This window comes from Pelophylax lessonae (assembly GCF_965119305.1).
Source record: "Pelophylax lessonae genome assembly, chromosome: 4".
Classification (NCBI taxonomy): Eukaryota; Metazoa; Chordata; class Amphibia; order Anura; family Ranidae; genus Pelophylax; species Pelophylax lessonae.
This window is the reverse complement of record NC_138771.1, coordinates 505,107,516-505,395,873: the sequence shown is the minus strand read 5'-3', so window position 1 is coordinate 505,395,873 and position 288,358 is coordinate 505,107,516. Positions and strand designations below refer to the sequence as shown.

At 44.8% G+C, this 288,358-nt stretch overlaps 2 protein-coding genes across 3 annotated transcripts; both read left to right on the top strand.

The window, feature by feature from the left end:
• The first annotated feature begins 58,692 nt into the window (after nt 1-58,692).
• On the top strand, nt 58,693-114,430 carry STK38L (serine/threonine kinase 38 like). 2 transcript variants are annotated; one of them, XM_082252930.1, is made up of 14 exons: nt 58,693-58,828; nt 61,904-62,045; nt 68,602-68,653; nt 69,244-69,366; nt 73,129-73,212; nt 77,939-78,062; nt 88,352-88,506; nt 92,493-92,595; nt 92,886-92,947; nt 93,744-93,861; nt 98,935-99,058; nt 102,615-102,710; nt 109,534-109,625; nt 113,539-114,430. In XM_082252930.1, the coding sequence occupies exons 2-14, from the start codon at nt 61,915-61,917 to the stop codon at nt 113,664-113,666; spliced, it is 1,392 nt and encodes a 463-aa protein (XP_082109056.1). In that variant the 5' UTR covers nt 58,693-58,828; nt 61,904-61,914; the 3' UTR covers nt 113,667-114,430. The 2 variants fall into 2 exon arrangements, with proteins under 2 accessions (XP_082109056.1, XP_082109055.1); XM_082252929.1 differs by having other exon boundaries at nt 109,534-109,643.
• A 49,089-nt stretch (nt 114,431-163,519) lies between these two features.
• Nucleotides 163,520-284,641, top strand: BMAL2 (basic helix-loop-helix ARNT like 2). The gene is made up of 16 exons (XM_082252928.1): nt 163,520-163,641; nt 225,448-225,589; nt 228,439-228,477; nt 236,815-236,972; nt 244,656-244,735; nt 250,200-250,292; nt 253,455-253,572; nt 255,626-255,766; nt 264,247-264,487; nt 265,669-265,775; nt 268,748-268,898; nt 274,662-274,720; nt 276,677-276,785; nt 278,643-278,730; nt 282,752-282,860; nt 284,271-284,641. Exons 1-16 carry the CDS (start codon nt 163,605-163,607, stop codon nt 284,393-284,395), a joined length of 1,797 nt encoding a protein of 598 aa, XP_082109054.1. The 5' UTR covers nt 163,520-163,604; the 3' UTR covers nt 284,396-284,641.
• The last annotated feature ends 3,717 nt before the right edge of the window (nt 284,642-288,358 follow it).

The following is a 288,358-nucleotide window of genomic DNA, read 5'->3' as shown; positions in this document are numbered from 1 at the left end:
GCACACCTACTGTGCCCATTATGAGGGATTCTCCTCATCTATGCACTGAGTTCCCAGATCTGCACACCTGCTGTGCCCATTATGAGGGGTTTTCGTCATCCATGCAGAGTTCTCAGGTCTGCACACCTGCAGTACCCATTATGAGGGATTCTCATCATCCATGCACTAGGTTTCCCAGATCTGCACACCTACTGTGCCCATTATGAGGGATTCTCCTCATCTATGCACTGAGTTCCCAGATCTGCACACCTGCTGTGCCCATTATGAGGGGTTCTCATCATCAATGCACTGAGTTCTCAGGTCTGCACACCCGCTGTGCCCATTATGAGGGGTTCTCCTCATCTATGCACTGAGTTCTCAGGTCTGCACACCCGCTGTGCCCATTATGAGGGGTTCTCCTCATCTATGCACTGTGTTCTCAGGTCTGCACACCCGCTGTGCCCATTATGAGGGGTTCTCTTCATCTGTGCACTGAGTTCCCATATCTGCACACCTGCTGTGCCCATTATGAGGGGTTCTCATCATCCATGCACTGAGTTCTCAGGTCTGCAATCCTGCTGTGCCCATTATGGGGGTTCCCACCATCCTTGCATTGAGTTCCTGGGTCTGCCCATCATGCCTGCCTTAAGTTCCCAGTCTGCACAGTTGTTGTGCCCATTATGAGTGGTTCCCTCAACTTGTTATTACCAATTATTATTATTATTATTATATGTGGAATGTGCCAGATGTTGATATTGTGCAATATAATAGTAAGCTGGCATAATACATTTCCCACATCACACTCTACCTTCCTCTGTGCTTTTGCACGTGTGCAATTATCATTGTTAAAGACGTGATGAACTGCTGGTAATAATTACTGCTTACTATCACTGCTAATACATAAATAATGCGCTTGGCAGGAGGTACAATTCAGGTGCTTCAGATTTATTTGCTGTTCTGAGGAGGGCAGGAGCACCACAAACCGTGGGATAAGAGGTAGGAGCACCAAAAATGTGGGGATAGATGAGAGGCAGCAGTACAGGCTGGAGGAAAGATGGGAGGCGTGTGCGGTACGAATTGGGGGTGAGAAAATGGGAGGTGAGGTGAGAGGCAAAAGCACCACAAACTGGGGGTAAAATGAGAAGAAGGAGCACCATAAACTGGAGGAAAGTTGAGTCTGGAGCAGTTCAAACTGAAGGAGAGAAGAGAGGCAGGAGCATTACAAACTGGAGGAGAGATGAGAGTCAGGAATAGTACAAACTGGAGGAGAGATAAGAGGCAGGAGCAGTACAAACTGGAGGAGAGATAAGAGGCAGGAGCAGCACAAACTGGAGGAGAGATGAGAGGCAGGAGCAGTACAAACTAGAGGAGAGAGGAGAGGCAGGAGCAGTACAAACTGGATGAGAGAAGAGAGGCAGGATCAGTACAAACTGGAGGAGAGAAGAGAGGCAGGAGCAGTACAAACTGGAGGAGAGATAAGAGGCAGGAGCAGCACAAACTGGAGGAGAGATGAGAGGCAGGAGCAGTACAAACTAGAGGAGAGAGGAGAGGCAGGAGCAGTACAAACTGGATGAGAGAAGAGAGGCAGGATCAGTACAAACTGGAGGAGAGAAGAGAGGCAGGAGCAGTACAAACTGGAGGAGAGATAAGAGGCAGGAACAGTACAAACTGGAGGAGAGAATAGAGAGGCAGGAGCAGCACAAACTGGAGGAGAGATGAGAGGCAGGAGCAGTACAAACTAGAGGAGAGGCAGGAGCAGTACAAACTGGATGAGAGAAGAGAGGCAGGATCAGTACAAACTGGAGGAGAGAAGAGAGGCAGGAGCAGTACAAACTGGAGGAGAGATGAGAGGCAGGAGCAGTACAAAATGGGGCAGAGAGGAGAGGCAGGAGCAGTACAGATTAGAGGAGAGAGGAGAGGCAGGAACAGTACAAACTGGAGGACAGAGGAGAGGCAGGAGCAGTACAAACTAGAGGAGAGAGGAGAGGCAGGAGCAGTACAAACTAGAGGAGAGAGGAGAGGCAGGAGCAGTACAAACTAGAGGAGAGAGGAGAGGCAGGAGCAGTACAAACTAGAGGAGAGGCAGGAGCAGTAAAAACTAGAGGAGAGAGGAGAGGCAGGAGCAGTACAAACTAGAGGAGAGGCAGGAGCAGTACAAACTGGAGGAGAAGCAAGAGCAGTACAAACTGGAGTAGAGAGAAGAGGCAGGAGCAGTACAACCTGGAGGAGAGGAGAGGCTAGAGCAGTACAAACTGAAGGAGAAAAAGGAGTCAGGGGCAGTACAAACTACAAAATGAGGAGAAAAAAAATGAGATAAGGGGAGAGAAGATGAAGACTGGAGAGGGCGAGGAGAGATAGTGAGGAGAGAATAGATGAGGAAGGGATGAGATCAAAAAGAGGGGAGAGGAAGAGGTGAGAAAGGAGAGAAGATGGGGAGGAAAGGAAGAGAAGATTGAGAGAGGACAGCCGAAGAAGAAAGGAGAAGATGAGGAGAGTAAGGGAGGATATGAGGAGAAAAGAGAGAGTGAGGAGGGGAGAAGAGGTTGAAAAGATGAGAAGATGGAGAGAGGAAGGGAGAGGATGATGAAAGATGGAGAGGTGTGAAGATGTAGAGTTCAAATTAGGAGAGGAGAGGAGAAGAGGACGGGAGAGGAGAAAGTGAGAAGAGTGAAAGATGAGATGATGAGAGGAGAAAATGAGGAGACCAAAAAATTAGATGACGAGAGGAAAGAAGAAAAAGAAAGGATAAGAGGTGCAGTAAAGTTGAGGAGAAGATTTGGAGAGAAGAAGAGGAAAGGAGAAGGTGAGGAGACTAAATGAGTTAGAGAATATAAGGAAAGGAGATAGGATAAGGAAGGGAGGAAAAGAGAGATGTAGAGACTAAATGAGGAGAGGAGAGGAGGACAGGAGAGGAGAGGATAAGCGGAGTAAAAAATGAGATGAGGAGGACAGGAGAGGATGAGCGGAGTATAAGATAAGATGAGGAGAGGAGGACAAGAGAGGAGAGGATGAGGGAAGTAAAAGATGAGATGAGGAGAGGAGGACAGAAGAGGATGAGTGGAGTAAAGGATGAGATGAGGAGAGGACAAGAGAGGATGAGTGGAGTAAAGGATGAGATGAGGAGAGGAGAGGATGAGCGGAGTAAAAGATGAGATGAGGAGAGGAAGACAGGAGAGGACGAGTGGAGTAAAGGATGAGATGAGGAGAGGATGAGTGGAGTAAAGGATGAGACAAGGAGAGGAGGACAGGAGAGGAGAGAGTGAGGGGAGTAAAAGATGAGATGAAGAGAGGAGAGGATGAGCGGGGTAAAAGATGAGATGAGGAGAGGAAGACAGGAGAGGATGAGGGGAGTAAAAGATGAGATGAGGAGAGGAGGACAGAAGAGGATGAGTGGAGTAAAGGATGAGACGAGGAGAGGAGGACAGGAGAGGAGAGAGTGAGGGGAGTAAAAGATGAGATGAGGAGAGGAGGACAGGAGAGGAGAGAGTGAGGGGAGTAAAAGATGAGATGAGGAGAGGAGGACAGAAGAGGATGAGTGGAGTAAAGGATGAGACGAGGAGAGGAGGACAGGAGAGGAGAGAGTGAGGGGAGTAAAAGATGAGATGAGGAGAGGAGGACAGGAGAGGAGAGAGTGAGGGGAGTAAAAGATGAGATGAGGAGAGGAGGACAGGAGAGGAGAGAGTGAGGGGAGTAAAAGATGAGATGAGGAGAGGAGGACAGGAGAGGAGAGAGTGAGGGGAGTAAAAGATGAGATGAGGAGAGGAGGACAGAAGAGGATGAGTGGAGTAAAGGATGAGACGAGGAGAGGAGGACAGGAGGACAGAAGAGGAGAGAGTGAGGGGAGTAAAAGATGAGATGAGGAGAGGAGGACAGGAGAGGAGAGAGTGAGGGGAGTAAAAGATGAGATGAGGAGAGGAGGACAGGAGAGGAGAGAGTGAGGGGAGTAAAAGATGAGATGAAGAGAGGAGAGGATGAGCGGGGTAAAAGATGAGATGAGGAGAGGAAGACAGGAGAGGATGAGGGGAGTAAAAGATGAGATGAGGAGAGGAGGACAGAAGAGGATAAGTGGAGTAAAGGATGAGACGAGGAGAGGAGGACAGGAGAGGAGAGAGTGAGGGGAGTAAAAGATGAGATGAGGAGAGGAGGACAGGAGAGGAGAGAGTGAGGGGAGTAAAAGATGAGATGAGGAGAGGAGGACAGAAGAGGATGAGTGGAGTAAAGGATGAGACGAGGAGAGGAGGACAGGAGAGGAGAGAGTGAGGGGAGTAAAAGATGAGATGAGGAGAGGAGGACAGGAGAGGAGAGAGTGAGGGGAGTAAAAGATGAGATGAGGAGAGGAGGACAGGAGAGGAGAGAGTGAGGGGAGTAAAAGATGAGATGAGGAGAGGAGGACAGAAGAGGATGAGTGGAGTAAAGGATGAGACGAGGAGAGGAGGACAGGAGGACAGAAGAGGAGAGAGTGAGGGGAGTAAAAGATGAGATGAGGAGAGGAGGACAGAAGAGGATGAGTGGAGTAAAGGATGAGACGAGGAGAGGAGGACAGGAGGACAGGAGAGGAGAGAGTGAGGGGAGTAAAAGATGAGATGAGGAGAGGAGGACAGGAGAGGAGAGAGTGAGGGGAGTAAAAGATGAGATGAGGAGAGGAGGACAGGAGAGGAGAGAGTGAGGGGAGTAAAAGATGAGATGAGGAGAGGAGGACAGGAGAGGAGAGAGTGAGGGGAGTAAAAGATGAGATGAGGAGAGGAGGACAGGAGAGGAGAGAGTGAGGGGAGTAAAAGATGAGATGAGGAGAGGAGGACAGGAGAGGAGAGGATGAGCAGGGTAAAACATGAGATGAGGAGAGGAGGACAGGAAAGGATGAGAGGAGTCAAGAATGAGATGAGGAGAGGAGGACAGGAGAGGAGAGGCTGAAAGTTTCCAATAAAACATAATGTCAAAATGCAAAGGTGGGGTTTTGGCCTAATGCTGAATACACACTTTTGAGTTTTAACACGCATACATTTCCATTGAAAATGAATAAAAACACACGTTAAAGCATAACAACACGTTAAAAAACATGCAGAAATGCGCAGTAAAGCAGGCTTATGCTTGTTACTATGTATTGACACAGTTTTGTGCAATGCAATGTACAGGGCACTGGTATCAGATAGGATTGGATTTGTATTAGTTATCACATTGGTCCATCCTCCTCCTGCAGCACGTGTGTGTGTTATGCTACTAAATGACAACGCAAAATAAATAGTAATAGGCACGTTGTAGTAACTGAAGACAACCATAGTTCAGGTCAGTGTAATCACCTAATAAACAAGGTTACTCGGGTGCCACAGTCACTTTACTAAACTTTGCCCATACTTTCCACACCTGCCAAGCGCACTAAACGTATCATTGCTGATAAGAAGAATTTTTTCTCATGTCTCCAAAACAAGAGCCATTTAATTGAAGTCAACCCTATAAGCTTTCAAATAAAGTGAGTCTACGGCAAAATGGCGGCATGCCACCTATGACTGCGAGACTTTTGTGGGGCAATCCATGGGCCTCTAGCGGTAGCAGACCGATGACTAGCTGAAGGAGGGGGCGTGGTGCCTGCACAGGGTGTGCCAGTGGGCGGGGTTGTGCAAGGGACAGGTGCGTGGATCTCGCGAGAGGTGGGAGAGCTGCAGCTGCTAGTGTTATAGCGGCCGGAGGACGGTGAGGGCTGAGCGGTGACACCGGAGGAGGTGAGATTTGGGGGGTGCTCTGTGTACCCGAATATTTTATTCTGCTTGTTATTATATAGCATGTCTTTATTCGAAGGCTGTGACTGAGCTTTATACTGGCCTCTGCTGTGATAATAGTGGAAGGACAGGAGAGCGCTGTGTGTTGTATAATAATACATAGGATGACCTGCACTCACTGTCTCTGTCATTATTACTATTGGCATTATATGACAGGACTGCACTGTGGGGGTTTTGTATAAAAGTGTGCTAAGTAGTAGATGGAAATATTCCTTATTGCCCATAGCAGCCTGCACTACAGGGCTGGGGGAGAACTTGATGGGGCTGCTATTGGTGACGTGACATTGTCTTGTAGCGCCCTTTTAAAGCATCACCTGTGTAATAATCTACTGACTGATAATAATATTCATTTATCATCATATGACAGCACAGACCTATGTGTATACATTGTACCAATGCACCATACACAGCCTGATCTCTGTATACACTCTCTGTACTGAAGGTGGGATAAGCTTTTGTATGTCTTCAATATACAATATGTGTATCCCAATGTTACTGGATTGTCTCTACATGAGACAGAGCTGTGTGTGTGTATACATCCTATAATAGTACATACCATACAATAGTACAGAGCTGTGTGTGTATACATCCTATAATAGTACAGAGCTGTGTGTGTATACATCCTATAATAGTACAGAGCTGTGTGTGTATACATCCTATAATAGTACAGAGCTGTGTGTATATACCTCCTATAATAGTACAGAGCTGTGTGTGTATACATCCTATAATAGTACAGAGGTGTGTGTGTATACATCCTATAATAGTACAGAGCTGTGTGTGTATACATCCTATAATAGTACAGAGCTGTGTGTGTATACATCCTATAATAGTACAGAGCTGTGTGTGTATACATCCTATAATAGTACAGAGCTGTGTGTGTATACCTCCTATAATAGTACAGAGCTGTGTGTGTATACATCCTATAATAGTACAGAGGTGTGTGTGTATACATCCTATAATAGTACAGAGCTGTGTGTGTATACATCCTATAATAGTACAGAGCTGTGTGTGTATACCTCCTATAATAGTACAGAGCTGTGTGTGTATACATCCTATAATAGTACAGAGCTGTGTGTATATACCTCCTATAATAGTACAGAGGTGTGTGTGTATACATCCTATAATAGTACAGAGCTGTGTGTATATACCTCCTATAATAGTACAGAGCTGTGTGTGTATACATCCTATAATAGTACAGAGCTGTGTGTGTATACATCCTATAATAGTACAGAGCTGTGTGTGTATACATCCTATAATAGTACATACCATACAATAGTACAGAGCTGTGTGTATATACATCCTATAATAGTACAGAACTGTGTGTGTATACCTCCTATAATAGTACAGAACTGTGTGTGTATACCTCCTATAATAGTACAGAGCTGTGTGTATATACCTCCTATAATAGTACAGAGCTGTGTGTGTATACCTCCTATAATAGTACAGAGCTGTGTGTATATACCTCCTATAATAGTACAGAGCTGTGTGTATATACCTCCTATAATAGTACAGAGCTGTGTGTATATACCTCCTATAATATACACTACATAGTACATACCATATAATAGTACAGAGCTGTGTGTGTATACATCCTATAATAGTACAGAGCTGTGTGTATATACCTCCTATAATAGTACAGAGCTGTGTGTATATACCTCCTATAATAGTACAGAGCTGTGTGTATATACATCCTATAATAGTACAGAGCTGTGTGTATATACCTCCTATAATAGTACAGAGCTGTGTGTATATACCTCCTATAATAGTACAGAGCTGTGTGTGTATACATCCTATAATATACACCACATAGTACATACCATATAATGGTACAGAGCTGTGTGTGTATACATCCTATAATACACACTATATACAATATAATAGTACAGAGCTGTGTGTACATATACATCCTAATAATATACACTATATCATATAATAGTACAGAGCTGTGTGTGTGTGTGTGTGTGTGTGTGTGTATATATATATATATATATATTAGTACAGAGCTCTATTAACCTTACATGGAACAGTGCTGTGTGTAAACACTGTAATATTACACAGTATTGCCACTGGAGTCTGTATTTTATATATTACAAACAACTTTCTATATAAGTGAACTTAGATTGTAAGCTCCTTGAGGGCAGGGACTGATGTAAAAAGCGCTGCGTAAATTGACAGCGCTATATAAGTACCTGAAATAAATAAATATTACTTTATCAGGTCTTTATATCACAGTGCTGGGTGTATACACTGTAATAATAATAATACAAAGTGCTTGGTTTGCACTCTGTATACTGCCAGGGCACTAACCCCTGTTATCAGATATTTTATATATAGCTTATATGGTTCTGTTGCTTAATTATACATATATATATCAGCACAGTCTGTATACACTATAATTGTACACAGTACAGACACTCCCCCCCCCCCCCCCCCCCTTTATACGATGCACTAACCGCTGTATTTTTATCACATATCACATATATGGCTCTCAAGGTTACTTTGTCTTTACATGAGACAGTGCTGTGTGTACTATAAATGTTACATTATTACTATTAGGCTCTGTTCACATCTAGGCGTTTTTGGGGAGTTTTTCTGCTCTAGGATCAGCTCTCAAAACGCCCAACAAGACAAATCCTATTCATTTCAATGGCCCCTGTTCACATCTGAGCGTTTTGACGCTATTTACAAAACGCCCAATGCTCAAAAAAGTACATGAGCTTCTTTTTGGGCAGATTACAGGTGTTATCCATTGGTATCCAATCAAAAAAAGCCTGCACAAAAAACGCCTGTAAATCGCCGTAAAAAACGCGCGAAAACGCTACGCTCAGGTGTGAATGTAGCCTTACACTTTATTTGTAACTTAGTGTGCAGCGCTGCACTAGAAGTAACCATATTATAAAGTGCAGAATTGTGACTCCGGAGAAGAGGATTGTTCCCTTTTACTACTCCTAGAGTAAAATAGGCTCAGTTTGCTAAATTATTAGAATCCTTATTTGCTGAAAGGATCCCTCTTCTGAGCACTGAAATGTCACATGGCAGATTATACCAATCATTGTGGCAAATAACATGTACATTGTAGCTGTCAATGTTTTCCATAAAATGTATTCTCTGCTACCAGCTTACACAATACACTGGCCTCTGCCTAAGGTATATGATTGTATGACTGTGTCTCTGTATATGGTTTTATGACGCGTGTTATTACGCACAGTGCTGAAAGCTCTATATATCACAGGGCCCTGCTACTGTCCTGAGTCTATAACTGATGTATAATAATGTCATTTATAACTATATAGTCAGTAATAGGAGATAAACCACAAAGTGTAGGATTTGTTTATATGACAGATTAGATAAACAGTGCTGATGCTGCTCTCTATATAGTTTTGTGCACACTCCATACTGGCCTTGCTTTCTATACACTGTCTAATACATTACTTTTCCATTTTACTATAATAATAATATATATGTAATATTTGCAATATTGTTGTGTGACCCTTTGCAGGATGGGCTGCACAGTGTGTATGATATAGAGAAGTGACACCTGTATATACTACAACACACTGCACTAGCTTCCAGTATCCTGTTTTTGGTTTGTGTCCCCTCTGTATTCCATCTACTATTATGTCAGATTGACAAATTTATTAATCCCAATATTTACTGATCAGTAAAAATGTATGGAAACCCAAAATCTCTTTTTCAGTATGTTTTGATATTGCATCTCACAATATACAGCTTTCTTAAAAGCTTGTCTAGCCAAAACTTTCCCTTAGTTTTGGGTGTAGTGGGAAAAAATTAGCACACCTGTTGGATCCATACAGCTATCCAGGGCTTTGTAGGGTCCTCTTCACAATTTTGAAAGTGTGACGACACACAGGCGTCTTGGGCAGCCCATTCATTCCAATGTCCTAATCGCACAAAAGAAGAGCATGAGCCTTTCTTTTTAAATCTGGGTTCACACTGGTGCGAACAGACATTGCATGTGATTTGCACTGCATTACTGTGCAGATTACATGTGATGTGAATTCAGCTATACAATTTGTATGCCTGAATTTGCATCGCATTCGGACCAAAATGGTACAGGGCCCTTTTTTGGTTTCGATCACATGGGTGTTCATACCCATGTGATCCGATTCCTGTACCATTTCACAGTTTGAACTGCGATCTGCGAACCGATCTAGGGGTGTCGTGAACTTTACATTGACACCTGCAGCGGTTCGCATAGGGCATTGTGAACTGCCTGTGAGTGACGTGATGTGGGAACCCGCACTGGAATTGCGCTGGTTCCCCACAATGCACAAGTGTGAACCCAGCCTAAAATTGCACCACACCAAAACACATGGTGCTTTGTTACTATGCGTTTTGGGGTGCAAATGTTGGCAAGGTACAGTTGGGTGTCGTTATGAATTAATGGCACTGTTGCATGCCTGTAAAAGAGACACACACTTTTTATGTGTTGTGGTTGCATACGTTCCCATAAAGAACAAAGGTGAACCCAGCCTTCAAGAGATTTTTTTCCCCTACTTCTGTCTAGCTGACAAGCTTTTACTAGTTAAGAAATGAGGCAAACTATCTAACAGCGACACATTCACAAGGTTTTTTGCATGACAAAATACACTTAAACGGAACCTTTTACTTAAAATCCGTTAAATACTTTACATTTTCATCAAAACAAAATTTGTCCAAAATTTTAGGTTCCTTTTTTATTAGGGCATCTCCAAAGTCACACTATTTCCAGTGTGACTTTGCTCTGACTTTACATTCCCTGGACCAAAGTCACATCAGAAGTTGGACTAAAGTAGTAGTGCAGGAACCTTTTCTGGAGTAGCGGTGACTTCTGTAATGGCTCTCATAGAGAAAAAAAAATGAATTTCACGTGTCCTGTAGCATGGGGTCTCACAAGTCTTATCCCAAGTCAAACAAGTGTGAAGGGAGCCTTAGGCCCCTTTCACACAGGCGAACCGTTCAGATCCGCCTGTCCGTTTTTTTTGGCGGATCTGAACGGTCCCCCCATGCATCTCTATGGGGGATCGGATGTCAGCGGAGACATGTCCGCTGACATCCGATCCGTCAAATCTGGACGGATGGAAACCTATTTTCCATCCGTCCAGCGGATCAGATGGGATCGGATGAGAACGGACCGACGGTCCGTTCCCATCCGATTTCCCCCATAGAGATGCATGGGTAACAGACAGCTGTGTCTCCGCACACAGCGCGGAGACACAGCTGTCATCCTTCTGCTCAGCGGGGGATCGGCGGCTCGATCCCCCGCTGAGAAAAGCGGAGTCCGTCCGACGGACAAGATGTGTGAAAGAGCCCTAACGGTATGTTTTCGTTTGAAAGTAGCCATATCCTGAGTAGAAATACTGGTTCTTGCCAGAATGCTTCAGAGTGGGTTCCCTACACTTGGTGTGGAAGCGGTGGTCTCTCTGCAGAGGTCAGATATGCCCCCTGCTGAGTCAGACCTATAGGTCTGCGTTCAGCAAAGGTTGTAGTTCCCACTGATTTGGCTCAGACTCAGAAGGGGAGGCGTTGGACCTCTGCTTTCTTTGCACAGTTATTTTACTAGTGTCCAAAGTTGGGCTTTAAAAAGAAAATCCACATTTTTAATATACATTGTTTTTAGTATTCTTCATTTTCATTTAAGACATGATGCCAATCACTTTAATTATCCAACTGGCAGGGCAGTGTGTCCTTTATGGCTTTTTTTTTTTTTTCCAATTAATCTACTTTTCGCCTTCTTTTATACCTGACTGTCACAGCTTTCCTCATCAATCTTCTATAAAAATCATTTAGCAGTAGAGAACAGAGCAGGTTGAGGCACAAAGCTTAGTCTTGGACCCGTAGTAAGTCCCTACTGTACACTATTACACAACATTCCTCTGCGCGATTTAACATACTATTGTGCAATATTTGTACGCCTAGGCTAAACTGACTTCATGATGTGTATTTTCCCAGCGTTGTACACCTTTCTGTATAGATGTGCAGAATATCTGATTGCAGTGCTCGAATAATGGGTGTTTTGACTAGGCTGCAGAATTCGTTCTTTTGTAATATGTCATTTTCTCATTGCTCTGTTAAATATTTACTGTGCAGTATATAATAAAGTGATGTAGTTAATAAGCATTCATTATTGCACATTGTTATATTTATAATCCTGTGCAGTATTGAGCCGTCATGTGCTAGTATATATCATCCCTACATGTTGTGTGTTACTCACTATATCATTGTGATACTGGATACATAAAACTTATCCTAAGACCCCGTTCACACTGGGGCGACTTGTCAGGCGACCTGGTCACCTGACAAGTCGCCGTGGGTCGCTTGCCATAGAGTAGCACAGGACCCGTTCTAATAGGAGTGACACAAGTCGCTCCGACTTAGAAAAAGGGTCCTGAGCTTCTTTGGGGCGACCGGGAGCGACCTGCATTGACTTCAATGATATGAAGTCTGTGCCGGCCGCTCTGAGGTCGCGGTGCGAGCTGCGCACCGCGACTTCACAGGTCGCCCCCGCAAGTCGGGATGCGCCTGTTTGAACCGGCTCTAAATGCTATATTTTGTACACGGCCAAAATCATTCCAGTGTGGTGGGGAGCATGGCCTTCTAGAGCTGGGTTTAATTCCCACCAGTAAGGGTAGGTGAACATAAAATGACTTCCCTGTCATTTACAAACATGTTTAATTCTTGGCTGTGCGCACAGATATGACCCAGGTCAGCCTCTGCTACAGCCTCTTATGCCTTGTTTACTTGGACGTAAGTAAGTTCCCCGGACACCTGGATAGGAGGGGCGACATATAGAGAAATCGATCCTCTCCATTTTCCTCCTGCAGCCACTAAAATCCTGCTTCTTCTCCTCTCCCTCCTGCAGGAGGAAAATGGAGGAGTTTGATTCCTCTATATGCCTCCACCAGGCCCCTGTGTACTCTCCTGGGCCCCCCCTTTTCAGAATGGAGAGCGGGGAAAGGGACGGTAAGTGTAATTTACAAGCCCCTTCCTTTTCTGAATGGGCCCCCTTTAAAAAGAAAGAAATACTGACACCAGTGGCATAAATACCATGGCCACAAAGGTCGCACTTGCAACTGGGCCATGGCATTTCGCCACCTTAGGAGGGCTTCAAGAGGGCAGGAAGAACGTGTGAAAGGGTGCCTGCTACGGGACCTTAATAAAGGGCCCTGTGATTAGTAAAGGGCCCTGAAGGTTCTAGTTGCGCCTCTGCTACAGGTTACAATGTTTTAGTCTAATCATTGGGGAGAGGAGACTGAGGAAATGCTTCCCCTTGCCTGCAGCAAACTGATGACCTCATCTCAGCTTGGGTACAGTCACTGATTGGAGAGCAAAGATATTCTTTTGGTGATGAAAGGTGCAGCTTTTCTGAAAAATATATTGTTGCTGTGTATTGTAACAAGTCAGATTATTCATGCAGATGTGTAAATGAACCAAAAGGTCCGCTTAAACTTTATACCTCTTGATGGCATAAATTTAAGGACACCCCTGCCCCCTACATACCTGACCATGTGATTAGTGTGACAGACACGGGTATCAGATCCCTGTCCTTCTCAATAACTCGTGACAAGCGATCAGCCAATCTCACACCCTGCTGTCGCTTGCGTAACAATGCCACTCTCCGCTGCACCCTGCACAAAGACTTTTCAGCTCCCGCGACCAGATTCTAGGTGCCAACAGGCTGAGAGCGATTGTCACTGGGCTAATTAAGCAATTAACCCTTTCAATACCACCACCTCAGTTTTGTCCAAATGGGAGGAAGCTCGTAATTCTAGCGATATCAATTATGATTTTAGAATAATTGTAACACACACTGTCACTGCAGACAGGAATGTTCATAGGATTTATGCTATACAGGATTTATGCTATACAGTAGCACTCTTCAAGAGAGTTAAGCTTGAAGTTAGCTTTGTTAGTTTGCATAAGAGCTTAGGGACAAGGTTAACACTTTTCAAAATATGATTTTAATAATGAAAAGGTCAAAGTTGGGGCAAATAAAATATTTACAGAAAAAGGTGTTTCAAAGAAATAGAGACCTAATTCAGCAATAGAAAAATAAGGTAGAATTGTGAAGGAGAATACTTGCAATCAATGTCCTGGGTGTTATCAGAGTTCAGTTGATGAGCCAGCTGTTACCGGTTCTCAAACTTGATAGATGTTCCTGCTTTGATGGTACCATGAGAACTGCCCACCGGTTAGGGGTCTCCCTTTTTTCTCTCGGATCAAAGGGTTGTTGAAAGATGCCCCTGACCAATAAAATGGAGTGGCCAAGGGCTGTCCTGGGTTTATGACATTATCAGGATTCGGGTCCCTCCTTTTGGACAGTTTTATACCACTATTCATATCTTCCAATATGTACTGATTCGATTCTTTAAACTGATATGTTATTATTCAGCGTTGAATTTCGCATCCAGTGATACTAAACATGGAATATCTCAAATAAACTTGTCACCCAGGGAATATCTGACAGCTATCTTTCCTTCTGTGTGTGCTAGTGTGGTCATGTATGACATTTCTCATTCAAATATATACTTATTATTGTGTAATGTTCCTGTCTGAGTTTATAAATCGTGTGTGTGTGTGTGTGTGTGTGTGTGTGTATTTGTTAAGTTTTGAATTGGGCAGAGCTCTGTGATTGCCTATTACGATCCCCCCAGAGTTGTACAAAGTACTCGAAACCCATACTTGAGTAAAAGTACAAGTGCTCAATCAAAAAGTGACTTGAGTAGAAGTACTAAAGTATTCAACATTTTTTGTACTTAAGTATTGCAAGTAGTTTTTTTAAAAATTTTGCTACTCAAGTACTGAAAGTAAAAGTACCAGTAGTTTTGAAAAAAAAATTGCTACTCAAGTACTGAAAGTAAAAGTACAAGTACTGTGTTATGTAGTTATTAAAGAAAGAAGTCAAAAGTTTGAACATCATATTGTTTTTTTATTATTTCAAATGCAGCTTTTATTTATACATACAGTAGCATTTATTTTCGTATGCGCTGATAATACACATGTTTGGAGCTTCATGAAACCTGCCATCTACTGTTCTGGCAGTGGTAATTTTTATAATAGTAATGAGTAATATTGGAGTAGAAGTATTGAAATCATCGAAAAAATGTAGTGAAGTAAAAGTGGAAGTAGGAGAAGAAAATTCTACTCTAGGAAAGTACAGATACCGCCTTTCGGTACTTAAGTACAGTAGTGAAGTAGTTCTACTTAGTTACTATACATCTCTGGATCCCCCATTAGTTCTGGTATCCTTTAATGGACTTGGTCAAAGTTTTTTACGATAGGCCTGGAGAAAAAAAACAGACATCCTGCCAGGACTTAATCAGTGGTTTACACCTCTGCACAGGCCTAAGTGCTGGTTTTTGATGTCTGAGTTGAGATAACGGCTCTTTTTTGAAGGTGTAAAACCTATGCTGCGTGTATAACTGTTCTGCAGGACTGTCATTGCTGACCTATGACTGAACAACATGGCCTGCTTGCTACAGCTTTTCGTGTGTCTAGTGTGGGATATCATTACAATTATTCCTGTAGGTTTCAAGGCTTTGAAGGAATGGGGGTGGGTGCACCTAATATCCACTATCAGGAAGAGATGAAACTTTGGGGGTCACGTCCTCCAGCCAATGCCACCTATTGCTGTTATGACATTTTAAAATAATGGCCTACAACTTTACCTTTATTGACATTGTCCTTTAATCCGCCCCCCCACCAAATATCAGTGCTTCCTACTTGGGATAATACCTTCCTCCCAGATCTTGCGATCATTTGCCTGACCAGTTCCTGGCACATTCATTCCTTTGGGTAGTCTCTTGGAATACAGCTTACCAATAGGAATAAATGGGGTTGTGGTGTATGTGTGCAAGTATGGTCCCGACTGGAACCTTGCTGAAGTAAAGATGACCAGATCTGGGAGGAAGGGAAACATTATCCAATGTGGGCTGCACTTCGTGTGGTAGAGAATATAGGACAGCTTTAGTAAAGGTGAAGCTATCTTTCTAAGCGACATATTTAGCTTGAGCTGTATGTCTCGGTTCACACTAATGCATTGTGGGAAACGTACAAGTTTCCTTGCATCGCACTCTTAAGCAATCGCACAGCATCCATGCAATCTGCTCCGGTAGTCTATGTAATCTTAACCACACCCCAAAACAGATGGCCGAATACAGTGCTATTGCCAGAATCTCATGGGTGTATGCGATTCGGGTGCAGCGGAAAAATAGATTTTGCGCCATTTTGGTGCGAACGCGATGAAATTTCAACCATACAAACTGTATGACTGAAATCACACCACACCGACATTGCATGTGATATGCACAGGACTGCGGTGCGAATCTCATGCAATGTCTGCAATCGCGCCGATGTGAACCGAGCCTTAGACTTTGTGAATAAAGGTCCAGTAGAATTGACTTCTTACCCTCTGTATTTGTATTTATTTAGTATTGTGGACTGCTGAGATCTGTGTGATTGAAGCAAGGAAAATGTGTCCTGTATTTCTTAACAAATATGACCCTAGACATTTCCTGTGTTTCTTTTGATTTAGTAACTGATATGATTCACAATTTCTCTGTAACTGGTTAACTCACGTAATCTTGTTCTAGTTTCACTATTGTGAGAAACCCGACTCATTGGCCTCAAGTAAAAATAAATAAACTTCCCCTAGTAGCCAGTCAGGTTGCAGGTTGGAAATTTAAAATTTGCAGATTGGTTGATGTGAACAGGGGGTCATTCAAACGAGCGCAGAGGCCTGTATAGCGTTAGGTGCTTGGAGGTAACTATATTTCTTCTTACAATAAATACATTTTTTTTGTTCACAAAACTTTATTTTTTATCACATCAAAGTCCCCTATGTGACAAAACGTACAGGCAAACGTACCAGGAGTGTGTGTAAAACCTCCCGCTGCTGCTGACATATGTCGGTGGCACTGAAAGAATTAAAGTGGTATTAAAGCTTTTTTATTTTTATATTTTTGGAATACCAAACATGTTATACTTACCTGCGCTGTGCAGTGGTTTTGCACAAAGCCGTTCTGATGCACTTTTTATTTTTTCCGGGTCCCCCCCCCCCCCCCCTAGTGCTTCTGGCTCCTCCCACCTCAAGCAGTGCCTCCTGTGAAAGCCGCTCTTTCCTCATTGGCTCACTGGCTGTGCTTGACAGTGGTGGAAGCCAATGGGCTCCCACTGCTGTCTCAGCCAATGAGGGGGAGAGTCCTGGGACAGCTGAGGCTATCGTGAACATCTCTGGGTCAGAGGGAGATCAGGTAAGGATTGGGAAATCCTTCATGCATAAAATGCATGAAGGTAAAAAACATTCAGCCGTTACAGCAACTTTAAAAGTGGGTATGGTCAGTAGGGTGTCTCTGGATTGGTTTGACAATCTGGTAGCCCTATTTTAGGATACACGTTAACTGCATATGTGCCTTGGTATCATGTTTAGAATGAATAGCACCGCAATACATGTATACCCATGAGCTGGTAATGTTACAACAATGCAGTAGTCTGATTGGGGCCTTCAATAGAATAAAATCTCACATTTGGGTCCATGAATATTGGGACATCGACACAATTCTAATCTTTTTGGCTCCTATAATGGGTTTGAAATGAAACAAACAAGATATGCTTTAACTGCAGACTTTTAGCTTCAATTTGAGGGTATTTACATCCAAATCAGGTGAAAGGTGTAGGAATTACAACAGTTTGTATATGTGCCTCCCACTTTTTAAGGAACCAAAAGCAATGGGACAAGCTGTTCCATGGCCAGGTGTGTGTTATTCCCTCATTATCCCAGTTACAAGGAGCAGATAAAAGGTCCAGAGTTCATTTCAAGTGTGCTATTTGCATTTAGAATCTGTTGCTGTCAACTCTCAATATGAGATCCATAGAGCTGTCACTATCAGTGAAGCAAGCCATCATTAGGCTGAAAAAACAAAACAAACCCATCAGAGAGATAGCAAAAACATTAGGTGTGGCCAAATCAACTGTTTGGAACATCCTTAAAAAGAGAGAACGCACCGGTGAGCTCAGTAACACCAAAAGACCCGGAAGACTACGGAAAACAACTGTGGTGGATGACCAAAGAATTCCTTCCCTGGTGAAGAAAACGCCCTTCCCAACAGTTGGCCAGATCAAGAACACTCTCCAGGAGGTAGGTGTATGTGTATCAAAGTCAACAATCAAGAGAAGACTTCACCAGAGTGAATACAGAGGGTTCACCACAAGATGTAAACCATTGGTGAGCCTCAAAAACAGGAAGGCCAGATTAGAGTTTGCCAAAGCAAAAAGCCTTCACAGTTCTGGAACAACATCCTATGGACAGGTGAGACCAAGATCAACTTGTACCAGAGTGATGGGAAGAGAAGAGTATGGAGAAGGAAAGGAACTGCTCATTATCCAAAGCATACCACCTCATCAGTTAAGCATGGTGGTGGTAGTGTCATGGCGTGGGCATGTATGGCTGCCATTGGAACTGGTTTTCTTGTATTTATTAATGATGTGACTGCTGACAAAAGCAGCAGAATGAATTGTGAAGTGTTTTTCTGGCCATATTATCTGCTCATATTCAGCCAAATGCTTCAGAACTCACTGGACGACACTTTACAGTGCAGATGGACAATGACCTGAAGCATACTGCGAAAGCAACCAAAGCGTTTAAGGGAAAGAAGTGGAATGTTATGCAATGGCCAAGTCAATCACCTGACCTGAATCTGATTGAGCATGCATTTTACTTGCTGAAGACAAAACTGAAGGGAAAATGCCCCAAGAACAAGCAGGAACTGAAGACAGTTGCAGTAGAGGCCTGGCAGAGCATCACCAGGGATGAAACCCAGCGTCTGGTGATGTCTATGCATTCCAGACTTCAAGCTGTAATGGACTGCGAAGGATTTGAAACAAAGTATTAAAAAGTGAGTTTTGATTTATGATTGTTAAAATCTTTCCCATTACTTTTGGTCCCTTAAAAAGTGGGAGGCACATATACAAACTGTTGTAATTCTTACACTGTTCACCCGATTTGGATGTAAATACCCTCAAATTAAAGCTGAAAGTCTGCAGTTAAAGCATATCTTGTTTATTTTATTTCAAATCCATTGTGGTGGTGTAAAGAGCCAAAAAGATTAGAATTGTGTCGATGTCCCAATATTTATGGACCTGACTGTATAGTTAGATCCTTCTCTATAGCTATGAATAGGAAACAATGCATTGGTCATCTTTTTTAGAATGAGGTGTTTTGTTGCCACATACCATGCGGCAGTGAGCAATCCGCATTATTGCCTGCACATTGTACTCCATGTGCCGTTTGTTTACTTTTTAACTGACCTGTCATATTACTGATTATAATTGTAGGTATTCTTCCTCTTCTGTCAGGCACAGGTGTTATCATTGCAATTTCACAATACATCCTCTGCTAATGCCTTGTCAGTTGAATCTATTGTTATTACATCCTGTGCGCTGATAAGTAACAGGTATCCCAGTTTTTTTTTTTTTTTTTTTTCTCTGCCTAGTCAGAAGTAAGGACCTAGTTCCTTTGCAGGGATCTATGGTCCTGGCAAATTTTTTCTTTTAGATAGAAATGTTGTTGTTTTTTTTTTTTTTCTCCTGGAATTTTCCTGTGAGATCCTACAGTCAACTGCCGGACTGGGCAACGGGCTGGATAATCTACCGTATTTTCCGGCGTTTAAGACGACTGGGCGTATAAGACGACCCCCCCCCCCCCCCCTAATTTTCAAGTTAAAACATAGGTTTTGGGCTATACTCGCCGTAAGACTACCTCCCTTCCGAAGCAAGGCAACACCATTGAAAAACAACTGTAATACATGTAATCTCTCATAATATCTCCAAGGTACCCTAAGTATAAGTATTACCGGTAGATGTAATCTCAAGACGCTGGCTGTGCGGCAACCCTGTACCGGTATACCATATGTACCGTAGCTTCGGCTACATACAGTATACCGCGCTGAGCCAATCACGGAGAGCGATGTATTCGATTATTTAATGCAAAACCTGCTCTGATTGGCAGAGTCAGAGAGGCAGGCTGATGTTACTCCAGTTCATACGGTATTCCGGTACAGGATTCCCACACAGCCAGCTTCTTGAGAGATCTACCGGTAATAATTATAGTTAGGGTACCTTGGAGATCTTATACTCGGTGTATAAGACGACTCCCTGTTTTTGGAGGATTTTTTTGAGGTTCAAAAGTAGTCTTATACGCCAGAAAATACAGTAGGTCCAGTGGTCACCCCTGTCTGGCCAGCATGCATGCACAGACCTCAGCTCCGCGCTAGGTTGGCTGCAACACTGGATGGGGGCTGGCCTGTGAGTTAAACGCCTTTTGCGTTCGCATCCGATTGGGTCTCTGCTCAAGTCGCAGTGTTCCTCCTGGCCTACAGCCACCCCATTTCAATGGAGAGGGGTTCTGTCTGGAGCAGGAACCACCCAGTTCCTGGTATGGTGACTAGCTGTCCCCCCTCTTCTCCCTGGGTTTTGGGGTGAACGTGGGCCCCTCCTTGGGGCGGCGGGACCCCCAGGTTCCCCTCCATCCCATCAGTCATCCCTTTGATCTGTCCCCCATCCTACCCCCCCTCCACTTATGCTGGGGCTGTTTGGGTGGTCTGGTCCAACTCCTGGGGTGAGGGCAGGGTGCTATACTGGCGATAGGGGCTGGGGGGGGGGTGAGCTGCTGGTGACGGGATGATAGGCTGTGCGGGGAGGGGCGTTTGTACCTGGTGGGGGCTCCTGCCAGGGTCCCCCTCGTCCTGCCTGGGTCTATCCTTGAGGCCTAGGGATTCCTCCTGGGTCCCTGGAAGCCTTGTGGGGCTTTGATTTTGTTGTAGCCTGTATTTCTACGCACGGTGGCTGTTTGTGTAGTCCGGCACTCATTTTGCGGTGGTTTGCCATGACAGTGGAGCCCTGTGGGCAGTGATTTCTGCGGTGGGAGCCCCTGGTGCTGACTCCTGGATCCTTTCACTTCCTGATCGCTGCACATGGAGTGCAGATTATCCTGATGGCTGCAGGTGCCTGTTTCTGTGGGGTGGTGAGTCTGATGGGGTTCTTTCCCTCTCTACTGAGGATCGCTTGGTTCTTTGTGCTTGGTGAACGGGTGGTGCTCCAAGAGCGTTGGGGGTGTCCCTTGCATTGTTTTGCACCTGGTTTGTGGGATTTCCCTGGTGAGTCTTTGGAGCACATCTCCCCCACCTGATCCCCTCTCTGAGGCTGCAGTGCCTTCCGGGTCCCTACCATCCATCGATGCACTGACGGTGGTTCTGGAGTCCTTTGTGTCCTGGGTGGAGGTGGCTTTCAAGGGAGGGGCTAGCAAAAAGCACCCCCTGCCTCATATGTCTCATCAGATCCTGAATCTGATCGGCCGGCGCAGACGTTGTATTACCCTGCCGGGTCTCCGATCACACGCTTGGAATCCTCTGATAGTGATATGTCTGCAACCGCGCACCAAATGGCGCTGGTGGAAGCACTAATTGTATCTGTGCATGAGACCTTGAAGATGGAGGACGCAGCTGCAACTGAGGCGTAGGTTCCCTTTGGCACTCACAAGCCATCCAGAGCGGCAAAGGTTTTTCCTTTCCCCTCCTATTTTGACAGAATTGTCACTAAAGAGTGGGGACGACCAAAGATTTACTAGGCGTTACCTCCTATGAGGAGTCCCTTCTTAAGAAGTGGACTGTTTCACCAGCGGTGGACCTTCTGGTTTCCAGATTGAACAAGACAACCATGATTCCGATTGAAGTCCCCGGCCTTTAAGGATCCGGCTGACAGGAAGGCGGAGGCCGTGGCCTGCAATATGCACACTCTGGCTGGTTCAGCACTGAGGCTGGTATTCACCATTGCTCTGGTGTCACAAACTCTGACCAAGTGGGCTAAGCTTTTACGCCTGTTTTCTGGAGGGAGGGAACAGCCCCCCCTGCCTTTTCTGAGCTGGCAGACCAGCAGGTCCAGGGGCTGCAGTTTATCTGTGATGCATTTTTGAATGCGGCTCCCCCAGTGGCGTGGCTTTTTATTTCGGCAGCGGTCCTTCAGCGTGTCATTTGGCTCAAATGCTGGTCTGCTGACAAGACTTCTAAAAAGGCCTTTTCTTCCCTTTTCAAGGAGATTACCTGTTTGGAGCTACCCTGGATGACGACATAAAAGATCTCACAGGGGAGAAGAGTACCTTTCTTCCGCGGGCTACTAAGGGCAAGCAACTTCATCGTAGACGTGGGCCTTCCTTCACAGCTCATAAGATATTTTGGTCCTCAGGGTTGACTGACAAGGGCTCGAAGCCTTTCAGGGCCTCCTCTGGAGCATCCAAATGAACCCGGTCTGGCAAACTGAGAGCGGGCTTCTCCAGACCTGTGGACAAGGCTCCTTCAGCATGAAGGTGCGCCCTCACTCGTATCGGGGGTGGGAGGATGTCTTTGCTGGTTTCCGGACCCATGGACTTCCCTGGTACAAGACAAGTGGGTCCACAAAGTCATTCATTATGTCCGGCTACAAGATCAAGTTTCGCTCTTGTCCCCCGGCAAGGTTCTTTCCTTCCAACTTGCGCCTGTCCCCAGACCGCTTACAGGGTCTGTTTGGGGCAGTACAAGACCTGTTGCTTCAAGGGGGGGATTGGTCTGGTTCTGACTTGAGAACGTTTTTTAGAGTTTTTACTCAAACCAGTTTACAGTTCCCAGGAAGGAAGGCAAAGTGCGTCCAATCCTAGACGTCAAGGTGCTGAACTACTTTGTGCGGATGAAGAAGTTCCGAATGGAGTCAGTTCACACGATGGGGGCATCCTTGTATCAGGGAGATTTCCTTGCTTCTATCAATATCAAGGGTGCCTACCTTCACATTCCAATATGTGCCAGTCACCAGTGCTTTCTCCGCTTTCCTGCAGGAGAGGAGCAGTTTGTGGTGTTACCCTTTGGTCTCGCCTCCGCTCCTCGTTCATCACAAAAGTGTTAGCCCCGGTGCTAGCTTTGTTAGGCCAATGGGAGATTGTGGTGCTGGGCTACATGGACGATCTGTATCTGCGAGCAGAGTCTCCTGCTCTGGTGGAAAACCTGGAGATCACAATACGAACTCTGCTAGAGTTCGGCTGGATTCAGAATTTTCAGAAGTCTGCGCTGGTTCCGTCCACATTTCCGTGTATTTGACAGTGGTCACCACGGATGTCTTTGGCTGGGGAGGCATCCTTGGCAAGCATTTGGGTTTGGACACTGGAAGCGTCCAGACTACCGATCAATGTATTGGAACTCCTGGCGATCAGACTGACTGCTCACTGGACATCCTGTCCAATGGTCCAGGCACAATCGGACAATGCCACGGCCATGGCTTATGTCAATCACCAAGGGGGCACAAGAAGTGTCCTGGTGGCTCTGGAGGTAGCGGGCATTCTACGGTGGGTAGAACGGTTCGTTCCAGCCCTCCCCGCCGTACACATTCCTGGTGGTGGAAAACTGGCAGGCTGATTACCTCAGTCGGCAGGTGTTGAACCCAGAGGAGTGGTCCCTTCATCCAGAGGTGTTTGATCAGTTTTGTCTCCAGTGGAGCATCCCCAAGTGGATCTGTTGGCGTTTCTGCTCAACAGAAAGGTGCAGATGTTTGTGGCTCGGTCAAGGGATCCTCTGGTGGACGCCACAGGTGCGCTGGTGGACCCGTGGGGGTCAGTATCGCCTGATTTGCGCCTTCCCTCCTCTCAAGCTTCTGCCAAAACGTCTACGCAGGATCAAGGCAGAAAGGATTCCGGTCATCTTAGTGGCTCCGGACTGGCCTCGCCAGGCTTGGTGCGCCGATCTGGTGCGGCTGGTCACCGACGTTCCTTGGAAGCTTCCTCTCAGGGAGGATCTGCTGTCCCAAGGACCGATCTTTCATCCTGCTTTAGTCGCTGGCTTTGACGGCTTGCCTGTTGAATGCCAGGTGCTGAAGGATAGAGGTTTATCTGAGTCTGTGATTTCCTACACGGTTAAAAGCTAGGATATCTACTTCGAGGAAGATTTACCATCTTGCGTGGAAGACGTACGTTGCGTGGGGTTCATCCTCGCTCCTTCTCGGTGGCTCGGATCTTGACTTTACTTCAACAGGGGGTTGAGCAGAAATTGGCCTGGAGTACCATCAAGGGCCAGGTGCCAGCTCTGGTGGTCTTCTTTCAACGACCTTTGGCCAAACACTCCCTGGTGTGTTCCTTTCTTCAGGGTGTCTGACATTACTTTACTCCTCCTTACTTACTGCCTTACTCCTACCTCCCCCAAAAAAAGAGCAAAAAAGAGAGAGACCCATTATGGTGCCAACTCTTTCAAAATACACCCTTTCTCCACACCTCAGCCAGACTTCCGTCCTTACAGGATAAAAACAGGCTATCAATATTTCAGTGGAGACTTTTTTTTTTTTTTCATGCCTTTTTATAAACTCTTAGAACTGTCAGACAGACAGAAAACAAAGCAGCACAGGTATGTGAGAAGAGAGGGAGGGTCGGCACTAGCAGCCAGTCACCCTCTGATGCATATAGGGCAGGGGTAATGAATTAAAATTCAAGGAGGTCCGGTCGCTAAAATTTTCTTTGGGCCGAGGTCCGGATCTGAAGTCTGTGCTATGACTCAGAAAGATGGGCAAAACAAAACGTGTTCATCAGCGTTGTTCTTAACATATAAAATATGCCCATTTGAGTGCCCCTTAACATAAAATGTGTCCGAGAGCGTGACCCTTAGCATAAAATTTGCCCATCAGCGTGACCCTTAACATAAAATAAGGGGCACGCTGATGGGCACATTTTATGTTAGGGGGCACTCTGATGGGCACATTTTATGTTAGGGGGCACGCTGATGGGCACATTTTATGTTAGGGGGCACTCTGATGGGCACATTTTGTTAGGGGGCACGCTGATGGGCAAAACAAAACGTGTAAATCAGCGTTGCTCTTAACATAAAATATGCCTATTAGAGTGCCCCTTAACATAAAAAATGCCCATCAGTGTGCCCCATAGCATAAATATGTCCATCAGAGTGTACCACAGCATAAATATGCACATCAGCATGCCCCTTAACATAAAATATGCCCATCAGTGTGTACTACAGCATAAATATGCACATCAGCATGCCCCTTAACATAAAATATGCCCATCAGCATGACCCTTAACATAAAATAAGGGGCAAGCTGATGGGCACATTTTATGTTAGGGGCACTCTGATGGGCAGAACAAAATGTGCCCACCAGCGTGACCCTTAACATAAAATATGCCCATCAGCGTGCCCCTTAGCATAACATTTGCCCATCAGCGTGACCCTTAACATAAAATAAGGGGCACGCTGATGGGCATATTTTATGTTAGGGGCACTCTGATGGGCAGAACAAAATGTGCCCACCAGCGTGACCCTTAACATAAAATATGCCCATCAGCGTGCCCCTTAGCATAACATTTGCCCATCAGCGTGACCCTTAACATAAAATAAGGGGCACGCTGATGGGCATATTTTATGTTAGGGGGCACCCTGATGGGCATATTTTATGATGGTGGGATCGCTGATGGGCAAAAGAAAACGTGTAAATCAGCGTTGCTCTTAACATAAAATATGCCCATTAGAGTTCCCCATAGCATAAATATGTCCATCAGAGTGCCCCTTAACATAAAATATGCCCATCAGTGTGTACCACAGCATAAATATGCACATCAGAGTGCCCCTTAACATAAAATATTCCCATCAGCGTGACCATTAACATAAAATAAGGTACACTCTGATGGGCACATTTTATGTTAGGGGGCATTCTGATGGGCAAAACAAAACGTGTAAATCAGCTTTGCGCTCAACATAAAATATGCCCATTAGCGTGCCCCTTAACATAAAATATGCCCATTAACGTGCCCCTTAACATAAAATATGCCCATCAGCTTGTCCCTTAGCATAAAATATGGGGCACATTTTATGTCAAGGGAGTACTCTGATGGGCATATTTTGTTTCTTTTATGGGGCACTCTAATGAGCACAACAAAATATGCCACTTGTCTGCACACTTGTTAAAGCTTGAGAGGTTTTTTTTTAAATGCAGATATTCCCCTCTAAAAATGTGCTCCACATACCTGGAGCCAGGAGCTGTCCAAAAGCCGCGAACAGGGGGGCGGGGCGTGCACATAGTGTCACACCCTAGCTCGCTGCCCTGCTTAGAGGAAGCCGCAGTCAGGAGCAGGGGGCGGGACGCGCGAGTGACGTCACGCCCCTACTCGCGGCCCGACAGGACACCGCAATGTCTATCAGTCAGGAGCAGGGGGCAGGGCGCGTGCGTGACGTCACGCCCCTACTCGCGGCTCGCAGCCTGACAGGACACCGGCTGCAAGTGAGCCGGGAGCCGCAGTGAGGAGGGGGCAGAATACAGGTGGCGGTCCGGGCGGAAGCATCGCGCGGGCCGCCAATGGACCGCGGGCCGCCATTTAGTGACCGCTGATATAGGGAGTGGAGGTGACCAAGCTGTATTGGTTAATTGCAGTAGAGAATCATGAGATAACTGGCTGAGCTGTGCTATGTAAGTATAGGGAATAGCTGGGCAAATTTACAAATCTCTTTGCATGTATATATAAAGAAGGCATCTGCTCAGGTCAAATTATAATTAGCAAAAAGATTGTGTACATGTGTAGGGCAGTACAATAAAGAATAAATGATTCCCCATCATTCAAAACAGAAAATAAACTTCAGCTGCCTTGAGTGAGTTTGGACTTCTAGTATGTTTCTGTAACTTTTTAAGGTAGATGGAGTTGCCTTCAAGTAGACTCACAGGAGCTGAGCAGGTTTACCTGTGCTCGATTTTTGTGTGTGTGTATGTGTGTTTTATTTATAATACACACACACACACACACACACACACACACACACACACACACACACACACACACACACACATCAAGTTATACCTTTTTATTACCACTGACCGGTTAGGTGAATAACATTGATTATTTCGCTACAATCGCATCTGAAAGTTGGTGGGATAGATTAGTCAGCAAGTAAACTGAAGTTGATGTGTTGAAAGCTAGTCAGGGTTTTCATGACCCGTGTCCACAGCCAAAAGTGCTTACAATTGGCATGTGAGTTTCAGAACGGGACCACGGAGCAATGGAAGAAGGTGGCCTGATCTGATGAATCACATTTTCTTTTACATCACGTAGATTACTGGGTGCGTGTGCTTCGATTTACCTGACGAAGAGATGGAACCAGGATGTAGTTTTGGCAGAAGGCAGGCCAGCAGTGTGATTCTATGGACAATTTTCTGCTGGGAAACCTTGGATCCTGCCATTTATGTGGATGTTACTTAAAACGTACCATTTACCTAAACATTGCCAGCCAAGTACACCCCTTCATGGAAACCATATTCCCTGATGGCAGATAGCAGGATAATGCACCCTGCCACACTGTAAAAATGGTTTAAGAATGGTTTGAGGAACACCTTGAGTTCTAGGTGTTGACTTGGCCTGCAAATTCTCCAGATCTCAGTCTGTCCAACCAAGCATCTGTAGGATGTGCTTGAGAAACAAGTCTGATTCATGGAGGCCCTACTTCGCAACTTAAAGGATCTGCTTCTGATGGCTTGGTGCCAGATACCATAGCATACCTTCAGTGGTCTAGTGGAGTCCATGCCTCCACTGGTAAGAGCTGTTTTGATGGCAAAATAGGGACCTACTTTGTATTAAAAGAAAAGTATGGGTTTTGTGTGTGTGTGGTTTTTTTTTTTTTTTTTTTTTTTTTTTTAATTTTTTTCCCAGAATCATACTTACCTAGGTAGATGCAACATCGCTCTGATGCTACATCTGTTGCTCTCTGGCTCAAAGACTAAGAACCAAGCGATCAAACACCGCCGATCGCTCAGTTCTCAGAGATGCCTGAGCAGAGAGCTGGTGACTAAAACAGGTCACAGGGTTGCAGAAGGAACTACACTCCTGTGATTCACAGGAGAAGTACAGCCAAACGAACTTTGGCTGTACTTCTCCTTTTAAGTGTGGGTGATCATAAAATTATGGCTGATCATTGTGGATATATGTGTAATTCCTCCTTCAGTCCAGGGCTGACACATTCTCCTCTGCAAGATGTCCTCCTTCTTTCAGGTTCAGTGCTGTTAGGAGTTGAGGACATACTGTGAGTACAGGCCGTCATCATGGCCCTGCGTTGGGCTTTTAGTAGAAGGATCAGCTAATGCAAACTAACTTGACCATTCACCTTTAGGCCCCTTTCACACAGGGGCGTCCGGCGGACTCCGTTTTTCTCAGCTGTTCTCTATGGGGGAATCTGATGAGAACGGACCGCCTGTCCGTTCTCATCCGATCAGCTGGACTGATGAAAAATAGGTTTCCATCTGTCCAGATTTGACGGATTGGATGTCAGCAGACATTACTCCGCTGACATCCGATGCCCCATAGAGATGCATGGGGCATCCGTTCAGATCCGCCAAAAAAAATGGACAAGCGGATCTGAACGGTCCGCCTGTGTGAAAGGGGCCTTAAAGACCAAATGCTAATGTGTTTGTATATGTAAGCAGAGCAGTAGAGAGTGTTGAATAAACTTTTTTTCTCCAGCAAATAAAGTTATTTTGACTTTTTTGGTACTTTTTGGTACTTTTTAGTACTTTCTCCACCTTCTCAAGACTAACAGGTTACTGGTCAAGACCAAAACCCAGAAGGATTTTCTAGGTAAGATATTTTAGAAAAAAGTTGGTGTGGCAGATTGTGTTTGTTAGGCATACAACCAAAAATAAAAAAAGGTATTTAGAGGCATTTCTCACCACATAGCCCATTTACAGTATATCGCTTTCATACAGTGTTCTTGCTTCAATCTGTACTGCAAACGTTGTTCCAAGAAACGAGTCAGATGAAAGCAATCAAATGCAGCATAATCAGCTGTTCTGGATATGTCCCTGTATGTTGGGTGTAAACCACAGTGGACAGAATAATCTATTGTTGGTAAGCGACTGTATGTCTATAAAAAGGCAATTTTTCCTAGAGTTTTCAATGAGGAAATATTTACATGTTTTCCTTTTTATCGCTATTCACAAATAAAAATGTAATCCTTTTTAATTTTTGTGTTCTTACCTAGTTTGTTCATAGCACAAATATATCCCTGTTGTGTGTTTTTTTTTTTTTTTTTTTTTTATTTTTTTTCCCTAATTTTAAGTAATTTTACCTTTTTTAAGGTAGGCAGTCCTCTTGTAGAATGATCATCCTTGGTGGGATAGGACTGATTCCCCTGTAGCAGTTCATAGTGATGCAGTACAGCCAACTGAGATGAGACCTCAATAAGGGGAACAATGATTGAATGCTCTTTAACTGCAGAAGAGGAACTATAAATCTGTTACACACTATTGTCCAGTCCCTGCTAACTCCTAAATCGGCAGAGATGTTTTATACTGCCCTGAATTCACATTTTTGTCGTCAGTTTGGCCTAACTTTTATTTTATAGAGCAGCTCCAGATAACCATTAAAATCCCTGAGCCACTGCCCTTGTTGTATTCTGCTGCTAGTGCTATTTTTTTCTTTGTTTTGATCAACTGGTGCGCTTTGAGTAAGGACTCTATTGTGGGCTGCAGGAGTACCATTACTTTTGTCCTTCTGTGATCCAGAGTATATAGCAGGCTTTTTCCAGCTATCAGCTGACATACCAACCATGCTAGGTTTGGGAAGGATCCTGACATTATTGTTGGGATCCACCCTGCTGCCTGATTGAAAAGTGGATCTGTCTTTCAGTACGTGATGGAGATCTGGAGCCAGCTATGCTTACCCCCTCCCCATCCCAGGGTTTCAGTGAGTGCTAGAGGCAAAAAGCAGTCCCTGCTCTCCACTTGGCGCAGACTGAGAACTGATCAATTACGTGACTGCTGATCACTCATTTCTCCGTGTTAGGCGGTGTGGGACACCTGCAACATCAGAGATGCTGCAGCATGGAGGTTTTTTTTTTTTTTTCAAAGCCTATAATTCTTGTAAATTGACCTGTTAGGATAACCATTCAATTTCTTCAAAACAATAACCTCAGCAGATCCAAAATGGAAAGCAAAGAAAAGCTGTGCACTTATAAATGGATAGGAGTATTCCATCGTGTTTTCATGTGTCTGTCATATTGGGCAGTGAAAGAGGGCATAGCTTAAAATAACTTCCAATAATCCAAATGTAGGGAGGACACTGAAATTATTCTGGGTGTACGATTTTAGCAACTTCATAAAGTGGGTCATTGAAAGTTTTACTGGGCACACTGGCTCCGATTCAGCAGAACTCTCCAAAACTGATCACACCTTAACATAGGGGAAGAACACAGACACTTGGATGTATGGTTGGCCCTCTTGGACAGTATATACATTTTTATTGCTGACTGTTTCTCTGCTGTGTCCCCTTCTTTCTCCTGGTAACCATTATTAAGAAAGTGATGGCAAAGGCTAAATTTTACAGTTGTCACCAGAACAGGAAGTGATGGGAATTGCGGTCTGTGGGACAGAAAGTGAATAAAAATCCCCCGTAGTCTCCAAATTTGTCAGCCTTTTCCTACTTCATTCAAAACTAATAAAAAAAAGGTACACTTTAAAATAAAACAAAATGTACAGTGGATATAAAAAGCCTACACGCCTCTGTTAAAATGTCAGGTTTCTGTGATGTAAAAAATGAGACCAAGATAAATAATTTCAGAAATGTTTCCACCCTAATGTGACCTATAAACTGTACAACAAACTGAAATCTTTTAGGTAGAGGGAAGTAAAAAAAAAAAAAAAAAAAAAAACCTAAAATAATATGGTTGCATAACCACCCTTAAACTAATACTTTTGTTGAAGCACCTTTTTTGATTTTATTACAGTGCTCAGTCTTTTTTGGGTATGAGTCTATCAGCATGGCACATCTTGATTTGGCAAACACTTCAGATCTTTCAGATTGCGAGGTCATCTCCTGTGCACAGCCCTCTTCAGATCACCCCACAGATTTTCAATGGGATTCAGGTCTGGGCTCTGGCTGGGCCTTTCCAAATCTTGAATCTTCTTCTGGTGAAGCCATTCCTTTGTTGATTTGGATGCATACTTTGGGTCGTTGTCATGCTGAAAGATTAAGTTTCTCTTCATGTTCAGCCTTCTAGGAGAAGCCTGAAGGTTTTGTGTCAATATTGACTGACTGGTATTTTGAACTGTTCCTAACTCCCTCTACCTTGACTAAGGCCCTTGTTCCAGCTGAAGAAAAACGGCCCCAAAGCATGATGTCACCACCATGCTTCACTGTGGGTATGGTGTTCTTTTGGTGATGTGTTGTTTTTTGCGCCAAATATATCTTTTGGAAATATGGCCAAAAAGTTCAACCTTGGTTTCATCAAACCATAACACATTTTCCTCATGCTTTTGGGAGAATTCAAATGTGTTTTTGCAAAATTTGGCCAGGCTTGGCTGTCTTTCTTAATAAGAAAAGACTTCCATCTTGCCACTCTATCCCATAGCCCATATATATGAAGAATACGGGAGATTGTTGTCACATGTACCACACCGCCAGTACTTGCCAGGTATCCTGCAGCTCCTTAAGGCCCCTTTCACACATACGGTCCGTTTGTCCGTTTTTCATCCATCCGTTGACGGATGAAAAACGGACATCAATGCATCTCTATGTAAAAACGGATGACAACTGATGATCATCAGTTAACATCCGTTTTCATCCACTTCCGTCAATGTCCGTTTTTTTGAACGGATGAATGCCCTATTTTTCATCCGTCAAAAAAACGGATTGGACGAAAAACGGATGACAACGGATGAAAAACTGATGACAACGGATGACAACGGATGAAAAACTGATGTCAACTGATGACAACGGATGAAAAACGGACGACAACGGATGAAAAACAGATGAAAAACGTATAACAACTGATGAAAAACGGATAAAAAACAGATAACAACTGACGAAAAACGGATGACAACTGATGAAAAACGGTTGAAAAACGGATGAAAAACTGATACATTTGACGTGACTGAACTGATGAACTGAACGGACTGTATGTGTGAAAGGGGCCTTAATGTTGCTGTAAGCCTCTTGGGAACTTCCCTGAACAGTTTTCTTCTCGTCTTTTTCATCAATTTTGGAGGGACATCCAGTTCTTGGTAATGTCACTGTTGTGCCATGTTTTCTCCAATTGAAGATGACTGATCGTTACTGTGTTCCATGGTATATCTAATGCCTTCAATTCTTTTGTACCATTCCCCTGACTGATATCTTTTAAAAATGAGATCCCTCTGATGCTTTGGAAGCTCTCTGCAGACCACGGCTTTAAGAAAATGTCAGAAAAGACCTACTAGAACAGCTGAACTTTATTTGGGGCTTATCAGAGGGACTTTCAATGATAGCACGTGTGTACTGACTCCTATTTAACATGTGTTAGAATGTGATTACTTAATTCTGAACACAGCTACATCCCCAGTTATAAGAGGGTGTGCACACTTATGCAGCCACATTGTTTTAGTTCTTTTATTTTTTTCTTCACCCCTCAAAGAGATTTCAGTTTTTCAAATGAGTTGTACAGTTTATAGGTCACATTAATGATGGAAAATTTTCTGAAATTATTTTTTTCTCTTTTTTTTTTTTTTTTTTTTTTTTTTTTTTTTACATCACCGAATCCTGACCTTTTAACAGGTGTGTGTGTGTGTGTGTAGACTTTTTATATTCACTGTCGAAATCTACACTGCTCTGTTAGGGCCGGTTCCCACCATGAATTGCACATTACCTTGGTGTGCGTTCCTGTGCCATTCACGTGATCCAGGTGCAATGCAATTTTAGCCCAGTCATTTGAATGGGCTGAAATAGTGCCAGAACACCCCAAAAGTAGTGCATGCACTACTATAAAAAACGCACAGCCACCGTATCATACGGTGCTACTCTACCACGCTATCCGGTGCAGACAAATGCTGCGTTCTCATTTATGACCTGCATTTGGGTTGTCATTAAATTTAACGCTGACAACCATTGTAGATTGCAAGCGCAGTGCGTTTTCAATGCGGTGGGGGAAACCTGCATGGTACGTGAGTTTCCCACACCGCCTTCTGTATACACCAGGGTGATTGGTTGTTTACATTTTTTTTATGTATGCCTGTGACTGGTAATCTATCAGTAAATATATGAAAATCGACTGTATTTATCAGCCATGTTTGTTGAAGCAATGTCAGGTGTGTGCTCTGTGACAGTCGCTGGCATGGACTGACACAGCTGGGTAACTACACATAAACACAGCTGCTCTTCCCTGTCCTCTGAACTGTCACACTGTCATTCACCCGGGACACAAAAGCAGGCCCACTTTTTATGGGTGTGTCACATTGTTCCTCTTTTTGCTGATTCTTCATGGTGTAACATTGTCCTTGCTGTCAGTAAACACATCATGTTAGCTCCTATGAAATCTAAAGGCCAGCTCCAGTTCAGTACATGGGTGAAGGACATGTATGAAAACAGTTTTTCACAACCCCAGTAACAGCTGTTTATGCTGGATGGCGTAGCCTGTTACAGGAAGTGGGGAATTAAAGGATCTGCTGGCAGGATCAGCAAGTAATATGTTACCCATTCCAAGCAGGGACCAGTTGAATTTCGATTCATGTATGGCCACTGTGGTTAAACAGAAGTTGATCTGCTGATTAGACTTCTGTACAACCGTCCTGTTAGAAAATTTCCACTTGATCAGTACTGCAGGCTATAGACTACCGCATTGATCAGTGTATTCTGACGGCAGGGAAAAGATTACAAAGCTACAGTGGGGAGGATTCCCCAATCCACCTAGAATATGTGGATCGGGTATTTCCCCCCCCCCCTTTTTTACCTGCTGGTTGAAGGGAAAACAACTGACTCTATGGCCAGCCAAAGACTTCTGTATTCTTGCTTCATATGGATAAAATTTAGGTGATGCATATGCTATGATTCCTTTTATGCTCTTGCTGAGCTATATGACTTTATGGTAGAAGGTGAGTTGCAACGCTCTTAGAGCCTGCACATCCTGGATCTCTAATCTGCTCGTTGGACCATTATTGAACAAGTACTACATTGGTAACCTTTTTCCTAAACTTTTTTTTTTTTTTTTTTTTTTCCAAGCCTGCTTATTATTTTCCATCCTTCAGCCTACAAAAGAACCTCTTTCACTGCAAGCCTGATCTTAAATTTCAGCATTTCAGGTAATAACCAATTCTAGTCTGCCTAAAGGATTAGCAAATAAACATGTGTAGGCATGGGCTTCCTACATAGGGAGGAGGGGTCACCGAGTAGTCATTTTTGTTATCAATCTGTCTTGTAGGAACGCAAAATTGATCACTGTATTATGGCATCTTTTTAATGTCTATCTTGTGCCTAATGGCTGGAATACACGGGCCGAATATTGCCCGATCATTCAACCACCGACTTATGAAAAAGTGTTCCTTGGTCGAAAACGTTGCCAACATACACAGGCCGAATATCGCCCGACCGTTTGACCACCGACCATCGAAACAGTGCATGCTTGATGATGTTCTACAGATTTTAAATGAACGACCTTAACGTCAACGTATAGAATATTGTTCGTTCGCAAACGAGACGACAGAATTTTTCGGTTTTTTCAAACGGGATTTTTCGTTCACAATATCGATATCGGTCACTGATGGCTGGGCATTAACGAGTAGAATATCGGCCGATCCTTCGTTGAACGGAAATTTTCGGCCGATTCTCTTATCGTTTATTCCGGCCATTAAGGTGGGTACACCTGGATTGTTTGTTTTTTCTTTTGTTTGTTTTTTTTCATCCAGCCAGTAGGCTGAGTGGGGGAAAAAAAAAGAAACTTAACAGATCCCTGCATCCACGCAAGGTGGGTGTGGATGGAATCTCCCCCCCCCCCCCCCCCCCCCCATCTGAACTTTCTAATCTGACAGCGGGGACGCCTGAATGTCAGAATAGAATACATTGTTTAAAAAAGCACATCAGATCTGGGGGAATGAGGAAAAATATCATGCTGGATATCTATACTGATATGGACTGGGTAATGTGTTAGGTACTAAAGGATTCTACATCATTTGATGGAAATGAACATTTTCAACTGACAGAGGGCTGAATTTAAAGACACCCCGCAAATCAAAATGAAACAATGATGCAGCAAGCTATTATATTTTGCTGAAATTTCATTGCAGAAACTCAAAATGGTACTCAGTAGTTTGTATGGCCCCCATGTGCTTGTATGCATGCCTGACAAATTAGGGCATGCTCCTAATGAGACGAGGGATGGTGCCCTGCGGTATTTCTTCCCAGATCTGGACCAGGGCATCACTGAGCTCCTGAACAGACGTGAGGTGCAACCTGGTGGCGTCGGATTGACCGAAACCTAATGTCCTAGAGGGGTTCTATTGAGTTCAGGTCAGTGAAGCACAGGGCCCACTAGAGGACGTCGGCCCCTCAGGCCACCCTCATGAAGTCTGTTTCTGATGGTTTGGTCAGAGACATTCACACCAGTGGCCTACTGGAGGTAATTTTATAGTGCTCTGGCAGTGCTCATTCTGTTCCTCCTTGCACAAAGGAAAAGATATACCGGTCCTGCTGATGGGTTAAGGACCTTTTATGGCCCTGTCCAGCTCTCCCATAGTAACTGCCTGTCTCCTGGAATCTCCTTTACGCTCTGGAGACATTGGGAGACACCGCAAACCTTCTGGCAATGGCATGTGTTGTGCCATCCTGGAGGAGTTGGACTGCCTATGCAACCTCTATAGGGTCCAGGTATCGCCTCATGCTGCCAGTAGTGACATTGACCCTAGCCAAACACAAAACAGTCAGAAAAGAGTAGGGAAAAAATGTCAGTGGCCTTCCCCTGTAAAACCATCCCTGCTTTAGAGGGTTGTCTCATTGTTGCCTCTAGTGCACCTGTTGTTAATTTAATTATAAAGCAGCTGAAACTGAGTAACAACCCCCTCTGCTACTTGACTGACAAGATCAATATCCCAGGAGTTTAATTGAGTTGATGCTATAATCTGATAAAGTGTTCCTTTTAAATTTTTTGAGCAGGTACACTGATCAATACACATTAATCATCTCTGCAGCCGCTGATTGAATGAAAATTTTCCAGCAGGTCTGTTCATCTGCAGCTGATTGAACGATCGTTTTCTGTTGAACTAGGACTACACACAGAAATTTGGCTGATCCCTGCTGAATCTGCCAAATTTCCATCCATGTGTATCCAGTTAAAGAAAAAAGTTTTAAAGATCAACTGCCAGAAACAAATCTGTACGTCAGGAACTTTTTTTTTTTTTTTTTAAAAGCTGGTCAAATTATCTTTTTGCATGTTTTTTTTTTTTTTTCAAAACTTCCCATACCTGGGAGTGTTTTGCATACGACAAATGACTGATCATTCTTGAGAAAATCGCCAAACAATTCTAGTTTAACAGATCAATATTTTCACCGAATTTGTCTGTATGTGAGGGACACTTTACAGAAATATCACGTTTCTTAGAAAACAAAGGAATCATCTTGAAATGTTTGGTTTATTTTTAAGACCACTGACTCCTGCTTGTGGGTAGCTATAGACTGCTGCTTCTCTTACTCTCCAGTAGTTTGAAACCTGAAGTCCCTCCCTTCTTCCACAGCTCGCTAACCACAGCTTAACCATACGGAAGTGGTTTTCAAAAAGCTAAATCTTCTCAGGGGCACTCCCTGGTACTCGGCAGACCTGGTGAAGAAGCTGTCAGTCAGGCTTTTAAAGTGAAATGCGACCCCTTTTTACCTGAAGGGAAAAAAATATATTTTTCAGGTCCATGCACTCTAGGCAGCAGAAAAAATGGCAGAAATGCTGGCAGAAGAAAACCGCATAAACGCTTCCATGGAGCATAATTTAGGTTTAGGTGCATTTATGTGCACTTTGAGTTTATAAGCCTTTTCCCCCAAAACATTAGAAAAAAAAGGCTTGACATACTTAAACACTGCGTTTAGGCGCGTCAAGCGTTTTTTCTGCTCGAAAAAGTTTTTTTTTTTTTTTTTTTTTTTTTTTTTTTTTTTTTTAATGCCTAAATATCATGGAGACACATGCTAACAGTTACTTCTACAGACTGAAAAAATGCCAAATGCTTTTTGAGGCAGCATTATTTAGGCCCAGTGTGCATGAGGCCTTCATGTGATGCATTTTAGATATACATTCATGAAAATTATGCTCCATGTACACTAGACTCTCAAAAACCGCTAAAACAGTGGATAAAGTTAATATTCAGTGTTTTTTTGCCAGTGTTTTTTGCAGTCTTTAGGAGCGGTAAGGTTGTTGTCAAGGTGCGTGCGGCCGCCGGCGTCCTTAGCAACCAGAGAATATCTGGTTGTTGAGGAGCAGAACTGACAAGACAGTCGTTGTGTCCTTAACCACAAATGACTCATGAGCTGTCAGCAGAGTTCTGGTATGGATTTTAAGGGGAACCCCACACCAAAATTTAACTACGTTCAGTTATGGCACTTTTTGTTTACATGTACGCATCAGTATTTTTTTTTTTGCTAGAAAGTTACTTAGAACCCCCAAACATTTATTTTTTAGAGTAGAGGCCCTAGAGAATAAAGTGGGGGATTTTGCAATTTTTTTTAAGTCATGCGGTATTTGCGCAGCTGTTTTCATACTTAATTTTTTGGGGAAAAAAATACACTTTGAATTTTATTTAAAAAACGCAATACATAACCCATTTTTTTGGTAAAATATAAAAGTTGAAGTTACAACGAGTAAATGGATACCAAACGTATGCCACGCTTTAAAATTGCGCACACCAGTGCAACCGCGCCAAACCTAAATTTTACTGTCCATAGGCAACGCTTTAAAAGTCTTTACAGGTTACCACTTTAGATTTACAAATGAGGTCTGGTGCTAGAATTACTGCCCATGATTCGATGTGTGTGGGATGATCGCTGTTTGAGAGCGTGCGGGACCAAAGCACACGTTCACCTTTGTGCACACGGGAGGACGGGGGCACTTAACATTTTTTTTTTTTTTCTAAAATATTAATTTTTTATTTTTATTTTTTTTACTCCATTGCTTTCACATATATATATATATATATATATATATATATATATATATATATATATATATATATATATATATATATATATATATAATATATATTTTTTTTTTATCACCTTTTTATTGCTGTCACAAGGAATGTAAACATGGGACAGGTCCTCTTTATGAAGACCCCAAATACCTCCTCTGCACTTAAAAGCATTCAAAACCCCAAAATTGATGTTTGAGTGCTTTATATTTTCGAAAAATGGCAGCAAGGGTTTTTGAGTAAACTGGAAGTGATGTCATGTTATCACTTCCGGGTTACTATTACAAACAGCTGATCAAAAGCTGGTCCCGGCTTTGCTTGGCTGTCTGGCCAGCCGGCGGATGCACTGGACAGTCGTTCAGGTCTTCTGGTGGGACGGGAAATCCCTTTTCCCTGCTTGTAATAGCAATTGAGTGACTGGTTAGCCGTTCCGATTGCTTTTATGAGAGCCGACCCTCGGCTCTAAAAAAAAAAAGAAAAATGATACCGGTATAGCTACCGAAAGTCCAGCAGGATGGGGTCCCCCTTAAAATCCATACCAGACCCTTATCCAAGCATGCAGCCTAACAAGCCAGGAAGGGGGGGGGGGGGGGGGGGACCGAGCAATGAGAACAAGGGCTTCTTCCCCACAGTCCTGGCCCAGGGTATGTAGGGGTGCAGTGGGGGACTTATGGGAATATGGAAGCTACCTTAAACATTGAACCCCTACGCCACTAAAAAAGTGTTGGAGTAAAAAACATGCACACATGGTTTTTGGGGGTAGATCCATCATCATTCACGATGAATGCCAGCCACCTGCTCTAGTTTAAAAAAAAAAAAGTAATCACCCAATGAAGGTTTCTGCTTTCTGACAGCTCTGCCTCCTTCCACAGCTAAATAAACTAAGGGCGGGGCCACCCAGTGCCATCACTAAAGGCGCTTTTCCACTGCATGGAACCGAACGGTTCGGCTCGCTTTTGTGCTTTTCCACTGCTGGTACCGCATGGTACGGTGTAGGAACGGTTTGGTACGGTACGGTGGCGCTTTTCCACTGCATGGAACCGAACGGTACGGCTCTCAAAAACAGTACCACCTCGATTGTGGTTCCAAGAGGTACCATACCGGTACCATATGCCACAATCCTTTGTATGCAGTCACTACTAGCCACTGATTGGTCAGAGAATCCCACCCACCCCGTTGTTATCCCACCCACTTAACTTTAGTACTACTTTAGTGGAAAAGCAAACCATACCGTACCGAACCGTTCCAACACCGTACCATGCGGTACCAGCAGTGGAAAAGCAAGCAGGGCCGAGTAGAGCCGAGCCGGTACTTGCAGTGGAAAAATGCCATTAATTACCTGATCCCCTTGTGACGTCATCGACGTTGGCATTCTGGGTTGAAGGCATGTGGCTTGGTATGGTACAGTAGATGACTTGATATGGATTTAGGGGGGCCTGCCATTTTTATTTCTTTGGGCATGCGGTTCCCCTTAAAAACCGTATCAGGGGCCTTGTATGAATTTGGGGGGGGGGGTCCACTTGTCTAGCACAGCCACTTTCGGCACCCTTTGTGGGCGAGTGTGTTTGGAGTTCGACTGCTTAATGTACCACCTCTTCTTTTGTGTTTTTTTTTCTTTCCACCCACTTTCCTACTTCTTCCTTTAGGGTGACCATACACTGTACACCCTACTTTTAGATCTCCTATTAGCTATGTAGTACAAGGGCCTACCTGATTTGATATGAATTGAATAGATTTTTTTAGGTGGACCTTCCTACTCAATAGTTTTTGTAAATGTGAAGAGGAAGTTGTACAAGGATTGTACAATCAGATTGCATAGTGTATGGCTATGTATGAATAGTGTCTCTTTAAAATAAACTGTTCACTTCCTATCTGCCAAGATGGCTCTGAAATTCACTTTGTGACCTGTGTAGGTTCATACCACTCCAAATGAGCAACCTTTTGTTAAGGTCATATGTTAGCTGCTTGGCTTTGAGACACATCCTAGGCTAGAAACCTGATCGTCATTGGATCAGTTCTCCTCCAATCACAAAGCTATTTGCTGCATTAAAGAGCCTTTCATAGGGTATCTTGGACTATGCACTGTGGCTTATATTTTATGAATTGGCTATAAAGGGCACATTCCCACTATTGTGTTGATGTATTGCACATTGCATGCATTGGTGCGACGTGTTTAATGGTACCCTAGTGCATCTGGTAGACAGATATAGCACACCTATGTGTTTTGTGGTACACTGGTAGACATGCTACGTGCATCTTTTGGTGTTTGGTCATTCAAACACATAGGCTGCCCTAAAGCCTCGTACACACGTACCGATTGTCGGCCGTAAATATTCGGCCGGCGACCGATTGGCCGATTGTAGGCTTGTTAGTATGATGCTTCCGACAGCCGACAGCGCATTTTCGGCCGAACAGAATCTGTCGTGCAGGCATTAAAATTTTTGTTGGCCAACACCAGAACGGCCCGATTGTTCGCCAGTCAGTACAGATTTCGGCCGACAGACAGCAGATTAGCAAGACTGGGCATGCTCAGAAAAGAAAAAAGACAAGGAAAGTTAACCATCACATGACATCACTTCTGCAGTCGGCTGTTGTTGACCGACAAAATTCGTGTGCAGTCTTTTGCAGTTTTCAACCGACACGACAGCCCTGGACAAAAGACGGCCGAACGTTCGGCCGACGATCGGTACGTGTGTACGAGGCTTAACACAACGCATGTGTGCTAGCATACCACAGTGGTGTGAATGGGTCCTAAAAACACATCCCACAGGGTATAACGGAGAGCAAATAGTGATAGCTGCTCTTTTATACTGTAAATGAGACCCTTCCTTTTCGTTGTATTTCTTTACATATAAAAACTTTAGCATTTTTGTGCAACATAAAGCCTAAATTGGGAAGTTTGTGTATCTTGTCTGTAGTATCCAGTCACCGCATTGAGATTTCCTGTTTATGGCCTATGAAATGAGGGTGATGTAATAAGCGTGTCCCTGCACATATTATGTATATAGTCCCACAAGGCCTCAGCGCTTGCATGCTGTTTCTAGGAATAGAGGCAGATCTGTAATTTGCTTGTAATTCCTGCCGGTGCAGCCAGGGGTCAGAAGACCATATCTACTTTTTGTGTGGACCTTCCTTTTTTTTTTTTTTTTATAATAATGAGCAGTGCAGAAAGTCCTGTAACTCATGGCAACCTGCCAAATGGTACCTTCCCCCTTTTTTGGTCAATCAGGAGTGCATGGGTGTATTTTAAAGGTGTGGCAATGGCTAAAAACCTTAAACCTCGCAAGGTATTGGTATATAAATTCATACAGGTAAAATCCTTCTCTTATCTTGGAATTATTGTAAATTCATAGAAAATATTGGTGAAAAAAAGTAATTTTAATTGCTATTATAGCTTATTAAAACCCTTCGGATCCTCTATCAAGGACAAGAATTGTTCAGGAGCACATGACACTTGGTGTAACTAAATCCAGGCCCCTGCATTTACTATATCAGGTCTCCCACAGTACAATGAACATGAAAAATGCAATTATTTTAGTAAATATAACTGCTAAATACCTTTTTTTCATCAGCAGTATGTAGCAGCCTTGTGACTTCTATCAGTGTCTGGTTAAAGCTTGTGGGAGTAATTTTCATTCTGCTCTGGCTGTCCTATGCAGGACCCCTGACCCTCTGTCTGGACAGTGTTGATTGGCCCTGTGCTAATCACATGCACCCTCCCAAGAAAAAAGGAGAAAAAACTCTATAGCAATACACACCAAACTGAGCATGTGCAGCTTGTCCCCCCAGACTCTGTTCTATCAGATGTAATGGGGACAGTGGAATAAGGGGAGGGACAGAGAAGACAGAATAAACAGCCTTTTTACAAATTGCAGAGGATTAACCCCTTAGGTTCCACAGTGAGCATAACAACATGGTTTACTGCATATAAAGACTGATTTTACTGTTGTGGGTTTAGTAACCCTTGAATACTTAATACACTTAAGATTATATAGAAGAGCATAACATGGTAATCTCCTAATATTTGCCCAGAGTTCATGAAGAAAGCTAGCATACTGTTCCTTGGTTGACCCAAAGCATTAGCATTTTGCATCCTTGTGTCCCCTGGGCAGCCATAAATCTGAACTAATGTCTATGGTCCATAATGATAGAAGAAACATTGACTTCGCCATCTTATAGCGCTCATATGCTTTACTGATTGCTGTGTCTTGTTGGATGAGTCAGAAGAGTATCTGTAGCTCAGGTAGTATGCAGCTGCCTGCCTGTTATTGGCCTAAAACATTTTGAGGTAATGGGTTATACTAGTGCTGAAGTGCAGACATGTTGAATTGCTCCTCAAACCGATCTCTCTGTGCATGTGAAGTCAGCTCCTTGAATTCTAGACCCTGGCCATACCACATTGGATCTTGACTACTGCATAAGTTGATATTAAAGAAAAATTCCCAGTTGCTCTGTTCAGCCCCAGGACCTAAGGGAAATACCACACATGACAACTGACAATACTGGGATAATCAGCATGGTCACCTGGAGGATCCAAAGCCCTTTTGTAAGTAAGATTGCAGCAGCTCGTAGCTAACACGGGGTTAGTGGCAAAATATGTACCATATGTGCTGGTTGGAAGCACTTAAACTAGTTATTTGCTCCGTTTGAAAAAAAATAAGTCAAAAGCTCCAAATACTGTAGCTGCTGGTTTTTAATATACCTGTCCAGGGGTCCAGTGCAGTCCTCACCTAAACTGGTTCTTTGCTGCCGGTCTTCATGTCCCTGGTGCCGGCATGTGTCATGTTGGCAGCTTGCTGTGTCTTCTTGTGGCTTCACTGTGCATGTGCTAGCTGCGCTGCACTTTGTGAATGATCCCGCAGCCTATTGGGAATTGTGAGGTGTCCTAGAAGGTTTCCGGTGGAAGGGAGACTTTTGGATGGATCCGCTGTAGCAACCCCCCCCCCCCCCCAAAAAAAAAAAAGAAATTGAAAATGGTGGAGCATAAAAGGGAACACCCCCTTTTTGGATGGGCAAAGCACAGGTCCACTTTGAGCCCCTTCTTGGTCACTCATTTCAATGCCAGGGTCTGTACTGTACTGTACACTGGGATTTGATAGGGGTGGGGCTTAATATTGACTTTGACAGAAGTAAAATGCTAGCCTAAGATCTAAGTAGGTCTACAGGGACATGGGGATTGATTTCAAGACCACACTAACACACCGTCTTCTGTCTGTCTTACAGTGCTGTCCTTTTCTACCTCATTCTTAGTATGGCTGTAGGACATTACAGGAGGCTAAAATAAATACAGATCAATGTATTTATATTGAATGTATTGAAAAATGTGTGTGTGTGTGTGTGTGTGTGTATATATATATATATATATATATATATATATATATATATATATATATATATATATATATATATATATATATATATATATATATATATAAATTATTATTTTTTTGAGATAATGCACTCCAAGTTTAAATTGTGATTTTTTATTTAGGTAGATATCAGAGTTCAGAAGATTAGAGCTAGTGTACCGTTCCCTGCCTTGAATTGAAACCCTAGTTTCTCTTACGTCCTCCGACAGTCGCCGCCTCTTCATATTCGTCACATATGGGGTATTAGACTTTGCTCCGAAGGAGTAGCTAGGCAACAGAATATGTTAACAATAAAGCTTTAACATATCCCACCCTCAAGGGGTGGTCCCCTCAGTCAATACCCTCCTACTTCCTGCAACCATATCTCAGTTTTAATGTCTAGCTTGTCAGGAGTGGCTGGCTCTCTCTGTGCTGGGACTTTCTGTCCCAGACTCTTTCTTCTTTTTAATATTTTGTTTGAGTTTTCTCTCTATCTTTACTTAGCTGTTATTTTTGTCAGCATTAGTTAGTTCTTCGGACGAAGAGGATCATGCGGACTGGGTCTCGGGCTGATCCCCCTGGTCGCAGGTCGTGGGTCAGTGGCTTCCCAGTCTGCCATCGAGCGTTCAGCCAGGTAACGCTCCTGGCACAGTGAACGACCCATCCCTGTTCGGTGCAGGGATGATTGGTGAGGTGGCTACCTCACCGGACGCTGTGCGGTTTCTTAACCTCCATTGTGTGCGTCTTGAATTGCGACTCTCCCTGCCTCATGTGCAGCGGGTTTTTCGCCTGTGCGGGTTCCCCACGCCATGTGAGGTAAGTGTATTTATGTGGGGACCTGTCTGTCTGGGGGGGTCTCAGTCTGGGACTGTGTAACCTGCCTTTAATCACACTGCTTGTCTCCCTATCTCTCGGCTGCATGCTGTGGGCTGCAAGGGGGGGGGGGAGCTGTATGACACTGTGTGTGTCAGGCTGGGCAGTGTGAGAAGCTGTGTGCTGTGGGGCATGTTTTTTCTTGGCATGTTTGGGCATATACAGCGATCGCTGCGGCGATCTAACATGTATCCTTATATTGGGATGTAATGTGTGTGTTTTTATGCACTGTGGAGCGGCGTTTTCGGCGCCAAACGACGCCATTTTACCGGCGCCCGCTCCGGCCGCATGGTTTACATGCACGGCGGCCATTTTCTTGTAGCCTCCATAGGCTTACATAGAGCGCCCTGGCAGCATCACTTCCTCTTTCCAGGAACACCGATCGAGGCAGCAGCGGGGTCTCCTCAGGTTTTATCCTTCTGTTCTTGCTATCCATTGCCTGTATTCAGTTTGTATATTCCCTGTGGGGGTCTCATTGTGCCTGAGTGTGGTGCGGTGGGCTGCGCTTGCCGCGCTTGCTAAAAGGGGGCAGTTAACCCTTGGTTGTCTGGCATTAAAGGGGCAATGGATTCTCAGGAGGGCAAGTTTCCTACAGTATTGGTGGAAAGCCAGGGGACCGCTGTTTCCCCCCCAGGGGGGGATTTAGCCGCTATTGTGGCTGGCCTTGCTGCCCAGGTGCAAATGCTGGTGGCTGCTCAATCTACTAAACGGCCCAGAGTTGCTCTGTCCTCTGATTCTGAGGGTGAAGGTGATGGGGCTGTTCTGGCAGGGACCTCCTTATCGGGGTCCCGCTCCTCTCTTGATCTAGTGGGGTCTGAGGTAGAGGCTGAAGTTGAGGGGGTTGATAATTCTCCCCCTGGCTCGCCTGAAGAGCTTGCAATCATGGATGAGTTGATTGCTTCCATTAAGCAGACGCTACGTTTGCAGGACGAAGTGTGTCCCCCCGCTGCCTTGGCGGCTTATGGGACGCAGAGGAAACGCAGGACGCCGCAGGTTTTTCCCTGCAATGCTGATTTTCAGCGCGCTGTTAAGGATCAATGGCGCGATCTGCGCAAGCCTTTTGCGGTACCAAGTAAATTCAAGCTGCGTTATCCTTTCTCGCCTGCCACTGATGAACGGTGGTGTGTGCCTCCGCCAGTGGATCATGCAATTGCGGTTTTGAACAAAGCCACTGCGATTCCTGCAGAGGGTTCCCCTGTTTTCCGTGATGCCACGGATAGGAGACTGGAGTCTCTTGCCCGTCATACTTATTCTGTTATGGGTTCTATGCTTAAGGCTCTGTTTGCTTCTCTCATGGCGGCCCAGGCGATCGCAAGTTGGACGCAGATGCTTAGGCGCGTCCTAGTGGCCGATTCGGCCTCGGCGGCGACCCTGGATATGGTGGATCAGATCCACCAGGGTGTCATGTGTCTGTGTGATGCGGACCTGGACCTGATTCCGTTGGCTGCATGTGTGCACAGCGTGGCGGTGTTGTCTCGCCGCCTGGTTTGGTTGAAATGTTGGTCGGTGGACCAATCTTCACGTAAGACCTTAGCCAATCTGCCTTATGATGGGTCTCGCCTTTTTGGGGAGTCCCTGGATGTGTTGATTAAGGGGATCACCGGGGGTAAGAGCACTCTCTTGCCCCATTTCCCCAAGGCTAAGGGGGCTTCTGGGAAGAAGCATGCTAATTTTCGGCCCCCTCAGGGGTCCTTTCGTGCCTTTCGGCCGCACTACAAGGGCAAACCGTTCAAAGGCCAAGGCTCTCAGAAGAAGCCCTGGTCTGGGAAACAGAAGTCCGGCCAATCCGGACCTGCAGCCCATAACAGTTCGGCCTGAAGGGGCGCCCTCACCCAGTTTTGGGGTGGGGGGACGCTTGCTCGGTTTTCTTCAGCCCTGTGCGGGACAGATGGGTTCTGGAAATCGTTCGATCTGGTTACAAGATCGAGTTTCTCTCTCGGCCGGAGAGCAGATTTTTTCCCTCAAATCTTCAACTGTCTCCAGAGCGCCTGCGGGATCTGCACCTGGCGGTGCGGGACCTGAGGGCTCAGGGAGTGGTGGTTCCGGTGCCTCATCGGGACAGATTTCGGGGGTTTTATTCCAATCTGTTCACCGTGCCCAGGAAGGAAGGCAAGGTTCGTCCGATTCTGGACTTGAAGGCTCTGAACCGCTCTGTGCGGGTTCGCAAGTTCCGCATGGAATCCCTGCGCTCGGTGGTGGCTGCCCTCGTTCCGGGGGAATTCATGGCCTCCATCGATTTGAAGGATGCGTACCTTCACATCCCCATATTCGAGGGTCATCAGAGATACCTTCGATTTGCCATTGCGGAGGATCACTACCAGTTCGTGGCGTTGCCCTTTGGTCTCGCCTCGGCTCCGCGGGTCTTCACCAAGGTGCTTGCACCGGTTCTGGCATTATTGAGGGCCCAGGGCATTTCTGTCCTGGGGTATCTGGACGACATTCTGGTTCGGTCTGCGACCAGACAGGGTCTGGAGGAGGACCTGTCTGTCACAATGCAAACTCTGCAGGAGTTTGGTTGGACGATAAATGTTCCAAAGTCGACACTGAGTCCGTCGGTTCGTCTCCCCTATCTGGGAATGATACTGGACTCGGTGCAGGCGAAGGTCTTCCTGCCGGAAGACAAACTCAGGACTCTTCAGGAGGAAGTCAGGTCCCTCAGGGACGTTCCACACTCGTCTCTGCGGACGTGTATGAGATGTCTGGGATTGATGGTCTCGGCCTTCGAGGCGATTCCTTTCGCGCAGTTTCACACGCGGGGTCTCCAAGCGGAGATCCTGTCCAGGTGGGACGGGCGACCTCAATCTCTGGATCTTCAGATCTCGTTGAGTCATCGCACCAGGGAAAACCTTCTGTGGTGGCTCCAGTCCCCGTTGGTGTCCGGGGGCAAGTCGTTTCGTCCGATCTCGTGGACGGTAATCACCACGGATGCCAGCCTGTCGGGCTGGGGTGGTGTTCTGGGCGTTCTGTCCGCCCAGGGGACCTGGTCGGAGGGGGAGTCTTCCCTCCCGATCAACATTCTGGAATTGCGTGCGATAAGGCTCTGTCTTCATCGCTGGACGGACCGGCTGCAGGGCTGCCCGGTTCGGGTGCAGACGGACAATGCCACGGCGGTGGCCTACATCAACCACCAAGGGGGCACCAGGAGTGCCCGAGCGGCTCGAGAAGTGGCTGACATTCTATCTTGGGCCGAGACTCATGTCCCGGCGATAACAGCGGTTCACATTCCGGGAGTGGAGAACTGGCAGGCGGACTATCTGAGTCGCCAGACCCTGGATCAGGGGGAATGGTCTCTCCACCCGGCTGTCTTCCAGATGTTGTGCGCGAAGTGGGGTCTTCCAGATGTGGACCTGTTCGCGTCTCGCCTCAACTACAAGGTGAAGAGGTTCGTGGCAAGGACGCGCGACCCTCGGGCAGACGCGTAGGACGCGTTAGTGGCCCCGTGGCATCAGTACAGGCTGATGTACGCGTTTCCACCGATTCAGTTGCTGTCCAGGTTCCTTCGCAGGTTACACTCGGAACGCAGCACGGTGATTCTTGTGGCACCGGACTGGCCTCGCCGGTCCTGGTACGCAGACCTCGTGAATCTGGCGGTCGACGCCCCTTGGCGTCTGCCTCTTCGAGACGATCTACTGTCTCAAGGACCGATTTACCATCCTGCTTTACAGTCGCTGGCTTTGACGGCCTGGCTGTTGAGACCGAGGTCCTGAAGGAGAGGGGTCTCTCTCCAGAGGTAGTTCATACTTTGATCAACGCGAGGAAGTCTTCCTCGGGGAAGGTTTATTACCGTACTTGGAAGGCCTATTTTGCCTGGTGTGAGTCCAGGGGGTTTTCACCCCGCACGTACTCGGTTTCCCGTGTGCTGTCTTTCCTTCAGACGGGTGTCGATCAGCGTTTGGCGCTGGCTACGATAAAGGGTCAGGTGTCTGCGCTGGCCGTTCTGTTTCAACGTCCCGTGGCTTCCAACTCCTTGGTTGGCACCTTTATTCAGGGTGTGCGGCATCTGGTTCCTCCTAGGAGGGATCCTTTGCCCCCTTGGGACTTGAATCTCGTTCTATCTGTGTTACAACGTGCTCCTTTTGAACAGATCAGGGAGATCTCGTTGTCTATGTTGTCCAAAAAGGTCGCCTTTTTGGTGGCGATCACTTCGGCTCGCAGAGTGTCGGAACTGGCGGCTTTGTCCTGCAAGTCTCCGTACCTGGTTGTTCATTTGGATAAGGTGGTCTTGCGACCTAATCCTTCTTTTCTGCCGAAACGAGTTTCGGAATTCCATCTTAACGAGGATATTGTTTTGCCTTCGTTGTGCACGAAGCCTAAACATCCAAAGGAAGTGAGATTGCACTCTCTGGATGTTGTTCGGGCGATAAGGGTTTACCTTAAATCGACTGAGTCTTTTCGTAAGACGGACTCCTTGTTTGTTCTTCCAGAGGGTCCTCGGAAGGGCATGGCGGCTTCGGCCTCTACCATCGCCAAATGGATCAGGCAGACCATTGAACAGGCCTATGCCTTGCAGGGGAAGGTTCCCCCTGTGCCTGTGAAGGCGCACTCTACTAGATCTCTGAGTACGTCTTGGGCCTGCCGTCATGGGGCTTCTGTAGCCCAGGTGTGTAAGGCGGCGACTTGGTCGACCGTGCACACTTTCACAAAATTCTACAAAGTAGATGTTCAGGCATCGGCGGATGCTTCCTTTGGCCGCAAGGTTCTTAGTGCGGCTGTTCCCTAGGGTCCCTTGTTGGGGACTCCTGGCTGTTGGGATAGTTTTTTGTATCCCCTGGGTTTTTTTGTCTTTTCCTGGGTTGTTGCTCCTGTTGAGCACTTATTTTTGCTGTTGCCCAGCTGGTTTCCTTCCTTTGGTAAGGTTCCTTTCTTTGATGTGGAGACTGCGTTGCCTTTCGGCGCGGATGCGTTTCCCACCCCTCATGTTTGCACTGCTTTGGGACGTCCCCATATGTGACGAATATGAAGAGGCGGCGACTGTCGGAGGACGTAAGAGAAAACGGAATTTTTGTAAAATCTTACCTGTAAAATTCCTTTCTCTGAGTCCTCCGACAGTCGCCGCCCCCGCCCCTCTTTTGGGGTTTGAATGTATACTCTACTGCTATTCCACTAAAACTGAGATATGGTTGCAGGAAGTAGGAGGGTATAGACTGAGGGGACCACCCCTTGAGGGTGGGATATGTTAAAGCTTTATTGTTAACATATTCTGTTGCCTAGCTACTCCTTCGGAGCAAAGTCTAATACCCCATATGTGACGAATATGAAGAGGCGGCGACTGTCGGAGGACTCAGAGAAAGGAATTTTACAGGTAAGATTTTACAAAAATTCCGTTATTTTGCATCCTTATGTCCCCTGGGCAGCTATAGATATGAGTAATGTCTTTCATCCTTAGGGATTAAGACAGGCTCTGACATCACCATCCTAGAGAGCTCCCTTGATGCATCAGTGGTGAGCATGAAAAGCTGCAATTTGTAATTCTAGAACATGCATTACATCACAATTAGCGAGAGGCTTGAGGCGGAATTCTGGATGCTGGTGAGTGCTACTGAAATCCCTGCTTCATCCACCTAGAGGCAGCTTCCTGGAGATTGGCCTCCCTGCAATCTCCAACCCAGGAAATGTTCACTTTCTGACAACCAATATGTGATCGTAGGACAGCTGTAGTCATTCATGGGTTAACAGGAGCTTGGTCATTTATATAGCTGCTAATGCAGTTCCTCTGCTGGACTTTGTTCCTCTTTCTAGGTGATGTCACCTTATTGTCTACTCTATTGCATCACTTGAAATGCTGCAAAGCAGCCAGAGTCCTGCTCCATTAATGATGATCGTTGTGCAGCAGGACAAGCCAAGCTATTAATCCTGCCAAACTATAGCCAAAGGATGATACCTAACCTACCGGACCTACTGCTGATTCCTTAGTTGTGAAGTTTCATGTGAAAACCATTCCTGAGCAAAACCGACAGCCAAGAAATTCTCAGTCACAAAGGCAACATACTCCAGCTCCATTTAATATTGAAACAGTGCTGCCAGGTGCAGAAAATGAGAAACATTGAAGGTTACCCTTCATGGCTTCTCTACCTGAAAATGCTAGATGCCTGGCTTCAATACTTTGAGGTTCCGACCTAGAGCAATTATGTAGACTAGGGCTTCTGACTTTTCCCTGACTTAATGGAAACTGTCAGTTTGCCTATTAGGGCTAGGTTCACACTTATGCATTTTGCAGCGAATTTGCAGAAACGCACTATAGTCCATTTACCATTAGTTCCTATGGGTCACCTTCACATCTATGAAAGTTCCACTAGTGTTTTTGGAAAGGTGCAGAGACATTTTTATGAGCAGCACGATGCCTTTTTGGCTCCATATACTTCTATTAAATTGCATTGAAAATACATCAAAAACATGCATTTTTGATGCATTTTCCTGCATGACAACAGACACCTCCTCCTAGCAACATTAACGCATCCCAAAAATGCATTAGGAATGCATGAAAAACGCACAGATAAATGTACAACGTCCTGGGAGATGGGCCTCAAAAATGCATAACTGCACATGCATAAATCTGAACTTGGCCTTAGGGAAAAGTGACCGAGCCATTTTAAAGACCATATCCTGACCCATTCATGCTTGCCTTCGCCACACTTGTATAATGTTTGTTTCTCTGTCACAGACCCCACATATCATTCAGTGGTTTTTGGGCAGCCAATCAACATTCCTGAACATTATGTGAGGGAACAGGTCACATCTTTAACCCTAAAAGTTTAGCACCATCCATGGAGGGCAGGTAAAGTTAGTATAAGTGTGTGGAAAGGTGAGGGGGTTTGTCGCTTTGCCTGGATTATGAATAGGTCAGTGTGACTAGATCACTTTTAAAGCCCAACATTCTTTTGCAATGATTTTTGAGGTTTTTATTAAGAACATAAGAATATAATACAGCACAGTAACCATTCTTGGTCCAGCTTAGTACATAGTACTGGATACAGACTGGAAGAATGAAAGTTTAACAGCTCAATAACTCTCAAACCTATGGGTATCCACCAGTTTATTAGTCAGGTAGCAAAGCCATTGGTGACAGATAATCTTAACATTATACATGAGATGCATAAGTGCCATCACCCAAAAAAAAAGCAACAAATACAAAAAATAGAAGATCCAAGTAATGACGGATCAATATTTGTTCAACTGAAATCAGGTAAGGAACAGTAACCTGATCGATTGCATGGACTTCTGCAAGTACAACATTTTATCTAATACCGAGGTCACAATGAAACAACAATGACTTGGAACATAAACCAGCTTATGGAGAAGAATAAAGGATAAATAAAAAATCCAGTGGAGAGAAAGGTGAGAAAAGACTAGAAAAAGGTACGGAAGACCGATTACCAGGCATACACCCTGTTATGCAGTAAGAAGGGTTCTGAAAGATATTCAGGGATTCCATGTTTTCTTGAAGTAGGTCTGCTTATCCCAAATGATAGCCACCAAACGTTCATTGATCATGATCCAAGTTAATTTATCATGATCCAAGTTAATTTTGCCTTTAATAGTTCAAAGGGAATCATAGGTGATCTCCAGGATCGTGCAATGGATATCCTAGCTGCTGTGAATATGAACGCCATTAGGTATCTCACATCCCAAAATCCCCTCCACCGGCTTCCCCAAGAGGTCCTGCTGTGTGGAGTCTTGGATCGATTCACTTGGGTGAGTAGATAAAATATATGTAAGGATCCAGAACCGTCTTACTTTGCTGCTTGTCCACCAAGTGTGGAGGACTGTTCCCTCCTGACCACAGCCACGAAAACATCTGGAAGAATCCCCTGGACAGAGATCGCCAATCTGACTGGAACCAGATACCATTGCAGGAAAACTTTTATGGTTCACCTCGATCAGGGAGGTATTAATGTATGATTTAGAATTGAATTGGGCCAGTTTCCCCCACTCCGCTGCTTCTAAAGGCCCGTACAAACGTAGCGATTGTTGGCCGTAAATATTCGGCCGCCGAACGATCGGCCGATTGTCGGCTTGTTAGTATGATGCTTCCGACAGCTGACAGCGCATTTTCGGCCGAACAGAATCTGTCGTGCAGACTTTAAAATATTTGTTGGCCGTCACCAGAACGGCTGACAAACAGCAGATTAGCAAGACTAAGCATGCTCAGAGAAGAAAAAACACATGGAAAGTTAACCATCACATGACATCACTTCTGCAGTCGGCTGTTGTTGGCCGACAAAATTCGTGTGCAGTCTTTAGCACTTTTCAGCCGACAGGACAGCACCGGACAAAAGACGGCCGACATTCGGTACGTGTGTACGGGGCTTTACTCTTCCTCCAACTCCTGTACCCATGGTACCTTGTAAAGTAACTTTAGTAGACCCTTCATATCGTATATTTTAAATCCTAGCTCTGTGACCAATGTGTTTGTCCCATTTTTCCTACACAGGTATTACTTCGGGTCGAGGAAGTCTGTCACTAGTGCGTTTATTAGTATTCAGAAAATGTGTTATTTGGGAATATATGAAAAGCTCCCAGGTGGGGAGGAGGTACTTCTCCTTTAATGAGCTTTTTGACCGCATTCTTCTATGGTCGCATAGATCTGTGAGACAAAGAAAACAATTCTTCATGCACCAAATGTAGAAGGGCTGAGACATGGAGTGAACATTGGATTGCCCAACAAAGGGGCCATGGGGGTATAGGGGGATTTAAATCTGTTTGTTTGCCAAAAGCCCAACATTTGCTTTAAAAATGTTCCCCAGCCTGTTTTAAATAAAAAAATAAAATAAAAGCAGTTCAGTTTGCAATACTTGCCTTCAGTCTGGACTCCACAAGATGTCTTCAGTCATCCAGGTTGAATGACACCCAGCGTCACTCAGCCTAGAAGACAGAGGCCATACTGTGAGTGCAGTGTGTTGTGAGTCTGCCTCCTGAGGGGCTCTTGCTATAGGGCCCTGTGCTCCTTATATAATGGTGCAGAGAGCACTAATGACATCACCATATACTGTACTTGGATACATAGGTAAGCATGTTAGCTTAACAGCCAAGCAGCTAGTATTTTAAGTCTGATAGGAGGTTGACCCTATGTCTCTTGAGATGTGTACTTCTGCCCTATGTATGCAAGTGGCTTGCTCTAGAGCTTTTAGGAGACTGTAGCACCAAGCATAGCAGTTCACAGATTGATTTTATGGGTGTGTGGAGTTACCCTTTAGGATTTAAGCTATAGGGAAACTTACCATTTACAAGCAGTGTGTTTGCTGAGACTTTTCATGTACTCAGTGCTTGAAGTAATAAGCCGACTCCAGGGAATTTTTTTTTTTTTTCCTGGAGAAAATCATCTTCGCAGATTTCCTTTTTAAGGCTCACGTTTGTATCACGTTTTTACGTCTAATCGCCAACATGTTTTTCCTCTCTGCATAAACACACAAGACCCTTCTTTCATCGAACGCCTATAAATAGCGCCAGACAGCCAAACTATGCAGACTTGGAAGCTGGCGATGGCATATTATGAAAATGCTCACTGTTCTCTTAATTTGTCGATCCTTTGTAAACTTAAGGGCGTTCCGCCGAGCAGGGTGACCTCAGAGCATGTCAGAAGGGACTTCTAAATTGCAGCGTTTCATATGTTCCTCCACGCTGTTCAGGGACTGGAAAGGGGAGTATGACTTGCGTAAAATCCATCTTTATTAATATTATTTTTTTTTTATATAAATCTTAAAGTGGAACTCTAGGGGCCAACAACTAAATAACGCCGCTGAAATACGTAAATGGGAGCCGTTTACATACCTAGGACTTGTAATTCTGTTCATCCAGTCCTGAGATTTACACAGCACAACTCTGGCTGGGTGGGTAAGAGACCTGGTTTTCTCTCTGTAGTACAGGTACACTTCCAGGTCTTGGCCCCCCAGCTTGTGAATGGACAGTTAAAAAAAAAAAAAGTAGCATAGTGATGATCTCATCTCTTTGTAATTCTGTTCTCTTATCAGTGTGCTAAAAAAAAAAAAACTCATCTGACTAATGACAATGTTATCAGTGTGTGTGATTATCCTCTAAAACTTTCCTTCCTTGCTTAATCTGTAATTATGTATGTACATGGTATGCATGTTCTGCTTAGTAGAGCGGCACAATGGATGTGTCTTTCAGTACTTTCCCATCTTTGTAGTTATAATGTATATGGGACAGCCATACTGGCTTATTACATCCATTTTCATAGAATTTGCGTAGCACAGTGGTTGTGACTTTCAATTCATTTCCTTCATTGTAGTCTGTAAGTATATGTACAGGGGACAGTCATCTTTGGCCTTTGCATATGTAGGATCAGGTGTAGTCCACTGGAAACAGCTGGAGGGAGAAGTCGGTCTTTACTCATTTCCTTGTAAATATCAACTATTCAGCTCTGTAAATTGGAGGCTTTTTACAAAAGGATAAAGGGAATCTGGTAAGTTTCTAAGGAAGCCTACAGTTCCACCTGTTGCCTAAGAATGAGCATGCAGAATATTCTTATACTAAACTTCATACTTGACATTAAAAAAAAAAACATCTTTACGTTGCAAGCATTATAATGAAAACTATGTATGCAGTACCATTCTGTATTCTCTTTAATAGATGTACTGCAAGTGGGTGACACAGCCAGGCACCGCGACGTACCCGTATGTTGTGGTGGTGTTCCTGGTTCGGCTGTGCACATGTGTGTGCCCCCTTATGACCCATGCTGTGTTTGGCAGCAGGGTTCAGCCAATGATTTTTGGCTGAAACCTGCTAATTAGTTGTGCCCAATCACAGCACAGTGTTCTGTGTTTACAAACACACAAAACTCCAGAACAGTCGGGCCCCGTTCACACTGGGGCGATCCGACTTCCCGGGGCGACCTCTGAGGTCGCGGTGCGAGCAGCGCGCCGCAACCTCAGAGCGGCCGGCACGGACTTCATAACATTGAAGTCTATGACGGTCGCTCCGGGTCACCCCAAAGAAGCTCCGGACCCTTTTTGTCGCTCACAGGTCGCCCCAGTGTCAACGGGGACTCACTGGCTGTTTCTTCTCCCTGAAAAAAAGGTACCCGCTCCCCCCCCCCAAAAAATGACATGCCAAATGTGGCATGTCGGGGGGTCAGGACTCCCTAAAGCGGAAGTTCCACTTTTGGGTGGAACTCCGCTTTAAGTAAAAGCAGCACACATTACACTTTAAGGCACACCGTTAGCCCCTTGATTGCCCCTTTCCAGCCAGTGTACAATATTATCACTGTATTAGTGGTATTAGTTAAACATGTGTAAATACATGGAAAATATGAAATATATGTGCAATAAGGTGCACAGTGCTACATGTCAAGTGATTGTACCAAAAAAAAAAAATTTAAACTATATGCATGTGATCAATGATCAACCATGCAATAGTTAAAATGTGTGCAAAAACATGTGTTTTACCAATAAACAATGAAATGATTTGTACAAAATGCCGTACAGAATATAAAGCATTAAATCTTACAATATCACTGAAAAAAATAAATCCCAATTCATATCGCGGTCAAATGTTAAAATATAGAAATTAAAAATGATCCAAGAAAAAATATTTTTTTTATCCATATTCACATTAATCATCTTTAAAAAGTGAATAAAGTTAGTTAAATTGATAGTGTTCTAAAGAAGTCCCAAGATGTATTCCAATAAAGTGCAACAACAAAAATTGTGCAAAATGTGCAAATTGTGCCAACTCTTCAGAGGTGATGTCCACAGTGGGGTGTCCTTTGTGCTGCTTCCACCAGTCCCCCTCTAAAGTAACTCACCGAATGGAATGGCTGGTCAAGTAATAACTGTGCACCTTATTGCACTTATATTTCATATTTTCCATGTATTTACACATGTTTAATTCGTTATACACTTGTCACTTTAGGCCGCTTATTTATACATTTGCGCCGATTCTTATATCTTGGTTTAGATACACTATATTGTTTAAAGTATTGGGACACCTGCCTTTACATGCTCATTTACTTTAATTGCATCCCAGTCTTAGTCGGTAGGGTTCAATATGGAGTTGGCCCACCTTTTGCAGCTATAACCGCTTCAACTCTTCTGGGAAGGCTGTCCACAAGGTTTTGGAGTGTCTATGGCAGGGGTGTCCAAACTTTTTTTCAAAGAGGGCCAGATTTGATGAAGTGAACATGCATGAGGGCCAACCATTTTGCCTGACATTCTTTGGACCATTAAAATTAAATGCAAATTAACTATTTTATGCAAAGTTTATTGCAAATGGCATAATTTTCCATTTCGTCACACGGATGACAAATCTAAACAGGTGTTATGCCAGTTATCATGGAGAGGGCGCTGGTCCTGTCATACTAGAGCCAAATTTATTTGTGTTTTTTAGTGCTCCCTTATCAGGCTAAGTCTGAGGCCAAATTGAGCAAGGGATATAAAGCTGGTGGGGACGGGCGGTGGATGTTAATATTTAGTGTATTCACAAGTAACATGGGCGTTGAAAGATCCAGAGATCCCAGTGGTCCTGAGCAGCGCTCTGGGATTCACAGGGGCCACAACAATAGACTTTTCCAAATTACCTGTGGGGCCGTATTAAAGCGGCCCGGGGGCCGCAATTGGCCCGCGGGCTGTACTTTGAACATCCCGGGTCTATGGGAATGTTTGACCTTTCTTCAAGAAGCGCATTTGTGAGGTCAGGCACTGATGTTGAAGGAGAAGACTTTGCTCGCAGTCTCCACTCTAATTCATCCCAAAGGTCTTCTGTCTGGTGGAGGTGCAAGCCAGCCAAATTCCTCCACCCCAAACTTCCTCATCCATGCCTTTTATGGACCTTGCTTTGTGCACTGGTCTAAAAATAATTTGGTGGAGGGGATTATGGTGTGGGGTTGTTTTTCAGGGGCTGGGCTTGGCTCCTTAGTTCCAGTGAAGGGAACTCTTAAGGCATCAGAATACCAAGACCTTTTGGACAATGTCCTGTCTCAACTTTGTGGGAATAGTTTGGGGATGGCTCCTTCCTTTTCCAACGTGAGCACAAACCAAGGTCCATGAAGACATGGATGAGCGAGTTTGGGGTGGAGGAAATTGGGTGGCCTGCACAGAGTCCTGACCTCAACCCGATAGAACACCTTTGGAATGTATTGGAGTGGAAACTGCGAGCCAGGCCTTCTCATCCCACATCAGTGCCTGACCTCACAAATTCTCTTCTGGAAGAATGTTCAAACATTCCCATTGTGGTCAGCCTTACCCATAAGAGTTGAAGCTGTTACAGCTGCAAACTCAATATTGAACCCTACAGACTAAAGCCCCGTACACACACGCAGATCGTCGTCATACAAACGTCGGCGGACGAAAGATCTGCCGATTGTATGCGTGTTAGTATGGTGCCTCCGACAGATGTCTGCACACAATCTGCGGACAAGAGTCTTTCTTGCAAACATGAAAATTTTTGTCTGCAGACACCAGAACGGACAATTGTTTGCCTGTCAGTACAGAAATCAGCCGACAGACCGCAGATTTGCAAGACTGGGCATGCTCAGAAAATAAAAAACACAGGGAAAGTTAACCATTACATGACATCACTTCTGCAGTCAGCTGAAGTCTGCGGACAAAATTCTTGTGCTGTCCTTGTGCTGTCTTTGCACTTTTCAACAGACACCAACATCCCGGGGAGAAAAGACGAACATTTGTATGACGACGATCTGCGTGTGTGTATGGGGCTTAAGACTGGGATGCCATTAAAGTTTTTCTGTGTGTGTGTTTGTGTGTGTGTTTTTGTGTTTGTGTGTGTGTGTGAGAGAGAAGGCAGGTGTCCCAATACTTTTGAATATATATATATATATATATATATATATATATATATATATATATATAATTATGCACTAATTATTTTCATCCTTTATCTCAGAGCTGCTGATCTCCTGCAGCCTTTTTGCAGCCACATCCTCGCTATATGCACTGCAGTCTCCCTTACAGCATGCTCCTGGCCAGGTTTTTCTCAATCTGTGTTTTCTCTTAACCATGCATGTGTGCAAGCATTATGGCGGGGGGCTTGCGCAACATGCTGGGGCACACATGCTTAGTGTGGTCGCTTAGGTGCTGTGCAGGCTCTTGGGCTGCTTGGGGTGTGCATGCCCAATGTGGCTGGGTCCTTACTGATTAGGGTGGGTGTGTGACACGTGGCCAATACTTTGAGTCATAGCCCTACAGAATCATATAATAATTGCACAGTTTGTGCTCCCAGACTGAAAGTTCAGGTGAAGTGCACCACAGAGGGGCAGATGTTTCAAAATGTAAGTGTTTTTGGTGGAAACTAAAGAGAAGGATATTTAACAGTTACATGGAACTCTACAGGTAAAACACTGAAGGATTATTACTGTTTTAAAGAGTATATAGGACTATAGTGATTGGGTTCTAGGTTATATATCTTCTATTTTACCATTCTAATAATTCACAAGCAGATGGTAGCAGAAGAAAGCTCTGTTTTTCTGGACAAAAGTCATGGTGTGTAAATTGATGGCGCTAGATAAGTATCTATAATTAAATATTTAAAATATCAGGTTCAGTTTGTTGGGCTGCTTTATAGAGGAACAGTTGTCAATTTGTCACACCTACAGATGTCCTGAAGGGGGACAAGGCTGGCGATTGTGAAGCAGCTAATGTGCGTCCAGGGGTTATGAGCGTGTTGATTCTTGAAGCACCTTGGAGTATCTGGAGAAAGTTCATGTTTCACTTGTGGCAGGTGCTTCCTTCCTCCACCAACTGTTTTTCACTTCCGATGGTTCCATTGCCAGACGTTTTATGACCCCACCCAGCAGCGCCCAGATAATACTAAGCTCTCGGCTCTATGTTCCAGCTCGTGTCCTCTGGGTAGTGTTCTGTTATGGGTTTTTTACCTTCCTTATATTGCATGAGACCGGGTGGCAGGTTTAGCAGGGAAATACAGTTGGTAAGTAGGATTTAATTTCACAAAAGTATCGGGAGTGTTTTGCAAAGCAACTTTATTCATGGGAACCTGTAGTCTATTTCTCAAACAAAAAAAAAAGTGACTCTTCCATTAGGGAAGGTATGAGCTGCTATTTCTGGCCCTCTTTCAAAATGCTGATTGCTTTGTCTGGCTATACAACTTTATGAAGTCAGAAACCCAAAGAGCAAATACCTTTGTTCAGAAGAGCGAATGCTGCTTAGTTCACACAGAACGAATGTACATGTAGTTCACAGGACAAATGGCTATGCAAGTTTTTTTTTTTTTTTTTTATTATTATAATCGGGCCCCTTTCACATGGGCATGTCGATGTGGCACATTTAGGTGGTTGGAAGCGTTTTTAGTTTTGAGTACGGTTTACTTAAAGCGGAACAAAATTTCTGTAAACAAAGAAGGCTCTCGTGCTAATATGGGATAGAAAGGGGAGGTTGTTGGGGGAGTAGAAGGAGGGAGGTTGCAGCTAGCACTGATAATTTATCCTTAAACTACAAATAAATAAATGGTGTAGGCCAGAGTAGTGCTGCGCTACCTCTTGCCTGATAGGCGGTATATCTAATCACTGACAGTCAAAAATAAGTAGCTCTATAGATCAGAAAAACAAAATGTAAGTAAATACAGATCTTCTCATAGATAAATATGTAAATAAACAAGGTATATGACTAGAATTTCTATCTATTATCCATAAATATAGCAGTGCAAAGGTAGAGTGCCGTGGGTAGTGCAAAAACTGGTTGGACACAAAGTGTGTATTACTGGGATTGCCAAAAAAAGTGCCTTGTGCTAACGGATAAAACACTAATACAAGGTACAAAATAAATATTATACATATTGGTGCTGGTAAATACGTGTATAAAGTGACCATGCTGATACTTACAAGAATTCAAAAAAAATTTTTTAGCTGGAGAACAGGTACATATTCAAAAGGTTATAGTTGTAAGTACGCCTTATTATAAATAAAAGCAGTGGTGGTATATAAATAAGTTCAAATAAAGTGCATAGTGCAAGGATCTTGGGAATGAAGAAAGTAAATGGAAGTCTCTTCACTGTGATTTGGTGTGGTAACAGTGCTTGTGCTAAGCCAAGTGCTGGGTGCTGGTGACAATAAGGAAATCCGAGGTATATGTGCAGATGGACGTTACCGGGTACCTCCAAATAAAAAGTGCAGGTGATGGACCATGAGGGGACCTAGGGTAGTGCTGCGCTACAAAAACAGTGTGGTTGGCCTCTCACCTGTCACTTTTTTGTGTAAAGCCTGTAGATGGGTATGGCTGCATGGTTCCAGGGATGGGTCCCTCTCCTGGTTCCTGGTACTGGTCTGTCCTCTGGTAAAGGGGGGGGGGGGGGGGGAGTGTGGGGAATCGCTCCAGCAGTCCCAGGGTCTTGTGAATAGGGTCTTCTATGATCCTAGGGATGGGAATTCCGCTACTCCTGGCAGAACTCTTAGAGATGGGGTAGCAAGCAAGAAGCCTCTCATAGTGTAGTATGTCAGCAAATTTATTTTAAAAAAATAGCAATAACTCACATTTAAAATCACTGTCAGCAGTAAGGTGAAATGAATGGAGGTAATGTGCGTCTCTTCCTCATACGTCTGGAAGTGACCTCGTGGTCAATCACCTTTCTATTTGGAGGTACCCAGTAACGTCCATCTGCAGATATACCTCGGATTTCCTTATTGTCCCCAGCACTTGGCTTAGGAAAGCACTGTTGCCACACCAAATCACAGTGAAGAGACTTAGTTTATTTTCTTCATTCCCAAGATCCTTGCAATAAGCACTTTATTTGAACTTCTTTATATACCACCACTGGTTTTATTTATAATAAGGCGTACTTACATCTATCACCTTTTTGGATATTTACCTGTATGTACCTGTTCTCCAGCTAAAACTATTTTTTTGAATTCTTGTAAGTATGAGCACGGTCACTTTATACACATATTTACCAGCACCAATCTGAATATTATTTATTTTGTACCTTGTATTAGTGTTTTATCCGTTTGCCAAAAAAAGTGCCTTGTGCTATCACAGTAATACACACTTTGTGTCCATCCAGTTTTTGCACTACCCACAGCACTCTACCTTTGCACTGCTATATTTATGGATAATAGATCGACACTCTAGTCATATACCTTGTTTATTTACATATTTATCTATGAGAAGATCTGTATTTACTTACATTTTGTTTTTCTGATCTATAGAGCTACTTATTTTTGACTGTCTGTGATTGGAACAAAATTTCTGCTGTCAAAAACTGCAAGCAGGCAGGCTCTTTATTGCAGAAGAGACATGCAACAGCTCTTTTGTGATAAAAGAAACCTACCTGCCTGTGCACAGTCGTCTTTGGAATGTACAGTGAGCTGCACAAGCACAGCTAAGTTTACATTCCAGCACAGTGCCTGTGTCCTGGAATGACTGCACTCCTGTGCAGATGCAATGAAGATGACCAAAGACAGGCGTCCAGCAGAAGATGTTGGCATGGAACGCAGACCATTAAAGGAAAGGTAAGTTTAGCGACCCTTTATTTTTACAGCCCGAAATAAAAGTAGACCTTACAAAGAAATTTTTTTTACAGTAAGTACCTACCTTTCTCAGGCTATTTTGTGTGATGCAATGTCATTCATCCTGAATGGCATCCCAAGGCATCTTGTCTATGCATTGTCGTGTGTTTCATTGCACAAAATTCTGCTTGTACCTTATTTTATTTTTTTTTTTTTTTGGTGCGTTAGCCTATGCAAATAAATGATCTGCCTTAAAGCAATGCATGCCAACGCACAGCATAACACTTGTGACATGTGAATCCCAACACCAACAAGGTTAAAGAAAACATAAAAACATGTTGCTGGTTGTGTTGTAATAAAGGTCAATAGGGTGCGTTGCTTGTAGCCCTGTTGAGTATCCATAGCAGGATTAATTTCTCTATGGCAGGAAATGGGGTGCCCATGCAATGCTGCCTGGCGAAGCAATGGCTGTACCCTTAAGCATGACTTGGGATCTTCTTTTGAAACCTTTTGCCTGACATCTTTTACTAATTTGTGTTTTTTAGCACGTGTTACTATGGCAGTGACAGCTGGAAATGCCACTTCCCCTATGAGTAACCACACCCGCGAGAGAGTGACCGTTGCCAAACTTACCCTGGAAACTTTTTATAGCAACCTCATCCTGCAACATGAAGAACGGGAGACCAGGTACTGCTTCACTGATGACCATACATATTTCAGTTTAAAGTGATTGTAAAGCTTAATAACTTTTTTTTATCAAAAAATAAACATGTTATACTTTCCTGCTCTGTGTGTTTTTGCACAGAGCAGCCGCAAACCTCTAATTCTAGGGTCCCTCTGCCGATGCTCCTCCCACCACACTGAGTGCCCCCATAGGAAGCCGCTTGCTCGATTCCCAAGCTTGGCTGTTTGCACTCATTCAGACACACAGCCGGCTTGGGCCCGCCCCCTGCTCTCTGGTCGCAGGTTTTGACAGACAGCAGCAAAACCAATGGTTCCCATGTCCCTCTGCCAAGCCTGTGTGAGCAGGAAGAAGGGAGAACAGCTGCTGCAGATGTGCACAGTGCTGGATTGATATAAGGCTTAGGTAAGTATTTAGGGGGGGGGGGCTGTTGAGGAGCTACTATTAAAGTTTTTTTTTTTCCCTTAATGTAGAGAATGCAAGGTAAATAAACCTTTTTCCTTTACAATCACTTTGCCACAATCTAAGATTAATCCATCTAGCCCTGTAAAGCAAAAATTGCTCTACATACCTTTTCTGCAGCCAATGTGGTCCGGTCCCACGCTGAGCTGTCTGTGGAGGCTTTCTCTATGTAGGTGTGTGCGGGAGAAGCAGCCGACAACAGAAGCCCCATAGGAAGTCCATGGGTGACGTCACTTCTCAGGCATTTCCCAGCTGTTGTCGGCTGTCTCTTCCATACAGCATCCACCCAGACCAGACCTAATCTGCTGCAGAAAAGGTAAGTATAGCCATTTTTGCTTTACAAGGTTAGATAAATTAGTCTTCGAATGTGGCCACCAGTAGATTTAGAGTTAGGTTTAGGCTCATTGTCTACTTTAAGATTCCTTTTACTTTTCCTAATTCTGTAATTCTAATGTTGCCTAATTACTGCAGCGTGTGGCAGTGTTTTTTTTCTTAGATGCAATTTGATATTTAAGTGATTGCACAATTTCAGTCTGATGTAAAATTTTCTGTTTTACCCAGTGTACTTTTGTGGATTTCGAAGAGTTAAATTGCCTTAGGGTCCATTCAGATCTGTGTGGTGGTGAAACATGGGAAAACACAAGTAGATTATTTAATCGCAGTTCATTCTGAAAGCTTCCCCAAAACATTTAACTAACTTGAAACGATTCTGTGTCAGAACAAAGTAACTCCCATGCAAGTCATCCAGGCCCAGCAAATAAAGAAGCCAAAGACTAAACTCGGAAGATAATTGATACGCTGATGACCTAGGGGAACACGGACATTGCATCATTGCAAAAGATCGCTTTGCTAAGCAAGTCTGACATACTGTGCAAATATGTTGTCCATATTTGTACATGACAAAAAATCTAAATTTTGAATTTAGTCTGGTGATTTGACAGTACAAGCAGCTTGGGAACCTCCTTTCTTTAATGTAATTTTTACAATACTGCTTGGGTCATTTTCCACCTGTAAAAAAAACACAGCGCATTGAATAGGTGAGGTCATGGCTCTCCTGCTTTCATGTGCTTGAATGCACATGCACATGTAGCAAAGCCTGATTAGTTCCCTCTTCAAAGGTGAATGCTGGCATACGGGAAGTTTATTGGATACTTGCACTAGGTGCACATGAAAAACCTATTTCTCTTTCGTTCATTGACGGACACAGCTCCTGTCATTCGTGAACATTGGGTTATACTGCCCCATACAGGAGTAGGACACTAGGCAGAAAAAAACTTCAGACTACACCCATGGGCAGTCCTGGAGGTATACTCCCTCTCCTTGCTATAGTTGTTATGTAATGGTATCAGCCAAATGATCAGACCAGTGGGGATGTGCAATTTCTACTTTACTTAACAATGTAGAACGTAGATTACACAGGAGATCATGTGGACAGGGTTTTGCAGTACAAAACAGCAATATGAGGAAGGGAGAAACAGGCATAAAACATGTGAAAACAATTCTATTGCAGTTCTACTAATGGCCACTAGATGGCAGCAGAGTGTTCTGAGTTCAGTTTACTGATAGGATAAAGAGCTGAAGATTCTCACATGTTCCAAGAGATTAATTGTTTATTCAGCAGACTGTGAGCTGAGGGGATTTCCTGCTGGCACAGACCTCACCCAGGCACTGCTGATGCTGACTTCGGTCAGGAGGCTCTGGGGGCCGTAGATAGGACCAACCCACTGCTTGGACAGCTTCTCCACATGGACTGTAACAGAGTCCTCTCCAGTGACTGGGGCTTGGATAGATGCTGCGTGCTCTTGTGCTCACACTGCTGGTGGCCCATACACCAGATGAGGACCCAGCACCTGGGGACAGCTCACTTGCCCAGTCACTGCTGTCCCATCAGGCAGGATTTCTCTGAGCACAGGAAGCTGGCATTTATACTCCATGGGCGTGTCCTGGAACTCGGGCAATGCTGGGAGCCCAGAGGATTGTGGGGAATCTAGTTAAAGGGACTTGCATCTGGATAAAGGGGCACACCACTACAGTCATTCAGTTTTTTTTTTTTTCTGCCTAATCAAGAGTAAGGACCTTGTTGGGATCTTTGGTCCTAGCAACATTTTTTAGATACTAGATCTCACAGGAAAAAATCCAGGAGGAAAAAAAAATTCTATCAACTGCTGGACTGGGCAATGGGCTGGATAATCTAGATCTACTGGGCACCCAAGTCTCGCCAGCGAGCGCACGCAGGTCTCAGCTCAGCACTAGGTTGAACGCAACATAAGCCCACTGGACGGGGGCTGGCCTGCGAGTTAAACGCTTTGCAAGGTCGCATAAGACCTGGCCTCGGCCTGAGATCCAGCGTTCCTCTTGGCCGACAGCCCCCCTATTTCGATGGACAGGAGGCTCTGTCTTTAGCGGTGCTCACCTCGTTCCTGGAATGGTTTTTAGCTGTCCCCCTCTACCCCTGGAGGGTGTTGGGGGTGGACGTGGGCACCTTCTTGGGATGGTCGGACCCCCGGGTTTCCCTCCTTTTCGCAGGCAACCCAACCCTCCTTGCCAATTCCCTCATCCTGCCCCTCACATACACTGGGGATGTTTTTTTTGTGGGTGGTCCTGCCACCACCCTGGGGTTGGGCCAGGGCGCTAACTGGCGATGGGGGCTGGGGGAGGGATGCGTGGCTGGAGGATCAACTAACAGAGGGTTGTACCTGGTGGGGGCTCCAGCCAGGGCCCCCGGTCTGGCCTGGATCTGTCCTGAGGCCTGGTCTCCCGATTCTGAGTCCCTGTAGGCCTCGTGGCGCCACCAATTTGTTGTAGCCTTGTGTATTCCTTTACACGGCAGCCAGGTTTGTGTAGTCCGGTGGCCATGGGTGGCGATTTTGGCAGTGGGAGCCCCTCTTCATCCCGGAGTCTCCCTCTGCTCTGGTGGAGAACCTGGAGATCACAATATGAACTCTGCAGGAGTTCAGCTGGATTCTGAATTTTCAGAAGTCTGCCCTGGTTCCATCCACAAAGCTGAACTATCTGGGTCTGACTCTGGACTCGGCCTTAGCCATAGTGCTTTTTTCTCTGGACAAACTCCAGAAATTGCAGGCTGCAATTCGCCTCCTGCTGTCCAACAAATGGTTATCCCTCTGGACTTGCATGAGGGTTCTGGGCCTGATGGTATCTACCTTCGAGGCGGTTCCATACGAGGTCCCTGTAGAGGGAGATTCTTACCAAATGGGACAAGACTCCGCAGTCTCTGGACAATCCGATCCGGATAAGTCAGGGAACAAAGGAGTCTCTGATATGGTGGGTTTGCTCTCCGGCGCGTCGGGTGGGAAAATCTTTCCTCCCCTTGTATTGGACAGTGGTCACCACATATGCCAGCCTGTCTCTGGCTGGAGAGGAGCTCTCTGCAAGCATTCTGCTCCAGGGATCTGGACACTGGAAGAGTCCAAAATACCGATCAATGTCCTGGAGCTCTGAGCGATCAGACTGTGTCTGGATCTTTGGACATTCCTTCTTCAGGAGTGCCCATTCAAATGGACAGTGCCTTGGCTTATGTCAATCACCAGGGCGGCACAAAAAGTGCCCTGGTGGCTCTGGAGTTAGCCGGCATTCTAAGGTGGACAGAATGGTTATTTCCAACTCCCTCTGCCGTGCACATTCCCGGGATGGAAAGTTGGCAGGCGGATTACCTCAGTCAGGCGCTGGCCCAAGGGGAGTGGTGCCTTCATCCGGAGGGGTTTCATCAGCTGTGTCTCTAGTGGGACACCCCCGAGGTGGATGTATTGGCGTCTCGGCTCAACAGAAAGGTGCAGAGGTTTGTGGCTCGGTCAAGGGATCCTCTGGCAGATGCCACAGACACACTGGGGGCCCTGTGGAGTCAGTATAGTTTGAACTAGGCTTTCCCTCTCAAGCTTCTGCACAGACTCCTACACAGGATCGAGGCAGAAGAGATTATGGTCATCTTAGTGGCTCCAGACTGGCCTCGCCGGGCCTGGTACGCTGATCTAGTGTGGCTAGTCGCCGACGTTCCTTGGAAGCTTCCTCTTAGGAATCTGTCTTCCATCTTGCTTTACAGTTGTTGGGCTTTGACAGCTTGGCTGTTGAATGCCAAGTGCTAAGGGATAGAGGTTTGTCTGAGTCTGCGATTCTTACGCTGTTAAAATATAGGAAATCTACTTCTAGGAAGATCTACCATTGTAGGTGGAAGACATACATTGCGTGGTGTGAGTCTCTTGGGGTTCATCCTTGCTCCTTCTCAGTGGCTCGGATCTTAACCTTCCTTCAACGGAGGGGTTGAACCTAAATTGGCCTTGAGTACCATCAAGGGCCAGGTATCGGCCTTGGCAGTCTTTTTCCAACGACCTTTGGCCACACACTCCCTGGTGCATACTTTTCTTCAGGATGTCTGAAATTTGGTTCCTCCAGTGCGGGCTCCATTGCCTTGGGATCTTAATTTGATGCTTTCAGCTCTGCAGAATCCTCCCTTTGAAAAGATTTGGGAGATTCCCCTGCTTACGATGTCCCGCGCAGGGTGTGGGAACTGGCGGCATTATCCAGTCGTTCACCTTATTTGATGATTCACAAGGATAAGGTGGTGCTTCGTCATTCCTTCCTAAGGTAGTCTCTGACTTCCATTTGCATGAAGACATTGTGTTACCTTCCCTGTGTCCCAGGCCTAAACATCCAAAGGAAATTGCCTTGCATGCCTTGGATGTGGTTCGTGCAATTGGTGTGTACCTGGCAGCTACAGTTATTCAGAAAGTCGGACTCTATTTGTGCTCATGAATGGACCTCGAAAAGGCTTGTCCGCTTCCTTTGAAACCATTTCTAGATGGATCAGACAGATGGTGGTTCAGGCCTATTCCATTAGGGGTCATGTTCCTCCTTCCCCTGTTAAAGGCACACTCTACTAGGGCGCTTAGTGCCTCCTGGGCCTTCCGTCATCAAGCGCCAGTGACGCAGGTTTGCAAGGCGGCAACCTGGTCATCGCCGCACATTTTTACAACATTTTTTAAAGTGGATGTGTTGGCATCTGCGGAAGCTTCCTTTGGCTGCATTTTTTGTAGGCTGCTGTTTAAGATGACCGGATCCTCTTTGTAGGTGTATTTGTTTTTTTCATGTGGGCTCCATTTGTTTTTGGTTGAGCCCCTGTTGCCTGGTTGGCTATTGTTTAGCCTTGGGAATTTTTTGTTGTTTCCCACCCTTCCATGTTTGACACTGCTTTGGGAAGTCCCAATGGTCAAGAATGGCAGGAGCTGTGTCCGTCAATGATCGAAAGGGAAAATTGTATTTTTGACTTACCGTAAAATCCATTTCTCTGATGTTCATTGACGGACACTGCACCCACCCCTCTGTGGAGTTATAATTCTCCTGACACTGTAACAAAACTGACTATAGCAGGGAGAGGAAGTATACCCCATGGGTGTAGCCAGATGTTTTTTTGCCTGGTGTCCTACTCCTGTAGGGGGCAGTACAACCCAATTGTCAATGTCAGGAGCTGTGTCCGTCAATGAACCTCAATGTAAAAATTGTATTTTTGACTTTCTGTAAAATCAATTTCTCTAACTATTTGTGGTTCTATATCTGCCTGAGGTTCATCATTCGTGTTTGTTTTTTTTGAGTTAATAAGGAAACCCTAAGTTCTGGCTAAAACTAAAATCTCTAAATCTACTTGCATCTACAATCAAAGACTAAGCTATCTAGGCCAGTAAAGAAGACATTGCTTTACATATCTTTTTTAAAGCCGATCCGTTCGGGTCCCACGCGTAGCTGTCAGCGGTGGCTTCTCTGTGTAGGTGTGTGCAGAAGAGGCACCTGACAAAGGAAGCCCCATAGCAACTCTATGGGTAATGTCACTTCCCAGCCATTGTTGGCTGTCTTCTGCACACAGCATCCGCCGCTGGAGACCGGACCGGAGCTGCTTCAAAAAAGGGAAGTATGGCAATTTTTGCTTTACAGGACTAGAAAAAGTTAGTCTTAGAATGTGGATGCAAGTAGATTTAGAGTTTAGTTTTAGGGTGAACTTCCACTTTAATGCCTTGGTTGTCATTCACAGCTAAAGTGTGTTTTTTAGATGGAATGAACATTTAATGTGATCTATGCTTTCTTTGCTTAAAGGCAGAAGAAACTGGAAATTGCCATGGAAGAGGAAGGATTGGGCGATGATGAGGTCAGTTTTTTATTTATAAATATTTGATTTATTCTTGTCCCATCACAAAGTCCTTGTTTTTCATTCCTGCTCATCAGGAAGTGAGTAATAGTCGAGCTCCGTACTGAAATGTCATGCTGCTGCTTTCCATCGTTACCACCAAAGTGAGTCAAAGAAATGGACCTCTGCTTACCACTTAGGCATATGCTAGGACAGCGCAAGGCTCTGCTAGCCAATGACAACATAACATTTTAAAGCTGACTTGATTATATTATTGTACGGAGAGTATTATTTGAAAATACACCTACCAAGGAATCACGCACAGACAAATCGTATATTTTTCAGTTTGTGTTCAGACGAAGAGCTGTAGTGATTTTTTTTTTTTTTTTGCTTTTTCCGCCCTCTAGTGTTGTTATTGAGATCTACAGGACTGTTGCACACTAGTAACATTTTGTAGCTATTGCTTTTTTTTCCCCCTTTCAATATGATTTCCAGGAAGATGCTATTTTTGCAGTGATTGGGGTTTAGTTTTTCTTATTGATACAAATGTAATTTTATCATTTTAAAAATGTGTGTTGCTGTTTTTCAAATTGTATTTTTTTTTCCTTCAGAAAAGGCTGCGGCGCTCGCAGCATGCCAGAAAGGAAACCGAATTCCTGCGGTTAAAGAGAACCAGGCTGGGACTGGATGATTTTGAGTCACTAAAGGTCATTGGTCGGGGAGCATTTGGAGAGGTTCGTATTTGAAAGACGCTGCAGTATAGCAGACTTCTACTGAAATTTAACTTTAGAGAGGAACCAGAGCTCTTGACGCTGGGCCCATAAAAACGTAGGCAAAGGACAAGTCTCCAGTATTGCCTGTGGTCTCTCTGAGGCTGATAATTCCAATATTACCATGTATTACCAGGTATAAGAAAGAGAGGGCACCTCCATCTATGTGTAAACTCTTTAAAAAGGAAAAGATAAAAATGTATGCATTTAATGCATGACAGATGAAGTCCGCTTATCTCAAATGTGGAGAATGATGTAATCTGTGGAGCTGCTCAATTATGCAAAGATTGGCAGGCAAGCACCTGTTCCAAGGTGGATGGATCAGCAGGCAAGCAACTGGAGTATGCAGAATTCAGCCAGGGAGCTGCTGGTTTGCAGGAAGAGAGGGAGCGCTATCAAGGCTGCAGATGGCAGCTTCCGGATATCTGCCATTTCGGCTTGGATCAGAGCTAACCGATTACATAATGAGACTAGGTCAGTTACTATAGTGGATAAACGCTTGGAGTAAAAAAAAATATTTTGTTTTTATGTTCTATATAAACAATTATATATATATATATATATATATTTTTTTTTTTTTATTCCAAGTTCATATCCACTATAATAGCAGACAGGTAAGTGTTTTTTTTTTTAAAAGCCAGCAGCTACAGTATTTGTAGCTGCTGACCTTTACATTTTTGTTTACGGGGTGAAATCCTCTTTAATTTGTCATGCAGTGAGTGCATGCATTTATTTCATCTTTTTCTTTTATTAAGCAGACTGCTCACCAGAGATATACTGCGGCAGGGCGGCCGATCTGCCCCAGATCACATACCTAGCATGTGATCTGACACTTCCAGGTTAGGGGCACGCGCAGCCACCGACCTGCTTCCACTGTGATCACACACAGCAGGAGCCCATCAGCTGGTACAGCGGATTCAATGTCCGCTGGCACCCGCCAACGACACAGGCAGAGCCACAATGTGTTTATGTAAACAAGGCAGATTGTCGTTGTGTCTGATGGGAAGACCTTGATCCTGTGTTTTATGCTAAACAGGAACATGGATCTTTGCCTTCCCCATAGTCAAAGCACCTCCCCCACAGTGAGTAAGCACAACCTAGGCACACAGTTGACCCTTTGATCGCCCCTGATGTTAACCCCTTCCCAGCCAGTGTCAGTACAGTGACAGTGCATTTTTTTTTAGCACTGCTCACTGTATTAGTGTCACAGGTCCCTAAAAAGTGTCAGGTGTCCGATTTGTCCGCTGCAATATCGCAGTCCCGATAGAAGTCTCTGATCGCCGCCATAACTGGTGAAAAAAAATTTCCTCTAGTTTGTAGAAGCTATAACTTTTGCGCAAACAAATCAATATACCTCTATTGAAATTCTTTTTTACCAAAAATATCTAGCAAAATATATACTGGCCTAAATTCATGAAGACTTTTTTTTTTTTTTTGCGTACTTTTTTTATTGGATGTTTTATAGCTGTTAGTAAAAAAATATAATTTTTTTCAAAATTGTTGGTCTATTTTTGTTTATAGTGCAAAAAAATTAAAACCGAAGAGGTGATCAAATACCACCAAAAGAAAGCTCTATTTGTGGGGGGGGGGGGGGGACAAAAATGTTATTTGGGTACAACATCTCAGGACTGTTACTTTAACTGCACGGTCGTGAGATGTTGTACCCAAATAACATTTTTGTCCTTTCCCCCCCCCCCCCCCCCCTCCACAAAATATTATTTTATGTATTATAGCATTGATTATTCCCGTCTCCTAGGGTGGAATTGTATTTTAGGATGGTGAAGTTGCCTGTAGGGGGGTGAACCTGGTTGGGGAGGGAGTGCTTTTGATGTTTTTTTTTTTTTGTTTGTTTGTTTTTTTAAAAGCAATTAAAAGAAATGGACAAAAAAAGTAAATAACGCAGTGCCATATCGCATCGCAACAAATGGCCTGGTCAGGAATGGGGTAAAACCTTCTGGAGCTCAAGTGGTTAAAAGGATTTACACTTAGATGGAGGCACCCTCTCTTGCTTATATCTTTTATGTGCATTAGGTAGATTGAAGACCTGATTTTAGGGGTGCAACAAGCCATCTTCAGAATTAACTTTTTTTTTTCAAACTTTTATATTTTAACTTTTATGTTGACCTCTCAGCTGACTGTGCCCTGTTTATTCCTGGCCTAGCTCCGTAGACTTTCTTCTTTTCAACGCATCATTCTGCACTGTGTCTCTGTGCAGAGGCAGGGCTTTACATCCTTATGCCAGAGCTGCCCATCTGATAAATAGTAGGCAATACTTTAGAAGCAGCAGGAGAAGTGGAGGACGCACAGATCAATAAAATGGATTAAGCCAGGACTTGCACTTCTCAGCTTTTTTTCTAGCAAGGAGAACAATTAGCAGCACAGTAGTGGCATAACTAGTTCTCACTCCAAATTTCCTGAGGTTAGCGGTCAGTGGCAGCAGTACCTTAGTTCTCATTGTGCAGACCTACAGCTATGGGCCTGGGGGCACAGCAGGGCTGCTGATAGGGGGGTACCACCAGTCCTCCTGTAGGGGGCCCAGGCACACAGAGGGGGGGGGGGGGGCCCAGACAGCAGGGAGAATCAGTGTGGATGGGCAATTACAGAACGATGCCCTGTGCAGCTCTCTGCAGCAGCTGAAAGCTGGTTTCTCTCCCAACAACCAGCTTTTATCTGCTGCACTGAGATACAGACACAGGGCATCGTTCCTGTAAATGCCCCCCCCCCGCAGAGATCCCCCTCACTGTTCTGCCAACATCTTATTTCTCTCTGTGTGCCTTTGCTCCCCTCTCACAGTACTGCTGGCTTCCCTGTTCCGCAGGCTACTGCGGGTACAGGGGGATGTGTCAGGATGGAGGGCATTGGAAGGGGCCAGTAAATATGTAATTTACCTGCCCCTTCCTTTTCTGAATGAACACAGTGAGGTATCGTGCACCGTTTTGATATTTTCGGGGACAGGTGAGCCCTATCAGATAGGCTGTAAGTGGCCCTGTGATTTCTAACAGCAGCCCTGCATAGGCACTAACAGGAGTGACACCCCCTCCCTCTCTTTTAAAAAACATTCAGACTTTGCTTATTTCAGCATGCTTGAAAGCACATTGACATTTATGCACCCATATAAGTACATAAACAAGTAAAGATATTATACTAAAAATTCAGACTAATGATATAAACATTTAAACCTAAAAAAAAAGTGGATCTTCACTGCATCTGAGCACCGCAAGCCAAAAACACAATTTATTTCATTTTTAATTTTCAAAGCAAACCCCCCCCCCCCCCCCCCCATCCATCCAAGGCTCCATGCTTTTTGTTGAGAATTCGTTTTGCAAAACACCCCCCTAGCATTTTTAGCCGTGGCCATCTTGAGTAAGGGCAGATAATTCATGTAGCATTTACTTCCAGGGCAGAGTGCTTTGCTGGGAAAACGCCCTCCTGATGGCTCCTGGGATATTTGACCTCATTTGCCTAGGCAAGAAACCAGAAAGCAACTAAAGAAATGTAAAACGAAGTTTAAAACAAGTAAATATGATATGCTTTCCTATCTTTTAATGCTAGCAGCATTAGTTAATTCATTAACATAATTATTGTTGATTGGGAGAGCGAAATTCCACTTTAAGTGACCAATAGATGTTCTACTTTCCCTTTTAAAGTGTTCTGCATTTGTAATGTCCACTGTGACAGGGGATGTGTAATTGCCCATTTAGAAAACTTGCAGATATTATATTTCAGGTGCGTCTAGTTCAGAAGAAGGACACAGGACACATCTATGCAATGAAGATCCTCAGGAAAGCGGACATGTTGGAGAAGGAACAGGTTTGTACATGACTCAAAAATTCTTTGTGTAGATCTGTCTCATTACCTGGCTAAATGTGACTCTTCAACCTATAGTGCAGCTTCTAAATCGAAACTCCAGCCAATGGTTTATTTTAGATTGAGGGGGAAAGGGATTAGAACATCTGTCATGTTTTTATTGCCTTTTGCTATTCAGGAAATTTCTCCTCTTCCTGTACAGATGGCAGGTGTTTAGAGGGACAGGAAATATTGGGATAGCTCTCTAATGGGGACACAGATGACAACAAAGACAAAAGTAAAAACCTGACTGATAAACGAACACTTCCAAAATCTAGCCAAAACTATGACCTTAAATCAACCTTTTCGCCAGCTAACATAGCATTCAAACCTGTTGCCTAAAAAGCGTGTAAATACTTTTGTCCTGTAGCCGGCACAGCAGAACTCCTGTTAAAGTCCATCTACATGCAAATATTCTAGACGTTGTTTGTGCGAAGCTATTAAAGTAAACGTGGATATGGGCTTTCAAAGAAAAAAACAAAACAAAAAAAAAAAAAGGCATTGGTGTGACTTCAGTAGACAGACTTATTTATAGTAATATTTTAGAGAAAATACACTTGCAATAGCATTTCTGTCTGCATAATGAGGGCTACATAACCTCAGAGCTCATATTGTCATGACCATATGGTGCAAAACTAACTTTCTCTTTCGTTCGTTGACGAACACAGCTTCAGATCTTCAATACCGTTGGGTTACACTGCCCCGTACCGGAGTAGGACACTAGGCTGAAAAAAAGTCTGTCTGAGCCCAGGGACAGTCCCACGGTGTATATTCCCCTCTCTGCTATAGGCACTCTGTTTTTTTTTTTTTTTCTGCTTAGTCAGGAGTAAGGACCTAATGCCTTGCTGGGCTCTTTGGTCCTGGCATTTTTTTCTTTTTAGATAGAATTTTTTTTTCTCTTGCATTTTTCCTGTGAGATCTACAATCAACTGCCGGACTGGGCGATGGGCTATATAATCTAGATCCAGTGGTTACCCCAGTCTAGCCAGCGAGCGCGCACAGGCCTAAGCCCTGTGCTTGGTCGGCCGCAACATAGCCCCACTGGACGGGGGCTGGCCTGCGAGTTAAACGCCTCGCAAGGTCGCATACGACCGAGTCTCAGTCCGAGTCCCAACGCTCCCCCTGGCCGACAGCCCCCCATTTTAATGGAGAGGTGTTCTGTCTGGAGCGGTACCCACCTGGTTCCTGGTATGGTGAGTAGCTGTCCCCCTGAAGGGTTTTGGGTTGGACATGTACCCCTTCTTCGGACCCCTGGGTTTCCTTTCTTCCCACCAGGCACCCCCCATTGTCGTCTGTCCCCAATTCTACCCCTCCTCCACATATGTTGGGGCTGTTTGGGTGGTCTGATCCACCTCCTAGGGGGGCAGGGTGCTATGCTGGCAATAGGGGCCGGCGACCAGACACTCGACTATGCGAAGGGGGGGGGGGGGGAAGGTTGTACCCTGTGGGTGCTTCTGACAGCCCCCCATCCTGCCTGGGTCCCTGTAAATCTTGTGGTGCTGCATGGGGCCGCCATTTTGTTGTAGCCTGTGTGTTTCTATACAGGGCGGCCAGGTTTGTGTAGTCCTGCGGCCATTTTGTTAGGGTTGGCCAATGAAAATAGTGGTGGCCATGACAGTGGAGCCTTCTGGGCGGCGATTTCTGCGGTCTGAGCCCCTCCTCATCCCCTGGTGCTGACTGCTGGATCCTTTCACTTCCTGATCGACGCATGGAGTGCAGATTAATCCTGGTGGCTGCAGGTGCGGGTTTCTGTGGGGTGGTGAGTCTGGTGGGGTTCTCTCCCTCTCTGCTGAGGATCGCATGGTGCTTGTGCCTGGCGACTGGGTGGTGCTGCCAGCGCGGTGGGGGTTGTCTCTTGCAATGTTTTACACTTTGTGGGGTCCCCCCTGGTGACTCATGGAGTCTTTGGAGCACATCTCCCTACCTGTTCCTCTCTGAGGCTGCGGAACCCTCCCAGTGCCAACCATCCATCGATGCACTGACGGCGGTCCTGGAGTCCTTTTGTGTCCCGGGTGGAGGCAGTGCTTGTCTGTTTCTTCAGGTCCTGAATCTGATTCGGCCGCTGTGGGTGTGGGTCACCCTGTTGGATCTGCAACCACGCACCTGGAATCCTCTGATAGTGGGGAGTATTCCTCCACATCTGCAACCGCGCATGAAAAGGCGCTGGTGGAAGCACTGATTGTATCTGTGCATGAGACCTTGAAGATGGAGGATGCAACTGTGACGGAGGAGCAGGTTCCCTTTGGCACTCGCAAGCCATCCAGAGCGGCAAAGGTATTTCCTTTCCCTACCTATTTTGACAGAATTGTCGCTAAAGAGTGGGGGTGACCAAAGTGCCCCCTTGAGGTCCCTAACCGCTATGAGGAGTCCGTTCTTAAGAAGTGGACTGCTCCTCCGGACCCTCCTGTTTCCAGATTGAACAAGGCAACCATGATTCCGGTTAAAGAATCCCTGACCTTTAAGGATCCGGCTGACAGGAAGGCGAAGGCTGTGGGCCACAATATGTACACTCTGGCTGGTTCAGCACTGAGGCTGGTATTCTCCATTGCCCTGGTGTTGCAAACTCTGACCGAGTGGGCTAAGCTTTTACATTGTGACCTGGAGGGAGATCTGCTCCCCTCTGCCTTTTGTTGAGCTGGCAGACCAGCTGGTCCAGGGCCTGCAGTTTATCTGTGATGCCTCTTTGGAACCAGCCCCCCAGTGGCTCAGCTCTCTGTTATGGCAGTGATCCTTCGGCGTGTCTTTTGGCCCTTGAATCTCTCCTTTCAAGAAGATCGTCTGTTTGGAGCTTCCATGGATGACATAATTAAAGGTCTCGGGGTGGGGGGGGGGGGGTTTGGGGGGTGAAGAGTACCTTTCTTCCGCAGGCTACTAAGGGAAAGGTACCCCGTTGTAGACGTGGGCCTTCCTCTTCGGCTCATATGTTTTTTCCTCCCTTAGGGTCAACTGACAAGGGCTCGAAGCCTTTCAGGGCCTCCTCTGGAGGATCCAAATAAACCTGGTCTGCAGAAGCCGAGGATGGGCTTCTGCAGACCCACGGACAAGGCTCCTTCAGCATGAAGATGCGCCCTCACCTGTATCGGGGGTAGGGGGGACATCTTAGCTGGTTTCTGGTCCCGTGGACTTCACTGGTGCAAGACAATTGGGTCCACAAAGTCATTCATTCGGTACGGCTAGAAGCTTGAGTTCCTCTCTTGTACCCTGGCAAGGTTCTTTCCTTCCAACTTGCGCCTGTCCCCGGACCGCTTACAGAGTCTGTTTGGGGCGGTACAATATTTGTTGCATCAAGGGCTGATTGTCTCGGTTCCTACTTCGGAATGTTTTCAGGGTTTTTACTCAAACCTGTTTACAGTTCCCAGGAAGGAAGGCAAAGTGCGTCCAATCCTGAACAGAAATTGGCCTTGATTACCATCAAGAGCCAGGTGTCGGCCTTGGCAGTCTTCTTCCAAGGACCTTTGGCCACACACTCCCTAGTACATACCTTTCTTCAGGGTGTCTGACATTTGGTTCCTCCAGTGTGGGTTTCTTTACCGCTTTGGGACCCCAATTTGGTGCTTTCGGTCCTCCAGAAGCCTCCCTTTGAGAATCTTCGGGAGATTCCCCTGCTTACGCTGTCCCAGAAGGTGGCCTTTTTGGTTGCTATCACCTCTGCATGCAGGGTGTCTGAACTGGTGGCTTTAACCTGTCATTCACCTTACCTGGTGATTCATAAATAAGGTGGTTCTTCGCCCCTGTCCATCGTTCTTTCCAAAGGGTGTCTCTGATTATCATTTGAATGAAGAGATTGTGTTGCTTTCCCTGTATCCCAGGCCTAAACATCCGAAGGAAATTGCCTTGCATGTCTTGGATGTGGCCTGGGCAATTAGGGTGTACCTGGCAGCTACAGGAAGTCAGACTCACTCTCTGTGCCCAAGGATGGGCCTCGTAAAGGGCTGTCCGCTTCCTCTGCAACCATTTCCAGATGGATCAGACAGGCAGTGATTCAGGCCTATTCCATCAAGGGTCATGTTCCTCCTTTTCCTGTTACGCGCACTCTACTAGGGCGCTTAGTGCCTCCTGGGCCTTCCGTCATCAAGCATCAGTGACACAGGTTTGCAAGGCGGCCACCTGGTCGTCGGTGCACACTTTTACATAAAGTGGACGTGTTGGCATCTGCGGATGCTTCCTGTTGGCCGCAAGGTTTTGAAGACCTGATCCTCTTTTAGGGTGTATTGTTTTTTTCATGTGGGCTCCAGTTTTGGTTGAGCTCCTGTTGCCTGGTTGGCTACTGTTTAGTTTTGGGAATGTTTTGCTGTTCCCACCCCTCATGTTTAACACTGCTTTGGGACGTCCCAACAGTAATAAAGATCTGAAGCTGTGTCCGTCAATGAACGAAAGAGAAAATGGGATTTTTGACTTACCGTAAAATCCATTTCTCTGATGTTCATTGATTGACACAGCACCCACCCCTCTGTGGAGTTGTAATTCTGACACTGCTTGTAACTAAACTGAGTATCTATAGCAGAGAGAGGGAGTATACCCCCTGGGACTGCCCATGGGCGTAGCCAGACTTTTTTCAGCCTAGTGTCCTCTTTTAGGGGGCAGTATAACCCAACAGTTATGAAGATCTGAAGCTGTGTCCGTCAATATACGTCAGAGAAATGGATTTTACGTTAATTCAAAAATCCCATTTTTTTTTTTTTTTCTATAGGTGGCTCATATTCGGGCAGAGCGAGACATCTTAGTGGAGGCTGATGGTGCCTGGGTGGTGAAAATGTTCTACAGCTTTCAAGACAAAAGGAATCTCTATTTGATCATGGAATTTTTACCTGGAGGTAACTTTTTTTAAGATCCAGGCAAACCGTGAAATACACAAATACATATAAAGGTGTTTACCTGCTAAAGGATTTGTATTACTGTTCATCCAGTCCTGAGACTTAGCTGTGCCATACAGCACAGCCCTGTCCGGGAGAGGAGACTTGATGATATTTATCTGCAGCATTTCAGTAAAGCTTACTTTTCTTTCCTGTTTATCGATGGACACAGCGCTCCATAATTCATGACTACTGGGTTATATTGCCTCCTCCAGGAGTAGGACTAAGCAGAACAAAAAAAAAAAAACCTATCTACACCCATGGGCTATCCTCAGCTTGATATAGAACCCCCTTCTCTACTCCTGACTAGACAGATTAAAACTGATTGATTGCCTAGAGCAAAGACCTAGGCTCCCGGCTTGTTTTGTTTTTGTTTGTTTTTTTTCTCTCGGGTGATCTACAATCAGCTGCCGGGCTGGATAATCTAGATCCAGTGATTCCCCCACAGCTACGTGCTAGGTGGTTGCACTGATGGTGGTCCTGCAGTCCTTAGTGTCCCGGGGCGTGTGGGCTAAGGCCCAGGAGGAAGCATCCTCCGCCTTTCCCTGCTTAGTCTGTCCATCTGATTCTGAGCCTGATGCCGCCGTGGACGCAGCCCAATCCATCCGACAGTGATTCCTCAATTGTCACCGCAGCAAATTAAAAAGCACTGGTAGACGCACTTATCACTGCAGTGCGTGAGTCTTTAAAAATGGAGCATGCGACTGATGTAGCCACAGATGTCGCTGTCGTTTGGTACGCATAAATCGCCTCGCACTTCAAAGTAGGGATCGACCGATTATCGGCAAAGCCGATTTATCAAGAGCCGATATGCACTTTCCCTGATATATCGGAAAGTGCATATATATTACCGATATTTCGGAAGGTGCTTGTACCGGAGTGATGCCTGCAGCTAGAGGTATCACCCCGGTACCGGCGTCCATAGCCGAGGGGCGGCTGAAAAGCCGCTCAGCTGTCATTACAAGGAGCGGGAGGGGACGTTCCCCTTCCTGCCGCCTTCCCGTGGCTCACCCGGGTCTCCCGTCCTTTAACCGGTTGCCGACCGCCGCACGACTATATACTGCGGCGGTCAGCCCCGGCCAGGCAGAGTGACGTATCGGTACGTCACTCGCCTGTCACTGACTTGCGAGCCTATCGCGGGCGGGCGCGCGCCCGCCGCGGCTCGTTCACAGACAAGTCAGTGCGTGTGACCGGCGGACTCGATGTCCGCCAGTCACACTGCGATCGCTCCTGTGAAGGGAGAAAGACAGAGCGGCTTGGGTAAACAAGCTGCCTGTCAGTTCTCCCTGTGTAAAAGTGAAGATCTGTCCGTTCTACTATGTAGAACGGTTTGATCTTTGCTTTTACACCAATAGGAATGTCCCTACACAGTTAGAATCACGCCCCTAGGACACACTTAACCCCTCCCTGTCCAATAAAGTTAACCCCTTCCCTGCCAGTGTCATTTTTGCAGTAACAGTGCATATGTATAGCACTGATTACTGCAGTAATGTCACTGGTACCCCCAAAAGTGTCAAAAATGTCAGTCAAGGGTCCGATCTGTCCGCTGCAATGTCGCAGTACCGAAAAAAAAATCGCAGATCGCCGCCATTACGCGTTAAAAAAAAAAACACCAAAAACGACAAAAATCTTTCCCTTTGTTAGTAAACGCGATAACTTTTGCGCAAAGCAATCAAAATACGCTTTTTGCGATTTTTTTTTTTTTTTACCAAACATAGGTAGCATAAAACAAATTGGCCGAAAAATGTTAAAAAATTTTGATTTTTACTTTTTTTTTTTGGGGAATTTCATATAAAAAAAATGTGAAAAATATTGTTATTTTTGCAAAATTTACGCTCTTTTTTTGTTTATAGCGCGTGATCAAAAAATCGCACAGGTGATCAAATACCACCAAAAGAAAGCTCTGTTTGTGGGAAAAAAAGGACATCAAATTCGTTTAGGTACAGCGTCGCACGACCGCGCAATTGTCCGTTAAAGTCACGCAGTAAAAAATCGCAAAAAAACCCCTGGTCCTTTAGCAGCCAAATCCTCCGGGGCTTAATTGGTTAAGGATTCGGCTCACAGGAAAGCGGAGGCTGTGGCACGCAGCATGTTTACTATGGCTGGTTCGATAATTGCGGCCAGTTTTTGCCTCAGCCCTGGTGTCTCAGACCCTAGCCGAATAGGCCAAGCTTTTGCGCCAGGGCCGGGGTGTGAGCAGATCCCCGCTGGTTATGTTGATTTAGCCGACCAGTTGGTCCATGGACTGCAGTTTTTGTGATGCAGCTTTGGATACAGCTCCTGTGCTGTCCAAACGTTGTTTCAGCGGTGGTGAGTAGGCGCGTGTTGTGGCTTAAGAATTGGTCCGCAGACCAAGCCTCTGAGAAAGCTCTCATTGATCTGCCCTTTTTAAGGCGATCGCCTGTTTGGGGGTACCCTGGATGACATCATTATGGGTATCACGGGGGGGAAGAGTACCTTCCTGCCATAGTCTAGGAAAGGGAAGGGGCCCTCCTTCTCAACTTATAGAAAATTATTTTGTGCTTCTGGGACGGAGAATAAGGGAAATGGATATTTCAAATCTTCCCCAGGAGGGTTCCAACCATCCTTGGGCTGGTAAGCCTAGAGCTAGCTTCTCCGAACCCACAGTTAAGACCCCACTCAGCATGAAGGTCTGCGCTCGCACATTATTGGGGTGGGGGGACATCTTCGCTGTTTTCCGGCCTCGTGGACCTCCTTCATGAGCATCTAGAGGATCCAAGAAATGATTCTTTTGGAGGTACCCAGAAGGGGAGGGACAAAGCTTGTCCTTTTTCAGGTTTTTTTAGGTCCTCATTCTCCTTGTGCGGATTTAATTCTTGCAAAGGTTTAGGTAAAGTCCGAACTACCGAAGATCCCCCCTATCCCTGTCCAGGGAATTGAATTATCTAGATCTGATGTTAATTCTTACCAGGGTGGTCCTTCCTCTGGACAAATTACAGGAACCACGGGCCGTGATTCACCTGCTGCTGTCACATAGATAGTTCTCTCTCCCGATTTGCATACATGATCTGAGTCTGGTGGTATACACCTTCAAGACAGTTCTGTTTGCACAGTCCTACATGCAACTCCTTCAGCAGATTCGGCTCCACAGGAGGATACTGAGGTTCGTGGCAAGATCACGGGTTTCTCTGGCAGATGCCGCAGGTGTCCAAGGGCCACGGTAAGGCCATTATCATCCTCGGCTCAGGCTTTTTCTGCAGTTTCCGTGAGGAATCAAGAGCGTGGGACCTTCCAATCATCCTTGGTGGCCGTAAATGTCCCTCGGGGGCTTCCTCTCAGACGACCAGTTGTCCCAGGGGCTAATCTACCATACTGCTTTACAGTTGCTGGTTTTAATGGCTTAGCTATTGAAAGCCAGGTACTGAGGGATAGAGGTCTGTCTGGATCAGTGATTCCTACTATGGTGAAGGCGAGGAGGTCGTACATTTCATGGTGTGAGTCGATTGGCGCTCATCCTCGATCCTTTTCTATTGCTCGGATCTTAACCTTTCTTCAACGGCGCATTGATCAGAAGTTGGCCTTGAGTACCATCAAGGGCAAGGTGTCTGCCCTGGCAATCTTCTTTCAGCAACCCCTAGCCACGCACTCTTTAGTTTGCACCTTCTTCTTTGGTGGTCCATAGGGATAAAGTGATCTCTGACTTCCTTTGAATGAGGACATTGTGTTGCCTTCCCTGTAAAAGCTGGTTTCCAGACCTGTGGATCTCCCTAGTGCAAGACAGGTGGGTCCACAGTCATTCAGTCCAGTTACAAGATCGAGTTTTGCCCCCCAACCTGCGCCTGTCCACAGACCGATTGCAGGGGCAGTAAAAGACCTGTTCCTTCAAGGAGTGATCGTCCCGGTTCCGACTTAGGAAGGTTTTCAGGGTTTTTACTCAAACCTCTTCAGTCCCCAGGAGGAAGGCAAACTGTGTCCAATCCTGGACCTCAAGGCGTTGAACTGCTTTGTGCAGGTACAGAAGTTTAGAATGGAGTCTATTTGAACGGTGGTGGCATCCCTGCATAGGGGACTTCCTCACATCTATAGATATCAAGGATACCCATCTTCACATTCCAATATGTGGCAGTCGCTAGCATTTTCTCCGCTTTGCTGTGGGACAGGAGCATTCTCAGTTTGTGGCGTTACCCTTTGGTCTCGCCTTGGGTCTTCACAAAGTGTTTGCTTCTGTGCTAGCCTTGCTACGCCAACGGGGGATCGCGGTACTGGGATACTTAGACAATCTCCTTCTGGGAGCAGTTTCCCCACCTGCTCTGGGGGAAAACCTGGAGATCATAATATGAACTCTGCAGGAGTTCGGCTGGATTCCGAATCTTCAGAAGTCTGCCCTGGTTCGGTCAACTAAGCTGGACTATTTGAGCCTGACTCAGCCGTAGCCGGAGTGCTCCTTCCTCTGGACAAATTCCAGAAATTGCAGGCTGCAAGTCTCCTTCTGTTGTCCAACAAATGGTCATCCCTTCAGACTTGCATGCGGATGCTGAACCTGATGGTATCTACCTTTTTTTAGGCGTCTCTATCTGCACAGTTCCATACCAGGTCCCTGCAAAGGGAGAATTCTGACCAAATGAGTTGAGTGAACAATGAGTTGGGGAACAAAGGAATCCCTGATATGGTGGCTTTGCTCTCCGGCGCTTTGGCTGGGAAAATCCTTCCTTCCCTTGTATTGGACATTAGTCACCACGGATGCCAGCCTGTCCAGGGGGATCTGCTCAGGGGATCTGAGAAAGAGTCCAGGCTACCGATCAATGTCTTGGAACTCCGAGCGATAAGACTGTGTCTGTCTGCATCATTGGATGGATCATCTTCAGGAATACCCAATGCACATTCAGTCGGACTGTGCCATGGCTGTGGCTTATGTCAACCACCAAGTGTGCACAAAAAGTGCCCTGGCGGCTCTAGAGGTAGCTGGCATTCCAAGGTGGGCAGAACGGTTCGTTCCAGCCCTCTCTGCCATGCACATTCCTGGGATGGAAAATTGGCAGGCGGATTACCTCATTCGGCAGGCATTGGACCAAGGGGAGTGGTCTCTTTATCCGGAGGTTTTTCATCAGCTGTCTCCGGTGGGGTACCCCCCCCCGAGGTGAATCTGTTGGCATCCCAGCTCAACAGAAAGGTTCACAGGTTTGTGGCTTGGTCAACTGATCGTCTTGCAGATGCTAAGACACGCTGGTGGCCCCGTGGGGTCAGTATCGTCTGATCTGTGCCTTTCCTCTTAAGCTTCTGCCCAGACTCCTACGCAGGATCGAGGCAGAAGGGATTCTGGTCATCTTGGTGGCTCACGACTGGCCTTGCTGGGTCTGATACACCGATCTAGTGCTGCTGGTCACTGACGTTCCTTTGAAGCTTCCTCTCAGGGAGGATCTGCTGTTCCATGGACTGACCTGTTTTACAGTGGCTGGCTTTGACGGCTTGGCTGCTTAATGCCAAGTGCTAAAAGATAGGTTTGTTGGAGTCTGTGATTCCTACGGTGTAAAAGCTAAGAAATCTACTTCTCTAAAGATCTACCATTGTATGTGGGATACGTACACCGCGTGGTGGGAGTCTCTTGGGGGTTCATCCTCACTCCTTCTCGATGGTTTAGATCTTAATCTTCTGTCAACGGGTGTTTGAACAGAAATTTGCCTTGAGTACCATCAAGGGCCAGGTATCCGGCTTGGTGGTTTTTTCCAACAACCTTTGGCCACACACTCCCTGGTGCGGGGCTATCACTTCTGCGCGCAGGGTGTCAGGGCAGCCCTGAAGAAGTTAACATTATTTAGTGAACGAAACGCATCAGCTTGTGGACACCTTGGTCCAAACTCAGACCCTTTTGAACTTCTGATGCAAAACGCTGGATATCACAGCTTTCACTGATTAACCTTGAGGCTATTTTTGTGTCAGATGTCAGATGTCGAGCAATACATGAACTTTACACTACAGGGTTGTTCCTATGTAGATTGTACTCCTAGTCCTATTGAGACTCTTGCCGTCTTCTTTGCTTTTCATCAGTCTTCACTTTGATTCAGAGAAAGAAGACATACTGCCTGACTTATATTGCTTCTGGCTCCCATCATGTGCTCAAGATACACACCTTGAGTTCACAATCTTCATCACAGAAGCCCAGCACACCTGGGAGGGATTACCACCAAAGATCTCTGATGATGTGGACAGAACAGCTCAACCGGTTGTATGCTGTCTGAAACAGCATTAGTGGACATACAAAGGAAGTGGCTGTGAGCTGCATGTGGAGCACGGGATCCTCCTTCAGTCCATACTGTATTCCCTAAAGGACTGCTGTTGCGGACAAACTGAGTAACATTAACATCCCACCTTCGGAGATCCGCTTCTATCACTGACTCTAAAGATTATATTGTATCAATGTGGCTAGATTCCAACCACCAGGATTTATACACATGTGATTTTTGCTTTCTGCGATTTACTGCTATACCTTGATCACCTTGGCCTTATCTGTGCCTCTGACTACCAAGACTTTTTGTACTGCTTGAAGCTGCTTGATAAAGGCACCATAGAATATCTTCATACTTACAGGTTGCTAATCATTGTGTATCCGCTACATACTGGTGTGGAATTCATTATTCACCTGTTGGATCACATGATATGGACAGAACAGCTCAATAGGCTGCATGCTGTCTGAAACCGCACTAGTGGATATACTAAGAAGGTGGCTGTGGAGCACGAGATCATCCCTTTGGCTCGCACTGTATTCCCCAAAGGACTGTAACACCATTAACATTCTACTTTTAGAGATCCGCTTCGATCACTGACTCTAAACGTTATGTTGTATCAGTATGGTCAGACTCCAACCACCAAGATTTACACACATGTGATTTTTGCTTTCTGTGGCTTATTGCCATACTTTGATCATCTTACTATCTGTGCCTATCAGACAAGCAAGACATTTTTGCACAACTTAAAGCTGCTTGACAAGGCACCATAGGAAATCTATCGCTAATCAGTGTGTACCAGCCACATACTGGTGTGGAATCCATTATCCACCTGTTTGATCACACTCCCTGCTGGGTTCTGTATTATTTGGGTTTATTGTTTTGCATCTCTTAAAGTGCCACAAGATCTATTCCTGGTGACTATTGGGTGAAAATGTGATATTAGATGTCCACTATGTATAAGTATAGCCGGTGCTAAGCTGACTTGATTGTGGTTTCCACCATTACCCATATACCAGTGATTTAGGTTGTTGTAGGTTTGTTCCAGACAGAACCGTGACAATAATGTTCGCAGTGTGAAAGTATCACCTTGTTGGAACTACCACACCGCTATTTCCTTAATCTCACCACTGCCTGTTATCTTGTCATACTACCTTTGTGTGATTTTATATTAACATGTTTGTTCATGTGGTTAAGTGTGGACCCGGGTGTGCATCCTTTGGCAACGTTATCATTTTTTAATGCATTTTTTAATGTATGTGTAATGTGGTCTGTTTTGATTTGCTATGAGGTTCGGGTTCCATTTTTGGTATTCATTAAACTTTTAAAGAAGAAAACCGCGTTGCTCTATTCTCCTCCTCCTTTATCGAACAACTTTGGTCTTTCCTCTCTGTTTTCCACATATTGTTTGTCGTATTCAGGAGTTGAAGGGTTAGATGCCACTTTAATTGGTGAGTCGGTGCTTCTAACTGGGACCGGTATATTTAGTAATCCGGTCTTTTTCTGATCCTAGGGTACTTAACCTTTGCTTTTACCTATTGTCATGTTAATGTCCAAGTATGTCCCATGCGCAGCTTCCAGGCAGATGAATGCAAATTTTCCTCCAGTATTTTTTTGATAACATACTGTATTCATCTTTCCATCAATTCTGACCACATTTCCTGTGCCTTTTGTAGCTCACACATCCCCAAAACCTTACGATCCACCTCCGTGTTTCACTGTCGGAATGGTGTACCTTTCATCATAGTCCTTGTTGACTCCTCTCCAAATGTAGCGTGTTTGGTTGTGGCCAAAAAGCTCAATTTTGGTCTCATCACTCAAAATTACTTTGTGCCGGAAGGTTTGAGGCTTGTCTCTGTGCTGTTTGGCGTATTGTAAGCGAGATACTTTGTGGCATTTGCATAGTAATGGTTTTCTTCTGGTGACTCGACCATGCAGCCAAACTTTCTTCAAGTGCCTCCTTATTGTACATCTTGAAACAGCCACACCACATGTTTTCAGAGAGTCCTGTATTTCACCTGAAGTTATTTGTGGGTTTTTCTTTGCATCCTGAACAATTTTCCTGGCAGTAGTGGCTGAAAATTTTGTTGATCTACCTGACCGTGGTTTGGTTTCAACAGAACCCCATTAGAGTTTGAACACTGCTGATTGGCATTCTCAACAGTTCAACTACCTTTTCCCGCAGATCCTTTGACAATTCTTTTGCTTTCCCCATGACTCAGAATCCAGAAATGTCAGTGCAGCACTGGATGAAAGATGCAAGGGTCTGTCAGGACTCCTAAACGTATTGACCTTTTTCGCACACACTACAAGCAAACAGATCACAGATGAGGATGGTTACCTTTTTAATAGCCATTCAAACCCCTTTGTGTCACTTTGTGTGCATGTTATCAGGCCAAAATCACCAGGGTATGTACACTTTTGATCAGTCATTTGGGTAGTTTCTGTTGTCATGATTTAAAAAGAGTAAACACAGTTGATTGCTAATAAATGGCTTCAACCAAACACTAACCATGAGTGAAAGAAAAGTTTGTGTTGTCATTCATATTCTCGGAAAAATGGCCAAGAAATCATAAATTCTGCCAGGGTATGTAAACTTATGAGCACAACTGTATACCCCCTGGGATTGGCCATGGGTGAAGCCACAAGTTTTTTTTCTGCGTAGTGTCCTACTCCTGTAGGGGGCATCATAACTCAATGGTCAAGAATGATAAGAGCGGTGTCTGTCAATGAACATCAGAGAAAAAGATTTTACGGTAAGTCAAAAATCCCATCTCTTCCCCCCCCCCCAGCCATTGACTGGGACAGTGAAAGGGGAAGCAGCAGACTGCACTAGAGCTCTTTGGCTCCTAGTGCTGTTCTCTCTTTCCAAGTCTACGCTGTGCTGTACAGGAACTGCAAGAGTGCTTGTTCAAAGTCTAATTCAGATACTTACAGTGCTTGCATTTAAAACAGTACATTTAGGGTCTGTGTCGACAATTTTGTTTTAAATGGGTTTTGCAGTCTCATACAAGTTTGAGAATGCAAAACCTGCTTGAATCTGGTCAGAAGGTGGTCAACTTTACTTCCGGTGCACCAGTCAGTGAATTCTGAGTGATCTCAGAAGCGTTTCAAGTTGACATCAAACGAATGCCATCTACACAGGCTCTTATTGTATTAAAGCGGTAGTAAACTGCAGTTAAAAAAAAAAAAAAAAAAAATGGTCCCTGAGTAGTTTGTCATAATGTGCTAGTATTCACTGCAGTTTCACACTGTCGCCACTATAGGTGCTTCCATCTTCACCCAGTCTTCCTTCTGGGTTCGCAGGCTTCGACCGTATGAATGGCTGAGCTGTGAATCACTCCCGCGCACGTGCATAGGAGTCCTGGCCACTGCATGGAGATTTGAATGGACAGTACAGTCTAGTCGGAGCCCAGTGCACATGCCGCGGTGACACCACCAGCCGCTCCTAAAGTTAATATTTCCTAAACGTTTAGGAGATATTTACTCTACCTATAGGTAAGCCTATATTGAGGCTCAATATAGGCTTACCTATAGGTAAAAATCAGCAAAGGGAATTTACTCCCACTTTAATGGATACAGAGCTTCATTCATTTCTTTCTTTTGAACCTCTCTGAAATTCAGTGTTAAATGCGATCTGTTACCCTTTTGGGGTTTCCCTTCACTTCATGTTTTAACTGACATCCATCCCCTGGACAAGAAGTGGAAGGAAGCCTTCCTTTTAAGAAGCACGGTCATAAATAGCTGACTAAGGATAATAATAAGGAAAAAAGGTGCGCAAACTTCACCTATTATCCACGAGTTGGTTTTTTCTACATGCAACATTTTGGGAACACCCCTCTTCAGATGGAATAGACTGTCTATTGTTTTAGATTTTTTCACTTTATGGACAATTTTATATTGTTAAATTGTTTAGTATTAGCGCACATTGAAATTTTCAGTTACATCTTCTTCCACATAAATAGCTGACTACAAGGGTTTTTACATCTTCCTTGCTTTACAAGCAAAATAGTTTTTTTCTTTTGTTATTTGTGTCCCCATTTAAAAGATCAACTCTCCCTCATCTAGGTGACATGATGACCTTACTAATGAAGAAAGATACTTTAACAGAAGAGGAGACACAGTTCTACATAGCAGAGACTGTATTGGCCATTGATGCAATTCATCAGCTGGGCTTCATTCATCGGGACGTCAAACCTGACAACCTGTTGTTGGATGCTAAGGTGCTTTTTGTTTCTTTCTACTTTTCCTTTTTATATCCCTTCAAACTGTTCTCTTCAGTAAAATGTAGGATTTATTTTTTCTGCTTCAAAAGAAATCCTGTTGTTATAATAATGTGTGCGGCTATTGCGACTTCCTTCTTAAACTGCTAGTCTTCGGGGGCTTGTGTCAATAGGGGGCGGGCTTCTGTCAGTTCAACAGCTTACTGGGATCATTCGGAATTCATTGCATTTGATCTGCAGTTGACCTGCATATGACCTACTTCTAGCTACTTTTGGGTTCCGTTAGATTTGTATTAGTGGAGTCTGAGTCATTATTCTGACACATGTTAGAAGATCATGAAGTTGAAGAAAAGTTATCTGTATGCTTGTGATGGGTCATATACTTAAGTAGAGGGCAGGGAAATAGCATTTCCAGATGCCAAATTCAGCAAAAGCAGCTTCAGTGTTTTTGTCATAGATGTTCACCCTCATTTATTGTGTTTCTGGGCCTGCTGACTGGACAGGGCTTTTACTTGGCGCTCCTACTCTACCAATATATTGTCAGGAGGAACTGGTTTGCCCAAAACCTCAATTAGGGTGAGAAGTAAGCGAGGCAATAAGACGGCCAGATCTCACTGTGCAAATCCCTAAAAGAACGAAAGGCAAAACTTTTTATTTATATTTGATAAAGGAGGGTTATAACCCCTGTAAGGTTTATTTTTGCCATCTGTTTCTCATTGGGGAGATTTTCCTTAATTTCTGGTCCCATAGCCAAAACAGGAAGCGAGAGAAGGTAAGGGAATCTCTGGTTGTCACCAGAAGTAGCATCCATATTGGAAAATATCCCCACTATCCCTGTTCTGGGGACAACCCAAAATGTGGGATTTTCCTTCTACTTTTACTTTCGCTGATAATAAACGGGAATAAACGAGAGGGGGAATCTCCCTAACAGGGGCACAGACAGCAATAAAAATCTTATCCTTCTCCATTCCATCTAAAAGAAAAAAAGTTTTGACTTTACTCCTACTTTAAGAGCCTGGGTAGAAGGGCTTTTGTTGACTTCAAGCTGGTTTTGTGGTAGTCATTTCTCAGCAATGCATTGATTTCTTTCTCAACAATGTAGTGTTTCTGCTTTGACTACCAAGAGGCTGCCCACACACTGTGTATAGGGTAAAGGCTCTTGGGAGATGTAGTCCTGGGGCCATATTTACAAACTGACCTCCCAGCAGCTTCCCCTCTGCAAGAACTTTAACCGGTAATGACACAGGGAGTAATAAAGTGGTTTCTAGCTACAGGGACATGGTCAATGGAAAAATGAATTCTGTGACACAATCTAGGGGTAAATTTGATTATTATCCACACTAAAGGCTAAAGTCATCAGCCACACATGAAAACAGGAAATATATTTTGTCCTTTTCATACAATTTTATACTGGTACCTTCAGGTCTTTGTCAAAAATCAACTTTGCTAGGGCCACCCCAGAGTATACCCACATAACCCCACCCACTCAGTGATGCTCCAGTTTTTTGCTAGCGTGTTTAGGTGATGGACCTGTTCTCTGGAGAAGTATATTTCTCTTTCGTTCATCGACAGACACATCGCTCCATAAATCATAACTACTGGGTTATATTGCCGCCTCCAGGAGTAGGACTAGGCGGAACAAAAAACACCTGGCTATGCTAATGGGCCGTCCTCAGCTTGGTATATAACCCCCCCTCTCTGCTCTAGGTAATCAGTTTTAATCTGTCTAGTCAGGAGTAAGGACCTAGGCTCCCGGCTGGGATCTCTGGTCCTAGAGGTTTTTTTCTCCTTCCTTACATCTTTTTTGTGTTTTTTCTCTTGGAAGATCTATAATCAACTGCAGGGCTGGATAATCTAGATTCAGTGGTCCACCCAGCCAGCGAGCGTGTGCAGACCGCAGCTAAATGCTAGGTCAGCCACGACATAGCCTCACGGACATAGCCTCCAAAGGTGTTTCCTTATGTGCCTTATTTTGACAGGTTTTCCTGTAAGGAATGGGAACAACCAAAATTACCCTTTGTGGTCCCCAAACGTTTTGCTGTACATAACCCTTTTGAGGAGTCACTTTTAAAAATGGTGGACTAGTTCACCAGTGGTGGACCCTCCGCTTTTTTTTTTTCAGGTTGAATAAAGCAACCATGATCCCAGTAGAGGAATCCCCGCTCTTTAAGGATCCGGCTGATAGGAAAGCGGAGACATTGGCACGCATCATGTTTACTATGGCTGGTTCAGCATTGCGGCCAGTGTTTGCCTCAGCCTTGGTGTCTCAGACCCTAACTGAATAGGCCAAGCTTTTGTGGCAGGGCCTGGGGAGTGAGCAGATCCCCGCTGCTTATGTTGGTTTAGCGGACCAGTTGTTCCATGGGCTGCAGTTTTTGTGATGCATCTTTGGATACAGCTCCTGTGCTGTCCAAACTTTCTATTTCAGCAGGGGTGATTAGGCGTGTGCTGTGGTTTAAGAATTGGTCCGCAGACCAAGCCTCTAAAAAAAGCTCTCACGGATCTGCCCTTTCAAGGTGCCTGTTTGGGGCTAGCCTGGATGAGATCGTTAAGGGTATCACGGGGATGGTAGAGTACCTTCCTGCCACAGTCAAAGAAAGGGAAGGAGCCTCGTCACAGACGGGGGCCCTTCTCAGCCAAAAGAAAATTATTTTGTGCTTCTGGGACGGAGAATAAGGGAAATGGCTCTTTTAAATCTTCCGCGGGGAGGTTCCAAGCAACCTTGGTCTGGTAAGCCTAGAGCTAGCTTCTCTGGACTGGCAGACAACACCTCTTCAGCATGAAGGTCTGCTCTCACCCATTATTGGGGTGGGGGGACATCTTCGCTGGTTTCCAGCCCCCTGGATGTCTTTTGAGAGCATCAAGGAGATCTGCAAAATATTTCTTTTGTGGGTACCCAGAAAGGGGGGCAAAGTTCTTTTCAGGTTTTTTAGGTCCTGAGTCTCCTTTGCGGATTTAATTCCTGGAAAGGTTCAGGTAATGTCCAAACTACCTAAGGTCCCCCCCTCTCCCTGTCCAGGGAATTTAATTACCTAGGTCTAATTTTAATTCTGACAAGGGTGGCCCTTCCTCTGGGCAAATTTCAGGAACCACAGGCCATGATTCACTGGCTGCTGACAGAGTTCTCTCTCCTGATTTTGCATACAGGTTCTGAGTCTGGTGGTATCCACCTTCAAGACAGTTCTTTTTGCACAGTCCTACATGGAGCTCCTTTAGCAGGTTCGGCTCCCCAGGAGGATACAGAAGTTCATGGCGAGATCACGGGTTCCTCTGGCAGACGCCACAGGTATCCAAGGGCCACGGTAAGGCCAGTATCATCCTAGGCTCAGGCTTGATCCGCAGTTTCTGTGAGGAATCAGGAGCGAAGACCTTCCAATCAGTCTGGTGGCCATAAATGTCCCTTGGGGGCTTCCTCTCAGAAGACCAGTTGTCCCAAGGGCTAATCTACCATCTTGCTTTACAGTCGCTGGTTTAATGGAAAAGCCAGGTAATGAGGGATAGAGGTTTCTCTAAATCATTGATCCCTACTATGGTGAAGACAAGGAAGTCGTCTTCCAGCAAGATATACCATCGTACGTGGAAAACGTACATTTCTTGGTGTGAGTCGATTGGCACTCATCCTTGATCCTGTTCTGTGGCTCAGATCTTAACCTTTCTTCAACGGGGCAATGATCAGAAGTTGGCCTTGAGTACCTTCAAGGGCCAGGTGTCTGCCCTGGTATTCTTCTTTCAGCAACCCCTAGCCACGTACTCTTTAGTTCATACCTTCATTCAGGAGGTTCGACATGTGGCTCCACCTGTACGGTCTCTTTTGCTGCCATGGGATTTAAATTTAGTGCTTTCGGTTCTCCAGAAACCTCCATTTGAGAAAATTTGGGAGATTCCCTTGTCTACGTTAATTTATTTTTTTTTTCTTATTTTGATAACTTTGCCCCTTCCATTCCCATGTAACATGTACAATTGTAATAACATGGTTAATTTTGCAGGGTCACGTCAAACTGTCTGATTTTGGTCTTTGTACGGGACTGAAGAAAGCCCACCGGACAGAATTCTACAGGAATCTGAGCCATAATCCTCCTAGTGATTTCAGTAAGTGCTGTATAGTTCTGTTTCTGTGTCCTTGCATAACATGAATTGCTGGTCCACTTAGAGCCTAAAACCGTTAGTGGAACACTCAGAACATTCAATCAGAAGGTGCAGGGTTTCTTGAGAGGAGTTACCAGACCCCTTCCAGCTCAGGCAACATAAAACAATTTACTCAACAGCATGCTGCCAATAATGCCACTTCTTTTTTTTTTTTTTTTTTTTTCTTGCAACCTGTGCAAAAGTTTAATGTATAGGGCAGAGCACCATAATCTAACAAATCCTTTTCATGTCAGCATTCCAGAATATGAACTCGAAGAGGAAGGCAGAGACATGGAAGAAGAACAGGAGGCAGTTGGTAAGTACACAGGTGGGAAATAGAATTTGTATTTAAAATTTGTATTTAAAACTTTTATGCAATGTAGTAGTAATAGAATAGTGAGATTACATAGAGTGCACATTGTCAGTTCATGGTCTGCACATTTCCTAAAAGTAAATTATACTGTACATTCACCTTGAGCTTTTACATATGTATTCTTATTGATCGGTACCTCACGCTTTTGCTCTAATGGAGTGGGGATTTTGGGTATGGGAGAGTATGTGCCCTCTGTGACAGTACTCAGGTCTAAACAGCCAATCGCTTGGCCGCACCACTGCCTTTTGGAGAGGGCAGTGACATGAACACATTTGGTAAATTCTGAGACCTAAGATTATTCAGGTGGATTTCTGCAGCAGATAGGAGGTGTTGGGTGGTGAGTATACTTAGGGGAGTTGGGCTTTTAGCAGGCGCTGGAACTTTGCTCAGAACAGCTAAATTGTCCATGCCTCTTCAGTGTACTTTCAGAGTGACTGTAGGAATGATGGTGAATTGGAGTGGTTTTATAGGGACAGATGATATCACAGCGATGCGACTATCACATGATCAGGCTAAAAAGAAGGTAAATTCTGAGTTGCTTTGCTAAATACTTTCTTTGACTCGGTTGGTTAAACACTGTTGGTAAATAGTTTTCATTGTTATATATGCTCCAACCTATTGAACTATAACATAATATCTGGCCAGTATGGGATTCTGCACTTCTTTGCCATTTTATGTTGGTATATGTGCCTTGTGTTCTACTGATCCTCTTAATCATTTATCTTATGTCATGTTTCAGGCCTACTCCACAGTTGGGACTCCTGACTACATCGCCCCAGAAGTCTTCATGCAGACAGGATACAACAAGCTTTGTGACTGGTGGTCATTGGGTGTCATCATGTATGAGATGTTAATAGGTAAGCATGAATCAAATGAAATATTGCAGCAGCGTGAACATCAGGAAGTCTGTTATTTGCAACTTTCCACCAATATTGGCATGTGGTCAAGGCTGCAGTTTGTGGCGTTCAGACTCTGAGGGCCAGCCTGCATTTTCACAGATGCAGATTCAGGAAAATGAGGTTACCACCAAGGTTGAGGAGCTGTCGAAGTTAAACAGCAAAATGCTAACTACTGACCCTATGTAGGCTGAGTTCCCTGAGTAATTTTACAGATAACATGTCAGCTTAGAAATATTGAAGATACCAAGGCTAAGCACCACTGGCTAAGTGGTTAGCACTTCCTCCTAGCAGTACTATGGTTGGTTAGAATCCCAACCAAGGCACTACCCTGTTTCCCTGAAAATAAGCCCTACCCTGAAAATAAGACCTAGCATTAATTTTGGGGATGGCTGCAATATAAGCCCTACCCCAAAAATAAGCCCTAGTTAAAGTTGTTCTAAAAACATTTAATCCATTTTGCAACAAGATTATATAATGTGCAGTGTGTCTCCTTTTGTAACTTTATTGTGGAAAATAGATTATTTACAGTGCACTGGGCGCTCATATGACCTGAGGTAGATCTCCTCTCCTCGCAGTTTACGTCAGTGGCCCCTCACTCTGCAGTGCTGAAAGTGGGGAAGAAGAGCTCCGGTGGGTCATGTGAGCACCCAATGGCACTGTAAATAAGGTATTTTCTACTATAAAGTTACAAAAAGAGACACACTGCACACTCTATTATCTTTTTACAAAACGGGTTATATAATTTTATAATGCCTTTTTAATCAAGGTTTATTTTTTGGATTACTGAATGTCCTAATGCTGACTCCTGAGAAGACAGGGGACGCAGGAACTTTTTTAAAAACATTTTATTTGTTTTATTCCAGGTTTTTTTAGAACAAAGAGAGGGGTAAATGACACAATACAAGCACTGTGCTGTCTATCATGCCTTAAAGAATCAGGATTTGTTTTTTTGTTAGGGTTACAACAACTTTAAGATCGTCATGGTGACATGACTGTTTTTGAATAAATGTAAATTATTGTACATGCCGTAAATAAATAAGACATCCCCTAAATAAGCCCTAGTGTGTTTTTTGTAGCCAAAATTAATATAAGACCCGGTCTTATTTTCGGGGAAACACGGTACCTGTATGGAGTCCGCCTGCGTGGGTTTCCCTTCAGTTTCTCCGGTTTCCTCCACACTCCAAAGACATCCTGATAGGTTAACTGGCTTCTGTCAATGTGTGTGTGTGTGTGTGTGTGTGTGTGTGTGTGTGTAAATGTGGGTTAGGGACCTTGGATTGTAAGCTCCTTGAGGCCAGGGACTGATGTAAATGTGCAATATATATATATATATATATATATATATATATATATATATATATATGTAGCTGCGTACATTCATTGCATTATAGAAGTACGTGTAATATATAAATAAAAAAATATATGCCATAATTATAAATATTTTTGTCCATCCAGTCCTAAGATTTATAAAGCTCTGCCTATGCACAGCCCTGCCTTGCAGGGCAAGAGGCCTGATTTTTTTGCTGCACCAGTCAAGTAACACTTAAAGGTCTTGTCCCTCCCCCAGCCTGTGACTGGTCATTGAAAGGAGAAGCAGTAAACTCAGAAGCTTATCTCTGTGTCACTCTGCTCTCTTCCCTTATCAGCATTCCTGGTAGCACATGAACACTACTGCAGAACGGATTAGTTCCTTGTTCTGCTTTTCTCTTATTCAGTTTAAGTTTATCTGTCTATGGGCTGTAAGAAGCTAATCAGGTACATTCAGGTACCTCTGGTTACTTTCAAATTTCAAAAAGAATTTCAGCTTTAAAGTGACATTAAACAATGTCCTTATTCTCACCATACTTCATGGCCCTGTATTCTGCATTTCATTAAATTGTTTATTACTGTTTTTCTGCCTCCTTGTAACCTCCTCTGTTTTCCCCCCTTACATCCATTCGTTTGAAACAAGCAGTGCACGTTAGTTGCCATCATGTGCCCTGCTCTGTGCACACCAAACATTCCATAGTCCCTAAACCATTTGAAGAGTGAGCAAGAGAGGGTGGTTAAGTTCTACATACAGTAGGACCATAGAAAACAAATGTAAATGCTCTATTAGGAAGTTGGAGCAGCAAAAAAAGTGGAGAGTTGGTGGAGGCTGAAAGCGATAGAAGGTACTTTTTTGAATTCAGAATACATACTTGAATTACCACCTAACCGCCACTTTACAACTGTTTAATTGCGAATTGGCCAATTATGTGGCAGCAGCTTAATGCATTTAGGCATCTAGATGTGGCATATACAACTTGCTGAAGTTCAAACGCATCAGAATGGGGATTTATATTTTGAACATGGCATGGTTGTTCAGGCCAGACAGGCTGGTCTGATTATTTCAAAATCTGCTGATCCACCGGGATTTTCACGCACAACCATCTCTAGGGTTTACAGAGAATGGTCCAAAAAAGATATACTATCCAGTGAGCGGGGAGGTTGTGTGGAGGAAAAGGCCTTGTTGATGTTGGAGGAGAATGGGCAGACTGGTTCAAGATGATAGAAAGCCAACAGTAACTCAAATAACCACTCATTGCAACCAAGATATGCTGGATACCATCTCTGAATGCACAACACATTGAACCTTGAAGCAGATGGGCTACATCAGCAGAAGACCACACCGGGTGCAACTCCTGTCAGCTAAGAACAGGAAACTGAGAGCTACAATTCACACAAACACACCAAAATTGGACAATAGAAAATTGGAAAAATTTTGCCTGGTCTGATGAGTGTCAATTTCAGCTACAATATTCGAATGGTAGGGTCAAAATTTGGTGTAAACATGAAAGCATGGATCCATCTTGGCTTGTGTCAACGGTTCAGGCTGGGGGTGTATTGGTGTTGGGGATATTTTCTCAGCATACTTTGGGCCCCTTAGTACCAACTAAGCATTGTTTAAAAGCCACAATCTACCTGAGTACTGTTGCTGACCATGTCCATCCCTTTATGACTACAGTGCACCCATCTTCTGATGGCTCCTTCCAGCAGGAAGCTGGAGCTCAAATCATCTCCCCACTGGTTTCTTGAACATGACAATGAGATCACTGTACTCCAATGGCCTCCACAGTCACCAGATCTCAATCAAAAAAGCACTTTTGGGATGTGGTTGAACGGGGGAATCATGGATGTGCAGCCAACAAATCTGCAGCAACTGTTTAGCATCACTTTAGTGCAGGGGTCTGCAACCTTTAAGACATAAAGAGCCACTTGGACCCGTTTCAGAAGGAAAAAAAGAACTGGGAGCCGCAAAACCTACAAAAACCTACAGGGGGGGTCGAAAACAGGGACGTAATTAGAAATCACAAGGCCCCATAGCAAAATTTGCTATGCCCAATGATCATACCCCAATGCAGTGACCAGCATACATGCCCCTTTCAATGCAGTGACCAGCATACATGCCCCTTTCAATGCAGTGACCATCAAACATGCCCCTTTCAATGTAGTGACCATCAAACATGCCCCTTTCAATGTAGTGACCAGCATACATGCCCCTTTCAATGTAGTGACCAGCATACATGCCCCTTTCAATGTAGTGACCAGCATACATGCCCCTTTCAATGTAGTGACCAGCATACATGCCCCTTTCAATGTAGTGACCAGCATACATGCCCCTTTCAATGCAGTGACCAGCATACATGCCCCCTTTCAATGTAGTGACCAGCATACATGCCCCCTTTCAATGTAGTGACCAGCATACATGCCCCCTTTCAATGTAGTGACCAGCATACATGCCCCCTTTCAATGTAGTGACCAGCATACATGCCCCTTTCAATGTAGTGACCAGCATACATGCCCCATTCAATGTAGTGACCAGCATACATGCCCCTTTCAATGTAGTGACCAGCAAACATGCCCCTTTCAATGTAGTGACCAGCATACATGCCCCTTTCAATGTAGTGACCAGCATACATGCCCCTTTCAATGTAGTGACCAGCATACATGCCCCTTTCAATGTAGTGACCAGCATACATGCCCCTTTCAATGTAGTGACCAGCATACATGCCCCCTTTCAATGTAGTGACCAGCATACATGCCCCTTTCAATGTAGTGACCAGCATACATGCCCCCTTACAATGTAGTGACCAGCATACATGCCCCTTTCAATGTAGTGACCAGAATACATGCCTCCTTACAATGTAGTGACCAGCATACATGCCCCTTTCAATGTAGTGACCAGCATACATGCCCCTTTCAATTTAGTTACCAGCATACATGCCCCTTGCAATGTAGTGACCAGCATACATGCCCCCTTTCAATGCAGAGACCAGCGTGCGTGCGTGCCCCCTTCAAAGCAGTGTGTGGACCCCCCGAGGCATCACTTCACTTACCTCACACTGGTGCCTGGCGTGCTGCTGCTGACGGGATACCTGCATGCGCGCTGCTGCCCTCCTCTCCGACAGCGGGCGGGAAGGTGGCGTAGGGACTGTGCGTGACTAACGCACGCACCGCCCCCCACGCGACGTCACAGCCAGGACAGTGCCACAGTGGGGAGTGTCGGGACGCACAGTGCGCCTCCTCCCCTCGCTAGCATCCGCCCCGGAGCCGCAGCAAAGGCTCAAAAGAGCCGCATGCGGCTCCGGAGCCGCAGGTTGCTGACCTATGCTTTAGTGGTTCAGTCTATAGGGCTGCCTCTCTGACTTCATTGCATATTGAATGATCAAGGATTGAACAAGTGAAGCATGCAGATCACTTGCAGCTTGCTTGTCGCAGGTCTGCAACTTAGGGGTGAATGCAGTTTCTATTTTCCTGTGGTGATGTATCATTTTTCACTGCATCCAAAAATAGCTGTATAGTTGACATTTTGATAAGTGACAAGCGCTTTCATTATCAATTCTTCACAGTTCCTCATCTTAGCTGTGTGAACTCTGTTGTAACATAACCATAAATTTTATGTAAACTAATCAAACATTAAAGGAATTCTGTTACTTAATTGTTGTGCTTGTTATGCAAGTGATTTATTGTGGCTGATCTAATTAAAGGACTTTGTTTTGCGTTACACAGGATATCCTCCATTCTGTTCAGAAACGCCGCAGGAGACATATCGGAAAGTGATGACCTGGAAAGAAACACTTGTTTTTCCTCCTGAGGTGCCAATATCTGAAAAGTCAAAGGATTTAATTCTCAGGTCTGTGCCTGGTCACATGGGGGGCAATGGTTGGGTATTAGTGTTGCATGCTGGATTATAGCCTGACATTTACGCTTTGATTCCTGCTGGTCCTTTAAGCGGTTCCTAAAGTCACAGGTATTTCTTGGACTTCCCAATCATGTGATCACTGTGATTGCCTGTCACAGCAATCACACAATCAGGAACCATACCACTAGCTCCTAATTGTGACTAGTGAGCAGGAGCTATCGGAAACCCTGCTGTCAGTGCTGGCGGCACCAACCAAGTGAGCGTGCTTTCAGCACAAAGCAGTGGCATCGGCTGTACACACACACACACACACACACACACACACACACACACACACACACACACACACACACACACACACACACACACACACACACACACACACACACACACACACACACACACACACACACACACACACACACACACACACACACACACACACACACACACACACACACACACACACACACACACACACACACACACACACACACACACACACACACACACACACACACACACACACACACACACACACACACACACACACACACACACACACACACACACACACTATTAGGCAAATTAGTATTTTTGAGGATTAATTTTGTTATTGAACAACCATGTTCTCAATGAACCCAAAAAACTAATTTAATATCAAAGCTGACTATTTTTGGAAGTAGTTTTTAGTTTTAACTATTTTAGGGGGATATCTGTGTGTGCAGGTGACTATTACTGTGCATAATTATTAGGCAACTTAACAAAAATCAAATATACAGTATACCCATTTCAATTATTTATTTTTACCAGTGAAACCAATATAACATCTCAACATTCACAAATATACATTTCTGACATACAAAAACAAATCAGTGACCAATATAGCCACCTTTCTTTGCAAGGACACTCAAAAGCCTGCCATCCATGGATTCTGTCAGTGTTTTGATCTGTTCACCATTAACATTGCGTGCAGCAGCAACCACAGCCTCCCAGACACTGTTCAGAGAGGTGTACTGTTTTCCCTCCTTGTAAATCTCACATTTGATGATGGACCACAGGTTCTCAATGGGGTTCAGATCAGGTGAACAAGGAGGCCATGTCATTAGCTTTTCTTCTTTTATACCCTTTCTTGCCAGCCACGCTGTGGAGTACTTGGACGCGTGTGATGGAGCATTGTCCTGCATGAAAATCATGTTTTTCTTGAAGGATGCAGACTTCTTCCTGTACCACTGCTTGAAGAAGGTGTCTTCCAGAAACTGGCAGTAGGACTGGGAGTTGAGCTTGACTCCATCCTCAACCCGAAAAGGCCCCACAAGCTCATCTTTGATGATACCAGCCCAAACCAGTACTCCACCTCCACCTTGCTGGCGTCTGAGTCGGACTGGAGCTCTCTGCCCTTTACCAATCCAGCCACGGGCCCATCCATCTGGCCCATCAAGACTCACTCTCATTTCATCAGTCCATAAAACCTTTGAAAAATCAGTCTTGAGATATTTCTTGGCCCAGTCTTGACGTTTCAGCTTGTGTGTCTTGTTCAGTGGTGGTCGTCTTTCAGCCTTTCTTACCTTGGCCATGTCTCTGAGTATTGCACACCTTGTGCTTTTGGGCACTCCAGTGATGTTGCAGCTCTGAAATATGGCCAAACTGGTGGCAAGTGGCATCTTGGCAGCTGCACGCTTGACTTTTCTCAGTTCATGGGCTGTTATTTTGCGCCTTGGTTTTTCCACACGCTTCTTGCGACCCTGTTGACTATTTTGAATGAAATGCTTGATTGTTCGATGATCACGCTTCAGAAGCTTTGCAATTTTAAGAGTGCTGCATCCCTCTGCAAGATATCTCACTATTTTTGACTTTTCTGAGCCTGTCAAGTCCTTCTTTTGACCCATTTTGCCCAAGGAAAGGAAGTTGCCTAATAATTATGCACACCTGATATAGGGTGTTGATGTCATTACACCACACCCCTTCTCATTACAGAGATGCACATCACCTAATATGCTTAATTGGTAGTAGGCTTTCGAGCCTATACAGCTTGGAGTAAGACAACATGCATAAAGAGGATGATGTGGTCAAAATACTAATTTGCCTAATAATTCTGCACTCCCTGTGTGTGTGTATATGTGTGTATGTGTGTGTGTGTGTGTGTGTGTGTATATATATATATATATATATATATACACACACACACACACTATCTCACAAAAATGAGTACTCCCCTCACATTTTTGTGAATATTTTATTATATCTTTTCATGTGACAACACTGAAGAAATTACACTTGGCTACAATGTAAAGTAGGGAGTGTACAGCTTACACATAACAGTGTGAATTTGCTGTCCCCTCAAAATAACTCAACACACACCCATTAATGTCTAAACTGCTGGCAACAAAAGTGAGTACACTGCTAAGTGGAAAAGTCCAAATTTGGCCCATTTAGCCATTTTCCCTCCCCAGTGTCATGTGACTCTTCAGTGTTACAAGGTCTCAGGTGTGGTAAATATGGTGTTATCGCTCTCACTCTGTCATACTGGTCACTTGACATTCAACATGGCACCTAATGGCAACGAACTCTCTGAGGATCTGAAAAAAAGAATTGTTGCTCTACATAAAGATGGCTTAGGTTATAACAAGATTGCCAAGACCCTGAAACTGAGGTGCAGCACGGCGGCCAAGACCATACAGTGGTTTAACAGGACAAGTTCCACTCAGAATAGGCCTCGCCATGGTCTACCAAAGAATTTGAGTGCACATGCTCAGTGTCCTATTTAGGGGTTATTTTTGAGAAATAGACGTATGAGTGTTGCCAGCATTGCTGCAGAGGTTGAACGGGTGGGGGGGCCAGCCTGTTAGTGCTCAGACCATCTGCCGCACACTGCATCAACCTGGTCTGCATGGCTGTCGTCCCAGAAGGAAGCCTCTTCTAAAGATGATGCACAAGAAAGCCAGCAAACAGTTTGCTGAAGACAAGCAGCCTAAGGACATAACTGGAACCATGTCCTGTGGTCTGATGAGACCAAGATAAACTTATTTGGTTCATATGGTGTCAAGCGTGTGTGGTGGCAATCAGGGGAGGAGTACAAGGCCAAGTGTGTCTTGCATACAGTGAAACATGGTGGTGGAAGTGTCATGGTCTGAGGCTGCATGAGTGCAGCCAGCACTGGGGAGCTACCGTTCATTGAGGGAACCATGAATGCCAACATGTACTGTGTGTTTGAGTTATTTTGAGGGAGACAGCAAATTTACACTGTTATATAAGCACTACATTCACTACTTTTACATTGTAGCAAAGTGTCATTTCTTCAGTGTTGTCACCTGAAGATATAATAAAATATTTACAAAAATTTGAGGGGGGTACCTTGTGAGATACTGTGAGTGTGTATATATATGTGTGTATGTTATGTATGTGTGTGTGTATAGATATATGGTTGCATGGTATTAAAGCCCATTGCTGTACTGTCACCTATATGCTAACCACCAGTGGCATCAGTTTAAGAATCTGTTTACCATAAAACTCATGTCTGTTTCTCACATGTTATGTTTTGTTTCAGGTTCTGCAACGATGCAGAAAACAGGATTGGCGCAAATGGCATTGAAGAAATTAAGAGCCATCCTTTCTTTGAAGGAGTAGACTGGGGCCATATAAGGTACCAATAATGTTGTGTCTGGTGCATGTGTGGATATGCAGTTGGCCTTTAAGTAAATCTTAGGCTTTCAAGGACCATGTAAAAAAAAACACTGAATTTATCTGTCTCCCCCCCTCCTTTATCAGTTTATATTTATAAACAGGCTCAATTTTGTTTTTTCTTAGTGTGACTGTTTGCTAAAAAAAGGTTCAGATCACAAATAGTAATATTGCTTAGGTGTGGAATTATTTGTCTAGCTTGGATCAATGTAATTATGCATATACCATCGCCTGGCTGACAGAGGCGTAACTACAACCCTAAGGGCCCCGGTGCAAGAAACATGAAGGGTCCTTTTTAATGTTTTGCAGAGGGCCCCCTCCTGCTGTCTTGAGGCCCCCACATGGTTGTGCAATGCCAGGGCCCAATCGCAAGTGTGACCTTTAAGACTCTGGTAGTTCTGCCACTGACTTTACTATTCCTAGCGGGCATTTTGGAGGATGTAAGGGAGCACTCTGGAGGTACAAAAACCACACTTGCAGAATGTCCCCTTACATCCTCCTAAGTGCCCCCTTGGAATCAGTGGCAGTAGAGGTTGTGGGGCGTGGGGGGGGGATGGGATCAGGGGCAGAGGGATGGTGGTTGAGGGATGGGATCAGTGGCAGAGGGGGATGGTGGTTGAGGGATGGAATCAGTGGCAGAGGGGTGGCGGGAGGGATGGAATCAGTGGCAGAGGGGTGGCGGGAGGGATGGAATCAGGGGCAGAGGAAGGGTGGGGGGGGGGGGGTTGGGATGGAGGGATGGGATCAGGGGCAGAGGAGTGGCGGTGGTGGGATGGGATCAGGGGGATGGGATGGTGGTGATTGGATGGTGGTAGAGGGATGGGATCAGTGGCAAGAGGGTTGGTGAGGTGGATGAGATCAGTGGCAGAGGGATGGCGTTGGGGGTGATGGGATGATAGTGGAGGGAAGTGATCAGTGGCAGAGGGATGGTGGGGGGGATGGGAGGGATGTGATCAGTGGCAGAGGGATGGTGAGGGGTATGGGATGGTGACAATGGCAATCACCTGTTCTGAGTGTCAGACAATCCCCCTCCTTCCTCAGCGCGCTCAGCCTGGCTTCACAGTGCCTCCAGTAGCGACTCTCCCAACGTGGGGACTCTGTCTTCACATTAGTTCACGCAGGGGAGATCTCCTCCTCCTTCACTCTACTGGCCCATCAGCTATGCAGTACCCCTATGAGGACTCTCTTCCTAAAAAGTGAACTCTTCCACGTGTGGTGGACCCCCCAGGGCTCCAGATTGGACAAGACAACCATATTTCTGGTTGAAGAGTCCCCAGCCTCTAAGGACACGGCTGACAGGAAGGCGGAGGCTGTTGCCTGCAATATGTACAGTGTGGCTAGTTCGGCACTGAGGACGGTATTTACCATTGCTCTGGTGTTGCAAACTCTGACCGAGTAGGCTGCAGACCAAACTTCTAAAAAGGCCTTGACTGATCTTTCTTTTCAAGGAGATCAACTCCTTGGAGCTACACTGCTTGACCTCATTACTGGTCTTTCAGGGGGGAAGAGTATCTTTCTTCCGCAGGCTAGTAAGGGCAAGGACCCTCGTCGTCGTCCTTTTCGGCTCATGAGATGTTTTTTCATTACTCAGGGGCAACTGACAAAGGATCAAAGCCTTTCAGGGCTCCCTCTGGTGGATCCAAGCGAACTTGGTCTGGCAAGTTGAGAGTGGGCTTCTCCAGACCCGCGACAAGGCTCCTTAAGCATGAAGGTGTGCCCTCACCTGTATCGGGGGTGGTGGGACGTGTCTGCTGGTTTCCGGACCCGTGGACTTCCCTGGTACAAGACAAGTGGGTCCACTAGTCATACGGTCCGGCTACAAGATCGAGTTTTGTTCTTACACTCCGGAAAGGTTCTTTCCTTTCAACTTGCGCCTGTCCCCGGATCGCTTACAGGGTCTTTTTTGGGTAGTGCAAGACATTGTTACGCCAACGGGGGAACCGCGATACTGGGCTACTTGGACGACCTCTTTCTGCAAGCGGAGTCTCCTACAACTCTGGTGAAAAACCTGGAGATCACTATTCAAACTCTGAGGGAGTACGGCTGGATTGTGATTTTTCAGAAGTCTGTTCTGGTTCTGTCCACAAAGCTGGACTATCTGGGTCTGACTCGGGACTCGGCCTTAGCCAGAGTGCTTCTTCCTGTGGACAAACTCGAGAAACTGCAGGCTGCAATTCGTTTCCTGCTGTCGGCCTGATGGTCATACCTCTGGACTTGCATGCGGGTGCTGGGCCTGATGGTGTCTACCGTCGAGGCAGTTCCGTTTGCACAGTTCCATACGAGGTCCCTGCAAAGGTAGATGTTGGGCAAATGGGACAAGAATCCTGTCCTCCCCTTGTATTGGACAGTGGTCACCACGGATGCCAGCCTGTCCGGGTGGAGAGGCGTCCTCGGCAAAAATTTTGCTCAGGGGGTCTGGACACTGGAAAAGTCCAGACTGCCGGTCAATGTCCTGGAACTCCAAGCAATCAGACTGTGCCTGGAACATTGGACCGGTCATCTTCAGGGATGTTCAGTGCGCATTCAATCGGACAATGCCATGGCTGTGGCTTATGTTAATCACCAGGGGTACACAAGAAGTGTCTTGGCGGCTATGGAGGTAGCTGGCATTCTAAGGTGGGCAGAACGCTTGTTCCAGTCCTCTCCGCCATACACATTCCTGGGGTGGAAAACTGGCAGGTGGATTACCTCAGTCGGCAAGCGTTGGACCAAGGGGAGTGGTCCCTTCATCCGTAGGTGTTTTCATCAGTTTTGTCTCAGGTGGGACAACCCTGAGGTGGATCTGTTGGCGTCTCAGCTCAACAGAAAGGTGCAGAGGTTTGTGGCTCGGTCACGGGATCCTCTGGCGGACACCACAGACGCGCTGGTGGCCCAGTGGGGTCTGTATTGTTTTGATTTACGCCTTCCCTCCTCTCAAGCTTCTGCCAAAACTTCTATGCAGGTTAGAGGCAGAAGGGATTCCGGTCACCTTAGTGGGCTCGCCGGGCTTGGTACGCCAATCTGATGCGGCTGGTCGCCAACGCTCCTTGAAAGCTTCCTCTGAGGCAGGATCTGCTGTCCCAAGGGCCAATCTTTTCATCCTGTTTTCAGGGTTTGTACGGTCATTAAAATCCTGGAAAAGTCATGGGATTTTGACATGACACCTTCCAGGCCTGGAAAAGTCCTGGAAAATGAGTAAACTTACTAAGTTTTGGAAAAGTCATGAAATTGTGTTTTGCAACTATTTAATTTTGTCTCCGGGCCCCCTGTATTCTGTGGGAGCGGGGGACAGTAAGTGGACTATTTTCTCTGTTTCGGGTTTAGGCAGATTAATCAGCCGCAGCGCACTGCACAGCTGAAGCCTGATAACTGGTCTCCAATATGAATAGACTGTGACAGGCTGGGAACTCTGCGGCGGATTGATCCGCTGAAACCTGAAACTGAGAAATAGTGCACTTACTGTCCCGCTCTCAGGGGCGTACCAGCGGGGGGGGGGGGGGGGGGGGGGGGCACGTGCACTGGGGGTGTCAGGCCGGTGTCTGTCGGGCCGCCCGCATCTCTGTGTGAAGAAGGCAGCGGCAGGAAGAAGGTCAGTGAGAGTGCCTGAGGAGTCTCGTGTGCTGGATAGGAGGGGGCTGGGATGGGACAGCTGCATAGAGATGAATTTAACTTTAATATTCCTCCCCTTCCCTCAGTGCTGTTAACCCCCCCTTCCCTCAGTGCTGTTAACCCCCCCCTTCCCTCAGTGCTGTTAACCCCCCCCTTCCCTCAGTGCTGTTAACCCCCCCTTCCCTCAGTGCTGTTAACCCCCCCTTCCCTCAGTGCTGTTAACCCCCCCTTCCCTCAGTGCTGTTAACCCCCCCTTCCCTCAGTGCTGTTAACCCCCCTTCTCTGTGCTATTAACCCCCCCCCCCAGTGCTCTTAGCCCCCTCCGTGCTCTTAGTCTGGCTCCCCCAGTGCTCTCCACCCCCATGTGCTCCCTGGCTCCCCCCTCAGTGATTTCCCCCCCCCCCCGACAATGCTCTCCAGTCCCCCCCCCCCTGCGCCTTCCAACCCCCCTGCAATGCTTTCCAAACCCCCCCTTAATTCTCTCCATTCCCCCCCCCCCCCCCATGCCCTTCAGCTCCTCCAGTGCTCTCTGCTTCCCCTGTGCTCTCCGGCCCCCCCTAGTGCTCTTCTATCATGTCCGCAGTCTCTGACCTTCTCTTCTATCATGTCCGCAGTCCCTGACTATCTCTTGTATCATGTCCGCAGCCTCTAACCACCTCCTGTACCATGTACACAGCCTTTGAAAATCTCCTGTACCATGTCCGCATCCTCTGACCACCTCCTGTATCATGTCCACAGCCTCTAACCACCTCCTGTACCATGTCCGAAGCCTCTAACCACCTCCTGTACCATGTCCACAGCCTTTGAAAATCTCCTGTACCATGTCCACAGCCTCTAACCATCTCTTCTATCATGTCCGTAATCTCTGACCATCTCTTGTCTTTTATCATGTCTGCAGTCTCTGAGGGGGTCTGGAGAGGAGTCAAAAGTGGGAGTGCTGTCAGGATGGGGAATCACAGGAGAAGTCAGACATGTGTGGACTGGGGAGAGGAGACTACAGGATAAAACCAGAGCATGGTGCACCTAAGAGGAAGTCAGTGACACTGCTGCCCGGCCAGTCTGAGGGGGGGTCACTGATGTAAGGGGGCACTGTTGTAAAGGTTCCTCCTTATATCAGGACCCCCCCCCCCCCTCCCTTAGTGCATTCACTCTGTGGAAAGTGGTCTCTGGTCACCAGAGTCCCCCCTACATCAGAGTTCTCAGCTTTTTCACCCGTGCGCCTGAATTGACACCCGCTCCCAGCTGCGGCAGTGGTGCTTCCATCTCATCCACTGTAAAACAAGGGACCATTTTGAGTCACGCTGTATCCAGAAACGAAACCCTAACTGCAGAGGTACTGTACACTACAAAGATTGTCATTTATTTTAGTAAAAATATGCTGGGTGTGACATGGGTTTTCTTCTTATTTACCATGTATACATAGACATTTCATGAAACTTAAGAGATGAATATTTACGTGAAGTCATGGAAAAGTCATGGAATTTTATTGGTAAAAATGTGTATGAACCCTGTGCTTTACAGTTGCTGGCTTTGACGGCTTGGCTGTTGAACACCAAGTGCTGAAGGATAGAAGTTTGTCTGAGTCGGTGATTCCAGCCCTGTTAAAAGCTAGGAAATCTACTTCTAGGAAGATCTACCATCGTACATTGAAGACGTAGATCGCGTGGTGTGATCTCTTGGGGTTCATCCTCGTTCTTTCAGTGGCTCGGATCTTGATGTTCCTTTAACAGGGGGCGTTGAGCAGAAACTGGCCTGGAGTACTATTAAGGGCCTGGTATCAGCCTTGGCGGTCTTCTTGCCCTTGACCACACACTCCCTGATGCATACTTTTTCTTTAGGGAGTTTGGCAATTGGCTCCTCCAGTGCGGTCTCTGTTGCCACCTTTGGAACCTCAATTTGGTGCTCTGTCCTCCAGAACCCTCCTTTTGAGAATCTTAGGGAGATTCCCCTGCTTGCGTTGTCCCAGAAGGTGGCCTTTTTGGTGGCTATCACCTCTGCGCTCAGGGTATCTGAATTGGCGACTTTATCCTGTCGTCTACCTTACTTGATGGTTCACATAGATAAGGTGGTTCTTCGCCCCTGTCCGTCGTTCCTTCCAAAGGTTGTCTCTGATTTTCATTTGAATGAAGACCTATGTTGCCTTCTCTGTGTCCCAGGCCAAAACATCCAAAGGAAATTGCTTTGCATGCCTTGGATGTGGTCCAGGCGATTAGGGTGTACCTGGCAGCTACGGAGTCTGATTTCCTAAAAAAAAAAAAAAAAAAAAAAAAAAAAAAAAAACTCACTATTTGTACTTACAGATCGACCTCAAAGGGTTGTCTGCTTCCTCTGTGACCATTTCCAGATGGATCAGACAGACGGTGGTTCAGGCCTATTCCATCAGGGGTCAGGTTCCTCCTTTCGCTGTCAAGGCACATCCTACTCGGGCGCTCAGTGCCTCCTGGGCCTTCCGTCATCAAGCGTCAGTGACGCAGGTTTGTAAGGCGGCCACCTGGTCGTCTGTGCACACTTTCAAAGTTCTATTAAGTGGATGGGTTTTGAAAGAGAAAATTGGATTTTTGACTTACCGTACAACCCATTATTCTGATGTGTATTGGCTGACACAGCACTCACACCTCTGTTGAGTTGTAATTCTTCTGACACTGCTTGTAACAAAACTGAGTACCTGAGCAGAAAGAGGGAGTATACTCCCTGGCACTGTCCGTAGCCAAACTTTTTTTCTGCCTAGTGTCTTACTCCTGTAGGGGGCAGTATAAACCAATGGTTAAGAAGATCAGGAGCTGTGTCAGTCAATGAACATCAGAGAAATGGATTTTACAGTAAGTCAAAATCCCTTTTTGCAGGTAAAAAAAAAAAAAAAAAAGATGTGCACTTTATTTTATTTTTTTTTACAAAGGTGAACTTATCCTTTATCTGAACAAGCTGAAGTTAGGAGCAAATTGGTTACTATGCACAGCTGTTCCAGATTAGGTCTGCCCCAGTTTTAGTAAATTCCTACCAGAATATATTTTATTTAGGTGTAGGAAAAAATCTGGGGGAGTTAAAATGTGGCAGTGAAAGGGGGGTGGAGTTATCACCAAGGCCTTGTATATTGAGTTATATGTATCTTCACTCTCAGTACCCTCCCAGTTGTCTGTCTGAAGTGGTAAGTGGTAGTATGTGGCATGTGTCTCAAAAATTCTTAATGTTTCCTTCAGAGAAAGACCGGCAGCAATAACCATTGAAATTAAAAGCATTGACGACACTTCTAATTTTGATGAGTTCCCAGAGTCGGATATCTTACAGCCAGGTATGGACACACATCATGGTAAGCAACACTAGGAAAAAGTACCATATATATTAATATATTAAGCAGGACACTAACCATATACACAGCAGTTCTCAACCAGAGTATATCAGGGCTAAACAAAAAAATTCTGTACTAATATACCACTTTTCTCCATATTTTATCCTTTTAAATACACTGCAAGTAATAAAAAAACAAACATGCCGATCTGTCAGAAGTCCATTGTGCTCCAATTTTCCTGCTTGAGCTGATAACACATTGCCTCTGTTGCAACGCAAATCCTAAGCAGTGTACAGAACTCTGCCTATCCCTGCCCTTCTGTCTGTCTTCACATGCATACATTAAATAAAAGTTCCAGCCTTTAAAAAAAATAAAATAAATTCAAATTCAACAGCTACAAATACTGTAGCTGCTGACTTTTAATATAAGGACACTTACCTGTGCAAGAATCCCACAATGTTGGCACCCCAAGCCGATCCGTCCATTGGCTTCGGGTGCAGGCCACCGGCATCTTCACTATGGGAAACAGGAAGTAAAACCTTGCGACCTCACAGCCTTTTTCCTACTGTGCATGCGCAAGTCGTGCTGCACTTTCTGAATGGTCTCGCTAACTTCTGGGACCTGTGTGTCTCCCAGAAGGCAGCGGGGGGATGGAGGAGGGGCCAGAAATGTCATAGATCACAGCACAGCGATTGCGGCGATCATACCCAGGTGTGGGGGCAGGTACCAGGTTTTAACAGGTATCCGTCTCCCCCCCCCCCCAAATGTGGCAGAAGAGGGGGGGGAGGAAGCAAACAAGCAGAGCTTCCCCTTTTGGGTGGAGCTCTGCTTTAAATTCTTTCCCAGACAAACAGGGCTGCGGCCTTGACTCCGAAGAGCCTGCCCTCAGTGTGCAAGGAAATCTAGTTCTGGAGGTATAACCGTATTGATAGGAACTGAACTCCCTCCAAGAATTTTACAAGCCTGATTATGACTTCACAGGGGGTAAAAGTTGTTTCTTTGTTACAGGAACAAGGTAAAGGAAAAATAAATTGCTGGGATATATTAAGGGAATGAGGGGAATAATGTAGGGTAATGCCCGGGAATACACTTTAGATATAAATAAGAAATTGAATTTACACCTATATGAGATGACTGCAGGAAATTGTATTCATGATTCTTTGTGCATATTGTTGGAAGGGTTTTCTTGTAATTGTGCTACTGTTTTAATTAATATTGTGGTGAACCAGGAGGGTAGAGAGATATTAAACAGAGGCTAAGCACAAAAACCCTGCTTTTGGGCCATTTATTGAGCGGGTTTTTGCACACCATAGGGCAGAGCGAACCGGAATGGAAGGGACAAATATAATAGGAATGGGTCAGTGTTCCAATGATTCACAAAATAGGAATCCAAGGGCACAGCAACGATTACACTTTTGTCAGTTTAATACCACCAATAAGTCCCAGTGTCCCAAGTAGCACACAGACAATACAAAGCTACAAAACCCAGCAGTTCTAAGCTGCTTGTTTAAATCTTCTTTAAAGACCCTGCAACCATGTGTTTCTCTATGTTGATCACTGGAGTAATTTCTGAGTATACTCCTTGACTCTTTCGCTGAGCATTGAGCTCTTTTATTGTATCTGGAGTCTAGCGATCAGAAACCTGAGCCAAAATTCCTGGTGCCAAGGTGTCTGGTTATATCCTGGAACAGGATATTTTGAATCCTGTGCTCTTTGCCGAATCTCTAAGGTAGAAAAGTATCACCAGCACACCATTCTAAGGCTAGCCAAACACTCTAAGATTTAAATCTACTAATTCTCGCATCAACACTAAACTGTGTGGATAGATGAATCTTCGCAGCCCATTATTGTACTGACAACAGCCGCCCTTGGCTGTCAGAATACCAAACCATGACTGCCCCTGAATGGATGCAGCCACTGTTCAGCCGACAATTTTTGGCTCAGCTTTTTTGAGTCAGATTGGAGAATGTTTGGCCAGATGTTACTGACAGGTCAGGCCACCCACAGCCCATGGCCAGCTGTAGCAAAAAAACATACAGAAGGACTTTAACTAAGCATGAGACAATGCAACTTTTTGGAGGACACAGGACTCCTACCCCAGGCAGCAGTGTCAGTCTTACAGGAAATAGACACAAAGTTTACATACCCTACACCACCAATCCAAATCCCCATCCCCCAGTGGTGCAGGAACACCCCTATTCCTTTATTACACAATTAACACACACAAAATATTTAAACTTAAAAAAGCAAAGTAAGGCAAATGGGTTCATACTAGGGACAGGCCGATATATCGGGGGCCAATATGCACTTTCCCCGATTATCGGTATCGGCCCCGGCACTGGCCGATATTGCCAATATTTTTGTGATGTCATTCTTCCTTCTTAGGCCGCCTCCCTGGCCTTGGACAGCCTCGTCTGGAGTCGGGACTAGTCTCGCAGGAGTGTATCACAGCCATACACCCACCCACAGCAGCCCAGTGCCAGCCAGCCACCTACGTCCACAGGCCCTCTACCAACGAGCCACCCACAGCCCCTGTGCCAGACAGCCAGCCAGCCGCCCACAGCCCCTGTGCCAGACAGCCAGCCAGCCGCCCACAGCCCCTGTGCCAGACAGCCCCTGTGCCAGACAGCCAGCCAGCCGCCCACAGCCCCTGTGCCAGACAGCCAGCCAGCCGCCCACAGCCCCTGTGCCAGACAGCCAGCCAGCCGCCCACAGCCCCTGTGCCAGACAGCCAGCCAGCCGCCCACAGCCCCTGTGCCAGACAGCCAGCCAGCCGACCACAGCCCCTGTGCCAGACAGCCAGCCAGCCGCCCACAGCCCCTGTGCCAGACAGCCAGCCAGCCGCCCACAGCCCCTGTGCCAGACAGCCAGCCAGCCGCCCACAGCCCCTGTGCCAGACAGCCAGCCAGCCGCCCACAGCCCCTGTGCCAGACAGCCAGCCAGCCGCCCACAGCCCCTGTGCCAGACAGCCAGCCAGCCGCCCACAGCCCCTGTGCCAGACAGCCAGCCAGCCGCCCACAGCCCCTGTGCCAGACAGCCAGCCAGCCGCCCACAGCCCCTGTGCCAGACAGCCAGCCAGCCACCCACAGCCCCTGTGCCGGAGAGCCAGCCACCCACAGCCCCTGTGCCAGACAGGCACCCACCCACCCACAGCCCCTGTGCCAGACAGGCACCCACCCACCCACAGCCCCTGTGCCAGACAGGCACCCACCCACCCACAGCCCCTGTGCCAGACAGGCACCCACCCACCCACAGCCCCTGTGCCAGACAGCCAGCCAGCCATTAAGCATTAAACAAAAATTAACATGTTCAGTATCAGATTTGTGTCAAAAATTGTCTATTTTCCAAAACTTTAAATGTACAAAATATCAGCCCATATCGGCCGATATCGATACGTTGTGACCAAAATATCGCTATCGGCCCTGAAAAAACCATATTGGTCTATCCCTAGTTCATACATAGTTGTCCCTAGTAACATTAACAACTTCCCATTGATGATTGAACATATCGTAACCTACAGAACCTGTCAGGGCAAAGACTGAAAAAGGAAGTTGCCCTAGCCTGGAAGTGCGCCATCAAAACTACTCCTGGCAGAACCCAGTACACATCTCTGTACAAAACAATGCCACAATAGTTGGAAACTGGATGGAGAACAATGGGGAAACTGGATGCAGAATGATCACCGAAACGTGTAATATAGACATTTTAGGCTATATTAAATACCCTGGTGACCTGCAATATATAAAGGGAAGCACTGCAGAAAACAGTGAGCCTGGCTGATCATGTGCTGCTTAGTTTTTTTTTTTTTGTTTTTTTTTTTTTATTTAATAATTTTTTTCTGAGGCTGCAGCTTTTTCTTTAACATCTAATACTACTGCCTACTGAACTGATATGTGTATTTTTTTTACTTTTTCAGTGCCAAACACCACAGAACCGGACTACAAATCCAAAGACTGGGTCTTCCTAAACTACACCTACAAACGCTTTGAGGGCCTAACGCAGCGCGGCTCCATCCCATCCTACATGAAATCGGGAAAGCTATGAGTTTTGACAACCACCGCTTCTCGGGTTGGGGAGTACACAATACTCAGGTATCTGCCAAGTCGGACTTGTTCGGCAGATGGACCTATCCGCCGAGAACTTGTTGAACTGGTGTATACTCAAGGAAAATCTGCAGGAACCGGATTCCTTACGACTACAGAACCGTGTTGGCAGAGCCAGCTGGAATATTTTTTTTTTAAATTCGTTTTCCCTTTTTGGAAAGGGATGGGATTTAAGTTATCTTGCAAGGGTACTGCAACGAGCATTAAATCGTATCAATTCCTCATTGAACACTGGGCACTGAGGGTCTGCTCCTCTTTAGTGACATCCTTTGCACTGTGAGACCCTACATTTTAATTGCTGCCATTTACTGTCACACTGGCCTTTAGGAAATGACGACCGCCCAAGATTTACGGCGGGAATTATGGGCTCTAATGTGCTGCATCTTAGCAAGGCAGTTGCCCTTTGAAAGAAAGTCAAGAATTTCATTGTTACTTCACTTTTTTTAAAAATGTTTTTAATTTGTATAATTTATTCTGCGCTATATTGAGGTTTGTTTTTGTGCTTAGCTTGTTTTTCTTTTTCTTTTTTTTAACTATCTTCATTTTAAGTGGTCAGGGAAGGAGGAGTCATGATTTGGTTCAAAGGCCATGGAATTTCTCTTAAAGCTTTATGTTCTGTCCATTCGTTCCTGTTTTAGTATGAGAGGTGGGAGAAATGCTGTTTAGCTCTGAATGAAATGAGTGTACTAAAAAGAAATAAAACCGTTTTAAAGTAATTGTTGACCTGTATTCACAGCCCTGATTAATAGTCTTTTTAAATTCCTTTATTTAGTAAGAGGTTGCAATACAAACAGAGTGAAGGCACATCAGGCAAAGATGAAACCGTACAATCTGACAACAGCGTCATAACAGCGCTTCACTAAGGTTACCATAGCTGTAAAAAGAATATAGTCCACTGGAACAGAAAGGTGGGATCAGTGCCCTTCTGGGTGTGCAAGAGAACAGACATACCAAATGTTACAAAGGATGGCAAATTGAATAACCTGTAAACAACCTCAATTTATAGCAAACTAAGGCCCCGTTCACATAGGGGCGATCCGACTTCGGGAGGCGACCTCGGAGCGGCCGCCACGGACTTAATAACATTGAAGTCTATGGCGGTCGCCTCCGGGTCGCCCCAAAGAAGCTCCGGACCCTTTTTCTAAGTCGGAGCGACTTGTGTCGCTCCTATTAGAATGGGTCCATAGCTTCTGTATGGGAAGCGACCTGTGAGGCGACCAGGTCGCCTTAGTGTGAACGGGGCTTTATGGGTGTTGGGTACCAGGGTAGCAATGACGGGCGGGCTCCTGTACAGAACAGGAGCAAGAAACGGTAACTCCAAACCATGGAGTCAGTCAGAGAATGAACAGGTAACAGGGATAGAAGCTACAGAAGATCCCAGTCTTGGGGAGAAAGTGCGAGTAGGTACAGATGGCTGATTAATAGTCTTAGATTTTGAATGATCCCTGTTTTCACAAGGAAACACAAAGTTAAATCTGCCTGAATTTTGCCTTCCCTGGTTCATGCTTTTCCCCCTCATCAACATGCTAATGATTTTTTGTTTTTTGGGGTTAAGATTATTGGAAATTTTTTTTTTTTTTTTTTTTTTTTGTACAAACAGCAGTAGTAAAAAGCATAGCAATATTCACAACATAAAACCAGTTACGGTTTCCTCCAATTACCAACACTTAGTGTTCCTAAACCCAGGTTCATGCATTCACTATATCTGGTCTTCCACAGTACACAGAACATAGAAATGCAATCATTTTAGTACATATAAACTGCTAAATACCTTTTCACATCTCCAGTATGTAGAAGTCTTGTGACTGCTATCAGTGTCTGGTTAAAGCTTTTAGGAAGAGTTTTCATTCTCCTCTGACTGTCCTATGCGCTGATTGGCCCTGTGCTGATCACATGCACCCCCCTCGCAATAGACCATGAACTGAGCATGTGCAAAGTGCATCCAAGGCTCTGTACTATCGGCAGATTGATTGGAGACGTGGAGGGGAGGATCAAATAAGATGAAACAGCCGTTTTACACAATGTGGAGGATTAGCTCCTTAGGTTTCACAGTGAGTATAACAAGCATGCTTTACTGTGTATACAGACTGATTTTACTGTTGTGGGTTTAGTAACACTTTAAGTTCAACATATACTGTAAAAGTACACATAGTGTAAATTTTACAGAGAGGTGGCAATAGAGGCTGTACATCGAGTGCCAGCAAATTGAAAATACATTATTAACTCTAAGGCCTATTGCACACTGGAGTTTTTACTGATCTGAAATGAAATGCATTGTTCTCTATGGGACATTGCACACAGCTAAGTAAAGATCAGTAATACAGCATGGAGTACAGAGCAGTAAAATAGATATTTTTTCATTTGAGTTCAGTAATTTACTCTCATACGCGTTTTTACTTGTATATTAGCATGTTTACGCTAGTATAAATTAGTATATTACAATACTGCCAATGAAGAATTTTACTCCTCTATACTATACTGAACATTACTTAGGTCTTTACACACAGTTTTTAGCTCCTTGCACATGGGTGTCACGAGCTCCTAAGTAAACATCTGTAAATGTTGACACCCCTGTGCAAGGGGCCTAATAGGTGGATTAATTCCATGATTTTCTGAAATTGTACAGGGTTGGGAGTTTTAATGTAGCAATTTCTGTGCGATCAATTTCCGAGCTACAAAAAGCAGCCTTGTAAGTGGCAGCTGTAGAGACTCGGGAACCACATCCTCGAAGGATGCTTAGTATACCAATTTTAGGGTCTTGTTGAAGTTTTAACGAATATAAACACATTCAATATTTGAAATTTGGAGGTCCAATATCTAAATAGTTTTGGACATCCCCACAACATGTGGGTGAGAGTACCTGTATCTCCTGAGCACCTAGTAAAGTAGGTAAGTCGATATGGCTGAAAGAGAATTTCCGTTGGGTATAATGCACTTTGTGGGGTATAAACAGTTGGGCAAGTATGTGGGTTGGTGAGAGGAAAGAACTCAGCACGGTCTTAGGCCTTGTTTCTTTAAACCAGGTCTAAGAGAGACCAAGGTCTTGATTGTAATACTCTAGGCAGTGTGATTAAATACTGAATTTAATGGTAGGGAGGAGTATACTGAGTACATATCAGTGATCAGCACTTTCCTGGTATCTGTGAACTGAGCAACTAGGGAGAGTACTGAGGAAGGAGAAAATAAGGTAGTTCGACAGGATTGGGCTTGTAACGCATGGCACACTTGCAAGTTTTGAAAGCATGAGTGTCTACTGAGCCCTGACAAAGTGAAAGGAGCAGTGCTGGAGCCGGAAACGGCACTTAAGGGGTTGACAAGAGCCAGGTAAGTGTTTAGGGATGGGGTGTGTTGTACAGGTAGTGGGGAGTTTTTTTTACCTTAATGCAGAAAAAAAGAAAAACTTTATACTTCACAATCAATTTAGGCATTTCCTAGAGGGGACTCTGAGCTCTCTCAAAGGAGAATAATACAGTGAAGCAATCTGCCCCGAAATCGTCCTGGAGCCAGCCTTCAGTGAATTCTACTTGAGATCTTCTCTCAGCTGCTTTATGCAGGCCTATGGTTCCCATGTGGTTTCTGCATAGCTTTTTAAGGTCCTCTAAGTCAGCCTTTTTCAACCAGGGTGCCTTGAGGTTTCTTCAGTGGTGCCTTGGCAAAATGCCTAAAAATTGCCCAAATATTGTATACAAGCCGGTGTGTGTGTTTGAAGCCTGCCTTTTAGTTACACAATGCTAAAGGTTTTCATTGTGCACCAATATGACTACCTAGCCACCAGCGTCCTAACGACCAATGACATCATCAGTTGATATGCAGGATGTTGGGCGCTTGCACAGCATCCTTGTATCCCCTTCTCCATCAGTGTTGGGGGTCACAAGTGATGGAGAAAAACTGAAGGAGAAGAGAAACAGTGGAATACTAGTCAGTCTTGTATTGCAAAAGTGTATTTTCTTTGGAAGAATAAATCCCCTCTAAAGTTGGGTGTCCTACTAATGTGGATGTTGCTGTATTATGTAAAACTATTAGAATAGTTTTTACATTTTAGAATGGGGTGCCTTGAGACTGTCCATCTTTTTTAAAGGGTGCTTCAAGATTGACCATATTTTTTAAAGGGTGCCTTGACTGAAGAAAGCTTGAGAAACACTGCTCTAAGTGATAATCATGTTACAAAAGTTTCTAGGTTGAGGTTCAACAGCAAGTTGCAAAGGGCTAATGATGTCTTCCACAGAGCTGACTTTACTTTCCCTATGCCTGTAGATTTCTCCCGGAATTCCCTTCTGTTCATTGACCGACACAGCTCCATATTCTTCACCATAGGGTTATGCTGCCCTCTACAGGAGTAGGACTAGGCAGACAACACAAAAGCTTAGCTACGCCTTGTGGGCTGTCCTCTGCTGCCATAACTCCCCTCCCTGTTTAGAGATACTCAGTTTTTGTTTGCCTAGTTCAAGAGTAGGACCTAGTCTCCCTACCGGGCCCTAGGTCTTGGCTTTTTTGTCTGTTTTTTTGCTGTTTGTTTTTGGATTTCTTCCTGTTTTTTTTTACTGTGGAGATCTTCTAGCAACAGGCCAGCGAGCATGTGCAGACCTTAACTCCACGCTTGGTCGGGCCGCGACATAGCCCCACTGGATGTGGGCTGGCCCTCAAGTTAAATGTCTCGCATGGTCACAGCATTCCTTCTGGCTGACAGCTCCCCCACAATTTGGTGGTGAGGAGGTTTCTATCTTGGGAGTGTTACCCACACTTTTCTCTGGATCGGTAAGGGTCCCCTCCTTTCCTTCCCTGGATTCGGTGTGGGGTGCGGGTACTCCCTGGGGTGGTTGGTCCCTCTGGGGTTCCCCCCCATCCCTGGGTGGCATTGAGCTGGCTTGTCTGCCTAATGCTCATGCTCATGGTGGGGGGGTGACTGGTGCCCAGGCTGTGGATGCCCCTGGCCTTGGTGCCTGTGAATGGGCTGTCCCCCTCTCACCCTCTGTGGGCCCTCTATGGGGTGGGTGGCCCTTTTGGGTCCCCTTGTGGGCCTGGGAGGTTAATAGCCCGGTATCCGCCAGTCTGAGTACAACGTGGTCAGGCAGGCTGAAAATTTGGACCACGACTTTGCGGCCTGCTGCACCTTGTGTGGAGCAGCCCCAGTTATGGCAGCTAATGCTGCCATTGTACCCCGGGGCATTCGTTTTCCCTCCGCTCACCTTGCTGGTCGCGGGTCCCCCGCAGATCGTGCTCACGTGGCTGAAAGTTTAGGCCCCAGCTTTGTAGCCTACCTGGCCACGCGGCTAAAAATTTAGGCTCGCCCTCCTCTGGTAGGGCGGCTCTGGGGGGGAGAACTGGGTCCAAGGCAGGTTTAGCTGCTAGGGTGCTGTGGGGCATCTGTCTTCCCCAGTGGCTACCCCTGTGGAGGTAGCCTGTCAGCGGGTCTTCCCCCCAATAGCGGCGGCCAGCCTCCTTCTAGGGGTCTGTTTGCGGCCTCCTATACAGGCCTACTTGGAAGGGTGCCTGCGGGAGACCCCTTTTCAGGGTTTTATTTCGTTGACCCCCCCCCCCCTTTTTGCAGGCCTTAGTTGGTGCCCAATGTGGGGGGTAAGGATAGTGTTGGGCGTTGACTTAGCGATTTGCCCCTCTGCCCTCTCCTGTCTCATCAGATCCTGCATCTGGTTCTGTCACTGTGGATGGGACCACCCTCCGGGGTCTGAGTTCACGTTTCCATGACCTGTTAGACAGGGAGGATGATTCCTCCATGGCTGCTGTGCCACACAAGAGGCGCACTGGTAGTTGCACTGATTGCGTCAATGCAGGAGCCATTTGTTGGGAGGATTCAGACATATCTGTTCTGTTTGTCACCCATAAGCTGTCCCATACTGTTATGGGTTTCTCTTATCCAGCTTATTTTAACAATTGTATATATAAGTGCTTGGTGAGAAGTTTTTTTTTTTTTTTTTTTTTTGTCCCTCAGACTTCAGAAAAAGGTTCCAAGCCCTTCAAAGCCTCTTTGAGAAGTTTCTAGCGGCCTTGGTCTGGCAATCAGAGAGCAAGCTTCCCCAGACCTACTGACCAGACCCCTTCGGCATGAGTTTGCCCCCATGCATGTCTGGATCCGGGGCCGTGGACCTCCCGGGTCAGCAACCAGTGGGTCCACGAGGTGATTTGTATCCAGTTCCAAGATGGAATTCCCTGAGTTCTTTAGAGGTCAGATGCCTGCCTGCACATTCCAATTTGCGCCTGGCATCAGCATTTCCTCTGCTTCACTCTGCGAAGGGAGCACTATTAGTTTGTGGCGTTACCCTTTGGTCTAGCCTCTGCACCTCACGAAAGTGTTAGCCCCGGTCTTAGCGTTGCTGCGTCAGCAGGGGATTGCTGTGCTGGGGTACCTGGATGACCTCTTGCGAGCAGTGTCTCCATCGGCTCTGACTGCCGATGTGGAAATTACTCACCTTTCTGATTTCTGTTTGGGTGGGATCAGAGTTTGGAAAGTTTTTGCTGCCTGGTACTAATAAAAGGTAAGGGTCACAGTCATTACTTATTGCTCCCTTAAGCCCCGTACACACGTACCGATCGTCGGCCGAACGATCGGCCGTCTTTTGTCCGAGGGCTGTCTTGTCTGTTGAAAAGTGCAAAAGACTGCACGCGAATTTTGTCGGCCAACAACAGCCGACTGCAGAAGTGATGTTATGTGATGGTTAACTTTCCTTGTCTTTTTTTCTTTTCTGAGCATGCCCAGTCATGCAAATCTGCTGTCTGTCGGCCGAAATCTGTACTGACTGGCGAACAATCGGCCGTTCTGGTGTTGGCCAACAAAAATTTTAATGCTTGCACGACAGATTCTGTTCGGCCGAAAATGCGCTGTCGGAAGCATCATACTAACAAGCCTACAATCGGCCGATCGGTCGTCGGCCGAATATTTACGGCCGACAATCGGTACGTGTGTACGGGGCATTAGGGTTGCATTCTGGTTGGTTGTTTGCTCTAATGGCGTTGTCTAGGTTTCCTTTTTGTGTTTCGGCTGCATGGTGCTGAGAACTCGCTGGTAGCTGGAGGTGGTTTAAAGAAGCGATTCTTAGCTGGGGTTCATACAAACCACTCCAGACGAATTGCAGCATCCTTATTTTTCCTTTTCGATCCTGGAAGGTACATCCCCAATGCCATCTTGAGCAGATTGCTTGGTGTGTGCTGCGTCCTCTTTATCCTTCTTCGTCATGGTGGAACTATGACGACAAGGAATTCGCTGTAGAATAGGAGTGAGGTGCTGCTCTATTATGGCAAATCAGGCCATAAATGGTGTGAGGATGGGTTCATTTGGATGGCTGGTGGGAGCTGCTGGATGTGTGTCGGCTCACAATTCCATCCAAGCCACGCCCCCCATTGACATCTTTAAATACAACCTTTCTGTTTTCATTGCATATTTTATTTTTGACCCACTGTTATCACTGGGTCTCTTTAGTTTTCTAGGTAATGCAGTGAGAACATGGCTGGTAGAAGGGGCAGGCAAGGTGCTTTGCATACCTTCATGAAATCAACTTGATCACCCTTCTCATTTCTCCTCTCAAGTGCCCTTAGCCTTGATCTAAGCAGTAATATGACTTTTCTTAAAAGTTATGCAAATTTTAAAATATCCTGATGGGAGAAAGTCAGGCTGAAGGGTTGGGTGTTCCTAGGCACACCTCCCTAGGTAATGCCCACATGTGACGCTCAGCCTCACAGTATGAAGCTCACAGTATGCAATGAAATCAGAGTTAGTCTACATTAGTACAACTGTGTAATACTAAAGGTAAGGCTAAAGTACAGCTTTCCAGGGTTGGTCCAAGTTAAACATGTTGTTTAGCTTGTATATGAATTTCCAATGGTTGAAGTCAGGGCTCTGTGCAAGACCACTCAAGTTCACTAAAGGCTGGAGTACTCAGAGACCCCGCCCAGTCGGTTTTATATAAATGAAAATATTCTGTTGCGCTAATTGTGAAGTGTTGTATACAAAATAGGTGATGTGCAAACACCATAATTAAATCCTGTATTGAATATAACATATATTCCTTAAACAAATATTTACACCACACTGAAAATATAAACCATGTGCTCCATGGGTGTGGTAGTAATGAAACAAAGCCCCAAATTGGGGGTGAGTGAATAGTCCCAAAAATAATCAATACAAAGTCCAGATTTCTTGGCTCACAATTCACGTGAAAAACGGTAAAAAAAACTAGTGCTGGAAAACAGTGTTCCAACGTGGATGTGACAGTTTCCCACCACCTCACAGGTTTGCTTCTTACCAACAAATGCAGAGATAAGGGAGAGAAAAGGCAGCCACCTTTAGGGAAAGGACCTCTTGTGACAGAACAGTAAAGTGATCAATTCCCACAACTTGCGATAGGCAAATTGGCCTCTTACCAAAATACAAGAAATCTTTGAGCGTAAGAGTGTACTTCTCCTGTCTCTCCTGATCCCCTTTAGGTTGGAAGTCCCCTATGGTCTCACACTCGGTTCAATGTCATGGAAGGACATTAGTAAATCGATTCTTTGCCCTGTTTTCTGGTAGTTCAGCTGCCCTTTTTAACTGTTCTGTTCCAATAGAGCTTAGTTCCTGATATTCTTCTGCAAATCCAAAGTCACTGTTTGCATGGTTATTTTCACATGTTTAAAACTTTCTTTCAATATGGTGTGAAATCTTTTTCTTCCAGGGGCAATGTGTATATCATCAGACTTCTTGTTTGATTGTCTAATTTTGAAGACAAAGTAAACAATTCAATGAGAAGAAGAAATATTAAAATGCCTAATACAGATCCAACAATAACTCCTGTACTATCAGTGTAGCAGTCAAATATGCCAGTGACAGCTGTTTCATCTGTTCACAAAGTGACTACTTTAACCATGTATCCAGGGGGAAGGAGGGCATTTGCCCCCTGGGCCACTCTGATGCCCCATAAAAAGGCTGCACCACTTCTGCCACAGACATGCCTAAAGGATTCCTGGTGAAGAGAAGTAAAAAGTCCCCACTGCTGACCTACTGAGTGTGGGTTGAAGGCAAGGACAAAGAGCACCCCCCCCCCCCAGCATGGATGGTGAAATCTATGTCTGAGCAGAGGCCGGTTCCATGCCCCACTAGAGACTCTTCTGCCCAACCGAGCTGTCCCAGCTCCCCCCAACCTCCCCCTGCTGGCCAGGTTCAGAACCTGGATTCAGCCGGTAAATAGAGAGTATCTGGAGCAGGGTTTCAGCTTATAATGGGGGTCAGGAGGAGGATTGGGAGAGTAGGGGGGGGGTGAGGGAAAGTGGGAGGGGGGCCGGGTCGCTGCACCATGCGCCTCTGGTTTGTACTTTCCCCCTGGGCCGAAAGTTGCCAGTCTGCCCCTGCATGTATCCTTTAGCAGGTTGAAGGCTAGATATTACATTGCTTCTAGTACAGTTGCAGTTATAGGGCTTATCGTTGACCACCACTTGGATGTTAGAATAATTGCCAACTGGACACTTAAATTCCACTTTTATCTGGTAACCATTGACTTTTGAGCATGAAAAATCCTTGACAAGACTTGGCACAGAAGTCGGTAAGAGATAAGCCCTATAGATCTCCACCAAGGCACACACCTCCTCTCAGGGATGGGGGTCACTCCCAACTGTCCTTATGATGTTACTTTAAGCGCTCTATCCTCCTCACCACCAAGTACCATCCGCCATATGAATAAAATAAACTTCCATAGTGTAATATGTTTAAAACAAGTATTCAAGTAAAAATTCTCATTACGCTCACAATTTCTCCATAAAAATAAGCCTCTTTCCTGCTTTGGTGGTCGATGCGGCTCCCCTGCGCTCCAACTAGCGGAAATGTAAGTCATGTCAGACGCTCGACCTGCTGCTTGACCAGTTTCGCCACACCCACATGGCGTCCTCTGAAGGTTCCCAGACGTCAGTTGAAATCTCTGGCAAGGACATCTCTCCTGCTGGAACTTCTACAGCAGGAAGTAATCATTTCGGTTCCCCAGGAAGAAGGACTAGGATTCTATTCACATATGTTCATCGTCAGCCATCAGGCATCAGGGAGGTTTTCGGTTTATTCTGAATTAAAATTAGTGAACAAACCCATTTGGTACAAGAATTTCTGAATGGATACGATTTTTTTGGTGAGGAAACTTCTTACCGCAGGATGCTTCCTAGCATCCATAGACCTCTGAGATGTTTACCTACATGTCCCCATAGCACCAGCATCGCAAAGGTATTTGCGATTGGCAGTCCAGATTGGGGGAGTAGTTCAAGACCCTTCCTTTCTGATTGTCCTTTTCTCTGAGGATCTTCATGAAGATTATGGTGGAAGCTTTGGCACCACTCAGTATGGGGGGGGAATCTCGATTGTACCTTATCTGGATGATCTCTTCTTCTTTGCCAACTCGATAGACCTTTTGTGGAGGGTTTTAAAGAGGACGGAGAGCCACTTAGAGAGTTTGGGCTGGCTTCTGAACAGAGAAAAGTCGAACCTGGTCCCTTCCCAGATAATACGATTTTCAGGTTATACCATCGATTTGATTCGGTCCAGGAAAAGATTTTCCTCCCCAGAAGAAAATATATTAAAAATCCAGAATGAAGCTAAGAAGGTTTAGACAAGCTTTACCATTCAGGCAGCCATGTCAATCCTTGACCTTCTTACGGCCTCAATTCCAGATGTTCAATGGTCGCGCCTCCATTCAAGAGATCTCCAGCAACCTATTCTTCAGATTGGTTCTACGGGGAGTCCTTAGAAAAACAAATCGTGATTCCCTCTTGTGTCAAGAGGAAGTTATGGTGGTGGAGGAGGCAGACAAATTTAAGCAGGGGCTTGTTATGGACATTTCTGGCCACGAAGAGTTTGATGACGGACGCAAGCTCCTGGGGTTGGGGTGTGCGTTTCAAGGGCCAGATTGCCCAAGGGTCTTGGATAAACAGAGAAACCAAGAAATCCTCCAATTGGAGAGAGCTGGGGGCCATCCTTCTAGGACTTTTGTCATTCAAGGTGATAGTCAAGTGCCATCACATTCAGGTACTGTCTGACAATGCCACAGCGCAAGCCTACGTCGCAAAGCAGGGAGTCACAAGAAGCAGGATTCTTCTGACCTCAACGCTCCAGATCCTGACATGGGCACAAGACAATCTGGCATTTTGGACAGCAGTGCATCTAAAAGGCAGTCTAAATCAGGTAGCAGACTTCTTAGGCAGGAAGTGAGTGCTAGAATCAGAGTGGTGCCTGAATGCGGAAATCTTCCAGATGAGAGCAGACAGATGGGGAGTTTCCCAGGTCGACCCATTTTGCATCTCAGGCAAATGCAAAAGTACTGGTTTACTTCTCTCTAAACAGGCAAGACAAAGCAGAGGAGCTGGAGTCTGGACGCACTAGCCCAACCTTGGGCCTTCCGTTGTGTACGCTTTTCCCCCTTTTCAGATAATTTCTCTATTGCTCAAAAAGTTGCAAGAAGAAGCCACAAGTCTAATTCTAGTGGTCCCTTATTGGCCCAAGAGGGCATGGTTCTCGATCCTACTGAACTTAGCAGCAGAAGAACCACATTGATTGCTGCTCCTATGAGAGAACCTGCTGAGTCACAGACCCCTTCTTCATCCTGAAGTAGGACATCTCAGGCTAGCAGCCTGGATACTGAGGAGCAAATCCTAAAGAGAAAGGGTTTGTCCGACAAATTAATTTAAACACTGCTAGATAGCACAAAAAAGGTCACAAGGGCTATTATTTCAAGACATGGAAATGCTTCAACTCCTGGTGCACCTCAAAAAAAAAAATTTCCACAGGAGATCGTTTCCATCCTTGAATTTCTCCAAGACGGAATAGAGAAGGGTTTGCCGGCCTGTACCTTGATGGTTCAGGTGGTCACTTTATCAGTGTTCTTAGAGACACCGTTATCTCAGGAACCGTTGATCATTATATTCTTTATGGCTCTGACCAGAGACAGACCAGTAAGTTTTTTTTTTTTTTTTTTTTTTCCCAAATGAAATTTGTCGGTGGTTTTACAGGGTCTGACTAAGAGGCCTTTTGAACCACAGGAACATGCTACGATTAAAGATTGGTTGTTAAAAGTAAGCCTGTTAGTGGAAGTTACTTTGGCTAGAAGGGTCAGTGAGCTGCAGGCTTTTTCTATTATTGAGCCTTTTTTTAAATTTTTTTTTCCATATCGGGTAGTTCTGAGGACAGACCAAGGTTTCTTGCCGAAGGTCTCTTCTGTTTTTCATAGATCCCAGGAGATAATTCTGCCAATTTTCTGTCCATCACCATCTTGTCTTAAGGAAGGAGTGTTTCACAGTTTTGATGTAAGAAGATGCTTGTTACATTATCTTGGGATAATAAGGGAGTTGCGAAAAATCAAATTCTCTGTTTATACTGTTTTCAGGGCCACGTAAAGGTTTAGGAGCTTCTATAATAGGAAGGTGGCTTTGAATGGCCATCAAATAATCCTATATGGCCTCGGGAGCGGAACCTCCCATGGGGGTTGTGGCCCATTCACCCAGAGCTGTGGTAACATTCAGGGTGGAACAAGCTGGTACTTCGCCAAAACAAACCTGCAAAGTAGCCACTTGGACGAGTTGCTCTACTTTCACCCGCCACTATAGGATAGATTTGCTTTCAGCCACAGAGCAATCTTTTGGCAGGGAGTTCCTGCAGGTGGTGGTCCCACCCTAGAGTAAGTACTCGCTTATCTCTAGGTGCTGTCCTGAAAGACAATTTGGGAAAACCTTAGTTAGACTTACCTGTAACGGTATTTTCTTTATCATACTTCACGGGACACAGAGCAGTCATAATTACTATCTGGGTTATAGGCTGCCTATAGGTGAATGTACACTGGCAACCAAAAAGACAGGAAGTCCCCCTCTCTATATAACCCCTCCCATACAGGAAGTAACTCTTCTTCTTTTTCTTTTTTTTTGCCAGTGTCTTAGAGGTGATGATCATGGTTGGAGAAGCTCTCCATATTTTTAAAGAAGAAGAAAAAAAGATTATGCTACAACCCTGGTTAAGATCTCTGGATCCAAGGGGATTGGCAATCAGATCCATCCGAAAGTGGAAGACAAAATTGATGGTACTTGAGCCTCGTTCAAGGGAAATTAGGTATTGCCTGTAATGTGACCCTCTTGGGCGCTGTACTCTGGGGTCCGGACCCTTGGTAAGACCAACTCCAAAGGTGTTCTGGCAGGGTGCCCTACAGGTCCAAGGGAGTGGCCCCAAAAATTAGGGGAACCCGGTCCTTGAAGGTCGATAAGTGACAGAACCCACCGTGATGGGTAAAGATTGGATTCTAGTTATAGGCAGAATCCTGCTGCGGGAATGGTAAGTTCACTTTAATTATGATGCACTGTTGCCTTCTAATTTAACAGATACCAGGTGCCATGTTTTATGTCTCTCTCTACTAAAAGCAGTATGTGTATTCAGCTGTGCCATGTGTACCTTGGATGCCTTACATTTTTCTGCTCTCAACCCCCCTGATGCGTAGCGGGCAGCGGGACTCTGTTACATGTATTGCTTGCTAAATAAACGAAGGTACTTCCTGTATGGGAGTGGTTATATAGAGGGGGACTTCCTGTCTTTTTGGTTGCTAGCGTCCATTCACCTATAGGTGACGTATAACCCAGATAGCAATTATTATGGCTGCTCTGTGTCCCGTAATGTATGATAAAGAAAAGGATTTTGCAGGTAAGCTGTAGAAAAATCCAATTTTTAGGAGTCTTTCAGGACAACACCTATGACCCTCCCTGGATTGTGGTTTTACTGTGGTAGTGTTGCTGTCTTGTTTATATTTTTCAGCATTGGTGGAGGTACTCAATAACTGAGGCCATGGTGGATATGTCCGGTCTTCACTTCAATAAAGGGCCCTTTCACCCCTTCCTGCCCAGGCCAATTTTTAGCTTTCAGCGCTGTCACACTTTGAATGACAATTGCGCGGTCATGCTACACTGTACCAATTTGAGATTTTAATCATTTTTTCCACACAAATAGAGCTTTCTTTTAGTGGCATTTAATCACCGCTGAGTTATTTATTTCTTACAAAAAAAAAGAGATAATTTTGAAAAAAATAAAGTTTTCTTATTTTCGGTTGGTAAATTTTGAAAAAAGGTAATTTTTCTCCTTCACTGATGTGTGCTGATGAGGCTGCACTGATGGTCACTGATCGGCTCCATCATGGGCTCTGATGAGGAGGTACTAATATGTTGATACACCCTGTTCTAAATTATTATGCGAATTATATTTTTCTCATTTACCTGAATAATTGATGTAAACAGTCAGCATAATTCACATGTTATCAACTATTAAGTACAATTCAAATTTTATTGAACAAACCTCCTAATGATAACAGTATTTTTTTTTTTTTTTTAAACATAAAAAAATTACAATGCACTGTTCCAAATTATTACGCACAGTAAGTTTCAAAACACTTTATAGGTTGTAAAGAACTGAAAATTGTCATTTGTTGTGTTTGCAGTATATTTACTGAAATCAAAAGCTATTTCAATCAAACTTGTAACAACATTTTAACTTTTTTTTTCATTTTAACAGGTCACGTTACATTTTAACATAGGACCCCTTATTTGATAGCAGCTTCACAAGTCTTGCATGCATTGAACTTGTGAGTTTTTGGACAGTTTCTGCTTGAATTTGTTTGCAAGGTGTCAGAATAGCCTCCCAGAGCTGCTGTTTGGATGTAAACTGCCTCCCACCCTCATAGATCTTTTGCTTGAGGATGCTCCAAAGGTTCTAAATAGGATTGAGGTCAGGGGAGGATGGAGGCCACACCATGACTTTATCTCCTTTTATTACCATAGCAGCCATTGATGCAGAGGTATTCTTTGCAGCATAAGGTGGGGCATTGTCATGCATGAAGATGATTTTATTACGGAAAGCATAGTTCTTCCTTCTGTACCAGGGAAGAAAGCGGTAAGTCAGAAACTCCACATACTTTGCAGAGGTCATCTTTACACTTCCGGGGACCCTAAAGGGGCCGACCAGCTCTCTTCCCATGATTCTGGCCCGAAACATGACTCCTCCACCGCCTTGCTGTCGTTGCAGCCTTGTTGGAACAGGGTGGCCGTCCACCAACCATCCACTACTCCATCCATCTAGACCATCCAGGGTTGCACGGCACTCATCAGTGAACAGGACTGTTTGAAAATTAGTCTTCATGTATTTTTATGCCCGATGCAGCAGTTTCTGCTTGTGAGCATTGGTTAGTGGTGGCCGAAAAAGAAGGTTTATGCACAGTTGCAAGCCTCTGCAGGACTCCACACCTTGATGTCTGTGCGACTCCAGAGGCACCAGCAGCTTCAAATATGTGTTTGTTGCTATGTAATGGTATTTTAGCAGCTGCTCCCTTGATCCGTTGCATGGATCTGGTAGAAATCTTCCTCAATGTGCCTTTATCTGATCCTTTTTCTTCCCCATATTGCATAAAATTTTTTTATTAGTTTTTCCTTAAATTGGGCTCACCTGACAATCTAATTATCACAGGTGTCCGAGATTGTTTTCAGTGATCAAAAGAGCCCTGAGACACAATGCCATCCATGAGTTAAACTGAAAAACAAAATATTTAATCTTTGTGACACTTAAATAGAATTTGCATAATTTGGAACAGGGTGTAGGCGGCACTGACGGCGACACTGATGGGCAGCACAGATGAGCAGGCACTGACTGGCAGCGCTATAGGCACTGATAGTCCCCTGATTACTTGTCCTAGATCCCCCTTTGAGGAGGAGCCGCTGATCGTCTCTCTCTCACTCTGACAGTGTGAGGCGAGGAGAGCCGGTAAACTGCACTTCCTCGTTTACATGTGACCAGCTGTGATTGGACACAGCCGATCACATGGGTAAAGAGCCAAGTCATTGACTTTTTATCAAGATCGCAGTCGTGCCGTGTCCTAGAAACATGGCGCGGCCACGATCGTCCGCACTGCGCGCCCATTCTGGGGCGCTGTCATATGACTTCGTCCCAGAACGAGAACCATACCGCTCCGCCGTCATTTGACGGTGGGTGGGCGGCAAGTGGTTAAAGTGGTGACTGCAGTGTTTCCTGGGAAATTGGGTGGCGCTCCACTCTCTCCAGGTGCTGTCCTGAGAGACTCCTAGAAATACCGTTACCGGACTAACTAAGGTTTTTTTTACATGCAAAAAAAATGTGCATAATCCCAGAATCCCAGGTTATATTTACTTGTGTGTGAGCTTAAGAGTTCCCTATATTGATGTATAACTCACGTTCCTGGTTCCCAGTAACTACCAGTGAATTTAGGCAAATCTGTTTTTGATTTGGATCACACTGCACTAGTTCGTTTTCTATTTAACCACTTTACCACCGGAGGATTTTGCTGTCTTACGTCCAGGCCACTTTTTGCGATTTGGCACTGTGCGAATATAACTGACAATTGCGCGGTCGTGCGACACCGTACCCAAACAAAATTTACGTCCTTTTTTTCCCACAAACAGAGCTTTCTTTTGGTGGTATTTGATCACCTGTGCGATTTTTACTTTTTGCGCTATAAACAAAAAAAGAGCGTAAATTTTGAAAAAATAACTATTTTTCATATTTTTTTTTATATGAAATTCCCCCCCAAAAAATGTAAAAATAAATTTTTTTTTTAAATTTTTGGCCAATTTGTTTTCTGCTACCTATGTTTGGTAAAAAAAATCACATTAAGCATATTTTGATTGGTTATTGCGTTTACTAACTAAGGGAAAGATTTCTGTCATTTTTGGTGTTTTTTTTTTTAACGAGTAATGGTGGCGATCTGCGTTTTTTTTTTTTTTTTTTTTTTTTTTGCGGGACTGTGACATTGCGGCGGACAGATCGGACCCTTGACTGACATTTTTGACACTTTTGGGGGTATCAGTGACATTACTACAGTAATCAGTGCTATAAATATGCACTGTTACTGTAAAAATGACACTGGCAGGGAAGGGGTTAATTTTATTGGAGAGGGAGGGGTTAATGTATGCCTGGTGCTTACGAACATGTGTGGGGGGAGGTGACTGAGTGACACAGGGAAAGATCGCATGTTCAGCTATGCTGAACGCTGCAATCTGTCACTGTCTGTCACTTAGGAGATCCGCCCGCTTTGTTTACACAAGCGGGCGGATCTCCAAACTCTATTCCCTGACGATCGGGGAAGAGCGGCGGTGATCACCGCCGCTCCTCCCCTGGCCCGACTCCCGCTGTAACTGAATACAGCGGGAGCGAGCCTCCGGCAGCGCGCGTGCGCCGCCCACAAGGGTAGGAGTCCAGCGACGTAGGTCAATAGACATCGGTGTATAAACCCCCGAATTCGCACTGAAATTTGGGTTTAAAATTGTGCGAGTTCAGCTGAACTTGCACGATTTAAAACCTGCGTTCAGTGTGAACGAGGGCTCAATCAGCAATTAAAGTAGGGCATTGAAGCCGGCTTTATCCATCAATATGGAGCTTCTGCAATGCCCTGTGCAGTGTGTATGTGTCTTTCTGGACCATTCATCTTTTTATACAAGGTGATCCTATCCCCCTTTAATCACCTTCTCAGGGGTGAATAAATTCAGTTATTTTATATCATAACTGAGCTCCTCTATGCTCATGATGTATATTTGCCCTTCTATGCACGCTTTCTCATTCCACAACATCCTTTTTATGAAATGGTGCCCAAAGTGAATTGCATATTTCAGATAAGGTCTAGGCTAGGTTCACACTAGAATGTGGTGCGGGAAAACCATGATCCATGTGCGTGTAGCACTGTCCCCGTAGAGCTTGCTGTATGATGACTCCTTGGGTCTCCTCTAAATACCTGCAGAAAGTCACTTAGGGATAGTTCACTCATCCATCCTTACTCCCAGTTACTCGGTACTCAATACACAGTCCATGGGTTTTGGTTTGATATTTTTTATAGAACTTGGATGGGAGAGGGGAATGGTGGGATAAGCCAACTCTAACTATTTACAGTTGAGAAGGACAACTCGCACTTGGCCTCACCAGGTTATTTGTGGAAGCAGGGCATTGCTTTGAACATACTGCCACTTGTATGGAAAAATTAAGTCTTCATGCTCTCTCTAGCAGCAGACTTGATGCAACTACTTTTGGGTGCGATGCAGTGTGATTTGAATTCATTCAAAATGAATGGCCTCAAATCGCACTGCACTGAATTGCATGTGAATCGAACAGGAACATACTGTTCCTTAAAGTGTCACTATACAAAAAACAAAAAAAAAAAAATAATCGTTTTCAATACAGTCAATTGTTGTCACTTTTGTATCGCCTAATAGCAATTTCTGGTAGAACATCCTGAAATACTTTTTAAAGTGTTCTGCTCCAATTTCCATTATTTACAGTGTCCCACTTTTACAGTGGATATAAAAAGTCTACACACCCCTGGTTAAATGTCAGGTTACTGTGACATAAAAAAATGAGACAAAGATAAATCATTTCAGAAAGTTTTCTACCTTTTAATGTGACCTATAAACTGTACAACTCAATTAAACAACAAACTGAAATATTTTAGGTGGAGGGAAGTAAAAATGAAAAAATAAAATCATATGGTTACATAAGCGTGCACACCCTTAAACTAACACTTTGTTGAAGCACCTTTTGATTGTATTACAGCACTCAGTCTTTTTGGGTATGACTCTATCAGCATGGCACATCTTGACTTGGTAATATTTGCCCACTCTTCCTTGCAAAAACACTTCAGATCTTGCGAGGGCATCTCCTGTGCACAGCCCTCTTCAGATCACCCCACAGATTTTCAATGGGATTCAGATCTGGGCTCTGGCTGGGCCATTCCAAAATTTGAATCTTCTTCTGGTGAAGCCATTCCCTTGTTGATTTGGATGTATGCTTTGGGTCACTGTTATGCTGAAAGATGAAGTTCCTCTTCACTTTCAGCTTTCTAGCAGACGCCTGATGGTTTTGTGCCAATATTGACTGGTATTTGGAACTGTCCATAATTCCCTCTACCTTGTCAAAGGCCCCTGTTCCAGCTGAACAAAGACTGCCCCAAAGCATGAAGCTGCCACTGTGGGTATGGTGTTCTTTTGGTGATGTGCATTAATGTTGTTGCACCAAACATATCTTTTGGAATCATGGCCACAAAGTTCGACCTTGGTTTCATCAGACTAGAACACATTTTCCACATGCTTTTGGGAGACTTCAGAGGTGTTTTTGCAAAAGTTAGCCGGGCTTGGATGTTTTTGTTGGTAAGAAAAGGATTCCGTCTTGCCACTCTACCCAATAGCCCAGATATATGAAGAATACGGGAGATTGTCACATGTACCACACAGCCAGTACTTGCCAGTTATTCCTGCAGCTCCTTTAATGTTGCTGTAGGCCTCTTGGCAGCTTCTCTAACCAGTTTTCTTCTCGTCTTTCAATTTTGGAGGGACGTCCAGCTCTTGGTAATGTCACTGTTGTGCCATATTTTCTCCACTTGATCACTGTCTTCACTTTGTTCCGTGTGTAGCACCCTCCTAGGTTGGTTGCGAGTGGGAAAGTATAGTTTTGAGCTCTATCTGCTTACCAGAGGGGCTGCAGGTAAATCTATATTGCTCTCTGCCTACCAGAGAGCAGGATCTACAGTATTAGTGATGTCTGCTCATTGTGCTCAGTATGCGATTCATTCAGTCTCGAGAGTGTTTCATGCTGGTCCTATAGGGAGGCATGTTGGACAGTGGGAGGTAACCTGACAAATGGGTGCATAGGCTTTTGATACAGTCCTGATGATTGGCAGGGGCAGGTCGCCTTGGTGCATGCTGGGATAATGTATAAAAGCCAGGGGCACGTGTGCTCTGGGTCTTTCCTTGGAGGGCAGAGTCTCAGAGGGAGGGTGCGGCTGCCGCCTCCTCTGTAGAGGTGCCATGCGGCCGCAGGAGGTCATCCTGAGGGCCAGAGGATCTGTTGAGAGGAGCTGAACCCAGAGGTCCAGGGAAGCTGACTGAGAGGGGAGACAATGGAGACCTTGTGACTTCAGTATCGTAAAGTACAGGGGCTCATGTCAAGGGGCCTGACCTGAGATTGGCCACCCCTTCTCATAGAATAGTCAGTGGATGGGTGTCAGCAGAAAGTGGATGCTAGGGAGAGCATCCTGAAGATAGGATAAAATACTGTTCACCAAGTCGTCTTGAGAGAAAACAAGAGACTTATCCCATATTCATCTAAAGTGGCAGGATGAATTGACAAGAAAGGAGAGAGCGGCGCCAGCTTAGTATAGTACAGGTTTATTTAACACTGTTAAAATTGGTGACTCACTGTCCGAGGTTGGGTGAGATCGGTACACAAAGACTGTTAGGGTCATCCATCTTCCTCTTCCAGGATAGTGGTCATAGGAGAAGGTGGTGAGGTTCCAGAGGTATAGCCGAGCCGCTGTGGGGCTGCTAGTTGTCACTGGCCGCGGCGGAGCATGCACAACAGGGCTCCGGCTGCCGACTTCTGATCCCTGATGACATCACTTCCTGGCAGGAGAAAAATAGGGGTTGCACGCGTTCGGAGCATCCGTGCTCCTTCGTCAGGCGATGGGCGTGTCTCAGGTGGGGCAGGGAATTTATACCCTGTTGCCGGACTAATTGCAAAGACATCTGTCTGTGGGGGGGCGGAGCCAAAAGACTCTAAGAAAGTCATCTCAGTAAAAACACAATTGGGGATACATGTCTCTAGGAAATCCATAAAAGTACATAAAAATACATAAAAATACATAATGGTATTACATAAAAGAGGACTTATAAGAATAAATCCCATAAAAACAATACTGACATGGCCATGGGGAAAATAGATCGGTAATGTGTGTATACATCTACATGAAAAAACGGTATTGGAGGGAAAAAATAAAAATAGAAATAAATGTAAAGATAAAAAAAAAAAAAAAAAAAGTAAAAATAAAAATATATAAATAAAAATAAAAATAAACATGAAAATAAAAGTAAAAATAAAGATAAAAATAAAATAAAAATGAGAATAGAATACACACACACATATATATATAAAAATATTGATGGAAAAAAAAAAATATATATATGTCACTGATAGGGAATGATGTGTGAATGTATGAGGTGTCACAAGTATATGTGCAATATTTTAGAGTGTGATATTGATTTCTAATCCCTCGTTTAGGCCTCCTGGCGCTAGAGTGTCCAGGGTATAAATCCAGTAGTTTTCTCTGGTACACAGTCGCTTGAACCGTTCAGCAGGGGGAAAGTGTGCAGGGATGGCTTCCAATACCCACACTTTGAGTCCATCTGAGCTCTTGGGATGATACTCAGTAAAGTGTCGGGGGACGCTATGTTTATCGGAACCTGTTTCAACAAGGTTCCGATGCTCTCCAAAGCGTTTGCGTAAGGTCCGTATAGTACGGCCTACATAAAGTAGGTTGCAGGGGCACACGAGGCAATAGATGACATATTCCGTCGAACAAGTGTAGATGTCAGTGAGGTGATGGGTTTTTCCATTGTTTGTGAATTCCTTTAGACCGTGTCTCACATGTTTGCATGTTAAGCACCTGGTCTTACAACATTTGTACATTCCCTTGATTTGGAGAAATGAGGTGAGTGATGAGTTAGTTTTTGGTCTAATGGAGCGGACCTGGCTTGGTGCTATTAGAGTTTTGAGGTTTTTTGCGCGCCTGTATGAAAAACGGGGGCGCTCGGTGAGGTCTGCACGTAGGTAAGTGTCTTCCTTTAGGATTGCCCAATGTTTATGGAAAATGCATTCCATGTGCTTGAATTTACTGTGAAACTGGGTAGTGAATCGTGCGGAGGTGGGATGATTGTTTATTTTCCTTGTATACTCCGCTCTACTTTTCTTTAGATCTTCATGCAAGTAGTGGTCAGAGGCTTTTGTTATGAGTTCTTCAGGATAGCCCTTTTCAAGAAATTTCTGTTTGAGTAGTGTTCCATGGTAAAAAAATACAAATGTGGCGCTAATCTGGTAGCTAAAATCAAAGAAATGTCCTTGATAAGCGTGGATGAAAAAGCAACAGTTCAAAATCTTTCTCGTGCATCAACAAAAAAGACTTCACAAAGAAGGGAAGAAATGTGAAGATCCTCAGCATGGGAAACCACCACCAGGCACCCGCACACACTGATCCTTACCAGATCGCATTGACCCTCGTCACAAAGGTCAAAAAAAGCCCATGGTACAAGCACTGGAAAGCCGGGATCATTCACTCCTCCTCCTTTGAAATCTTCCACCAAACGGACAATCCTTAGGTCTTGAATCTTGGTGCACTTTGTGTATTTCTTTCAGATCTGTGCAGTAATCCAGTGTGAAACGTTGTTTCCATGTAATAAAGACCAGTCCATGCTTCTCTATCTTCTTGAGCCCTGCTTTTTTTCCATCAATATTTTTATATATATATATATATATATATATTTTTTTTTATATGTGTGTATGTATATGTATATATATATATATATATATATATATATATATATATATATATATATATATGTGTGTGTATTCTATTCTCATTTTCATTTTTATTTTTATTTTCATTTTTATCTTTATTTTTATCTTTATTTTTACTTTTACTGGATTTTTATGGATTTCCTAGAGACATGTATCCCCAATTGTGTTTTTACTGAGATGACTTTCTTAGAGTCTTTTGGCTCCGCCCCCCCACAGACAGATGTCTTTGCAATTATTCCGGCAACAGGGTATAAATTCCCTGCCCCACCTGAGACACTCCCATCGCCTGACGAAGGAGCACGGATGCTCCGAACGCGTGCAACCCCTATTTTTCTCCTGCCAGGAAGTGATGTCATCAGGGATCAGAAGTCGGCAGCCGGAGCCCTGTTCTGCATGCTCCGCCGCGGCCAGTGACAACTAGCAGCCCCACAGCGGCTCGGCTATACCTCTGGAACCTCACCACCTTCTCCTATGACCACTATCCTGGAAGAGGAAGATGGATGACCCTAACAGTCTTTGTGTACCGGTCTCACCCAACCTCGGACAGTGAGTCACCAATTTTAACAGTGTTAAATAAACCTGTACTATACTAAGCTGGCGCCGCTCTCTCCTTTCTTGCATCTCTCAGGGCTTCTCCACGCTTCAGCCGGCTGCCGCGGACTATAGCTTCCCTACAGTACCAAACTTTGTTCCCCCCCCTCGCAGCCCCATAACCCCCCCCTCCCATCCACCCACATTCCTTGCACCATCTTGGGATATTAGAAGAGCGCAATGACACCCCCCACCAGGATGAATTGACAGCCTGACTGTTCCATACCTATAAGTGTAGCAGTGAAGATAGAAGTCCTCAAATACTGTGAATAGTTAAATTGGAGTATCCCACTATTCCCTTCTCCTATCCCCATTACAACAATAAACAACAAAAAAAAAAAACACATACCCCAGGACTGTTCATTGAAGTGAAGAGCCAAGAAGAGTGTAAGAATTGCATTAGCTTATAGCCGTGTGTTGGTAACTGAGGGGACCCGCAGAGTGGATATTCAGCAGTCCTTACGGGGGCAGTGCTACACTTGGTATATCTAATGCCTTGGAAATTTGTTTGTACTCTTCTCCTGACTCATACCTTTTAACAATGAGATCCCTCTGATGCTTTGAAAGCTCTCTGAGGACCATGGCTTTTGCTGTAGGATGCGACTAAGAAAATGTCCGGAAAGACCTACTAGAAAAACTGAACTTTTTGTTTAGGCCCCTTTCACACATGCTGTCCGTTTGTCCGTTTTTTCATCCATCCGTTGACGGATGAAAAACGGACATCAATGTATCTCTATGTAAAAACGGATGATCATCAGTTAACATCCATTTTCATCAGCTTCCGTCAATGTCTGTTTTTTTTGAACGGATGAATGCCCTATTTTTCATCCGTCAAAAAAACGGATCGGACAAAAAACGGATGAAAACGGATGACAACAGATGAAAAACAGATAACAACTGACGAAAAACTGATGAAAAACGGATGAAAAATGGATAACAACTGACGAAAAACTGATGACAACTGATAAAAAAACGGATGAAAAATGGATGAAAAACGGATGAAAAATGGATGAAAAACTGATACATTTTGACGTGACTGAACTGAAGAACTGAACGGACCGAATGTGTGAAAGGGGCCTTAGGGCTCTTTCACACGGGCGATCGGATCACATCCGCCTGTCAGTTTTTTAGCGGATCTGATCGGATCCTCCATGCAGCTCTATGGGGCAGCGGATGTCAGCGGAGACCTCTCCACTGACACCCGCTGCCATCCGTATCCGATCCTGTCCGTGAAATCCGGACAGATGGAAACCCTATTTTTCCATCTGTCCAGGGATCGGCTGTCCGCTCTCATCCGATCCCCCATAGAGAGCAGCGGGAGCTGTGACACCTCCCTCTCCGCACTGCAAGCGGAGACGGAGCTGTCATCCGCCGGCTCAGCGGGGATCGGCGGATCGATACCCGCTGAGCAGCATGGATCCGCCCTACGGAGGCGGACCGTGTGAAAGAGCCCTTAGGGTTAATCCGAGGCACTTTAACTGATGGCAGGTGTGTACTGACTCCTATTTAACATGAGTTTAAATGTGATTACTTTATTCTGAAAACCGCTACATCCCCAGTTATAGGAGGGAAGGAAGTGCACACTTATGGAATCACATTCATTTTTTTATTTTAACCCCCCCCCCCCCCCTTAAAAGATTTGTTTTCAATTGAGTTGTACAGTTTATAGGCCACATTAAAGGTAGAAAAAATTCTGAAATTATTTATCTTTGTCTCATTTTTTTACATCAAATAAACCTAACATTTTAACAGGGGCGTGTAGACTTTTTATATCCATTGTATGTGGGAATGTAGCCACCCTCCTTAGCATGCTCCACAGTAGTATGTGCCAACGCAGCCAGTGCCAGCACAAATAGCACAGCAACAACCCCCCCACCATTTATAAGACTGCGCAGTGATTACCAGAATGTGTAGTATGAGTAGACGTGTGATGACAATAATATACAGTATGTGCAACGCTCATACCAAAAAGTAGAAGCTATAGGGGGAACCAGGCTCTGTGTTTAGTAACACTTTATTAATGCTTTGTATGTGTTTTACTTGTGTTCAAACCAGCTGCAACATTGTAGCTGAAGCGTAATCATGCTTCTGAAGTCAGAATGTGATTTCATTACTCTTCTTCTGATTGATATCAAATGTTGGAATTGCTGTTTGGAGGAACTTGTAGGTGGAATGATTGTAGGATGAGATCAGCATAATGGCTTGCTATGTTATGCCAGGAAAAAATGAATTCTTGTACAAGTATTCCTTTTTTCCCTTTTATGCATACAAGCTTGTTTTGGGGTTTTTTTTTTTTTAAACTAAACTTTAATTTGTGTATTGTGTTCTGTGAATGAAGCAACGTCAGTGATCAACTTGAAGCGTTTGTTACCCCAACACTTCATATTTCTGATATATGCCTACTGTACCATGTATTTGTGTGAGAAAGTATCCTGTTCTCCTCTTATTGCTTCCTTTATGTGAAATCTTCGGTGTTCCTGCTAGTCCCCTTGCTTTCTTATTAAAAACTGACCACGCTAAGCAGGAGAGCACACTGTGGTCAATTCTTTAGCTATGCTGGGAACTCAGTGTACTCTCCTCCAATGATCAGACTTGTCCTGACACACCCACACTACACAGCCATTCACTGGGAAGCTCTGTGCTGCCACTCCCCCCCCCCCTTATGCAGCTGAGAACAGAGGGAATGTGATCACTTAAAAAAAAAATATTATAAAATACCTTTTCCCCCTTTTTTTTTATCTCTACACAAATGTTTTGCCTTTCAATTCTTTTTTTTTTTTTAATTGAATGGGTTGTTTTACAAGGTCAAAATTTGAAATCCTTTATCCATTTCCACATTTGTATTTTGATTATTTCTAGGCTATGCCAATAATCTGAGTGACACATATACTTCCTTGACTTCTGTGACACATGTATACAATGTCCTGTGAGTAGGCACTGCTGTGTCACACATTGCTCGGAGCCTGCCTTCTAAACTACAGAGGTGATCAGAGCTCCAGGATATTGAAGCAGAATGAATGAAATCTATTTAAACTACAGCAGTCTGAATCTGAAGCAGCTGTGCATTGTTTAGTCAGACCAGTCAGATTCTATCTTTAGTTTGTTCAGTTAGGCTTTGAAAATGAAAGCTAGAAGCTGATTGGTTGCCATGCAAAGCTGCTTCAGATTGTGGCTGCTCCAGTGTTATGCCCCGTACACACGTGCAGATCGTCGGCCGAACGATCGGCCGTCTTTTGTCCAGGGCTGTCGTGTCTGTTGAAAACTGCAAAAGACTGCACAAGAATTTTGTCCGCCGACTACAGCCGACTGCAGAAGTGATGTCATGTGATGGTTAACTTTCCGTGTGTTTTTTCTTTTCTGAGCATGCCCAGTCTTGCAAATCTGCTGTCTGTCGGCCAAATTCTGTATTGACTGGCGAACAATCGGCCGTTCTGGTGTCGGCATACAAAAATTTTAATGCCTGCACGACAGATTCTTTTCAGCCGAAAGTGCGCTGTCGGAAGCATCATACTAACAAGCCGAATATCGGCCGATCGGTCGTCGGCCGAAGCTTTTCGGCCGACAATCTGCACGTGTGTACGGGCCTTTAGTCATCTCTTTTGTGTGTGTTTTGGAGGGAAGCCTTGCAGAATGTACAAATGATTAGACACAGGTGTGTGCAGCCTATAGCATTAGGGCGTGCCCCCCAAAGCTCAAACATGAAACAGGATCGTGCAGCAAACTGCACCTTTAAAACTTACAAGAAGCTTGTCACACGAAAGGAGCAGGAGCTTTTTCTTGGGCAACAAACATGCATGGGGCAACCGATTCAAGTAAATGGGCAGCCTTATGCGACACACAAAATGGCAATGTCAAAATTGCATAGCGGGAACACTGATGGTAATGTGAATGGGGCCTAAAGGCCCGTACACACGTACCGATCGTCGGCATACAAACGTCGGTGGACGAAGGATCTGCCGATTGTACGCGTGTTAGTATGGTGCCTCCGACAGATGTCTGCGCACAATCCGCGGACAAAAGTCTTTCTTGCAAACATGAAAATTTTTGTATGCCGACACCAGAACGGACGATTGTTCGCCTGTCAGTACACAATTCGGCCGACACACAGCTACAAATCCCAACACGCATGATCAAACCAAATGAGTTCCCGGAAGAATTTTCTCTAGTAAACTCAACATTTTATTCAGAAAGAACTTTCGGCTCGCGGAAGTCCAAGAAATAGGTGAAATGCGGAGCACATGCTCATCTTGATAAATGTGAGAAGAAGGAAGATGCTGCTCATAATGCCATACTTTTCTAATAAAAAGGCATGTGTTCTGTTATGATGAAGATAATGTTTGTCTATTCTATCTGTTCTATCAAATTTTAGAATTAAATAATTTGAACTCTTCACCATTATTTTTGTATTTTCACACCAAAGATCTAACTATTGATATGACCCTTTATTCTTGTATGAATTAATGTCTAAAACATATTTTTCAGGTTATGCACAATATTAAACATGTTAACAAATTCTGATAGGCCATTTTTTATTTTCATTTTCTTTATTTTTTGGATCTCAGCAAAAAAAAAACAAAGCAAACATCAATACTTTCCGTATAATAAACTAAACATAAAAAAGGTCCATTTGGACAAAATTAAACTAGAAACTGGCAAACAGGGGTAAAATAAATAATAGGGGGTTACAAAAATTAAAGTTGCTGGTAACTGTAATCAGGTTGCCATGAGGGCAGGTTTGGATCCTGCTGGCCATATTGCCACTGGCCATGTGGCATTTGGCGAGGTGGTGGGTGTTGTGGAGGTGGAGGTGGAGGTGGAGGGCACGGGTGCTCCTGGCATGCATGGCTGTGCTCAGTAAGTATGCCGTTTTCAGCCTTTTGCAGCACATCCAGAATAATTTTTCTGGCATACTGACACTGCCTGAGGTCCACCTTATCTAAAATTTTTGCCGTCATGTTGCCGAAGGACTCATTGGCCTCCGGTTTCCGACGTAGGGCTATGGTGGCCTCCTGGATAAACTCGTCGGTGATGTCATCCACGTGCTTCCTCTTTTACCTCCGTTTGGCAGGAGGAGGTGGTGGTGGAAAGAGTTCCACAGGCTCCTCAGGCTCCGCAGGCTCCCCAGGCTCCTGGCTGCAACCTGGCTCCTCCTCAGTGACACTTCCCTGTTGATGAAATGAACAATTGATTAGAATGTTATAGTGTATATAAAAAGTCATGTTTGTTATATTATTGTGAACAAATAGCAGACTTTACATACAGTGGCGTATCTAGGGTCTCCAGTGCCCTTGTTGAGGAGCTGTATTTGGCAACAACCCCCCCCCCCCCCAAGATCAATGTAAAACTGTAACCCACCCCCCCCAAAAAAAATTTAAGGGCATTAAAAGTTTCTAATTTGCCCCTTGTTTGCCCAGTGTAGAGCTCTCTAGTGGGCAATCATTGTCTCAGGTGTGAAAAAGAAAGAGAGGGTTGAGAGATAGAGAGAGGGAGAGAAAGAGGGGGTGTGAGAGAGAGAGGAGGGGGTTGCAGAGAGAGAGGGGCCTGAACTTGCAGAGGGCTTGATGTAGGGCATTGAGGGTGAAGCAGTGCAGGGAAACAGGAATAAGGAAGCCACCTGCCTTGCTGACCCAGAGTGAGAGACCAGAGACATGGAAGCAAGGATGGATGGATCATTTGCAGGAGCTGTTAGTTTTGTATTAAAAAAGGTTGAGCCAGAGGAATGCTGAGGCTACAGCAGTGTTTGTTAGGACCAGAGGTGTGCTGGGGATGCAGCAGTGTTTGTAAGACCGGAGGGGTGCTGGGGATGCAGTGAGAGGCAGTCTCAGTCTCCTGGTCTTTTGGCTCAGCTGCTCTCAATGTTTTACACCTGCATGAAGCAGCTCTCAATGTTTTACACCTGCATGAATCCGCCTGCAAACTGGGGGTTCTGGGGTGTGCAGGCTGAGTGGATTGTTAAAATAAACAATAAAACAATGCCAATGTTTTTGTGACCCACCCCCCTTGGCCTGCGCCCCTGGCGGTTGCCTGTCATGCCAACCCCTTGCTATGCCCGTTTACATAAAGGGTCAATTATGGTTTAGCTTATAATTTTGTTACATGATTACATTTTAGCAGACAATATATTGTGAAATGCCATACCTGAGTAAAACTCTCCTCCAGGAAATCCTCATCCTGGCTTGGATCAACCGACACTGAGCCCTCTGCCGATGTAGAAGGCAGTGTTGAAATTGACGGCCTGGATTCCATGGTGTCTGCCAGGAATCGCATGTTATCATAGTACCACAGCCGTGGTACATATACATTCCGTGCCCCTGCTCCAGACTGGGTGGAATCTTCAATTTTTTTTAACTCCCGCCTGTAGGCAGTGCGAATACTGTTTATTTTTTTGCGTATATACTCAAAATTTGCCCCAGGACAGACGGGCTTGTAGAAGGCCACCAAATGTTCCATGGCCTGTTTTCTGAGTTTTCTATTTTTATAATCTGCGGACTTGACTTGCCACAAACACGGCAGTTGCCTGAATTCATCAATGAAACTGATGAGAAAGTTGTGGGTGGTGAAATTGTCCACCATATTGCAGGACAGTATATGCCTGCAAGACACAAAACAACACAAAACATATTAAAATAGCATGTATTTTGGCACATAATAAAGATATTCCTAATAAAAGCTGTATAGGGCCCAAAACACACACTTTCTATTAAAAGAGTCGTACCTTTGTTTGTGGGGAAAAGTCGTGATTCGCCGCTCGATCGTGCTCCAACTCTCGATATGTCCGCTAGCGAATCGTCGGCCGAACGATCTGGCGTCCTTTAAATACAGCGCAGGCGTCAACTCCTCCTCCAGTGGCGGGCTTGTGCAGGGGTGTGTACGTGCCGAAGATCAGGCCTACATGCGGCACTCACACCTGAGGCAGTGGAATAATCATTGTTTAATTACGAACCATGTCTCAACAATCTGGGAGCTCAATTAGTGGGGGCCGAAGTGATTGGGCCACCCGAAAATCAAGGGCTACACCCATGTCAAAGCCAGAAATGGTGGAGATGGTCTCCATTTTAGAAAAAATGGATTACGATGGAAAGTTGGCAAATTACGATCGGCCCAATGCCAGGAAAGATGGCATCATGGACAAGGTGGTGGCCTGTTTGGTCAAAAAATTCGGTGTCGAGCGATCGAAAGATCAGATTCGGAAACGGTGGTCTGACCTCAAACACCGTGAGCAGGATCAGCTTTCCCAAATCCATCGGATTTTGAAAAAAAGTAAGTTTTTTTTTTTTTTTTTTTTAATCATGCAATATGTTTTTTATAATTTTGTGTATGTTGTATTAACATGTCTAGATTATAATGTCTATGTAAAAAGTTAGATTACTCATTTTAGTTGTCATGTCGTGATTTGATCGATCTATTGTTGATGTTTTAGTATATGACATTAAAAGTCAGGAAGCCATAGTTAAAAATATATGTATTGTGTTGCAACGAACGTTCTTTCCTGCACGAATCTTCTCAGCAAACATTCCTATTAATCACAGATTATTATTCAAACCTTTAAATAGGAGAAAAACGTAAACTCCGTGCCAAACTATGGGAAAGGAGGAGGAGAGGTTTGGCAGCTCCATCGGCAGTTGTGGAAGAAGAGGAGGACATGGGCCCAGATGGTGGCACAGATTCCACTAAAGGTAATTGGTTCCTATGCACTGTCAAACATTAATGTACCATATTTTTCGTAGATAACCATGTACATGTCTTCATATTTGTTACTAAAAGAGCTATCAAGCAGGGCACCATGTCCTAACAAATGTACCTCTTGTGACTTTTATGATATGGCCAATGTTTTGTATTATGTAGATGAAGACATTATGCCTGAGGTGATTCTGGTGGAGCCTACAAGTGACCAGACACCAGAGCAACAAGAAGGTTGGTAGTCACAGATTTTTGTGTAGTGGGATCATAGAAATATGTGTATTTGCAATGATTGTTTAACCTTATATTCTTGTATTCCCTTACAAATTTACATTGCAGATGTTGCGTCATGCCAGGATGTGGCATCCCCAGCCAGGTCTGAACCAATATCTCCTGGCAACTTGCCAAGCAGCATGGAAGCCACTTCCGAAACTGTGGAGGAACCAGGACCAAGTGTCCAAGAGCCAATTGTGTGCCCACGTAGGTTTTTTCAGAATGATTTTTATCAGTGTTATTTTTAGCCTCCAATTTACAACACTAGTTCCCTATGGGAGCCTCTTTATTTGAATGGAAGTCGCACCGTAAGTCGGATCAGGATGCTCTGACTTGCGGGGCCACTTGCGTTGTGAAGATTTTTGAGGGGGAACTACACCAAAAAATTGAAGAACCCACCGTGGGTGTCCCCCCAAGTTCACAACCAGGCCTTTTGTGTGTGGTATTGAGTTTGAGGGTATGCCCACAACAAAAAGACAGCGTGGGTTACCCCCAAAACCCCTACCAGACCCTTATACAAGCATGCAGCTTGTCAGGCCAGGAAAGAGAACGAGCAAGCGGACCAAACACCCCCTGGACCACAGCAGGACACATGCCCTCAACATGGGGGAGTTTTGTTGCTTTGGGCCAGGGGGCCTCTGCACCGCACACCCAAAAGCACCTTACTCCCATGTAGAGGAGGACAAGAGCCTCATCCCCACAACCCTGTCTGGTGGTTTTGGGGGGTCATGCGGCCAGGGGGTTCCTAGGACTTTGGAAGCAACCTTTAACAAAGGGTGGCCCCCAGATCCCAGACCCCAATCACTATGTGAATGGGTATGGGGTACATAGTACCCCTACACATTAACCACATAAATGGAAGTGTATGTGAATAACGACAGGAGACGTTTATGAAATGTTCTTAAAGATCTTCGTCCGGTCTTCTCCACTCTGCTCTTTGGATCTTCTCCTCTCCAGTCTTCTGCTGTCCAATCTTCTGCTCTTATGTTGTCTGCTCTTTTGCCCTAGGCTCTTCTTCTTCCTCCTGTCCTCCTCCAATGCTGTTGCCGTGCATTCTGCCCGTCTCTGGTCTCTGCATCTTAATATATATACATTACAACCATGCCCTCACAATGACGTCATCATGCGTTCACACCCCTAATGAATATATAGTAAGCTCAGGAGACCGGCAGAATCATCAGCAACAGCATTGGAGGAGGTCAGGAGGAAGATGAAGAGCCTAGGGCAAAAGAGCATAAGAACAGGGTAGGTATTAACTCGAGAGGAATTTAAAGATTACCTGCACACCAAATGTTTCTATATTATGACCTCATGTAGGTGATTCACATTGACTCCGTTGTATTTTATTTTCCAGATCATGTATTACATAGTTGCACATTGGCCAAATTGACCCGTGAGGCTCTTCAATGCTGCTCAGACCTCGAGCAAATAAAAGAGACTGCAACGGCATTGCAAGGAAAGATGCGTGATTTTGTGGACATGCTTGCCAAATTTTAAAAAAAATTAATTTACAATTTTTTACTGTTTGTTTTGGGATGTTCCTATTTTTATATCATATTTTATGCCAGTTTTATGACACTCAGATGTTAAAGAGTGTACCCAAGTTTGGGAAAAGCACTTTCCAACACCCTAACCCTAACCCTAACCCTAACCCTAACCCTGTGAATGTTTGATACTAAAACATTTTTACATTCAACAATGTGTGTTCAATTCTTTATTAGACTTTCGTTGGGGGGTCGAGGTCTAAAGCTGTGTAAAGAAGCACTAAATGTATGATGGCTGTCCTATTCACATATTTACATGTTAATGAAAGCATTTGGGACACTGCCATATGCAAGTTGCTGGAGGTGTCAATGAAATGTTAAAGATACCCCCAGTTTTAACGCATATCACAGTGTGATCTGACATTTCACACAGGATCGGATCACACAAGTTTGAACGACTGTGCGATCCTATCCTGATGCGGCTGAATAAATGCATCATGTGCGACTTTTGTGCGAGTGCAGTGCAAATTGAGCCATACAAACTGTATAGCTGATTTTCGCATGAACATCTGATCGCATGTAATAAAGGAGCAGTGCGCTACGATATTACATGCCATCAGATGTGCAGTGTGAATTGAGACATACACTTTGTATGGCTACATTCGCACTGAACACGCATACAAGTCGCACATGACCCTTTATTTCTGATGTATCTGGATTGGATCGCACAGTGCTTAACACTTGTGGAATACAATCCTGTGGAAAAAGTAAGTGGCGGGTCACCCTTATGCAATGCTGGAAGGCTGCAAAGTCGCAGACTTCCCGCATCGCATAAGTGTGACTCAACACTCAAGGTACTAGCAGTCCTAGGATTCAATATGGCATTGATATTGCCAGTAGCAATCAGTGTAGGGAGATCAGTGTAATCTATAGTGTATTGCTTGTTCGTTGCTCTAGTTCACTTTCCATTACCTATATATATATAACACTTTGAGATGAACAATGATCAAGTTTCACATAACACTGACATATCCTAACATTGGTGGGCAGTGAGAAGGATGTCATAAATGAACACAACATAACAGGTGTAGGTACTTTGTTAATACCCTAATGTATTATCTGAAATATATAGTATGGGCAACTTCTGGACAATGAACACCAATATAAGGTGACATTAGATGAACCTTGGGTGTGACCTAGTTCTCAATGTGACAGGGTTTGTGTACATTTTGTGGGGTGCTGAAGGCCCTTGTATTTACACCACTGGCTAAAAAATAACACATGGCCATCATCACTTTGGATCAGCTGGTGAGAGACTACAGTCAAGAAACACACTGATGAATGTATTAACCCTTCCAAAGTCACACATATATAACACATGATTAACCCAAATAATTGTGTTTGGCATATGTGCCCAAATGATTATAATCCACAATACAGAATCATTGCAATTTTTGTTTAATGTGTTGAAAAATAATATATCTCTGACATTTATCTTGTGTGTCCAATCTTTAACAAGATTAATGTGTTTGTGACAGTGATTGCTGCCAGGACACAGCTCCTCTCCCCACGAAATAGTCCAGATATTCCTGGCGGATCTGACGGGCCCTGTGTGATGCCAATGCTGACCGTCCAACTTCCATTGACGGCATGGACTCCACTTGGTTAGAAGGTTGGGCCTCTCCACTTGTACCTGGCATAGCAGGGTCAGTATCCAGTTGCTGCAATACATAATTTTGTGCATTCCTGCGTAGGAAGTTGTGCAAAATGCAGCAACACAAGACCACATTATCCACTTTGTACAGTGCCAGGTTTATGGACGTCAGGAATATCCGGAACCGGTTGGCCATTATCCCGAAGGCATTCTCCACAACTCTGCGAGCTCTGGACAACCGGTAGTTGTAAATCCTTTGGTCTGGGGTGAGGTTCCTCTGAGGGTAGGGCTTCATGAGATGCTCCCCAAGCGCAAAAGCCTCATCTGCGATAAACACAAAGCTCATACCCTCAACAGTTTGCTCCCTGGATGGCAGGTTCAGAGTGCCGTTCTTTAGACGACGAGCGAACTCCGTCTGATCAATAACTCCCCCATCCGAATTGCGGCCATTTTTGCCAATATCCAAAAAAATAAACTCATAGTTTGCATTAACTATGGCTAGCATGACTATACTAAAAAAACCTTTATAATTATAATAAAATGTGCCGGAATTCGGAGGGGGGACAATGCGGACGTGCTTCCCATCAATAGCACCCCCACAATTGGGAAAATTCCACTTCTCCAGAAATTGATCAGAAATCTCCAGCCATTGCTCTGCGTTTGAAGGAAACTGTGGGGAAAAAATAAAAAAAAATAAAAAAAATAAAATTAGTGCTTGAGCACATCACATTATTAATTACACACACAGTTGTCTGTTAAATGCTTATGCAACTTGCTAAAAAAATATACAACAGGAAGGCAAAGGTTTGGATATGGGGATGTAACATCTACATACATTTATTTTCAACCTCCTATTGTTCTTATATTGTAAAGGGCCATACACACTAGAAGATTCTCTGAAGACTTTTTCGTGCAGATTTACCTTTTCTATGTAGTGCAAGGGCCTACCAGATTGCATAGGATTTGAAAGTGTTTGTTGGACCTCATATTATTTGGTTTTGGTAAATCGGAAGGATAAATTGTTCTGACAATCTTCTAGTGTGTATGGCCCATTATACTCACCAGCTAGAGCTGAGATTTACAAACTACGGCCCTCCAGCTGTTGCAGAACTACACATCCCATGAGGCCTTGTAATTCTCTGACATTCACAGACATGACTAGGCATGATGGAAATTGAAGTTCGTGAACAACTGGTGGGCCATAGTTTGAAGACCTCTGAACTTGAGCTTTGGTATATGCTGACTTTGAGATTTAGCATGTGGGTGGGGGATGGGTAAGTAAAACTGGGCATTTATACATCAATAAGGGCTTGTGGTCAGTGAAGGTTTTAACATCATTACATAAACATACAGAATCATAGGTGGGAATGGATGGACTGATGTATTTTAGATAAATCATTAACTAGGTACTAAAACATTGGCCAAGGAATAATTGTTTGAGGGAAAGCAATAAAATGACCCAAATTCAAAATACTGTTAACAGGCAATGCGTTTAGGGACACATAGGAGAGAATGGTGGGGTGGTTAGTGGGTAATTTTACAAATGGTTAAAGATAATCTACATCTTTACTACTATGTGCATGCGGACAGAGGGTAGTTTACAAATAATGGCCTGTATCAATTGCTGTACATCCAAAAACATCATAATTCGGGTGAAACTAGTAATACATGTAATGTAATGTAAAAAATCAAACATACCTTGATATAGTCCTTCTGCAAGACCTTGATGATGGCAGAGCAGGTCTCAGGGATGATGATACCAAGTGCTTGGGGGGAGATGCCTGTGGTGAACTTCAGATCCTGCAGGCTTCTCCCTGTTGCAAGATACCTCAACGTCGCAATTAACCTTTGCTCAGGAGTAATTGCAAGCCGCATACAAGTATCCTGCTTCAGAATATAGGGGGACACCAGGGCAAGAAGACGGTAAAAGATGGGATCCGTCATCCTCAAATAATTCCTGAAGTCATCAGGATTATTTTCCTGGAGCTCCCTCAGCAAGGACATATGAGAAAATTGATCACGGTTAAGCAACCAATTTTTCGTCCAGGAGGTCCGCTTCTTCTTCCTATTGCTCGTACGTCGTCTCAGAGCCAAAACTCCAACACTAACGACAGCAACGGACGAATTCACGGTCGCCATAATAAATTCTCGAACGATGTCTCGGAAAATAGCGAAATGTCGTCAACCAAACAAATGCTACCGAAATCAGCGCGAGATGCCCAGAAGGGTCACGGCCAAACACTCACTTCCTCTTTTGTAGCGGCGAACGTGCGTGGAACGTAGTGACGTCATTTTCTGTCGGAAGACAAATGTCCTGGGCAAGTTTAGAGCACTTTTCAACAGACAAACAACAAACACACCAGCCGCGAACATTTGTAGGACGTTCTGTCGGCCGACGATCGGTACGTGTGTACGGGGCTTTAGACTACCCCCAAATGCCCAATATCTCGTGGAATTACCACAAAAAGTTCTGACTCCTCTCCTTCCTTTGCAAAGAATTGTGGTTATTACAGACTGCAGCTCCATTCATTTTCATTGCACTCCTGCTCCGCCACTTTATATTTCCCTTTATCCTTTGTGATACCCTAATCCAGAAGAGAGGGGGAGGGGGAGGGAGGAGTGCTGCACTGTGTTCTCTCCCCCTGTGTAACACTGCAGCTGTTCTATCAGAATACTACCTATCAGATTCTGCAACCGGAAGTGAAGTACGGACTAGAACAACTTACTGCGCATGCGCCATGCGTTCCAACATGGCCGCTATGCGTTCCGATAGCTTTCTTAATGTGACAAAACACTGAAGCAAAGGCGGACATTTTCTTACACCCACGCAAGTCTTGAATTTTACATTTATTTTAGCAGTAAACTCACCTTATATACTGAATAACAGTATTACATTTCTATTATTAGTGTATTCTAGTAAGTATAGCGAGAAACCTGCAGGCAGACAGGGCCATCTTACTGAATGGGCACGCTGGGAAGTTGCCCGGGGGCCCCACTTGCCCAGCGACCCAGCCCCAGCAAAGCATTAGTCCAGATTCCCATGTGCAACCCGCCGGCAAACTTAGCAGGTGGCAAGCACCTGTTGGTCCTGCGCTGCTGTCAGGCCACTTGAGGGGGAGCCCACAACTGCAGGAATGTCTGTCCGCCTCCACGGGAACAGGCATACACAGGACAGTCGAGTCTGACTCCCGTTCATGTGTGTGTTCCCTGGACCCAGCCGCTGAACTTGGAAGCTGTCATTAGCCTGGCACTGCTGTACCAATAAATATCGCCTTATCGATAATTTGCATTTTTATCCTCCTGGGTGATTGTGTAGGCAGGGCCCCAGTGCACTGCATTGCCCGGGGCCCTTTAATGCTCTTAAGATGGCATTGCAGGCAGAAGGTGGCGACGGCCATGTTGGTACACCCAGCACTGCCCAGCGACAAACTGATTATATAGTGAAATAGACTATTTCACTCAGTCCTGGTGAAATCGTTTATTTCAGTATATAAGGTGAGTTTACTGATAAAATAAATGTAAAATATAGGTTCTGATAGAACAATGCCTCCCGGAGAGATATGGGAGGAGGAAGCAGACACACATGCTGCCCTCTGTGTCCCCTGTGCAGACAGTGGGAGCGAGAGAGAGCATGCACCAGAGCTCTGTCTGCTCTCCAACAACACAGCTGTGGGAGGGGCACAACCCGGGAGCCGACGGTCACGGCATGGAGCTTCCTTCAGAGCGCATGCGCCAGGGATGTCGCTGGCTGCATTTAAGGTAAATATCTCGTAAACAGTGCATGTTTAGGAGATATTTACGGTACCTATAGGTAAAGCGGTAGTAAATTGCATATAAAAAAAGCCCTTGAGCGGCATGCTGTCACTGCTGAAGGCGCTTTCATCTTCACTCAGTCTTTTTCTAGGTTTGCGGGCTTTAGCAATTTAAATAAGAAATAAGAAACTCGCTGTAAGAAAAATACAGCCAAAGTCATTACTCTGCAGCCCTGAGTCTCCTGCTCTTCAGTTTACTTTTTTCTTCTTCTATGGGTGTGCATGTCAGTGTCTGCAAGAAATGGACACTTCCTATAGGATGGCCAGCAGTGGGGCTCTCTCGGGATCCAGAATGGTACAATGTCATCACATTGGGACAGCACAGACTGGAGCTCAGGCTTCTTACACACTGCTGTTTTTGTGCTCCCCTGCACCTAAAATCAGTGATGGCTTGGAACCTGGACATGGGAGTACATCTGGCCTCACATAGTAAGGAATAACAAAGTCTAGTAGGATGGGTTACATGTGGGTGGGAGAGAGGACTAGTAATACTATATATATATATAGTATCACCCTCCTAGGTAGGTGCTAGGTAAAAGCATTTTTGGCTCCTTCTGCTTATCAGGGGATCCTGATCTATTAGGAGGTTGCCTGTTGCATGTTCTGATGGAGTGTCCCCACTGTATCCAAAAAGGGAGTTTGTTGGACAGTGGTGGAAACCCAGCCAGTGACACATTGGCTTTTGTGGGAGTCCCAGTGGTAGGGCACTCTTGCAGTGCTTCCTAGGATTGCTCATAAAAGCTGAGGGGACATGTGACAGGGCGTCTTTGGGGGGAAGCAGAGTCCCAGGAGGAGGCTGACGGCTGGTCTCTCCTCCTGTTGCATGAGGAAGGTGGTCTTAGGCAGTCAGCCTAGTGAACCAGGTGTGGAGCTGAGCTGCAGAGGATCCAGTAAAGCCGACAGTGGAGCTGTTGGGAGAATCTTCTGGGAAAAACAGTGTACAGAACCAGGGGACTTGCCAAAGGGTCTGTCCAGGAAGGGGGACCACACCAGTAAAGTCAGAGGATCAAGGGTCAGCTCACACAGTGTGTCAGAGTAAAGGCGATGCCGTATAGAACCCTGAAGAGTATGGACAAAGGGGGTGCAAGTAGGACCCTGAAAAGTGATTCACAGTACAGTACAATTCCTTTGATTCTTCTTCACTATAGTGGCAAGGTGAAGCAGCGGCCTTGCCGCATTCAGCTAATCAGAAAGTCCCAGCAATTGTGCATGGTTATTCAGTTGGAGTATCCCACTTATCCCTTCTCCCATCCCAGTTCTCCAATAAAACAACAAAAAAAACAAAGTCCCTGGACTGTTTTCTGACTGAGCCCAGGCACTGTATTGTCAAGTCGTTGCTATGGGTAACCCAGGGGAATCTGTAACCAGCAGCTCCCATGGGAGTAGTGCAACAATATATTGCCAAGAATGCAACTTTGAATGATTTTATTTTATTTTTATATTTTTTTAACAGAACTTTAAATGATTTTAGAAACTGCTTGTAAAATAATTCTGAGGCATGCAATTTTCTTAAGCGTTTGATTATCCATGAGTTTGGCATATAGTTCAGTCACATGCTTCTGGAAATAGAGAACCCAGTTTGGCTCCCAGCATGCCATTTCATTTTCCATGGTGAATTTGTCACATTGCTACATGGCCACAAGTTATGAATGCAACTGCGGTTTTTTTTTTGCAGTTTATTTTTTCAGTAAACTTAACGCAAATAAAATAGAGGCATCAGTTTTAATCATTGTGATTGATGGTCATTCAAAACCTCCTTCTAGCATCATCTCTAACTATATTTACTTGAAGGAAAAACAATTGAACACTGATGCAAGAAGGGGAGCTTGGACTTTTGCCAGAATTTGAAAGTTGAGGAGCCTTTTTAAAGGCATTGGTAAAAGGACACTTATCTCACCTCAGTTCCCCAGCACCGGCATATTTAGTGTGTTAAACCAGTTGTGACTCATTGCAGCTTCAGAGCCGGCTTCCCACTGCGCATGCGCGAACCACGCTGGGCTTTGTGAATGGTCTTGCAGCCTTCTGGGACCTGTGACGTATCCCAGAGGACTGTTGTCAAAAGGGGGAGGAAAGACAAAATACCTGGGCAATCCAAGTAAATGTGATAACGGTGAGTATCTATCAAAGCTGGGTACTCACTCCCCCTGATGTGATTTGGGCGAATATACAGCAGAAATTTCCCATTAGCTAGAAGTTCCACTTTAAATGTTTTTTGTTTAACCACCTGCCGACTGCCTAACGACGATTTACGTCGGCAGCCATTCCCTCACAGGCATAGTGACGTAGGTCTACGTCGCTAGCCTGTGAGGCTCTAGGGAAGGGAGCGTGCGCCGCTGGAGGTGCGCTCCCGGACCCCCCCCACGCGTATGAGCGGCGGACCCGATGTCCGCCGCTCACTCGCGATCGTCGGTTACACCGGGAGAAAGGCAGGTGGCTAATGTAAACAAAGCCGCCTGTCATTCTCCCTGGTGTAACAGCAGAGATCATACGGTCCTGCTATGTAGGACCGTTGATCTTTGCTGTTACACACACATCCAATCACAGTTAGAAACACGCCCCTAGGGACACACTTAACCCCTCCTTCTCCAATAAAGTTAACCCCTTCCCTGCCAGTGTCATTTTTACAGTAACAGTGCATATGTATAGCACTGATTACTGTAGTAATGTCACTGGTAATCCCAAAAGTGTAAAAAATGTCAGTCAAGGGTCCGATCTGTCCGCCGCAATGTCGCAGTCCCGCAAAAAAAAAAAAAATCGCAGATCGCCGCCATTACTCGTTAAAAAAAAAAACAATAAAAATGACTTTCCCTTAGTTAGTAAACGCAATAACTTTTTTTTTACCAAAAATATGTAGCAGAAAACAAATTGGCCTAAAATGTTAAAAAATTTTGATTTTTACATTTTTTTTGGGGAATTTCATATAAAAAAATGTGAAAAATATTATTTTTGCAAAATTGTCGCTCTTTTTTTGTTTATAGCGCATGATCAAAAAATCGCACAGGTGATCAAATACCACCAAAAGAAAGTTCTGTTTGTGGGAAAAAAAGGACGTCAATTTCATTTGGGTACAGCATCGCACGACCGCGCAATTGTCCGTTAAAGTCACACAGTACTGAATCACAAAATAGGCCCTGGTCAGGAAGGGGGGAAAATCTTCCGGGGTTAAATACAAGCAGTGTTAGTATCTGAATTTAACCTAGTAAGACCCCTTACAGCAGAGCTTAGAAGCAGCAAAAGGAGTAAGTCAGCGTGTGCTGGCAAGGAACATGATACTAGGAGAGAGCGGAGTGACAACAGAAACAGGCTGTGCTCTTTCTCCTTCACAATCCAGTCACGGGCTGGGAATGGGCCCATAACAGCCTGGGCTCACAAAAAGTATGATGGCCATCATACAACCTGGAAGACTAAGGACATCTTGTGCTGGAAAAGGAGTACTGCAGGGGAAAGCTCTGGACTGATTGTCAGTATTGTGGCAAAAGCTGTTTTTTTTTTCCAAATCTCAAAGGGCATTTTATTTTTTAATGGAGTGCTGCACTAAGGGCGGGCGCATTGCTTTACACTGTATATATGTAAAACGCATGTTCTGGTGTCAATTAGAATGAATGGCAATGTACTGTACATTGACCACCACTGTTGTGTGCGCATTACGGCACGTGTTAACTTGAGTTAAATGTGCAAGCACAAGTGAAAATGGAAAGGTGTAAAGGTGCCCTAAAAGTCCTGCTTTATCCCAAATCTTATCCTCTGTGATAGAAGGAATTACCGTTAGTGGTACTAAAAGCAGAGTTCCACCCAAAAGTGGAACTTCCACTTTAAGGACTCCTGACCCCCGTACATGCGACATTTGACATGTCATTTTTTTTTTGGGGAGCAGGTACCTAGTTTTGACAGGTTGTCGCTCCCACTTTCACTCGGGCAGCTTAGGCGGCTCGTGCAGAAGTTCTCCTCTCCCCCTCCCTTCCTGCAATCTTCTGGGACACGTCAGAGGTCCCAGAAGATTGCCCATCTGGCTGTGAAGCTGCAAGCTGTCATAGCCGGGTGCCCACACTAGTGATGCAGGTAGCTCAGAGAAGAGAGGGAGAGAACCAAGGCTTTGGGCGACCACATCGCTGGATCCTGGGACAGGTAGGTGGATGTTTATTAAAAGTCAGCAGCTACACTTTTTGCAGCTGCTGACTTTTAATAAACACAGAAAGCTGGAACTCCCCTTTATTCCTCCCATGGGTTGTCACAGTCCTGCTGCAGCAGTAACCAGGATCCTTTGGTGTCCTGAGCAGTATACTTTGGGAAACAAAGGGTCATCTGACTCACCATTGGAAAGATTTATCTTTACTTCCTGTTTGGTCACTGGGACAGGAAATGAGGAGAAATCTTGAAAGCAAAATTGTAACCAAAATTCTTTAAACAGCTCTAAAGTGCTTTTAAACTCTGTTTTCTAAAAGGCATAGTTCACATTTTCCAAAAAATGGTAAGAGGCATCTGTAGAGAAAAACCAAACTGTGCGGCTTTGACTAAAATTGCCCTTGATGTAGGTATTCTGTTTTCGTACTTCTTGAACCCTGACTGTAAATCTCCCAGAGGTGACATCATCCCATCCTACCTTGTTGCTAATGTTGAGCAGACCCTCTTGTATGGTCCTGCTGTAAACCCAGGTTCTAAACCCTTGATGGTGCAAACAGCCAGGCATGGGGTATTTTCAGCCAAGTCCCTCTCAGTCCTCACACAATAATCAGGCACAAAGTGTCTCTTTTTTGTTTTGTATTGCATAACTGGGATAAGGATTGGAAAAGAACTTTGGGATACCCAGAACTAACAAGTTAGAGGACACTATCTTGCAATGGTTAACTGACATAAAGGAAAATCTTCTGTACAGAAAGTAGCAATAGTTCAACACAGGGGGCTCCCACTTTGGACACCGCCCTGGCAGTGGGTCTGGAACAGTCCCTCTAGAACAGGGGTGGGGAACCTTTTTTCTGCCAAGGGCCATTTGGATATTTATAACATCATTCGGGGTCCGTACCGTACAAAATTATGAACTTAAAAATGTGCCTGTTATATTTGGCCAAACATTTAGTTAATTCACTCCTAATGTGATTGCTGGAACTGCTTCTCTTTAATGAGGTGTGTAATGTTAGCTGGTATTGATGATGTTGCTACTTGCAACTGGTACAAAAATCCCCCTTGCTTTTCATTTTTGCTACTTGCAACTGGTTTTCCAGGTTTGCGTCGGTCAGTCTGGAGCGCAGTCGACTCTTTGTGGTGGTAAGTTTTGAAAAGAACTGCTGGCAGATACTACTGGCGGGTACTGCTGGCTGGTACAGCTGGTGGTTACTGCTGGCTGGTACTGCTGTCGGTACTGCTGGCTCAAGCTGGTACTTCTGGCTGGTACTGTGCTGTGGGTACTGTTGGCTGGTACTGCTGTGGGTACTGCTGGCTCAGGCTGGTACTGCTGTGGGTACTGCTGGCTGGTACTGCTGGCTTAGCCTGTTACTGCTGGATGGTACTGCTGGTGGGTACAGATAGCTGGTACTGCTGGTGGGAAATGCTGGCTGGTCCTGCTGTGGGTACTGCTGGCCAGGCTGGTACTGCTGGCTGGTACTGCTGTGGATACTGCTGGCTGGAACTGCTGGCGTTGGCTGGGACTGCTGGCTGGTACAACTGGCTAGTACCGCTAGTGGGTACTGCTGGTGGGTACAGCTGGCTGGTACTGCTGTGGGTAATGATGGCTCAGGCTGGTACTGTTGACTGGAACTGTGCTGTGGGTACTGCTGGCTGGCATTGCTGTGGGTACTGCTTGCTCAGGCTGGTACTGCCGACTGGTACTGCTGTCTCAGGCTGGTACAGCTGTGGGTACTGTTGTCTCAGGCTGGTACTGATGGCTGCTACTGTGCTGTGGGTACTGCTGGTTGGTACTGCTGTGGGCACTACTGGCTCAGGCTGGTACTGCTGGCTGGTACTGCTGTGGGTACTGCTGGCTCTGGCTGGTACTGCTGGAGGGAAATGCTGGCTAGGAGCGGCGCGGCGCTGGAGGAAGAGGCGATGCTTCCTGTATTGGTCACTGGCGGAGTGCATTTGATATCACTCCACCTGTGACTAACTTAGACTGTCAGGACGGAGTCGGAAACTATACAGGAAACATCAGCTCTGTTCTGACAGCTCAGCTGAGAGACACAGACTCAGCGGCACGGGGGGCCGGACCAAATGATTTTGTGGGCTGTAGATTCCCCACCCCTGCTATAGAAAGAGAGGTGCAAAGACAAGAGTCTCTCTCCTGAGAATTCTCTAAAGCCTACTCAACTGTGTCACAGCCAATCTGAAGGCCTTCTTCCTGCTTCAGCTGACACTGGCATAAAAGTATCCAAGAAAGATCCTCTTTGGATGTTGCCCAGGTATTCCTACGACTTTGGGGTGATCTTTCAGCTCCTTGGTGAACTAGAATCATTCAGGACTTCTTAAAGATTCTCTGAACCTTGGACTGTTTAACAGCACTTCCAGGCTGGGTCACTCTCCATCAGACAAAGGACCCTGCTTGTCTCTGCTCCAGCCCCTATATACATCTCCCAGCCCCCTGCTGGTCACTTTCTCCGATCAGGAATTGGCTGACGCTGTATCCAGGGCCAGCTCAGACTCTACCATCTATCACACTATGTTCCAGAGATTTCTGGCAAGACAGGGGAAACAGGCAAGTCTGCAGCTGCAGAACCCAGAGTAGACAAAAAGCAAGCCACAAGCTCCACTGGCTACAGCAGAGCCCCAAAGTGACTATATGTACCTCTTACTTATCTCACCAGCACCTAACTAGGAGGGTGCTACATCCCCCCCCCCCCCCCACACAAAAAAATAGGTCCTGACCTCCTGGACCAACTAAAAATATAGCTGTTAAGCCCAAGAGCATGGTATCCCAAAGCGAACAAGGAGGGGGTTAGGGTTAGAAGCGATCTACATGTTCCATGTGGCATTCCTCACAGGCAGTAGAAAAATAAAGCCTTGTAAGAAGGAAAATTTTGTTACATTAAGAGGGCCTCATGCCAGGCCCATGTAAAGGGGACCTCACAGCAAAAGAGCTCCAAATATATTTACATACACTATATTACCATAAGTATTGGGATGCATGCCTTTACACGCACATGAACTTTAATGGCATACCAGTCTTAGTCCGTAGGGTTCAATATTGAGTTGGCCCACCCTTTGCAGCTCTAACAGCTTCTACTCCTCTGGGAAGGCTGTCCACAAGATTCAGGAGTGTGTCTATGGGAATGTTTGACCATTCTTCCAGAAGCGCATTTGTAAGGTCAGGCATTAATGTTGGAGAGAAGGCCTGGCTCGCAGTCTCCGCTCTAATTCATCCCAAAGGTGTTTCTATTGGGTTGAGGTCAGGACTCTGTGCAGGCCAGACAAGTTCCTCCACCCAAAACTCGCTCATCCATGTCTTTATGGACCTTGCTTTGTGAGACTCGTAGTCCCTGGCTCTTCCGCCCCTTCTCTACTCAGCAGTGCATTTAAGTCCCATTTCGGTACTGACAAGTCCATGTTGCCCCAGCTCGGCAATCCTGTGCTTCAATCCACAGCACACTCGCCTTCTACGGCCATCTGGTTCAATCTTTCCACTCTGGAACCCGAATAGAAGGAGCTCTCCGGTAGCCCCCACACATGCATTGCCATCTTGCTGCACCCACCACGTGGGCCTTCTCCTCTGCACCCGGAATTGATGCGGCTGCTTCCTACAAATAGACAACTCCCGGCATCAGCTCCGCCCACCTCATTGGTCCACATTCCGGTGGTAATCCTGCCCATCTCTAATCAGTTTCCTCTGGTGCCTACACTCCTGTACCACGTGTTATCTCCTGTGATGAAGTTCTTCAACACTAGAAGCATAAGTGGCTGTAGCGCAGACATCCCCCATAGCGGTGCCATTGAAGCTGCTTCCTATGGTAACCCACCTTCTGGCTTGCTCCTGAGCTGGGCTGTGTGTGTCCAATGGCACACACAGAGCGGCTCAGCCCCTTGCTTTCTCCTCACAGGATTTGACCAACAGCAGCAGGAGCCAATGGCTTTACTCATTGTATCATGTTTTTATCATCCGCATCGGGGAGTGAGAGCAGATACTGAAAATTGCAGCTCGGCATGTCACATGATCTTTGATTCTTGCCTGTTTCCCCGGACATTAGGTCCCTATAAAGTCAGAACTTCCTTGTGCTGATTCCCAGAATAAAGGTCACATGATCACTTCCTAGAAGAATTTACATAAACTGTAATTAAGTACAATTAAATACATTGCATTGCACGCTGCGCAACCGGACTGGTAGCTTTGGGTGGCGGAGGAGAATTCTTCTTACCATTAGGCTGAACTTCGGCAAATGTAAAAAACAATGTATGTAATTATGTATTTAATAAGCACTAGGAATAAACTGTCTGTGTGTTTTAAATACAAATTATAGAAATACCTGAATATGTTTTACTGCATTTCAACATCTTGAAATTCTATACTGTACAGCAGTACTCAGACTGGGAGAGGGAAGGGGAGCACTAGGGTCTATTAGGTATCCTGCATTCACATGTGCTGCCCAAAAAGATGCTGATAGGAGGAGAGAGCAGACAGGTGACCGGCTTGTTAGTCTGTTGCTGCTTTTTCAATGTCCCATCAAACTGCAGCAGAGAAAAGAGATGCCACTAGATATAGCTGTTTGGTGTGAGTTGGGGGCTGTGGTACCTGGCGGCGCTCTGTGTCTGGTATTGGCCCCTGGCTGAATTTTATGCCCAGTTTGTGGCCCCTGGCTGGGATCAGTGCCCTGTTTGTGGCCCCTGGCTGGGATCAGTGCCCTGTTTGTGGCCCCTGGCTGGGATCAGTGCCCTGTTTGTGGCCCCTGGCTGGGATCAGTGCTCTGTGGCCCCTGGCTAGGATCAGTGTCCTGTCTGTGGCCTCTGGCTGGGATTAGTTATCTGTCTGTGACCCCTGGCTGGGATCAGTTAACTGTCTGTGACTGCTGGCTGGGATCAGTTATCTGTCTGTGGCCCCTGGCTGGGATCAGTGCTCTGTCTGTGGCCCCTGGCTGGGATCAGTGCTCTGTCTGTAGCCCCTGGCAGGGATCAGTGCTCTGTCTGTGGCCCCTGGCTGGGATCAGTGCTCTGTCTGTAGCCCCTGGCAGGGATCAGTGCTCTGTCTGTGGCCCCTGGCTGGGATCAGTGCTCTGTCTGTAGCCCCTGGCAGGGATCAGTGCTCTGTCTGTAGCCCCTGGCAGGGATCAGTACTGTCTGTGGCCCCTGGCTGGGATCAGTGCTCTGTCTGTGGCCTCTGGCAGGGATCAGTGCTCTGTCTGTAGCCCCTGGCAGGGATCAGTGCTCTGTCTGTAGCCCCTGGCAGGGATCAGTGCTGTGTCTGTAGCCCCTGGCTGGGATCAGTGCTCTGTCTGTGGCCCCTGGCAGGGACCAGTGCTCTGTCTGTAGCCCCTGGCTGGGATCAGTGCTCTGTCTATGGCCCCTGGCTGGGATCAGTGCTCTGTCTGTAGCCCCTGGCTGGGATCAGTGCTCTGTCTGTGGCCCCTGGCTGGGATCAGTGCTCTGTCTGTGGCCCCTGGCAGGGATCAGTGCTCTGTCTGTGGCCCCTGGCAGGGATCAGTGCTCTGTCTGTGGCCCCTTGCAGGGATCAGTGCTCTGTCTGTAGCCCCTGGCTGGGATCAGTGCTCTGTCTGTAGCCCCTGGCAGGGACCAGTGCTCTGTCTGTGGCCCCCTGGCTGGGATCAGTGCTCTGTCTGTGGCCCCTGGCAGGGATCAGTGCTCTGTCTGTAGCCCCTGGCTGGGATCAGTACTCTGTCTGTGGCCCCTGGCTGGGATCAGTGCCAATCTGTAGCCCCTGGCTGGGATCAGTGCCCTGTTTGTCAAGTCAAGTCAAGTCAAATCTACTTTATTGTCAATTCTTCCACATGTACAATACATACATACAGAGAATCGAAATTGCGTTACTCTTAGACCCCCGGTGCATACAGATAACACTAACAATATAATAATCAATAAATTATCAGCGCAACCAACTAGTGAAAAAACCAAAGATGGTATAAACAATTGAAACAGCAAATTAATACTGGTGCAAATAAGTATACAAATATCAGTGCAATAATCCGGCTGCAAACACAAATTGTGTAACACCTCACAAATAATATGCAAATACCCATAAAAGTCTGGGATCAGTTATTTGTCATCTGTCTGTGGCCCCTGGCTGGGATCAGTGCTCTGTCTGTGGCCACTGGATAGGATTAGGTATCTGTCTGTGACCCCTGGCTGGGATCAGTTCTCTGTCTGTGGCCCCTGGCTGGGATTAGGTATCTGTCTGTGACCCCTGGCTGGGATCAGTTCTCTGTCTGTGGCCCCTGGCTGGGATCAGTGCTCTGTCTGTGGCCCCTGGCTGGGATCAGTGCTATGTCTGTGGCCCCTGGCTAGGATTAGGTATCTGTCTGTGGCCCCTGGCTAGGATTAGGTATCTGTCTGTGGCCCCTGGCTAGGATTAGGTATCTGTCTGTGGCCCCTGGCTAGGATTAGGTATCTGTCTGTGGCCCCTGGCTAGGATTAGGTATCTGTCTGTGACCCCTGGCTGGGATCAGTTCTCTGTCTGTGGCCCCTGGCTGGGATCAGTGCTCTGTCTGTGGCCCCTGGCTGGGATCAGTGCTATGTCTGTGGCCCCTGGCTAGGATTAGGTATCTGTCTGTGGCCCCTGGCTAGGATTAGGTATCTGTCTGTGGCCCCTGGCTAGGATTAGGTATCTGTCTGTGGCCCCTGGCTAGGATTAGGTATCTGTCTGTGGCCCATGGCTAGGATCAGTGCTCTGTCTGTGGCCCATGGCTAGGATTAGGTATCTGTCTGTGGCCCCTGGCTGGGGTCAGTTCTCTGTCTGTGACCCCTGGCTGGGATCAGTTCTCTGTCTGTGACCCCTGGCTGGGATCAGTGCTCTGTCTGTGGCCCCTGGCTGGGATCAGTTCTCTGTCTGTGGCCCCTGGCTGGGATCAGTTCTCTGTCTGTGGCCCCTGGCTGGGATCAGTACTCTGTCTGTGGCCCCTGGCTGGGATCAGTACTCGGTCTGTGGCCCCTGGCTGGGATCAGTTCTCTGTCTGTGGCCCCTGGCTGGGATCAGTGCTCTGTCTGTGGCCCCTGGCTGGGATCAGTACTCTGTCTGTGGCCCCTGGCTGGGATCAGTACTCTGTCTGTGGCCCCTGGCTGGGATCAGTACTCTGTCTGTGTCCCCTGGCTTGGATCAGTGCTCTGTCTTTGGCCCCTGGCTGGGATCAGTGCTCTGTCTGTGGCCCCTGGCTGGGATCAGTGCTCTGTCTGTGGCCCCTGGCTGGGATCAGTGCTCTGTTTGTGGCCCCTGGCTGGGATAAGTGCTCTGTCTGTGGCCCCTGGCTTGGATCAGTGCTCTGTCAGTGGCCCCTGGCTTGGATCAGTGCTCTGTCTGTGGCCCCTGGCTGGGATCAGTGCTCTGTCTGTGGCCCCTGGCTGGGATCAGTGCTCTGTCTGTGGCCCCTGGCTGGGATCAGTGCTCTGTCTGTGGCCCCTGGCTTGGATCAGTGCTCTGTCTGTGGCCCCTGGCTTGGATCAGTGCTCTGTCAGTGGCCCCTGGCTTGGATCAGTGCTCTGTCTGTGGCCCCTGGCTGGGATCAGTGCCCTGTCTGTGGCCCCTGGCTGGGATCAGTGCTCTGTTTGTGGCCTCTGGCTGGGATCAGTGCTCTGTTTGTGGCCCCTGGCTGGGATCAGTGCTCTGTTTGTGGCCTCTGGCTGGGATCAGTGTCCTGTCTGTGGTCCCTGGCTGGGATCAGTGCTCTGTTTGTGGCCCCTGGCTGTGCTCTATACTCTTTGCGTTCCCTGTCTGTCGCTTTTTGCTTGCAAAGTAGGCGTTTCTTTTCGCGGGAAGCATTGCGGTTGTCCTGGAAACATACGACCCCGCCTCTTAGCAATAACCTGGCTGCTGGACGGGAGTGGGCGGGGTAACAGGAAGGGGCGGGGCCGTGCGACAGTGCGGGCTGCTCAATGCCGGCTGGCCGGGATAGAGATGACAGCGACCGGGGTGGACGGAGACGAGTTACCGGGTGAGTGTGTGTCCAACCTGGCATCAGTGAGAGCGGAGATCGGACCGTGTGTGTATATACACTGCCTGCTAGATCTCTGCCTTTATACCGAACCATATATCCTCCTACACAGGACTTCTTATAGACTTTCTGATGTCCTCTATAGATTACTGAATACACCCGTACATTATTCCCTCCCTATCATCCCCCCCATGGAGTACTGCGACATCTATATATTCTATATGTTACATTACAGGACTGTCTATATTACCTCCTATCATCCCCCATAGAGTACCATGTCATCCTATACATTGTATGTCCTATCATCTCCCATAGAGTACCCTGTCCTCCTATACATTGTATGTTCTATCATCTCCCATAGAGTACCGTGTCATCCTATACATTGTATATTCTATCATCTCCCATAGAGTACCATGTCATCCTATACATTGTATATTCTATCATCTCCCATAGAGTACCATGTCATCCTATACATTGTATATTCTATCATCTCCCATAGAGTACCATGTCATCCTATACATTGTATGTTCTATCATCTCCCATAGAGTACCGTGTCATCCTATACATTGTATATTCTATCATCTCCCATAGAGTACCATGTCATCCTATACATTGTATATTCTATCATCTCCCATAGAGTACCATGTCATCCTATACATTGTATATTCTATCATCTCCCATAGAGTACCATGTCATCCTATACATTGTATGTTCTATCATCTCCCATAGAGTACCGTGTCATCCTATACATTGTATATTCTATCATCTCCCATAGAGTACCATGTCATCCTATACATTGTATATTCTATCATCTCCCATAGAGTACCATGTCATCCTATACATTGTATATTCTATCATCTCCCATAGAGTACCATGTCATCCTATACATTGTATGTTCTATCATCTCCCATAGAGTACCGTGTCATCCTATACATTGTATATTCTATCATCTCCCATAGAGTACCATGTCATCCTATACATTGTATATTCTATCATCTCCCATAGAGTACCATGTCATCCTATACATTGTATGTTCTATTATCTCCCATAGAGTACCATGTCATCCTATACATTGTATAATCTATCATCCCCCATAGAGTACCATGTCATCCTATACATTGTATGTTCTATCATCTCCCATAGAGTACCATGTCATCCTATACATTGTATGTCCTATCATCTCCCATAGAGTACCCTGTCCTCCTATACATTGTATGTTCTATTATCTCCCATAGAGTACCATGTCATCCTATACATTGTATAATCTATCATCCCCCATAGAGTACCATGTCATCCTATACATTGTATGTTCTATCATCTCCCATAGAGTACCATGTCATCCTATACATTGTATGTTCTATCATCTCCCATAGGGTACCATGTCATCCTATACATTGTATGTCCTATCATCTCCCATAGAGTACCCTGTCCTCCTATACATTGTATGTTCTATTATCTCCCATAGAGTACCATGTCATCCTATACATTGTATAATCTATCATCCCCCATAGAGTACCATGTCATCCTATACATTGTATGTTCTATCATCCCCCATAGAGTACCGTGTCATCCTATACATTGTATGTTCTATCATCTCCCATAGGGTACCATGTCATCCTATACATTGTATGTTCTATCATCTCCCATAGAGTACCATGTCATCCTATACATTGTATATTCTATCATCTCCCATAGAGTACCATGTCATCCTATACATTGTATGTTCTATTATCTCCCATAGAGTACCATGTCATCCTATACATTGTATAATCTATCATCCCCCATAGAGTACCATGTCATCCTATACATTGTATGTTCTATCATCTCCCATAGAGTACCATGTCATCCTATACATTGTATGTCCTATCATCTCCCATAGAGTACCCTGTCCTCCTATACATTGTATGTTCTATTATCTCCCATAGAGTACCATGTCATCCTATACATTGTATAATCTATCATCCCCCATAGAGTACCATGTCATCCTATACATTGTATGTTCTATCATCTCCCATAGAGTACCATGTCATCCTATACATTGTATGTTCTATCATCTCCCATAGGGTACCATGTCATCCTATACATTGTATGTCCTATCATCTCCCATAGAGTACCCTGTCCTCCTATACATTGTATGTTCTATTATCTCCCATAGAGTACCATGTCATCCTATACATTGTATAATCTATCATCCCCCATAGAGTACCATGTCATCCTATACATTGTATGTTCTATCATCCCCCATAGAGTACCGTGTCATCCTATACATTGTATGTTCTATCATCTCCCATAGGGTACCATGTCATCCTATACATTGTATGTTCTATCATCTCCCATAGAGTACTATGTCATCCTATACATTGTATGTTCTATCATCTCCCATAGAGTACCATGTCATCCTATACATTGTATAATCTATCATCTCCCATAGAGTACCGTGTCATCCTATACATTGTATGTTCTATCATCTCCCATAGGGTACCATGTCATCCTATACATTGTATGTTCTATCATCTCCCATAGAGTACCATGTCATCCTATACATTGTATGTTCTATCATCTCCCATAGAGTACCATGTCATCCTATACATTGTATGTTCTATCATCTCCCATAGAGTACCCTGTCATCCTATACATTGTATGTTCTATCATCTCCCATAGAGTACCATGTCATCCTATACATTGTATGTTCTATCATCTCCCATAGAGTACCATGTCATCCTATACATTGTATAATCTATCATCCCCCATAGAGTACCGTGTCATCCTATACATTGTATGTTCTATCATCCCCCATAGAGTACCATGTCATCCTATACATTGTATGTTCTATCATCTCCCATAGAGTACCATGTCATCCTATACATTGTATGTCCTATCATCTCCCATAGAGTACCATGTCATCCTATACATTGTATGTTCTATCATCTCCCATAGAGTACTATGTCATCCTATACATTGTATGTCCTATCATCTCCCATAGAGTACCATGTCATCCTATACATTGTATGTTCTATCATCCCCCATAGAGTACCATGTCATCCTATACATTGTATGCTCTATCATCTCCCATAGGGTACCCTATCCTCCTATACATTGTATGTTCTATCATCTCCCATAGAGTACCATGTCCTCCTATACATTGTATGTTCTATCATCCCCCATAGAGTACCATGTCCTCCTATACATTGTATGTTCTATCATCCCCCATAGAGTACCATGTCATCCTATACATTGTATGTTCTATCATCTCCCATAGAGTACCATGTCATCCTATACATTGTATGTTCTATCATCTCCCATAGAGTACCGTGTCATCCTATACATTGTATGTTCTATCATCTCCCATAGAGTACCCTGTCCTCCTATACATTGTATGTTCTATTATCTCCCATAGAGTACCATGTCATCCTATACATTGTATAATCTATCATCCCCCATAGAGTACCGTGTCATCCTATACATTGTATGTTCTATCATCTCCCATAGGGTACCATGTCATCCTATACATTGTATGTTCTATCATCTCCCATAGAGTACTATGTCATCCTATACATTGTATGTTCTATCATCTCCCATAGAGTACCATGTCATCCTATACATTGTATAATCTATCATCCCCCATAGAGTACCGTGTCATCCTATACATTGTATGTTCTATCATCTCCCATAGGGTACCATGTCATCCTATACATTGTATGTTCTATCATCTCCCATAGAGTACTATGTCATCCTATACATTGTATGTTCTATCATCTCCCATAGAGTACCATGTCATCCTATACATTGTATGTTCTATCATCTCCCATAGAGTACCATGTCATCCTATACATTGTATGTTCTATCATCTCCCATAGAGTACCCTGTCATCCTATACATTGTATGTTCTATCATCTCCCATAGAGTACCATGTCATCCTATACATTGTATGTTCTATCATCTCCCATAGAGTACCATGTCATCCTATACATTGTATAATCTATCATCCCCCATAGAGTACCGTGTCATCCTATACATTGTATGTTCTATCATCCCCCATAGAGTACCATGTCATCCTATACATTGTATGTTCTATCATCTCCCATAGAGTACCATGTCATCCTATACATTGTATGTCCTATCATCTCCCATAGAGTACCATGTCATCCTATACATTGTATGTTCTATCATCTCCCATAGAGTACTATGTCATCCTATACATTGTATGTCCTATCATCTCCCATAGAGTACCATGTCATCCTATACATTGTATGTTCTATCATCCCCCATAGAGTACCCTGTCATCCTATACATTGTATGCTCTATCATCTCCCATAGGGTACCCTATCCTCCTATACATTGTATGTTCTATCATCTCCCATAGAGTACCATGTCCTCCTATACATTGTATGTTCTATCATCCCCCATAGAGTACCATGTCCTCCTATACATTGTATGTTCTATCATCCCCCATAGAGTACCATGTCATCCTATACATTGTATGTTCTATCATCTCCCATAGAGTACCATGTCATCCTATACATTGTATGTTCTATCATCTCCCATAGAGTACCGTGTCATCCTATACATTGTATATTCTATCATCCCCCATAGAGTACCGTGTCATCCTATACATTGTATATTCTATCATCCCCCATAGAGTACCCTGTCATCCTATACATTGTATGTTCTATCATCCCCCATAGAGTACCATGTCATCCTATACATTGTATGTTCTATCATCCCCCATAGAGTACCATGTCATCCTATACATTGTATATTCTATCATCCCCCATAGAGTACTATGTCATCCTATACATTGTATATTCTATCATCCCCCATAGAGTACCATGTCATCAGGGGCGGACTGACCATTCGGGGATTAGGGCACTGCCCGAGGGCCCAGGGTCAGTAGGGGGCCCATGAGAGGCTACACACTACAGAAAGAAGCTAGGAACTTCCATGCAGGCTATGCTGTGGTAGATATTTAAATGCCCACTCTATGTGGCTGAGCTGCAATTTGTAGGTGAGGCTTTGTGTGGCTTGAGTGTGGACACAGGGGGCCCCATGATCTCTGATTGCCCGGGGGCCCCATGAGTTGTCAGTCCACCCCTGCATGTCATCCTATACATTGTATATTCTATCATCTCCCATAGAGTACCCTGTCATCCTATACATTGTATGTTCTATCATCTCCCATAGAGTACCCTGTCCTCCTATACATTGTATATTCTATCATCTCCCATAGAGTACCGTGTCATCCTATACATTGTATGTTCTATCATCTCCCATAGAGTACCGTGTCATCCTATACATTGTATATTCTATCATCTCCCATAGAGTACCGTGTCATCCTATACATTGTATATTCTATCGTCTCCCATAGAGTACCATGTCATCCTATACATTGTATGTCCTATCATCTCCCATAGAGTACCGTGTCATCCTATACATTGTATGTTCTATCATCTCCCATAGAGTACCATGTCATCCTATACATTGTATATTCTATCATCCCCCATAGAGTACCATGTCATCCTATACATTGTATGTTCTATCATCTCCCATAGAGTACCATGTCATCCTATACATTGTATGTTCTATCATCTCCCATAGAGTACCATGTCATCCTATACATTGTATGTTCTATCATCCCCCATAGAGTACCATGTCATCCTATACATTGTATGTTCTATCATCCCCCATAGAGTACCATGTCATCCTATACATTGTATGTTCTATCATCTCCCATAGAGTACCATGTCATCCTATACATTGTATGTTCTATCATCTCCCATAGAGTACTATGTCATCCTATACATTGTATGTTCTATCATCTCCCATAGAGTACCATGTCATCCTATACATTGTATGTTCTATCATCTCCCATAGAGTACCATGTCCTCCTATACATTGTATGTTCTATCATCTCCCATAGAGTACCATGTCATCCTATACATTGTATGTTCTATCATCTCCCATAGAGTACCATGTCCTCCTATACATTGTATGTTCTATCATCTCCCATAGAGTACTATGTCATCCTATACATTGTATGTTCTATCATCCCCCATAGAGTACCATGTCATACTATACATTGTATGTTCTATCATCTCCCATAGAGTACCGTGTCATCCTATACATTGTATGTTCTATCATCTCCCATAGAGTACCATGTCATCCTATACATTGTATGTTCTATCATCCCCCATAGAGTACCCTGTCATCCTATACATTGTATATTCTATCATCTCCCATAGAGTACCGTGTCATCCTATACATTGTTTATTCTATCATCTCCCATAGAGTACCGTGTCATCCTATACATTGTATATTCTATCATCTCCCATAGAGTACCGTGTCATCCTATACATTGTATATTCTATCATCCCCCATAGAGTACCGTGTCATCCTATACATTGTATGTTCTATCATCTCCCATAGAGTACCGTGTCATCCTATACATTGTATATTCTATCATCCCCCATAGAGTACCGTGTCATCCTATACATTTTATATTCTATCATCCCCCATAGAGTACCCTGTCATCCTATACATTGTATGTTCTATCATCTCCCATAGAGTACCCTGTCATCCTATACATTGTATGTCCTATCATCTCCCATAGAGTACCGTGTCATCCTATACATTGTATGTTCTATCATCTCCCATAGAGTACCATGTCATCCTATACATTGTATGTTCTATCATCCCCCATAGAGTACCCTGTCATCCTATACATTGTATGTTCTATCATCTCCCATAGAGTACCATGTCATCCTATACATTGTATGTTCTATCATCCCCCATAGAGTACCCTGTCATCCTATACATTGTATGTTCTATCATCTCCCATAGAGTACCATGTCATCCTATACATTGTATGTTCTATCATCCCCCATAGAGTACCCTGTCATCCTATACATTGTATGTTCTATCATCTCCCATAGAGTACTATATCATCCTATACATTGTATGTTCTATCATCTCCCATAGAGTACCATGTCATCCTATACATTGTATGTTCTATCATCTCCCATAGGGTACCGTGTCATCCTATACATTGTATGTTCTATCATCTCCCATAGAGTACCATGTCATCCTATACATTGTATGTTCTATCATCTCCCATAGAGTACCATGTCATCCTATACATTGTATGTTCTATCATCTCCCATAGGGTACCGTGTCATCCTATACATTGTATGTTCTATCATCTCCCATAGAGTACCCTGTCATCCTATACATTGTATGTTCTATCATCTCCCATAGAGTACCATGTCATCCTATACATTGTATGTTCTATCATCTCCCATAGAGTACCGTGTCATCCTATACATTGTATGTTCTATCATCTCCCATAGAGTACTATGTCATCCTATACATTGTATATTCTATCATCCCCCATAGAGTACCATGTCATACTATACATTGTATATTCTATCATCTCCCATAGAGTACCATGTCATCCTATACATTGTATAATCTATCATCTCCCATAGAGTACCATGTCATCCTATACATTGTATGTTCTATCATCTCCCATAGAGTACTTTTTCATCCTATACATTGTATGTCCTATCATCTCCCATAGAGTACTATGTCATCCTATACATTGTATATTCTATCATCTCCCATAGAGTACCGTGTCATCCTATACATTGTATATTCTATCATCTCCCATAGAGTACCGTGTCATCCTATACATTGTATGTTCTATCATCTCCCATAGAGTACCGTGTCATCCTATACATTGTATGTTCTATCATCTCCCATAGAGTACCGTGTCATCCTATACATTGTATGTTCTATCATCTCCCATAGAGTACCGTGTCATCCTATACATTGTATGTTCTATCATCTCCCATAGAGTACCCTGTCATCCTATACATTGTATATTCTATCATCTCCCATAGAGTACTTTTTCATCCTATACATTGTATGTCCTATCATCTCCCATAGAGTACCCTGTCATCCTATACATTGTATGTCCTATCATCTCCCATAGAGTACTATGTCATCCTATACATTGTATGTTCTATCATCTCCCATAGAGTACCGTGTCATCCTATACATTGTATGTTCTATCATCTCCCATACTGTGTAATACTTAATATTACCTTACCTAGAGTACCGTCTCATCCTATACATTGGTTGTTCTATACAGGACATTACAGGATACTTCCTATCATCTCCCATAGATTTCTGTGTCATTGTTTACATTACTCCATATTATACTTCCCACTATCATATATATATATATATATATATATATAATCTCCATACACAGAGAGAGAGTTATGTGTGATCTCCACACTGTTCAAAATAATTCTTCCTCTACTACACATTACTCTGTATAATACTTTCCGTTATCCTGTGTGATCCTATACATTACTACTATACTAGTATACTGCCTACTCTTATCACCTGTATAGTGTTGTCCGATACTGAACATTACTCTATGATAATACTTACTATGGAGTACCCTATGATTTAGATTGTTGCGTATGATACTCTGTATTAATACTTCCTATTATTCCCTCTAGTGAGCGGTTTGATCTCATACACTACTTTGTGTAACGCTCCCTATTACCACCTTTACAGTTCTATAGAACCACATACAATGCTCTGTATACTGACAATATATCACCCCGTCATCCACTATAGAGTACTGTCGACTCATACATTTTTCTATTTAATATCTCCTTTAATGTAATATCTCTTAAATTGGTGACCTGGCAAATCCTATCAACACCACATCCCAATGAGAAATCTAAACAGAAGTGGAAAAAAAATTGTAATATCTCCTTTATTTAGTGTTGCGTGATCCTAGACATTGTTCTTTATTATACTTCCTGTTCTCACCTATAGAAAACTGTAATTCCATGCTTAACTGCATATATAACTTCCTTATCATCATCCGAAGAATACTATAGCATCATATCATGTATAAAGTTGGCATATTGCTCTAAACAACAGTGAAAATAAATTAAAATTAAAAATTCTTGTTTAGGAAATAAGAGGTGTACCACAGCTTATTTTACCTCATTTGCACACCATTTCCCATAGCAGAGGCTTTATTTCATTTTATATAGCATCATATACTTTGCCCTGTATAAAGATGCCCCCCCCCCCTCACCAGTTATAGGGTACTGTACAGGTGCATCTCATAAAATTAGAATATCATCAAAAAGTTAATTTATTTCAGTAATTCAATTCAAAAAGTGAAACTCATGTATTTTATATAGATGCATTACGCAAAGAGTGATATATTTCAAGCATTTCTTTCTTTGAAATTTGATGATCATGGCTTATAGCCAGTGAAAATCCAAAATTCAGAAAATTAGAATATTCCATAAGACCAATATAAAAAAAAAAAAGGATTTTTAATACAGAAATGTTGGCTTACTGAAAAGTATGTCCATGTACAGTATAGTATGCACTCAATACTTGGTCTGGGCTCCTTTTGCATTAATTACTGCATCAATGCGGTGTGGCATGAAGGCAATCAGCCTGTGGTGCTGCTGAGGTGCTATGGAAGCCCAGGTTGCTTTGATAGCAGCTTTTAGCTTGTCTGCATTGTTGGGTCTGGTGTCTCTCATCTTCCTCTTAACAATAACCCACAGAATCTCTATGGGGTTTAGGTCAGGCGAGTTTGCTGGCCCATCAAGCACAATGATACCATGATCATTAAACCAGGTATTGGTCATATTGGCAGTGTGGGCAGGTTCCAAGTCCTACTGAAAAATGAAATCAGCATCTCCATAAAGCTGCTCAGCAGAGGGAAGCATGAAGTGCTGCTAGAGGGCTGTGCTGACTTTGGACCAACACCAGCAGATGACCTGGCTCCTCAAATCATCACTGACTGTGGAAACGTCACACTGGACCTCATGCAACTTGAATTCTGTGCCTCTCCACTCTTCCTCCAGACTCTTGTGTGTAATGAATCTGTATAATATTTGAGTTTCACTTTTTGAATTGAATTACTGAAATAAATAAACTTTTTGATGAGATTCTAATTTTTGAGATGCATCTGTATAATCATATACATTGCTTTCTGTAATAATATTTCCTGTTTTTTTTACTTGTGGAGTATTTAATGATCCTATGTATTTATTTTTATAATCCTTCCTATTATCACCTCTAGAGTACTCTAATGTCCACTGCATGTCTATCTATTTTAGGAACTAATCACCTGCAGAGTGCTATAGGATCATATACATTACAGTGTCTGAAATTCTTATAATCACCTGCACTGTGTTAAAAAATTGTATACATTACTCCTTCTGATGTGTTGGAGCTGGAGAGAGTACAGAGAAGGGCAACAAAACTTATTAGGGGATTAGAGGACCTTAATTACGAAGAACGTTTAGAAATGCTTGATTTATTCTCCCTAGAGAAGAGACGCCTGAGAGGGGACATGATAGCAATTTACAAATACCTCAACGGTGATTAGGGCATAGAGAATAAACTATTCAGTTGCAAGGAATGCATGAAGACACGAGGGCATACAATGCGATTAGAGGAGAAGCGTTTTAACCTCAGGGGGTTCTTTACAGTAAGGGCTACAAGACTGTGGAATTCTCTACCACAAATGGTAGTAACTGCGGGGAGTATGGCTACTTTTAAAAGACTTTTGGACATGCATCTCAATGATAAAAACATTCAGGGGTATGGGAAATTATCACACCTACACAGGTTGAACTGGATGGACCATTGTCTTTATTCAACCTCAACTACTATGTAACTATCATAGTATTATCACCTGCAAAGTACTATAGGATCATATACATTACCGGTACCTGTTGAATTCTATAGGATTCTATACATTATACCGTCTGATAATATCACCTGTACAGTACCATAGAGTCCTTACAGTACTCTGATAATATCACTTGAACAGTATAGGATCCTATACATTACTCTGATATTAACGCCTGTATGGTAGTATAGGATCCTATACATACTCCTGATTTTTTCACCTGTACAATACTTTAGAACTCTGTACATTACTTCCTCTGGTATTAACACCTGTGCAGTACTATAGGATAGTTTACATTACACCTGTACAGTACCATAGGGTCCTTGCATTACTCTGATATTACCTGTAAAGTACTAAAGGATCCTATACATTGCACTGTCTGATAATTTCACCTGTACAGTACTGCAGAATCCTATACATCACTCTAAAATGTTTCACCTGTACAATACTATAGCACTCTATACATTACTTCCTCTGGTTTTATCACCTGTGCAGTACTTTAGGATCATATACATTACCTGTTCAATACTAGGATCCTATACATTATACTGTCTGATAGAGCTGCACGATTAATCGTTAAAAAATCGCGATCTTCAGCCCCGGTTCACACTTCTGCGAGTGCCGGGTTCGCATGTAATGTCGGAGCGCACTGCTCCGACATTACATGCGATCAGCTGTGCGGTGCGAGTTTAGCCATACAGTTTGTATGGCTAAATTCGCATCGCACCCGGAGCAAACACGCACAGGAGGCATTTTTGCAGCCGCATCAGGATCGGATCGCACAGCGGTTCACACTTGTGCGATCCGCTCCTGTGCGAACTGCACGATCGCACTGCGATATGCGATCAAACTGGGGTGTCGTTAAGATTACATTGACACCCCCAGCGTATCGCATATGGCAGTGTGAACTGCCGGGGGTGCGTGTGCGATGCGGGAACAGGCTGCGAATTCGCAGCCTTCCCGCATCGCATAAATGTGAACCGAGCCTAAAACGATGTCCTCGATTCTTTACAGAGCTGTTCTCTGCTCACTCACTGCTGTCAAAAAAAAAAAAAAAAGCCTCCAGAAAATGTTTATCAACATTGTTAAGGCTTCTAGATAACTATAAACACAATGTTTTACAATGTATAATTTCCTTCTTTTTGATCAAAGGAATTAACTTCTGTCTGTAAGGCTGCATTCACATGTCAGTGTTTGGATCGCGGGCAGAACCGCCGCCGTTCCGCCCGCGATCCGGAGATTTATTGCAAATCGCGGGACGCCTAGCGTTGCCCGTTGATTTGCAATAGCCCCCCAAACGCCGAGCGATGTTGCCGCGATTTCCGCCTGCCGAATCGCGGCAACATCGCGCAAACAAAATCGCGGGACGCAATACGCTCCAAAGAAGCTCTTGTACTTCTTTGGAGCGTATTGCGTCCCGCGATTTTGTTTGCGCGATGTTGCCGCGATTCGGCAGGCGGAAATCGCGGCAACATCGCTCGGCGTTTGGGGGGCTATTGCAAATCAACGGGCAACGCTAGGCGTCCCGCGATTTGCAATAATCTCCGGATCGCGGGCGGAACCGTGGCGGTTCTGCCCGCGATCCAAACGCTGACATGTGAATGCAGCCTAAGTGAGGGCAGTTTAACCTCTTAAAGACAAAGGCCTCTTTCACACGGACCGTATTTCGATCCGCTCCGGCACTTTTTTTTTCTTTACGGACACGGATGACACTTGTGTCATCCGCTCCGTATGTCCGCATATCATCCCATCCGTTTGCTGATGATATACGGACATAATGTATGTCTATGGGATTGTGGATGTCAGCGGATAACACCGCTGACATCCGATTTTGCGTCCTTTCCGTTTTTTAAAACGGAAGAAAAATAGGGTTCTGCTCCGTTCCAAAAAACGGAACAGAACTGAAAGGACACAAATTGGATGTCAGCGGATGGTCATCCGCTGACATCCGCAATTCCATTGACATGCATTATGTCCGTATATCACTCGCAAACGGATGGGGTGATATACAGACATACGGAACGCCCGTGTGAAAGAGGCCTAAACCTTTTTCTGACAACTGTTGCTTACAAGTTAAAATCTGTATTTTTTTTGCTAGAAAATTACTTATAACCTCCAAACATTGTATATATATATATATATATATATATATATATATATATATATTTTTTTTTTTTTTTTTTTTTTTAGCAGAGACCCTAAAGAATAAAATGGCAATCTTTTATGTCACACTGTATTTGCGCAGTAAAAAAAAAAAAAAAAAAACTAAACAGTAAAGTTAGCCCAATTTTTCTGAATAATGTAAAAGATGATGATACGCCGAGAATGGTGAGAGGATCGTAATCTTTATTCTAAGCAAAAAAATTGTGATTCTCATTTTATCCAGAATCGTGCAGTACTATAGAATCCTGTATATTACTTCTAGGATTATCACCTATACAGTACTATAGGATCCGATACATTACTCCTTCTCATTTTATCACCTGTACAGTACCATAGGATCCTATACTTATGTCTGGTAATATCACCTGTACAGTACTATAGGACAGGGCTTGACAAATTTGCTTGGAATCTTGGAGCAAGCTAAAAATGTTAGGAGCTATTTTTTTTTGGGCATGCCGAATGGCCGGCTTCTGTCGGACTGGCTTCTATACACACAGGCCGAATGACGGCCAGATTTTATTGAACCGGCTGCTGTTGCCCGGCATTCGGCCCGTGTGTACTTGGCTTGATGGTGTGATGGGCAATGGCTCACTAGGGAAGGACAGTGCAGCAAGGTGGGGGCGATAGGTGATCCAATAACTCATGCCACCTTAGGCCCCTTTTATACGGGCACCTCCGCTAAGCGGAATCCACTTGCTCAGCGGGGGTTTCTCCGATAATCCCCACTAAGAAGGCGGATGACAGGTCCTGTCCACTCCGCTATGCAGAGCGAACACTAACACAGTCCCGCTCTCCTCCATGGGGCAAACGGATGGAAATGGACTGCCTGTCCATTTCCATCCGATGTCATCTGATTCGATCCGTCAGACGGATGGAAAATAGGACCACCATCCGTCTGTTTTTGGCCGACAAGATAGGATGGCGGCAGTTGTCAGCGGACATCCGCCATTCCATAGAGGAGACTGAAGGGTCCGATCAGGTCCGCCTAAAAAACCCGGACCTGATCAGGGTTGCTGTGGCATGGCAGGGAGGTGGTGTAAAATTAAAAAAAAAATTTAATAAACTGTTTTCATCCTTTGTGAAGGTGTGAATAGAACGGAGGCTGTTCCAACCAACCGCCCCACACTCCACACCACAAGAGGGCGCCAGTTCCCCAATAGAAGCTCTCACTCAAGAAGGCCGCCAAGACGCGGCCTCAATTATCGGCTGGCACGGCATCTTAGTCCGCCCACCCGCTTGGCGCGCATGGGGACAAGACGCCTCTCGCAGTGCAGCCCAAACACCAGATTGCTAATTTTAGTCGCCATTGTGACCTGGTGCCTGGGGTTTGTCGAGCCCTGCTATAGGATCCTGTACATTACTTGTGATATCACCTATACAGCACTGTAGGATCCTATACATTACTCCTGATTTTATCACCTGTACAGTACCATAGAATCCTATACTTATGTCTGATAATCACTTGTACAGTACTATGGGATCCTCTACATTACTTCTGTTATCACCTGTACAGTACTATAGAACTCTATACTGTACATTACTTAATCTGATATCACCTGCGCAATACTTCAGGATCCTATACATTATACCGTCTGATAATATCATTTGTACAGTAGCATAGTAGTATACAGTAGTAGTATAGTAGTATAATTACTTTATAGAGAATTTCCCCTTATATTCTGTGCAGTACTTTATAATCCTGTACATTATTCTGTATAATAATTCTTGTTATTCTGTACTGTGTGATTATATATATATATATATAGATATTGCTATGAGTAATGTTTCCCACTATCTCCTGCACAGTATCATATGATAAGCTGTGAAAAAATCTGTGATGCCACAGCTCTGCATCATATTCTATATATTGCTTTGTTTAATATTACTTCCAAATTTCCTCTACAGTATGTACTGTATGTATGTTCTGTTACATTGATGTGGATAGTTAATAGCTATAGCGTACTGTATAATGTCGTGTCCTATATACAGTAATCATTTATATCTTGAGAGCCCATCTCTAATATATCCTGTGCTTTGTTCTACCTTCCTATAATCCCTTGTAGAGTTCTGTGAAATATGACTGTACGCCATCAAATGAACCAGTACACCCAACTGTATATCTGTATTTTTACATACAAATCGTACATTTAAAAAAAATATGAAACTCTTTATGTTTTTGCTATTTTTTTCATTTGATCAAACAGCAAATAATAATAATATGTCATAATCACTACCTGCTGAATACTTTGATTCTTCTTCATATCCCATACGATAATGACTATGGAGAATGTCCAATGTATCTCTTCTGTTGCAGCTTTTTATATGCACTGCTCAAAAAAAAAATTAAAGGAACACTTTTTAATCAGAGTATAGCATCAAATCAATTAAACTCAAAAATGAAATTAACAACAGGTGAACTAGATGGGCAACAATTAGATCACCTCCAAAACAGGAATGGTTTTACTCATCTTTTCTGACTTTTTTTTCTCTAGTTTTGCATTTGGCTAGGGTCAGTGTCACTACTGGTAGCATGAGGCGATACCTGGACCCTATATAGAGGCTGTACAGGCAGTCCAACTCCTCCAGGATGGCACATCCATACGTGTCATTTCCAGAAGGTTTGCTGTGTTTCCCAGCACAGTCTCAAGAGCATGGAGGAGATTCCAGGAGGCAGACAGTTACTGTAGGAGAGCTGGGCAGGGCCATAGAAGGTCCTTAAACCATCAGCAGGACCAGTATCTGGTCTTTTGTACAAGGAGGAACAGGATGAGCACTGCCAGAGCCCTACAAAATGACCACCAGCAGGCCACTGATGTGAATGTCTCTAAACAAACAATCAGAAACAGACTTTATAAGGGTGGCCTGAGGGCCTGACGTCCTCTAATGGGCCCTGTGCTCACTGCCCGGCACAGTGGAGCTTGATTGGCATTTGCCATTAAACACCAGAATTGGCAGGTCCGCCACTGGCGCACTGTGCTTTTCACAGATGAGAGCAGGTTCACACTGAGCACATGTCACAGACGTGAAAGTGTCTTGTAAAGCCGTGGAGAATGTTATGCTGCCTGTAACATAATTCAGCATGACCAGTTTGGTGGTGGGTCAGTGATGATCTGGGGAGGCATATCCATGAAGGGACATACAGACCCATTGTCAGACCCTATGATGATGCAGTGGGTCCTGGGTTCCTCCTTATTCATGACAATGCCCGGCCTCGTGTGGCGAAAGTATGCAGCCAGTTCCTGGAGGATGAAGGAATTTATACCATTGAATGGCCCCACGCTCGCCTGACCTAAATCCAATAGAATACCTCTGGGACATTGGGAGGTGTTGGTATGGGGCGCTACCACCTTGCACAGCGAATTACTTCGTTGTATATGATCCAAAAAATGAAAGTGCACAGTGCTTATTGGTGAAATATTAAATGTGCAATATAGTGCAGATTTAAAATTAAAATAAAATTATAAAATTATAAACGGTAGTAATCGTGTATCAATTGGATTGTACCGTGTATGTATCACTCATCGGATGTAAACAATCATATAGTGACCAGTGCAAAAAAAAGTGCTAAGTGCAATATAGGTGATCAATAGATACTTTATTGTGGCCTCCTTTGAAAGAGGAAACTGACATCCGTGGTGAATATTACAGAACACTATGCAGTGTAAAGTGAGAGAGTAAAAACGCCTGTGGCGTGTGTTAGGAGTGAGAAGTGCTAATACCGTGGGTAAAGCACTTACCAAAAGTCCTCTCCCTTCTCACTCTAATATACTGTGTCTCCCTTCTCCTGATGCCTGTGAGAGCTGGTTGTTCCGTGCATACAGTTGCGCTTGCATCTAGGGAGTCAGTATACAAAAGACCAAAAGAGCTTCCATTGCGTAGTATAGTACATTATTGAGGGAAAAAATAGCATCGACTCACTGTTAGGAAGTTCACCGTCAGCTTGTTTGGTGAATCCTCATTTTAATTTTTAAATTTAATGTGTTCACAATAAAAGTTTAACATTTTACAATCTCTCTATAAAAAAGCGGATCACCCACGCGGCTCATCTCTCAGCACTTTTAAGGCACGTTTTTCACTAATTACTGTCACTTTATGTTTATGAGATGTATGCATTAATATGTGGGGACCGCTGTATAAGGAAGTTCACGTGATGTAAACAAATAACCTGGTATCCGGTATTTGCGGACCATTATATCCAAAGATACCAAGATGGCCGCCGGTATGACTCGCGTGAGGGTACCAAGATGGCGGAGGTACACATAATGGTCGCTAGGATACGCAGGCCTATATAAGCTCCGGGAGTACGTGGCCTAGTACCGCCCCAGATGACGTCGCAGTGACGAAACGCGTAGAGCGGCAAAGCAGCGTCAACGTCACTTCCGGTTAGGTGGCTCCGGCCGGTGGAACGCGGAAGTACCGCGCGGCCGAACACTGGAGACACACCAAACAAGCTGACGGTGAACTTCCTAACAGTGAGTCGATGCTATTTTTTCCCTCAATAATGTACTATACTACGCAATGGAAGCTCTTTTGGTCTTTTGTATACTGACTCCCTAGATGCAAGCGCAACTGTATGCACGGAACAACCAGCTCTCACAGGCATCAGGAGAAGGGAGACACAGTATATTAGAGTGAGAAGGGAGAGGACTTTTGGTAAGTGCTTTACCCACGGTATTAGCACTTCTCACTCCTAACACACGCCACAGGCGTTTTTACTCTCTCACTTTACACTGCATAGTGTTCTGTAATATTCACCACGGATGTCAGTTTCCTCTTTCAAAGGAGGCCACAATAAAGTATCTATTGATCACCTATATTGCACTTAGCACTTTTTTTTGCACTGGTCACTATATGATTGTTTACATCCGATGAGTGATACATACACGGTACAATCCAATTGATACACGATTACTACCGTTTATAATTTTATTTTAATTTTAAATCTGCACTATATTGCACATTTAATATTTCACCAATAAGCACTGTGCACTTTCATTTTTTGGATCATATACAACGAAGTAATTCGCTGTGCAAGGTGGTAGCGCCCCATACCAACACCTCCCATAAACCCCCACATTTCTTTACCCTTGTGGTAAGTTGGAGGCAGCATAACCATCTGATCCCCACACTCTGCATTTAAAACTGTTGATTCAGTGCTTGTGTTGCTATCCATAGCGCGGGTGCACCCCAAACCTCTTTTTTACCTCTGGGACATTGTTTCAGTCCATCCGACACTGCCAGGTTGCACCTCAGTCTGTTCAAGAACTCAGTGATGTCCTGGCCCAATTTTGAGGGGAAATTCCCCAGGACACCATCTGTCATCTCATTAGGAGCATGCCCCGACATTGTCAGCCATGCATACAAGCACTTGAGGGGCATACAAACTACTGAGGACCATTATGTGTTGCTGCAATGAAATTTCAACAAAATGGACTAGCCTGCTGCATAATTTTTTCCACTTTGATGTTCAGGGTGTCTTTGAATTCAGCCCTCTGTAGGTTGATAATTTTCATTTTCATCAAAGGATGTGGCATTTTTTCGTTCCTAACACATTACCCAATCCATATCAGTATAGATATCCAGCATGAGATTTTTACCCATTGAGTTCTGATGTGTTTTCAAAACATTCCTTTAATTTTTTTTTTTAACTCTGTGTGTGTAATAAATGAAAAAAAAAAAAACACACACACACACACATATATATATATATATATATATATATATATATATATATATATATATACATACTATTTTTTTGGTTTCTTTGTATGTATGGATTGCATGGGTTGTTACAGACGTGGTGAAAAGTTCATGTCAATAGCACCTTTAGTAATATTTCTACCTAGAAAAATGGTGATGTGTTTAATACAAGAAGTGTGGGAGGAAGCCAGAGTACCTGGGGGAAACCCACGCAGGTCCAAGAAGAATATGCAAACTCCATGCAAGAGGTGGGGTTTGAACTGACAACCCTAGTTCTACTAGGTAGAAGTGCTAACCACTTAGCCACTGTGAAGCCCAGTACTTTAAAAATCCTGTTTCTCTTTCATTTATTGATGGACAGAGCTCCTGATTTTCCTAACCATTCGGTTATACTGCCCCCTATACAGGAGTAGGACACTAGGCAGAAAAAAAGTCTGGCCTCGCCAATGGGCAGTCTGGACAGTGGGCTGGATACTCTAAATCCAGTTTTTACCCCAGTCTGGCCAGCCCCGCGCTAGGTCGGCCGCGATATAGCCCCACCAGATGGGGACTGGCCAGCGAGTTAAACGTCTCACGAGGCTACATACGACCGGGTCTCCGCCCGAGTCGTAGTGTTCCTCCTGGCTGACAGCCCCCCTCATTTTGATGGAGATGAGGTTCTATCTGGAGCGGTGCCGCCTGGTTCCTAGTACGGTAACTGTCCCCCCTCTCCCCCTGGAGGGTTTTGGGGTGGACATGGGCCCCTCCATGGGATGGTCGGACCCCTGGGTTCCCCTCCTTCCTGTTAGGCACCCCTCCTCATTGGTCTGGTGGTCCCTGTGGGCCATCTCCCCCCTATCCCCCCCTTCACTGACACTGGGGCTGTTTGGGTGGCCTGGTTCACCGCCTAGGGTGGGGGCAGGGTACTGTGGTGACCCGGCGATTGGTTGAGGGGGCTGTGGGGGGGGGCTGTACCTTGTGGGGGCTCCTGCCAGGGCCCATCCTTCCTGCCTGTGCCATTTTCTGAGCCCAAAGGATCCCTTCTTGGTCCCTGGGAGCCCGTCGTGCCATGCGGGACTGCCATTTTCTTGTAGCCTGTGTGCTAAACCACTTACTCTGATGTTCATTGACGGACACAGCACCCAACCCTCTGTGGAGTTGTAATTCTTCTGACACTGCTTGTAACAAAACGAGTACCTCAGGGCTTGACAAATTTGTTTTGAATCTAGGAGCCAGCTAAAAAAGATAGGAGCCAGTTTTTTTTTCTTCTCACTAGTAGGGTTTTATTTTCGACGACGGAGATGGCCGATCTTGAATTTGCACATGGACTGGGGACGGGCATGCTGCTGGGTGGGACAGCTTTCTCACTGAGTGGTTTCAGGGGAGGTAAATCTCTTAGAGACTCTCAGAATGTGGGGATTTCCCACTTGAAATTATTGGGGCTGAAGTTTTTAATGCGTGTGTGTTGTGGTGTGTGGCATGCTGTGTGGGCTGGATTTTGCTCACCTTCCTGCTGGTCTCCAGGGCCACACATGGGGACTGGCAGGGATGAGAAGGAGTGGGTTACAGTGCACACGTATTGGCTGGTGCTGAGGGAGAGGGGAGCCTTTCCAGGCAGTGGGTCTGCTGGTGGAGGGGACAGAGGATGCAGGAGGTTGCTGTCCCTTCAAAATAACTCAACACACAGCCATTAATGTCTAAACCGCTGGAAACGAAAGTGAGTACACCCCTAAATGAAAATGTCCAAATTACGGCCTAAAGTGCCAATATTTTGTGTGGCCACCATTATTTTCCAGCACTGCCTTAACCCTCTTGGGCATGGAGTTCACCAGAGCTTCACAGGTTGCCAGCGGAGTCCTCTTCCACTCCTCCATGACGACATCACGGAGCTGGTGGATGTTAGAGACCTTGCGCTTCTCCACCTTCCGTTTGAGGATGCCCCACGGATGCTCAATAGGGTTTAGGTCTGGAGACATGCTTGGCCAGTCCATCACCTTTACCCTCAGCTTCTTTAGCAAGGCAGTGGTCGTCTTGGAGGTGTGTTTGAGGTCGTTATGTTGGAATACTGCCCTGCAGCACAGTCTCCGAAGGGAGGGGATCATGCTCTGCTTCAGTATGTCACAGTACATGTTGGCATTCATGGTTCCCTCAATGAACTGTAGCTCCCCAGCACTCATGCAGCCCCAAACCCTGACATTCTCACCCCCATGCTTGACTGTAGACAAGACACACTTGTCTTTGTACTCCTCATCTGGTTGTAGCCACACACACTTGACACCATCTGAACCAAATGCGTTTATCTTGGTCTCATCAGACCCCAGGACATGCCAGTAATCCTTGTCTTCAGCAAACTGTTTGCAGGCTTTCTTGTGCATCATCTTTAGAAGAGGCTTACTTCTGGGATGACAGCAATGCAGACCAATTTGATGCAGTGTGCGACGTATGATCCGAGCATTGATAGGCTGACCCCCCACCCCTTCAACCCCTGCAGCAATGCTGGCAGCACTCATACATCTATTTCCCAAAGACAACCTCTGGCTATGACGCTGAGCAAGTGCACTAAACCTCTTTGGTCGACCATGGCCATTCCTGTTCTGAGTGGAACCTTTCCTGTTAAACCACTGTATGGTCTCGGCCATTGTACTGCAGCTGAGTTTATAGGTCTTGGCAATCTTTTTATAGCTTAGGCCATCTTTATGTACAGCAACTATTCTTTTTTTTCAGATCCTCAGAGAGTTCTTTGCCATGAGGTACCTTGTTGAACTTCCAGTGACCAGTATGAGAGAGTGAGAGCGATAACACCATATTTAACACACCTTCTCCCCATTCACACATGAGACCTTGTAACAAAGTGTCATTTCTTCAGTGTTGTCACATGAAAAGCTATAATAAAATATTTACAAAAATGTGAGGGGTCTACTCACTTTTGTGAGAGCCTATATATATATATATATATATTTATTTATTTATTTATTTTACCTGGAGCAGTCCTAGGAGAAGATGCTGTTAATGCAGGAGCCCAGGCTGATGTAGAAGTCCCAGATCCACCGCATTCCCTTGGGAAAAGAGCAGGGTGTAGCTGCTCCCCAGGGCACAGAGGACAAACATACAGCACAGGCAGCTCTCCCGCTCCATCCTCCACTGGAACACCTCCACAGCGTCCAGCTCCTGCTGAGAGCAATGTCAGTCTGGGTGATCAGTCGGGGGGAGGGGACACAGGCTGCTGGGTCCCTCACCACCTCACCCTCCGCTGAGGCCTGACCTCTCCCCGCCAACCTTCCGCGCACCATGTAGGTGGGCTCCAAGGGGATGAAGACCAGGTTGGCAGCGATGAATGCGGCTTGGTCATGGCATGCAGCAGAAGAGCGAACACAGCTCATAGGCCTAGCCAGAATTTTTTTTCCTGCCTAGTGTCCTACTCCTATAAGGGGCACTATAACCCAATTGTTAAGAAGATTAGTAGCTGTGTCTGTCAATGAACATCAGAGAAATGGATTTTACGGTAAGTCAAAAATCCCATTTTCTTTAGACTTGTAGCTGTATATCTGTTGTGTGAGATCATATAAGCACTGTTACTTCTTACAGATAGTCTCATGGAGTGAGATTTCACTACTGTGTTGCTCACTGTTCATGCTGCAGTGGAAGCCGTACCTGAGGACATGCAGTGCAAGGATCTCCCTGCTCCTACCCATTCATTCTGTAGATCTCTGCTATCTCCACTGCTTCTATTACTTCTTGAATAAGACCTCTTGCACATGATACTCCTATTTGAGCTTCTACTTTTTTTTTAAACTTTTTTTTGTATGTATTTACACGCATTTTCACATGTATATTTTCATGCAAAAACTTATTCTCGCGTTCTCATTCTGCACAATATGTAAATGTGCGTTTGCACTCATTTGTGTGCATTTGCATGTATTTACGTGCATGAGGCGTAAATTACTGACCAAAAAAATCTGATTTTCTATTTTTTTTTTTTTACTGCAGAATGCACGGCGCTTGTTTACGTGCCTGTGTGCATAGGCACATTACAATTCATGGGCTGTATTTTATGGGCTGTATTTTATGGGCTTTAATTTATTTAACAAAAAAAAAAAAAACCAAAAAACTGTACTGAGCTTTTTCAAGCTACAGTGTTGAAGAGGCCTAATACTCCAGCAGTTATCAGTAGGGATGCACCGAATGTTCGGCAACCGAACATTATTCGGCCGAAAATAGCAAAAAAAGCACTTTCGGTGTTCGGCCGAATAAGAAAAAAGGCCGAATAAATTTGTGCCGAACAATAGGGCTGAACGATAGTCGATATGATATCGACTATCGTTCTGTGGCCGTAGGCGATATTCATATCGCCGAGGTCACGATATTTACATAGGCAGGGGGAAGGGACTCGGAGGAGGACAGGAGGACTCACAGACTTCCGTGTTAGGCAGGGGAAGCTGGGACACTTCAGCGGTGAGCATACATACATTACTCACTCGTGTACTGCAGCCCGCCCCACACATTCAGTGAGTCTTACTCTCCTCCCTAGTTTTTTCAATGGCACATTCAGGGAGCCAATCACGCCATGATTAGCTGCACAGCGAACCAATCACGCGTGCCTGCACACCTGATTGGTTCCGCTGTGCCGCTACTCACGGCGTGATTGGCTTCCAGTGCACGAGTGAGTAATGTATGTATGCGGCTGTGCTCCTTTCCAGGCTCCTACTACCACCACTATGAGAGACTGTCTGTCACTGTATAATCTGATCAAGTCCACACTGACACTGACTGACTGTCACTGAGTAATTGATGTTACCATATTAACCCTGACCTGCCCAGTGCCCTGTATCTGCAATTAAAATTTACAAGGCTGCCTGCATGCTTCCTGATTTCCATTCCCAGCATCCTTCCCAATCCCTACAGTGTCACTAACATTAACCCTATGGTACAAGGCTGCAGTGTGCACTGAATCCCATTCCCTACAGTAACATTTAGGGAGAGAGAGACATGAGAGGACAAGAGAGAGAGAGAGACATGAGAGGACAAGAGAGAGAAACACGAGAGGACAAGAGAGAGGACAAAAAATTGGCAAAATAAATGGAAAAAATGCGAAACACTGCGTTCGGTATTCGGCCTTCGGCCAAGCATTTCATTATTATTCGGCTTCGGCCAAGAATTTCATTTCGGTGCATCCCTAGTTATCAGACCACCATTCATCAGGGAATAGGCTCTAGAAAAAAAAACCTGCCTCTAAAAAGATGGCCAAAGAAGAAATGAAGGGCAAGATATGGTAATTTATTAAATTTGGCTGCAGGGAGCCTACAGGTAATACTAAGATCATTCCTTTGCCCTCTTGGGATTTTGGGCACTGCCTCCGCAGTTCAATTCCTATTTAAAGCATCCAACTTCCAAGCTAAATCACCCTCTGTTTACTTCATGTGAGCCTATTGCTCTTTTCAAACTTACACTTTGAGCCCCGATGAAGGGGGGGGCAAGTGCTGCATCACTTAGGAAGGCCAGCTACACCCAATTACACCACGACCCTTTCATTGCTTTTGGCACCCCAATGATGAGATGTTCTCATTGTCAGCTAGATAACATTGATGGTGTTGTGTTGGATCCTCAAACTACGGCCCTCCAGCTGTTGTGGAACTACACATCCCATGAGGCATTGTAAAACTCTGATATTCACAAACATGACATGATGGGAATTGTAGTTTCTGAACAACTGGAGGGTCATAGTTTGAAGACCCCTGCCGGCGTAAGCCGATACGTAGGATATTCAGCTATGAGAGAGGGGGGACACCTTTTATCATGAGAGGGTGCAGAGCCGAACTATTGGGTGATCTCATCATTCGTACCTTCAAGAGATACTAATTGTACCAACCAGCGGTCACCCGAAACATCAGCTGTTTTTTGTAACTGGCATTTATATTTATTTTAAAACCGGTTTGTACATGATGGCTCTGTGTATAAGACAAAGGATAATGAGTTCACCATGTTTTCCGCTTCATGAGAAAATTTTGGCTTGTTGGTTGAAGTTGTAAAAGACTCGCTAGCTGGTGGCGTCCTTCGCTGTCTACGATGTGATTTTGTTCCCGCCACACAAATGAGGGTAATCAGTTTCAACTCGCTGGTGTTACAATTGGGTCTAATTTGTGTCTAGAATATGCACTGTTCTCCTGAGAGTTATGTGGAGAACCTCAGTGTGCGTTGTGAAACAGTTAATTTATTTCAAGTCATGTGTGCCAACTGCATCTATTAGGCAGGAATGCCCAGCGGGGAGCGTGTGTGGCTGTCCTCACTTCCCTCCACATTGTTCCTTCAGTTGTCTCTTGAAGCAAACATCAGTGTCACACTTTTCTCCTGAGAGGTGATGGCCAAGTGTCCCTAATGGTGGCCAAGTGTCCCTGATGGCAACTGTTAAAGAACTCTGTCTAATTAAAATCTAATTAAATCTTGAAATCCCTAAAACATACTTTTTTCATCTTCCATGCAGTGGCAAAGGGTTTAAAGTGGACCTATCATTAGATACACTATATTACCAAAAGTATTGGGACGCCTGCCTTTACACTCACATGAACTTTAATGGCTTCCCAGTCTTAGTCCATAGACTTCAATATGGAGTTGGCCCACCCTTTGCAGTTATAACCGCTTCAACTCTTCTGGGAAGGCTGTCCACAAGGTTTAGGAGCGTGTCTATGGGAATGTTTGACAATTCTTCCAGAAGTGCATTTCTGAGGTCTGTTACTGATGTTGGCGGAGAAGGCCTGACTCGCAGTCTCCGCTCTAATTCATCCCAAAGGTGTTCTATCGTGTTGCGGTCAGGACTCTGCAGGCCAGTAAAGTTCTTCCACCCCAAACACGCTCATCAATGTCTTTTTGGACCTTGCTTTGTCCACTGGTCCAAATCATTTGGTGGAGGGGGGATTATAGTGTGGGGTTGTTTTTCAGGGGTTGGGCTTGGCCCCGGCCCCTTAGTTCCAGTGAAGGGAACGCTTAAGGACTCAGCATACCCAGAAGTTTTGAACAATTTCATGCACCCAACATTGTGAGAAGATTTGCAGGATGGCCCTTTCCTTATCCAACATGACTGCACACCAGTGCACAAAGCAAGGTCCATAAAGACATGGATGAGCAAGTTTGGGGTGGAGGAACCTGACTGGCCTGCACAGAGTCCTGACAGCAACCTGATAGAACACCTTTGGAATGAATTAGAATGCAGACTTTGAGCCAGGCCTTCTCGTCCAACATCAGTGCCTGACCTCACAAATGTGCTTTTGGAAGAATGGTCAAACATTCCCATAGACACACTGCTAAACCTTATAGACAGCCTTCCCATAAGAGTTAAAGCTGTTATAGCTGCAAAGGTTGGTCCAACTCCATATTGAACCCTATGGAGTAAGACTGGGATGCCATTAAAGCTCATGTGCATGTAAAGGCAGGTGTCCCAATACTTTTGGTAATATAGTGTATATTTGTCAAGTGCAGTGTAATACTTCCAGGCATTTTTTACCTCTCACAGGGATCATTGAACTCCACTTGACAATGCCTTCATCCGATTTTCTTTCCAGAAGAATGGCACCATCTTTGTTAAGGCATCATCCAGGGGACCATCTGCTTCCTGTACCGAGATGCCGGCTCAGAGATGACACAGTCATGTAAATCCTGGTGCCTATGCAGTTATTGGCTGTGTTCCCAAATGTATGACACAGATGAGATCCTTCTGCAGCTCACTTAATTACTTGATACAGAGTTACTATGTTGCAGTCTGATCAGTGGGGGGGAGAGGAGACTGAGGAATTCTTCCTCCTGCCTGCAGCAGATTGATGACATCATCTTAGCCTAGGCAAAGCCACTGCATTGGAGTAAGGATGGCTTTTTTAATGATAAAAGGTAGAGTTTTCTTAACTGTACTGTTGCTGTATATGGCAACATGTAAAGAATGTATCCATATGGCCATATATAAAGTTACTAAGGGCCCATTCACACTAAAAAGCACTCAACGGGTGTTGCCAGGAAGCATGACGATGCATCTGTGCTACATGCAGTGCACTGGGCTGCCTTTCATTGTGAATGACACCACAATGTATTGTACTGTAGAGGACAGCACACCAGAACACATATACTTTATGTTGTGGTGTGGTGTGTTCATGCACGTGCGTTATGATGCATGTTAATGTGCATTGCCTCAAGGAATCCAATCATTATAAATAACTCAGTGCACCACAATGCACAGTACAGTATATGTGTTGTGTTGTGCTGCAGTGCATTGTGTGTTGGACTCTGCCATTCATTGTTAATGGCCTCAATGCACTGAATACTAATGTACATGGAGCTGGAGTGTAGCCATGAGTTGTGGCATAGCCTGCGTTACCATCATTCCCGCCCAAAGTTGTCTCTGACTTACATTTGAATGTGTTGCTTTCCTTGTGTCCCAAGCTGGCTCATCCCAAGGAATTTGCATTGCATACCTTGGATGTGGTTCATGCGATTTGGGTGTATCTGGCAGCTACTGAGTCCTTTTGGAGGTCAGACTCGCTTTTTGTGGTTACGGACGAACCAAGAAAAGGGCTGGCCAATTCTTCGGCTTCCATCTCCTGATGGATCAGACAGACGGTAACTCAGGCCTATTCCATTAAAGGTCAGGTTCCACCTTTCCCTGTCAGCGCATTCTACTCAGTGCTTCTTGGGCCTTCCGTCATCAGGCTTCAATATTGCAAGTATGCAAGGCGGCCACTTGGTCATCTGTGCATACCTTTACAAAATTCTATAAGGTAGATACTTTGTCATCTGCGGATGCTTCTTTTGGTCGCAAAGTTTTGCAGGCTGCTGTTTAAGAGGAGCTGTTCCTTCTTAAGGGATGTTTTTCTTTAAACCTTTTATTTTTCACACGGGGCCCCTGTGACGCGGTTAAGGCTCCTGTGTCCTGGGTAAGGGCTCTTATGTTTAGCCTTGGGTTATTTTTCCCAGCCCTGGATTTTTCCTTTTTGGCACTGCTTTTGGACGTCCCAGTAGTTATGATTTATGGAGCGCTGTGTCCATCGATGAACGAAAGAGAAAATACGATTTTTGTACTTACCGTAAAATCCATTTCTCTGAGTTCATCGACGGACACAGCACCCCTCTATGGAGTTCTGATACTTCTAATAGTGCTTGCTACTAAACGGATTACCTAGAGCAGAGATGGGGGTTTTATACCAGCTGAGGACGGCCCATGGGCATAGCCAGGTGTTTTTTGTTCTGCCTAGTCCTACTCCTGGATGAGGCAATATAACCCAGTAATAACCCAGTGATTTATGGAGTGCTGTGTCTGTCGATGAATTCGATTTTACGGTAGGTACAAAAATCCCATATTTCTCAATTCTTCCCCATGTGCCAATCCGATACATGGAACCCTATAAAATCTTGTTTTTTTTTTTTAATTTTTATTACAGTGAGGTGAAGGTGTCTGACTAGGTGTATATAGAAGTAGGAATCACTTAGCATGCAATAAAAAGGGTTTCCACTCGAGAGATGAAACTATAATTCTACCGCTTTACAAAACTCTGGTTCGACCTAATCTTGAGTATGCTGTCCAGTTCTGGTGACAGGTCCTCAGGAGGGATGTCCTTAAACTACTGAGGAACGACTACAAACATTAAGAGTCGGTTCACGCTAATCCGACTCAAAGTCGCCCCGACTTCGGGCGACTAATGAAGTCGCCCGTGCAGCGCGACTTCAGCGCGGCTTGCAACGACTTCTCATAATAGAAGTCAATGCAAGTCGCTCTGACTTTGCCAAAAAATAGTGCAGGAACCTTTTTCTAAGTCGGAGCGACTTGAGTCGCTCTGATTAGAACGGTTCCATTGCACAGCATTGGAAGCTACTTGTTAGGCCACCAAGTCGCCTGACAAGTCGGATCAGTGTGAACCGGCAGTTACTTACTCTGGAGAAGAGACAACCAAGAGGGGATCTAATAGCGATATACAAATATGTAAATTATGACTCTAGTATTGGGAGGAAACTTTTTAACCTAAGATTTCTAAAGAAAACACACTGCCAAACAACGAAGTTGGCCGGGAAGCGATTTAAGCACAAACTGCCTAAGGTTTTTTTTACTGTTGGAGTGGTAAGGGTGTGGCACTCCCCTCCACAGTTGGTGGCGTCAGCGAGGAGCGTAGATAAATTCTGAAAACTTTTACATGTGTTTCTTAGGGAGCGTAATGTACAGGGATATGGAAAATAGTCACTAGACACACACTCAGGTTGAACTGGTGTCTTTATTCAACCTTACCAGCTATGACTAGGACTGCATATGTGGGATAATATCACCATATTCCCAGCTCTGCCCAGTTGATGGTTCTCTGTAACATAAGCTGACCAAGGCTCTGCTGTAAAACTGACACCTTCACTTTGTTCTTGTGGGTGGGGCACAGGCACAGGCACAAAGTCTTTGAGGGATATAGGGAAGTGTCAAACGATTCCGCCAACCAGGGCATACGTATCGATTGTGAAGCTGCAAAAGGACCTTCTATATACGAGGTAGATCAGATGGGTGCTGGGACCTCTTAAAGAGGTTGTAAACCCTTTTTTTTTTTTTTTTTTTCTTTTTGACCCTGCAAGAGAAACACATAATGAGCTAGTATGCATCGCATACTAGCTCATTATGAAATACCTTAGAACGAGCCCCCGCCGTACCTCCCGCTTAGCTGGATGACGGGCGACATGTCCAGTCGCCCGTCTTCTGGGATCGCGGCATCCGACCATCTGATTGGTCGGAGCCGCAGTGACGTCACTCCCGCGCACGCGCGCGGGAGCCGACAGTCACGGCACGGGGCTCTGAAAAAACGGCACCAGCGGCCGTTCCTTCAGAGCGCATGCGCCAGTGATGTCACTGGATGCATCTAAGGTAAATATCTCCTAATCGGTGCAAGTTTAGGAGATATTTACAGTACCTATAGGTAAGCCTTATCATAGGCTTACCTATAGGTAAAAGTGTCAGAGGAGGGTTTACTTCCTCTTTAAACTGTCACATAAAAGTGGACATGGCCCATCTTAACCACTTTACCTCCGCCCACAGTAATATTACTGCGGCAGAGTGGCTCGTTATCGTCTGACGACGTAGGCTCGCTCCCGCTGTTTTCGCTCACAGCGGGAGTCGGGGCAGGGGAAGAGCAGCGGCGATCGCCGCCGCTCATCCCCGATCGTCGGGGATCTAGTGTGGAGATCCGCCCGCCTGTGTAAACACAAGCGGGCGGATCTCCCAAGTGACAGGGAGTGACAGATCGGAGTGTTCAGCATAGCTGGACATCCGATCTGTCCCTGGCTCACACAGTCACCTCCCCCCACACACGTCAGTAAGCACCAGGCATACATTAACCCCTCCCTCTCCAATAAAATTAACCCCTTCCCTGCCAGTGTCATTTTTACAGTAACAGTGCATATTTATAGCACTGATTACGGCAGTAATGTCACTGGTACCCCCAAAAGTGTCAAAAATGTCAGTCAAGGGTCCGATCTGTCCGCCGCAATGTCGCAGTACCGCAAAAAAAATCGCAGATCGCCGCCATTACGCGTTAAAAAAAAAACACCAAAAATGACAGAAATCTTTCCCTTTGTTAGTAAACGCAATAACTTTTGCGCAAACCAATCAAAATACGCTTATTGTGATTTTTTTTTACCAAACATAGGTAGCAGAAAACAAATTGGCCAAAAATGGTGCTGATTGGCCCTGTGCTGATTACATGCACCCTCCCAAGAAAATAACTCTTTGCACATGCTCGGTTTGGTGTGTATTGCTAGAGTGTGCCCGCAAGGCTCAGTTCTATCAGGAGATGTATTGGGGACAGTAAAAGAAGGGGAGAACAAGAGCAGACAGGATCAAATGGCCTTTTTACACAATGCTGAGGATTAACCCCTTAGCTTCCACAGTAAGTATAACAAGCATGCTTTACTGCCAATACAGACTGATTTTACTGTTGTGGGTTTAGTAACACTTTAATTTTGTCCACCACTGTAGTCAGCTGAAGCCCCCAAAGCCTTCATATTATGACCATGATATTTCCCTCTGGCTGGCCTGATTCTGAGCAACAAGATTTGTCCTGCATATAGAAACAAACAAATGAGAAACAGTTAAAACCAAGTGGGGCTCGCTTAAAGCGGAGTTCCACCCTAAAATTAAACTTACCTCCGTCTTCTCGCTCCGGGTCACCTGAAAAACAAATGGATAATCACAATTTTTTTTTTTTGCTTACCTTGTTTAGGCCCCTTTCACACAGGCAGACCGTTCAGATCCGCCTGTCCGTTTTTTTGGCGGATCTGAACGGTCCCCCTATGCATCCCTATGGGGCATCGGATGGCAGCGGAGACATGTCCGATGACACCCGATCCGATCCGTCAAATCTGGACGGATGGAAACCCTATTTTCCATCCGTCCAGTGGATCGGATCGGATGAGAACGGAGATCTATGGGGCTGTGACAGCTGTGTCTCCGCACACAGTGCGGAGTACAGCTGTCATTCTCCTGCTCAGCGGGGGGATCGGCGGATCGATCCCCCGCTGAGAAAAGCGGAGTCCGTTTGACGGACTTACTGTGTGAAAGAAGCCTAAGAAGAAAATCTAATTACCTTACTTCCTCTTCCTCCCCTTGGCGGCCACGGCGATTCGTCACTTCCTGGCTTTGCAATGATTCCTGGGAGCTGAACGTCATCACTCCCAGGAATCATGCGTCTGCACCGGCCCCAACGTCAGTTCCGGTGCAGGCGCAGGGATGACGCTGCGGCACCAGAAGTGACGGCGGGGCCGGTGCAGTGCATCGTGGGACCGAAGAAGACGGAAGGAGGACACAGAAGAGGATCGCGCTGGCTTCAGCTGCCCACACCTGAGATGGCAGCGCTGGACAATACATTTTCAAGGTAAGTATTTCTTCTTGCAGGTAAGTGCGACCCGGGACAGATCAGAGGCTATCCATTGTGGAATGCACAAAAAAAAAATTGTCCAAGGGTGGAACTCCGCTTTAAGCTGGATACACACTATACAATGTTCTTTAGATTTACCAAAACCATATAATATGAGGTCAGACCTAAACACTTTTAATGTGTATGTAATCAGGCAGGCTCTTGCACTACATAGTTGAAGGTAAATCTAAAGGAAACCTAACAACAAAAGTTGTATTGTGTGTGTGTGTGTGTGTGTGTGTATCCAGCTTTAGGGGTAGGTGATAACCTGAAAACCTAAACCTGACCGGAAGCGGCCTGCTGTCCAGTCTAGAATGAGGAGGGCTTTGGATTTGGGTCACACAGAAAGTCTCTTCGGAGTGCTTCTTTGGTTTTAGTAGAGCGTGAATTGCTTCCAGAGCTGGGCGGATTATCTGCGCCTGGAACAGGAAATAGAGAAGACTTCGCTGGTTCTGCAGGAATAATAAGCAGATGGGTCATGGCTGCCAATGAGCAACAAGACGATTCATGTTACTCTGAGATACAATGTATTTCATCACACTCTAAACATGTCTATAATAGCCCCATGTATCTTTGTGCTTTAAAATCTATTGAAACTAAAATCTCTTATTAGCTTTAACATGCTAATGTCCTTTTATATGTGTTAAAAATCTGTAGATTTGATTAAAATAATCCCTGGTGATCCTGCCATGAAGGTCCTTGTTCAGTCTCTTCCTGTTTTAGGTTGACAACGCTGTGTCCCTGTCTCCCAATTGTGCTTCTACGTTGTCACCCTGTTACACAGGCTTCCAATGGAAACTATTAGTGGCTGCTTCAACAAACGCAGGCACGGTCCGTTGTCACGTATCAGAAAACCTGTCCTGTGAAATGCTATGCAGCCATCGCTGGAATGCATATAGATTGGAAGTGGCTGGAAATAAGCTGCAGGCGATAAGCAGCAGTGAGCTGCAACAATAGATGAAGAAAAAGTAAATGGCCATGGTTTATGTTTCACAGTGTTTGGCAAATTAATTGTAATTCATCTAATTTTATGGCCTCTTAATGCTGAAAGTGTTTAAAGTTCACATTTAATCTGCTTATATGTTGTTTATTACAGACTGACTAATGATGTAATCACTGGGTCACTGTGCTTCTCTATGCAAAGCAGACAGATCACTGCTGGTTGGAGGGGCTGGCATGGTGCTGTACATAGTTTAAAGTGGAGTTCCACCCTATTTTTATACTTACCTCCATCTTCTCGCTCCGGGTCACCTGAAAAAGAAATGGATAATCGCATATTTTTTTTTTTTTTTTTACTTACCTCGTAGCGAAGAAAATATACTTACCTTACTTCCTTCTTCCTCCTTCCTCGGCCGCGGCCCGTCGTCACTTCCTGGCTCTGCAATGATTCCTGGGAGCTGGACGTCAAAGCTCCCAGGAATCATTGCGCCTGCACCGGCCCCGACGTCAGTTCCGGGTCGCGCGCGTCATCCCCTTCTAAACAGCTTCTGGGCATGCCCAGAAGCTGTGGAGGGATGACGCGTGCGACCCGGAAGTGACGTCGGGGCTGGCGCAGAGCATCGTGGGACCAAAGAAGGCGGAAGAAGACGCCGAAGAGGACGCGCTGGCTTCAAGCTGCCCACATCTGAGATGGCAGCGCTGGACAAGACGTTTGCAAGGTAAGTGTTTGTCCTAACAGGTAAGTGCAACCCGGGACAGATCAGAGGCTAGCCATTGTGGAATGCACTAGCCCTGACTGTCCCGGGGGTATTAAAAAAAAAAAAAAATCCAGGGTGGAACTCCGCTTTAATGAAAATATCACAGCACCCGGACTCAGTACTCTACTCAAGAGCCCTCAGCCTTGTTTTAAAGTGGATGTAAACCTGATTCATGAAATTTGACCATATATCTGTAGTTTTTACTTATCTCTCTCCAAAGCACTAAGTCCCGTGCCTTTCTGCTGTTTTGTTGCTCTGTTATCAGTTCTACATAAGGCTGAATTTTGTGTTGTGGGAGGTTGCTATAAATAGATTAGCAGGGAGCTTGTCTTTTCACAGCACAGCTCTGCATGTCTTTGCCTGTGTGGAGGGGGTGGGGTGCCTTTCCTCCAATCAGCTGCCTTGACTGCATGCCAAGAATCCATTCCCAGTGCCAAACAGGAAGAGAAAATCTCTAACATGATGTGCACTTTCTAAAGAATATATAAAGCTGAAGACAGCAGATATACATGTAAAACTTATGTAGAGAGATTTGTTTAATCTCTGTGTATCGTCTGAGGCTGTTCACTTCACTGGGTACATGTGAGGGTTTACATCCACTTTAATTCCTTCCTGACCAGGCCATTTTTTGCAATACTGCACTGCGTTGCTTTAACTGACAATTGCACGGCCATGCGATACTGTACCCAAATAAAATTGATGTATTTTTTCCTACAAATAGAGTTTTTTTCTGGTGATATTTCATCAGCTCTGCGTTTTTTTTTTCTTTTGCGCTTTAAAAACCAATATTTTTTTTACTTTCTGCTAAAAAACATACCCAATAAAAAATGTAAAAAATCTATTTTTTTTTTTCATAAATTTAGGCCAATATGTATTCTGCTTTGTATTTATGGTAAAAAAAACAAAAAAACAATAAAGTGTATATTGATTGATGCATTTGGCATTTTAAATGCCTATAAACTTCCGTCCTGAATGCATTTTTTTGCTTTCAAGATAATTCCATTAAACGCTACAGTCTCTAAAAGACTATAAAAACCTCAGTGTACATGGACAGATAAGAAAACATAGAGGAGAGTTCAGGGGTTGCTGAAAAAAATGCCCAACTGCTCCTAAATGTCCGTTTATCAGCAGCAGTGTACACGAGGCCTTAGTGACACTTTTTGGGGACCAGTAACAACAATACAGTGATCAGTGCTAAAAGAAAGAAAAAAGGCACTGCCATTGTATAAATGATACTTGCAGGCAAGGGGTTATCACCAGGGGCGATCGAGGGGTAAATGTGCTACTAGGGAGTGTTTTCTAACTGTGGGGGGAATGAATGCACTGGACGAAGAGAGAGATCTGTGTTTCAGCAAGATCTTTCTTTTACTCCCTGAAAGAACAGTGGTCTGCTTTTTCTCTGAAAGATCGGTGAACCTGCTGATTGACTCCCGCTGAGGCCAATCACAGTTGAGCGACGCTCCGGGGGCGCGCACACAAAATCACATACATGTACGTGATTATGTGCAGCCGGTAGTATATATGCGGTGAGCGGTCCAGAATCGGTTAAGCAGTGGGCTGGTTTTGGGGAGTAATTAGGCAAATACCAAAATGCTTTGATGGTTGGATGTTTGTGTGAAGGAGTGGGGTGTTCCTAGGTAATGCTGTGTTTGCATGCAGACCACCCTAGGTAGAGCCACAAGTCCTGCTGAGCCTCCATGATTGACAGAACTGAAATCTAATGAATGAAGGGACGGGCCAGGGACAGTTAGGCTGGGGAAGAAAGGGCTAGGTCCACAGGGGTTGGCAACCTTAAAGAGGTGGAGATCTACCTGAACAACATGGGAAAAGTCAAAGATCACGGGGCACAGTGTCACCCTGTGTCACCTCCTCACTCCTGATTTTAACCTCTAATTGCTGTACTACCACAATTGTGTGCTCCTTACCACCTGTCAACACACCCATCGGATCGCTTTTCAGAGGAGCATCAGTGCCTGCTGCTCTTGTGAATGAGCCCTTAGTTGCATTCAGCAGCTGCACCCTTAGGGCCCGTTCACACACTTGGGGGTGGTAAAACAGCAGGATATAATAGAAATCCATGGCTAAGTGCAGCAAACCCGCAGTAAACCGCAGCACATCAGTATGAAAGCAGCCCTATGCTATTATGCCTGGTGTATTGCTTCAGACTGACCTGAAGATCTCTTCTTTCCTGCTGCTGGCACCACTCTGGAGACTGCTAGCTGGGATAAGAGGTGGAGTACAGTTGGTATCACTCCGAATGGGACAGGAGCTGGCACTACAGAGGAGGCATCAGCTTATGTGGCTCTTGCTCCCTACTACAGCTCCAACTTTACAAGTAGTCCCTCTGCATTGCACTCTGTTTGATGCCCTGGTCAGCAAGCCCAGACCGCGATCTACCAGTCACCTGGCCGTGATCCACTGGTAGATCGCAATCTACAGGTTGCTGACCCCTGGGCTAGATGATGCCGGACGTCCTCCAGCCAGGAAATGAGGGGGGCTATAGAGCCCATTTTGAGAAGCTCACAGTGTGCAGTGAAATCAGAGTAAGCATATTCAGTACAGGAGAGAAGTCTTTACAACTGTGCAAAACTGAAGGGAAGTCTGGAGTTCTGCTTTAACTGGAACGTGTGTTGTGAAGAAGCATAACGTTTAACCAGAAGTTCATTTTGATGTGATTTTCAAGCTTGCTGTTCCATATTTACATTCCATGTACAGATTTGTAGATTCTCTCTCTGGTAGGAGATCACCCCATGACCATTGATGAGATAAAATCTCCATCCACTTGGATCCAAGACAGAATTCACACAGCTCCTCCTCGGCTCACAAGGTTGTTGTGCAATGTATCACTGCAGTACACCTGTTGCTGTACGTTTTCACATTTCACAATGTAACGTGATGCATCTGTGTGAACGGCCCTAAAATTTGACAGGCGCCCCTCCTCCTCTCTCCTGTGCCCATGTGCCAGGGATGACAGGAGACTCTTGGCATGTTATGGAAACAAACACGTAGTGTCGTCTTCACCACCTGCGATCACCGGGAGAAGTAGGTCAGGGTGTGTCTGCTATAAGCCTGTATTGTGTGTTTATCGATCTCCGCTTTGCTTTATAATTAACCCGTCCGCTTACTCTCCTCCCTCCACCACCACATGGAGATTCCATTCATTTCACCATGAATAAAAAAAGAAAAAAAGTTTACGAAAAAAAAAAAAAAGTAAAGTTTTTGAAAACGAGACGTTAGACATTATTCTACATTTGAGAGATGGATCAGAAAATGTCCTTCCAAGTGATTGTAGAGGGATTTTTAAAAAATAACAAACATATTATACCAGCGGTCTTCTTTTTGGCACCAGGGACCGGTTTTGTAGCAGATCATTTTTCCAGGGACCCGGGGGTGAAAATGGAGTTAATAATAATAGCCCACCTTTACATCACAAACCCCCCTTTACAGTGCAGTCCCCTCTATGAAGCAGTGTCCTCAGTTCCCCTTCATATCATAGCCCCCCTTTATAGTGCAGCCCCCTTTTACATCCCAGTGCCCCTTTACAGTGCAGTCCCCTTTTACATCCCAGTGCCCCTTTACAGTGCAGTCCCCTTTTACATCCCAGTGCCCTTTTACAGTGCAGTCCCCTTTTACATCCCAGTGCCCCTTTACAGTGCAGTCCCCTTTTACATCCCAGTGTCCCTTTACATCCCAGTCGCCTTTTACATCCCAGTGCCCTTTTACAGTGCAGTCGCTTTTTACATCCCAGTGCCCCTTTACAGTGCAGTCCCCTTTTACATCCCAGTGCCCCTTTACAGTGCAGTCCCCTTTTACATCCCAGTGTCCCTTTACAGTGCAGTCGCCTTTTACATCCCAGTGCCCCTTTACAGTGCAGTCCCCTTTTACATCCCAGTGTCCCTTTACAGTGCAGTCCCCTTTTACATCCCAGTGCCCCTTTACAGTGCAGTCGCCTTTTACATCCCAGTGCTCCTTTACACCTTTACAGTGCAGTCCCCTTTTACATCCCAGTGTCCCTTTACATCCCAGTCGCCTTTTACATCCCAGTGCCCCTTTACAGTGCAGTCCCCTTTTACATCCCAGTGCCCCTTTACAGTGCAGTCCCCTTTTACATCCCAGTGCCCCTTTACAGTGCAGTCGCCTTTTACATCCCAGTGCCCCTTTACAGTGCAGTCCCCTTTTACATCCCAGTGTCCCTTTACATCCCAGTCGCTTTTTACATCCCAGTGCCCCTTTACAGTGCAGTCCCCTTTTACATCCCAGTGCCCCTTTACAGTGCAGTCCCCTTTTACATCCCAGTGCCCCTTTACAGTGCAGTCGCCTTTTACATCCCAGTGCCCCTTTACAGTGCAGTCCCCTTTTACATCCCAGTGTCCCTTTACATCCCAGTCGCTTTTTACATCCCAGTGCCCCTTTACAGTGCAGTCCCCTTTTACATCCCAGTGCCCCTTTACAGTGCAGTCCCCTTTTACATCCCAGTGTCCCTTTACAGTGCAGTCGCCTTTTACATCCCAGTGCCCCTTTACAGTGCAGTCCCCTTTTACATCCCAGTGCCCTTTTACAGTGCAGTCCCCTTTTACATCCCAGTGTCCCTTTACAGTGCAGTCCCCTTTTACATCCCAGTGCCCCTTTACAGTGCAGTCCCCTTTTACATCCCAGTGTCCCTTTACAGTGCAGTCCCCTTTTACATCCCAGTGCCCCTTTACAGTGCAGTCGCCTTTTACATCCCAGTGCTCCTTTACACCTTTACAGTGCAGTCCCCTTTTACATCCCAGTGCCCCTTTTACAGTGCAGTCCCCTTTTACATCCCAGTGCCCCTTTTACATCCCAGTGCCCCTTTACAGTACAGTCCCCTTTACATCCCAGTGCCCCTTTACAGTGCAGTCCCCTTTTACATCCCAGTGCCCTTTTATAGTGCAGTCCCCTCTATATCCCAGTGCCCCTTTACAGTACAGTCCCCTTTACATCTTAGTGCCCGTTTACAGTACAGTCCCCTTTACATCCCAGTGCTCCTTTATAGTGTAGTCCCCTTTTACAATCCAGTGCCCCTTTATAGTGCAATCCTTCTAAAAGGGACTGCATTGTAAAGGGGCACTGTGGTATAGACAGAAACAAAGAACGTTTTTCAGTTGTCTTTCATTTGTTTAGCAAAAAATAAAAAAAACCCAGTGGTGATTAACCACTTCTGGACTGGAAGGTTTTACCCCCTTAATGACCAGGCCATTTTTTGCCATATGGCACTGCATTACTAGGCTGCATTTACACTTGAGTGTAGCATTTTTGTACGTTTTTACAGCGATTTTTACAGCGATTTTCAGGCGTTTTTTTTCAGGCGTTTTTGGAGGCAGGCATTGACATCTATCAAACACGCTGGTAATCAGCCCAAAAAGAAGCTCATGTACTTTTTTCAGCTACAGGTATTTTGCTTCAGGTGTTAAAACGCTCAGATGTGAACAGGGGCCATTTAAATGAATGGGGTTTTACTTGTTGGGCGTTTTGGAACGTTTTTAGTAAATCTCCCCCTGTGTTACCAGCAGAACCGCCAGGTGTAATGAATAAAAAGACCAGGCAGCCACCACATCTAGGGTCTAATAGGCTGAAATATATGAAAACGTTGCTCTTGGGTTTGTATACACCTAGTCGAACCACTGAGTGTCACTTTCTGATTGATGCTCTTCATTCTTTTTGGGCTTCCTTGTTGACTAAGTCTATAAGGTTGTGGGTGTATTTTCCGGCTCTCTGTAGGCACGATGGCTTCCATTAGTCACAATATATTAATACTAGCACAGCCATCTCATCATAGTGATGTACGTAGTCATTAACCTCATGCTAATTCCTCAGTAATTATTACCTTATTATAGGTGAGAGATGGGATTGCAGCACAGCCTCTGAGACATACATGTGTCATCCGAAAAACTGAAATTCCGCCTTTAACCCCTTCATGTCTCGCTGTATTGTATGTACACAAGCAGGGCCGGGACAAGGGGTGGGCAGATGGGACAACTGCCCTGGGCACAGCATGTTTTGTAGGGATGGGGCTCTGCAAGATCCTTCTACTGTACTATAAGGGCCCTTTCACACGGGCGTTCCGCATGTCCGTATATCATCCTATTTTTTTGCGGATGATATACGGACATAATGTAAGTCAATGGCATTGCGGATGTCAGCGGATGACCATCCGCTAACATCCGATTTTCGTCTTTTCAGTTGTGTTCGGTTTTATGGAACGGAACAGAACCCTATTTTTGTTCCGTGTAAAAAATGGAACGGATGCAAAATCGGATGTCAGCGGTATCATCCGCTGACATCTGCAATGCCCATAGACATACATTATGTCCGTATATCATCCACAAACGGATGAGATGATATGCGGACATACGGAGCGGATGACACAAATGTCATCCGCTCCGTGAAAAAAAAAAAAAAAGTGCCAGAGCGGATCGCAATGCGGTCCACTCCGTGTGAAAGAGCCCTTAGGGTTCTTTCACACGGTCCACCTCCGTAGGCGGATCTGTGCTGCTCAGCGGGGATCGATCCGCGATCCCCGCTGAGCCGGTGGATGACAGCTCCGTCTCCGCTTGCAGTGCGGAGAGGGAGGTGTCACAGCCCCCGCTGCTCTCTATGGGGAATCGGATGAGAGCGAACCACCTGTCCGCTCTCATCCGATCCGATCCCCAGGACGGATGGAAAATAGGGTTTCCATCCGTCCGGATTTCACGGACCGGATCGAAAGGGGATGGCAGCAGGTGTCAGCGGACATGTCTCCACTGACATCCGCTGCTCCATAGGGCTTAATGGGGCATCCGATCAGATCCGCCTAAAAAACTGACAGGCGGATCTGATCGGAACGCCCGTGTGAAAGAGCCCATAGGCACATGCTGCCGATTTGTCAGTTTTCATCCATCTGTTGACGGATTAAAAATGGACATCAATGCATCTTTTTGAAAAAACAGATGTAAATGGATGGTCATCCGTTTACATAAGTTTACATCCGCATCCGTCATCATCTGTTTTTTTTAACTGATCAAAGCTTTAATTTTCTTCCGTTAAAGAAACGGATCGGACGGAAAACGGATGTAAACTGACAAATGGTCCGTTTTTCATCTGTTTTTTACATTGCTAGAGTATTTAAAAAAAACTGATGAGCACTGATGAGCACTAATGAATACTTCATCCGTTTTGACGTGACTGAACTGATTAAATGAACGGTCCGTATGTGTGAAAGGGGCCTTAGGCTGACAGGAATAGTGACAGCATCATCACTACATCTGTCAACCCTGCACTCTGGAAATGGCAAGGAGAGGAGGAAAGAGCTGGGAAGAGGTGCAGGCTGTGCTCTCTCTCCCCCTCCTCCTCATAGGCTTGCACATAATGAAGGGGGGGAGGCGCAATCTGGCATCTTTGCCCTGGGCACCGGATGATCTTTTCCCGGCACTGTACACAAGGGCTTACTGTTGGCACACTGGCTGACAGTCCTTTATGATAAAACTTTCACATTTCCATTAGGCCCCTTTCACACTTGTACGACCTGAAAGTCAGGAGACTTGAAGCATTGCCTGTTTAATCTTGAGATCCATGGACCTCAAGTCGCATCAAAGTCGGACCAAAGTAGTGCAGGGACTACTTTGAAGTTGCAAAGATATGAATAGTACTCATTGGAAATCATGGGGTACAACTTGTAATGCAACTTTACAGTCCCACGTAGCAGGACAAGTCGCACAAGTGTGAAAGGTATTCTATTTCATATGTAGAATTGTAGTTTCTCCCTCCTCTGGCAGCAGTCTGCATCAAGCAGTGCAGTCAGCAGTCCTGCTTAATGTAGAGGTTTTTTTTTTTTTTTTGCATAAAACACAATTTTTAAAACCTTTCTTCTTTTCCCATCTCAGTGCTGTTGATCTTCTCCAGCCTCTTTCTGTCTACACGCACCTTCTCCAACACCAGCTACACATCAGTGGTCTGGACTGGTTTCCTGATAGTGACAACAGTGGATCATAACTGAGCATACTGTGGTGTATCGGCTTGGCTGCCTATAATCTCCACCAGGGGAGCATGTGACAGGGTGACAACGCAGGAGAGCAATTAGGATACAACGCCATAGTGTTGTCACCTTATAACAAGAAGTGCTTTAACAAGGTACTTCATGGCAGAATCCCCTAGAATTCTTTTAATGAAAGCTGCAGATTTATGAAAAAAAGAACGGAAGCAACTTTTGAAACATTAATATGCTTAAAGCTTGTATATTGAAATTGAGCTTTTAAGGTTTATTTCGTCTAATATCAAATTTGTGATTGGCAGATGCAAGCCTATTATTCTACCTATCTTATATCTCCCAGACTTCTGTGGTGGGATCTCCAGGTTAAAGGTTTTCACATCTGTTACAAGGAAGTCCCTTGCTCTATGTTTTATAATCAAAGCCTATTACACACTATGAGAAAATCAGACGGCCGATCGTCCGGTTTTCCACGAATGTGCATATTATGAGGTTACCTAAAATTATATTAACTTTAGGAAAATTCTCGAACAGCGTAGGCAAACGTATCTACTAGACGTATTAGTGTCTACCGGGTTGTTCTTTGCTTTTGATCATGCGCAGTATTTTCTATTCGATCATTTCTGTACGATGACTGTACACATGTAGGGAAAATCGGATGTTGTGTTCACATGTGAGAATTTTTCTATATTAACAATCAGATAATTAAATTGACCGATCAGTGCTCATACAGAAATTTTTTCTGATTTTCTTTCTTCTTCTCCGGTGTACGGGCCTTTTAAAGGGTAACCCCACCCCAAAAATGGCAAATAAAAAAAAATATATATATAGCATAGACAACACTTGCGACACAAGTCATATTGTAATTGAATGTTATTAAAAATTACCTTTCCTTTTAATCTGCAGCTCTGTAATTTTCTGTAAAATACAATGCAATATGGCTACCTGGTGGTGTTCTGTACAGAACCCCTCCCCCCAGATATGTAATTTCCTACTTGTGTGATTGGCTAACTGATTTGCCCAGAAGTCTGCACTAAGATACAAGTCAGAATTCAGGCATTCCCTGCAACAAACATGTCATTTTTGTGAGATACTCCAAATAGGAAATCACATCTAAAGGAATCCAGACTCTGCAATTTTCTTCATTAGAGCCCTGCAGGTGCAGCAGCTAGTTGATAATTATGTAACCACTCCCATTAGACTCACTGTGCACAGGGAAACACACAGGGATTTCTTCAGAATAACAAAAGGTAGAAATCTGCAACAAAGTCTGTTAAAATCCTTGTAATAAACATGGATCACCCAGGGGAGAATGTTTTTTTCTCAGCAAAGTAGAGTTATTCTTTAACCACTTGCCGTCTGCTCACTCGAGCACTACTGCGGCAGAGTGGTTCGTTATCGTCTGGCGACGTAGACCTACGTCGCCAGACACTCCCCATTCTCGGCGGCGCGCCCCGCTGTATTCAGTCATAGCGGGAGTCGGGCCAGGGGAAGAGCAGCGCCGATCGCCGCTGCTCTTCCCCGATCGTCGGGGATCTAGTGTGGAGATCCGCCTGCTTGTGTAAACACAAGCAGGCGGATCTCCTAAGTGACAAGCAGGGTCAGATTGCAGGGTTCAGCATAGCTGAACATGCGATCTGTCCCTGTGTCACTCAGTCACCTCCCCCCCCACACGTTAGTAAGCACCAGGCATACATTAACCCCTCCCTCTCCAATAAAATTAACCCCTTCCCTGCCAGTGTCATTTTTACAGTAACAGTGCATATATATAGCACTGATTACTGCAGTAATGTCACTGGTACCCCCAAAAGTGTCAAAAATGTCAGTCAAGGGTCCGATCTGTCCGCCGCAATGTCGCAGTCCCGCAAAAAAAATCGCAGATCGCCGCCATTACTCGTTAAAAAAAAAAAACACCAAAAATGACAGAAATCTTTCCCTTAGTTAGTAAACGCAATAACTTTTGCGCAAACCAGTCAAAATACGCTTATTGTGATTTTTTTTTTTTACCAAACATAGGTAGCAGAAAACAAATTGGCCAAAAATTTTAAAAAATTTAGATTTTTACATTTTTTTGGGGGGAATTTCATATAAAAAATTGTGAAAAATATTGTTATTTTTTCAAAATTTACTCTTTTTTTTTGTTTATAGCGCAAAAAGTAAAAATCGCATAGGTGATCAAATACCACTAAAAGAAAGCTCTGTTTGTGGGGAAAAAAAGGACGTAAATTTTGTTTGGGTACGGCGTCGCACGACCGCGCAATTGTCAGTTAAAGTCGCACAGTGCCGAATCCCAAAAAGTGGCCTGAACGTAAGACAGCAAAATCCTCCGGTGGTAAAGTGGTTAACCACTTCCTGACCACCCGCTGCCTTTTTACTGCGGCATGGTGGCTCTCCTGCGCAAACCAACGTAGACCTACGTCGGTCGCGCGCGGGAACCCAGGGGGTGAGCGTGTGCCGGTGGCGCGCTCCCGCCCCCACTCTGCAGCGGGGAAGCCGATTCATGGGTCAGGTGGCTCCGATTACTGCTTGACACCTGCGATCGTTCCCCGCTGAGAGAGACGGACGGTCAGCTTAAAAGTGGTTAAGCTGACCTCCAGCCTTCCCTTCAGTCTGGCACAGTTGTATCGGCTCCTCTCCTGTACTGAAATAGCTTCCTCTGATTTTACTGCACACTGTGAGCTTCTCATAATGTGCATCAGTATCTGCAGGAAGTCGGGTAAGGCCTGCCTCATTTCCTGGCTACAGGTTGTCCCACATCATGGAGCTCAGGGGTAAGCAATCTTTGAGAGGTGGAGATGCAACTGAACAACATGAAAGAGACCACCAAAAATCAGCAGAATGCCACCCCCGCCCCCTTTTTTTTTTTAAAGAAATTACCTAGCGACAGGTAGATTGTGATGGATTGGTTGCTGACCCCAGATCAAGCTTGACTTTCCCTGGCCCATCCATTGGATTGCAGTTCTTTCAATCATAAAGACTCTACATTACATGAGGGCGTTACCTAGGGCAGTCTACAAGCAAATGCAATCGGTCTAGGAATGCCTAGGTAAGTATTTGGGGCTTTTAGATATTATTATTTTTTAATTACTTCAGCAATTATTTGAATAGGGGAAGGAATCCCCGTTTGGAGCACAGCTTAATGCGGAACTAAACACATCAAATTAGGGGTTTCCTAAAACAGTAACCTTCAAGGCATGCTGTGAATAACTGTCAATGTTGCTTGTGTTTTCAACGGAACTGTCAAGTCTTCAAATGTCTGAAGTCATAACTGATCAGATGTGCTGCACAATGGCATCTGCAGATCAAACAGAGGATAAAGCTGGCCATGGATGAATCAAAAACTTGGCTAGTTTCAGCAGGTACCAGCCAAATTTCGATTGATCTGTGGTTCTTTCCACTTGAGAGAAGTAGAACTAATGATTGTCTTCTCTCGAATGGGACTGTTGGACAATTTTATGTTCAATCAGCACATGCAAGCAAATGGCTGCAGCATTGATCAGTGCTATATTGTCCTATATTGATCCAGCACTGAAGAAAGAGCGGATGTGCCATCGGGGACTCCAGAAAAGGGGGAGAAGGGACAGCTCAATGCAATAGCATTGCATAGAGCAGGTAAGTTTTGAACTTTTTTTTTTTTTTTACTTAAGCAAAAAAAAAAAAGCCTTTAACCTCCCTGGCAGTAATCCTGTGTTGCTCGGGGGTTAATTTTCAGTACCAAAAGCGGTAACCCCGAATCACACTTGGAGTTACCCTGTAGTGAAACGTACCTTGTCCCTACGATCCCCTGATGTCCTCTCGCTGTGTCCTCCAGCCGATGCCAGCATCTGCCTTCCGGGTTCCCTTCCCTTTGAGCGCCGTGATGCCTGGGGGCGGAACCGGGCGGGAAATTCAAAAAAAGTACACAAAACATGACATGATATATTGTAATCTGTTAGGATTACATTACTGTGTCAAACCGTTTCACCTCAGTTTTGTCCCTAGTGCTTTGTCCAGTGCCCTGCCTGCACTTTTACTGTTTTAGGGCTCTTTCACACGGAGCGGACCGCATTACGATCCGCTCCGGCCCTTTTTTTTTTTTTCACGGAGCTGATGACATTTGTGTCATCCGCTCCATATGTCCGCATATCATCCCATCCGTTTGCGGATGATATACGGACATAATGTATGTCTATGGGCATTGCGGATGTCAGCGGATGACACCGCTGACATCCGATTTTGCATCCGTTTTTTAAATGGAACAAAAATAGAGTTCTGTTCCGTTCCAAAAAATGGAACAGAACTGAAAGGACGAAAACCAGATGTCAGCTGATGGTCATCCGCTGACATCCGCAATGCCATTAACATATAGTATGTCCGTATCCGCAAAAAAATAGGATGATATACGGACATGCTGAACGCCCGCGTGAAAGGGCCCTTATTCCTTTTATTTTTATTAATATTTTTTTAATAATATATTATTAATTTAGTAAGTAATTTAATAATTTAATTTAATCATTTATTAATTTAGTAATTTAATAATAATTTATTAATTTGTATTAACTTTTACTGTTTTTTTTTTTTTTTTTCTAAGAATTACAGGCCTACAATATAAAACCGATTTCCATGCAAAACAATGTACCACTTTGAAATTCAAAAATACTGACATAACCTGTCCGCCAGGGAGGTTAATATTACTATAAGATGGCAGCTTAGTTCCACTTTAAGGGAAGAGTTTAGTAGATTTCACCCAATGTTTTGAGGGACAGGCAGCCGACAAAGCTGAATTTGCCAGGTGCAGGCTTCAGGGCCGATATCCTTACCTTACTTTTGTCATTGGTAAACCACTGACCCAAAAGCATCTAAAGTCTGCCCTGGAACCTGCACCTTTAGAAACAAGTCAGAATTGGAAGCTGTGGTATTACTTCAATCCTTGGTTCCCTTTTAAACCTGAATTCTGGGAAATCCATCATTTTCTAAAATGTGTAGGCATGCTATGAGTTAAAGTGTTACTAAACTCAGGACCCTGCATTCACTTGTAGCAGGTTTTCCAGGCAATGGGCCTTATGTGGGTCTGCCATCGTTACCGGTTACCTCTCCAGCACATGTGAACTGAGACATTGACAACTCCGGCATCTTTGTTTTGTTGTTTTATTGTAGATTAGAGGATTGGAGAAGGGAATGAGGGGGATACTCCTTTAGGCTTAACTAGATACAATCTGGGACTTTATCCAGAAAATGTCTGTTAACGCTGCCTTGACGCCAGCCGACACTGGCCAACGCTCACTGACGCTTAGAACACACTGTAACTTGACAGAAGTGCTGAATCCTCAACTCTAGGTCCAGAAGACTTGGGACTGTAGAGCATAGAACTACTGACACTGCTGCAATGCAAAGTCTCTGACCACTCTCTCCAGCCTGGCACTGGCTTGAGGTAGCTTGCTGTGAAATCACTGTATAGCTGCAACTCTCAACTGGTACTCTGTACAATTCAGGGCCCAAACCGCAGGCGCCCCCTTTACACTTTAGCTCTTCAGGGTCCACTGACTATGTACCCCCTCTGTTACTTCAGGGTCCTCAACCTAGGCTCCCCCTTTACAGCTAGCTGACACTGGATCCCAGAACCTCCTCCGGAGCGGCCTCCTCTAACTCTTCAGGCAGACCCCCAGGGGCAATCCTCAGTACTCACGACCTGTGTAGGCTTTCCTGGGACTGGACCCCTCTCGCTCTCCGCTGGTTCTCGGCACACCGAATCCCCTCAGCTCAACTCGGCACTCTCTGGATTCTCAGGCGACACCCCGAGACATCCATTTCCTCCGAAAGGAGGAGAGACAGCCGTTCTCTCCCTCCTGGGACTCTGCTCCCGCCAAAGACACCGTGTCACGCACTTCCCCCAAATTTATACCCACTCCCAGAATCCCTTGCAGCATATTCTGCCTTCTGGGGTAGTTACAGGCTTGGATGTGTCCCCTGATTGGGTTTCCTCCACTGCCCTATCAGAAGCCTCTAATAGAACCAGTGGGGAGACTCCCCTCTCAGGAGACACACTTGGAAACCATGACAACCTACCTAGTAAAAGAAACACGGCCCTGCTGTTAGGCAGACAAGGCCCACTATGCATTTACCTAGCACCTACCTGTAGGGTGCTACACCCTATACAGTGGATATAAAAAAAAGTCTACACACCCCCCGTTAAAAGGCCAGGTTACTGGAATGTATAAAAATGAGACCAAGATAAATAATTGCGAGGGTATCCCCTGTGCGCAGCCCTCTTTAGATCACCCCACAGATTTTCAATGGGTTTCAGGTCTGGGCTCTGGCTGGGCCATTCCAAAACTGAAGCAGAAGCCTGAAGGTTTTGTACCAATATTGACTGGTATTTGGAACTGTTCATAATTCCCTCTGCCTTGTCTAAGGCCCCTGTTCCAAGTAGAAAAACAGCCCCAAAGCAGGATGCTGCCACCACCATGCTTCACTGTGGGTATGGTGTTCTTTTGGTGATGTGCATATCTTTTGGAATTATGGCCAAAAAGTTCAACCTTGGTTTCCTCAGATCATAACACATTTTCCCACATGATTTTGGGAGACTTCAGGTATGATTTTGCAAAATTTAGCCGAGCTTGGATGTTTTTCTTCGTAAGAAAAGGCTTCCGTCTTGCTACTCTACCCATAGCCCAGATATGTGAAGAATACAAAAGATTGTTGTCACATGTACCACACAGCCAGTACTTACCAGATATTTCTGCAGCTCCTTTAATGTTGCTGTAGGCCTCCTGGCAGCTTCCCTGACCAGTTTTCTTCTCGTCTTTTCATCAGTTTTGAAGGGATATCATTCATTCTCCTCTGACTGTTTTATGCGTCTGCAGGACTCCTGACTCTGTCTTGACAGTACTGATTGGCCCTGTGCTGATAACATGCATCCTCCAAAACTCTAGCAATACACACCAAACTGACCATGTGCAGAGTGCCTCCAAGGCTCTGTACTATCAGCAGATGGATTGGGGACTGTGGAAGAAGGGGAGCATCACAGAAGATAAGATCAAACAGCCTTTTTACACAGTGTGGAGGAATAACCCCTTAGGTTCCACAGTGTGTATAACAAGCATGTTTTACTGCATATACAGACTGATTTTACTGGTGTGGGTTTAGTAACACTTTAAGTCCAGAGAGTTGCAATACACTGACACTGACATGCTGACAGCATACACTGACACTTGGCGCAGAGAGAGAGTCACACAAAGCAGCTATGCCTGTCCCTCTACTCTACTGCCCATTCAGAGAAGCCTTTGCATTTGATGAATGAGTTCACATAATACAAAGGCTTCTGTGATTGGGCTGGAGGAGGGTTGGGGCAGGCAAAGCAACTGAACCAATTCTAATGTTGAAAATACTTAGAACTGAAGCATCAGCGTCAGGCTCAGGGAATGCCAGCAATAGCAGTCTTCCAGGAGTGCAATAAAACTGGCAGATGTAAATAATAAAGATAAGCCCAGGAGATGTCATGCAGCTCCTTGGATTTAATTCATAGTATGCCTTCATCTTTTTATAAAGGAATTCAGCTTTAGGTTTATTGTGTGTCTGGTCTTGATGCATTTGTTGTGGCGTCCGTTGTGGAGACCCTGACCCTGATTGCAGGACTCTATCTCGCTCAGCCCAGCCGCGGCTGTAAATTTTATCGGATCCATCTTTTAATCCCTGCTCCAGTTTCTTTAAATGGACATGGTTTGGAAAGCCGGCTGTCTGTCGGTGTATTTGTAAGCATTTTTATCAGTATTTAGGTTAGTGGGTCTTACGGGGAGGGAGAACCCATTAATCTGCGGCGAAGGATTTTGTATTTGGACTTTTTTTTTTTTTATGTAACAGAATATTCCTATTGTCTTCCTGGCCAATAATTGGGTAATTTTATTGCTCCACGCTCTGTGCCCCCGGGCTATCTGTATATGCGTCACCACCATCAATGTCACTTCACCGCATGTGGATTTTCCAGATTGTCCTGCTGTATAATTAGCAGCAGATTAGAGGATTGTGAAATGGTAAGGCTAATATTAGCCGAGTAAGGGAGTCAAGTCGGTAAAATTCAGATGCTCAGGTCGGACAGGAGAGGCTGGGAGTGTTATCAATGGAATTTCTGCTTTGGCTTTACTGAAGCTGGTCTATAAAGCTGGCCATAAACCTCTCCAATTTAGTCCAGTTCCTGCTGGCTCGGCCAAAATTTGAGCAGTGTATGGCCCTGCCAACACCATTCTGTTCAACAGATGTTGGTTAATTGACTTTTGGTAAAAAGTCGGAAAATTGTTGGCTGAACAGTGTTTGCAACCAATCAGATGCAGGCATTGTTCGGGTACGCTGACAGCCGTAGGTGCTGGTCAGCATTGATACAGGAATTAAATGAGTTGTCGGCAAAACAGGAAATGAGGGGAATTCTTCCCGTGGGGACACCTGCTCAAGTGACAACTGTCTCCAAGGACTTCCCTCACTGTAGAAATTTCTCCTCGATTCCTGATGTGCCTACAGAGTGGGGCACAGATGGCCAAAAAAAGACAGGCAATGTAACCTTTTCCTGCTCTATGCACAATGGGAAAGGGAGCAATGTAGGTGTAAGTTAGGCCTTGACATGTTTCAGGCACTGGGGCTGAAGGGCTGCCATACAGTTGTGGTCCTTCACAGTCCCAAGTTGGGAGCAGCCTTTGAACAGGGGTGGCTATGCAGTGTGCTGCAGTTGTGTAAATCATGAGACCAGCTCAGCTGAGCAGAATGAAAGATAATTTGGTGTTATGTGGATTTAGTAGACTGGTTGGGGTTTCACTTTACCCTGATACACACGACGTCCAGTAGCACATTGTGACCAATCACGGAGCAGATTCTTGCAGTCTAATTATGCTGCACATTATAAATCTTATTTGGTTGCTATGGGTTACAGCAGTTGTCCCTGCACCATAAATAGACCTTCAATCTTATTTAGCAGTACGAGGGAGGAAAATGCTATTTACAGCTTGCTGATCTGTGATCTTCAGTGTATTATGCTTCACAGCAGCCGGCTGCCTCCAGGTCAGACGAGATTTGTGAAAAATACTTAATCTCCTGGCAAAGCCGCACTGAGTCCGGTAATAACTGTCTGGCTGCCAGGTCATGGTATTTGCAGGGAGAAGGCTCCTGTCTTTTCGGTTTTAAAGGTCCAGGCCACCCAAAAATCAATGTGTTCATGTCAGGGGAGTGGTGGAGATTTCTTCTATCTCTTAGGGACTCGATTGATGAAATCTCTGCAGTTCTAGATCTGTACACCTGCTGTGCCCAGCGGGCTCCCACCATCCCTGTGCTGAGTTGCCAGGTCTGTACACTTACTGTGCCCATTTTGAGAAACTCTTCTGGTTCCTGGGTTTGTACACCTGCTGTGCTCCTTGCAGGGGTTCCCCCCATCCTTGTGCTGAGTTCCTGGGTCTTTGTACCTACTATGACCATTCTGAGGAGTTCCTACTATCTCTGAGCTAAGTACCTAGGTCTGCACATATGAGGGGTTCCCGGGTCTGCACATCCACTGTGCCCATTATGATGGACTCTGGTCTGAGTTCCCAGGTCTGTACACCTGCTGTGCCCATTAGAAGGGAATCCCATCACTTCTATTTGCTTAGTTCCCAAGTCTCTATACCTGCTGTTCTCATTACAGGAGGTTACTAAGATCCATGTACTGAGTTCAAGCTTCTTTGCACCAACTATGCCCATTATGAGGGGTTCCCACCGTCCCTGAGCTAAGTTCTCTTAGTCTGTATTCCTGCTGTGCCCATTATGAAGGGCTTCCACCATCCTTGAGCTGAATTCCTGGGTCTGTACACCTGCTGTGCCCTATATGAGAGTTTATTTATTGCCATCCCTTTGCTGAGTTCCTGGGTCTATGCATCAACTGTGCCCATTATGAGGGGATCCCACCATCCCTGAGCTAGGTTCCTGGGTCTGCACACTTGCTGTGGGCATTATGAAGGGCTTCCACTATCCTTAACCTGGGTACCTGGGTCTGCACACTTGCTGTGGGCGTTATGAGGGGCTTCCATTATCCTTAAGCTGAGTTCCCAGGTCTGCACAACTGCTTTGCCCATTATGAGGGGTTTATAGCCATCCCTGTGCTGAGTTCCTGGGTACGTACACTTGCTGTGCCCATTATGAGGGGTTATCACCATCCCTGTGCTGAGTTCCAGAGTCTGTACACTTGCTCTGCCCATTATGAGGGGTTATCACCATCCCATTCTGAGTTCCAGAGTTTGTACACTTGCTGTGCCCATTATGATTGGATATCACCATCCCATGCTGAGTTCCAGAGTCTGTACACTTGCTGTGCCCATTATGAGGGGTTATCACAATCCCATGCTGAATTCCAGAGTCTGTACACTTGCTGTGCCCATTATGAGGGGTTATCACCATACCATGCTGAGTTCCAGAGTTTGTACACTTGCTGTGCCCATTATAAGGGTTCCTGCTTTTTTTTTTTTTTTAAGGGGCTGACTCTGGGGCTGTCATTCCTATTCTTACTGATGTGGAGCCAGCATTTGGTCTGAAAAATCTAAACCTGCATACTAGTTTCAGGTCAGTGACTAACTTGGTAGTGGAGACTGCATGAAGATGACAGCCCTGGAACCTGTAGCTTGGAAAACAAGTCAGCTGAAGCAGCCCCCGTTAAGGAAAGCAACATGCCTTTATCTTATTGGCTGTTAGCTTGTCCCCCTGTCGCACATGCAGTGTGGCCACCACATGTTTTTTTTTTTTTATAGAAGCTTATTCTGACATATTTGGTTTGAATACACTCTATGCATGTGTATCACAAGTTCCTTTTTCGACAGATCCTTGCTAGTAATTCTACCATCGGGTCTATTCAAGTTCTGACAGCTCAAGCCCTGATTCTGGAGAAGTGTTTTGTCTTTAAAATGTGTTGACTGTCCTGTGTGACCATATTATAATTATTAAAGCTGAGGAAATATTGTGTATAAATGAGAGTCCCGTGTATTCTTACTTGAATCTTGGTGTGTTTTGTATATTTCTTCCAGATCTCTGCAGTTCTCCAGTGTGAGATTTTCCCTCTGTGCAGGAGCTTCCTGTAATAAAGACCACTCACTGCTGCTGTCTCTCCTTGTGCAGAGTGACTGGTCTTGTCTCCGCCCCCTCCTGTAGTTTCTGCAGGCAGCCTGTATTGGGTGGGCTCTGCTGGGTCCCTCCCACAGCTTTATTCTCAGCACAGACTATGTGTAGCACTGCTACTGATACAAGTTACTGTCTGGGGTTTACAAAGGCATTTGATTCCGTTTTTTTTCTGTGACACAGATCAGCCCCTGCTGCACCAGTCTCTCCGCTTGTGCTTCAAAGTTCCAGTGTTACACACTGATGACTGAGTAAGAGGAGACTGAGGAAATGCTTCCTCCTGCCTGCAGCAGACTCATGACACCTCTGACTGGGGCTCAACGATGACTTTTTAATGATAAAATACTTTTTTTCTGATAGAATGACACGAGACACAAGACTTGTAATGTTACTGAAAGGTTCATTTTAAAGGCTCAGTGCTCTAGTTTTAGTCATCAAAACACCTGTAAATACAGGCTGCTGCGAATTCTTTGAGGTGTGCAATTATACTAAAATCACAAGTTGAATTTTCGTAAAGCATTTTGCGGTACAGCACCATGTCCTGATGTGTGACAACAAGGAAGTGTCCCCTCTTCCGAAACACCTCGGGATGGTCTGTATGATCTGGAATTATTCACCTTCCAACAATGATTTGTATGACCTGTCAGTGTGCCAAACAAAATGACACACGATGAGCACAGCGTGGATAGTAAACACATCTAGTGTATTTAGGTCACTGCATTTTAAAGCTCAACGTCTGGATAAGCAAGTATTGTATAACTACAAGAGGTATGTGTGTTCTTACTTGAATCTTGGTGTGCTTTGTGTATTTCTTCCAGATTTGTGCAGTTATCCAGTGTGAAACTTTCCCTCTGTGCAGGAGCTTCCTGTAATAAAGAACGGTCACTGCTGCTCTCTCTACTTGTGCAGAGTGACTGGTCTTGTCTCCGCCCCTCCTGCAGTTTTCTGTAGGCAGCCTGTAGTGGGTGTGGTCTACTAGGTCCCTCCCACAGTTCTGCTTTCTGCACAGGCTATGCACAGCACAGTGTCCCTGTTACTTTTACAAGGTAATGTGATATCTGGGATTATTATTATTATTATTATACAGGATTTATATAGCGCCAACAGTTTGCGCAGCGCTTTACAATGTGAAGGAAGAAAATACAGTTACAGTACAGTTCAAAACAGGAGGAACTAGAGGGCCCTGCTCGTTAGAGCTTACAATCTAGAAGGGAGGGTCAAGTGAAACAAAAGGCAATAACTGTGGGGGATGGGTTGATGGAGAAAGGGAGGTACATTTGTTAAGGGTTGGTAGGATAGGCTTCTCTGAAGAGGAGGGTTTTCAGAGATCGCCTAAAAGCTAATAGAGTGGGGGATAATCGGACAGATAAGGGTAAGGAGTTCCATAGGATTGGAGAGGCTCTGGAAAAGTCCTGGAGGCGAGCATGGGAGGAGGTGATGAGTGAGCTAGAGAGCAGGAGGTTTTGAGAAGAACGAAGAGAGCGATTAGGTTGGTATTTTGAGATGAGGCTGGTGATGTAGCTGGGGGCTAGGCTGTGTATTGCTTTGTAAGATGTTGTAAGTATTTTGAATTTAATTTGTTGGGTGAGCGGAAGCCAGTGGAGGGCTTGACAGAGAGGAGCGGCGGACACTGAGCGATTGGTGAGGTGGACGAGTCTGGCGGTAGCATTCATGATGGATTGAAGGGGGGATAGCCTGTGTAGAGGTAAGCCAATGAGAAGGGAATTGCAGTAGTCGAGGCGCAAGATGACCAGGGAGTGAACTAGGAGTTTTGTTGTGTCTTTGGTTAGAAAGGGGCGTATTTTGGAGATGTTGCGGAGGCTGAGGCGGCAAGATTTGGACAGCGATTGGATGTGGGGTTTGAAGGAGAGTTCAGAGTCCAGGACAACACCTAAGACCTTGGCATGTGGGGATGGGCTGATGGTAATGCCATTGATATTGACGGAGAAATCAGGGGAAGGGGCATGCGGTGGAGGAAAAATTATAAGTTCGGTTTTGGATGGATTTAGTTTGAGGAAGTGGTGAGACATCCAGACCGATATATCTGATAGTAAATTAGTGATGCGTGAGGAGACTGAGGGAGAGAGCTGAGGAGTGGATAGGTAGATTTGGGTATCGTCAGCGTAGAGGTGGTATTGGAAGCCGTGGGAGGCTATCAACTGACCTAGAGAGGAGGTGTAGATTGAAAATAGGAGGGGTCCAAGAACAGAGCCTTGGGGGACTCCAACAGAGAAGGGAAGAGGAGAGGAGGAAGTAGAATTGTAAGAAACGCTAAAGGTGCGGTTGGATAAGTAAGAAGATAACCAGTGAAGAGTACAGTCACGGAGACCAAAGGCATGGAGTTTTTTGAGGAGGAGGGGATGGTCAACCGTATCAAAGGCAGCAGAAAGGTCCAGAAGTAGGAGTACAGAATAGTGTCCATTGGTTTTGGCCGTTAGTAGATCGTTTGTCAGCTTTAGGAGTGCAGTTTCAGTGGAGTGTTGAGGCCGAAATCCAGACTGAAGAGGATCAAGGAGGCTATTCTCGGCAAGGTGGTCGCACAGTCGGTTGTAGACTAGACGTTCGAGGAGTTTGGATGAAAAGGGGAGCAAGGAAATAGGGCGTAGGTTGTTCAGATCGGTTGGGTCCAGTGAGGGCTTTTTAAGTATGGGGTTGACTAGTGCATGTTTTAGAGAGTTGGGGAAGATGCCAGAAGAGAGGGAGAGATTGAAGATGTGGGTTAGAGAGTGTAGAATAGGGCCAGAAGGTGAACGTAGCATTTGCGAGGGAACAGGATCCAGAGGGCAGGTTGTTAAGTGGACGTTAGCAAGTAGTTTAGCAACCTCGGCTTTAGTGGCGGGGTTGAATGAGGGAAGTAATGATCGCACTTGTGGGCGTGAAGCATAAGGCATGGAGGAAGGTATCTGAACAGCAACAATTTCCTTACGAATTGTGTCAATCTTCTGTTTGAAGTGGTTGGCAATCTCCTGGGCAGTGAGTGAGTCAGTGGGAGGGGGTAGTGGAGGACGGAGTAGAGAGTCAAAGGTAGCGAAGAGTTGCCGGGGGCGTGATGACAGGCTGTTAATGAGAGTGATAAAATAGGTCTGTTTGGCAGTGTGGAGACTGGAATTGTATTTTTGGAGGGCGGATTTATATTGGTTGAAATCCTTCTGAGACCGAGTCTTACGCCATAGGCGCTCAAGAGCATGGCTATGCTTTTTCAGACTTCTAGTGTTATCGGTTTGCCAAGGTTGAAGGGGTCGGGGCCTGATTCGGTGTGTGGTGAGGGGGGCCAATGTGTCCAGGGAGGCTAAGAGTGAAGTGTTGTAGACAGAAGTGGCTAGGTTGGTGCAGGACAGGGGTGCAATATTGTCATAGAGGTGGCCGGTAGCAGAGTAGAGAAGAGAAGGGTTGAGATGGCGTAGGTTTCTGCGGGTAACTGTACGGTAGCTGGAGGGAGAGGAGGTGGAGTAGAGGGAGAGAGTGAAACTAATAAGGTAGTGATCAGAGAGAGGGAAAGGATTGTTGGAAAGGTTGTGCGGGGTGCATAGTTGGGAGAAAACAAGGTCAAGGATATTGCCTTCAGAGTGAGTAGAAGCGTGTATCCATTGCTTCAGGTCAAAGGAGGAGGTTAGATTGAGAAGTTTGGAAGTGGTAGGAGTGTTAGTATTAAAAGGGATGTTGAAGTCGCCGAGAATGATTGTGGGGATTTCAGAAGAGAGAAAGTAGGGTAGCCAGGCGGAGAAGTCATCAAGAAAGGTTGATACTGGTCCAGGGGGGCGGTAGATCACAGCTATCCTTAGAGAGACAGGGGAGAAAAGACAAATGCAGTGTACCTCAAATGAGGAGAGTGACAGAGAGGGAGGCGGCTGAAGTACCTGAAAGGAGCTATGTGGGGCTAGAAGGATCCCGACACCCCCTCCCTTGCGTCCGTTGGGTCTAGGGGAGTGAGTCCATAGAAGACCACCTTGGGATAGGGCAGCAGAAGACGCAGTGTCGGATTCGTGCAGCCAGGTTTCGGTGATGGCGAGTAGATTAAATGAGTTAGTGATGAAAAGGTCATGGAGAGAGGTGAGTTTATTACAGATGGAGCGGGCGTTCCAAAGGGCACAAGAGAAAGGGAGTCCAGTCTTGGGAAGAAGAGAGATAGGAACTAGATTGTGCTGACTGCGACTGCAGCCAGAGGGTGTAGGGTATGTGGTGTATTGAGCATGGGTAGATGGAGGCCCAGGGTTTGGGGATATGTCTCCAGAGGCCAGGAGAAGCAGAAAGGTGAGGGTGGTAATATGAGAGTGTGATTTATATGAGGGGACATGCCCCAGTTTCCTGGAGGATTTGTGTGCATGTGGATTTAGAAGTAGCAGGAGATGGTGAGTGCAGTAATAAGGTGAGGACAGAAGTGAGGGTGATATATATAAGATGTGGGGTGGAGAAGAGGGGTGAAGTAGAGAGAATTTAAGGATGGAGGATAGGGCAGTCAGAAGAAGTGCCAGAGAGTGCATTTTACCAGGATAGAGCTGAAGAGGTTTATAAAAAAAAAAAAAAAAATGAGGAGATCACCTGCAGTATATGTGGTGTATATCTCAGCCTTTCCTGTGTTCCCTCACTTTGTGCATTCTCTGAAGTGCAGATTCAGAAGTGTGTCCCACTTCGCGAAATCGCCCCCACTTCGAGAAGAGAGCCCCCCGAGAGCAAACGTGCCCCCCCTGCACACGTGCCTTCCCCAAGTGATGTGCTGATTTTATACTATTAGACCTGGGGTGGGGGCTTATCCAATTAGTAATCAGGAATTGATAAATTAGGGCTGGACATATACTGCAGTTTCACTTCACAAAGATTTAAAGATAACTGGCAGATACCCCTAAAGGTTAAAGGCTATAATGGTTGTAAATTTAAGGTAAGAAAACATAGGAGGGATAGGCTACGGATGGATAAGCAAGTAAGCATACCACATAAACTGTATAGAAAACGCAGGGTACAGGAATATTCAGTTTGGGTTGCAATCCTAGATGGACATACCTGTGAAGAGACAGAAGAAGGTTTTCAGATGACACATTGCAAAGGTATTCTGGGCACACAAAGTGGGTTTATATCCTTTGTGGCTAATGAAGATTATATAAATAAAAAATGTTTGTGCTTGGAGTTAAGCTTTAAAAAAGATCTAAACCATAAATGGATGGCTTTGATTTGCTAAAAGACTATGTGTCGTAAATAAAACAAAAGGATATTGGGACTTTAAATGAAACATGTGGCTGCAATCAGGGAAAATCTATAATAAATATATCAATGGGCTGACATAGGTATTGCATATATGTACATGAAATTCATAACACAGCATAAACAAATAATATCACATTTAATTAAAAATATACATGTTACATCACAACATACTGACATTGATACATCATTGCTGGTTGATAACATTTAATAAATGCATATAAGTCATAATATCATATTAGGTTAATAAATATACATGTTAAATCACAACATAATGACATTGATACATCATTACTGGTTGATAAATCTTTACTGGTTGATAGCATTAATAAATGCATACAAGTCAGCCCATTACAGCATAGCATGATACGATGCACATAATAATGTCAATGATGTCCTATTGGATATTGTGGACTAGCACCAGCATATACGATAAATAAATTAATACATTTGGGGTTAAAATTTATTGCAATACATAAAAAGATAGTAGGCACATGATAGTCATAACGTGGCATCCTAAACAGCTCTACGCGTTTCATGGTTGTAACCAATCATCAGGAGCAGATGCGAAGTGTATAAATATGTGCGTGTCTATAATGAAATACATAATTGTTAGTATAGTATAACAAAAGACCAAGGGGGCGGGGAAAGGGAAGGGAAAGGGGGGGAGGGGGTGGGGATATACCTGTTGGCACTTGCAAGGTAGCTAAAGTTGCAAAAATCGCATGAGATAGATTGAAGATCGCAGGTAGGTTGAAGGTGCATAGGGAATATCACCCGTTTCCAGGAGCTGTGGCAAAGAGATCACGGTCAACAAAACCACCACTGGGTAAACATCTGGAAATTGTGGGGTACATCCTAGTAAATCAGCAAAGAAACAAGTAAATATCTCAAATGTGCTACTGTAGAGTAAATTAAAAGTGTATGTGTAAGGTATATGCTGCGCACCGGTGCGTGGTTTTCCATCAATGGCACTGTTTAGGAGTGGTTTTGGTGCCAATACCGTTGGTACGGGAGTCTTTTCCCCTCCCCTTTCACAGATGCCCGCGTGACGTTGGGGAGGTTCGTTGGGTGTGGGCCACTACAAGAACCATCATGGGCAACACACTCACTCTTTCTGAGGAGAACAAGCACCATTTTTTTTAGGAGCTGGGCGCCTATCTTTTAAGGTATCAAATCTTTTCATACGTTTATTTGTGTTCACAGTTGTTTAGTTCCTTTTATTGTTTCATTTTCCCCCAGCCAAAGATTTACAGTCTTCACTTTCCATTTTTTATATTTTTTAAATGTTTTTTATTAGGTCAACTCATAATCACTCCATTGGGACTATCTCTTTGGGTATCATCTCTAATTGAATCATATAGGACACTGTGTCTATACCTTACACATACACTTTTAATTTACTCTACAGAAGCACATTTGAGATATTTACTTGTTTCTTTGCTGATTTACTAGTATGTACCCCACAATTTCCAGATGTTTACCCAGTGGTGGTTTTGTTGACCTCCCACCGCAATCTCTTTGCCAAAGCTCCCGGAAACGGGTGATATTCCCTATGCACCTTCAATCTACCTCATGCGATTTTTGCAACTTTAGCTACTTTGCAAGTGCCAACAGGCTCTTGACTTGTAACCTTCTGGTTAACTCAAAAGATCCTGTACTGTAGTGAGATTTGACTCTTGACACTCTGTTAAGCTCAAAAGTCCTGCGAATGGCTCCCTCCAGCCCTTCACTGACTGAGGTAGCTCCTTGTAACTGCTTATGCTGCTGCAACTCTCAACTCTGTACACTGCACACTGCATGCTGTACACATTAACTCTTCAGGCACCCCCTCTGACACTTCAGGGTCCTCTCACTAGGCACCCCCTCTGACACTTCAGGGTCCTCTCACTAGGCACCCCCTCTGACACTTCAGGGTCCTCTCACTAGGCACCCCCTCTGACACTTCAGGGTCCTCTCACTAGGCACCCCCTCTGACACTTCAGGGTCCTCTCACTAGGCACCCCCTCTGACACTTCAGGGCCCTCTCACTAGGCACACCCTCTACCGCTAGCTAGCTCCTGGATCCCTTAGACCTTCACCGGAGCGGTCCCCTCTCAGCTAGGCAGACCACCAGGGGTAGTTTGCAGTACTCACGAACTTGGAATGCTTTCCTGAAACTGGGCCCTCTCAACTCCGCTGGTCCTCGGCACACCGGATCCTCTCTGCAGCTCAGCTCAGCTCTATCTGTACCCTCAGGCAAGCCGCCCAAGACACCTGATCTTTCTGACAGGAGAAGAGACAGCCGTACTCTCCCTCCTGGGACTCTGCTTCCCGCCAAAGACGCTGCGTCATGCGTTCCCTCAAACTTATACCCACTCCCAGAATCCGGCATAATCTGCCTTTCTGGGGTAGATACAGGCCTGGATGTGCCACTGATTGGGTTTCCTCCACTGCCCAATGAGAACCCTTCTCATGGAGCCAGTGGGGAGACTCCCCAGTCTCAATAGCAACACCTGGGAGACATGACAGCCCAGCTGAAAATCATGGCCCTGCTGTTAGGCAGCCAAAGCCCACTATACGTAGCCTAGCACCTACCTTGTAGGGTGCTACACATGCTTAAGTAACTATTCATGTGACTTCCTCTTCGAGGTGAGGGGCTTAAATGGAGCCTGACATGTGAAAATAAGGATTTTAACCAGTTCTGGACCGAAAGGTTTTCCCCCTTAATGACCAGGCCATTTTTTGCGATTTGGCACTGCGTTACTTTCAAGGACAATTGCGCGGTTGTGCGACGCTGTACCCAAATAAAATTGATGTCCTTTTTTACCACAAATAGAGCTTTCTTTTGGTGGTATTTGATCACTTCTGCGATTTTTATTTTTTGTTCTATAAACAAAAAAAGAGCAACAATTCTGAAAAAAAAAAATATATTTTTCACTTTCTGCTTTATAACATTCGCAATAAAAAAAATTTAAAAATCTAATTTTTTCAGCATTTTAGGCCAATTTGTATTCTGCCACATATTTTTGGTAAAAAAAAAATCCCAATAAGCGTATTTTGATTGATTTTGCACAAAACTTATCACGTCTACAAACTATTTATTATTTATTTATTTTTACTAGTAATGGTGGTGATCAGTGATTTTTAGTGGGACTGTGACGTTGCAGCGGACAGATCGGACACCTAACTGACATTTCTGACACTTTTGGGGGGGGGGGGGGACCAGTGACTTTACTACTGTAATCAGTGCTAAACATTTGCACTGTTACTGTACTTATGACACTGGCAGGGAAGGGGGTTAACACCAGGGGCGATCAAAGGGTTAAATGTGTCACTAGGGGGTGTTTTCTAACTGTGTGGGGGATGTACTTATGGAATGAACACAGGGACCTGTCTTCCTAAATAGGAGGAACACAGGATTCCTGTGTTCATTGCTGATAGAACAGCGGCCTGCCGTGTTTACAACGGCAGACCGCCGTTCTGTCTCCATGGGGAGCAGTCGCGGGTGCCCGGCGGCAATCGCGGCCACCGGCCCCACAGATCAGCTTTCTCTCTGGTGAATGGGTACATCGTTTCGTGGGAACCTGCTGACCTGTCGCTGTATATCTGCTGAGGCTGGTCAGCAAGTGGTTAAACATGAATAGGTTCAGGAGTCACGCAGACAACAAAGAAAATTTCCCAAGTCACCTCTCAATCACTTATATTGGCAATTGGGATATGCCTTGCATGTAAATGTCGGAGTCTATTGCCAGTGCTGGGATTGGCTAGGCTGGGAAATAACAGCTCACCTGAGCTTTAGAGGAGAAGCCAGTGTTCTTCTTTTCTATTAAAGTGGAGGAATGCCTTAAAGCCCATATAAAACAAGACCAGAAAATAAATGTAGTTCTGTATTTATTTAAAAAATGTAAAGAATTCAAATGTCGTTGATTATTTTGATTTGATTTAGTATCGGTTTCCTATAATCCCCTGTACTGAAAAATTTGGACTAGGGGAGGGATGAGTCAGCATTAGGGACCAATCAGGTGAGCTGCACATACTTTGGCTGACAATGACATGTTAGAAGAATAAAGCAGCGGGAAGAACTTGTTGGTCTACTGCTGCTCCTTCAATGTCCACTCAAAGATTGTAGGAAAGAAGGTGACCAAGCTATTTAGCTCTAATTGTAGTAGAGAAAAGTCACTGCCTGTGTAGCGGGGCTGTGTAAATCTTAGGACTTGCTGGACAAATCAAAAATCCTTAAGGCATTATAAAAATGCTTCCATGTATGTATTTCAACTGTGTTCAAATAGTTAAGGGGTATTTCTATAGTGCCTCCTGTACTGATAAATCTCTTTCTTGTTACAGATACCCTGATTATGGAACCCAGTCAGTGTCTGGCAGTGTCCAGTATTCTGGGTCCGATGCCGAGCTCCGTCAGCTCCAGGTCCTTTAGCCCGCACCTGTTGGAGTATTCCCGGAAGAGGAAGCTCAGCGATACTGATAGTCAGTAAGTCCTCCAGAAATAAAACACATTGAATTAGAGTCTGTATTGTCCAAATGGGGAAACATTTTTGTAGTTTCAATGTGTTTTTCCCACTTTTCTTTGCTGTTCCGTATTTTCATAATTGTATTTTACTGCTTAAAGTGTACCGTACACTTCAGTCAAGGTCCAGTTATTCAATAATGCCTCCTCTGCTCTCCTTTAAAATGGAAGTTTAGCCTAAAACTACTTTCAGCCACATTGTAAAACTAATCTATCTAGGCCTGTAACGAAAAAAATTGCTATATTTACCTATTCTAAAGCCGGTCCGGTCTCCAGCGTGGGAGAGAAAGAAGACAACGGCTGAGAGATGCCTGGGGAGTGATGTCACTCATAGGGTTACTATGGGGCTTTCATTGTTGGCTGTTTCTCCTGCACACTCCTACATACTGAAGCTGCCGCTGACAGCTCAGGGTAGGACCGGAGCGGCTGCAGAATAGCGATCTCTTCTTTACAGGGCTAGATAGATTAGACTAAAGCTGGCCATACACTAGCCGAAATATCGGGCAAACTCATTTTCCAAAATCGAAAAATCGGCCGTGAGAGCAGACGATCGTGCCATCATGTAGTGACCGAATTTTGAACGATAAATCGTTCAATGGACATAAATGAATTCATTTTGTCACATATACCTAGTGCAAACAGGTCGGCCGAGAAACACATTAACCTTTCAATTCATCGTTCGTTTATCGTTCGGCCGGCAGATTTTCAAAACTGTTCCTTCGATTTTTCGGCTCTAAAAAGTTGAAAACGATTTTCTATTTGTGCCCATTAACTGGAGGAAAAACGGACGATTGGACCAAATGACAGATTTTCAAACGATTTTTCGGCAGGTGTATGGCCAGCATTAGGATGTGGCTGAGAGTAGGTTTAGTTAGGTATGTTTTGGCTGAATTTCCACTTTAAATGCAGCAGAAAATTACAAAATCCTGTGGGGGGGTTTGCAATTTTCTAATATAAAGCAGTGCATTTTTTTGAGAAAAACTAAATTAATACCCGCGCTAATGGATAAATAAAGTAACTAAATGTGTGGAATAAATGAATAAAGTGCAAGATGTTATGCAGCAGCTGCGACACTAAGTAAACCTTAGGAAATATTAGAAAACAAATTTAAGCAGCGCTAGCATTGGTGACAATGAACATGTGAAATAAATAATAAATACTCAATTCATCAAACATCTAAAAATGCATATGTGAAATTCTATAAGTGATCAAATTAAAGTGCTGAGGTGCTGAAAACTAATACAAAAAGTCCATCAAATTGCTGACACGTGAATAAATGAGAAAATTAGTCCTTATTCGTGATCCAAAGTAAGGTGCTCAAGTGCTGAAATATATATAAGGTGCTTCAAAGTGATAGGTGCCCCTCTCGGTTCCCCACTCACCAAATTGCCAATATTTAGAAGCCTTGAGATTAGATTGCACATTAGCCCTTTAACGCCAGGATCTTACAGGAATTTGTCCATAAGCCTTCCGATGTAAGTAAGTATATGGATCCGCTTCCGCATATACCAATAAATGAAAAGAGGCCGTACATAGTGAAGTAAGTTATGACTGATTTATTCACTAATAAGCCAAAAGAATACTTACAAACGAAAGATCATAAAAAGCATATACAAGGTGTCTCGTGTTCGCAGCGCTCGGCGTGCGTTCCACGAGCAGGAAGTTCCTGACCGGAAGTGGCGTTCCGTCCTGTCCGTAACCGGAAATACGTCAGCGCGTTTTGCCGTACACCACGGCGTTTTCAAAGACCTCTTACTTACATCGGAAGGCTTATGGACAAATTCCTGTAAGATCCTGGCGTTAAAGGGCTAATGTGCAATCTAATCTCAAGGCTTCTAAATATTGGCAATTTGGTGAGTGGGGAACCGAGAGGGGCACCTATCACTTTGAAGCACCTTATATATATTTCAACACTTGAGCAGCTTACTTTGGATCACGAATAAGGACTAATTTTCTCATTTATTCACGTGTCAGCAATTTGATGGACTTTTTGTATTAGTTTTCAGCACCTCAGCACTTTAATTTGATCACTTATAGAATTTCACATATGCGTTTTTAGATGTTTGATGAATTGAGTATTTATTATTTATTTCAGTGCATTTTTTAAAAAAAAATTTTTGTCTTTTGTTTTACTTATTGCAACCAAAGCTATCCAACAAAACAAAGGATGAAAAGCTGATATAGGAAAGGTATATTAAAAAAAAAAAAAAAAAATCAAAACTTTAAGCTGGCCAAACATGAATCAAAATTCGTCGAACCATGCAGGTAGGAGGTACAGACGAATTGACTTCTGTACAAATGCCCTATTGGATTTTCCCCACTTGCTTAGTGCCACCGACTATAGCCGGCAGGGCTGATCAGTGTTTTTTTTTTTTTTTTGTCGGAAAGAAAATAAAACCTGATTTATCTATGGGCTGCCTTAGAGATAGATGACAGTGTTATCTAGAGCCATGAAGCTGACCCACTTTATCTCCTTATGATGTTCAAACAGTAAAAGTCTTCCAAGTAGGAGATCAGAACCGACAACCCAACCCCCCCCTCTGCCCCCTTCCACCACATTGCAGTTTGGGGACTTCTCTGTAGACAGCCGAGACTTTTGCAATGTGTGTGTGGGGTGTAGAAACCTAAATCAGCGATGACTTGCTACATGTATCTCATTTTCATGTTCTGGCTATAAGGGCTTCAATCCAATCATTAGTTTTATTAGCGTATACTGGTTTTTGCCATGACAGGTACCCTTTGGTTTTGTATAATAATTTCATAACTGGTCACCTTTCGCTGTGTGTACTGATTGTGTTCTTTGCCCTCCGCAGAGCCACAGATGGGAATGAATCTAATGATATGCAGAGCAGGTAAAAATCTTAAATTATTTCTAAATAGTTTATTATCCCTCCACCCAACCTAAAGTGGCCCCAAACATGCAGATATAATCATACAGACGAGCATTATTCAATGCAGCTAAATTGATTGCACTCAAAAAAAATTGCAAACCAAAGATTCTTAGTTTGATTGATTTAGCCCCCAATCATATTGACTGCGGCTTTGAAATTGTGTGACTTCATCTAAAATAGCACTTTCTCTTTCGTTCATTGACAGACACCGCTCCTGATTATCTTAACTATTGCGTTATACTGCCCCCTACAGGAGTAGGACACTAGACAGAAAAAAAGTCTGGTTACGCCTATGGGCAGTCCTGGGGGGTATACTTCCCCTCTCTGCTATAGGTACTCAGTTTTTTTCTGGCTAGCCAGGAGTAAGGACCTAGTTTCTTGCTGGGATCTCTGGTCCTGGCAAATTTTTCCTTTTTAGTTAGATTTTTTTCTCCTGTTTTTTTCCTCTGAGATCTACATTCAACTGCTGGACTGGGCGCCGGGCTGGATAATCCTAGATCCAGTGGTCAGCCCAGTCTGGCCAGCCAGCGACCTCATCTCTGTGCTAGTTCAACCGTGATATAGCCCCACTGGACGGGGTCTGGCCTGCGAGTCGGCCCAAGTCGCAGTGTTCCTCCTGGCCGACAGCCCCCCATTTCGATGGCGAGGGGTGCTGTCTGGAGCAGTGTCAGCCTGATTCCTGGTATAGTGAGTAGCTGTCCCCCCTCTCCCCCTGGAGGGTTTTGGAGTGGACGCGGGCCCCTCCATGGGACGGTCGGACTTCTGGGTTCCCCTCCTTCTCATCAGGCACCCCCCTCATCTGTCCCCCCATCATACCCCCCCTCCACTTATGTGTGGGTGGTCTGGTTCACCTCCTAGGATGGGGGAAGGGCGCTATGCTTGCATGGGGGGGGGGTGCGCCACCGGCAACTGGACGATCGACTGTGTGGGGGGGACTGTACCTGGTGGGGGCTTCTTCCGGGGCCCCCTATCCTGCCTGTGCATGTCCTTGAGGCCTAAGAATCTCTCCTGGTCCCTAGGAGCCTCGTGGTGCTGCCATTTTTTTGTTGCCTTGTGCTGCAATGCACTGCAGCCATGTTTGTGTAGTCCGGCGGGCATTTTGCAGTTGTTTGCCATAGAAAATAGCAGCGGCCATGTCTGTGGAGCCTTCTGGGCTGGGGAAGATGAGTACCTTTCTTCCACAGACTACTAAGAGCAAGGACCCTCATCGAAGATGTGGGACCTCCTTCTTGGCTCATAAGTAGTTTTTTTTTTTTTTTTTTTTGTCCCTCAGGGTTGACTGACAAGAGATCAAAGCCTTTCAGGGCCTCTTCTGGAGGATTCAAGCGAATTTGGTCTGACAAGTCAAGAGCAGGCTTCTCCAGACCCGTGGACAAGGCACCTTCACAATGAAGGTGCGCCCTCACCTGTATCTGGGGTGGAGAGACGTCTTTGCTGGTTCCCGGACCCATGGGCTTCCCTGGTACAAGACAAGTGGGTCAACTAAGTCATACGGTCCGGCTACAAGATCATGTTTCGTTCTTACCCTCTAGAAAGGTTCTTTCCTTCCAACGTGCGACTGTTCCCGGTCCACTTTCAGGCTCTTTTTGGGCGGTACAAGACCTTTTACTTCAAGGGGTGATTGTCCCGGTTCAGAATTCAGAACATTTTCAGGGGTTTTACTCAAACCTGTTTACAGTACCCAGAAAGCAAGGCAAGGTGCGTCCAATTCTAGACCTCAAGGCGTGCGTAACTGCTTTGTGCGGGTGCAGAAGTTCAGAATGGAGTCGATTCGCACGGTGGTGGCTTCATTGCATCAGGGTAATTTTCTTGCTTCCATCAACATCAAGGACACTTACCTTCACATTCCAATATGTGTCGGTCACCAGCGCTTCCTCTGCTTTGCCATGGGAGAGGAGCATTATCAGTTTGTGGCGTTACCCTTTGGTCTCCCCTCTGCTAATCTGGTCTTCACGAAAGTGTTGTCCCCGGGGCTAGCATTGTTACATCAGCAGGGGATCGCAGTTCTGGGCTATCTGGATGACCTTCTTCTGCAGGTGGAGTCTCCTACTGTGCTTGTGGAGAACCTGGAGATCACAATACAAACTCTGCGGGAGTTTGGCGGGATTCTGAAGCTTCAGAAGTCTGCCTTGGTTCCTTCCACGAAGCTCTGGGTCTGACTCTGGACTCGACCTTAGTCCAGAGTTCTCCTTCCTCTGGAAAAACTCCAGAAGCTGCAGCGGTCATCTCTCCAGACTTGCATACAGGTGCTGGGCCTGATGGTGTCGACCTTCGAGGCGATCCTGTTTGCACAGTTCAACACGAGGTCCCTGCAGAGGGAGATTCTGATCAAATGGGATGAGAATCTGCAGTCTCTGGACAACCAAATCCAGCTGAGCCAGGGTACAACAGGGTCCCTGATCTGGTGGCTTTGTTACCTGGCGCTCCAGCAGGGCAAATCCTTCCTCCCCTTGTATTGTACGGTGGTGACCACGGATGCCTGTCTGGGTGGGGAGGCGTTCTGGACAGAAATTCTGCTCAGGGGGTCTGGACCCTGCAAGATCCCAGACTATTGATCAATGTCCTGGAGCTCCGAGCAATCTGACTGTGCCTGGAATATTGGACGGATCATCTCCAAGGATGTCCAGTGTGCATTTAATCAGACAGTGCCACAGCCGTGGTTTATGTCAATCACCAAGAGGGCACAAGAAGTGTCTTGGCGTCTCTGAAGGTAGCCGGCATTCTCAGGTGGGCAGAATGTTTTGTTCCAGCCCTTTCTGCTGTACACATTCCCAGAGTGGAAAACTGGCAGGCGGATTACCTCAGTCAGCAGGCGTTGGACCAGGGGGAATGGTCTCTTCATCCGGAGATAATTCATCAGTTGTGTCTCAAGTGGTGGACCTGTTGGCATCTTGGCTGAATAGAAAGGTGCAGAGGTTTGTGGCACATTCATGGGATCCTCTGGCGGATGCCACAGACATGCTGGTGGCCCCGTGGGGTCAGTATTGTCTGATTTACGCCTATCCTCCTTTCAAGCTTCTGCCAAGAATTCTATGCAGGATTAAGGCAGAAAGGGATTCCGGTCATCTTAGTGGCCCCAGACTGGCCTCGCCGGACCTGGTACGCCGATCTGGTGCAGCTGGTTGCCCACGTTCCTTGGAAGCTTCCCCTCAGGGAGGATCTGCTATCCCAAGGGTCAATCTCCCATCCTGCTTTACAGTCACTGACTTTGATGGCTTGTCTGAATTGGTGATTCCAACGCTGTTAAAAGCTAGGAAATCTACTTCTAGGAAGATCTACCATCGTAAGTGGAAGACGTACATCGCATGGTGAGAGTCTCTTTGGGTTTATCCTCGCTCCTTCTTGGTTTCTTGAACAGAAATTGGCCTTGAGTACCATCAAGGGCCAGGTGTCGGCTTTGGTGATCTTCCAACGACCCTTGGCCACACACTCCCTGGTGCGTATCTTTCTTCAGGGTGTTCGACATTTGGTTCCTCCAGTGCGGTCTCCGTTGCCGCCTTGGGACCTCAATTTGGTGCTTTCGGTCCTCCAGAAGCCTCCCTTTGAGAATCTTCAAGAGCTTCCCTTGCTCAAGCTTTCTCAGAAGGTGGCTTTGTTGGTGGCTTTCACCTCTGCGCACAGGGTGTCGGAACTGGCTGCGTTAACCTGTCGTTCACCTTACTTGGTGATTCTCAGAGATAAGGTGGTTCTTTGCCCCTGTCCGTTGTTCTTTCCAAAAGTTGTCTCTGATTTTCATTTGAATGAAGACATTGTGTTGCCTTCCTTGTGTCCCAGGCCAAAACATCCTAAGGAAATTGCCTTGCATGCCTTGGATGTGGTTCAGGCAATTAGGATGTACCTGGCAGCTACGGAGACTTTTAGGAAGTCAGACTCACTATTTGTGCTTATGGATGGGCCTCGGAAACGGTTGTCTGCTTCCTCTGTGACCATTTCAAGATAGATCAGACAGATGGTGATCCAGGCCTATTCTATCAAGGGTCAGGTTCCTCCTTTCCCTGTCAAGGCACACTCTACTCAGTGCCTCCTGGGCCTTCCGTCATCAGGAATTGGTGATGCAGACTTGCAAGGTGGCCGCCTGGTCGTCGGTGCACACTTTCACAAAGTTCTATAAAGTGGATGTATTGGCATCTGCAAATGTTTCCTTTGGACGCAAGGTTTTGCAGGCTGCTGTTTTGAGGACCTAGTCCTCTTTGAGGATGTATTGTTTTTGTCAGGTTGGCTCCAGTTGTTTTGGCTGAGCTCCTGTTGCCTGGTTGGCTACTGTTTAGCCTTGGGAATTTTTTGCTGTTACCACCCCTCATGTTTAACACTGCTTTGGGACGTCCCAATGGTTATGAAGATCAGGAGCTGTGTCCGTCAATGAATGAAAGAGAAAATGGGATTTTTGACTTACCGTAAAATCCGATTCTCTGATGTTCATGCACAGGCACAGGACCCACCCCTGTACCTATAGCACAGAGAGGGAGTATACCCCCTGGGACTGCCCATAGGCATAGCCAGCCTAGTGTCCTACTCCTGTAGGGGGCAGTATAATCCAGTGGTTAAGAAGATCAGGAGCTGTATCCGTCAATGAACATCAGAGAAATGGATTTTATGGTAAGACAAAAATCCCTTTATTTCAAAACTGCTTGTCAGTGCGACTTCTGGTGTGACTTGGAAGACATCTGTGCGGCTTCATGCACAGATGTCTATGCAAGTCGCACCTCAAATCTCCAAAAGTAGTACAGGAAGTACTTTTTCAAATTGCTGCGGCACCACAAAGTCGTTGTCACACCAATTTGAACAGAAAGATTGCTGGCAATACGGTGTGACTTGTCATGCAATTTCATCTGTCAATTTGCATGACAAGTCGCTACAATGTGAAATGTGGCTTGGTGAGCTCTCAATTGATTCTGACTCACCTGTCGCTATTTTGTTGATCATTTTTGATCTAAACAAATCACTACCTGTTTAGTCATCTTTATGAAACACCCTAACTCGACCTTTGGAGTGTCCTTTGTTTTAAAATTTAGGCCACCCAAGACTGATGTTTCAAGATTAGGTTGATTAACATAGTAGTATAGTTAGTCAGATAAAACCATTAGACAAAAATAAATATGCCCACATGTTCAAAACAGTAAACCTGCAGTTGGCCAAAGGAAGAAAAAAAAACCCTTATAAAGTATAGTCCAATTTGCTCCCTCAAGGCAAATGTTTTTTTCTTGATTTCCTAAGGCAATTGGATGCTCCCATGTCAACAATCAGTTATTTTTTTTTTTTTTAAATAATCTTTATTTAGCAAATTTGTAAAATTACAAAAACACACAGTGCAAAAAGAGGAACCAAACTAAGTTCTAAACAGTACAGCAAAAAAGAAAGAGGCATCACCAATATGGAACATAACACAGATGTAGATTAATGAACATAGACCTAAATTGGAGAGACATTTCTGTTGGTATGAAGAGGGTGCCATTCGGCCAGACAAAGGATAAACCTCATAATCATATGTCCGCCTCATCTACCTGGCATGCCCCCCGAAGGAGTACTCTCCGGGAGGCCAGGCAGAATGGAGACCAGAGTCAAGTGTACACAAACATCTACATCATAAATCATGTTAGAATAAAACAAGAAAAGGCCTCAGTAAAAAGAGGGAAAGAAAAAGTGGGAAGGTGAGATGGACAGCTCCCAACGGAGCTAGTAAGAGAAAGAGAGAAGGATGGGAAGGAGAAGGGGAGAGAGAACAGACAAAGGAAAAACCTGGAGTAAACAGGGGCAATAAGGAGAAGGCACCCCATCAGGGAGACACACTACCCAAGATTGGTCACATGTCCCCAATGCAATACCCGTAAGCTAAGCATCCGGAATCTCTTCTGAGTAATACATCCACCCAGTCCAAGTATCTTTAAAGCGGTCCTGCTTACCCTGAGAGGTCAGAACCCGCCGTTCTGCCTCCATCACCAAGTTAACCTCCCTCTTCCATTCGGACAATGTAGGACAGGCAGTCTGGCGCCAATGTCTCGGTATCAGACATTTGGCTGCATTCAACAAGAATGGGATGACACTGCGTTTGTATTTTTTAATAGATGAGCGAGTGTCGTGAAACAAATACTGTAGTGGGGTGCGATCAGGGGGGGTTATAGCTAATTTCTGTACCCAGTGATGTATAGAGTCCCAAAAGGGTTGCAGCAGAGGACAGTCCCACCATATGTGGAGGAATGTGCCCTCCTGTCCGCAGCCCCTCCAGCAGAGCAGATCCGAGCCCGGGAAAATACAGGACAACTTAACGGGAGTTTTATACCAACGAGCCATAAATTTGTAGGAGGATTCCTGTATTCTGGTACTAATGGAGGAAACATGGGTCAAGCGAAAGATCCGAAGGAGCTGCGGAGGGGAGAAATCCACCCCCAGCTCTCTCTCCCATTCCCGCACATAATGGGGGGTGTGCAGGAAACCGTGCTCAAAATCAATTTATACATGTGGGACAATAGATGGCGGGATTCTGGGGGATCCACAAACCACTTCTTCAGTACGGAGAGGCGATCAATCGAACGGGGAGCAGTAGTAAGCTTTGTCATAAAGTCAGTCAGTTGTCTGCAACGCCAGTCGGACATCGGAAAAATCGGACGTCCTCACCTGGAGAAAACCAAGGAAACCCTCCCAAGGGCGCTAAGGGGGATACGCCGGAGGAGAAGTCTGCGGTTGCGTTAAGACCATCCCAAATATGGAGTTTCGCCTTCGTCAGTGGGGAAGTCCACTCAGAGAGCCATCTATCGCTCTTCGGGATCCATTGTGCCCCGGATAAGTTCCTTCCCGCTAACGTTTTCTCTAATGGGACCCAGGGTTTGGTCATGGTATCGTGTGCCCAATTCAACATACGAACCAAGGCCATCGTTTTGTAGTACAGGGAAACGTCCTGGAGTCCCACCCCACCATCCGAATTTCGTTCTCCTAAGGATAGAGTAGGCCAGGCGAGGGCTCTTATCTCTTCACACAAACTTTAAAAAGGAACGACGCAATCGTTTGAAAAAAAGTAGAGGTAGTTGCATGGGGACCGTATTGAACAGATAGATCAACCGGGGGAGGATAGTCATTTTAAGAACGTTGATGCGTCCAAACCACGTAAGAGAATGTGACGCCCAAGATCCCAATCAAGGTGGATGCGCGCTAGCAGGTCAAAATTCTTATCGTACAGCGTTTAGGTCAGGGGAGATGTTGACTCCCAAGTATGTAAGGTAGCCATCCCGCCATCTAAAGCCAAATGACCGTTTCAATAATTCAGATTTGTCATAATTAATTTTGAAGTTGGAGAGTTTGCCAAATACAGGGAGAGAGAGCTGGGGTCGGGATACATAAAACAGCAGGTCATCGGCGTAAGGCGATAACTTGTGTTCCACAGAACCCACTGTGATGCCAGCAATGTCCGAGTCAGCCCTCACTCTCCGCAAGAAGGGCTCCAAGGCCAGGGCGAAGAGGAGGGATGACAGAGGACATCCTTGTCGGGTGCCATTGAAAATAGGAAAGGGATCCGACAATAAACCATTCACCCCGACCCTGGCGCTCGGGCCGCAGTATAGTGCCAAGATCCATCCCAACATGCGGGCCCCAAGGAGCGGAGGACCTCCGACAGATAGGGCCAGGCCACCCTGTCAAAGGCCTTCTCCGCATCCAAGGAAAGGACCAGGCGCGGACTCAGTTATTTTTTTTTTTAATAAATATTAGTAGCCACTAGGGCTGAACGATAGTCGATGTGATATCGACTATCGTTCTGCGCGCGTGGGCGATATTCATATCGCCGAAGACGCGATATTTACCATTAGGCAGAGAGAAGTCGGGGGGAGGAGGACTCGCAGTGCTGGCAGCCGTCCCACACGTTCAGCGGTGAGCAGCGCACCGTAAGCAGCTACACAGCTAACCAATCATGCGTGCCTGCACATCTGATTGGTTTCCTGTGCCGCTACCACGTGATTGGTTCGCTGTGCCGCGCTCACTGCTCCTTCAAGAGAACTAGCTCCGCATCCAGGGCGGCAGAGGGAACTTGTGGGACAGATGTCACGTCGGGCTGTACTTTTCTACCTCGCTCCTACCACAACTGTGAGTCCTCACTCTTTCTATTTCATCCCCTTTGAAAAGATGGGTCTGGTTGCTCTCTTGATTGAATGTTTCCACCAAGTGTTCAGCTTTTGTTTTTATGCATTAAACAAAGAGAAATATCGCGATATTTATCGTTGAAAACGAAATATCGCAATGTTCTTTTTTCCCCAATATCGTGCAGCCCTAGTAGCCACTGTTGTGCATTAACAAATTTTGGCTTCCTTGCAGAGAGGCTCACAGCCAAACTGAGAAGCGGCGGCGGGATAAAATGAACACCTTGATCGAGGAGTTGTCCGCCATGATCCCGCAGTGTGAGCCCTTACCCCGCAAGCTTGACAAGCTGACTGTCCTACGGATGGCTGTTCAGCATTTGAAATCACTGAAGGGTAAGTACTGGTTTTCTTAAGTTGTTATAAAGTAAAGCCTTGCCTCTCAGGGAATGATGTATGTGCAGGTACTCACTTATATTCATTCGTTGTCAGAGCTGAAGTGTTAACTCATTGGCAGGCTGTAAGGCTCCAGTGATCTGTTTCCTGCCTGAGCTCAGAGCTGATAGTTTGACACACTATCTGGGCTGCTAATAAAAGGCTCAAACTGGCATGTAAAATAAAACCAGCCATACATGGTTCAAAATTCGACTGGATCAGCAGGGACTGGTGATCTACCGATCAACTTTTGTACAAGCAGCCTGTCTGGTTTTTCCCAACCGATCAGTGCCGTCGGCTATAGCCAGCAGCACTAATCATATGTGGGGAAAGTCTCCTCGCCATCAGAACAAAATTGCACGGCGGGAGGATTCCCCCATCCACATTGAATGGGAGAATTGGATAATTTTTTTTATCGTTTGACCTGCTGATTGAATGTAAGAAAAAAAAATGGTGAATGTATGTTCTGTCTAAGTCTAAAGGTAAAAAAATAAAGCTTCTTTCTCATTCATTGAGGGATACAGGAAATTATTCACTTTTGGATCATACCGCCGCCTACAGGAAGATCAGACACTGGCAAACCAAAAAAACTGTAGGTCAGCCCAGGATAACCCAACCCCTTTTCAATACTAACAGACTTTTTTTTCTAATGTTCCGGGAGGATGGATATATTTTCTCCAGCTCTGTTGTTTTAAAGACTTACTTGATTTTGCTGCACTTTCAGTTCGTAGCCCTGCTATTCATCCTTTGCACCTTGGGTGTTTACCAAGCTGCTGCCCTCAGTACTAGCTGTGCTCAATTCTTTGTTGGATACTTAGACAACCTGCTGTTGAAGGAATGGTTGGCTCTGTTGGCCAGTGTGGCCTTGACTGTCAAGACATTACAATGTTTTGGATGGATCCTGAGCCTTTGGAAATCAAAATTGGAACCAATTATTGTTTGGAGTATCTCGGTCTATTCATAGACACAGCTCAGACCAGATTATTTCTCACTCAGGAGGAAGTTCAAAGTCTCTAATACTAAACTTATGCTATTCAGTCCAGGAGTTGACTGACTCACACCTTGGGAGTCCTGGGACTGATGGTAGCCTTCTTAAAGGTAGTTCTATTTGTCCAATTTCACACCAGACTTCTAGAATTCAATATTCTGTTGTCGTGGGACATGTAAATCCAGTCTGTGGACAGACCAGTTTGCTTGGCTTAGAGGACCAGGTTGTCCCTGGTTTGGTGGCCCAAGAATCCAGCTGTGGAATTGGGTGAAGTTCTTCCTTTCTTTCTGTCTTTAGGAAATCTGTCTGTTGGGCTGTGGAGATGTCCTGGGCACCTCAAGGGGTGAGCAACATTGGGGTTATTTGGCAGCCCTGGCAGGATTGTACCATACTGCTAGAGGGATCACTGATACAGATTCAGTGGCATCCATGATCCATCAGAGATGAACCAGAAATCTCACCGTGGCAAGAGAGGTGACCTGGGCAGAACTTCACGTTGCAGCCTTGTCTGCTGTTTACATCTCTGGAGTGGACAATTGGCAGGTAGACTTTCTCAGCTGGCATTGTCTGGACCTGGGAGAAGTAATTCCTACACACGGAAGTATTCTAGAACTTGTGTCACAGGTGGGGTTGCTGGGTGCTAACCTCCTGGCCTTCAGGTTCAACAGCAAACTCAAGAAATTTTTCTCAAGGTACAGGGATTCTCTGGCAATAGCAGCGGATGCTCTGGTAGCTCAGTGGGACCAGTACACACAAAGCTATGCATTTTTTTACCCTAAAGCTTTTCCTTGTTTGCTTCGCAGGATGGAGACAGAGAGCAAGCCAGTTATCAATATTACTCCAGTTTGTCCAAGGTGGATGTAGTACTGTGACATGTTAAGACTTCTGGTGAAAACTCCATGGGTTGTCGGTAGAAGTTTGTCCAGATCTTTTATCTGAAGGACTGGTTTACCATCTTGCTGCACGGAGGCTGGCTTAAACGGCATGGCTGTTGAAGTCGAAATTCTGAAAGAAAGAGTCAGTGATACCTTCTTCAGAAACACTGATTCTTTTATCATCCTGGTTCCTGGATGTTCCTCGTAAAGGGTTTTCTAGCTTCCCATTCCAACTTTAGGTCACTCAAGCATACCATCATTCAAGCTTATTGTCATAAGGATCGGATTTTATCCTATCCTGTCAAAGGGCACTATACTAGATCTGTGAGCCCTCCTTTGACTTTTCAGCATCAGGCTCCTGTTTCTGAGATTTGCAAGGCTGTTATCTATCCACACGTTCTCTAGGTTCTACCAGGTAGATGTTCAGGTCTCATCTGATGCCAGCTTTGGGCTTAAGGTCCTTTTTAGATGGCTTTTTGCACTGCAAGCATTTCCCATTTCTGTCTTTTGTTCTTGGGCCTGTTTGCTGTGTTGCCTACCTTACATTTTAACTGGTTTTTGACATCCTAAAAATGAATTACTACTTGTGTCCCTCAGTGGACAAGAAAGAAAATCGGTCTTTTCTTGGAGTCCATTACAGGACATATTTCTCACCCCTCTGTGTTAATAATCATGCTCTTGATATTGCTTGGTACAAAACAGAGGCATGCTGGTGGCGGGAGTGGTTTTTCTGGACTAGCCTACAGTTTTTTTTGTCTGTCATTGTCTAATCAACGTGTAGGCGACAGTAAAACCTGAAAGTGAATGACTTCCTGTGTCCCTCAATGGACTCTTAAGAAAAGGATTTTATGGTACGTACAAAAAATCCTATTATTCCTGTAAATCCCATTCACACCACAGCTGGAACTGATCCAAAAGTGGATGCAGCAAAATGCAGAGATCAAAATATAGTTCAGCAAATATATATGCACCCCAGACTCAAGAATCTTACATTTTATAGTTGACCTTTTACTAAATTTACAAGCCTAAAGACTTACAAGACTTGGCAGACACTGGTAGCATCACCAGGTGAAAATAAAAGGAGAAAAGGCTTAAAGCGGAGTTCCGGACAGAAAATCATGCCTTTTAGATTTTATGGCATCTGCTTCCTTATCCTTCCATGAGCAAGAATTGGATATTCCCCGCAATGCGTCCTGGGAGCTCTTACTCGTCGCTCCCAGGATGCAATTGGCAGTGACGTAGGCGGCCGGCCGCTCCTCTCATCGCGTTATTTCCAAACAGGAAATGACGCGATGTTAGGCGGAGCACAGTGCGGACGGCGCCATATTTAAATAGGTCTACACAGGCGGAGAATGGCTTTATAGGGGCAGCAATTTCCTCCATGCTGCCATCCCTATGGAAACAAATACTATGCCGATCGCATAGTACTGGGCATGCGCGAGATTTCGCGCTGGATTCACCGGCCTCCGCCCACTACAATCAGGAAGCAGGGCAGACATTTCCCCACAGCGGACTCGGCGAACCAGCACAAAGATGGCAGCGCTCAGCAGAAATTTTATAAAGTAAGATTTTATGCTTGCAAAACTATTATTCCACTGTATAAAACAGGATTAGCAGATATATAGAGGTCAGAGGGTCACTGTTTGGGGGACATTAAAAAAAAAAAAAAGATTCTGTGGCAGGAACTCCGCTTTAAAAGAAAGAAGACTAATGCAGTCACCAAATTTAGGAAACGGTAAGCTGCAAGATGATTATGTTTTTATACCGCTTTGCGCAGGTACTGTAAACTCGAGAACAATGTTGAGCAGTGTTAATCCTACCTGGATGTAATCTCGCTAGAAAAGACCAGTATTGTTTTAGATGATGTCGATTTAACTAAACCCAAACCCTCTTCATCTTCTCCCAGTTTAAACTTCGTGGCCAATTTTTAGGCAGGTGCTGCGAGAATGCCAAACTCAACTTGATTACTGCTGGCTGGTGAGGAACTAAGAAGGAATTCTTAGATTTGATTGGTATGGCTTGAGTCCAACTCTGCAGGAATGTCCTTATCTGAAAAAATATGATGTCATTTTTGGACATCTCTTGCCAAACAGCTAAAAGGGGCAACAGAGTGACATAGGAACAGTTTAACCTTGCAAAATACTTATTTGTAAAGTTAAATTTTTATTTTATTGAGTCAAAAACTTTCATGGCCTGCTCACGACCACAGCGCAGGTGTGTTGTGTAGTTGTGTTGTAAGCATATGGTGCGTTCACATGCGTTGTGGTAACGGACTGGCTGGTGTGAACAGTCCTTTCATGTGTAATTTAGCATAGAATAGAGTTCCTACAAAAAAATGTTAACCCCCCCCCCCCTGTATTTTTGAATGTTTTATTGTCACAGAACATTGAATAACAGCATTTCTCGGGGTAAAACAGAAACCATTTGCTGAAAGTGATTTAAAGTTTATATTTAATATGCTTATATTTTGCATTCTGTGATTTTTTTTCCCTACCCCTTCAGCAATAGAATAATGATAACCCCTTTCTGCTTTCATTGAATACCTTTTTCTGATACACCCGGCGATGTTGTCCCTGGGTCTCTGTGCTTCTCTATGTAACGCAAACATCACTGGCTCTGTACCATGTGATGCCTGTGATGACCAATCGCAACTCTCACAAATGTAAGCAGTGTAGTGTTTACATTGCAGAGCCCGCTCCTTCCTCACAACAGAGGAAGGAGGAACTAAGCAATGAATAAATCATTAATTCGTTCATTGGTTCCAGATTGGTTCCAGTTCCGGATCAGCACATCTGTAAATCTCAAGGTTGTGAAATTGTTTTTAACCTTTTCCCCTTCCTCCCCAGTATATCTCAGCCCTATCTTATTCTACACTTCTGTATGCAGACCCCCTTATCACAGTATGTGACCTGTACATTAATCCTTTCACCTCCCTCTCCTTCTATACACTCACCGGCCATTTTATTAGGAACACCTGTTCAATTGCTTGGTAACACAAATTGCTAATTAGCTAATCACATGGAAGCAACTCAATGCATTTAGGCATCTAGACGTGATGAAGACGACTTGCTGAAGTTCAAACCGAGCATCAGAATGGCAAAGAAAGGGGATTTAGGTGACTTGGAACGTGGCATGGTTGTTGGTGCCAGACGGGCTGGTCTGAGTATCTCAAAATCTGCTGATCTGCTGGGATTTTCACACACAACTATCTCTAGGGTTTACAGAGAATGGCCTGAAAAAGAGAAAATATCCAGTGAGCGGCAGTTGTGTGGGCAAAAATGCCTTGTTGATGTCAGAGGTCAGAGAAGAATTGGCAGACTGGTTCCAGATGATAGAAAGGCAACAATAACTCAAATAACCACCTGTTACAACCAAGGTATGTGGAATACCATCTCTGATCGTACATCACATCGAACCCTAAAGCAGAGAAGACCACACCAGGTGCCACTCTTGTCAGCTAAGAACAGGAAACCGAGGCTACAATTTGCACAGGCTCGAAAACAAGCATGGATCCATCCTGCATTGTATCAATGGTTCAGGCTGGTGGTGGTGGTGTAATGGTGTGAGGGATATTTTCTTGGCACACTTTGGGCCCCTTAGTACCAATTGAGCATCGTTTAAATGACACTGCCTACCTATGTATTGTTGCTGACCATGTCCATCCCTTTTATGAGTACAGTGTACCCATCTTCTGATGGCTCCTTCCAGCAGGATAATGCACCATGTCACAAAGCTCAAATCATCTCACCACTGGTTTCTTGAACATGACAATGAGTTTACTGTACTTCAATGGCCACCACAGTCACCAGATCTCAATCCAGTAGATCATCTTTGGGATGTTGTGGAACGGGATATTCGCATCATGGATGTGCAGCTGACAAATCTGCAGCAACTGCATGATGCTATCGTGTTTATATGGACCAAAATCTCCAAGGAATGTTTCCAACAGCTTGTTGAATTTATGCCACAAAGAATTAGGCAATTGTGAATGCAAAAGGGGGTCCAACCCGGTACTAGCAAGGTGTACCTAATAAAGTGGCCGGTGGGTGTATATGAACTATACATTAGTGATGCACTGTGCCTAGTGCACCATTACCAGACACCATGCTTTGACCCTCTTGATACTAGATCACCTGTATATGTTTTCAAAAAAGGGGTCATTTTTGGAGAGTTTGCACTTTCCTGGCATTTTTTTACATGTTTTATAACAGAAGGTAAGGGAAACATTGGTAGTACCTCCAAAAGAAAGCTTTATCTGCACGATATAAAAAGTATTTTGGGTCAGATTTGCCAGTAATTGTCAGTAATACTAATCACAACACTGAAAACAAAAATCGACTTGGCAATGAGGGGGTATTTAACAGTCTAGTACTTAAGTGGTACCTCTGTCTCGGAAGAAAGAACTAATTTTCATTGGTTGGTGCAATTACTGCTTGCCATTGCTGGTGATATTCTGATATACATGATTAAAGGTGGAAACCGCGCAAAGCTGTGCACAAACTAAAAAGTGAGCAGCAAACACAACACAGGTTATCCTCTCTAATACCTTTCAATATAATAAGTTTTGCACTATTTTATAAACCAAGATAGAATCACATTAAATGAAAAAGTTATTTAGAAAAAAACAGTGTACAAAGAAAAATTCACAGTACATACAATGAAAATATAAAGAAAAATCTATTAGTCCACAGTGAATGAATTAAAAGTGTTAATCTACTTCAAAGAAAAAAAGAGAAACGCTCCACAACTTCTGTCTTCCTCCGCCAACACCAGTGTCACCTGTCACCACTGTAAAGATAAGATGTGGGCTTACCAGATGTAAAAACCCTTTTATTCATAGTGGTCAAAAAGCGCTCAGAATGCTCAACCTCAATATCAACTCTCCATGCCAATCCCAATACTGTTCGCCAGCATCGCTACTCAGTAGATATGTGCAGTTTGTTTCGTTCCGAACTGAAATTCAGTAATAAATCTTCATTATTCAATTACAATAGTAATGAATTTAAACAAATCCGAAATAACAAAACAAAGTTTTAGAAGAAATTTGAATTCGAATAGTTGTCAAATCAAATTCGAATTTCTGAAGAGAATACAATGGAATAGAAAATAAAGGAATATAATATAAAAAATAGAATAGAATATAAAAAAATAGAAAATAATAAAATATAAATCAAAAAAAGAATAGAATATAATAGAGTAAAACTGAATATAAAATAAAGGAATATAATATAAAAAATAGAATATAAAAAAATAGAAAAGAATAAAATAAAAGAATATAATATAATAGAGTAAAACAGAATAGAAAATAAAAGAATAGAATAAATATAGAATAGAAAATGAAGGGTTAGAATAGAATAAAATAGGAAGGATACATCCTGGAAGAATGGTCAAACATTCCCACAGACACACTCCTAAACCTTGTGGACAGCCTTCCCAGAGGAGTTGAAGCTGTTATAGCTGTAAAGGGTGGACAACTTAATATTAAACCCTACGGACTAAAAGATCATGTGCGTGTAAAGGCAGACATCCCAATACATTTGATAATCTTGTGTATATTGACCTGCAAAGGGTGGGACAACTTAATATTAAAGCCTACGGACTAAGACTGGGATGCCATTAAAGATCACGTGCTTGTAAAGGCAGGTGTCCCAATACTTTTGATAATATAGTGTATATTGACCTGACAGATCCAAATTTAAATGTGTGTGTGTGTCCAGCCTAAATGCCCTGTAGCTGGAGGCTTCTTATCTCCTGGGTTGAAAACAATTTTATTCATTTCAGGTTCCAGCAGCTCGTTTACGGAGGAAAGTTACAGGCCATCTTTCCTGCAGCAGGATGAGCTCAGACGGTTAATCCTAAAGGTTGGTAAGCATGTTTTTTTTTTTTTTTTTTTCTTTTTGGTAAAAGCAAGAACAATCCATACAGGGCAAATCCACAGGTCCACTTTAATGTCCGCACCACAGTAGATTGAGGGATTTCCACTATTTAATCTCATAACAAGTGTTGTGATTCTGGCACTGAAAGCTAGTACACATTGCCGGAAGTGCTTCAAGGAGCTTTCGAGGTGCATACTGATGTACAGTGTCTTTACGCTAATACAACTTGCTGAATTCTGGATCTCCTGTGGCTTTGGAACATCTTGTATTCTCATCCAGTGCACATACTAACTTTTCCTTTTACTCCTGGTCCACTTTGTTCAGCCACTTGGAGCAAGGCAAGGAACCCCTGTGTCAGCCCTAGTCAGAGCTTACACAGGGCTAGGTCTGTTTCTCCACCTCCATGTGACAGTACTGTGCCCAATCACAAAGCACAGGCACTGTCACATGGATAGAGTTGCCTGCTTTTCCATACCCGGGAGTACCAGGTGATTTATTTATCCTCTGTGCCAAATAATTGGAGCAGTGGGGGTTGAAGGAAGGGTGAGTATGTACTGCTGGGGGGATGGGGCCATTACAGCAAACCTGTTGTTTTACCCTGCATGGGTAAAGCAAGATTTGCTTTATTTTTCCAAATTAAGGTCACTTTAAGGTCATCACAGAGGACAAGAGGACACTCTTTAGGTCTGCAGGAAAAGAGATTTAATCTTCAAAAATGGAAAGGCTTCTTCACAGTAAGAGCTGGGAAAATGCGGATTAGACTCCCTTAAGAGCTGGTTCTGGCTAGCTCAGTAGAATTCTTTAACCACTTCTTACAAGCCAATGTACCTGTACGTCGGTTTGAAGAAGTGGTTGTACCAGGGGATGCCTTCAGCTAGAGGCATTACCCCGGTACTATTTTTTAGAGCCGGTGTTCTAAAATTTCGTCGGACCCGTGAAAATTCCGGACCCTCGTCACTTCTGGTGACGCTCCGTCACCACCAGCTGGTGCGACAGCTGGTGCGAGCCCCGGTGCACATGCGCACAAGAAATTTTCCAGATCCGATTAAATTTTAAGACTTACGAACAGCTGACTGAGAGGAGGAGGGGCTGAGGTGGGACGCACACACCGCCGCGGGAACATTTTACAACAGCGCCACGTCATCGAGCAAGGAACATGTTGCAGAGCTGACTTAGAGGAGGCGGTAAGGAAGTGAATACTCATACTAAATAGTAATGATAAAAAATGTTTAGTATTTCTTATTTTTTTTTTTATCATTACTATTTAGTATGAGTATTCACTTCCTTCCCGCCTCCTCAGCTCTGCAACATGTACCTTGCTCGATGACGCGGCGGTGTTGTAAAATTTTCCCGTGGCGGTGTGTGCGTCCCACCTCAGCCCCTCCTCCTCTCAGTCAGCTGTTCGTAAGTCTTAAAATTTCATCGGACCTGGAAAATTTCTTGTGCGCATGTGCACCGGGGCTCGCACCAGCTGGTGGTGACGGAGCGGAGCCGGAAGTGACGAGGGTCCGGAATTTTCACGGGTCCGACTAAATTTTAGAACACCGGCTGTCGGCTTTCTTGTGATAACAACTGATGCGGCTCAGCAACCATTATCATAAGGAGCGGGAGGGGATGCACATCTGCCGGCTGGTCAGAGTCCTGAAAGCTGGATTCGGCTTTGATCGGGTCCCTGATGTAGTAACCCGGAAGCAACGTCACTTCCGGTTTACTGGGCTGCCAATGGCGCCGATTTAAAAAAAATGAAAGCCAGATTTTGGCATTTTGAATACTTTTAAGTGTAAAGGAGGGATTTGGGGTCTTTTAGACCACAGATCCCTCCATAAAGAGTACCTGTCACTGTCTATTACACAAGGGATGTATACATTATTTGTGACAGCAATAAAAGTGATCAGAATTTTTTTAAAGGAACAGTGAAAAAAAAAATAAGTAGGGGGAAAAAAAGTGCACCTGTCCCAGTGTGCTCGCACACCAAAGAAAATGCATATGTAAAAATCACACCCGCAAATGTATACGATGTTCAAATCACATATGTGGGGCATCGCCGCGATCGTCAGAGCGAGAGGAATAATTCTGGCAAAAGACCTCCTCTGTAACCCTGAACTGGTAGCCATTACATTTTTTTTTAAATGTTGCCTATGGAGAGTACCATAATTTGTCGCCATTCCACGAGTGTGCACAGTTTTAAACCGTAACATGTTAGGTATCTAATTACTCGGCGTGACATCATCTTTCACAATCTACAAAAAAATTGGGCTAACTTTACTGTTTCGTTATTTTAAATTCAGTGAAGTGTATTTTTTCCAATATATAAATGTTTGGGGGTTCTAAGAAATTTCTAGCAAAAAATACTGATGTTTAACTTGTAAACAACATGTGTCAGCAATAGGCTTGGTCCTTAAAGGATAAGTCCAGTCAAAAACGAACTAACGCTAAACCTGCTCTTTGCCACATTCTAAGACAATTCTATCTAACCCTGTAAAGCAAAAATCACTTTACTTACCTTACCACTTACTGTGCATACTAGCACATTATGATATTGCCTTGCAGGTAGAAACTTTTTTTTTTTCTTACAGAGTTTACTACCACTTGAAAGTACAATTAATCTAGTGAAGTAATATATTGCCACTTACAAATCCTTAGATGTGGTGGCTGCGTTTGTTTTCTTCCTTCAAGGTAAATAGATTTTCTGCAAATACAGAAAATATATTTTTTCCTTTGTTCATTGACAGACACAGCTCCTGGTATGCATAACCATTGGGTTATATGGCCCAAGTCGCACCCAAAGTCGCACTGACAAGCGGTATTTAAATAAAGGGATTTTTGTCTTACCGTAAAATCAATTTCTCTGATGTTCATTGACGGATACAGCTCTTGATCTTCCTAACCATTGGGTTATACTGCCCCTACAGGAGTAGGACACTAGGCAGGAAATAATTCTGGCTACCCCTATGGGCAGTCCCAGGGGGCATACTCCATCCCTCTGCTATAGCCACTCAGTTTTTTTCTGCCTAGTGGGGAGTAAGGACCTAGTTCCTTGCTGGGATCTTTAGTTCTGGTAAATTTTTTTCTTTTTTAGATAGAAATTTTTTCTCCTGGATTTTTCCTGTGAGATCTACAATTAACTGCTGGACTGCGCGACGTGCTGGATAATCTAGATCCAGTGGTCACCCCAGTCTGCCCAGTGAATGCAGACCTCAGCTCCGTGTTAGGTCAGCCGCAACATAGCCCTACTGGATGGGGGCTGGCTTGTGCGTTTAAAAGCATCGCCAGATTGCATACGACCAGTCTTGGCCAGATTTTCAGCGTTCCTTCTGGCTGACAGCCCCCCCATTTCGATGGAGAGGGGTTCTGTCTGGAGCGGTGCCCTCCTGGTTTCTGGCATGGTGAGTAGCTGTTCTCCCTCTCCCCCTGGAGGGTTTTGGGGTGGATGTGGGCCCCTCCTTGGGATGGTCGGACCCCTGTGTTCCCCTCTTTCCCGCAGGCACCCCCCCTTGCCGAGTCCCTTACCTGCCCCCCTTCCCTCCACATACGCTGGGGCTGTTTGGGTGGTCAGGCCACTGTTCCTGGGATGGGGGCAGGGTGCTTAAGAGTGATGGGTGCCGGGGGGAGTGCACCGCCGGTGACCGGACGATTGACTGCGCGAGGGGGTTGTACCTGGTGGTACAAGCCATCCAGAGCAGCAAAGGTGTTTCCTTTCCCCGCCTATTTTGTCAGAATTGTTGGGTCTGCGACCATGCTCCCGGAATCCTCAGATAGGGAGGATGATTCCTCCACATCTGCAACTGCGTGCGAAAAGGCACTGGTGGATGCACTGATTGTGTCTGTATATGAAGGACGCAGCCGCAGCTGCGATGGAGGCGCAGGTTCCCTTTGGCACTCAAAAGCCATCCAGAAGTTGGCCTTGAGTGCCATCAAGGGCCATATGTCGGCTTTGGCGGTCTTCTTCCAACAACCTTTGGCCACACACTCCCTGATGCGTACCTTTCGTCAGGGTGTCCGACATTTGGTCCCTCCAGTGTGGGCTCCGTTGCCACCTTGGAATTCAATTTGGTGCTTTCAGCTCTACAGAAGCCTCCCTTTGAAAATATTCAGGAGATTCCCCTGCTTATGCTGCCCCAGAAGGTGGCCTTTTTGGTGGCTATCACCTCTGTGGGCAGGGTGTAGGAACTGGCGGCGTTATCCTGTCGTTCACCCTATCTGGTGATTCACAAGGATAAGGTGGTTCTTCGCCCCTGTCCGTCTTTTCTTCCAAAGGTAGTCTCTGATTTTCATTTGAATGAAGACATTGTGTTGCCTTCCTTGTGTCCCAGGCCTAAACATCTGAAGAAAATTGCCTTGCATGCCTTGGATTTGGTCTGGGCAATTAGAGTGTATCTGGCAGCTATGGAGTTTTTCAGGAAGTCAGACTCTATTTGTGCTCATGGACGGACCTCGAAAAGGGTTGTCCACTTCCTCTGTGACACTTTTTCAGAAGGATCAGACAGACAGTGGTTCAGGCCTATTCCATCAGGGGTCAGTTTCCTCCTTTCCCTGTCAAGGTACACTCTACTAGGGCGCTTAGTGCCTCCTGGGCCTTCCTTAATCAGGCGTCAGTGACACAGGTTTGCAAGGCGGTCACCTGGTCACCATTGCCCACTTTTACAAAGTTTTATAGAGTGAATGTGTTGGGATCTGCGGATGCTTCCTTTAGCCGCAGGGTTTTGCAGGCTGCTGTTCAAGAGGACCTGACCCTTTTTGAGGGTGTATTGTTTTTTAGGTGGGCTCCGGTTGTTTTGTTGAGCTCCTGTTGCCTTGTTGGCTAATGTTTAGCCTTGGGAATTTTTTGGGTTGTTCCCACCCCTCATGTTTAACACTGCTTTGGGACATCTCAATGGTTAGGAATTCCAGGAGCTGTGTTGTGTCAATGAACGAAAGAGAAAATGGGATTTTTGACTTACTGTAAAATCTATTTCTCTGATGTTTATTAATGGACACAGCATCCATCCCTCTATGGAGTTGTTATTTTCCTGACACTGCTTGTAACAAAACTGAGTGGCTATAGCAGAGAGAGGGAGTATACCCCCTGGGTCTGCCCATGGGTGTAGCCAGAATTCTTTTCTGCCTAGTGTCCTACTCCTGTAGGGGGCAGTATAACCCAATGGGTATAAATACCAGGAGCTGTGTCCATCAATGAACATCAGAGAAATGGATTTTACGGTAAGTCAAAAATCCCATTTTTGAGCCTGCCAGAAATTCAGTGTCCTTGTAACTTACTGTGGACTGAACTGAAATCCCAAACATTACTAGCTTTCCCAGCTATCCATCTGCTAGAATTTCACAACTCACCCTCCCTATGTAATGGAAAGGAGATTTTTCTCCTTGTTGGTAAAAGCTGAACACAGTCCAGTTGAATTTCCTCATTTGCCAATTTTCTTTCCCCGTCCAATAGGCTCTTTTTGTTTTTCAGGCAGCTGATGGCTTCCTGTTTGTGGTCGGATGTGACAGAGGAAAAATCCTGTTTGTGTCTGAATCCGTCTTGAAGACGCTGAAGTACAGCCAGGTACATGATACTGTCTACGCAGAGCTGCCAAGTCCCATGACCTCGTTTTCTCTGCCGCAAATCCCAGTGCAAATCCATCCTCTGGTGAATTGTTACCGTAACCCAGAAATACAAGTGAATTTGTGAATGCCTGTCCTAGTTTAAGGAGAGGCGCGGATGTTTGTGGGGACATTGTTCTCTGCGGGGAGCTCTTCATCCGGCAAATCAATAGCAAGATGGGAGTAATTATCGGGGAATTAAAGTCAGATGGGGCTGTGACACATTGAGCCATTAATAGGTCACTAAACATGAAACAAACGCTAATCTTATATGAACCGGTTGCCGGTAACATTAGCAGTTATAATTCTACCTTGAGAAAATGTACCCACATGCAGGGGAAGCATTGTTTAAGTGGACCTGTCATTAAAGTTCACACGTCACATGGAATTATTAGAACACCTGTCAGCATTGGTAATTCACATTATTGTTTGGTGTTTAAAAATGAAAAAACTCCCTCCAGTAACATAAAGCCTGGACAGAAATCAGATGTGCTATGACTACCATGAGCACTGTGCATGTTCATGTCATTAGAGATTGCGGGGAGTCTGTTGTTTACAATCTGACAGACCCTGTCTGGTAAACTTTACTTTACGTGGAAACACCAATTTTAAAACCTTAAAAGACAATTTGGGCTTTTTTTTGTTTTTTTATATCACGTTTGCCTAGGTGGATACAGCTGGCTCTAAGACTAAGAACTGAGAGATCAAAGACCGCTGATCGCTCGGCTCTCAGAGCTCCATGAGCAGAGATCTGGTGACTGCCAGCTCAGGCTCTCATTGACTTGCTGAGAGGCTGAGCCGGGTGTCGGTCCAGGCATGTGGGCAGATTCTGACTTTATTGTTGCGATCATGTCTGAGCCTGGACAAGCTCTGTGACGTCAGCTGACAGTGGGCTTCAGCCCGCTGTCGGCTGAAAACGGGTCACAGGAGTGCAGAACGAACTGCCAAACAGTTTGCCAAACGAGCTTTAAAACTATAATATGTTCCCATTAAAGGGACATTTTTATGTGTATAGGGAATTTTTTTTTTTAAAGCCCATCTATGTACAAATGTTGATACACCCCACTTCTACCCATTTATGCATTAAAAAAAAAAAAAAAAAGATCCTTTCTGGCACCTTCGCATTTACTCACCTGAATCCACTGTCCCGTGACCCTTTCGAGGTGCCACTTCCACGGGTGGAGACCCTGCAAATCGGAATTATCCATGTTAGCCCCGCCCAGTGTCCCTCGTCACTGACTGCAATTGACAGCAGCAGAAGCAAATGGCTTCCACTGCTGTCTCTGGGCCAATGAGGAGGAAGAGAGTAGACCGATCCTCTGCTCTTGCGCACATCGCTGGATTGAGATCAGGCTCAGGTAAGTATAACCTTAATGCATATAGTGCATTAAAGTGAGAAAAAACAAACAAATAACAAACATGTCATACTTACCTGCTCTGTGCAGTGGTTTTGCACAGAACAGCCCTGATCCTCCTCTTCTCGGGTCCCCTCCTGTGCTTCTGGCTCCTCCCTCCAGCCAGCAAACCACTTGCTGTGAGGGCACCCAAGCAGAGCTTCTGCTCTGCGTGTCCAATCAGACACAGAGCTGTGGCTTAGACCCACCCCCTCTCTCTTCTCATTGGCTCACTGGCTGTGAGCTACATGGAGAAGTAGAGCCAAAGGCTCCCACTGCTGTCTCAGCCAATGAGGAGGGAGAGTTCCCGGAGAGCCGAGGCTGTCGTGCACATTGCTGGATCACGTTGGGGCTCAGGTAAGTTTAAGGGGGGGCTGCTGCACACAGAAGGTGTTTTTACCTTCATGCATAGAATCTTGATAAAAAAACTGGAGCCTTTTGCGCCGTTTCACTTTGGTGTGATGCAGGAACCCTGCAAATCCTCTGCGTACCCTGCGGTTCACACTGCCATATGCAAACTGCTGGGAGTGTCAATACAAAGTAAATGACACCCCCAGATTAGTTCGCATATCACAGTGCGAACTGTCAGTTCTGACAGGAATCGGATCACATAGGTGTGAATTTAAGCAGATTCTGGTGCGGACCAAAAAAAGGGTTCTGCTTGACTTTGGTCCGAATGCAATGCAAATTCAGCCATGCAATTTTTTTTTTTAAACTATTTTCAGTCAATGCAAAGCTGGTTAGTAGGGGGAAAAAATGCATGCTATGTGTGTTTTCATCTACTGGGGCCAAAAATGCTGGAAACTTGTAGCACAAAAAAAGCTCGTGTACTTTTTCGAGTTACAGGCTTCCAGCAACCATGGGATTTTGGAGCTTAAGGCTGGGTTCACACATATGTGATGTGAATTAGATGGGGGTTTCCCCGCATCCAACTCGCATGACAGGCCAGTTTGACTGGTTCTCAATGAAGCCGATTCACACAGGCCCGGGGTCCCATGGTCCGCATTTTAAAAGGGTCCTGTGCGTCTTTGGGTCAGATTCAGGTGCGAATACAGGCAAAAATTCAGACCTGATTTGCACCTGACCCGGTGAACAGGGAGGCAACAGACCCCAGGCACGAACCCGTGGCCACACATGTGTAAACCTAGCCGAAAGCTACAAAACACTCATGTGTATAGGGGTCTAATGTAAACCCCAACTCCGGGCAACCAAGAAACTGCCCATTTCAATGGGGCTGTGCCCACACTGCATGGGTTACTTGCTTGTTTATGTCTAAGGGAGCAAAAAAAGGAGATTTACTTACCCAATTTTCTGCTCCTTCCCGCAGCTAAACCAGTCCCTGCAGCATCTGCACCCCCACACTAACCAGAGCATAGTTAGGGTGGGAGGAAACAGGTAAGTAAAACGGTTTCTCCTCCCCAAGCTATTAACCCTTGCAATGCAGGCACAATTCCAATGCAAGGAATAATTTTTTCATTGCCTAAAGTTGGGCTTTAATGAAAGGAATACACATAACTGGGAACAGAATTTGAGGAAAGAACTGGAGGTAAGTGGGCAGAGCAATATTCTCCAGCAGTACTGAGTATTACAGGAGATGGTATTAGAAGAAATGCATTTCCCATCAGTAAATAGTGAGATGTCATTCCCACTAAAATATTGTTTGTTGTAATATTCCCATCATAATCCCAGTCGAAACACTGTGCATATCCTTTATTATTTCTCCTTTTTAGGCTCACCTGATAGGACAAAGTCTGTTCGACTATCTACATCCCAAGGATGTTGCCAAAGTAAAGGAACAGCTGTCCTCCTCGGACACCACCCCACGGGAAAAATTAATTGATGCCAAAAGTAAGCGAACTGTGTGTCTATGGCTTACGCGCTTTCTCTTAAATTTCCCACACCTGTGATTAGCCTTGGAGAAGCATGTGACTCACGTGACAAGACACAGTGATGACACAAAGTGCTTTTCAAGCCGATCCCACAAAATGCTATCTATATGTAAAATGGCCTAATGTAACCGCACAGCCATGTGCAGACAACTTTCAACTCGTCCTATAAAATCCAACACAATTTATGGACAATATAAAGTAGAAGTCCAGAAAAAAACGAAAAAAACGCTAAACCTGTTCTGTGCCACATTGTAAACCTAAACTATCTAATCCTGTAAAGCAAAAATCACTGTACCTATTCTGCAGCCCATCCGGTCCGGTCCCAGCATCAGCTGTCAGTGCGGCTTCAGCATGGAGGCAGGTGCAGGAGAGGCATCCGACAAAGGAAGCCCCATAGTAAGTCTATGGGTGATGTCATTGCCCATTCATTATACAGCCGTTGTCAGTCCTCTCCTGCACAGAGCTTCAGCCGCTGGAGACTGGACCGGATTGAATGCAGAAAATGTAAGTACAGAAATTTTTGCTTTACAGGGTTAGATAGATTCAATTTAGAATTGGGTACAGAGCAGGTTTAGCATTTGTTAGGTTTTGCCTGGACTTCTCCTTTAACTCTCATCGGCAGTCGTCTGTTGCAGATTCTTTTCCTAGCTCAGTCTTGCACAGCTATGGTATGCTGATAAGGAGGCTTGTATATATCTGTAGATATATATGTGTGTATATATATATATATATATATATAATATAATATATATATAATATATATATAATATAGTTCTTCCTTGTGTGGCTGACTTTTTGTGGTGGTCAAACACTTTTCAACAAAGGATCAATTTCTTTCCGATCTACCTCTTCAGGAATAATCAGGAATAATCAATATAGAGTCAACAACCCATTCAGTCGATATGCCACACATGGGGAAGTAGATTTTAATTGGTAGTTAAGATATGATTGTAACTTCCGATTCTAAGTCATCAATCAGATCCACTATGCAGTCTCATAGTCAAATCTATCGAAATATGATCGTATTCAGTGCTGCTGATTGATACAAAACAACCAATAATATTCCACCCTGGACGATCGACTGTTTATCAGATACGATCTAAATTGAGTCTTCATCAATTAGAATCAAGGTCGTGGCTAATTGATTGCTTGCAGATTTGATTGTGTTGATTGAATCACCCATCAGTTGGATAATGAAATCAAAGCATGTATGGCCAGCCTTATCGGCATAGGATTTATAAAAACCTTGGCCATAATTTTTTTTCTTTCTTTTCCCCAAGAAAGGGTTATGGCTTTTCTGAAATGACCTTGGCGTTATGACATGATATATGGCCATTTTAGATGTATTTGGTGCTTTGTGGAGCTTCTTTTAGCTGTCAAAGGTAAAGCTGAACTCTGGGCACAAAAACCTTCATTTTAATTTGTTCCTCGGTAGCCAGCATAGATCTAAATCCACTTTGTGTTTACCAAATTCCTTTACAAGTCTGGATATTTCCTTGTAAAAGCAGCAATGACATCATCACTGTGCTGTACATAGTCTGTGCAGAGAGCAGAGCTGTGGGAGAGGCTCAGCAGGCTCCACCCACTACAGGCTGCCTGCGGAAAACTACAAAAGGGGACGTAGACAAGACCAGTCACCCTGCACAAGGAGGGAGAGCAGCAGTGACAGGTCTTTATCACAGGAAGCTCCTGCACAGATGGAAAGTTTCACACTGGATTACTGCACAGGTCTGGAGGAAATACACAAAGCAAACCAAGATTCAAGTAAAATCACACATGACTCTTGTATTTAAACATTATTTGCTTTTCTTGGAGTTCAGCTTTGATCTTTAAAAAAGAAAAAAAAACAACAAACTTTTGTTGTAAAATTTTCACACGCTTTCAAGTTTGATGCTGTCTGCCTGTGGACTCATCATCTGTCGCTCCTTGCTATAATAAAACTAAATGTCTTTCCTCATTAATCCAGACGTCATCTTTTGAACTGATTCAGTCTTATTAAACTGTTTTGAAAGCTGGTTTGCAAGTGCACACACACTTTCAGGCTGGCTCTTCCCGTCTCCATTGGGGTTCCCGGCGGTCGTTCTTCTGTCGCATAAGGACAGGCCGCGTGTCCAACAAAGAGGAGGAATTCCTTCCCGGAGCCAAGAAAAAAGGTAGTTCTTATGTTACTAAAGGCAACAGTCTCTTCCCACTGTCAAGTTTAAAATGAATCTAAGGGTCCATTGTGCGTTAACGCTCACCATTCTGTTTGTTGTGTTAGGACAACCCATTCAAAATGACTGGGCTGTCAATGCACCACAATGCACAAAAACAGGTGAATGCTCCATTTCTGTCAGTGCACCGCAGTGTACATCGGTTGGCGTGGTGCATTAGGATGTTACTGCATCGCTCCAACACATAAAGCAGTTTTTGTGTCTTAGATTGAGTGGGGGAAGGATTATAATTTACAACTATGAAGAGAATATGTGTCATTGACTTTGTGCAGACACATAGAAGAGTAACTGAGTACTATAAAAACAACTTTATTATGTACCATCAAAAATCTATTACACAACATTAAAAATTACTCTCCACATAGGGGTTCACAACATGCAAAGATTCTGATAACAGTTCACATGTGGACTCGACACACTTCAGGAATCCTTCTTCAGGAGCACATGTGGCAGAATACATACACTGGAACCCACTCCTAATCTTTAATAGAGTAACATCAACCAATAGGGTAGACAGGGATTCATAGCATGTGTATATTGCCCATAGAGGTGCAAATGAGTAAGCCAAGGTGAAGCCACTGCCTCTTGGATGGAAAAGGAGGGTACATTCAGTAAACAGCCAATGGTCTTGTACACATAATCTTAAAAAAAATGACCAACTTCCCGAATAAAGTATTTAAACTGAAAGCACTAGATCCTTCTTCCTTTGTTTTTTGCTGAGTATCATCGCACTCTGATCATCGGCGAAGGAGAGGTGGAAGGAACAGGCTGTCCATTAAATTATCCCAATGCTTGCATGACTCTTTTGAGTCTAACTCTGAGGAACAATTGCACTTCATCTCGACCGTGGAAGCCCAGTTGGAATTCCTTTGGAACCACTAACCTGATCCTAGGGGGTGACCTTAACGTGCCGCTGATTCCCAGACTGGACTCTTCTATGGCGGTGGAAGCCGTTGTGTGTCCTATATTGAAATGGATAAACCCCAAGCTGATTGGGATTAAATAGCACTTGCTAATAGGAGCTAGGAACAGGGAATTATAGGTTTAAGACAATAAATATTCATAGAGCTAAATGTCACCAATAAGATATATCATTAAGATCAGTAAAATTCATAAATAGTACCAATAAAATACATTATTAAGAAATAGTATACCCAATAAATATCATAAAAATTAAGATCACAAAAAACCAGTCAAATAAGTGTTATAAGGTGCATAATGGTGCAAAATTAAGTCCAATAAAGAGTTCATAAGTGACTTAGTGAAAGTTGATTACACTGCAGTGCAAAGAAAAGTGCTGGTGTTCCGTGCTGGATCCTCCTATGGTCCAATAGCCGAATGAGTGATTCTAGGATAGGTAAGATGTAAGCTTACCAGATGTAGTGGGTCTGAGTTACCTTACAGCACAAAGACCAGTAAAGCTTGATGGCCCTCCTGGCCTCAGATGCGGTACCTGCTGGGCTTATCCCTCACCGACCGAGATCCCTTCCTAGACAGGCGATGTCCTCAAGATCCGGTTAGGGAAAAATAAATGGCTCCAGATGGTAAAGTACTGTTTAAGAAGGTTTATTTCCAAAATAGAGATCAAAATAACACGTATATTACAGTTAAAAATAAAGCCGCGCCCGCTATCGTGAAGTCTGTAGCGTGGAGAGCGGTATCCCCCTCTTTATTGGACTTAATTTTGCACCATTATGCACCTTATGACACTTATTTGACTTGTTTTTTGTGATCTTAATTTTTATGATATTTATTGGGTATACTATTTCTTAATAATGTATTTTATTGGTACTATTTATGAATTTTACTGATCTTAATGATATATCTTATTGGTGACATTTAGCTCTATGAATATTTATTGTCTTAACCTATAATTCCCTGTTCCTAGCTCCTATTAGAAAGCGCTATTTAATCCCAATCAGCTTGGGGTTTATCCATTTCAATTAATCCTACACACATTATAGCAGCTGCTTCCCCTTAGATTTTAACAATTTCACCCCACCCCCTAGCCTTCCTGGGCACAAAGAATATACTCTATTGAGTATATATAAATATTTATTGTGTCCTATATTGCCTGAGTTACCCTTTGAAGGATACTTCATCCATTATCGATCTGCTATACTGTGGTGATCTGTGGTCTGTCTGTACTGTGGTGGCTTATTATCTGGTTCCATTAAGGATAATATTGAAAGACATACTTTCTACCATCTTCTGGTAAGCATATGAGCTTGTCTGTCTAACGGATGCACTGCGGAGGAAGATTCAATACAGCTGTGGTGGAGGATTTCATATCCCTTTCTCTACACTGAATATATACTCTTCACATTTGTTTTGGACTTTAATTTCCTTTCTTTATTGTGCACTTATATTGATTTTTTGAGCTATAATCAATATAGCTGTGAACACACTTAATTGTTGTGAGCACTGGATTTTAGTTGCAGCTTTTGTTGCACCTTTTTTATCTTTATTTATTTTCTTCATTGGAATTGACTATATGTTTGACACATTATTGCACATATGTATTATTTAACATTCATTATGTCTCACTGACATATATATTTATCACAATTAGCGCAGCTATATTATTATTTATGTACTTAGGTGTTTCCCACTTCTAGCTGCAGCTGTATACCTTCATTTTTAGTGTTTTTAGCGCGGTTATTTTTTAGTATTACATTCAGTAAACAGCCAATGGTCTTGTACACATAATCCTAAAAAAAAGACCAACTTCCTGAAAGGGAACCATCCAGACCCAATGTGAGTAAGTCACCATAAAGACAGCATGGTAGTCACAGTAGTCAAGGCACATATATTCTAAAGGAGGGGCTCTTGATAACTTTTTTAGAAACAATCACAGTTTACATTAATCCAGCCTGTACCCTTATTCCAGCCTGAAACCCTATGTGGAGAGTAATTTTTAATTTTGTGTAATAGAATTTTAATGGTACATAATAAAGTTGTTTTATGTTACTTAGTTCCTCTTTCATACAGTGGGGAAGAAAATATTTGATCATCTTCAGATTTTGTAAGTTTGCCTACTTACAATGAAATGAAGAGTCTATAATTATCATAGGTGTATTTTAAATGATAGAAACAGAATATCAATCAAAAATCCAGAAAAAACACAGATACAAATTTTATAAATTGAGTTGCATTTCAGTGAGTAAAATATATATTTAAAAAAGGGGGGTGATATCTGCGCTTAGACTAATAAATAGTTGAATACATAAATATATAAATACATAAAAATATATGAATATATATGTATAAATAGTAATTAAATTAATAAGGCAGCCAGCTAAAAAATTAAAAGCTTGTAGACATAAAAAAAGAATAAAAGCAGCGCCAAAAATGGTGATAAAAACATCCAATAACAGTCCAACAATGTCCATAAATGGTATAAAGGATGGAGTGCAGAAGTAAGATCCCAGACACCAATGGTGAATTCAGATGGAGCAAGCACCCAGCCGTGATAAATACACTAACTGCTTACCAGATGGTGATCATATAAGGCGTTGTACAAACTCAGACAGCTCCACCAAGAAAATATATGCCACAGGATAAGCTCCAAATTGACTCTTCAATAAGCTCCAATATACCTTATCCTCAGGAGGTTTAAAATTTTGTCAGGTTATTTGAAAACGATTTTCAGATTCCATGACGTCCTGTATATTGACTCTCAGCATTCACTTTCTGTATATTGGCTCTCAGCATTCACTTCCAGCATTCACTTCACAGGAAGTGAATGCTGAGAGTCAATATACAGGAAGTGAATGCTGAGAGTCAATATACAGGAAGTGAATGCTGAGAGTCAATATACAGGAAGTGAATGCTGAGAGTCAATAAACAGGAAGTCATGGAATCTGAAAATCGTTTTCAAATAACCTGACAAAATTTTAAACCTCCTGAGGATAAGGTATATTGGAGCTTATTGAAGAGTCAATTTAGAGCTCATCCTGTGGCATATATGTTTCTTGGTGGAGCTGTCAGAGTTTGTACAACGCCTTATATGATCACCATCTGGTAAGCAGTTAGTGTAATCATCACGGCTGGGTGCTTGCTCCATCTGAATTCACCATTGGTGTCTGGGATCTTACTTCTGCACTCCTTCCTTTATACCATTTATGGACATTGTTGGACTGTTATTGGATGTTTTTGTCACCATTTTTGGCACTGCTTTTATTCTTTCTTTAAAATATATATTTGATCCCCTACCAACCAACAATAATTCTGGCTCCCACAGACTGGCTACAGGATGTGCTGATGTGGTACACAGATAAGCCCTGTCAATTTAACAAGGTGCCTCAAAGGACAACTCATTATGTTTATAAAAGACACCTGTCCACAGATTCTTTCTTCCATTCAAACCTCTCCATCATGGGCAAGACCAAAAAGGACATCCAGGACAAGATTGTAGACCTGCACAAGGCTGGAATGGGCTACAAGACCATCAGCAAGAAGCTTGGTGAGAAGGAGACCACTGTTGCAGCGATTATTTGCAAATTAAAGAAATACAAAATAACCTTTAATCACCCTCGGTCTGGAGCTCCATGCAAGATTTCGCTCAAAGAATAGGATGATCATGATAAAAGTGAGTGATCAGGCCAGAACGACACTGGAGGAGCTTGTGAATGATCTCAAGGCAGTTGGGACCACAGTCACCAAACAAATTATTGGTAACACATTAAGCCGCCATGGATTGAAATTCTGCAACGCCCGCAAAGTCCCCCTCCTCAAGAAGGCACATGTACAGGCCCATCTGAAGTTTTCCAATGAACATCTAAATGATTCAGAGAAGGATTAGGAGAAAGTGCTGTGGTCAGATAAGACCAAAATTGACCTCTTTGGCATTAACTGGACTTGTTGTGTTTGGGAAAAAAAATACTGACTATGACCCTAAGAACACCATCCCTACAGTCAAACACGGAGGTGGAACACATTATGCTTTGGGGTTGTTTCTCTGCTAAGGGTACAGGCTGACTTTGCCGCATTAAGGGGCCAATGGACGGGGCCATGCATTATAAAATCTTGGATGAGAACCTTCTTCCCTTAGCCAGAACACCGAAGATAGGTCGTAGATGGGGACTCCAACATGGCAATGACCAAAAACATACTGCCAAGGCAACAAAGGAGTGGCTCAAGAAGAATCACATTAAGGTCATGAAGTGGCCTAGTCAGTCTCCAGATCTTAATCCTATAGAAAATTTATGGAGGGAGCTGACATTTTGAGTTGCCAAGTGACACTCAAGAAACCCTAAGGATTTAGAGAAGATCTGTAAAAAAGAGTTGACCAAAATCCCTCCTGAGATGTGTGCAAACCTGGTAGCCAACTACAAGAAACATCTTAAATCTGTGCTTGCCAACAAGGGTTTTTCCACCAAGTACTAAGTCATGTTTTGTTTGAAGATCAAATACCTATTTTACTCACTGAACTGCAACTCAATTTAAAACATTTGTATCGTGTGTTTTTTTTCTGGATTTATTGCCTATATTCTGTCTCCATCATGTAAAACACACCTATGATATAAATTATAGACACTTACCGTAATGTTTTTGTAAGTGGGCAAACTTACAAAATCCGCAGGGGATAAAATAATCATTTTCCCCACTATATGTCCACACAAAGTCCATGACTACATATTCTTTGGATAGTTGTACATGATTTGTTAGGATGTGGACATATGGCACACACAGTTTGTGCTTCTTTCCAGCTATGGGTAAGGATTATAACTTCTGTTTTTTTTATTCTTATTGCTGTCTATGACCCTGCTTGGGAGATTCACCTCTCTATTTTCCAGGCGACCATGCTCCTTAATGGGAATTCAAACTTTTACAACTGGGAGTAGGTGAGGTAACGGGGTGAGGGAAATTTCTAGTTGGGGGACACCTGTTTAGGCGACAGTTGTCTTAGTAGAATTTCCCTTCACTTTGGTAAGATTAACGTTCAATTCCTGCTGTGTCTCTGGGACAGAAAAAAAGAAAGATAAACTGACGTGGGGTTTAAGCTTCCCCTACTCTATCCAAAACAACAAAAAAGTTGTGGTGTTTTATGCCTTTCTCAAACTTTTTACCATTAAGGTACCCTTGAAATAAATGTCATCGTTCAGAAAACCCCTACTAAAAATTTTATGTGCATTAGCTTGTTTATTGGTGTTCATGGGGGGAAGGTCTCCCCTTACATTGGTTCTCATTGGGGGAAGGTCTTCCTAAATTAGTGCCTATTGGGGGAAGATCCCCCTTACATGGTGCTCAGGGCTGCTAAGGTAGTACAACCAACCCTCCTGTACAGGGCCCAGGTCCTGTAAGTTCAACAAAGGGCACCTAACGAGGAGGAGGACTGACTGTACCGCCTTATCACTGAAAGTGATCTTTCTGTGGCAAATGGAGTGCAGTCAGCTTCTCTTTGCTCCGCTCTCTGGCTTTCAGCTGCTGCAGTGGGAGCCACAGGGGTATCGGTTCCATTATCTGAGCCCCTCCCCCTTTTTACCACCGAGATCATCCCCCTTGCCATTGCTCTGATCCTCCTGTTTGCCCCAATTACGGAGCTGACAGCTTCTATTCCTCTCCCTCTTCCTGGTTGCTTCTGCTGCAGGGCACAGGAGGATTAGGGGATCTGGTTTTAGGACAGAGAGGGGGATGGGCAGTGTTAAATGTCATATTTACTGGCCTCTTCACTTCCTGAATGAACACAGTGAAGGAATGGTACCAATCACTCGGTTTTTTATTAATAACTGAAGCAATGTAAACTGTCTTTACTATGCTTCCATTTGTGAATGAACAGGAAGCCTCTGTAGAGTGGTTCTCCTGTTCATTCACGAGGCTACTGGTAAATAGATTGAGGAATCCTCAGTATTTTCTGTCTCAAAAGTGAGACATGAGGTTTCTGCTAAGACCCCTGATATTTCACCAAAGACCACGACCCCCCCCCCCCCCCAACAGGGCTGTTTAAAAAATTTCAAAAGTGTTTAAAAAATAAAAGTAGGAGCTCAGTCACACATGCTTTGCTCTTTGAGGAACGATCCGCATTTTGGACTATTTTGGCTCGTCACCAGAGTGTATTTGACAGGCAGTAAGGAGGTGTTGTATCGCTGCTTCACTGCCTGCTTTAACCCCTTCAACTCCGCACTAGCACGCCACACGCATTCATTTAAATGTGTCATGTTCAGAGGGTATAGTTCCTGCCCCGGCTGTGAAGCGGGTGTGGAATGTGTACACCCCCAGCCGCTGCATCTGCCGCTAAAGGGGAGAAGCAGTTAGGGAGCGGTAAAAGGACAGCTCAATTGTGGGATTTTACCACCCTCCAACCTCGCATATGAACAAGCTCAAAGGGCTAATTTACACAGATACTCTAGTCATGTGAATAAGTGGTTTGTTTGTGTGGCTGGAGCTGCCTATTACTCTTTAGGGGCGAAGCAGCTGTATGAACACAGCCGCAGGTCCTAGATTGACAGGTGTACAGGCTTGGGTGAGTGGACCCAAATGCACACTGTCTGCGCTCGGACCATACACCTGGACCCACATTACTGACAAATTCGGACCTGGGGCTTTGTTCGTACAGCTGCTCTGTCCCCATAGCATAACATAGGCTACTTACACACACCTCCAGAGGACTCCAGCCACCTAAACCACAAATTCACACTGTACAGGCCACAGGCTCCATGACCTCATTAACACACAGAGCTTTATTAACTCAATACTGTTTTATTTTTTAGCTTTAGCAGTACTTTTGTAAGTCATGTTGTGCTTTTGTCCACTAATATTGATTGTAGTGTATTTTTAGCGAAAATATAATTTTGCTTTTCTATGGGGGAGAAGGGTGGAGCCTTGTCAGGTAGGCTGTATGAGGCCCCATCATTTTTAACAGCAGCCCTGATGGTGCTCATTGGGAGAAGGTCTCCTTTACATTGGTACTTATTAGGAAAAAGTACCCCTTACACTGATGCTTGTTGGTAGAGGTTCTACTTACTTTGGTGCTCATTGGAAGAACGATCCCCTTACATTAGTGTTCACTGGGAGAAGCATTCCCTTACGTTTGTGCTTATTGGGAGGTCTCCCTTACATTGTTGGTCAGTGAGAAGAGTACCCTCTTACAATATAGAGTCAAAGGGAAGCCTGTCCCTTACATTAATGGTAAGTAAGAAGAATGCCACACACATAGACCACTAGAAAGGTCATTAGTATTCTTATTTCCTTCCCTATAAAAGGAAAGGAGGGATCCACTGGCTGGCACTATGCATGATGCCTGCAAAGTGCCTGGTAAGAACACTATGCAGGCTTTATCAGGAGGTAAATCCACCTTTGATCACTGCTCAGGGAACCCTAGCAAATTCTGCTGGATTCCTGGTTGAAAAGGGCCACTTTAATAAATGATTGCCACTAAACCGTGTACCCTGCTTCTGACCTTTTTTTTTACTTTGCAGAACATCGGCGGTATTGTGCCATCCACTGCACGGGCTACCTTCGCAACTGCCTATCCAGCGAAGTAGGTATGAAAGAAGACAGTGACTCTGAGAAAGAGCCCTACAATTTCAGCTGCCTCGTGGCCGTTGGGAGGCTCCACCCATCCATCATGCCGCAGAGCCCTGCCGACATTAAAGTCAAGCCCACTGAGTTTGTCACACGTTACACCATGGATGGTAAATTTGTTTATGTGGATCAACGGTAAGGACTCTCAATCAATGCTTCTCCCTTTCCTTCCTATATTTTAATGAAAATGTACTTTTAATTTAGAGTAGAACTCTAGCCGAAGATGGCCTCATTTTTGAGTTAGGAAAGGGTTAGTCCAAATTGAGGAGATTTCACCTCCTGCCTGACAACAGATCCAGAAGTAGAAATATTCTTAGTTGGAACTCCCATGGCAGCAAAAGTGTAAAATGGTTGTAAACCCTCGTGCCTATACTTACCTGCTTTGTGCTTTGTGCACAGAGCAGTCCCGATCCTCTTCTAGGTCGTCCTGCCGGGGCTCCAGGCCACTTCTCTTCAATGGGTACCCCATCAGAAATCCACTTTCCATGGGGGCACCCATGTGGGCTCGTTCCTGAGTCCTGCTGCTGCGTCCATTGACACAGACAGCGGGACTCGGCCCCGCTCCCATCTCACTGTGATTGACAGCAGTGGCAGCCAATGGCTCCTGCTGCTTTCAATCTGTCCAATGAGGAGAGAGACAGAGGCTGGAGCTGCTGCGGTCATGCATATCGCTGGATCGGATCAGGCTCAGGTAAGAAAAAGGGGGAGGGGACTAGGGGAAGCGGCAGCACAGGAGGTTTTTCACCTTAATGCATAGAATGCATTAAGGTGAAAAAACGTGAGGCTTTACAACCACTTTAATAGAGACTCTCTTCTGGCTGGAATTCCACTTTAAAATAACACCATATGTCTGTAGTCACGGTGGTGATGGACCAGGTTGGAATTGATGAATATACTGGAGATCACTTACGTTTGGTTTTCTTATGTTTCAATCCCCTCACTTCCGGTCTTGATGACTATTCAGTAAAAAAGGGAAAATCTCCCCTTCTTAGAGCCCCTTACTCTCCCTTATGTCTAACATCCTATCAAATAGAAAACATCAGCCAAAACTAGGAATAAAATATTTGGCTGGATTTTGTTGTGTTCCATCCTTCCCTTCTAAGGAAGTAAAACATATTTTACTACCTTCATTATGTCAGATTTCTGAAACTTATTTGGTTCTGTTTTTTTTTTAAATTGAGATTCTGCTGATGCAAAAAGCAAACGTGTAACAGGGATTTACTAACTCCCTCGATGCCTAGCTATCCTTTGCAAGCGATAATTGAAAATGACAAGCTTTGTAATTACTTTACTCATCCACCTTGTGTATTTTTCAGAGCCACTGCTATTTTAGGGTACCTTCCTCAGGAGCTTTTGGGTACTTCCTGCTATGAGTACTTCCATCCAGATGACCACAGCCACCTAACGGACCATCACAAAAGTGGTAATGTCTATCTGTTCCCCAGTACTGCCTCTGTCCCTGCTGGATATTTTATAGCCAATTAACACATTTTATTGCCCCGTATGTCTGTGTTTTGGTTTCTGTGTATTTGGATCTTAAAATAGAAGTCCACAGAAGCCTTTGCTGAAAATATTCTCTTTTCAGTTTTTTTCATACTGAAAGAGATTGCTAAAAATGTTTTTTTTTTCCACAATATAAAGCTTTATTCAAAAAGAAAAAAGTTACAACATTGTGCTGAAAAATAAAATGTTTAGGTGTCAACACTTAGGGGTATATTTTTAAAGCAATGATCGGACATTCACCTAACATTAACTCCAGGTGAACCTTTCTGGCGCAAGTATTTTAAATGACTGTGATTGATTTACTACCTGTGAATATTTGGTGAAAGTTACATTCACTGCTTTTATAAATATCATCCTGTAAAATAGACCTGTGGGCTAAAAATTACATTCTCTCCATAATGCAGTTTGTCACTAGCATTAACACACTAGTTTTTGTTTTCTGAGTCCTCTGGAACATATTTTATTGTCTGTTTATCCTGCCATTAGTAGATTTTTCCACTTTCTGTAACCGTTCCAAACTGTCCAGCAAAAGTGGCAGTTACAGGGGTTTTTGGTTTTTCAGCTTTTTTTCTTAATTGTACATCACAGGACAGAGGAGAGTTTACTCTTACACTGTTGGTTTATGCTCCACTTCCAGGTGACAGCAGGCTGTCAAAAAGCAAGCTTGACACCGCTCAGCATTACCTCTTCTCGTTTCCAGTGTTGCCCCCATTTTCGCTAATGTTCATAGGTGATGGACCGCCCCCCCCCCCCCCCCCAATGCCGAGAGAGCCCTTTTTTTGCTTTAATGCTTGATTTATTTTTTTTTTTTTAAATCCTTCGGGATCTCTTGTGTCCAAGGAGGAATTTTCAGGTACTTTTACCATTGTATTCGAACAGCTGGAGGATATCTGTAAAGATTTGCAGAGAGATAACTGTGAGAAGTCTAGGTTTCCCTCCCTTTCCCCTACCCTTTCTTAGGTTGGGAGGCAGGGTCCAGTGAAGAAAAATCCTGCAATGCCAATTAATTCTCTGAAGAGGATGCCAAGGCTTTCATATGTCTCAATCTCAATAGTCAACATTGATTGCTATCACAGAGGTTGTCCATAAGAAACTAAAACTGCCATTACTGGAACCTTCATGGCCTAAGGTATCAGGGTTGGGGTCTTGGAAACTGCTCAAACCATCCTCTCTGTTGCATTCTCATTCTGAAAAGGATCTGTACAAGGACAGGGCCCATGATCCAGTCATGGTATCTGTGCCCCCTAAGCAATTTGTGCAGTAATACCTAATGCAAGACCTACTCCCCAAAAAAGTGGGTGGTCACTGCTGTGGACCTTACTTAAATGTGACCCTTTCTTTACCATTAGACTGCTGGTGTTAAAGGACCCTGCAAACAGAAAAATGTAGCTTTTTTTTTTTAAGGTATCCTTTTTCCATACTAGTCCAGGTGAGTGAAGGCCATAGTATTGCCTTCCTTTTTGTCCTGCTCCAAAGCATTGTAAGAAAATTAGTTTACACTGCCTGGGCGTGGCTAGCGCTGTGCTAGTCTACCTCATAGCCATGGCCTCAATTTGTCAATCTTTCACCTTTTCTGGTGGCTGAATGCTCCCGAAGAAGACTGGCTTCCTCTCGATCCACAATTGCTAGGTCGATTTGGTGTAACATTACCAGTATGCCAAATCCACTACGGGCTCACTCTACCAGAAGTATTGGTGTTTCATGGGCTTTTCAACAATAGGATTTCCAGGTATGTAAGGCCCCCACCTGGTTATCTGCTGATACATTCACTAAGTTTTACCAGGTGAATGTTTAGGCCTCTATGGATGCTGTCCTTGGTTAAAAAGACCTACAGGTAGCCCTATAAGGGCCTTGTCGTGTATTCCTCCTCTTATTACGTTGAGAGGATTATTACTGTTGGGTCTGTTAGCCATTTTCTGCTGTTGCCTGCCCCATACAGGATTGCCCCAGTAATCTATTTATTTATCTAAATATTTCTCCTGTGTCTGTTGAGAAAAGAAAAAGGGATTTTTGACTTGCCTATAAAATCCCTATCTTGGCGTACATCACAAGATACTGGTCCTCCGGTTTCACTCCAATATTGTTTGCTGACAAAACTGAGGCAATGTTGAGGCAATGTTGGGAGGGGTTATGCTGGGCCGTGTCAGGTTTTGCTATCTACGACTGCCAGTGTATAATCGCGTGGAAGAGGAGCATAACCCAAATGTCTTAGAATTAACTCTCCTGATTGCTGTGATGTACTGCAAATCAGGTTTTTCCTGAACCATCGGTGGTGCCGGCTATAACTGACAACACTGATTGTGGCTCTATGACGGCACAGAAGGCTCCCCACTGTCCAGAATGCAATACCGCAGCGGGAGGGATTCCTTCATCCACATCGAATTTGTGGATGGGGAAATCGTGGCATTTTCTTTCATTCAACCTACTGGTTGAAAGGAAAAAAAAAAAAGCATAATATATGGGCTGCCTTACAGTGTTAGCTAGAGTTAGAGTTTAATTTGTTAGTCTCTTATTCAAAGTCCATTTAAAACGACATGTTGATCTAAGACTAACCTGTCCACAGGGTTACAGTGGTGCTGCGTGATTTACTGCAGAACAAACAGCGTTGTCACCCTGTTACAGAAAGTCAAAAAATAATGGATCCGGCAGCTGGATTACCAGGTGGTAAAACTATGTTAAAGGGGGATGCAGAAAAACAGAAATTGCTGTGGTAAGGTCACTGCCAGCTTGCACCATAAATATAACTTTTGTTATTTGCCCTAGTTCTCCCTTAACTTTTTGGGCCCCATGGCTACTTGCAAACGTAAAATTACGCTACGAGAAAGATTCAGTTATTGCATGCAAGAATTAAATATTATTATACTGCTGATGGTCTGTATCCCCTTCAAACAGTTCTTCAGAGCAAGGAGAAAATTGTGACAAACCCATACAAGTTCAGGGTGAAAGACGGGTCCTTCATTATCCTGAGGAGCCAGTGGTTCAGTTTCATTAATCCGTGGACCAAAGAGTTTGAATACATTGTGTCAGTTAACACCGTGGTCTCGTAAGTCCTGAGGAATTTTCAGATAAATGCTTGTGTTAGTATTAAAGGGGACTGACTGGTCATGCATATAAGAGCCTAAAAGCGTTGCCTACAGTGTTCCCACAGGTTATTTTAATATTTAGTATATCTTTTTCTGACTCCACTGGGTTCACGTTGTTCATTTGTCTTTTGTTCTATCTCAGAGCTTTGGGGGAGGGGGGGCCCTCAGCCTTCACAGTGTCCTCATGGGATTCCAGAATGACAAGGAGGTGTGGCAGATCGGACTATGGGTAAAAGGCAGGACCTTCACTAGATGTGTGGCTGGGATCAGGGGGTAGAACAGTAAAGGTATTGCCCTTCGTATTAATAGGAATGCGATCAATGTAACCCAGACTTGGGTAAATTGTGGCCCCTGGGCTGTCCATGTTCGACCCGTAATGCCTCCACCCTAAGCAAGCCTCTCTGAGTCTGTCAGCTTCCTCACTGTGGAAGCTGACAGGCTCAGAGAGGCATGCTGACAGATGTCTATGTGTTGAGAGTTGTAAGAAGTGGAAGGAGAGAGCCCGATGAGTAGATCTGTACCGCGGGGAGGCTCGGTTCTGGTGGAAGAGTGTTGCCTAGGAGACATACTGACACTCTCCTGCCACTCTGCTACCCCGCCAAGTTCTTCCTATGTTAGCGCCTGCATGTTGCAAACCCCAGGAGCTGTGCACCTGTTCTTCACTCCAGGGCAGGATCTACAGAAATCCCACTGTACAGATCTTGGGCTCTCTCCTTCCAGTGCTTGCAGCTCTGCCAGTTATCTCCTGTGATTGTCAACTCCCTCACTGCTTTTACTAGCCTGCCCTACACCAACACTGTGACCAACAGAGGACATTTCTTCTCAACTGCTTCTAATAACCGTGGGAGCTTACAATCCAAATGAGTGTGTCAAGTGATACAAAAGGTAATAACTGTGGGGTATTGAGTTGGTGTAAGAGGTAAATTCACCTTTTAGATAGTGGCAGGGTTTGGCTTCCCTATAGAGAAAAGTTTTCAGGGGCTGCCTAAAGGTGCACAGAGTAGGAGATAGCCAGAAAATTTGAGGTAGAGGGTTCCAGGGGATTTGAGGGCCTCTGGTAAACCCTGAAGGCGAGCACAGGACAAGGTGATGGGAAAGCAGGAGGTCTTAAAAGGAGCGAAGGGGACAGTTTGGGTGATATTGTGTGGCAAGATTTCTAATGTAGCTCTGGGTATAGTGATGGAAAGGTTGAATGCTAGCATTTAAATTCTATTTGTTGAGCAAGGGGAATCCAGTGGAGGTATTGACAGACAAGGGCAGCAGACACTGAGTGGTTGGTAAGGTGGAGTCTGGATATGAAATTTACAGGTAAGTCGAGATTCCTTTTCTCCTAATCCTACAGTACAGGACACAGGCTGGATATTCATAGACCCTCGTGGTAGGCTATAATCCAGTGTCTTTGAATATCCAGCCTTTGTCCTGTACTCCCTAGATATGGAATTTTACAGTTGAGTCAAAATTACTTTCTCTTTCATTCATTGATGGACACAGCTCCTGATCTTTATAACCATTGGGTTATACTGCCGCCCCCTACAGGAGTAGGACACTAGGCAGAAAAATAAATCTGGCTATGCCCATGGGCAGTCCCAGGTGGTATACTCCTTCTCCTTGCCTAGTCAGGAGTAAGGACCTAGTTCCTTGCTAGGATCTCTGGTCCTGGCAATTATTATAGATAGAATTTTTTTCTCCTGTTTTTTTCCTGTGAGATCTACAATCAACTGCCAGAATGGGCGAGACGGGCTGCATAATCTAGATCCAGTGGTCACCCCAGTCTGGCCAGCGAGCGCGCCCGTACCTCAGCTCCGCACTAGGTCAGTCGCGACATAGCCCCATTTCGATAACATAGGGTTCTGTCTGGAGCAGTGCCTGCCTGGTTCCTGGTATGGTGAGTAGCTGTCCCCTCTCTCCCCCTGGAAGGTTTTGGGGTGGACATGGGCCCCTTCTTGGGACGGCCGGACCCCCGGGTTCCCCTCCTTCCCGTCATGCACCCCCCTTTCATCTGTCACCCATCCTACCCCCCGCCCCCTCTGCCTATGCTGGGGCTATGTGGGTGGTCTGGTCCACCTCCTGGAGTGGGGGCAGGGCGCTGTGCTGGCGATGGGGGCCGGGTCCCAACCATCCATCGATGCACTGACGGCGGTCTTGGAGTCCTTTGTGTCCCGAGTGGAGGTGGTTTTCAGGCGACGGGCTAGCAGAAAGTGCCCCACCACCTTCCCCTGCCTCATCTGTCTCATCAGATCCTGAATTTGATTCAGCCACCGTGGACATGGGTCCCCCTGCTGGGTCTGCGACCACGCACCTGGAATCCCCAGATAGTGAGGATGATTCCTCCACATCTGCAACTGCGCATGAAAAGGCACTGGTGGATGCAATGATTGTATCTGTGCATGAGACCTTGAAGATAGAGGACACAGCCGCAGCTGTGACGGAGGCACAGGTTCCCTTTGGCACTCACAAGCCATCCAGAGCCCCAAAGGTGTTTCCTTTCCCTGCCTATTTTGTAAGATATGTCGTTAAAGAGTGGGGACGACCAAAGCCTCCCCTTGCAACTTACTAGGCGTTACCTCTATGACTAGTCCCTTATAAGAAGTGAACTGTTCCTCCAGTGCAGAAGTTCAGGATGAAATCCATTGACACTGGAGGTGGCATCCCTGCATCAGGGGGATTTTCTTGCTTCTATCGACATCAAGGATGCTTACCTTCACATTCCAATATGTGCTGGTCACCAGAGTCAGGCCCAGATAGTCCAGCTTTGTGAATGGAGCTTTGTCCTGGGAGAGGAGCATTATCAGTTTGTGGCGTTACCCTTTGGTCTAATATCTGCTCCTCGGGTCTTCACAAAAGTGTTAGCCCCGGTGCTGACTTTGCTATGCCAACGAGGGATCGTGGTACTGGGCTACCTGGCTGATCTCCTTCTGCTCTGGTGGAAAACCTGGAGATCACAATATGAACTCTGCGGGAGTTCGACTGGATTCTGGATTTTCAGGAGTCTGCTCTGGCTCCATTCACAAAGCTGGACTATCTGGGCCTGACTCTGGACTTGGCCTTAGCCTTACCCAGAGTGCTCCTTTCTCTGGACAAACTCCAGGAATTGTAGGCTGCAATTCATCTCCTGCTGTCTAGCTGATGGTTAGCCCTCCGGACTTGAATGCGATTGCTGGGCCTGATGGTTTCTACCTTCGAGGCGGTTCTGCTTGCACAGTTCCATACAAGGTCCCTGCAAAGGAAGATTATGGCCACATGGGACAAGAATCCGCAGTCTCTGGGCAATCAGATTCGGCTGAGCCGGGGAACAAACGAGTCCCTGATATGGTTGCTTCATTCTCCAGCGCTTCGGCTGGGCAAATCCCTCCTCCCCTTGTATTGGACAGTGGTCAGCACGGATGCCAGCCTGTCCAGCCGGGGAGCCGTCCTCGGCAAAAATTCTGCTCAGGGGATCTGGACACTGGAAGTCCAAACTACCAATAAATGTCTTGGAACTCTGAGCGATCAGACTGTGCCTGGACCATTGGACGGATTGTCTTTGGGGATGTCCAGTGCGCATTCAATCTGACAATGCCACAGCTGTGGCTTATGTCAATCACCAAGGGGAAAAAAAAGTGTTTTGGCAGCTCGGGAGGTAGCCGGCATTCTAGAGTGCGCAGAACGGTTTGTTCCAGCCCTCTCCGCCGTGCACATTCCCGGAGTGGAAAACTGGCAGGTGGATTACCTCAGTTGGCAGGCGTTGGCCCAAGGGGCGTGGTCCCTTCATCTGGACATGTTTCATCAGTTTTGTCTCCGGTGGGGCTTCCCTGAGGGGGGATCTGTTGGCTCAACAGAAAGATGCAGAGGTTTGTGGCTTGGTCACGGGATCCTCTGGCAGACGCCACAGACGTGCTGGTGGGTGATTTATGCCTTCCCTCCTCTCAAGCTTCTGCCAAGGCTTCTACGCAGGATCGAGGCAGAAGCGATTCCAATCATCTTGGTGGCTCCGAACTGCCCTCGCCAGGCTTGGTACACCGATCTGGTGCGGCTGGTCACCGACGTTCCTTGGAAGCTTCCTCTCAGGGAGGATCTGCTGTCCCCAAAGACCAATCTGCCATCCTGCTTTACAGTCGCTGGCTTTGACGGCTTGGCTGTTGAATGCCAGGTGCTGATGGATGGAGGTTCATCTGGGTCAGTGTTTCCATAGCTGTTAAAAGCTAGGAAACCTATTTCTATGAAGATCTACCATTGTACATGGAAGACTTACATTGCATGGTGTGAGTCTCTCATCCTCGCTTCTCCGCGTTGGGGGGGGGGGGGGGGTTGAATAGAAATTAGCCTTGAATACCATCAAAGGCCATGTATTGGCTTTGGCGGTCTTTTTCCAACGAACTCCCTAGTGCGTACCTTTCTTCATTGTGTCTTACATTTGGTTCCTTCAGTGCGGGCTGCATTGCCGCCCTGGGATCCTAATGTGGTGCTTTCAGCTCTTCAGAAGCCTCCCCTTGAAAATATTCAGGAGGTTTTCCTGTTTGCGCTGCCCCGGAAGGTGGCCTTTTTTGGTGTCTATCACCTCTTCGCGCAGGGTGTCGGAAATGGCGGCGTTATCCTGTTGTTCACCTTATTGGTGATTCACAAGGATAAGATAGTGCTTTGCCCCTGTCCGTCATTTCTTCCTAAGGTGGTCTCTGACTGTCATTTGAATGAAGACATTGTGTTGCCTTCCCTGTGTCCCAGGCAACACATCTTAAGGAAATTGCCTTGCATGCCTTGGATGTGTTACAATTAGGGTGTGCCTAGCAGCTACGGAGTCTTTTAGAAAGTCAGACTCACTATTTGTACTCACAGATGGGCATCGGAAAGGGTTGTCTGCATCCTCTGAGATAATTTCCAGATGGATCAGACAGACGGTGACTCAGGCCTGTTCCATCAAGGATCAGGTTCCTTCTTTCCCTGTCAAGGCGCACTCTACTCAAACACTTAGTGCCTCCTGGGCCTTCCGTCATCAGGCGTCAGTGACGCAGGTTTGCAAGGCGGCCACCTGGTGATCGTTGCACACTTTCACAAAGTTCTATAAAGTGGATGTGTTGGCCTCTGTGGATGCTTCTATTTGCTGCAAGGTTTTGCAGGGTGCTGTTTAGAGGAATTGATCCTCTTTGAGGTGTATTTGTTTTTTTTTCAGGTGGGTTCCAGTAGTTTTGGTTGAGCTCCTGTTGCCTGGTTGGCTACGGTTTACCCTGGGGAATTTTTTTTGCTGTTCCCACCCCTCATGTTTTACACTGCTTTGGGATGTCCCAATGGTTATGAAGATCAGGAGTTGTGTCCGTCAATGAACGAAAGAGAAAATGGGATTTTTGACTTACCGTAAAATCCATTTCTCTGATGTTCATTGACGGACACAACACCCACCTCTCTGTGGAGTTGAAATTCTTCTGACACTGCTTGCAATAAAACTAAGTACCTATAGCAGGGAGAGGGAGTATACCCCCTGGGACTGCCCATTGGCGTAGGCAGATTATTTTTCTGCCTAGTGTTCTACTCCTGTAGGGGGCAGTATAACCCAATGGTTATGAAGATCAGGAGCTGTGTCTGTCAATGAACATCAGAGAAATGGATTTTACGGTAAGTCAAAAATCCCATTATTTTTTAGCTATGTATATATTTATGAAAAATGAATACATTTGAAACATGAAAACTATTTTGTTTTTACTATTTGAACCACGGACATGTTTATGAGCTCATGTGTTACCCTTCTGCAGAGGCCAGGGGTCATCTCTAGAGACTGTCTCTCTCCCTGGGAGCTCACACTCTTCAGAAGGTGAGAAGATTTATCTATCATTTGTTTATTTTTTTGCCGTATTTGTTTCGGTGAACCTTTGTCCAGATTATGTACATATTCTAAACAAGTATTTAAGACACTCTGAAACAAGTCCCCAATCACCTCTGTACCTTTAGGTGTGGAGAAATTAATCTCTAAAATTCACAATAGAGGCACTAAAATCACAGCTTTTCTCCCCTTATTCTCTATAGCAGCAGCCTGCTAGCCCCTCAATGTAAACATTTTTTTTTTAATCAGAAATATGTTAAAGCTTTCCATTCCACTATTTTAATGAGAATTTAGGCTCAGTTCTCACAAAGCATTGAATCCTGTGTGTTTCCCGCATCGCATTGCAATCGCACGGCGTCCATGTGATCTGTGGCGATGTCAATGTTATCTGAACGACACCCCAATACAGATTGCAAAATGCAGTGTGATTGCGATTCAGGTGCAGGGAGAAAAGGGTCCTGCGCCATTTTGGTGCGAATGCGATGTGATTCCAGCCATACAAAGTGTATGGCTGAAATTGTACCACACAGACATCACATGTGATGTGCACATCACATGCGATGTCTGCAATCACCCCAGTGTGAACCTGGTTTGAGAGAACAACAAATTTGCGCACCACACTAAGCACCACCACACTGGCCCCCTACAACAGCCATAAACGGAGAGATGGCGGAGCAGTAAAGTGCTCCAGCAGCTCTGTGTTTTTGTGTGAATACAGCCTAAGGGCTTACAGTTGGGAATTCATACAATAAAAGATTGCATTCGTAATTATTAAATAACCATAGTTCATATTTTTTTTTTTTGACCAATAGCGGTTAGCAGAGGTAAGAACATGATGATGTTAGGGGTTGTCAGTCCTCTACCTGCCCTGGGGACAATAATCTCCAAATAGTCTGTTCATAAGTACGGCAAGGCAGTGCATGAGGCGGGTCATTAGGCCACCCACACCAGATCTGACATTTTTGGTAGCTACTTATGCAGACATAAGTTAACTTTCCAAGTGTTTCTATATTTTTGGAAACCTGATTGTAACCAACTTTAGAGTGCATGCTTTGATCTTTGAGAATTAATTAAAGGATAAGTCCACCCTAAAACAAAAATCCCTGCATCCTTTAGACTTCCACGATCTAACACTAACCTATCTAGCCCTGTAAAGAAGAAATCGGTATACATACATTTTTTTAAACCGATCCTACACTGAGCTGTCAGCAGCGGCTTTGCTGTGGAGGCGGGTGCAGAAGACACAACCCACAACAGAAGCACCATAGTAAGTCTGTGGGTGAAGTCAATCCCCATTAATTTCACAGTCGTTGTCGGCTGTGTCCTCTGCAGAGCTTCCGCCGCTGGAGACCGAAACAGATCGGCCTAAAAAAAGCTATGTATATGGATTTCTTCTTTACAGGGATAGATAGGTTAGTGTTAGATCGTGGAGCTCTATGGATGCATGGACTTTAGTTTTAGGGTGGACTAATATCCTTTAAATCCAAAGTACTTGCAGCTGCAGAGGTCAGTGAGGGCTTATTTTAAAGCTCTCTTAGATGTCATGCACACGGTCATACTTTAGTGTACACCAGTGTGAGGGCTATGTTTTACCTAAGTGGGATTCACATGTGTTCTGTGCATCCGCTTACAGACAGTCCTATTCATGCAAATCGGGACGCAATAGCTGCACAGACACAGCCACTGCTCCCAATTTCACATCCATGTGGGTGCGGGTTAAGGTACCCCAACTTGGGCAGTGTTTGTTCTGGGGCACGCACTTGCACCCACACGGATGTCAAATAGGGAGCAGCGTCTGTTTCCCAACCGACAAGCATGGGACTGCCTACATGCAGATGCACGGAACACCTGGCCTTACAGCTTATTGAGTACTGAACACTTTAATATCTAAAGTCTGGGCAAAGGTGCACTTTTATGGTAATTTCTAATTGATATGTTTTATGGTAGATACTTCCAAGCGTCCTTACCTCCACGTACCTGGGATGTCCAGCGGGACACTGCTTGGTGCTGCAAACATTGGAAAAGAGATTGCAAAACAGATCTTAGAACTGCAGAGGTAAAACTTCCATTGGTTTCCTGTTTAATTCTTGGCTCTAGTTTGGTAACACTTTGTGTATGATTACTATAAACAGTGTGTGGGGGTGATTTCCTTGTGTTTCATTATTTTAGTATAGTAAGTATAGTAATATAAAGTATAGTAGTATTATAGTAAGTATAGTAAGTTCATATATTTAACCTTTTTAGTGATTTGTGTGTGGTTAAAGTGTGCACATGTGTCTTACTGCATGGTCACAGAACTTGAACTAACTCTTTCGTACTGTTAAAAAAAAAAGATTAAAAGAAGTTTGATCGGTTTATCTTTCGTCTTCCCTGGTCCCCTCCTCATCAACATGCTAGTGATATTTTTAAATAAAACCTTTCCGTTTTCATTACATTCCTTATTTTGGATGTAGTAATGTCATCACTGTGCTTCTATATGCAAAGCAAGCAGATCTTGTTGGTGGGAGGGGCCAGCGGGGTGCTGTACCCAAATTTGTAAAAACATCACAGCACCTGCCTCGGTACTTCTCTTAAAAGCCCTCAGCCCTGATGAAAGCAGTGGGCTGCCTTTTGGGTTATGCAAATAACAAAGTGCCTTGAAGGGTGGATGCCAGTCTGGAGGAGTGGGCATTTCTAGGCAGGCTCTATGTGCATGCAAATCACTCCAGGTAAGCCCTACATGTAATGCTGAGCATCTATGACTGAAAGAACTGAAATCCCATGAATGAAAGGGCCAGCTCAGGGACAGTAAGGCTGTCAAATCCGTCAAATCCCAGCTCTCCTTTTACTGGACGCCCTCTTGCGTTTCCAGGAGCTTGTGCTGGTGTGCACCCAAACTTGAAACTTGAAAGGGCACAGCCACACAAGCATAATGCTAGGGAAGTGTGGCATTTGATTTACCAGTTTTCCGTAAGGGCCGTGCATTGGCATGCACCCTAAGGGGAAAAGGCGCAGCCACAGTCCTACGGAAGCCTGCATCCGTGTGCGTGGTGAGGTGGAGGGGTGCAGCCACGCAGGCTTAACGCAAAACACTGCAGAAGCCACCACGTTAGGACTGCCTGCCCGGCAGCACCTGGAAAAGGTCATTCAGCACCCATGGCGAAGATGACCAATTGCACCAGGTGGAGTCCCCAGTCGAGTCCCCCTTTACATTAGGTGTCCCCAATAGCATCCCCCTTTACTTTAGGTGTCCCCAATAGCATCCCCCTTTGCATCAGGTGTCCCCAACAGCATCCCCCTTTACTTCAGGTGTCCCCAACAGCATCCCCCTTTACATCAGGTGTCCCCAACAGCATCCCCCTTTACATTAGGTGTCCCCAACAGCATCCCCCTTTACATTAGGTGTCCCCAACAGCATCCCCCTTTACATCAGGTGTCCCCAATAGCATCCCCCTTTACTTTAGGTTTCCCCAATGAAATCGCAAAAAAATAACGCAGGAACCTTTTTTCAAATCAGTGCGGAACCGCAAAAGTCAGAGTTGTACTGATTTTCACAGGTCCATTGCCGACGATAGGATGCGACTTGTCATGCGTTTTGGGCCTGTCAAATCGCACTGGTGTGAATGTGGGTTTAGACTTTAAAATGCATTGCTCAGCCGGGTGTAGATGGTTCTACACAACATATTTGTGTATTCTGGAGTTAATGGTAGCATAGGTCTTTCTAACAGCAACAAAACCATGACTGTCTTATTGAACATTTCTTTATCACTTTACTTGTAAGGGATTGGAACTGTCTGATGGATACAATGAAAATGTTTAGTGGCCTGTGAGGTATATCCTACCCTACAGTGCTACAGAGTATGATGGCACTTTTGAAATGAACAATACAGTGATAACCACAATAAATAAAGGCTAAATCCGTTCTGTTTTACAGGTTGCAGTCTCCTCCGTTTAATGGGGATATAAGTCCTAGTGACCTTCTAAAGAAATCTCCTCTTGGCATCGACATCCCACCCGGGGAGGTAAGCTCAGAATTCTGTGGCCCAGGGAATGTCTTGGTGAAATCACCATGCATGATCCTTTTTCCTTGACAGTAGTTTAGTTTACAAAAGAAGCAAAGACTGTTTGCTTAAAGCTGAATTCTAGCCACTGATTATTTAAGACCACTTTGTGTGCATCAAACACCTTTCCAAAATCAGATTTCTCTATCGTTCATTTACAGACACAGCTCCATATTCTTCTTAACCATTGGGTTATGCAGCCCCCTACAGGAGTAGGACAATAGGCAGGAAATAAAACTTTACCACGCCTATGGGGCAGTCCCTGAAGGCATACACCCATTCATTCTGTTATAGGATTCAGTTTGTTTCTGCCTAGTTTTTTTTATTTTAAAGGGAACCTTTGTAAAAATGTTGTTTCTAGGTGAGCTCCATGTTACCTGGTTAGCTAAGTTTAGCCTTTGGGGAATTACGTTCTTTCTCTGCATTGTTTTCCCACCCCTCATGCAAATACTGCTTTGGGACATCCCAATGGTTAAAAAGAATATGGAGCTGCGTCTGTCAATGAACAATAGGGAAAATTGGATTTTTGACTTACCGTAAAAACCTTTTCTCTGAAGTTCTTTGACAGACGCAGCACCCCGCCCCCCTATTTCTGAGTGGGTTTTTTTACTTCTGACACTGCTTGCAACAAAACTGAATCCTATAGCAGAGTGAGTGGTTGTATGCCTTCAGGGACTGCCCTATAGGCGTGGTAATGTTTTTTTCCTGCCTAGTGTCCTACTCCTGTAGGGGGCAGCATAACAGTTAAGAAGAATATGGAGCTGCGTCTGTCAATGAACTTCAGAGAAAAGGATTTTACGGTAAGTCAAAAATCCAGTTGTTTCCTTGTAAAGTAGCAATGACATCATCACTGTGCTGTACATAGCCTGTGTAGAGAGCAGAGCTGTGGGAGGGACCCACCATTCCACTACAGACTGCCTGCATAAAACCACAGGAGGGGGCAGAGACGAGACCAGTCATCCTGCACAAGGAGTGAGATCAACAGTGACGGGTCTTAATTACAGGGAGCTCCTGCACAGAGGCAAAGTTTCACACTGGATTAATGCACCGATCTGAAAGAAATATGCAAAGCACACTAAGTTTCCAGTAGGAATACACATAGAAATAATTTTTTTTGTTCGCTTTGGCTTTTTTATGCATTCTTTATTTAAATAATTTTAACGTTTTCCAACTACATTAGACATACAGAGTTCACATGCAACAATGTGAATTGCTAAAACAAAGGTGACCATAATGAATTTGAGCATGACCACTAGTCATTTACAGGAAAATATGATTACAATAGGGTGTCACGAGTGGCGCTCAAAGGGCAGAGTGACACCATAAACATTAAGATGGATTATTATTATTATTTAAGTGGAACTTTACCCATAACACTATTGTTCTTTAGCACAGAACATACATTCCTCATAATAATTATACTACCAAAATTAGTGTGTGCTGTGAATTGCCTCCAACATTGTTCCTGTTTCTTCTTGCCAGGGGCTGTCATTTTGCTGAAGCCCAGAGACCCTGAACAGCAGTAAATCTTTAGGCTGTCAGCAGATCGGCCTCTACAATTTTGGCACAGTGCCTAAAAATAGAGAGCAATGAGCATGTGCAGAGCAGGGTGAGACAGTGTATTACTGGATTTTAAACAGTATAGACATTTATTTTTAATGTTTTACATAGCTATACCTGCAAAAGGGGCCAGCCTGAAGTGATCTAGCCGAACTTAATTTTCTGACTAAAGTTCCACTTTAACTATTAACCCCTAAACACCGACCGGACGGAAATATGCCACCTCTCGGCAGCTCGGCCTTGGCGTAGGTGGGCGTAGCCGCATATTTGCATGCATTAGTGCCAACAGATGTGTGCCAAGAGCACGCGCCCTGTGGGCTCCCGTCACAGTGACCGGCGGCTCATGAAAAGCTCCCGATTGATTCTTACATCACATGGTTACAAGCCCCGTCCCACCTTGCCTCCCAGAATGCCAAACCCCTTAAAGGCACGGCAGGAGCCTGCGCAAAGGAATTAAGTGTGCTCAGATTAATGAAGCACTAGTGGAGCCTGGAGCATTACATCCTGATGTTATTAGAGTCAAGACATACTCAGTCCTACTTAAATGTGGATTAGGAGGCCAATATATCAGGGTAAGGGTGCATGCAAACAGTTGGATGGGGTTGCTACTGTTGAGTGGGAGTGAATAATGGAGGAGGAGCCTAGGATATATGGGGGAGAGGAGGGGAGGTTGAATGTAAGTGAAGACTAGGGTAGAGATGTGCCCCTACACCAGGGGTCTTCAAACTATGGCCCTCCAGTTGTTCAGGAACTACAATTCCCATCATGCCTAGTCATGTCTGTGAATATCAGTTTTACAATGCCTCATGGGATGTGTAGTTCCGCAACAGCTGGAGGGCCGTAGTTTGAGGATCCCTGCCCTGAAGTAAGTCAAAGGGTGGACTGTTATGCCTGAAGAGGAGTGAGAATAGCGAAGAACCAAGTTGCTCCATGTTTTACCTATCAGGATTCCCTTGAATTTCTCATATGCTGGCATTATGTTCCATTGGGAAAATTTCTCCTCACTTCCTGTGCTGTAGGTGCTACAGGAAGTGAGAGTAAATTACAAATAAAAGTGAGAATTTCCCTCTTAGGCCTCATTCAGACAGGTGCCGGCTCTTGTATTGCGTGCATGAGGTGTTTGTTTTGGTGTCTGCATCAGCCACCAGTTGTGTGAAGCAGCCTATGTATGTGGATGCACATGCTGCTCCGTGTTAAAATCTGATAGGCGTGCAGGAGTGGATGTCTGTGTTCTGGGCCATGCACCCGCTCCTGCACACCTGGGAGATTTTGAGATGAGACGGTTTCTGCGCAGCCGCTGCGTCTGCACCCACTTCCATTGGTTGCCTGCACACAACAGGGGGTGTAAGCAGACACCAAAACAAACGCCTCATGCTTGCAGTACGGGTGACAGCGCCCATCTAAATGAGGCCTAAGAGAGTTGTTTCTAGAACAAGTGTTCTCATTGTAAGATTTACCCTCAATTCTTGTTGGGGTGACAACTGTGATATTTTTGATTCGCCATTACTTTGTGTCCTGGTTACATACCAGCTGAGGTCAGAGGCGTAACTAGAACCTTCAGGGCCCCGATGCAAGAAACCATGAAGGGCCCCCCAGACCCCTGGCCGGGGCCCTTCCCTTCAAGCCTGCGTCCCTTCCCACTGATCCTGAGGCGTTGCGGGGCCCTTTATTACGGTCCTGCAGCAGGACCCTTTCACATGTGCTGCAGTGGGCCCTCTTCCTGACATCTTGGGGCCTCCCCACGGTGGTGGAATGCCAGGGCCCGGTTGAAAGTTTGACTTTTGCAATCCTGGAAGTTCACCCACTGGTGTCAGTAGTTTTTATTTTTTGGTATTTGAATTGTATTATTTTTTATCATTTTATTTTTTTTACAATGTCCCGGACTATGACTCTGTCCATTCAGAAATGGAAGGAGCTGGTAAATTACATATTTACCGACCCCTTCCTGGTTCTCTATTGTGACACATCCCCTTTAGCAGCCGGCAGGAGAGGGAAGGGAGCACAGTGGGGGGGGGCGGGGGGCCCAGGGGAGCACACAGGGGCCCAGAGACAGCAGAACACAAGTGAACTCGATAGGAGTGGCGTGGGCAGCATACAGAGGAACCAATCTCCTCCATTTTCCTCCTGCAGCTACAGGAGAAAAAAGGAGGACAGTGAATTCTCTACATGCTGCCCCCACCGCCCCTCCTATCCAGGTGTACAGGGGAGCGGCACAGGCCCCCGGGAGCATGGGGCCCATTTGCGATTGCAACCCCTGCAACCCCTGTAGTTACGCCCCCTGGCTGAGGTTATGTACATAAGGGTACACTGTACAGCCATAGAAACAAACGGCTTAGCGCTTGTTTGTTCTAAATGTGAGAGTTATCAATGTGGCATTTTTACTCTTGTGTTTATTAAGAAGTGTTTGTTGGCTTTTGTCCAGGTTCTGAAAGACGACTTGATACGACTGTCCCCTTCAGAAATTGAGAAACTAGACGCGTCTTCTCAAAACGACCTCTTGCTTTCGTTCCCTATTCCAGAACACCTCCTGAGTAAGTTTCTGCTTGTGTATTTAAAAGCTGAAGTTAAATCATCTTCTGTTTTGTTTTCCTGTACCTGACTTTTCCATGCTGCAGGTAATGAAAAAAAAGCTAGGCCACTTTCCTACTTCAAGCCTGTGATTGGGCAGTGGAGAAGCAGCAGGAGTTCACTACTCTTCTCACACTGCGCTCTCCTCCGTTCCTTGTCATCACATATGTTTGCAGAAGAGTCTGGTTGGCTTGTAGTGCCCCCCCCCCTCTCCCAGTCTGAGCTCTGCTGTGCAGAGAATCACAAGAGGCTAATTCCAGTTCAATTTGAGTACTTAACCTAGTGGCATGTCGAAGGTCCTCTTATCTCATCAAGACTGATGCAGGGCCAATAGCCCAAGGGACACTAGAAATTCTGGATTAACCCCCTGCACACTGCTATATACCCTTTCTAGTAAACTTTTCAATGAAAAACAGGGATTACAATACATGTTTATGCTGACCAAAACCGCAGACTCTGAAACAATGGTGTCCAGAGGGTATGGGCAGAGGAGCGCTGCACGAACAACCAGCGTGCGTTCCACCTGCTACTTCCGCCTTGCAACCACGTGATCTACGTGCATTCCAAAATTATGCGTTTCATCACAAGGTGTGACGTCTTCATAATTCCATTTTCCATTTTCAGAAGACGTCACATCTTGTGATGAAACGCGTCAATTTGGAACGCACGTCGATCACATGGTTGCGAGGCGGAAGTAGAAGGTGGAACGTACGCCGGTTGTTCGTGCGGCGCTCCTCTGCCCATACCGAGGTTGGGCTTTTATATATTTTTGAAAATTATAGTAGCTTCCCATCGTCTCCCTTAGCAAGAGGACTTAGGTTTGCCGTAGATGGATCTAAATTTGGCTGGTTTAGCAAGCACCAGACGAAGTATGATTTATGTGTGGCCACCTTAACAGTGGCTGCAGCCAATGGGCTGTCGGTGTATTGTGATATTGGGGACTCTCCACTGTCAGAACACAATGTCTCAGCAGTGAGGATTCTTCCATCCACCTCAGTTGTGTGGATGGAGGAATGCGTTTGTATTTTATCATTCAGCCATTGAAAGATGATCCATCTATGGCCAGCCTTAGGCCAGTTTTGTTATCATTGACACTTCACTAGCAACAGAACCACAGAAATTCAACTTCCATTATTACTAGGGACTAGGGAGCAGTAAGTCCTGAATTGTCAAAAGTTTTGAAGTCGCTGACAGTGGGTAGAATAATGTAGGTTGAATTTTACAGATCTCTGGGGACAGCTGGTGCAAGAAAAAAAAAGTGAAAGGTCATATTTGCTTGAGTTACCTAACCACTGTATGTTAAAGAGATAAAGTGTTTAAAAGTATATTAACTCTTTTTTCATCTCATTCACTTTAACTCTTTGGTTTTTCAGGTGAGGGTTCCGCTCTTGACTTTGAGAACAACGAAACCACCATGGCCGCCCTCATGAACTTTTTCGAGGCAGATAGCGGTCTTGGTGACAATGGAGGCCTAAATGATATACACTGGACACTTTAGCAGGGCTAAACACCGACCGCCTTCAACGCACAACCAAAACGTACTGTAATCTATTGGGGCTTGGACACAGTTGGAATTATTTTTGTATTTTATATGTTACAGAAAAAGAAATCCACAGAGCATTTCCTAAAGGATTCCTCCTACCACAGGAAGCAAACACGCAGGAAGACATTTTGGGGGATAGATTACGCTATATGATACTGAAATATTTTCATACTTGTTAATAAATCAGTCTTTCCTTGTACATACTGCTGGGCACTGCGGTTTATTTTTTCATTTTATATTTGACTACAATTTAAGGATTTGTTGTTGTGAAGCAATGCAAAAGTTTTGTAAGACACTTAGAGGTGAGGGGTTCTAGGCAGAACTGTGTAAAGCAGCTTAAAACAGTAAAAAGATTTTAGATGTCAGTTATATTTAGGTGTATCTAAACACTAAAATAAAAATGCTATATATTGCAGCTTACCAGTCTATAAAGTGGTTCTTAAAGCGGAGTTCCACCCTGAAAAACATTTTTTAGATAAAAAATACCCCCGGGACAGTCAGGGCTAGTGCATTACAGCAACGATAGCCTCTGAACTGTCCCCTGTTTCACTTACCTTTTAGAAGAAATACAAACTTTGACAATGTCTTGTCCAGTGCTGCCATCTCAGGTATGGGCAGCTGAAGCCGCAGCGTCCTCTTCGGTGTCCTCTTCGGTGACGTTGGAGTCCCAGAATGCCCTGCATCGGCCCTGCTCGTCACTACCGATGTCCTCCCATGCCCAGAGCTGTTTAGCAGGGAATGGCACGCCTGCGCCGGAAGTGACGAGTGGGGCCGGTGCAGGCGCATTGACTTCTGGGAGCGATGACGCTCATCTCCCAGGAGTCAATGCAAGCAGGAAGAGACAGCGCGGGCTGCGGCGGCAGAGGGAGGAAGAGGAAGGAAGGTAAGTATATTTTTTTTAAAAACAAGGTAAGGAAATAAAACAAAAAAAAAAAAATGTAATTATTCAATTCTTTTTCAGGTACATTAAAGCAAGCGGATGGTGAAAAGTTGTTTTTGAGGCTGGAACTCCGCTTTAAGTCTCATGGTTTTTTACTTTAATGCATTCTATGCATTAAGGTAAAAAAACCTTCTGTTCTGCAGGAGCCCCCCAGCCACCTTATCCTTGCCTGAGCCCGATCCGATCTAGAGACGTGCACGAGAGCCGCGGCTCTCACTGCTGTCTCCATCCTCATTGGGCAGATTGATAGCAGCGGCAGATATTGGCCGCCCGCTGCTGTCAATCAAATGCTGTGATGAGGCAGTGGGGCCAAATCGCCCATTCTGTGTCAATAGATGCAGACTGGGTGGCTCGGAAAGGAGCACTCATGGGTGATCCTATGGAAAGTGGCTTTCCCTGGGGGCACTTGCCGAAGAGGAGGGGCCTGGAGTGCGGGCAGGGAACCCCATAAAAGGTTTGGGGCTGCTGTGTGCAAAATCATTGCACAAAGCAGAAAAGTATAACATGTTTGTTATTTTAAATTTAAAAGAAAAACCCGAAGGTTAATTGTCCCTTTAAATGTGGTGGCTGCATTACTTTTCTTTTCTGAAGCTCAGAAGTTTATAGCAAGTGCAGAAAATACCTGTTGATCCTGCTGAAAATACAAAGTCCTGCCAAACTGTTGTCAGCGGTGTTGTCCCTGAAACACTTTGATTCCCCCTATAGATGCAATGGAGAAATGAATGTAGAACCACACAAGGGCAGGCAGGAACTGTGCCATGCGCAGGATCACCAGTTGAAAATAAAATTAAAAGTCTAAAAAAAAGAAAACGAATGCTGGACATCTATGGACTGGTAAGCTGCAATACATTATATTTTTGTTTTTGGGGTTAGGTACACTTTAACTAAATGTGTAGCAGGTTGAGACAGCAGAAAAGCAGCAACGTGTACCTGGATATTATTTGAATATATTGACAATTATCTTCTACCTACCTTGTATGGTTGTAGTATAGGGCCTGAAGTGATTACTTTACAGTATTACTTTTTTAGTGTTACAAGTATGCCTGGCTGTCAAAATAAGAAACAACACTATAATTTCTCAAAAAAGCTCCACCCTTCATCATTAAAAAGCCATCCATGGATTTTGATCCAGTGGCTTTGCCTAAGCTGAGATGATGTTCTCAGTCTGCTGCAGGCAGGAGGAAGTATAAATCATATATACTAATAATAATAATAATATTTCCTTGGTCTCCTCTCCATCAGTGATCAGACTGAAACATTGTAACTTTGTAGCAAGTCACAAGGTGACAGGCAGCAGCAGGGGCTGATCTGTGTCAGACATTTGTGAGCACAGATGAGAACTCCACAGGTACCAGGATATAAATGATAGTGCCATCTCTGGGTCGGTATCTAGTAGATTGTGTTGCTGGATGATGCCTGAACCATGATGGCATCCATTTTCTGGAGAAAAATGCAGGTGAAGGTAATGTCAGACCTGTGGTCTCTGTAAGAAGTAATAAATACCTGGAAGCATTACACTGACACATTACTTGGCATGCTGCAGTGGACATGAAATATATATAATTACACCTACAAAATATACCAGACCCTTTATTATGGGAAGAAGTGCATAAGGGGCATTGTAATAGAGCAGTTGTTGACCAAAGTGACAGAATTAGTTCTGTGTGATTATACAGCTAAATATTGACTAGCTGCCCATTTTCTCTCTTCTGCTGCAACTGCAGACATCTCCTTTGCAAGGTAATTTACCTTCACATCTGGTTCAGAACTGAGAAAACCTTTTTAAACAGGTGCAGCAGTTCTAGTTTACTATGCAATTATTTTTATGCAATGCATGTATGGATAATAAATTTGTCCTTAAATCGGAACTTCACATTAACCACTTTACCACCGGAGGATTTTGCTGTCTTCCGTCCAGGCCACTTTTTGCGATTCGGCGCTGTGCGACTTCAACTGACAATTGCGCGGTCGTGCGACGCTGTACCCAAACGAAATTTACGTCCTTTTTTTCCCACAAACAGAGCTTTCTTTTGGTGGTATTTGATCACCTGTGCGATTTTTACTTTTTGCGCTATAAACAAAAAAAGAGTGTTTATTTTGAAAAAATAACAATATTTTTAACATTTTTTTATATGAAATTCCCCCCAAAAAAGATGTAAAAACCAATTTTTTAAAAAAATTTTGGCCAATTTGTTTTCTGCTACCTATGTTTGGTAAAAAAAATCACAATAAGCGTATTTTGATTGGTTTGTGCAAAAGTTATTGCGTTTACTAACAAAGGGAAAGATTTCTGTCATTTTTGGTGTTTTTTTTTTTAACGCGTAATGGCGGCGATCTGCGATTTTTTTTTGTGGGACTGCGACATTGCGGCGGACAGATCGGACCCTTGACTGACATTTTTGACACTTTTGGGGTTACCAGTGACATTACTGCAGTAATCAGTGCTATATATATGCACTGTTACTGTAAAAATGACACTGGCAGGGAAGGGGTTAATTTTATTGGAGAGGGAGGGGTTAATGTATGCCTGGTGCTTACTGACGTGTAGGGGGGGAGGTGACTGAGTGAGTCATGGACAGCTCGGATGTCCAGCTATGCTGAACAGTCCGATCTGTCACTCCCTGTCACTATGGAGATCCGCCCGCTTGTGTTTACACACAGCGGGCGGATCTCCACACTAGATCCCCGGCGATCGGGGCAGAGCAGCGGCGATCGCCGCTGCTCCTCCCCTGGCCCGACTCCCGCTGTGAATGAAAACAGCGGGAGCGAGCCTCCGGCGGCGCGCAAGCGCCGCCCAGAAGGGGGAGTGTCTGACGACGTTAATACTACGTCGTCAGACGATAACGAACCACTTTGCCGCAGTACTATTACCGTACTCGGTCGGCAAGTGGTTAAAAGGGTATTTCTCTTTCAATCATTGACGGACACAGCTCTCCAGTATTCTGAACCATTGGGTTATACTGCCCCCTACAGAAGTA

Bases quoted from the DNA above. Each gene is read 5' to 3' on its own strand.
- BMAL2 (XM_082252928.1), top strand. From the start codon at position 163,605: ATGACAGCGACCGGGGTGGACGGAGACGAGTTACCGG. The intron at 225,590-228,438 runs GTAAGTCCTCCA...TGCCCTCCGCAG, and splicing joins CTCAGCGATACTGATAGTCA to AGCCACAGATGGGAATGAAT. The intron at 268,899-274,661 runs GTAAGTCCTGAG...ACCCTTCTGCAG, and splicing joins TCAGTTAACACCGTGGTCTC to AGGCCAGGGGTCATCTCTAG.
- STK38L (XM_082252929.1), top strand. From the start codon at position 61,915: ATGGCAGTGACAGCTGGAAATGCCACTTCCCCTATGAGTAACCACACC. The intron at 78,063-88,351 runs GTAACTTTTTTT...TCCCTCATCTAG, and splicing joins CATGGAATTTTTACCTGGAG to GTGACATGATGACCTTACTA. The intron at 93,862-98,934 runs GTAAGCATGAAT...TGCGTTACACAG, and splicing joins CATGTATGAGATGTTAATAG to GATATCCTCCATTCTGTTCA.